This window comes from Pseudonaja textilis, chromosome 2 (assembly GCF_049901715.1).
Source record: "Pseudonaja textilis isolate UNSWEBS1 chromosome 2, rPseTex1.2, whole genome shotgun sequence".
Taxonomy (NCBI): Eukaryota; Metazoa; Chordata; class Lepidosauria; order Squamata; family Elapidae; genus Pseudonaja; species Pseudonaja textilis.
This window is the reverse complement of record NC_141991.1, coordinates 75,568,908-75,857,265: the sequence shown is the minus strand read 5'-3', so window position 1 is coordinate 75,857,265 and position 288,358 is coordinate 75,568,908. Positions and strand designations below refer to the sequence as shown.

Here is a 288,358-nt window from a genome sequence, read left to right as displayed (position 1 = left end):
TTTGTGATCCAATATCCTGGCAGACTCGCAGCATATCTGCCAGAGTGTAATGAGCAGTAGCCTTTAACGGCTGTAAAACTTTTACAATCTGCATTAACATTTTCAATAGCTAACTGGCAAAGAAGTTCACCATCAGCTTCCTGATGATCAAACTGCTGTCTTATTGCTTTGGACAGATGCTCAACAAAGTCAGCATAAGGCTCATTGGCATTCTGTCGAATGTTTGAAAAATTTGTTCTAGGTTCTCCAGCTTGGGGTACCTTAAGAAAAGCACGAAAGGCACATTTGGAAACAATACTTAACGTAGCGGAAGAACAACTTGAGTAGGAATTGTACCAAATGGTCCAGAACCAAATAGCTGCTCAACTGTATATGCTCCTCCTGCTCCTAAAGCAGTAGCTTGAGCATGTCTCATATATTCACTCTCCCAAACCACATATTGCATGGATGTTAAAATCATGCGAAATATTTGCTTCCAATCTTCAGGGATCATTGTATAACCATTTTTTATTCCTTCTACAAGTCCTCTTGTAAAATTACCACTAATCCCATAGTCTGTAACTGCCTTTTTTAACTCTCAAGATCTGATAAGGCAGACCCTCCCATTCTGCTACTTGCAGTCCAAGCTGTGGCCCCTGACCAGGATGATATTGTACTGGACAGACAGTAATTCTGCAAGTTCTGTTCCTGAGACAGAGGCATCCCTTTTACAAGTCTCTACCATTTTCTGAAAAGAAGACTGAACAACAGTCAGGAGGCTTTTGCCCTGTATCTGCAGGAGCTGAGGGAATTGAAGACATATATTCAGGTGAAGGGAGACAAATGACAGCATTAGAATAACGTGAAGGTGGAGGTGTTAAAAGAGAAAGTTCATTGTGACCAAATGTTTCAATTGCATGCCTACATAAATGCCACACATGCAAAACTTCTATTTTTGCTCGAGGTTCAATATGCAATGTTTTCCCAATACGTTCCTAATCAGTTAATTTTAAAGACCCCTTTTCTGGGTACCATAGGCACTGAGCTGCAATCACCTAGACCAGCCATAAGAGATTTCTCTGTGGTACCTCGGTATTATTTTTCTTCAACAAATAGCCTAATTCATCTACATGCTTCCTCTGTTCCTCAGGAAGCAAAGACCCCATACTTACAGAAACCAAAAGGTTGAAGAAACCACAAAGGGTTGAAGGTGCACCAAATCCTTGCCAGACAAAGTAAGAGGGTCCCTGTTCAGGCGCCACTTGTTGTAATGACGAGGCAGTCGAGTTGTTTGATCATGAACAACTGAATTATGATGATCTTTATTGGAGTATAGTCTTGCATTTATATACATTTTTAGTTATCCTCCATCATTGGTTAACTTTGGTTACTGCTTAACTTTCGCTACTGTTTAGTACAGTAATCCATACAATTAATTATCTCTAGTTAAAGTCTAACATATGTCTACTTCTCCTCTCTAATCCTCCTTTATCTATAGATTAGTGACTTTGTTTGACTGAGTTGTATTTGCTTGGAAACATTCTTTATCTGAGGTTTGCCATCTGAGATTGGAACATTCCTGCAATTACAACTCTACACTATCTGAAGCAACAAGAAAGGCTGAGTTTTTAATCATACAGCTAGCTAAGTTATAAAGTGCATATATTGTAATTGCATGAATGCAGAAAAAGATAGTATTGAAGCTTCATCATGGGGGGGATACACTCCCACACCACATTTTCTCTCACTGAAATCCTTGACAGGATCAGAAGAAATACAAGATCAGTTTCATTTGCTCAACTTTATTCAACCAAAATTCAATGTGCTGGAAAATACATGTAACTTCCTATTGACAAGTTAACATTTTTATGAAGTTTTGAAGCTGAAAGAAAGGTAAGGGGGGGAAATAGAATCACACTACCAACCAGTTACTCCCACAGCAGTAATCAGGTATAAAGAGTTATCAAATCAATATCATGGGCAGTATGATTGAAGGGGAAAACTCATTAAACTAATTACAGCTGCAATCTTGCACAGGTTTATTTAGAATGAACTCCTATTGTTTACAGCAGGGCTGTCAAAACTAATGGCCTGCAGGCCGGATGCATCATGTGTTTCCCACGCCTGGCTTAGCAAAGGAGGGGGGTAGTTGCAACACATCATGTGACACCGGCGTGACAATACAAATTTGACACCTCTGGTTTCAGTAAAGTAAAACCTGCTTCTGAGTAAACATGCAAAGGATTGGACTGTAAGTAGTACAGGATCACAGCTACATTTTATCTCAGTCTAGTGTTTTTTTTAAATAAAAAAAGCTTTGCTCTTCTGTTATTCTTAAACTATATCTTAAACATCATATTTATAAATTAAACCTCTTAAGAGTTTATTGCTACCACACAGAAAAATAAAATAATTTAGGATATTGGGGAAAAAAGAGTGTTTTGGATTCTTATCATATACTTATCACATATTGAGCACATTCAAATGTCATCCTTAACCAAACCATTATTAAGCACCAGCAGCAGACAAAATGCCTTCAGTCAGGCTAGCTTCAGGGTTGACACTTACAGACTCCCTCCTGATTTTGCATGGCAACAAATCATCATCTATCCATAATCCATAATTAAACTCTAACTTGGAGTGATAATTTAGGAACAAACTATGGAATCTAACTGGAAACTGGATTGGCAAAAGACAATCTTTAAATACCTGAAATTCAACCAAAAGTAATCATTTCATGTTTTCAGAAACAAATATTATGCAAGAGTTACTAGCAATCTGCCCCTTTATATTATCACAATCTGTTAATTCAGTTATGCGCCAAATGTTAATTCTTTTAAAAAGGTGTCCTTTTTTTAGTGCCTTCAAGTATGTCTTGATTCCTACCCATAAACAGGAAACAAGCCTGTTAAAGTAGTGGACACGTGCATTCCTTTGATTGAAAAGGTAAATAATATCCAAAGTCTTCAATATACATATAGTGCAAAAAATAAAAATAATTTCCTTTTTACTGCTTAATCACGCAATGTTATTTAGGGTCTATTGAGAATTCATTTTAAATACAGTAGTACTTTGTGCTTTAACATCTGGACATAAGCTTGTCCAATAAGTTGGTTGCAAATCTCAATTGCTGAAATGCTTAAGTTTGAAACATCAATGGAATTGGGCAGTTCATTGATCTCTGGTTTAAAAAAAAAAAATGTCCAGGCAGCAACTAGATGGCAAAAGACACATGAAAACTCTGGATATTTGCAGCCCGTTATGTACTATCTAATAAATTGCAACAGCAATTGGAAATGAGCAAATTAATAGTATATCCATGCTAATTTAGTTGCCAACATACAGATTTCCTTTAAAATACTGGGAGGGGGGAGGGGATGGAATTCTCTGCCAGAAGCTTCCAAGAAGGAAAATCTGCACTATGTTTAGGAGCATATGTTGAGCACAGACCTAAAACAGTCTTTTGCATTGGTTTTTAACTTTTGCATCTGTAACCCGGATTTATGGAAGATCATTTCACAATGAAATGAGTCAGCTTTTGGACGAGAGAGACTTCACTTCTAAATGTGATTTTAGTATTGAGCTGCAGAGCACACTGTTGCTAGAAAACCGAAGAGAAAAATAAAGCAATCCTGATGTACAAGTTGAAGCCAAATTATTATTTTTTTTAAAAGCCAATAAACATGTGGGCATTGCTGTGTGCCTTAGTTCAGAATCTTACTAATATAGAGGTAACAGTCCACTGTTAATTAACATTGAGCAGGATTGTGTCCTTTCCATAAGCCATCATAAATAAATGGCTGATGAGAATTGGGCCCATGGTGTAAGGATTAGACACTAATCATAATTGCCACCGATATCAAAAGAGAGCCAAGAACTCATTAAGAATTATCTTACAAAAATAATTATATTTAAATTTGCCAGCTCTAAAGCTGTATTTCCAAGCCCTATAAAAAGGCAATCTTTGAAAAGCTGCGGCTCAGAGTTGGCATGGTGCAAATGAAAGTTATTTCAAAAGCGTTTTGAAAGGGCAATTGCAGCTGGTTGTTGTGTCACAATTATTAATATTGCATAGCTGAGAAATGAGGTCACTTGACTTGCATTAACCCTGCAAGTTTACCCACAGAAGAGTGACACATACCATTTGCTAGTGATAAGTGGCTCTTAGCTGAAACCAATGCCATTTATGAACAGCCACCACACAAGTTTCTAATTCCCCCACCCCAGCTTGTCACATGGGAACCTAGGGGCCACTTTATAGTAGAGCTAGACAGCAAAATACAGTGCCTATCAGTGGTGGAATGTAGCATGCATATAGCTTTGATAAGAAGTTGGATTTTTGTGCATATACATTTGTAGACATACTTGCATCATCAAATGAGGTAAATATGGCATCTTAGCATCACTGAGTAAAAACAAAGAAAAACAATCTCATTGTATTTCAAAGCCGTGACTGATTTGCGTACTGTGGTCTTCATGTGCAGATTACTGGAAGCATTTCCCACCTGTTAAGTGATTCACATGTGCTACAAGCAGGATTAACAGAACCATACCCAGATGATTGCCCAATGAGGATGACAGGGTTTATACTCAGACATCATCCTAGAGATTTTTGAGCAAAAACTATGGTGTCCAGTAGATCTTCTAGGGAGGTTTGTGTGGGTAGTGAGGGAAAAATATGAAGTTTAAGTCCTGTTCCATGTCTATTTGTTTATAAAGCATTAAATGTTATTTACTACCATCACATGCAAAGTCCTAGTTCAAGTTTAACTTTCAGGCAGGATGTGACTTGTTTACTTTTAGCCAAACAAACTATGTCAACTCAACTCATTTATTGCTCAGCAATAAACATCCAAGCCAGGCCTGGCTAAGCCCTATCAAAATCTCCACAGCATTCCCAAATCTTCCTCAGAAGGACTAGAGATTTGCCACAGGATGTCCATATTCAATGGCTCTTGGATGGAACTCCTATGTGGAGAAAAGGAAGCTGTATTTTATTCACTCTCAAACTCGGTATAGAAAATGCAATTGATGCAATGTATTTATTGTTCCCGCTTTGGAAAGACAATTCCTTAGTGACAGGCAACCTTAGTAAAAAGGAAGAAAGACAAATAAAGAAAATGCCATATATTTTACCTTAAAATAGGTGTTAAACAGACAATAATCAGTTTACTGCTTGAAGAGTTTTAAACAGTAGCTAGGATTGTTATGTGTGCATTCTTACCCTTTGGTACTATACCCTCTCTGCCAATATACAAAAAGGAACTCTAAGATGTAAAGAGATTGTTTTTAAAAGAAGAAATCGCTTATTAAAAAAACCCAGTCTTGCCTTTAGAAACACTTTACTGAAAATCATGTTCAATTGCATTTTCTGCTTCACTAATGTTTCACAGTTGCTTTAAGTGACAGGAAAACTAAAAGGAAGACAAATGAGTTAAATGCTTTTCTTAAATCAAAATAAAACAGAAAATGTATTCAAGAAAAAGATAGTGGAGAATAGAGAAATAGGTGCTTTGGGGGTGTTACCTGACTGAAAAAATGGAAGCAAATAATATATTTTGACATCAGAATTATTTTCCATGTGGTGGTAGTTTTGATTTTTTTAAAAAAATGGCTAGAATGGGATTGCATACAGATCGATTTGTAAAACTGGACATTTTTCCCTATTCTGAGAAGTCACTTACCTTTCCATTTTTAGAATAAATTAATTCCAAATAACCTTTTTTTTACACATAGAACAGCAAACGTATGGATAACATTTAGAAGGACAGCTCGAGCTAGAAGAGTTAAACAATGATGAAGTAAAGGACACTTAAAAGTTCTAAATTATCTTGGGCCACTGATGATGTATGGTCAAAAGAATGAAAGGTATATGCAGGAATCCAGTTCCTTCTAATCAAAGCTTAGCTGGGATTTCCTAGATGATTGTTCCAGTCTTCTTGATATCCTCCTTTGGTCTTCTGAAGATACATTTCCACAGAAAACCTCATCCCAAATTCCCTCTGCCCTTGTACTTGGCAGTACCTTATCATCCCGGCATATTACTGCTTCTGTTCCTCAAGTGGCTTATGGTCCCACCTGAAATCCCCAAATCATCGTAAAAGTTGCAAAGTTCCTGGAATTTGGTGGCATATTTCCATCATTCTACACTGTTGAAGATGACACAATATCACAGTACCAAAAACAGACTGCAGGTTCAGCTTGCTTTTTCTGATTAGTTTTTCAATTGTTGCCAACGAATATATTACATTCCCCCATCACTCCACTTCACCAAAGTCAACCTTGAGGAAAAAAATGTCTGTTCAAAAAGCAGTAGAACACTGCATTTCAATAGTGTTTCTGGTGTTTGGGCATTTGAAGTTCAAAGAAACACACTACTTGGCTCATCAAGCCAATTTGATAAATTGGGTTTTTGCATCAAGAGAAAAATCATACAGCACCCAAAATTAGAAATTTACAGTAGTCAAATAGGATATGTACACAGATTGGTTACAATACAAGCAAAATCTTCTGGACTGCTTCCCAGACAGTTTTGGGGTATTTTGAAATTTCTAATTTCTACGGGTGTAATTAAGTATTTGTAACCAAGTAAAAAATTATGTCTAATACTTAATTCACTGTCAGTAGTAAAGAATTCTTTTTAAAAAGTTTCTCCCAGTCACAAGCTGTAGAGAAGCATTTCTTCTTTCTTGAGAAACTCACTTCAATCTCAATCCTGGCTGTACATAAAACAGCTCACACAAAAAAAGAACAGAACACCCACAAAATAAGCAACACCTTATTTCTGGAATTTGTTCCCAGCAGTGGCATGTTGAGAAGAAAGGGATGCTCTTAGTATATGCTTGTCAGGCTAGAAGTGCAATGTTAGTATGGCAATTAAAAATCCCCAGTGTCTTCCAAAACCCAACCAGACAGACATCATTCCTTGCGTTGCATTCACACAAACGGGTGTCACAATGGTTTATGGATCACAGCTACACCTGCAAGGGAGAAAAGTAAACAGGTACTCAATGTATTCCATTCAAGTTGATTAGAGACTAATTTTCACTTCATAGAAACGTTCAAGATCTTGAGCCTTCAACTAGTGAATCTTTCACATCTAAAGTCAATAATGGGAGCTATTATTGACTGAAAGGATAATATTGTACCCTGTCCTGAAGTAATCAGCAAAAATTGTCACAGTTGTTAAATTAATCACTGAGTAATTTACTAGAAAGTGTATGAGAAATAGCTAACTCACTCCCTTTAAGAAATACACTGTTTGGTTATAAAATGGTAAATGAAAAACAATACAAATGACCATACAGGTAGTTCTCGACTTATGACCATTTGTTCAGTGATTGGCCACCTTGGCTTTGCAAGGTCTCTGCCAACTCTATTATACTGTTATTGCTAAGAAAAAAAAATGTTATGTTTTAATTGATAATTTGCATTTTTCATAAAAATAGAAAAATATAGTCTTTTGGGATCATGGAGAAGTTGTAATTCATTGTAAAGTCTTGAGAAACATCTCCATAAACATACTTTTCATTTTGTCTAAAGACTTTGTGTAGTTGAGATGTTTTAAAAATTGTGGGAGGTATTTTTCAAGCCTCTACAATGAATTACACCTTCTCCATGGCCCCAAAAGCACCCCAGCAGTTTTAGCGGATGCAGAGAGAGAATTTTATTCCAGCTGTCATCAAATTATTATTCATTCCAATTGCCATCATGTAATTACCACATGGAGTACAATTAGAGCTTTATTTAACTTCATCCTCTTTGAAAAACTACAGACTGTCTTTTTTAAGATCTTTTTTTTTTGTGGGGGGGATCTTTTTTTAGTCTAACTTCAATTCCTTTGAAAAAGCACAGTCTTTTTCTGATGTCTTTTATTTTATTCGTGGATGTGTCCCTAATATATTCTGACACAGAAACTGAGCTGCTGAAAGTCAAAAGCTATAGTTTGGTTTGTCATTTTCATTTAGTATACTTTAACTGGGCTCTTATTAATACTACTGAACAATTATAGGTCAGATGGTATAGGTCATGTGCTCTGACAGAGCCTTTCCCAAAACAATTGCTGGTGGGACTTGAAAGGTCAAAAGATCGTGTACTTATCCTGAGTTTTGAAAGCATTTTCTAGAGCCTGTCTTAATGGTCTCTCTTCCTTCTGTCTATTTTGAGAGTTAGAATCTCCAAGATTTTCTGTATGAACCAGGTGAGACTGTGAAAGGCCAGTAGGCAGGTAAGTGGCTGATGCTCAGTGAGGGAGGGAGGGGAGCATGTGGGATGTGTGCAAATAAGACATGGCATGTGGAAGTGCACAAGAGGTGCCATATGAAGGGTGTGTGATATACCCAAGAGGTGCTGCATAGGTCAGCACACAGGACAGGCATGGAGTGCTGTGGGTTTGTAGGGATACACATGGGTCTGGCAAGGCACATGCTGGTCAGGGATGGTGTATGGGGTTGGCATGGATCAGGGCTGGCACAGGTTGGGGAAGTGCACAAGTAGGTGGCATGGGCCAGGAAATGTGCATGGGAGTTCCTTCCTCCCTGTTCCTTCCTTTTCTAGTGGATAGATAAATGCCTGCTGCTGTGAGTGGGAGGGAGACAGGGATTGCGGGACTGACTGGGAAACTGTCACTTAATGTTGAAAATGAAGATCATGAAGAAAATGAAGAACAGCAGCCAACAGCACTGAAGGAGCCACAGCTTTCCCACGTTTCATTCCCTCAGCTGTCATGAGTCCCAGATTTTGGACTCATGATGTAAATTAGCTTTCTAAAGTACCTTGCTTCAAAAATTGGTGCCATATGGTGCATCATTCCACCCAGTTAGAAATCATGTCATTGAGAAGTTAAGTATAAGACTACCCAGAACAATTTAATATACCTGTTAGTGGAGATTACATAGTTTACATACATGCCATTGGCACAATGCTATTTTGTTAATGGGTAAATCTAATGAAGACACAAACACGTAGCAAAGATCTGGGATCCTACCAGATTCAGTTAAGAAAAATTATCAACAATACTCAACTAGAGCCACAGCAGGAAGTTAAGCAACATATAATCAACTTGCCTGTCATTTCTATGCCTGTCTAGACCAATACACTGCTTACCTGCATAACTTCTTCCAGTGCTCATGTTGCTTGGTAATAGTGTCCATTTGTCAGTGACAGGATTATAGTATTCTACAGAGGCCAAATTGCAAGAGCCATCATCTCCCCCAACTACATAAAGAAGTCCATTCACTGAACACACACCTACAGAGAAAACAAAAATAGTACAATCAGAAGTCCTAATTTTATAGGCTGCTGTCATGGCAAGGCAGAAGGGCAAATTTAACATTGATTTTTATTATTAACACCTGTTATTTCTCAATTTACTGAAATCACACACATTTTATCAGTCATACTAGTGGTTTCTGCTTGTATCCTTTTTTTTTTTTTGCTTTTTTTCTAACCATTAAGACATTATTTATGAAAAGCCCATCTGCCCGCATGTATAACAAATGATGACAACTAATATTAGTGCTTGTAATCCTTAATAAAAATGAAAAATAATAACAATGAAAAATGGATCTAAAAATTCTTGTTACTTATGAGATCTCAATAGTAATCTATACAATTCTAGTCATTCCTAATTGCAAAAACAAACTAAAATAACAAACTATTAGCAAAAGCCTATATATATTTTCCGCTCTTCTGTCAACTGCCCAGAATTATTAAGAATAGAAATAGGGCCTTGGAATTGAATTAAATAAATACAGAATGAAGCCCCATATGTTACTCATTTGTTAGCCACGGCATCCATTCTGCAATAAATATGAATTGAACTATATCCCCCTTATGTTTAACATTTAATTAATTAAAAATAAGCAAGTATACCCTATTTAAAATGCTTGTTCTGGGGCCTGGCAGAAGTGTCAAATTTCAGATATCTAGAAAACCTTTAAAATAAATATATTTATTCTTGTAGTTTTATCCCTTCTCTTACCAAACTCTTACATGTGCTTTTCAATTACATCTTACTGTAATTTCCATAGTTCTATCACTATTTAAGTTGTACCTCTTGTAGACTATCCTAACATTTATAAAAGTAAACTGTGATTTTAAAATATTTTAATATTTAAAATATTCTGTGTGTGTGTGTGTGTGTGTGTTATTATTTTATTTCTTTACAAATCCAAGATATAAAAACCTGTAATTTAAAAGGGTATTAATGGTCTGCATTTATTTGACAGTGATTCTACTAATATTTTCAAATCTGCTAGACTTAAAGTATGTAGACTTAATCAAACATTAATTTAAAATAAAGACATTGTGACCTTTTTATTACTAAAGTAACTAAAAATGCTATAGTGCTTTAAAGACTCACACATTTATTATTGTATCTCCTTGGTATTAATATTTCCCTCAACTGCTTTGCTTACACCTGAACAGTGATATAGAAATTTGAGGAAAATACCTGCATTTCTTCTGCACATATTCATATCTGCTACTTGTTTCCATGTATTTGTTCCAGGGTCATACACTTCCACGCTTTTCCTCACCAAAGGACCGTCATGCCCTCCAGTAGCAAATAGCTGGCCACTAAGAACACCAACCCCTAAAAAGCCAAACAGGGGAACTTCAGGATCTATTGTAAATCAACTTCCAGTCAGGGATGATAAATCGCTGTGCCAAGAGCATAGCCCCGACTGCGCTAAACAGTACAGTATCCATTAGGGTAGCTATTATCCAAAATTGAGAGTTTGTAAGAGGCAGAAAGAATAACCATGAGGAACAGGAGGAAAAGCCACAGTCAAACCAATGGTCAGATAAAATAAATCTTGAGTCCAGGGCAAAAATGTAATCTGAGAAAGCATTTGACTTAATCCTCTCTAATTAACATAAAGATAAAGGGAGGGAAGTGGGAACACATACAGGCTTGCAAGATTCTGTAAATTGTACCCTTATAATAAAAAAACTATTCATAACTTTGGTTTTCTTGACTTTGAAAGGATGACAAAATCGCCCTACAATGGGGAGAAAACCTGAGACTACCTAGCACCCTTTTCCAGCCCCTGGGAATTGATATTTTCTTTTTCTTTCTTTGGGGGTCATGTTAGGCATTTTGAAGGATGAGGTAGGAACTTGTTCAAACCCTCTCAAAAGTGGGCCGATGTTTCCAATCCGGGAGGAAGTAAGAGACAGAACAACATGACAACTTGTCTTTTTAAAACTATTTTTAAGCATTAAGAGATGTTATAGCCAGCAAGTGCTGTTCTTCCCACAACGGCCAACTAGAAGTTTTCACTTAGTAATCTATTTCATTATGTGTACCATGGAAACGTGAAAGTAATATTTTTTAAAAAAAATCAACTCTCTGGAAGCAGCCTTAGCCATGAGGCAAGTACACAAGTCGCTTCTATGTTCTAATCATGTTCATGACATCTGTAAGGGCATTTGTGAAAAGGAATACCTGTAGCTATAAATATTCCACATCCAGTGTCAGTATGTCAGTCTTGGCTACTACCGGAACCTAATACTGTCTAGATTGAATTGTCAATCTGAAGCAGACTTCAGGCTAGCCATCAATAATCATGACAGTTGTTTATAAACTAAGTCCACTGAACATTTCAACTTGCTGGTCAATGCTAGTTCTTTTCTTTAGATGGTCCCTATTTATCTACTCCAGCCCGTTATGAGATTATCTGCTTTGACTTGAATGCCTATCAACCTGGCCATAAGGAGGTTGACACAAAGAACTGAGAAAAAACAACAACATAAAAAGAAATTTTGGCATATGTTGCAGAAGTCTAACGCTTTAATTAAATAAATAATGATGATTTGGAATAGAATACCTGCACCGCTGCGCCGAGTACTCATATCAGAAACGTAAGACCATTCATTTGTAGATGGATTATACTGCTCCACAGTACTAAGGCACTGACGTGATGCTCCATCGTATCCACCAACAGCGTATAGTTTACCTAAAATTTCAGCATCAGCCGTCAACGGGATCAATTAAAGGAAAATATATAGCGAACATTTAAAAACCAGTTTTTAATCACTACTCATCTGATTATCACATAACGGACGTAAGCATGTTGAAGATCTACAAATTTGGTGGCAGTAGTTATGTTTCTATTAGGCGTTTCCAATGAAATATCAAGGCAATGAGAAATTCTTATAAAGCAAAAAGCTTTTTAAAAGCTCCAGCTACAAGCAGCAATCATTTCAGAGTTTTGTCCTTATTATAAAGTGGAGATTGGAAGCATTATTAGTTACCAACACTTTAAAATCGGATGAAACTCAAGGACCTTAAGCTCCCCTCATTCAGTGCTATTGTAACTTTAAATAGCTTCTGAATGAATGGTTTTAAGTTGAGGACTACCTATATGATACATATTAACCAGTTCAGTAACTCTTTCCTTCACTAATTTCTTGATTTCTTTCCAGAACAGGAAATTTTAAAAAATATATGCCACTCTTAATAAGAAGAAAATATGGGAATAGGGAAAATGTGACCAACTAAGTTTTCAGACACATTTGTACTTACAGAACAGCAGAGATGTATTTACAGAAAAACATCTAGGATCCTCAGACTCGTTTAATTGGCTGAACGTGATTTTGTGATATTGGTAGTTGCAATGTTGCATCGCTGTAAATAAAATATGAGTGACTTCAAAACAGAAAATTCTTACCCTCTACAACTCCAACTCCAACACTGCTTCTTCTTGTGTTCATAGGCGCCACAAAAAACCATTCATTGACCTTATAATTATAAGCCTCCACAGATGCCAGACCTAGTTTGAAAACATGAAAAGGGGAAACACATAACACAGTTATCCTATCACAGAATTCATCTCATAATGATCATTTCCCTTCAGGCAAACAAAGGGGAGGAAGCAAGCCAGAGCTCCTTTGCTAACGAGGAAGCTTCTTCTTTTTCAGGCATTAACACTATCCTTACCTATTGCAATCATCATTAGCTTCTGCAATAAGAAGCCACCCCTGAGAATAACATCCCAGTTCTTATTATTGATCTGTGCTTAACAGGGCATTTTAAAACCACTTCCTCAAAGGGAAGAGAAGCTCACTGGAGGGTTTTTGTAGAATCTGATTAACTACATTATGGTGGCAATTTGAAGTAATGAATTTTCTTAAGTAAACATTTTCTTCCCACGGGCATGCCAAAATTAACCATCCTCAAAAATTAGGCTTCAGCTCCATCCATTTTCCTGAGAGATCATTATTATTAAAATAAATGGGGGCATCACGGAGATAGGTATAGAATGCCAAGGTTTGTATTTATGAACAGAGGAACTTACTCCAGTCTGGGACTGGGTTAGGGACTTTTGTCCTCACTGTGAGTTCTGTTTGGGGGGGGGGGGAACGAAGGGAGGCTCGGCCAATCTCGTTGTACATATGTTGTACTCTGACAATAAAGGTAATAATAATAATAATAATAAAGAAATTCTTAAGAATAAAGAATATTTTCCCATTGGGGCTGGCTTTTGTGCATCAACTTACCAGTACTTCCATCAAATCCACCAACAGCATACAGGAGCTCATTGAGCACAGCAGCTCCTAAAGTGCTTCGTCTTTCTTGCATACTAGCTATAGACGTCCACTGATCTTTCACTGCATCATACACATCGACCGTCCGAACACGCAAGGAACCATTGAAACCTCCCACCGCGTAGACTTTGCCTGCCATGAATACTACCCCTGTTAAAAATAAATGAAAAAAGAGCAAAGGTTTAAGCAAAGCAACCTTGGCCTACCACAAAACTCTTGTTCCAACTTCTTACATTCCAACATTAAAAAATAATAATAATACAAGAGAGCGTCTGTTCATCTAACAGCTTCTGATTGCATGATTCACTACGTTAACCTTTGTCTTATCAATTTCTGGAAGCTTTTAGCATTGACATGATCTATATTCAATAGGTATAATCCACCAGACACCTTTGATAACAACCAGTATGAGTTATTTCAAATATGATACAAATATAAACCTGGACTGGACCCCAAGTAGTCTCAATAAGCACCTGTAATTTCTGATGAATTTTCCTTGAATGATGTACAAGTGTCTGTAATTGCATATTTGTTGGTTACACTCAGCAAGATTTTAGCGCAGTGTATTAAATAGCTTTTAGCAGCTGCTGCAATGTACTTATCAAGAACTTATTAGCAGAGACTAATTCAATTCTAATTATTATTCATGTTCGTTACAGTGATTCTCAAAATTGGATGGGGAGGGGGGGGGGAGCAGCAGGCAAGTTTGGAAAGCATACCCTCATCAAATAGGTGATTATCCAGAACTAGTCCAGAAAGCAGCAGCATGTGCAATCTGGGGCTTGCCACAGGGGTATGTGGATATGCTCACATAATACCATCGCTAATGAACTGCACTGATTCCCAAGGGCATTTCAAAGTGCTGCTTTTCACCTTTAATGCCCTGCATGGCTCAAGGGAAGGTTACTTGCAAAACTCACTGTTTCCCCTGGTTTCTGCCTGTCCCATCAGACCTGGCACAGTCAGTGTCCCTTCTAGGAACCAATGTCATCCAGTGGGATCCAAATGGCTTTCCTGTCACAGCACTCGTCCTATGGAACCGCCTTCCACCAAAGTCTGGATGGTTCAGAAGATCTGGCAAATTTCAGGCACTGAAGCCAGGATATTAGTGAAACCTGGTATGTGTGTTTTGTTGTGTTCTGTGCTATAAAGTTATTTTTAATTAGGTAATTATGTTATGGAGCCCTGGTGTCAAGAGTGGTTAGAATGCAGTATTGCAGGCAAACTCTGCCCATAGCCTAGAGTTCGATTCTGACAAGACTCAAGCTTGACTTAGCCTTCTATCCTTTCAAGATTGGTAAAATGAGGACCCAGATTGTTGGGGTCAATTGCTAACAATGTAAATCACTCAGAGTACTGTAAAAGCACTATGAGGCACTATATGTTGAACTCCTATTGCTATTACTTTGAAGTATTTCACATAAATGTGTCATTTATGAATTTGTTTTGTAACTTGCCCAGAATTATTTAGTTAAGGTGAGCAGTAAACATACATTCTTTAAATAAATAGATAAAACACTACTAGTTTTATTTTTTAAGAATGGACTGGAACCTTTGGGCCTGGCTTTGCAACTTGACTTTTTGTAAAATGAAACTGTTCAAGGTGGCTAGGACAAGAAGCCTGGACTCCATGAGCAGTGTTTTCAGCCAGCCCCCAGAGATAACAAGGAAGCCTCTTGACTCTGGGGCTGGATAAAAAAACTCCCCACTGAAATCCAAGCAGGATTTTCAGTCACGGAAGATTTTCAATTCCAGAACGAAGAGGCTTCCATCCATTCTGGGGCTGACTGATAAATCTCAGAAAGTAAGATACTAAATGTAAAGCTTACATTTACTGATAGCTGTGTTCTATCTTTACAGAACATGAAGTCAAAATTAAAACACTACAGTAAGGAAATGAATCTGTGTACCTCACATGCTAATTATGGGGAAATAAATACAGACATTTTAAGATGTGCAAATGCTAGTGGTAAAGGTGTAGGTAGTATGCAGGCTGTTGATAAAAGCAGTAATTGCTATCTATAAGAGCAAATCATTTTATTATAAACGATCACTAGATGTTTTCATGAACAACATAGAAGTTGAATGCACTGAGAATTGCTTATTTAAGAAGTCTGTAAAACAGACAGAATGAATCAATGAATCAATATTGAAGGTAGACTAAGTATGAAGCAGGTTAAAGTGGTACATTTGTAAGAAACATGAATAAGTTGTTCATCTTGTGTCTTGTGTCCGATTTCTTTTCTTACAAAATTTACCATTTTTCTGTACTTTGCATAATATTGCTTACTCAGAAAGGCAGTAAGGTGATGGATATATTACATAACTACTTATAGGTGGCAGAAAATATAAATAATAGAACAAATAATATTTAAATAGTGATTAAGACAGTTATAAAGAACAAAATTTACCTGCTCTGCATCTCCGAGAAGGAAGTTCAGCGATCTGATCCCATCGCTCCTCCTCAAAGTCGTAACACTCTACACTTCGAATGGCTTTTGGTGCCTGCCCACCCACCACAATCATTATCTTGGTGAAAAAGAAAAGGTAATTATTGTAACAAAAAAAATCCCATAGCATTGTGGCCTTTTCAACAGAAATACACATTTAGAAAATAGAATTCTTAAACTTACCTCCCAAAACAGCTAAGCACATTAAATGGAGTAAAAAAAAAATGCTCCAAAAAAAATGTTTTGGAGTAAAAAAAAAAATTAAATGGAGTAAAAAAAATGCTCCAGAAAAAATGTTTTATAATAGAAGCATGCAAATTTGACATATGCAAAATATTAAAAATAAAAGTATAGCCAGAAAATTGTTGCTGTTTTCTTTGGATGAGGCCTCTACACTTTGGCTTAATAAACTATATTGCTTTGTAAAAGGCCAGTAATTTAGAATCTGAAACACAGGTTTTCGTTAACAGCCTGGAAACATATGACAATTCTATGAATGCCTGGCAATGGTGATTAACATCAAAGGAGAGTAGTTTTAACACACATGAACTTAGACTGTGAAAAAAGACAGAATGAAATCAAGCTCTAATAAAAACAGTATTTCCACATTTTAAATCTGTTTAATATTTGTTTGCATTTTTATGTAAGTCACTTGTTGAGATAGGTACTATAGAAATCAAAGAAATAAATAATACCCCTAACAAAAAAAGTTCAAAAATTCACATTTGCCCCAAACTAAACAATTCCTCCACAAGTTGCTTAATCTGAACTGATATTCATGGTCATCCAATTACATCTATAGGAAGACTATATGTAATTCTCTCCTTTGTGATTTCTTTGCACTGTACCTATCCTATAATAGGTTAAACATATTCTAAATTACTTAGGGTAAGTCTGAACCAATACTAAATAGAAAAAATATTTGGGTAGAAAAGGTGTTAATTACTGGAATACAATGCCAACATATTTTTACACTTGGGCCGGAATCACTGCCAGTGTTTGTTGTATATACTAGAATTCTTAATTAAAATTGAATTTTTCAACAAGAAAACATTATTTACCTTTGGCAGACTGACTGGCGTCCTTGGTTTGGTTCTAGGATTTTTTATCAGCTGTCTCTGATCCAGAGGAAGTAAATGATATTTCATGGCTTCAATGAGGAAGTCTTTACATGTATTATTATTCTTGATTAAAGCTTCTTCTTCAACTGTCTAAATGTCAAAACAGGTTAGCGCAATGGCTGCATTTCACTAATGAACATAGGTGTAAGCATTAAAAAATACACTCCAAGAGAAGTTTGCTGGATCTGTTTCAAAGGATTTAGATGTAACAGTACAAAGCTATAGGCCATTCTGCCTATTTAACATCTAGTTCATTAAGTGATTTCCATATGTCATTCATTGCAATATTACTTCTATTTTCGAGTTAGCACTGATGCATATTCTATGTATGAAATTCATTACGTGTTTGCCAACCTCAGCAACTTTAAGATATGTGGACTTCAAATCCCACCCTAGGAAATTCTGGGATTTGATGTCCACACATCTTAACAGTTGCTAAGGTCAATATTGAAATGGGATACACAAGAGATTTTGGAGAAGAGGGGGGTAAAAGGCATGTAAAGCCAAATTGTGCACACTAGGAAAGATCTGAATTACCTGCCAAATCTTAAGACTACCTAAATAAACTATGCAATGACTATTTATGAAATTGTAAGCTGCAGCCAGATAGCAGGCACAAGAGAGATGAATTATTATATTATTATTATTGTTGTTGTTGTTGTACACAAAAATGACAGTATACACAGCAGACGAGATAACCTTATTATTATTATTGTTGTTGTTGTTGTTGTTGTTGTTATTTCTATTATTATTATACTCCTATAGTGGAAGTTACTCAAACAGTACCTCTTTAGGAAGATCTCAAAGTTTAATTTGTAGTCTATGATCTTAATTTTTTTTAACAGCGTTTGCTTTCAAATTTTGGGAAAAGATCAACTTGTTCAATGTTAACAAATAACATTAAAATCTGTATTATCTTATTCTATACGTTCTCTTGGATTTTTTTTTCTCTGAAAAGCAACTAGCAGCAGCACGAATAATAGTAACATGCTGTACATTCATACATGCATAGAGGTATTTGAGCCTCTATGTCACTCCAAAACAGTACACTTCTGGAACCAGAATCTACAGCAAGCTTCCCCAACTTGGTCTTATTAAACAGGAAGCTTCCACCAAAACAAAGTAGAAATGAAAATTCTAAGGTATAAAAAGTTTTGGAAAACCCAATGGCAACAGGTACAGCTCTTAAAGGAGGAACAGCCAGATACTGCCCATTACTACTCAGACTACTGCATTTATTTATTTGTATTCCGCCTTTATTGTTTTTACAAATGCCTCAAGGCAGCGGACATATCTAACACATCTTTCTCTTCCTATTTTCCCCAAAACAACCACCTCTGTCAGGTAAGCTGGACTGAGTGTGTGTGACTGGCCCAAAGCTGTCTTTCATGATCAAGGTAGGACTAGAACTCACCATCTCCCACTTTCTAGCCTGGTGCATCTAAATCAAATTATGACAGTCCCAATATCAAATGGCATAATAGTCCTCAAAATATCTCAATCCACAAATGGCTACAATTGGTTCATAGGATGGAGTTATGTCATGGACTCCACCTGCTCTTGAAGAAAGAGCCATGAATCCAAGAGGACCTGCCAGATTATGGGTGAGTTTTGAATGGGAGCACAACCTTATTCAATGCTTAAGTTCTAAGTCCACAGCTACTTCAGCTTGCTAGAACTGAATCTTGATAACCTCTCATCTTCAGCCAGAGATGTAGATGTAGAAATAATTATCATCGGCATATGGCTTAAATCAGGGGTGTCAAACTCAAGGCCCACGTGTCAGGTTCAGCCCATGTTTAGATGTGTCCCGTGGGACCAGCCTGGAAATAGCAAAGGACTGACCAGCAGTGCCTCTGCTAGCAAAAATGGAGCGCACAGGGGCCACCTACTGCTCCCCGTGCCGTGTTTTGACTGGCAGGGTGCTGCAGGAGGCTGTCCAGGTCAAAAACGGGGCACACAGGAGCCACCCACAGCCTCCCATGCCCCGCTGTGGCCAGCAGGGTGCTACTGGAGGCCGGCTAGCCCATCTCCTCCCTGCATCCCAGGCTGGCCCATGGAGGAAAACTACAATGCTAATCCAGCCCATCAAGAAATCAATTTTGACACCCCTGCCCTAAATGATCTCTCTGTGATTACACCACTAAAAAAACCCTATACTACATAAAGTTGGTTTTAAAAATTCCAAATTTGTGTATTGTTAGAATACCAAATGGCAGCCTTTCTTGCACCATTTATTGTAGATAAATGAAATCCCTGTTCTATCCAACCAAGCCTCTGTGTGAAAAAAGCATTGGAAGGCTACAGAGATTATGATTCCTAAGGGAGATAGATGAATGGATGTCAAGTCATAAAGAAGCACCTGGAGCTTGTAATATTTTTAATTGTGCAAAGATCTGATGACTACTAACCTGTACAAGATAGTCTCTGGGCAAGAGAGGAAGACGAACATGCTCCATCAGTTTTGCCATGTGTTCCAAGCGAGATTCTTTGTCATAATTTATCCACGAAATGACAGCTTCAAAGACCTGCAAACAGCAAAACTTGTTTTGCCTAAAAGGGACCTAATTTGCCATTACAGAACCCAAATTTGGAAGCAGTGATTTCATAAATTATGTAACATTAAGTCTGCAGAAACGAGTTAAGCACTTTTTAAAAGAAAGAAGGATAGTGACATTATAAGATTTATAAATCCAGGGGGGAAAAGGTGATCGTGCGCAGGATGGAAATACAGTCATTTAAATAAGCCGTACCTTGCACACTGTTAGATTTCAAATTGTGTAGCACACTTCCAGTTCAGAGAGATCTCAATTTGTTTTCACGTGCAATAAGTATACATTATAACTGTTAGCATTCTGAATCTAATTTAAAACCTCAAGGGCAATACAAGTAGGCCTTGACTTACAGCAGTTATTTGTTTAATGACCATTTGCAGTTAACAACAACATTGAACAAGTGACTTGTGACCATTTTTCACACTTATGGCTATTGCAGCAGCCCCATGGCCACGCGACCAAAATTTGGACATTTGGCAACTGGCTTATATGTGTGACAGCTGCAGTGTTCCAGCATTATGTGATCGTCGTTTGAGACCTTCTGACAAGCAAAGTCAATGGGAAAGCCAGACTGACTTAATAAGCATGTTACTAACTTAACAACTGCAGTGATTCACTTAACAACTGTGGCAAGAAAAGTGGAACAAACTCACCTAACAACTGTCTTGCTTAGCAATGGAAATTTTGGGCCTAATTGGGATCATAAGGCCAGAGCGTTGTGCAACAAGGTCACATAGTGTAATAAGATTGGGGCTGGGTTAGGACTTCTGTTCTCACTGTGAGTTGTGTTTGTGGGGCGGGAAGGGGTTGTATACGAAGGGAGGCTCAGCCAATCTCATGGTACACATGTTGTACTCTTGACAATAAATGTAATAATAATCATAAGTTATACATATTCATATTTTGATTTCATCATTAGAATAAAAATGTGCTTGGAAGTTGTACTTAATGTGCCTGTTTTGGGTATTCTGCATGACTTATAGTGTTCTAAAAGACAACAGGAAAGAGGATACTAGAGTATACAGTATGTGACAGCAGGCAATACAAAAGGAGCATGGAAAAATCACGGAGTTCTATGAAATGAACAAAGATGTATACTAGCCATTGGAAATTCTACTTTTTAGTTTAGAACAGAAGAGAGTTAGAGAAAGAAAATCAAATAGTCTAGTTCACAAATGTAATCAAATATCTATAACAATTGTACATATCAAATCTTGGTTTGTGTTGAAATCATCCAATCACCAGCAACTGCAAATTTCTTTCAATACAGGGAGTTGTACCTGATAAGGAACCTCCAAGCTGGAGACCTAAATATCATCTGACAGCATCAGAAAGAATGTTAATGAAAAAAGAAGCTTCATTTAATGAATGTGCGATAGGAAGAACTCGCCAGTGAGATGTCCAGATTAAAGGTGCTGATGCTCTTGCGCACATTTGTATGCTTGTGCCACTTAAAAAAACCGAATCCTTCAGCCAGTGTAAATTAGAAATGGGACATTAAATTGCAAGTGACACTAATTGCATTCCATCCAGCTTGTTATACTTTCTACAAAAGGTTAATCAAATACTCATTTAGCAATGTTTTAAACTGTGAGCCTTGATCTGTATGCCTTCTAATTTTTTCAGCTTCATTAGTGGCCATTTTGGTATATCCCTTTCCTGATCATAGAAGTCTTCTACCTTTAGGCACACTGGATTTTTTTTTTTTAAGTTAGAGACTTTCAAAGCCTGCTGGAGTTTATTCCATTTCTCTTTTATTTCTGGACAGCATCATTTGCAGACGCTTCTGAACATAAATGTGCCAATCTTTAAAACCTTAATTAGCTTGAGATCCAAATACCTAAAAAAAACATCACTCCCTATTTATGGCAGCATATCTGTGCTTTGGAAACTTCAGGGGAGGCTCTTCTCAAAGAAGAATATTTATGTTCATATCCATATGACAGCTAGCGAAAGCTGTCATTTCTCTGAATGCTCAGATCTTTCTTTTTCTCCTCTGTCTACACAGTCAGGCTCTATTTCCATATTACAGAAGACACAAATCAAGAATACCTTTTCCTCTGATGACACTGTGAGCTTGTCACTTGATATCAAGCTGCAAACCTGGTCCAAGCTTAGGCTAAGAAATTCTTCACCAAGCATCACTTCAGGAAAATGCTGCTCTGTTCCAAAGAATTGGAAATTAAGAAAAGGAAGATCATAATGAAAATCCAAGTTTTCGTTCAACACGAAGGACTAGCAATAATAGCTTGAGCAACAATGGGATTACAGCGCATGAAGAAAAAAAAAGCAGAGTGACTGGTGTTCAAGGGTGACACCATTAAAGAAAATGAGCTCCACTGTCACAACAGGAAGTGTATAACCTGCTCCTATGAGTGTGTGAAACGTTGAATTTCGTACACATACTGAGAAGAGCCACAGCTTAGAACAGGGGTCCCCAACCTCTGGTCCGTGGACCAGCACTGGGCCACGACATACCAGAAACCGGGCCATGCAAACAAGCAAAGTCCCATCCACAGGATGTAAGGCAGCACATGAAACCACGTCCCCTCCAGTCCTTGGCAAAACCTCTCTCGATAGAACCAGCCCCTGCCCAAAAGGTTGGGGTCCACTGGCTTAGAGCATACTTGACATGCAAGGAGTTTCAGGTTCAACCATGTACAGATAACACGAAGAAACATTTAACTGAAACCTTGCAGGAAGTATCTATCAACCAATGTACAACCTGTTACATTGACTGTAGGTGATACAACTGTAGTCCAAAAGATCTGGGAAGTGCTTGGCTGGAAAAAGCTTGTAAAAACTATAATTGTAAAGACTGTTTACACATATAAAATAATAACTCTACATTGATAATGGTGTTTTCTGAGGTCAGGCTCAAGAATGAAAGCTTCTGTCACTTGATATCAAGCTGCAAATATAGAAACTAATATAGAAAACTAATATAGAACTAATATAGAAAACTGCACAAAGAAACTGAATTTCTCTTGAGACCAGTACTCCATAATAGACACACACACACACACACACAGAGAGAGAGAGAGAGAGAGAGAGAGAGAGAGAATATCTGCAATACAGATACTACTGTTCATTTACAGTATCAGTTCCAAATATTTCTTTAAAGTGGCTCTGTAAAATACTTCTGTTCACCAGCAGGGGGCTCTTGAGAACAGACATCTCAACCCAACTTTAATAATTATAATGAACTATCACAGTTATTCAGTATCTTATTACAGAAACCATTTTTAAAATGAGAATAGTGTTCTGAAGAAATATTTAAAATTGCACAAAGACAAACATTTATACTCTAGTGGTAACTAAACTGTAGACCATACAGCAGGCTAAAGCAAAATCAAATAAATCACAATGATAACACAAGTTATCAGCTTTAGGCATTTCTCAAAGAAGGTGTTCAATGAGCTCATAGGTTGCTTTCGGCTGCTTTAAAATGCAAATTATTTCATTGTACACAGTTAATGTATAGCCAAAGGAATCTTAAATACATTTCTGGAATATTTTCATTAACATTTCATAGGGGGATGTTAAAGTAGTATGTTCTTCATGAAGGGCAACAAAACCTCAAGAGCGGTTCTTGCAATTAAACCAGATTTAAATTAAACGTTGTTCAGTGCTGGTCTGGTTAAAGATTAAATGGTTTTAGAAATCAAGCATTTAAAGCTAACTATTTGTCCCATATATAAGAAAGTAAGCAAAGCTCTAAACACCCTACACTCAAAAAGTTCAGAAATGTGGACAAAGTCAGCAACAGGCTTCATTTAGCCGCTGATTTTGATGGAGTTGGCTGAAATGGCAAAACTGACTACTTTGATTAAAGAAAAGAACATAAGTACTTTTGTTTCCACATGGAGACCGCTTCTGAACTTTGCGCTTGATGTGAAAACGTATGAAACTTTGATTTTGGGTTCTACCAAGGAGATTGATAGACCTTTACAGAAATGGCTTGTTCATATTACGATGAAAAAAAGCAAAAAAAGTTGTGATTTCATATTAGTGCCTTATTTTACTGTAACAGACAGAGTCGGAAGTCAATGTTTCTTTTTTCTTTCTTTTTTGTCTTATCTTTCCTCACTTCTCCTCCCCCCCCCAACTGCTTTTCTATTCACTTTTGTATTTTGTATTTTACAATATTTTAAAACGCAATAAAAATATTAAACTTAGCGGCTTGATTTTCAAGGCAGGTCTGTTGTAACTAACATCTTTATTGACAATGATAATCCATAATTTCCCTGGAATCTTTTACAGGCAGCCTCTCAAATTACAACCGTTCATTTAGTGATTGTTCAAAGTTACAACGGCACTGTAAAAGACTTACAACAAGTTCTTACTTTTACAACCGACACCCCATCCCCACCACAATCACATGATCAACATTCAAGCACTTGGCAATTGGTATATATTTACAACACGTGCAGCATCCCAGGATGCTGCTGCGTGTGATCATCTGCAATCTCCCCAAACCAGTTGCCAACAAATAAAGTCAACTGGGAAATTTGGTTCACTTAATTACAGTGATTTGCTTAACAAGTATGGCAAAATAAAGAGGTCATAAAATTGGGCACTACTCACTTAACAACTGCCTGGCTTAACAACAGAAATCCTGGCCTCAATTATGGTTGTAAGTCAAGAACTACCTGTACAGCTACCCAAACTGATAGCTACCATCACCAATTCAAAGGTTGAAGGAGCTGTGGTGGTGTAGTAGTTAGAGTGCAGTATTGCAGTCTGACTCTGCGTTCCCACCGCCGCCAGCAGTTCGATTCTGATCAGCTCAAGGTTGACTCAGCCTTCCATACTCCCAAATTTGATAAAATGAGGACCCAGATTGTTGGGGGCAATATGCTGACACTGTAAACTGCTTAGAGAGGGCTGTGAAGTGGTATGTAAGTCTAAGTGCTAATGCTAGTGCTATTAAGCAAGTGCTTTCTTTACAGGTCCTAAATCTCTCCATATTAGGTTTAATCTCACTATACTGAATGACCTCCAATTTTGACATTGTAAGAAACAAGCGAAAAAAACCCTCTCCCTACTCACAGGTCTATACAATGCACCATTTTACTGTCCACTATCTTGGATAATGAATACCTACTATCCTCAACGATAGCATTTTTCAGCCTAGCTATAGTCCAGATATGTAAACAACTCCCAAAATTCTCAGCAATGACCTTGCTGGATACAGAATTCTGGGAGATAAAGTCCACAAGATCTGGATTTGTGCAAGTTGAAAACACCACTTTAACATTCCCCTCTTAACTGCCTTTACTGCAAGTTAACAGATCTAAACCCTGTAGCTTTTTTAAAATAAAACTGCTGCTCTAGCCCCATTATCATATTGAACTGACCTTGGTTATATCTTTCCCAGCTCTCAAATTAGCCAAGGTTTGATGAAAACTTGTATACATGCTCTAAGTGCAAGTATCACCAAAGATATATTATGAATTGGTGCATTGGTTGAACTGCTTAGCAACAGGGATTCTGTTCTCGCTTCATTACATCAGTACCAAGACCTTACAAAAATTTATTTTATACATGTGAAAAAGGTCATCTGCACTTAAGTAAAGACAGAAAATACAAGATCAACATTGCAGATATGTAAAAACCTTTAGATCTGCTTTGGTTAGTGACTATGTCAATACAAAAGTACAGATAACAAATTATGCTAATAATTATCCTAATGCCTCTAAGTCTGGAATTTGCCTTTTCTTTTCTACACTTACCAGAGAATGCACTTATGTTTGCCTAGACCTATCTGTCATGTTCCAAAATTCTCCTTTTAGTCACTCTTCAAGAGATCCTGGTATATGAAAATTGTCTGTCTATATCAAGGGTCCCCAAACTTTGCAACTTTAAGACTTGTGGACTTCAACTCCCAGAATTCTCCAGCCAGCTATGTTTGGAGACCTCTGGTCTATATCAAAGCATCTGTCTCCTTAGCACATGCCCGCTGCATTTCATCAATTAAATTATGCTGAAAAGATTTGTATCTGGATTTGCAAATTAACTTGATTCACACTGAAAATTCCTTATTTACCAGCCAAGTCCACTTTATTTGGACAAAGAAAATAAAAACAGAATTACAGCTGTATAGAATCATCCTATGGTGTACTACTGTTATCACCACCACCATCATCATAATCAAAAAAGAAGGCTTTGTCATTGATATGGACACCACTTCCATTCCTTTAAGGAAAGCTCCAGTGAGTACTATTACTATGAAAGCTCCAGTGTGACTATGGAAGAAGTTTTTGTAAGGTCCTGTTACTAATGTAATGAAGTCAGAGCAGAATTCCTATTGATAAGCAGTTCAACCAAGGCACCAATTTATAACATATCTGAAATCTTTGGAGAAAAACAGAATTTGCTTCAGCGTAAAGCATTTCATGCAGATCTGCTTGAAGCATTTGACTTCAGGACCTATAAATTACAATAGTGGGAGGATACTTTAAGATTCCCTACTGTATTCTTCACTATTTGACCCATAACTTTCTATAGTTGTTTATTCTTCTCACAGCATGTAACAAGACCATGTGGTTCAAGTGCTCCCCATATCAGAAACCTGCCAATTGGAAGTTGAACAAGACCATCTTCTTGCAACTTCTCCCAAATACTGTATGCTCACTTCCAGTGATTAGAGTATAAACTCTTTAATATTACAGCTGCAGAAAAATACTACCTTTTAATCCTATTATGAGCCTGTGGAAAACTATCAGTTAGCTTCAAGCGTTGTAAGCTCAACTAAGAGGCACCCTAGTGAGGCAAAAAACACTTCCCTTTCCTACTCTCCCACTACCTTCTCAATATAGAAATACTTGAGACAAGTTTGCAGCAGAAAGAGAAGAGTATATTTTCACTAAAAACTTGCCCTTCAACCTGTTCTTATATTTTCCTCAGACTCCTTCTATTCAACTCCTACTCAAACAAACACTTACACATGATAAAATCCTCTTCTTTGTAACTTCTTCAACTCATTCAATATCTGCTTATTTATGACACAAGCTCTTCATTGTAGCTTGCTCTCTCTACTTACATCTGTTGTTTTTTTTGGTTACTTCTCATTAGATATTGTGTACTTTTCTTCTTCCAAGTGGTTCTATATTAGAAACCTGGCTATAAATTTGCTTCCGTCCATAGCTCTCTTAACCTTCTCTGGTTTTTAGGCCATCCCCTAAAAACTCATCATGGTGTTTCTTTCCTATGGTAACTTGATTCCACCACCTTCCTGTTCAAAAGATAAAATGTTCCTTGACTTTTAAACTCAGTGGTGCTCTTGTAGTGAAAGGTATGTCCAAGAGAGCAAAGATATGAGCCCAAGTAGAACCTCAATATTATACCTAACTTCCCTCATACCCTTTTCTAGTTAATGATATATTAACTTAAGAATTGGCTAGGAAGCAGACCATTACTATTAGGAAGGATAAGGCTGATTGTTGTTTCAGTACATCTTAAACATACAATGGTCATTTTACTCAACATTGCTGCCTTGAAACATTGATATATTTTTTGTAAAAGATTCTTTAAAATTGCCCGCTTGTAAGTTGAAAGCATATTGTAATTCTCATGTCTGTTTGGAACATCTAGCATGAAAAGGTGTATTTAAAATACCAGATGTATACTTAGATAATATCTTAATAGCAGCTTTTTCCAATGTTTGTCCCTCCAGACATTTCAGCATGCTGGCTAAAGAATTTGGAGAGCTTCAGTCCAACTTGTGAAGGGCATCTAGGTTGGAGTGGCTGTTCTAGGTTAAGAATATGAAACATACTGACCTCCAAACTACAACTTTGATATACTTCACCCAACATGATCATTATTCAAGAATTATGAAAATTCTTCATGAAATAGGTAGGAGATGCCATGTTGCCTTTCTCTAGTTGAGGGATTTAGATCATCAGTTGAATTTCACCAGTAGCATTTTATGTTTGTAAAAAGTCCTCTTATTACGCAAGAGGATCGCCATGATTTTGTGTACAAGTATTCAAGATGTCAATATTTTTACATTTTAAAGCCAGGAACATCTGAGGGCTGTTACAATCACCTGCATAGGCATTGGCCTGTTGCAATAATTCTGTGCAGGTGTGCACATCTGCAAAGGCGCGAATTCCAAGGCAATTTGTGGGGTGGAGCTGAGACTGAAGAAAGTCACAACAGTTCTGTCGAACATCCATCAGCTGTAACAAGCTGGCAGCTGGCAGTAAAACCTGAAATTTGAAAAAAAAAGGCAACAAAGAATTAGCAATTGAAGTCCCATGTTGGCTCCTCCAAAACAAACAAGATTAAAACATGTTTTTTAAAAGTATTAAAAACCAACCATACCATAACACACCTGAGCAAGAAAAAAACAACAGTATATTTCTCTACTTCTTTAACATACTTCAGCCAAACAGAACAATAAAACTGCAGTATACCCTGGGGTGCATTCATTCTCTTATTCCAGCAAGAACAATCCAACCCAGCTGGATCACACGGGAATATTACAAATCAGTAACTATTTTAGAGAGCACTAACCCCAACAGGCATCAATAAAATTAAACTATCAGTCTCTAGGCCTCAATACAACCTTGATCCTTAGAATAGATTAGTGAAGAGAAACTAAAGAATAATTGGTTAATAGAAACTAATAATAATTGGGTTTTTTTTCAGCTAACATCAGTTTTAAAAGGTTTTAATATTCTCCTCAAATGATGAAGGACAAAATGTAAATACAATTAACAGCACGCTTCCCAAGAAGGGGAGCATCCACATCCATGTTGCATTTCAATGGTTAAATTATTGGAGTATCACAGAACAAGAGCCAGCACGTTCAAAATTTGTTGGCAAACTGGACTCCCCAGACTCTATCCTTTAGAAACCCCTTCACTGATCTCCTCAAACTGAGAGGAAAGGTTTAAAGGTGTTTCATCTCTTGTTCATTGTCTTCTGGAAATTGGAACTGGAAATCCTAAACTGGGAGTTGCTGATTCTCTGGTGAATAATTTCTCTGAGAAGACAGACACAGTGACAGCTCAATACAGACTTTCCCTGCCAATTCAAGGGAGCAGGAACAGATGGAGATGACTTCTTATCATGCTCCTGGCCATACTTCCTATTTTATAATACCCGGAGAGGGTTTTAAAATGATCTCAACTAGAATATAGCACCAGGTGGTGGAATGTACAAAGCCAGATAATATGAACTGAATGCTAAATTTTGGGGGTCCATAATCACACTGCAGTGGACTGTAAATTTCATTTCAAATCTTTAGCTCTCAACTTTCATCCTCCTTATTAAATGCTGCCTGAACTGAAATCTTAAACACCAAACTAGACAAAGCTATTATATTTTCAATGTCATGTCAAATGTAGTGCATTCTGTATTTTTAATCTCTTCAGTGATACTCAATTTCAAAAGACAATACAAACTTTGTATGTGTACATTCATGCACACATTATAATAAATAAAATGACAATGATTCATTCTAAATTTCAACCTAAAATGTATTCTGCACTTTGCCATTTTTTCTGCCCAGTATTAAAAATGAAAACTTTCCAAAGCGGCTTACATAAGAAAAGCAGTAATTTTTTTCTCTACTTTGGATAAATTGTCCTGACTGAGATTTGTACAACATAATACAGTAAAATGCAATAATAGCAACAAAATAATGAGAAGAAACAAAATATTTAAAAAGCCTCTTTGGTAATAAATTCTGTTATAGTTTATTAACCTCAGTTTCCAATAATTTACACAAAGTATTTCCCTATGCAAAATTTTACAGAACTAAAATACACATATATTCAGATCAATAATTTTGAACAATATGGGAAACAGCATTGGCCGAAAGAGATTTTTTCACGAGTTAGCAAAAAGGCCTCAGGTATTCTTTAAATACTGCTTGAGGTGTCCTTGCTACTCTCTGATGATGTTACCTATTTCGAGTAAAGAAACACCTGCAAGAAAACAACCAAACTCAGAGCTCACCAAGGACCCTCACTTCAACCCTACTGTCAATAAATGTTGCTCGTTCCACATTGATCTCTGTATTTTACTTATATCAGTGAGATTGAAAATATATTACCTCCAAGCTTCCTGTTATTTTGCATACCAATATTGAATATGGAAGTTTAAAATAGCTCTATTTCTTAATATTTCAAATGTTATATACTTTGAAATAGTTTTACCTGTTTTCTTATGTTGCCATATTTCATACTCGAGGAGATATTGACACATTGTCTATTTTAGTTAAATAATAAAATTAAGAATCAGCTGAAAATCATCATCAAAAGCCTTATAAGATAGAAGGTATTCTACAGCTGATTCAAAAATAATTTGAAGGCAGGGAGCATCAAGGAGCTGCCAAAACCACATATAGTAACCAAGAAATACTTGTCAGCTTCCCTCACCTGGACATTCTCTTCTGTGACCTCTACCTCTGCTGTGTAGATATAATCAATTAATTTGCTTAAGGTTAGTCCATCAACGTCTTTGATCTCTATCTTCTTTGCTTTGCTTTCTGTCATATCTCCTGAAATGCAATTTTAGACATTATTTTAAGAGGCAGTCAGAGTCTGAGCTGGCAGAGTTCCCATTAGGTTCCATCAGGTTTTTTTTATTTTAAAAACAAACCTTTTGAATAGCCAAAAATACATTTGGGAAAATGACCAAATCTCTTTTTGAAACAATTATTAAGAACCTATTGAGTATGCTGGAATGGTCAGAGGTTAGGACTAGGCAATCTTCCAAATCCCTTCCATCTCTTACAATCTGTGGCGTTCTACCTAATTTTATACCAAAAAAAGTCAAAACCGACGTGTTTTTGGTTCTTTTCTGAAATGATAAATTTTTATGCCCTCAACACAGTTTTTATTCGGGGGGTGGTGGTGGGGTGGTCTGCTACAAAACCAGGTAAATATGTTTATCCTCTGATTAAGAACATGATTGAGATTGTCATAGTGAAAAGTTCTTCAATTTCTGTATTCCTTTACATCCAAACCTCAGAATAAACAGTTTGAGTAAATCCAGAGTAGACAAAAATACAGCATTTGGGAATGTATTCGGTATATGATTGGGAATGGATTTTAACTAGCTAGGGATAAAAAACTGACGATAATACTGTATAATTAAATCTGAAAATCTAAGCTGTATCTTTCCATTATAAATTCTTATCGCTCTGTATGAAAGTTGCTAAATTCTATAATTTCTGGTCCATAAATGAAGAGTTTTATTATTTACAGCCCTCATCTCAAATTTAATTGACTTGAAAAAGAGGTCAGTACACTTATCCGTTACCGAAATGTTTTCCTTTTTCCCCCAAATATATTTCTTGCTTGATATTCCCAGGAAAGAGGAAAATATTTTCTTGCCTCTCCTACACAAAAAGCGATTTTGTCCATTACTCAAAATGAGGCCAAATGCCATGAATAAGACAAAATCCCTGCATTCCAGGCTGTAAATAATTCCTTTGGATTTATCACTAGTAAGTTTTAACCATGGAGGACAACATAATTCCAACCTATTATTGGCAATGAATTTCCTCAGTAAATATTCTAGTAAATCACTAATATATGAAGTGTGAACTTTATTCTTTTCCTGTCACACATTGAGATATATAGCAAATCCTTAGCTCTTCACCAAGTAGTAAAATATTTGCCCGTGCAGTTGAATCATGGAGTACTTTGCATTATCATAGCAAAGTATTTCAGCACAGAAACTATCCCTGTTGTTCACTGTTGTATTCCATGGCTAATGTCACTTGTAATGTGTAGCAACATCTAGCCAACATTGCCTGATCTGGAAAAAAACATCTGAAAACTGGTAATTTATTATCTAATGTAATTATCTGGGGAGGCTTTTTTATTTTCAAAGGATGATACACAGTAGATCTGAGAAAAAGGCAACAGGGAATATACATGGGCGGGAGGGAAAAGGCACACCTGCTTTAAAGAGTTGCTGAAAAAATGAACAAGAGCATTGAATATGCTTCTGGGCTTTTTCTCCCTTTGAATCTGTGCAGCCTTTATGGGCACATGCACAAAAAAGAGAGACTAGTTTTGTTTTTGTTTTTTAAAGGCCTTATAAAATAGGTGCATACTGCTTGGAAAGAACTACAAGCATTATCAGTGAGGATATTTCTTAAGATAGCAAGAATATAATCTGCTTTCATAAACATCCCTCCATTGGTAGCAAGATACTATAACAAATTATAGAGCAGGTAGGATTAATTAGCAGTAGATCAATTAACATTTGTGCATTCATGTACTTTGAACAACAAAGAAATGGAGATTGGTTTCTTTTTTAGCGCTTTGCAGGCAACCAAATCAGTCTGTACAATAGCAATGCTATAGCCATTAAAGAATACTTAAGTGTTTTAAAGATCACTTCATACAAGGAAAATGTTTTAAAAAGCTAGACTGTATCTACCAGTATTAAATGTCATACACATGCACACACTCTCCCATGCCATTTGTTCAACCAAAAAGAAACCATGGGTTTTTAATGACTGTGATCAAAAAGCCAAAAGAGCTCATTATTAATTGTAAAATAAATACTGATGGCACATAGTAACACAAGTAAGATACTTAGTGAATTATAGTCCACAGAGGATTCACCCCAAGGGTGATATTATACTCCAAATGATTTTTTTTCTCTTTTTGGGGATGATGTCATAACCCCAGTTGCCATAAAAAGGTGATAATGTAAGGCAAAAAATGGAGGAGAGACAAAAGTTCATGGAGCTTGTATTGATGAGTTCCAGTCATCACTTTGATGCTCAAATAACGGTCTTACCCTCTATCACAGGTGTCCAGCCCATAGCCCTAGATATCCAGTAATGCAGTCTTGCAAGATAGCAATAGCAACAGCACTTAAAATTGATATACCACTTCACAATGCTTTACTGCCTTCTCTAAGCAGTTTACACAATCAGCATATTGTTCCCAACAATCTTGGTCCTCGTTTTACCCACCCACCTCGGAAGGATGGACCTAAGTCAACCTTGAGCCAGTGAGAACTGAGCCTCCGGCAGTCACCAGAAATAACTTGCAGTACTGCATTCTAACCACTATGCCACTCCGGCTCTTTAAAATCCAAAGATTGTAAACTTTTAATATTTTTATGTGATTTATATACATTAACCACAGGTAGTCCTCGACTTACAACCACAATTGAACCCAACATTTCTGTTAAGTGAAACATTTGTTAAGTGAGTTTTGCCCCATTTTACAACCTTTCTTGCCACAGTTGTTAAATGGATCACTGGAGTCGATTAGTTAGTAACATGGCTGGTTAAGTGAATCTGGCTTCCCCATTGACTTTGCTTGTCGAAGGTCACAAAAAGGGACTCCAGGACACTGCAACAATCATAAATATGAGCCAGTTGCCAAGCATCTGAGTTTTAATCACATGATCATGGGGAGGATGCAAAGTGTGAAAAACAGTCAGAAGTCACTTTTTTCAGTGCCATCACAATTTTGAACAGTCACTAAACAAACTGTTGTAAGTCCAGGACCACCCGTATATATTTGACTTCAGTCAATGCGGCCCAGGCAAGCCAAAAGGTTTTAACACCTATGCTCTACCATCAAAGCCAGTCCAATGGCAGCCTTTATGTGAAGAACAAAACAAAAAAAACCTAAACTAAGAAGAGTATATTAATTTTAACTTCCACAATGTCCACAATCAAATCCACAATGTGAAGCTCCATAGCCATAAGACATTCACTAACAATGAGGAATACTGGCTTATACTGTAAGTGATATACTTCGTGCTCCTTTTTCCTTCTTCTGAAAGAACACTTCTTAATAAAGGCCATATTACCTCGACTTTAACATCCCTCATCCATATAACAGCATCTCATGTAACACCACCAAGTAACATTCTCTCTTTACTCTCCCCGAAATAAGAATAGTTATTTGTTTGGAAAACAAAACAAAGTTACCTGTAAACATTGCACAGAAATATGGACTGCAAGCTGCTAGGACAATACGGTGGGCTTCGATTTCAATGTCTTCAGCAACAATTACCACGTCGCAAAGAAGCCGCTTGCTGTGAACATATCAACAATGGTGGTTTCAGAACCAATCTGGCAGATACAGAACTATTAAATAAATGCTAAATGAACTAGGCAACTAGGCTATAGATGCCGTGCTTATTTACATTTTTATTAGGATCTACAGTATATGCCACCTATTTGAATAAATCTTCCCAGATAATAAAATTTACAAAAATATAACAAGACAATAATAAGAAAATCAATTATACAATAACCTCCCCCCCTCCCCAATTCCCAATTCCAATGAGTCTGGGTCACGTATGCAGTGCCCTTGACCGAATTCAGTTTCAATTACAGGCTAAGCCTAACAAATTTCCCAAGGAAAACAATGTCACAAACAAGTCACAACTGAGAAATAGCACTCCCTTGCCTTGTTCAATCTGGCGAAACAAATAATGAGCTACAAAAGCAGGGCTCCACAGTGCCAACTATTTATCATGCAGATTGGTTGACTGATTTTTCAACTCAAACTGCTTCTCTCTTTACAAATATAGGCAATTTAATGTGGGCTGGAGAGTGGTTGCGCACAATCTGAAAGTGATATAATGTGACACAATGCGGTTGCATGCATTAGCAAGCAACGTTTGTACCATTTGTAATTTCTGAATGGGATAGGCCTACCTACTGCAAATTATAGCATGACAACTCAGAGCAGACTCCTACTCAAGTTGATAACCTTTTCAGAGTTATTGGAACAATGCCTAAAAAGTCTCCGATTCTAGTTTTTTCAAGAAAGAATTTGAGGTGCAGCAGTTCAAATTTATCAAAAGCACTCCAGGTTGGAGAAGGCTGGACTACAAAGCATGCACAAATAAAATCAATCTAAGCTGGTAAAAAACATTCTCAACTTTCACTGCTATATTAGACTTCCCAGTTAGTGTTGAATCTAGAACTCAGTATTTGGCCCCTCAGAAATACAATCCAGTTTAAAATCTGGTGTAAAACTCAATCTGAAATAGGTAGTTTCTCAATCCCTTCAAACTCTATCTTTCTGGATAAAATTTTCACTAGCTCACCCTCATCTGTCTCTAAAGACCCTCTAGTTTTGTTTTTAAAGCTTAGTTTAGAGCAGGACAATTGGCCAAAAATAAAGATGAAGTTAATTTCAGTGTTATTTAACTCCGTGACTGTCTGGTCTTCCCTCTTTAAACTGGTACAGGTAATCCTCAACTTGCAACCACAATTGAGCCCAAAATTTCTTTTAAGTGAGACATTTGTTAAGTGAACTTTGGCCCATTTTACAACTTATCTTGCTGCAGTTGTTAAGCGAATCGCTAAAGTTCATAGGTTAGTAACAAGGTTAAGTAAACCTGGTTTTCCCATTGACTTTGCTTGTCAGAAGGTCACAAAAGGTGATCACATGACCCTGGGACACAGCAAAGGTCATAAGTATGAACCTGTTGCCAAGTATCTGAATTTTGATCACATGAACATAAGGATGCTACAAAGATCCTAAGTATGACAAATGGTCATAAGCCACATTTTTCAGTAACACTGTAACTTTGAACAGTCACTAAACAAACTGTTGTAAGTCAAGGACTACCCGTACTTCTATCAATATATTTAACATCCACTTTTATATTATTCTGAATTTGCATAATTGATGCAAACTAAAATAGATGACCCCAAGGACATTGTTATTCAACCTACAAGGCTTTGGGTGAGTAGCATCAGTTTCTTTATTTAAAAGAGAATTAGTACAGTTCCTATTTTGGTTGCTTGCTTGACTTTAAAATACAAAGATCACATTTCTTATTTATCTATATAAAGGCTCAGGCATACAGAAAACTTCATTGAAACAAACTTGTTTCATATACATTGCATTTGCGTAGGCTCATCTGGGGATTGGCAAACATTAACACATCAGGATAATCAATAAGTAAACATAATTTAATGTTGTCTGAATTTTCCAGCTCCAGAGCTAACAAAATGGCAGGTCCAATCAACTAGCCATTCCTGGACTAGCCCACCTTGACAGGGAAGACTCCAGAGTGCAACTGACTTTTAAGGTCACCAGCACTAAAGAATCCCAAGCTATATGGGCAGATGGCAGCATCAAGTCTTCCCAGCTACAACTCTTCCTCCTTTCATGGGTAGAGTATATCCCTTTCTTAAAGAATGTTACTGGAGGCAGATGGGCTTTTCTCTTTTTCCTGTCCCTATATTGATTCAGTGGCCCCTCAACTCCTTTTCTACATAACCCTGCTTTTGGCAATCAGCTGTCACCTACCACTTTAAAGTATTCAACAAATGCCAAACTTCAGTTCTGCCATGGCTCAGCAGCAGCAGCACAGTATTGAGAATAAATCAGTGGTAAACAGGAAAGGGAAGAAATTAGAGGGATTTCGGGGCAGCTGCTATGTAACTTGTTTAGAAGGTCATCATAGGCAGCATATATTATTAGTTCCTCTAAGAGGAAGGCTGTTTTCTCCCATTATCCCCCATAGCATTAAGTTACAAATAGAATAATCTAGTATTTTAACATATTAATCTGCTTGTACCAAACAATCCACAGTCCTCCAGCATTCCATGTTCTATGCCAGCAAAGAAGGGTCAAAAGCAACTTGTTACCAAGATAATTCACTCAGGATTGGTGCCTTCTTAGACAAGGCATGAGAATGGTTTCCCATGTGTTCATCCCACGGTATGGCTGTTGTGTTATAAAGCAAGGTCTGTGTATCGCTAAGTAATGGCTGATGATGAGCTGTTAAACATTTCAGCTGCACTTCTGTGAACTCATTGTAGGAAGAGCTATGTTAGTCTCTGGGGGCAAAAAACCAAAACAAAACAGGAGCCCAGTAATACTTTTTCCTACTAACAAGGTTTCTTAAAAGACATGTTAATAAAAAGTATGGGGGCTAAATTCCTGGTTTTTATGTGAACCCATTGGACAGTGGTTCCGTAGGTGACACATTCAATGAATGCAACAGAGGTACCTCTGGAAAGGACTAGGTCCATGTCCTGGCCATTTTTTTTGGACAATATGTGGCAATTCAGTTAGTACCATTCTGCAATACTGCACTTTATTATAAAGGCAACCACCTGTGATTGCTGCAGAGTACCCACCTTGGCATTATTGGCCAAATTATTTTGCCTTCTCTTTTCAATTGTACACTATTGAAGTTTAACTGCACTATCTCAGAATTGAAAGCAGTACTATACAGTTCCTGTCCTTTGATTTTTTTTTAATGTCCTACTGTTTGAATTTTCCTAGTCAGACATTAGATCCTCCTGAGCCAAGTCAGTGCTTGCTGCTGTCCACAACAGACCTCATATACTTTCAGCACCTGAGAAATCTGTTCTTGCTTTCTAGATTAGCATCTCCCTGCCCCTTTTGCTAGGGTTCTATAGTTTATTACAACCAACATCAAACTAGCTACAGGGAGAGGAGAGGAGAAGCAAATATGTGGTTATTTTCAAGGTAGAAGTGGGGAAGGAAAAAAAAATCCAGTAGCAGAGTCGCAAGGCAAAGGAGGCTATCAGGGTCCTGTAAAAACAAGATAAGTCCTGGTTTGTAGATTCCCAGTTAGGTTGTTGACTCAGGCAACTCTACTGTTAACAGAATAAATAAATGTATCTATATTGCTAAAGTACAATGTCCAACAAATTGCTTAAACAATCTTGTTATTTTGTACAACAACACCAGTGATTGTGTTCTTTTTTGAAGCACCATATAATTTGGGGGATCCAAATGAAGAACTTCATACAAAGTACAGCAACTGATTTGAAGATCATGCTTGAATTGAACAAAGTGTTCTACAAGTTAGATGCCTCCAACTCCAGCCAGCAAGTGTCTAATAATTGCACAGAGACGCAAACTGGGCATGAAGAATGTACCTCCTTAATTCATTCATGACTTTGAATGCCTTTCCCATATGACAAGGATTGATGGTCACTGTCCGCTGATCCTTATCTCCATCTGCCTCAGGTGGCTGGGAGCACCTCTTGATGCTGAAGACAAGAAAGAAAAGCAAGTAAACACTTCCTTTTAATTTACAAGATCTAAGATAAAATATCACCTAAAATTTAACATGAAATCATCATCTCATTTGTTGTCACATGTTATAAGGGATCACAAGCGTTTAGCTTACACAACCAGCTGTCCACACTATGTCTGCTAGTGTAATTGGAATCCTATTTTAATATCTCATCTGTGCCAAAGTGAATGCTTTTGATGTAACTATGTGAACTATGTGCTCAGAACACATGCACAAATTCTTTGCTTAATCAGCACAAGCATTTGTGAATAGCACACATGAGGTTTTAAAGAACTATGCACATATATGTGGAATTCTTAAAAATAAAATTCACATGGAAAGTAATGTATTTAACTCCCTGACTCTTAGATTTACTAAGAATAAGGTAATGAAGGCAGATCAGTTTGTCTATCTAAGTCTTCTTGGTGAAAATGTAGTCACCATCTTTTTGGTAAATACAGTATGCTATCTGGTTTAAAAAGTAGAAAGTCAGAGCTATTGGAATTACAACTGATCTATTTATTGCACCTGAAATAAAGACACCATCAGGAAATGTTTTTGTTTTTACCCATGAAATACCCACATCAAGTGTATGAAACCAGGATTTACAAATCTGAATGGCAACACAATTAACAACCACCACTCTGCAGCCACAACCTGAAATAAAATATTCAGCACTTCATTCATTGACATAAAAAAGCAGTTCATACATTTTTCCCCAATATTTTTGTGCATGCTCAAGGTCAAATGTAGAGGACTACTGGCATGAATGTACTACCTAATCCAAAAGCATCTGTTAATAGCTCTACAGACAGGCAATTTCTACTTACACACAGGCCAGAAACAAACACAGAATCTTGCCAAACTGGTTCCATCAAAACAAAACAAAAAACACATTCACTGGCCAATTCAGCTGTAGGTAAACGCTTCCTGAAAAGACAGAAGGCTAATTGAACCATTCCCTAAAGAGAGACGGCATCACGAGCCTGAAGAAACAGCAAACCTACCCACGTAGCATCTCACAAAGCCAGCTTTCATTTTTTAACTGGGCCCTTAGCCACCATCATTAGAGACTGAGAATGGGCATTGGTAGAAGTTACCATGAACGCCCTTTTCTATCTATGCTGCAAGAGAGCCCAGGGTGGGTTGACTCCTTCCAGCAAGGGAAAAACACAGCAACCAGCTACACGATCAGCTGGCTTGAGCTCTTATCAGTTTGCCAATCGTGTTTATGATCCCTCCAAACTGCAGGCATGGGGGAGGTCTGCAGGCTCTGCCCAGCTTGCCTGCACAGAGCTCTGTAAAGCTGCTCCCAACGTTGCAGGAGAAAGAGAGAGAGAGCCCTGCTCTCCTGGAAGAGCAGCTGCCCAGATCCCTGGGAGTTGCTTGAAGAGAGGAAAAAAGTACTGAAGATCGCTGGTGATTGCTATCTAACAGAACGCTTTCAGAGACACAGCTACTGACTGAAAGGAGCTGAGTCAAAAGCTGGGGTCTCTCCCGGGGGCTGGCTTTTATATCTTAGTACAGACTCAGCTATGATGTCATCGGAAGGAGTCAACCCATCCTGGGCTCTCAATGCAGCATGGAGAACTGGGTGATTTTGCTTACGCTCCCTCCTCCTCCTCCGGGGGTTTTTTAAGGAAAGCTGTTCCCTGCCCTCATTCCTATCCAAGTCTGTCCTTTCAGACACAACTTCATATGCTCTCCAAAACTTGTCTCCCCTGGAAATAATCCCACTGGGTGTCTCCCTCCTCCAATACAGGTAGTCCTTGACTTATGACCACACTTGTGCCCAAAATTTATGTTGCTAAGTGAAACATTGCTGAGGTGAATTTTGCCCCATTTTATGACCTTTCTTGCCAGTTGTTAAGTGAATCACTGTAGTTATTAGCTTCCCATTGGCTTTCCTTGTAAGAAAGTTGCAAAAGGGGATCACATGACCCCGGGACACTGAAACCATGAGGAATGATGAGTCAGTTGCCAAACATCCGAATTTTGATCACCTGACCAAGGGATGCTGCAACGGTTACGTGAAAAAAACGGTCATAAGTCACTTTTTTCAGTGCCACTGTAACTTTGAATGGTCATTAAATAAACTGTTGTAAGTCAAGGGCTACCTGTATTCAATTCCCTCAGGCTCCATAGAAAATCAGGCATTCCCCTCAAGGCTTCTCCTTAACCTGGAGAAAACAGTCTAGCAATCAGGTAACTTTTACAGCATCTCTCAACCCTCATCCTTCACCCTTTGAAGGCTTGTGCAATGTACTAGCCCAGGCTACCAGGCAAAATGCCCCACAATGGAGTTTTCTTCAGTGGGTGGGAAAAAAGCAATCGAGATGGTTTTTATATACTTAGGCTGGTAGAATTAGAATGATTGTCTTGGATTGGAGGAAAAAGAGAGGGCAAGCAATGTTAAATAAAATGATGGTTTATTAGAGGGAAAAAGAAAGTGCAGCTGGACACCCAAACCCTTACAAAAGAGCCATTCATTTATTTGTTGGCTTGCTTGTTTGTTTCCCGCTTTTATTATTTTTATAAGTAACTCAAGGTGGCAAAGTTAACTAATATTCCTTCTTCTTCTTATTTTCCCCACCAATACTGTGGACCAGGGCTGTCAAACTCCTGGCCCACAGATGTGTCACCCGCTGGCCACACACACGCCCAGTTTAGCGGAGGGGGAAAAAGTCCCAATATGTCACGTGACACTGCCATGATGACGTGAGTCTGTCACCCCTGCTGTGAAGTGAATTGGGCTGAGACAATGACTGGCCTAAGCTCATCCATCCAATTTTTCATGCCTATGGCGGGACTAGAACTCACAGTCTTGTGGTTTCCAGACCAGCACTTTATAATCAGTAGACCAACCTGGCCCTTATTTGCTGGTGCTGCAACACCGATAACAAAGGCAGACAAGATTTTCAAAACAGTTGATTAGAGCCAAGTGCGAAATTTCAGCAGAATTTTAAAAGCAAAATCACGAGTGTTGGCCCAAAAGCAACCGATACACAGGATCCAAGCATGAGAAGAAATGGGACTTATTTCAGCAGGGCCTAACCCATAAAAACATTTTAAACATTTTGCTTGTTGTGGAAAAAAAGTGGGAAAAATGTTTCCACTTAGCCAAGACATAGAAAAACAGCTCTTCTCCCCACATTCATGTTTTGAAAGCTTTAAAATCGCATTCATGTGCTTTCAGGTTATTTATAGCACTTCCCTGAAGGGCAAGTAAAACTCCCTTCCAATTAGATCAAAAGTTTTAGTAAAGCCAACATACAAAACCTTTTTCTTCAAACTGATCAAACAGGTTTGCTCATTACAGGTAATCCTTGGCTTACAACAGTCCGTTGAGTGATTGTTCAAAGTTACAACAGCACTGAAAAAAGTGACTTATGATTATTTTTCACACTTATGACCATTGCAGCATCCCCAGGGTCACATGATCAAGTCAGACATTTGGCAACTGGCATGTTAATTATGATGGTTGTGGGGTCACGTGATCCTATTTTTGCAATTTTCTGACAAGCAAAGACAGTGGGAAAGCCAGATTGACTTAACAAGAATGTTACTAACTTAACATCTGCAGTGATTCACTTAACAACTGTGGCAAGAAAGGTCATAACATGGGGCAAATCTTAATAACTGTCTTGCTTAGCAACAGAAATTTGGGGCTCAGTTGTGGTCGTAAGTCAAGGACTACCTGTAATTAATTGTGACCATTTCAATGCCAGGAATTTAGATTCAGTTTACATGGTACAAATGTAAACATACTTTAAAGGTGTGTTGCTTTGTCCATAACAAACCCAACAGCTTCCATCCTGAGCCATGAATAAAATGCAAAAGAACTGAACAGATGAACTAATTGGAAGGAAGCAAATGAGGAAGAGTTCTAAAATAAGAAATGCCAAGTACAATATGAACATTATATTTTTAAATTTTTGGAACACTAATTGAGAAACAGCTTGTTCTATTTCGATAGCAACATATTTTCTGAGCCCTATCAAAGTGTAGCACCTAAAGGGTAAAAAAGAAATGATTTATAAAGTATAACCATTTCCTAGCAAAGCAAGGAGATTTTTTTGATGGGATTGGAATTCATAGACTTAGCCCAAGCCTTGACCTTATGTCCATGATCTACCCAGCAGGAATCCACAACATACAAAAAGAAAAAGAAAATACAAACAGAAACAATGGAAAAAATAAATTATGTTTTACTATTTGTAATCTCAGGAATGAAGACAGCTCTAATGTATATATGGACGAGTTCATAATGGATGCTCAGTTCCATTGGTGACTGCGGTACAATTCACTTTTTCACCCCAAGGCTTATTTGAAGCAATGCTACAAAGGGTAGTAAAATAGAAATATGCTTCTTTTTGACTGGAAGCATTTAATCTCAATCAATCTGCAGCTCACAAACACTACTGAAATGCAACTAGAAAATATTGAAAATTGGCAGTATGGTGGTCTGTCATTTGAATATTATTCCAGTATTTTAAGATTTAAGCTTTAACTGTTAAAAAACCAAACTCAAAACTCAACACACACACACCATATAAAAAGTTGAAAAAAATCAGCCTCACCCTCTTTTATAATGTACTCCATCATAACATGATGTAGGCAGAAAAAGATACTAATTAAAAGAATAGTTAATTGCCACAAAATAATTGCCTATCCTTGCCATATCCTACAGCAGCAATCAGATATTTTTTTTCCTGCTAACAAGTACCAATCCTCCAGTAACCCAATTTTAAAATGGTCCAGATCTTGCAAGATTCTGACAATCTCATCTCCTGCAAAATCCTCATGTGTTGTGAGATTATAGGCACCTAGACTTAATTAAAAAAAAAATTTCTCAAGATGTTTTATGGAAACGTAAAAATGACAGCAGCAAGCAAATCAAAATTCTGCCCATGTGAATTTCAAATAAAGTAAAACAAAGAGCCAAAACACTTTAAATACTTTAGTAAGAGCACATTCAAGACTCACAGCAAGAAATGGAGTAGAATAAAATCATAACTTGAATTAAAAAATTATAGTTAGTGTATCAGAACATCTGCTGTTTTAGAAATGGGCTTAAAAAGCACGAAGCATTCAGTTCCCAAATTCAGAAACAATCACGAATATAATAATGGACTAATGGAAATAAATTAAATGCCTGTTAAAGACAAAAACATACTCTTACATGAAAAAGCCTATTTTAGTAATAACTAGATAAAAGATAAAAACTAATAACTTTTTGAAAGTAAACAGAGATTACTATCTATACCAATCCACTAAACAACAGACTTTGTTTGAATAGTATTACAGACTGAAATTTGGACAAAATTTTGATCTAGTAGAGATTTTCCATTAAATCAAAGGTTTATTGTATTGTTATTTTAAATTATTAGATACACCCTGAAGCTTTTACATTTTAGAAAACTTTTTTTCCCAAGAGCCACAAAAGAAGCTTTTCTGCTTTGGGGTAGTTGGATTTTTTTTGTCTTACAGTCTGTCCTTCCTTCTTTCTGCTTCTTTTTGTTTCAGTCTAAAACCACAAGGACCCGTAATACTTCTCAACTACTAGTAATACAGTATGTGCTTGGCTGGGTCAAACTCTCCCCGCCCCGCTTTTCTCTTGTTAGTATTTTTTAGGTTTTGTCTTTTAACTATATTTTATTGCACCAAGGGGAAACTGAGCACTCCAATGGAAAAAATGGGCTTCCTATAGCATTTTTCTCCGTCTCCTTTTATATGTGCTTCTGAAGAACTTGAAAGGTTTCTTGGTATTGTATGATTTAATCAACTCTAATAGAAATACCACAATTTTTCAGATTTCTTCCTCCTGAACAAACTAACATGACTAAAAACAATGGAAAACATATGTTTTTGGGAGATATTGTAAAATGGAATACAATAAACATATCCCAGACATTAGATAATCATGGACTGGAAAGCTTTACCAAACAAATCCTAACAATCAAAGGAAATTAACAATTATGGGTGCTCTGTTGTGTTATTTGGATATTAGAAAAAACAGTATGAACTTATTCTGTTCTACCAGTAGGTGCTTTGCATTCTCTTCAGACATTCTTCCAATAGGCTAGGTCCTAGATCTTGCAAATATCATAGAATTAATCTGTACACAATGCATGTTATATTAATGACTTTGCCTTTAATAGGAATATATAACTGATTAACTGGGATAATTCAGTTAATCAGTTGCTAATCAAGAAACATACAAAGAGATTGCTAGGGAAAACTGTAGAACAAAACAAAAAGCTATTAAAAAGGTAGATTAAAAGATTTAGAGAAGACATCATTATTGTTTTAAATCTGAATCTGCTACTTTTGCCACTCTGAGCTGCTGAACTAAAGGCAGGATACACATTTAACAAATAAATTTAAAATTATTACATTAAATAATTTTTAAAATGCTCTCATGAAAAATGAGGAGACTATGGTAGTTCCTTCTTTTTCCTGCATTCACTAATTGTCACAATATATTATTAATTACCAGAAAAAGAAAAATCTCATCTTTAGGCACGGGTCAGTTTTCCAGACTGCCAGAAGCAAAATTAACTTGCTTTCAACACTGAAAAGCAGGAAACCTGCCAACATTTATGACAACATTAAAACATACTTTATACTACATAATGCATAATCAACAGAAAATTCAACGAAGAAGGATCTATGCGTGTATAGCTATTAAACACATTCCAAGGATAGCAGATGAGTTAAAACAATCTACATGCCATGCATATCTTTCATTGGAATAAACCATGTGAAGAGACACTCCACTGGAATGTCAGATCAGAGTAACATGAAATGGTAGAAGCCAGAGTGGATTATCCTTCTACAAGCTCAGGATTCTTGCCATGAACTGATTAAATGTAGATTTATATCTATATCGTATTATCTATAATGGAAACTGTTCCCCTCCAGAATGAGAGCAGCATAGTCGCATACATGTCCATTTACTTAAAAAAGAGTTATGCATAATGGGCAAGGGAGAAAAAAACAGATAAATTGAACAAAAAGTATGTTCTTTCTTCTCTAGCCAAGCTTCTTTCTTCCAAAAAAATTTAGGAAAAAACCCATTTGGAATTACCCAAATGCTATAGAAGTGGCTTCACTAAAAATACAGTATATGGACATATAGGACACTCAAAATAAGATGCATTAATAATATGATAGTAACAGATAACAGATAATCAGAGTTGGAAGGGACCTTGTAGGTCATCTAGTCCAACCCCCTGCCCAAGCAGGAGACCCTCCACCATTTCTGACAAATGGCAGTCCAATCTCTTCTTGAAAGTCTCAAGTGATGGTGCTCCCACACCTTCCGAGGGCAAGTTGTTCCATTGGTTGATTGTTCTCACCGTCAGAAAGTTTCTCCTTAATTCCAGGTTAAATCTCTCCTTGTACAGAGTAGTTAGAGTAAAAAACAAAAATGAAACCACCCACCGACTCCTGGTCATCCTGGAAGAAAGCAATGGCAAGCCATTTGTCCATCTAGGTCAAGCTATATTGGAGGACAACCATTTTTGTATCCTAACAAAGTTTTCTTTATAAAATACAAAATATGTTATTGAATTTTAAAATGTGAATGCTAGAGGACAAGTCATCTATCCCTACCTGCAGGCTAATAAAAAATCAGGTGTAACATGCTATAGAAATTGTTGTTCTCAGTTGGTAGAGTAAATGCCAGGACAAGAAAGCAATTCCCCCAAAACCAGAAAAGCCAGTCAGTGAAAATGAACTACAGGCTCTTGATGCAAGGAGTTATTGGGGGCGGTGGGGGGTGGAGGACATTTCCTTTAATTTCTACCTATATCAAATGATCAGGGTAAACTTCAAGAGAAGAGAATATCTGTAGCTCAGGGTTGAACTGTGGCATTCTCAGTGCTCTCTCAGCTTGGTTGTTGCTTACAGATATTTCACTACCCAACCAGGTAACATCATCAGTGTAAATAAATAAGGGCTTTGCTGACTGTTTATATAGTTTTATCTTGCCTGTCATAGAAATGATAATAAAACAGTTTAATTCCCAAATGAGTATAGGATTCACTGACTGCCCTTTTATATACAGTTGCTCTTCCTGCCAGTTTTGTAGTGGGTAGGTTCAAAGTGCCACCAGCCACAAAAAATGAGAGGACAACAATAAGATTCTCCCCCACTTTCCAGTTCTGGTATCCAAAAATATTTCCTTTCATAGAAGAATTTGACAGTGTTAGGAATGATAGTCACCTAACAGTTGGGTTGGCAATATATAAACCAGGATAGTCATTTAATACGGTTATATCTTTAAGAGAATGATGTAATTATGATTGGCTGAGGTTCCTCCAACGGTCATAAGATTGTTTGTTCTCCTCTTGCATTACCCTTATGCTTTTTGCCTGAACGTCATACTGCCTGAATTGTTGTGAGTCTTGCAACTGTTCGCAAATTCCGTTTACTGAACTTTGTTTATGATACTGGTAAAGAAAAGGACTTCGTTTTTGGATTATCCCTGGACTGTTGTATTGAATATTACCTGCTTTAACCGTGTATGATTTGGACTGTTTGTTGGACTTTGTTTATCCATTTACAGGAAGTAAAACCTACATTTTACTATTCAGTGTATCTGTATGCTGGTTGTGTGTTATTCCTCACCACTCTCACTACGTTTCCCTGAGTGCACTCATTCTCCTAACGGGAAATACCTCAACAGACAGGAACCTCTTTTTAGTTATCAGATTAAAACATGATTATCCTCTACTGCACTTTCAAGGAAATGAATGTTATCATTCTAATGCAAATGTTATTTTAATCACCGAAATGAGCAATCCATTTAGTTATTTGAATTTGATTTTGAGGTTATGGGGAGAAGTAGAGAACTGCTTTTTATTCATGTGTCCATATCCCTATTATTTCATGTTAATTATGTATTTAGTTAACTATGGTATAACTGTCAAAACACTGCTTGTTCTAAAATACTTATGTTGGTTTTTATTGATTACCGGTAGATTTATCCCTGCCACCATTTCAACTTTCAGCAGTTAACAAAAGCCATGTCAAATCAATAGTACAGTAAATTTACAATAACAAAATCACAATATAAAATTTAAAATTATAAAATAAAATGAATCAAGGAACGAATCAGTGGGATAAATTTCTTCTTCTTTAGGATCTCCAAAACAATTTGATTTTTAAAAGCTTAGGGAAAGCCAATGTGTGTGGTCAATCTGATTTCCAGAGAAGACAATTCCATAAACACCTTCCCCATTCAGAAGCAGGACCTGAAATTCTCCACCTGTCACACCTGTCATTTTACAAAAGCTTTTAGGGGTTTTTAGGCATGATTCAACCTATCTATCATTGTTCATTTTAACGTTTAATTGTCCTGTAGGAGTGATCACTTTAGCATGCTAGTTTGCCTTCTGTATGTACGCACAAGCCCTTGAGTCAATTTTGATTCCTGGCATACCTGATTAGCATTCAATTTCCAAGTTTCTACCCTGGTGCTTTAACCAATATACCACATTCGCTCTTCTGATAAGCGGGAATTTTGTGATGGACTATATGTATTATGACAGATGTCTCATGAATATAGGTAGTCCTCAACTTAAGACCACAACTGAGCCCTAAATTTCTGATCTAAACAAGACAGTTGTTAATGAGTTGTGTGTATCCCATTTTACAACCTTTATGTCATAGTTGTTAAGCGAATGGCTGCAGTCATTCATGAATCATGGGGTTATTAAGTGAACCTAGCTTCCCATTGACTTTGCTTGTCAGAAGCTGATTAAGGAAGTTACAAATAGTGATCACATGATCCCAGGACAGTGTAAAATACATGCCAATTTGCCAAGCACCTGAATTCTGATCACATGTCCAAGGAGATGCTGCAATGCTAGTAAATGTGAAAACTAATCATAAATCACATTTTCAGTGCTGTTGTAGTGTCAAACTGTCACTAAATGAATGGTTGTAAGTTGAGGAGTAACTGTATCCTAATTATGTGCTTTTGAAATTCTAAATATGCTTCTAAATATTGCCTACTCCTGTGCCAAATCATACTATAAATCATAGTATAGATCAGAGTTTGCCAAATAAACCACAACTGATTGGGTTCACACACTGTACCTTGTCACAAAACTATAATTTATTGTCAAAAAAGTCTAGGTTTGAAAAATATACTGGACCCAAAACATTTTCACTCTCCTTTCGGCTTAGTGAACCAGGCCACGGATAGAGAGAAAAAGAGGGCACATCTCATGCACTTTAATAGCATTAATTCCCAAGCATTAAAATAACTTGAATAGGAGCACTTTTCCCCATACTAACAGTAGCAAAAGCAAGCAGTTGCTGTTCTATCTTACAGTACAGCAGTCTGTCTGTGTTATTTTTTTCCTGAACAAGTCCAGTTAACAATGTAAAAAGGAAGTGCTTGACATATCCTGTTTTTTTTCCGAGAGAGCAAGATTTGAGTTTGCATTGGGTAGGATTGGCCACTGGGTCATCAATCTGAATTCTCCCACAGTCAGAGGAAAACACTTTTCTAATTTTATTACTAGGAAATAACAATACAACTTCCCATCTTATTTCATACACGTTGCCATTTAATAGCATTGTAACGTAAGTTCCCAAAATTGCATACAGACTCAAAAGTTTTAAATGGATCCTTCAGACTTCCTCCAAAAGTGCAACATGACATGGTACGTTAAATACAGGCAAATAAATTTAATGAAGTGCTGTTCATCATAAGAACAGCACTTCATTAAATTTAATTGTAATTAAGCATAAACATAAATTACATCAAATTTAGTCATTGTTCTGGCTCTGGAAACCTCTTGGATTTAGTTCTGAGTTCATAACTCTGGCCTTGGGCCCCAAAATTCATGCATTCTGATATAGGTTAGTCATCTTTTTATTAGATGTTAATGCATCTTCATCTGGCATCTTACAAGTCAAAACTAGTGTTGGCTTTGTGTTTGCAATAATATCTTTGCAAATATATTGTATTTTTCTTAGATTTCTTAAAAAAAAAATAGGCAGGTTAAGAAGATCCCAAATAAACATCAAAGAAATGCCAAACATAAAAAACAGAAGAAAAATTACAGGTTACAATGTTTTGGAAGACATCATTTGGCACTCAGCTGGAAACAAGAGTTCAGCTTTTTACCTATGTAATGAATTGTACAATTTACTATCCTTGAGTTGCGTGCAATTCAAGAACACTCATTGTGATACACAGTGTATTTTAGTCATAACTTATGATTATGGTTAAATATTAGGGACTTGCCAATGGATCATATGGAAGCTCCTCTTGGAAATCGTGTATATATACGAAACTGCTCCCCATTTCGGAGCTATTATTCAGCCACAACTACCACCACAACTCTCAAAGAGCAAGCAGCATCCCACACTAAGAGAACAGATTGTGTGAATCTCCCCGGTGTAGCTGTACAAAACTGTTCCCATAGCAACGGCAAAGGCACCCACTCACACATATTTCCTGCAGCTTGAGATTCATTAAACCCAAACAATTTAACCTTTCACCTATGTTTAATTACCGTGCCAAGCAACTAAGCAGGCGTGTATGTGTGGATTAAAAAACGAATTGCAGAACAGTGGAAAGAAGGGGAGGGGGGGGGGGATACAGAGGCAAAAGGGAAAGCGGAGTTCGTGCCCGAATCGGCAGCACCGAATCTAATCACTGCGCTTGTCTCTTCGTGTCCGGGATCTTCACTCACAGGTCAAACACACCCATGCACGCACGCACACACACTCCTCACCTCACCATCTTTCCGACGAGCGTATTAAAACCCGGAGCACGAAGTTTGCCCCGCCGAAAAGGAACCGGCTTGCCCAAAATGACCGACCGCTTTTCGAAGGAGACCCTAGAAAGTGCGCGTCGAAGGCTCGGCGGAGGAACGGAAGGAGAGAGGGAGACACTTTCAAAGAAGGGCCACCGGAGACAGGAAGTGTGTTTGTGTGTGCTTGCGTGCGTGTGTGTTTGTGTGCGCGTGGTAAAACTGATGAAAGAGATTCGCGGTGAATGAACCCTGGGTTTAAAAAAAATAAATGAAAAATAAAAAAGTCACCCGGAGGAAACGCCACTAAGAAAAGGGGAAGATTCGTCAGAGGGAGCTTCTCCCAACTCGGGGCGGCGGCGGTGGATCAACCTCCGGGGCCCGCCATCCAGCAGGAGACGCAAATAAACGGCGTCGCTTGGAGGTGACCGCAGCCAACTTTCGGAGGATGCTACCGAATCCGGCCGGCGACATCTTCCGCCAGGCTTCCGCGCCCACGCGCCCACCCCTACCGCGCCCGACGCAAGCAAAAAAAAAAAAAAAAGGAGCCTGCCCTCTTCGCCGAGCGCATCGCACCAACCTTTCGTCGTCCATTGTGCGCCGCCGGAGCGGAGCCGGAGCCCTGCTGCATGCGCCCTCGCCTCCTGCCCGCTCGCTTCTCCAGTGCTGCCGCAGCGAACCGCTCGGCGCCCCCTTGATCTGGCTGCGCTCAGCTGGCCGCCTTCCTTCTCGCCCCTGCGCCGTTTCCTCTCACGCCTAAAGCAACAGCGGCAGGTTAACTTTACAGCAGCCAGAACACTCCCTTCCCAGAGGTCCCCGCTGCTACCGCCGCCGCTGCTACTCTGCCTCCAGCCTCGGCAGCCCACTCCCTTCTGCCTTCCTTTCTCCCGCTCCGAGCATGCGACTCGGTCTCCTGGCAACACCAGCTGTGCGGATAGGTACATTGCACCACCCCGGCTGCTGCATTTGCCCGAGGCATCTTTTTGGCGGGGTTCTGCTCGGTTTTAAAAAGAGCGACAAAGGGAACGAAGCAAATGCAGCAAGGGCGGAAAGAGAAAGGAGCGATTTTTTTGGTCTTGGTCCCGTGGTTTATGGCTTAGGGAAGGGGAGGCGTGTTTCGGAACGCGCGCTCCTTACATCGGACTTATTTGGATTTCGTTCTCGCCTATTCCAAAACTCCAGGCTAGGGAAATATATTTAACCCATGTTTAAAAGATGCGTTAAAAAGAGGGAAGCAATTCCAGCATTCTTTGAAACAAACCTAGCCTTAAAAGGCGGCAGGGTTGTTAGGACGAAATGTGCTCTACTGTGAGTGTAATATTAGCTTCTCACATCCATTTGCCCTCTTACTAAGGGCCAGTTTTTAGCTTAAGTAAAAGCAGGTGAATCATTTTTGGCAACCAAGATAAAGGCATTCCAGTTAAGTGTCAGCATTGTATACAGCTTGTATACGGAGCACGGATTGGAGGGAGGGGACTTCCTTTAAAAAACATATTCTCTTATTTCAGTTCTAAAGTACCATTTCATTCTCTGTGCTCTTCTATACACATAATTTACATTTCAGATAGATTGTCAGGGTCAGAGCAGTAAAGAAAATAGATAAGTTGCAACTTAAGTTCAATTAAACCACATCCCCACCAAGACATAGAATCAAAATGGGTTTTAGAGGCTATTAATACCTTTATTCTCCAAGTGACATGACATAGCAGGGATTAAATGACACATGTTCAACTGAAATTATATAGACATTTTGCTATATTGCAGGCTGGTTTAAAGCAATAGAATGGAGACTGAAAAATAGCTTAAATATTTACTGAATCTTTGATCATACAAATACAAATGATAAACAAGACTGTTAGTTGGTATACGCTTTTCATATTCAATGCAGAGATTGCCAGCTTCAAATGTAGAGGTGGAAACCATAGTTTTAGTGTTGTTACAATTCTTACATCCGATATTTACTTGTCACACTGAACCCAGGTTTTTTTAAAAAATAAAACACCTAATTTTTCTGGATTAGAACAATGTAAATTATAATTATTTATAATCCGATCTCATGCAGTTATTATATATTAGTGTATTAGCTGAACAGTCATAAACTAGAAGTTACTAGTTACCAGCTCAAATATGGATGCAGGACCAAAATATTGACCTTATTTATATTAACATGTCACTTTCATCAATGCACTATTGGAATTGGAAAAGACATAATGGGGCACGTATTTTTAGACTCGAGAGTTTGCAGCCAGCCAAATAAACTAGATAAACCAGATAAACCAAATAAACCATTTGTCTGGTTTTTTAAAGTCAGTTTTGACTCCTTGTAATTTTCTAGATTAGTCCCTGAAGTTTCCTTGGTAATTTTCAAATGTGTATTGCTATTAACTTATTCCAGGAGCCAAGAATGGCCCTGAATCACAGGTTGGTTGTGTCTAAGGCAGGACCAGAAGACTCCATCTCCCAGTTTCTACCCTTATCCCATAATTATTAGAGGTAGTCTTTGCTTACCAACTACTCATTAATTCAGTGACCATTCAGTTACAGCAGGAGTGTCAAACTTGTGTCATCGTGGGAACATATAGCAACTTTTTCCCCTCGCTAAACTGGGCATGGGCATAGGCAGCAGGTGACACATCCAGCCCATCAATTTGACAGCCCTGAGTTACAGTGGTGCTGAAAAAGAATGAGTTATGATGGCTCCTTAAAACTGAAAATGTTGCAGTGTTTCCTGCAGCCACATGAGTGATTCAGGCATTTGACAACCAGTGCAGATTTACGATAGCAGCATCCCAATCATGCAATTGTCAGCTTGTTTCCAACAGGTAAAATCAACGTAGAAGTGGACAGGAAGTCACAAGTTGTGGTCATGTGACACTGCATTTAACACCCAGATTCGATTAATGAGACCTGAAGGTAATAATCTAAGTCAGGCTTGGTCAAATGATGTTCCATTTTACAACTGCATGGTCTACCAATGAAGTGGCCAGTCCTCGTTGCAGTCTGTTAAGGACTATCTGTACATGTGACTTTACATGCCAAATGTCTTCTGTTGCTCTCTCCAACAAATGGCAGTCCATACATACCATCTGGGGCTGCTTACTTACTAGTTTTTATACCTTGTCTCCCAGGCAAATTTACTGTATTTTGTATTTCTGCAATCTTCTGCTTTCTAGACTTCTAACAATTACATGTATGTGGATCATGTCATTCTGGCAAGATAGCAAGTGAATTAACCAAAATCAGTACTTATATATAACTGAGTACAGAAATAAATATGAACCTTAGTACTTGCTAGGTTTCTATCCTATTACAGTTGAACCTTAGCTCACGAATGCTCCTGTTCGCAACCAAATCAAAACAAAATAATCAGGTCATGATTCAAAAATCGGGTGCGAACAAAATCAGCGCAGAAAGATTCTCTTTCCATGCTGATTTCCCCTTCTGCGCCAATTTTTTGACAGCGCACATGCACAGTCGGTCATGCTTCCACATGACCAAATTGGGTCACAACCAGGGTCCGGAACGGATTATGGTCACAACCTGAGGCTCCACTATATTCTTTTCCTAAGGAAAGGTGACATACTGCAACCAAACATTGGCCCTCTGGCATCTTCATTTGCTATTATGCCACTGAGTACCACATGTACCCTACAGATACCCTTTAAAAATAACAACAGATGAGCATAACCCAATGCTTTGCGTACTCAACTGCCCCGAAAACAAAGGGAATGTGGGGTGGCAGGGAGCAATCTCACCAACTTTCTTGTAGCTGTTTGCCACAATCACAAGACGCTACCCACAAACAGGTCACATATATATCTACCAGTATAAAATTATTGCCCTGGTATAGGTTCACAGAATATTCATTCAATTTTATTCAGTATATGATCCTGACCAGCCCTATGCATTCAGTCTTTTTAAATCTTCATTAACATTTTTGGCATGGGCAGAAGGGTGCATTATAGCAAAACTCAACAACAGAATTATCAATAGCCCAAATCTTTGAAAAATAAAAACTCAGTACACATATGCCCTACTTTTACCATACTGGTTCCAATGGGAAGATTTGGATAAAATAAAGCTATCTTAGAATCCTAAGAATTTTACATTTTTAAATTAAATTAAAAATGTAAATTAAAGCATAGTTTTTTCCCTAATGAGGTAAGATTTGATCTTTTGAAAATTGTCAGACATTACCATAATATTCTGCTACTTCCTGCAGAAGCATCTTTAAGCTGTTTGTTTAGCATCTGCCCAATAGTCAGATTACAGATATAGAAATACTGAGCTGCCAGTGGAGTTTAGTCCATACAAGCATATAATAAAATCTATAATGCAGAACAGACTATAGGTCATATTGATTTACTCATTTTCCTGTGTAATATTGAATTTTTAAAATACATCATTACTACTGATAGACAACTGAAATCAAGATTTACTGAAATTGTCCTCATATTCAGCCAGTTTAGTCTAATGATTAAGGAAGCAAACAGGAAAGCAGGAGGCTGAGTTCTAGTTCTGCCTTAGTTATGGAAGTCAGTTGGGTGACCTTGGGCCAGTCACTCTCTCTCAGCCCAAACCACCTCATAGGGATGTTGGAGGAAGGAGGAGGAAGATGTGTTGGATATGTTCACTGCCTTGAGATGCTTATAAAAATAAAGTCAGGTTATAAATAAATATTGTCTGGTTATATTAACTTCTAGCATTAGGATATGGTTAAATTATGTAACACTAAAAATAATTGTTTTACAAACAGTGTTTAGTATAAAATGAAGACTTGACAGTCAATAACCATCCTGTGTAATGAGTTGCTTTTATACAGTCTAGTAAGTTTTATAATACATTTACATTTTTAGTAAAACAATTTCAATGAATTCCTTTACATGAACCTCAGATTGTCCATATTGCTTCCTTTTAAAGTGCTAATTACCTGCAAGCTGATTCCATATAAATCACTTTGACAATAAACCAAATAATTTTAAATTATTCCATATATAGTTGCAGACAAGTTTAGGCACAAAATTATGTTTCAGTGATTTTTAACTGAATACAAGCTGATACTTCTATGACATGGGCATCAAAACTTGCGGCATCACATTGCTGTCACATTTAGGTTTCGTTATGTTTTTCCCATTCACGGAGTGGGAGAGGAAGCCTGGCCTGCACGTGATGCGTCCAGTCCGCAGGCTGCCAGTTTGTCACCCCGCTCTATGAAGTAGAGTAAAACAAATCATTCTGCAAATTGGAAGGTATTGATACTTTGTTTAGATGAATTTTTCACATTCAATAGTATGTAAGGTGCAAAGGCTTAGACATCCTTTCAGACAATAGGCTCTAACACCTTCCTTTGGCAGAAATAACAGCTTCAAGAAACCAGGAGACAAAGTTCTAATCCCACTTTAGGCATAAAAGCCAACTGGGGTGACTTTGGGCCAGTCACTTTGTCTGACCAATCAACCTCTCAGGGTTGTTATGAGAAAATAGGAGAAAGGAGTATTAGGTATACTCACTGCCTTGAGTTCCTTATAAAGTTTTTAAAAAGCAGAATAAAAATCTAATAAAAATGTCTTTGATAGCCAGTTAAGATGCAGTGTCTGAGGATGGAGGGGAGAATATAAAACAAATAAAAACCCAGGTCAGTCACAACACAAATGAAATCATACCTTAATGCTTTACCACAACACATACAGCATTTTATACTGGGCTTTGATGGCCCTATGACCGGTATAATCATCTTGACTTTTGTTAAACACTCTTACACACAGATGTCACTGCATTTAAGCCTCTCTGCAATGGCTTTTGGAATTTTTCACTCTTCCTTGCAGTAGCACTTTTCCTTAGAAATATTAAGAGCATGAGATCTGCCCACTCTGAATTTAATATCCAAGGGCTATTTGAAAACCTTTCTTACATTTCATGGTTATTTCCATATATACTTCAAATAATTTATTACTGAACGTTTTTAGCTTCAATTTTCTTCATTTATATTATGTCTTCACTTTTACAGAAATTTGTTATTTGTACTATTTAGAAGCTGTGTCACTTTTCATTTAGGGATTCATTGAAACATACAATGTAACCAAAAAGTGCCTGAATTTTAGAATGCAACTATATGAATAAACATACTAGTTCACCAAGCCTCTGAGAAGCAGCATTTAATTCAACACTTTAACACATACAAGCACCCAAAGGATTTTGAGCAATTAAACTTGCCAATCTTGTGAATGCTCTGAGGCCATCAGATTGTTAAATCTGAAATTAAAATGTCTAAAAATACTAAAAGCTAATCACACTTAATAGTTCAAAGATACAACTTTACATCAGATAATGCATAGGTAAGTTTTAAATAGAATTTTTCATGTAAATTCTGAACTTAAACTGTACCTTTCTTTCAGGATGCCATGACAGGATGTTGAAATTACATCATCTTGTATGAAATGTGTCACAATGTACTGTTAATAAAAAACTTTTTCTGCATAACTCATTGGGTAGGAAACTTAAATGCTCTCCCTCTCCCTCCCTCCCTCCCTCATACATACTGATATGCAGATTACAAATTTTGGGTTTCAATCTAGAAGGAAACAGTAGTTCTATGCCTGACCAGTCTGCTAATACTGACAAATGTCCAAAACTGCAGAAACATTATGGTCAGAGATTATAAACTCATATAATTTAGACATATAAAGCATTTCAATCTGGTATCTTTATAGTTTAATTATGCTTGCAGTCCAGACTCACCTAATCTTTTGCCTTCAGATATGTTGGACTTTGGCTCTGGGAAATCACTGGAGCTTAAGTCCACATCATCTAGAGTACAAAATTGTGAAAAATGTGCATATTCTCTCAACATAGCTTTAAAATAAAATACAGAGAAAGCAAACATAATAAAACATAATGCTGTTCCTAATTCACCAGGTAGACATTAACAGTCACAGGCCTAAAAATAGAATTATTAAGGTTGATTGGCGAAATTTATTTCAATATCACCAGTATTATTTTCCAAAAGAACAACAGTTCAAATTTATGATCTATGAAGACACAGCCCTCATTTCAACGCACACTGCCATACATGAACAGCCTAACACAGCTTATCTTGAAACACTTGTAAAAAAAATGTGAATTGTCACTGGATTCTATGATACTGTTCACATACTAAAGAGTTTCAGGTTACCTACAGTTCTTAGACTTGTCATTATTAATGCCAAATGTTGGTCTTCAATGTTCTATGCTAACTCATTCTTTCATAAAGTACAAAATGTTAGGGTAGTCAGCTTCTTGCATCCAATACAAAAGAAGGTAGGTTTATATAATTAGAATATATGCAATAAAATACATAATTGAAATTTCAAATAGTGGAATTTAAATTTGTTTTGTTAAAACTTTACTGTTAATTTTTGTAATACTCAAGAGCGAGTTATAATGTATAAAAATTGGCAAATTCTGCCTCTGTCATATGAAAACTAGACAAAACCAGATATTCTGACCTAACCAAACAGTAATGAACAGTATGATTGAATCATGTACATACTTTCAAATATATAGGTAAGATTTTATACATTCAGGACTCAAAAAGTATTTCCTGCTGGTAATCAACCTCTGTGTGGGTGTATAGCACCTGTTATTTAAGAATCACTATTAAAAGTTTGTAGTTCATTATATGAGATTATTCTCTCACAGAAGATTTGAAAGGTCATAATATGAGGAGACAGCATTACAGGCAATATACAACTGTTTTTACTATTATAACGAACAGTGTTTTATCACCATGATGTACTTTTGGAAAACAGAAAAGTATTATAAGCATTTAAATTTTACTGTCCAAAAAAGTAGCTTGCAAAGGTCTGCATATAACAATTTCTAACATCACTGCATTATCTTCACCAAATCTGTTAATACAGCTTAATTTACCCCTTATGGGGGGAGTATCCATATACATTATTGAGAGCTGTGTATAGTCCTGTTCTTTTAGACAAACATACCCCAGGTGTAAAAAAATGTAAACTCTAATGCTGAAGATAAAGAAAATGATGCAACCAACCACACATTTAAAAAAGACAATGGCATTTTTCACTGGATTTTTTTACACTTAATTTTAGCATAATCAGCCTACCTTTATATCAAGCCTAGAATAAAGCATTTTAAGGGCCTGAAAAGTCAGAAGGTTATTATACAAATTATAGCTACAAGGCAAATAATTTTTAAAAGCCAGTTTTTGTTCTAGGCAAGGGTCCCAGAGATCTGACTTCAGTAGTACCTTATCTTCCCTCAAAAGATAAAGGCACTAAAATTTAATGAAATAACCAGAATAGTTTTTATTCAACATGGTTAGGCCACCTACTCCAGTTCTAATTTGCTTCAAACTGTTTCAACCCAAGATTTTTTGTACAGCGTAACTTTTAATTTTTTTTATATTTTGTTAAATCTAGAAAATTGAATGTATTGATGGATAAAGTATGTGTAGTTCTAACTGAATTAGAACTTTGCTAAGGCTTATGTAGAACAAAGCTGCAGATAATTTAATCAATTTCCATATCACACTGAACCAATATTTGCTGTAGAAATCAAATTTACAGGTGTACACATAGAAGTGTAGGGCATCAAAGTAAGCCAACTTATTGTTATTTCAATTTAATATCACTGACCTTTCAGAGTAAATGATACTAAAAATGTGTATTCAAAGACACATCAGGACGTTCAGTAGCTAGCTCCTATCTTCAATCATGACTATCACCTATTAAAAATTATCGAACTTTATTTAATGAAATCTACTGGGTCAAATAAACTTTTAAAATATAACCTATTTTGTCTTTAACACCTCAGTTCTATGTAAAATTTTGATTTAGCAAATGTTGAAATATAAAGCAGCTCAAGTAAAATACTTTGGTTGAAATCCTAATATAAAATCAATATTTTAGTCATTTCATACATACTCACTGAAGCATGTGAAGAATTCAATTCTTTATTTGCAATATTCATAACTATTCTATATTTCTATTCAGGAAGTCAGTTTCTGTCTAGAACATTGTTAATAGAACAACAAACGTTAATTCTACTATGTGAAAGGGCTACAAATACATCAAGCAGACTACAGAAATTTTGATTTACAATTGGCCTAAGTTACTGGCTCATTTATTGTTCGCTGAGCACAAATTTTAAAAATTGAATACTTAAATTGGTCAATCAATAATTTTACTTTTTTGTATTTTAGCCAATCTATTTTATTGGCATGTTAATTTAACTCCGGCCATCTAATGGTCTACAATCCTGAGAGCCAATTTATTTTAATAAAACTTACACAAGTCAACTAGCCTGCCAGTAGATGGCACTCTATTTAATACTTGGCTTTTTTAATAAGAACAATTAAGATAGTATCCAATTGAAATGACTTCAATATGCAAACAAAATATTTATAAGGGAAAGCATTTTCCCCTTTAAAAATGGATTGTTACAGACAAGCCAATAAATAACACAATGTGAAACTACGAAATCTGACATTTTGAACATGTATATATAAAAAAGCACATGCTTTAAATGTTAGAACATTTTCCCTATATAAAAAAACAGACCAACTGTGTTTGCAAGGCAAATGCCCAACTGCAAAACTGTGGATGTAGAATAAGGTATTTTAACCAACTTCATCCACCAACATATTTCAAAAACTGGCACAAACTCTTTAGCAGTAAGAAAACCAATGTAGTGAGGCAGCAAGAGTTGGGCTCTTTACTTGAAATAAAGCAGTATTTTAAAACTCATGTAGCCACTTAAGCATCATTAAGTTTTACTGGCTTAAACTTTTGTTTGAAATGTACGGAATGAACCCTAGGAAAAAAGACATGTAAAGGTCAAAGAACACAATGATTTATTTAAAAAATAAAAATGTAAAAACGATTTAACCCCTTTTACAGCGATGGAATCATTGTAGAAAAAAATGTGTAGATATTCCAAGTCCTTACAAAGTTAATTCCCTTTCCCTCCCAAGTTTTACTTCAGAATCATGACTTTCCCTCCCAACCCAATAAACCAAAATTAAAACAATATCTTGTTCCTAGTATAAAAAACGACTAATGTCCAAGCAATAAAAAAATAGAGTCCATCAATGACTAACACAAAATCGTTGTGTGAAAAGACCCAGTACATCTTCAAGAAAGTGACACAGGCAGCAGAGCGACCCCACCAGGAACATTCGAGATCTGCTTCGCATTACTGGAACCTTTTTGTATGAAGGTGCCTTTAGGCGAAGTGTAGGGGAAGTATTGAAAGCCCGGCCCGGCCCGGTACAAACGGAGAACATACTCCATGCAGACAAAAGTAATGTCCCCCAGAAGGATCGGTGGGAATTCCCGCTTAGAAAGAGCCGCCTCCATAACCTCCCCCGCCATAACCGCCTCTGTATGGTCCACTGTTACTGCGGGGGCCCCAGCTGCCGCCACCGCCTCCACCTGCACCGCCGCTCTTCATAGGGCCGTAGGACGACTGGTGTTGGCTGTAGCTGCCGAAGCCGCCGTACCCGTTGCCATAGTCGCCGCCGCTGCCACCTCCGCCGTAAGAGCCGCCGCCGTACGAACCATAGCCGCCGCCTCCTCCTCCTCCTCCTCCTCCGCCGCCGCCTCCTCCTCCTCCATAGCCTCCGTAACTGTTGTAGCCGCCTCCTCCTTTGGAGAGCCCATTATGGTCCCGGTTGCCGGCACCTCCGCCCCTTCCTCTTCCCCGTCCGCCCCAACTCGACCTGGAAGAGCCGCCGCCTCCTGCTTGGATGTCTTCTCTCGGCACGGCCTTCTTGACCTCCACCCGATGGCCCTGAATGGGGTGGAATTTGACCACGGCCGCCTTGTCAGCGGCGTCGTGGTTCTGAAAGTAGACGAAGCCGAAGCCCCGCTTCTTGCCGCTCTGCTTGTTGGAGATTATCTCGGCCTTTTCCACGGGGCCGAACTGACTGAAGTGTTCCACTAGGTCGTTCTCCCCCAAGTCCCCCTTGAGGCCGCCGACGAAGAGTTTCTTCACTTTCGCGTGAGCGCCGGGCCGGGCGGAATCCTCGCGGGAAACTGCCCTTTTCAGCTCCACCACGTTGCCGTCGACAGCGTGCGGGGAGGCAGCCATGGCGGCATCGGCTTCTTCCACAGCCGAGTATGTGACAAATCCGAAGCATCGGGAGCGCTTGGTTTGTGGGTTGAGCACAACCACACAGTCGGTTAGGGTCCCGTAGGCCTCGAAGTATTCTCGCAGCCCAGCTTCCGTCGTCTGCACATTCAGGCCGCCAATGAACAGCTTACAAAGCTGGGAGTTTTCCATGCCGGAGACGCGGCCGTCACACACCTCCTCCTCGCTGCTGCTACCGCCGCCGGTAGGGGGCAGCTGCCGCCGGACAAAAATCGACAGGCGCTACGAGGCAATGTTCGTGGTGGGACAGGTCGGCCCAGATCCACCGGCAGAGAACGGGGAAAGGGGGTGGGGAAAGGAAACGTACAAAATGGCGTCTACGACTTCTACTCCTCCTCAGGCGCGCTCGCAGCCAGCCACTGGTGCCCACACAAAGGAAACGCCAAAGGGCCCGCCTTCCGTGGCAGTGCGAGACACACCTCCTTTCCTGGAGTACCGACTGAGCCAACAACCGTCCGCCATGGCCTTCTTACGTTACCACTGAATGATAGATCCCAAAGCCAATCAACTTTACCGTCCGAGCGACGAGGCGCGTTTTAAAAACTTTGAGGCGGAGTGAATCCTTTAATTGACGCCCGGAACGAACCTATCACATTCTGCTTTAAGCAGCCGCGCATGAAACAAGCGGTTACGTACTGAGCCGAAATCCAAAGGAGACAAAAGCCACGCCGATACGCCCATGGCCAAAAGCGTCAGCCAATAAGCCAGCCCGCTTGAAAGCGCGCGCTTTCTCTTAGAGCGCTCTCTTCTCCCTTGGGCGGGGTTGATAGCGCAACGAAGATAACGAGGTTTATTTGAAAGATTGAGCTCGTTTGGCCGTTATCTGACGTCGCGCTCTGCATTTCCCTAGACTCCTTCCGAGCAAGCTTTACGAGTTGAGGCGCTAGTAGGAGAGCAAGATTGTGCATGAAGGAAAGCGAAAGCACCTGCATTCACCAAAACATCCACATTAAGGCCGTGCCTGTATTAAATCAGCTAAAAACACATAACGTACAATTATTGTTCAGCTTTTCGGAAAAAATAATTCCATGAGGGGAAAAAAGAGGCGGGAGGGATACAGTTGGATCTTTCTCAACTAAAATGGTAGAATTTGACAAGCATACAAATTCTCTTCCCAAAGGTAAAAAAAATAATCTTCCAAAACTTAGGTTAAAGAAAGACTCAAAATTTAGAGGAAGAAAAAAAAGTTTATATGGAAATTACATTTTGAAAAAGATACTTCCTTTTCAATATTTACTCAGAATATTGAAGCTAATAACGATTTGTCTAATATACTCGTTTTTATACTTGTATATTGTAGACTTATTATAAATACATGACTGATACCTGATTATGCTCACCTTCCATTCCAGTTAGTAATGTCAAGAAATATAGATAAAGGTAGTAATAAATGTTTAACTCCTCTACATGTAATTTATCTAAATGATTAGATAATCTGTTATTAAATTTATCTAAATTAGATTATCTTATATTTCAGGTTGATTATAGTGAGGCAAGTTTCTTGTTCACAACATTAATTAAAATTTTGTCTTCTGTTTATTTGTCATGCATAAAGCAGAAAATTTCAATGCCCCCAATAAAGAATTTTTATTTCAGTTGTATGCTGCCAAATCTGACACTCTGGTGGCTTGCATCACTGAAACCATAGAAGTTACAAAGGAAAGGAGTTTCAATTTTATAAAGGAATATTGGAACAAAAAAAATTGTACAAGAGAAAAAGCTACTCATTACTCAATATATGCATTTGTGGCATCAATTCCTAAATGTCCTGCAAGAGAACTCCATTTTATTTATGTGTTTGTCAAATTTTTATATTCACCCATCTCACACAAAGTAATTCTAGGTGGAATTTTAATCAGTTTCAACAAGGTGAAAGTCTAGCTTCTGAGGAAAAGCTGGTCTACAATGAGTAATATATTCTAATTAGCCTCAGTCTTCCTTACGAAAATGGGATGCCACCAGCATTTTCTCCTAGTAAAGTCACAAAGCAGATCAGTTTTTTAAAAAATAAAAATAAAAAGTGTAAAGAAGAAAATAAAAAAGATTATATATTCCAATATTACTTCCAATATTAATCACAAAAAGTAAAAACAAATTTGATAACTTCACCCTACATAAGGGTGAAATATCTCTTCTATAACCCATCCCATATCAATATGCAAGTCCATAAATTTAGTCCTAGTGCTGCCTCAAAATTCAGGCATCTTAAGTGTGCATGGAGCTGAAGATCAATTCCCTGAATTTGGGAGATAAAACACCTTTACCTTTGCAAAGGGGTTTCTTCGGACCCCTGAAAATAAGAATCACCAAGTGATTCAGACAAAACAAAAAGCCTTAGTAGGGGGAGGGAGGGTTCAAGTCTTTTTATATAGTACAGAAACAAATGATATATAACTTTCAGTATATGTGATACGTCAGCAAGTAAATGATTTTTTAAAAATTGCATGTGAAGTTTGAATAATAGAAAACATTGCTTCTAAATAGCACCAAGGGATAAATTTAGGGGTTATATTACTTTTTCCCAGCTAGGTTAGTATCTTTCTTGAAAGTTGCAAGTGTACTCAAGGACTTTCGGAATACTCTATTTGTTGCTGATTTTGGCATACCAAAACATGTTTTCTTATAGAGAAGAGCCTTGGACTACAATGTTAAAAGTAGTAATATCACCTTTTAAAATGTTAATAAGGAAGCCTAAAATTTGAGGCAACAAAATTTTGCTTTATATTTCACAACATTTCAAGCTATTTTTATAATTACACAATCATTCTAATCATTGTAGCCTTCCAATATTTATAATATATTATACAGTATTTCTGCATCAGATTTAACATCTTCTGGATATAATCTCTCCATAGAAGCAGACATTACTGTTGACATTTCTGCTATTGTAGATAATAATGGACCCATCATTTGAAAATTGCCTGAATTTTATAGTATGATAGTGTTTTGTGCCATTTTGTAAATCCCCATGGTAACCAAATAGCAAAGATGTTTACATATTTTTTTTATTTTCTTTCTGGAAACTTTAATCCCCTTTAGTCAGTGGTGGTATTCTATCAGTTTGGCCTGGTTCTGCCAAGCCGGTACCGGTGATGAGCAGCAGAGACTAAACCGGTTCTCCCATGAGCTGTTCAGAGCATCCAGTAGTGGGTGGTGCTTCAGTCTGCATGTCTAGGCTGGGCTTAATTTGTGGAATGCTCCTCCTCCTCCACGGTACTCCTCCCCAGCGTTCCCCAGTTTTTGGCTCAGCCTCATGAGAGATAGGCAGTGCTTGTGATTCTTCCTTGGCCGAAACAGGAAAAATTCTTTCCTTGCTAGCAGGTTTGAAAGTTAATCAGCTTGTCTTTAGAATCCTTTAGCCTTCTAATCGCATTGCGATCTCTCGATGTTGGCTCGCATTATAGAGATTGCTCACATTACAGGGAAGCGCCAATTCGCGCCCCAAAGCAGTGGGAGGCTTCGGCGCTGCTCCACGCCCCCTCCCCACAACCGATCTTTCTACCCCTGCCATTCCGACAGATTGCCGCAGAGTTTCTTTTACCCGAACAGCAGCGTGAGCTCTTTGCTCACAACGGAGTCGTATCGCTTTCCTTCCCCCTCTGAATGCCACTTGGGGTGGAGGATTCAAACGCTTAGTGCCTTCCACCCTTCCCCGCCATTTAGCCTTATAGGAAAAGCCATCGGAGGCTATTCCTTCACACGGCGGGAGTTTGCTGCTGGGAAGCGTGCCAAAAGATTAACGGCCAGAGGCCATCTTTTCTTACAAGACCTCGTGGCTGCGTGCCTGTTTTCCATTTTGTGTTCTGTGGGGTAACTCTGTCCCAAGCAGAGGTTCCCTTCAGGGACACTGGGGACCATTATACCCTCGTCTTGGTTTTTTTCTACATTCGAGGCTATTCTTACAGTTAAATTGCTGGCTTAACCCTCATAGCCCAATCAACCCAGCGGCACAACAGCGAGCACCTAGGCCTGTGCCCACCTGTGCAAGGAAGCTGTTGAAGGCCTCTACCCTTATCAATCTGGGCCTTTAGGCGTTCTCAATTTGGCTGTTTGGTTTCTCAGCACTTAACATCATGCCACTTAATTAATATTCATATACATATTGCTATATATATGTGTGTGTGTGTGGTTATTATTATTATTATTATTATTATTATTATTATTACCTGAATATTTTAATTAATATTCATATACATATTGCCATATATATATAAGTGGTTACATAATAATACAATAATAATAATTTTCTCTTTGGTATAATATTTTAATATCAATAAAATATTATTACTGAGATACAACTCATTATAGATAGGTATTATTCAAAAACAAAAAGATAAAAACATCATCAGGGCAACCGGTCTGTCCTCAGATCAGGCCCCTGGGCGTGCCAACCGCCTTCACAGTATTGCATTGTATAACAAGCATACTGCAATTCCAACTTCAATCCAAATGGCAGATGGTAGCAGCTCTCAGACCTCATCCTTGAAGGTCAAAGCCAAATCTCAGCACAAACCTAAGCAGGCTAAAGGGAATTCTAAAACTTCAGAAAGGGATGCCATCAGGTGCCATAAAGCTCTACAAAAACAGATAGATAAGTGCACATGTGAGGCACACAAGGTCTCACAGGACTTTCCCTCCTCCAGTCCAGGTCCGTCTACCTCTTCCTACACTCCTCCTCCCCTAGATCTCTCCCTCTCATCCAGGCATAGCTTGGCTCCGCAAGGCCAACAGGCCCAAGTACCTGGGACACCGACCACATGAAGGGCTCCTGAAGCTACATTCACTCCGAAGGCTGCCAGTCTTCGTCAGGACGACATTCTTCCAGAGGAAGTTCCAGAGAGGATAAAAAGTCCTGGATGAAGCTGACAATCCGCCAGGGAATTGCAGCAGGTCTTCAACACGCAGTTATGACCAGGGAACATCCTGTGATTGCCGATTATGATTCCCAATCGCTAAGGTTGTTGACCAGGTCGGAGCAGCACTATACTCAGGTACATTTATAAGGGGAAGTCCCCCTCCAAGGGCCGACTGAGGAGGAGGAGGAGGAAGAAGTGGATCAAATTGATCAAATGGAAGAGATTGAATCAGGATCAATACATGACAGCAAGCCCCTGTCAGAAGCAGACCCCTTAGAAAGGGGAATGTCTGAGGATGAGGGCCTTGTTCCTGACCAACATGTTTTTACAGGCTTAATCTGCCCACAACTTTTCAGAGTTGTTTCTCTCTTGTTTAAGGCAAAAACTATTGCATGTCTAAACAAGTCGACCCCTTCTACCACTCCAACTCCTTTGGAAGAGGGACCAGAAGATCTAATTTTCAACCAACCAGTAGTTGAAGCAGAGTTGATCCCAGTTCCTCCCATGTTTTCAGACCTGGTACAGAAACAGTGGGCCTCTGCAGCGATGTACCCAGCCCCCACTGGATATGACAGGAAATATTTCGATTTGGTCCCTGATTTCTCAAAATTATTGAATACTCCCGAGGTAGATGAACCTATAGTGGGATTAGCATCCTCCTCCATTCCCAGTGATGTGCTGGAGGCATTAAAGCCTGAGGTAAAACGGGCCGAGCTAGCCCTACGCAGAGCCCATCAGTCTGACACATGGACCATCAGAGCAGCCACAGCCGCCTCCTTCTTCACCCATTCTTCTCTCAGATGGCTCTGCCTCTTATGGGAATATGTCCCTAATTCCAACCTTAGAGTGCACCAAGATATTGCTAAACTTATAGCAGCTGCTGAATTCTCAGCTGACGCAATTTATCATGCAGTCAAGTTTTCAGCCAGGGCCATTACTTCACATGTCATAGCACGATGCTTACTATGGTTAAAACATTGGCAAGCAGACTTTAAGCACAAATGCAAGCTGGCTTCATCCCCAGTTGTGGGAGACAGACTGTTTGGCCCTTCCCTTGATCCACTACTAATTGAAATCCAAAACAAAAAGAAAATTCTTCCTTCCCTTTTTCGGAAGTCAGATTCTAGAAACCCTCAGTCCTTTCAGAGGGGATCCTTTCGGCCTTTTACCAGTGATCCTTTTCACCCAGATACCAGAGATCCCCATCATTCAGACCAGGGCAGCAGCCAGACAGGTCTGACTTCGGGGATAGGAGCAGAAGGGGTGGTCAATCCAAGAGATCCTTTCGGGGAGCAGGAAACAGGTCCTTTCGACGTCCAAGATAACACCCTGGACCTGACCCTCATTGGCGGACGCCTTAAATTATTTGCAGACCAATGGGACTCCTCAACCTCTGATTCCTGGGTCAGAGACACGATTAGATTTGGCCTTGCACTGGAGTTTCAATCCATTCCCCCAGATTTTTTCATGTCATGCCCTCTCTCCAGAGACCCAGTTAAACGTAATCTCATGGAAACAGCTATCCAACACCTACTGGACATATGAGCCATCCAGCCAGTAGCCACCAACCAACAAGGGTGAGGTTTCTATTCACATCTTTTTGTTGTTCCCAAAAGTTCGGGGGGGTGGAGAGCAATATTGGATCTGAAACGTCTCAACCATTTCTTAATATATTGAAAGTTTAAAATGCACACCCTGCAATCTATCTTACTTGGCATCAGAAAGGGTGATGTCCTCATGTCAATAGACCTGATGGAGGCGTACCTACATATTGCTATTCGACCTTCCCACAATAAATTTCTGAGATTCTATTATAATAACCACCATTTTGAATATGTGGCCCTTCCTTTCGGACTAGCTTCTGCCCCCAGGGCCTTCACTAAGGTTCTCGCAGCGCTAGCTGCTCATCTCCGTGATATCCCCGTATGACTCCAGTGTTATCTTGATGACATCTTGATTTTGTCATCTTCCACTCATCAAGCAGTCAAAGATACTCAGAACACATTACAATCCCTACAACAACACAGGTTCTCAATAAATTGGAAAACTGCTTTTTAAAGGAAACTGAATTTGCTAGCCTCACTATCTAATCAGATCTTCCAAACAACTTTGAACAGCAATCTGGTGAGTTTACCTTCCTTTTTGAACAAAAGAAAAATTAATTATAAGTTTAAGAATTTAACAAATTGGAAATAAATGGCAAGATGCTAAATAAGCATTTTGGTCAGTTTTTCAGTCACTTTACCACTTCAATCGTTGTCACTTCTCTGTCAGAAATATGTTTAGTTCACTATGCCTCCACTGGACATAACAGACATATTCTTAGCTTTGTTCAACACAAAAAGCAATTATATTAATTCAATTACCATTCCATCCTGACTTAATTCACACACATGCCGTATTCCAGTGAAATGTTTGCTATATTGATTAGGTATATTTTGTAATTTGCATAAGGCTATATACAGGTTTACACCCTGCCCACATTAGGGCTTGTCCTTCACCTCTAGTACTGTAATAAACCAATTTTTCTTCAATGGAATTATGAGCTGGTCTCTCACCCAAATCCATTTATAAAAATTATTTTACAATACCTATATCCTCTATTAGGCAGTCACGTGTAATATGGTAGCCATATAAATATGGTAAATAAATATCAACTGCTGTCAGATAATATTTTAGGATAATGTGAAAACAATAGCGTGTAAAAGAAATGTCTAAACTAAGAATCAACTTTTAAATGTCTCATGAGCTCTTTGAATTTTAATTCTTTTTAACATTTTAACTGCAAGATTTATATTCTCTCTGTTCCACCCTAAAACATGTAACCTAAGTGACTTTCAAAATAAACTAAAATATAGGTATGTTTTACCAAATTGGGGAAATCCCTTCTCTCAATGGCCTACTTCTTTCCTTTAACTTGTGATAAACACAATCAATACAGGTGAAACTTGAAAAATTAGAATATCGTGCAAAAGTTCATGTATTTCAGTAATACAACTTAAAAGCTGAAACTAATATATGAGATAGACTCATTACATGCAAAGCAAGATAGTTCAAGCCGTGATTTGTCATAATTGTGATTATAATGGCTTATAGCTCATGAAAACCCCAAATCCACAATCTCAGAAAATTAGAATATTACATGCAATCAATAAAACAAGGATTGTACATAGAACAATATCGGACCTCTGAAAAGTATAAGCATGCATATGTACTCAGTACTTGGTTTGAACCCCTTTTGCAGCAATTACTGCCTCAATGCGACGTGGCATGGAAGCTATCAGTCTGTGGCACTGCTGAGGTGTTATGGAAGACCAGGATGCTTCAATAGCGGCCTTCAGCTCTTCTGCATTGTTCGGTCTCATGTCTCTCATCTTTCTCTTGGCAACGCCCCATAGATTCTCTATGGGGTTCAGGTCAGGCGAGTTTGCTGGCCAATCAAGCACAGTAATCCCATGGTCATTGAACCAGGTTTTGGTGAGATGCAAAAGTTGCTCTCATCAGAAAAGAGGACTTTGGACCACTGAGCAACAGACCAGGTCTGTTTTTCTTTAGCCCAGGTAAGACACTTCTGACATTGTTTGTTGTTCAGGAGTGGCTTGACAAGAGGAATATGACATTTGAAGCCCATGTCCAGGATCCGTCTGTGTGTGGTGGCTCTCCTCCCTTCCAGATCCTGCCCTTTTATTCTTTTTCTCTCCTTTCCTGTTTTCAAAAGCTTTTGATTATCCAGAAATCCATATTATCCCTTTGACTTTTTTATTTTCAGCATTAAATGCCTATTAATGTCAAAGTGGATTTTTTTCCAATTTCTTGCTTAAGTCTCTTAGCTGTCAGTATAGGAAAAGGAGGGAAAAAAAATCTTTTCCCTTTCCCCTCTCCTTCACAACTTAAAAATCTTCTTAGGGAACAATGTTATTGTTTTTTTTTTAATAGTTTCAATTCCAGGGTACCTTATTTGTTGCTTTTGCTGTTTGACCCGGTCAACAAAAACTTTCTCTTCTTATCTTCCTCCTGTACATTCTTTTCCGGTTGAGTTCTTCTTTCTGGTGGCCATTTCTGACCACCGCTACAACCGCCTTCGGGAAAGGGAGTAATGGCCAGCTGGGGAGGAGAGATGTGGCTCTCCTCAACACTCCAGGCAGTCTCCCCCTTCTTCACCACCTCTACAGGGTGGCTTAGCCTCAAAACCAGCCGGCTCGGGGCGCTCCAGTGGTGAGCACAGATCAAAACCTCATAGAGATGAGGTTTCAGTCTGTCGCCAAAGAAGCTCAAACCAGAAGTCCTGAATGGCCTTTTCCTGACAATCCTCTCCAGGCTGCGGTCATCCCTGCTGCTTGTGCACCTTTTTCTTCCACACTTTTCCCTTCCACATAACTTTCTATTTATGTGCTTTGATACAGCACTTTGGGAACATCCAACTTCTTTTGCAATTACCTTTTGAGGCTTTTCCTCCTTATGGAGGGTGTCAGTGATGGTTTTCTGCACAACTGTCAGGTCAGCAGTCTTTCCCATGATTGTGATTCCTACTGAACCAGACTGAGAGACCATTTAAAGGCTCAGGAACCCTTTGCAGGTGTTATGGCTTAATTAGCTGATTAGAGTGGGACACTTTCAACCTAGAATATTGAACCTTTGCCCAATATTCTACTTTTCTGAGATTGTGGATTTGGGGTTTTCATGAGCTGTAAGCCATAATCATCTCAATTATGACACATCATGGCTTGAACTATCTTGCTTTGCATGAAATGAGTTTATCTCATATATTAGGTTCACCTTTTAAGTTGCATTACTGAAATAAATGAACTTTTGCACGATATTCTAATTTTTTGAGTTTCACCTGTATATTTCAACATTTCTATGATGGAATAGCTCATTTTTGTCTCCCAAAAGTATATGACTAGTTGTAATTCAGTTTGTCAGTTATATGCCTGGTTAATTGGTGTAGCATGTATTATTACATGTACTGCTCTACACTGTTTTCTGTTTTAAATATTTACTTTACTGACTCTTTTTGCTTCTTTGATGATGATAATATCTACTATAAATATGCCCTAAGGTTGCCCAGCTACATACTAAATCCAGTAGTGGGATTCAGCTGGTTCAGTAGAACTGGTAGCTAACATTTTGTTCAGTTCAGCTGAAAGAGGGAAATTCCTTCACATTTGGGATTGAGGGGCAGGAAATTTGAAGGCTCTGGTTCATCCAGATGTTCCGAGCAAGAGAGACACATGTTTCAAGGAAGGAAATTGCCTTTTTCTTCCGTGTATCAAAGCTGTGCCTTTCCTGGGAGAGCTGAGCAGAGGATTCCTCCAGGAGGAGGAGGGGGGAGAATCCAACTCTTGACAATTGTCAGCCAGTGTGCATGGAAGTGTGGATTAGATGTCCGTTTAGGTTCCCAAACTACCCCAGGGAGCGTTGAAGGGATGCCTTGTCCTTCTCTGAAAGGGACCTCTGGGCGCCCTTGAGCTCATTTGGGAGAGGGAAAATGTCCCTGAAACAGGGGAACTGGGGGAGATACTGACTAAGGAATAGAAGGGAAGATAAATCATCCAGGATCAGCAGAGGAAGGGCTTAATCCGGAAGGAGGGTCTCCTGGGGATGGGAGGGGAAGGTCAGCCCCACTGCCCAGGCATCCCCCAGAGGCAGGGGGCAGCCCTACAGTAAGGGAGTGGCTCAGAGGTCAAAGGTTGCAGCTGCAGCTAAATAGGCCATATCCAGAAAAGGCTCTTTCTCAAATATTCCTCAGGGGGAAATAAATTTTTCATAATCTGAGTATCCTAAGGACTGTCTCTGGCTGCTCTGGAGTTCCAACCCCTTCCCTCCCACTGTTGGCAGGGATCTTGGTTGAAGCTACCCCACTCCCCCAGAGCTGCCTGATGTCCACTGACCTTCTCCCACCCATGGTGTGGAGCCCATGGTTCTTAGGGCCACCCTGGGGCTTCTCTCCAAATGGAACATTTTCTGAAAGCAGGGGTTGGCATTCCTTGCCCTCCCATCAGCTTGGAAAAGGATCGGAGGAAAGAGTTTTCTTTGCCATTCCCCACCCACCCCACTGCAGCACAAGGAGGGCCTCTTGGGGGTTATGCAGGAAATGGGAGCTGTTCCAGTTCATCTGTGATGGGGGTACTTTTATTTCCTTTTTTTCTTATGGCATAGTTTATAGAGTAATCTTTTTTTAGTTATAATTTATATAATGTATAAATAAAATCATAATTTATATATATATAAATTGAATAAAATAAAGGATAAAATGTTACACATATAAATCATAGGCTCCATTGGAATAATCTGTTTAGGCCAAGTCTACTTCTTGTGAAAGACAGTTGCCCAGCCTGCAATTTGACACATTCAGCAAATATCAATCTTGATTTAATAATTGGTTCTTGAGCTTCTTCTGTGCACTAAGCTTCTGATAATCAAATTACTTTCATATTTCCCATTGTCTTTTCTCAAAATTAAACATATCCAGTTCCCTCAGTCTCTCATAAAACTAAGTTCCCAGTCTCAATCATAAATCATTTTGCTGAAATAGGAAAAAAAACAACCAAGGTTTATATTACCATAGGAGAGATAGTAGAGATCATGTGATAGTGCTGTATATTGCTTGTAAGAATGGTAAATAAACTAGATTCAGTGCCTGGAATGATAGAGGAAAACTATAAAATTTTATTTTAATGTATACAAATTAGTGTACATCCAAACTGACAATAAAATGAATCTAATCTTGGAGCCCATCCCCATCCTCCAGTAGACAAGTACTACTCTACCGCCCTAAAATTTTTATTTTTCTTAACAGCTAAGGATAGTCCTATTATTAAAAAGGACTTCCTTTCTGACTGGGGAGAAAGGATTAGGAATAAAAACAATGAAAAGGAAATGGCATTTGGCAATTATATAGGCTAGAAGTATGATGGCGAACCTAGGGCACGCATGCCAGAGGTGGCAGGCAGAGCCCTCTCTGTAGGCTTGCGAGCTGTTGCCCCACCTCAGCTTTGCTGTGCATACACGTGTGCTTCCCGCCGGCCAGCTGGTCCATTCTAGATGAGTTCCAATCACCACGTCATGATGAGTTATGTCCCAGAATTCTGAAAGAGTTGGCAGATGTGATCTTGGACCCATTGAACCATATCTTCCAAAGATCCTAGAGCACTGGGGAACTACCAGAAGCCTGGAAAACAGCTGATGTGATTCCCATCTTGAAAAAAGGAGAAAAACAAATCAGGAAAACACAGACCAATTAGGCTGACAGTAATACCTACAAAGAACCTTGAAAAGATAATCAAGTAACAGATCTGCAAACACCCTAGAGGCAAGGAAAGTTATAATCAGAAACCAACATGTGTTTGTCAAAAACAGATCATGCCAAACATATCTTATTTCTTTGACAAAGTGATTAAATTAGTGGACCAGTGAAATGCTGTGGACGTAGTATAGTGTTGAGGTAATTCCCCATTAGGAGAATGAGAGCATACAGGGAGATGTATTTGAGAGTAGTTTGAATAATACACACACAGTACACAGATACACTGTACAGTAAATGTAGGTTTTTACTTCCAGAAAGGTTTAAGCAAAGTCCAAAATAAGCAATCCAAAGTCATTCACATTCACAGGGATAATCCAAATATCAAAGTCCAGTGTGAAAAACAGTTCAGTAACAGACTTACATTAAATCCAGTAATATCAGTCAATTAGAAGAAATGGAGCAACAGCAATACTTTCCAACAGAAGGAAACAAAAATACACTCACACTCTCTTCTGAGACTCAGACTAAACTCAGGTTTCTGGCTCCATCTTATGGCTGTTTGAGAAACCACACCCAATTGCATGGTCTTGCATTCCCTTAAAGATATAGTACTAAAATGTTTATCCTGGTTTATATATTTCTAACCCAAATACCTGTTAGGTGACTTATATTCCTAACATATAATTGTATTTCAGCAAGGCATTTGACCACAACCTACTTCTTTGGTAACCTAGAAAAATGTGGGATAGGCAGCATTACCACCAGATGGATTTGTAACTGGCTGACAAACTGCACTCAAAGGTAGTCTTTAATTGAACTACAGTACAACTACATGGAAAGAAATAAGCAGTGGGGTACCTTCAGGTTCTGTTTTAGGCCCAGTACTCTTCAATGTCTTCATTAACAATTTAGATAAGAGACTAAGTAGGGGAACTCATAAAATTGGCAGACAATACCAAACGGGCAAGAATAACCAATACCCCAGAAGATCGGCTCAAGATCCGGATGGATCTCAATAGACTTGAAACCTGGGCCCTATCTAGCAAAATGAAATTCAAGGGCAAGAAAAGTAGGATTTTACTCTTAGGCAAGAAAAACCAAATGTACAGTACATATTTGGTGAAATTTAGCTCAATAGCAGTAACTGCGAGAGGGATCTTGGAGTCCTAGTGGACAGTCACTTAAATATGAACCAGCAGTTACTGCAGCCACCAAAAAAGCCAATGCAATCCTAGGCTGCATTAACAGGGATGGAATCAAGATCACATGCAGTGTTAGTACTGCTTTGTAATGCCTTGGTAAGGTCACACTTGGAATACTGCATCCCATTTTGGTCACCACAATCTTTTGGTAAAAGCGATGTTGAGACTCTAGAAAAAGTGAGGAGAAGAGCAGCAAAGATGATTAGGAGGGTGGAGGCTAAAACATATGAAGAATGTTTACAGGAATTGCGTATATCTAGTCTAGTGAAAAGGACCAGGGATGACCTGATAACAGTGTTCCAATATTTGAAGGGCCACCACAAAGAAAAGGGGGTCAAACAATTTCCCAAAGCACCAGAAGGCAAATCAAAAAGCAATGGATGGAAAATAATGAAGGAGAGAACCAACTTAGAACTGAGGAGACATTTCCTGACAGTGAGAACAATTAATCAGTGGAATGGCTTGACTTCAGAAGTTGCGACTGCTGTATCACTGGAGGTTTTTAAGAAAAACCGTTTGTCTGAAATGGTATAGGGTCTCTTGCTTGAGCAGGGGGTTGGATTAGAAGACCTCCCAAGGTCCCTTCCAACTCTGTTTTTCTCTTCTGTTCTGTTTTTGATAGAACGCTTCTGAGTTCATTTGTCTGGTGGTATCAATCAAATGAAACCAGAGCTAAGAAGAACCTTAATAGCCAGAGTTTTGAATTAATTAAGCAAATAAGTAATGTTGTGTTTACTAAAGCAGATTTCCAGTAACAGAGAAAAAGTTGTAAAAGCAAATAACAGGAAACCAAGCAGCCTGATGATTTTATCTTTATTATCTAGCTTAGAAATGTCCAACAGAAGAATTCATGACTATAAGTCAGATGTGAAGGATTAATTCAGATATGAATTAATTGGAAAAAAGTGTAAAAGGGAATTTATCAGAAGTCACTTCAGCTGTGAGTTATTATTGCATAAGTCTCAATAAAGAAAAAAATGTATTAACAATTTAGCTATGTTGTCACTACTGGGGTGCTTTTGAGCTAGCAACAACCTGGACAAGGCTTAATGAGGTTGTCTTAATGAGGTTGCTGTTGAATCCATATGCTTGTACATTAATGAGATAATCCTGTGAGAATGTATTCAGAAAAAAAATCCTATTCTGTTCAATGAGGCATTCTTCCAAAAAAGTATGTATATAGCTTTGCTGCAAGAATTTATCAGTAAACTGCAACAAGTCTCTACATTGCCTTTAATAATAAATGCACCTCAGAAATTGTTTTTGCTATATCCGGAGTGACTCCATTTTCATACTGTTGCCATTGCAACAGAGGTGGGATTCAATTTTTTCTACTACCGTTTCAGTAGGCATGGCTTGATGGGTGTGGCAGGGGAAGGATACTGTAAAATCTCCAGTCAGAGGTGGTATTTGCCGGTTTTCCAAACTACTCAAAATTTCCACTACCGGTTCTCTAGAAGTGGTCAGAATGTGCTGAATACCACCTCTGAACCTGACCCTGGGTGAGTCACATCACTTCAGCTGCGAGGAGTCTGGCCTACAGTTTCCATTGCCCAGGCTTCCTGAAAGTGATGGGAACTGCAGCCCGCCTCAGCTGAAGTTTAGCTGAGCCACGAAGTTGAGCGCACCAGGAAAGCAGTGCTGTGCCCCAAGCAAGGAAGCCTTGTGAGCTTTGAGGATACAAGTTTCTGTATTTCTGTGACTCATGCACAGAATTCACACCGCACCTTCTAGTTGGTGTTCAAGAAGGCTAATCGGGGTAAATACAAATCATCTGTTTGAAATATAAAGCGACAGATTTCAATATTGATGATGAATGTAAATGAAAAGGTGGTTTCCAAAGCCTTCTCCGAGTGAAACCTGAGTCACCTCCTAGAGTGGGACTTCCCAGGACGTCCAGCTTTCTTTCTCCCTCTTCTGCAGAGGAAGAGAAAGCTAGCAAAGCCTGTGGGGCAGTGCTGGTCACCTCCAGAGGCTGCTTCAGAGTGAGAGTGAGATAGAGAAGCTGACGGTTGAGGCTCTGGCCAGCCACCAGCCCCACCCACCCACCAGATTCCCCAATCCAAGAAAAGATAGAAAAGAGGCTGCCTGCTTGCCTCTGTCCCTGGTTCTCTTGACATTCAGGCCACCTTGCAGCCCTAACATTCAAGCCCTAACCCTAACCTTTCAGTATATCACTTTTTTGTACTTAAAATGGTTATTAGGGCAGAGAACCAGTTGTTAAATTATTTTAATCCCACCACTTTTTAAATCTGCAAATGCTTAACAAAACAGAGTTGACACAGTTTGTAACGTCGAACATTTCAAATATATTGATGCTTACTGTATATCCTTATGAATTACGATGTTATGTGATGTATCTCCCTTTCTGATTAGCCCTCTGACTAAATTCTTTTATCACATGATTTTACATAAAGATGCAATACATTCCATTGATTTTTGAATAATTTACATCTAAAATATGTTAAAATTTTCTGCTTATATTTTACAAAAATAAAACTTTGGGAACCACATGGTGGCAGAGTAGTATTAAAAATTAGTACATATTCTTGAAGATGGTTAACAAATGAAATGAACTTTAAGTACTAGATTTCACAGACTGCCTGTTATCCTCTTTTAAGAAAAGTTTCAGCTCATTTCTTGCAGAGATGGACACAAGTTGACTGTAATTGCCAACACAACTGAGTGATTTGTCCAGCTGCTCTTAAATGAGTCTGATTTTTTAGATTCTTTTAAGTCTAGTTTTGGCTTTAGTTTTTTAACAGAAACTACCCTATTGGATAATCTATGTGCATTGACCGCCTGCTGGATTAAATGCCAAATTAGGATATGGAGGCATTGTGTTGCAAGGTTCCATTCATACTTAAATAGTTCTAGAATATGATTTTAGGAGATTTTTGCTCTGCTCATAATTGTTATGGGTCTTTTTATTTTATATTTTTCCATATGTATAAAATCACTAAGAGAAACTAACTATAAGAACGACAATAACTTTATGGAGACAATGGATTTCAATAGGAGAAATCATATTCAAAGTTTATACATGCTACTCAGAAAGCAGTTACACCCATAATTATTTTACATCTAATCCTAAAATAATCATGAGGATAAGATACAAAAGTGACATTTGTTAATTCTGTAATACCACAATTGGGAATACGTTTATTTACTATTATCAGTTCCTAGGTCCTTTTTCTACAAACACTACTTACCTGAAAAGCAAAGCTCAGCTTAGAAAACAAAAGCTCAGTGAAATTCATTCCAGATTTTGATTTCTATGCTTCTCAAAGCAGCAGGAAGCTAAGATTTGTGGACTTCAACATCAATATGATTAAAAGTCTAATAAAGCTCAGTGATTTGGAAATTTCTGCTCTGGCAAATAATGGTTTATGAATTACTAGTTAAGTCATTGTTCTGAAAAGTACACTTCTGGGAAATTATGCTAAATGAACCTTGATATTAGCTGGGTGACTATTAACTATTTCATTGTGGATGGTATGAATAAACTGAACATTAGATAAGAAAATTTAGGTTAAGACTTTTATTGATGAGGAGATCTCAAAATGTTTCCATCAGTGCAATATATAGTATTTTTAACAAAGGTACTGAAAAAAAGGAATAAAGTAAAAGCTGGCAACTGCCTCTACTATTACTTAAAATATTTACCTTGCAGTTTAGTGCCAAAAACAAACAATTATGGTTCAAATCTGATTTAAATTATATATTACCATTGTCAGGGTAATGATTTAATAGCTGACCAGCTGCTGTAATGTTGTAATACTGTAATGTTGTAATGATGATGAAATAGTAGCAATGAGTCAGCAGGGTTATTTGACTGCTACCACTTTAAGAGGCTGTAATATAAGAGAGACCCTGTATCTCTCTCTCCATGTGTGCTTCCATGGTGTAGCTGATTACTGGTTGTTGTTTGGTCAAATCCTATATCAAAGTACTTGTTTATAGATATGCTTTTGTAGGGATAAAACCACTATTTGTAAATACAAACTTGTGTGCTGTATTTGTTCCTGGGTTGTCTCACCTAGTCACACTATGTACATTTATGGAACTCTGACAACTATTTTGAATTTGGGCGTTCCATGTGCATATCTGTGTGAAGTAGAAATGGAATACTAAGAGCATAATGCTGAACATGGCTCAAGTGTTTTTTTTTCCTTCAAAAGGCAATTGGACTGTTTTTTCTTTGAGGAAAAAGACAAAATAAGAGGGAAGAAGAAGAAAATAAATGAAAAAAACCTCCCAGTTGCCTTTGGAAGAGAAAACTATAGACAACTATAATCTGGATGCAGAGGTGGTACTCAGCAGGTTCTGACCAGTTCTGGAGAACCGGTAGCGGAAATTTTGAGTAGTTCAGAGAACCGGCAAATACCACCCCTGACTGGAGATTTTACAATATCCTTCCCTTGCCATGCCCACCAAGCCACGCCCACAGAACCGGTAGTAAAAAAATGTGAATCCCACCACTGCCTGGATGACTGAAAATCTCCACAGACAATGCTGAACATGTTTCCTGTTTCTGAAATGCAAACTCACCTTTGCTGTCATTTGAGAGAAGTAAATCACCTGTTATCTACCATATTGCATTCATTACGTTTTGCAAGACGATATCTACAATATACTCCCAATATTTATCATGTTACAGTGATTATAAAATTAGCTCCCTAATAAAGCCATAGTCTTTACTCCTATTCAGCAATTAATCAATGTTTACCTAGTGCTAAAGGCTCCTTGCATTGACTTTTATTCAGCAATTAAAAGTGCCGTACCATGAAAATTCAAATAATGCAAACATAATTCTGCTATTCATTAACCTTTTTAGCAAACATAATCCATATAGAACGTATGGAGGACATAATTACATATGGTTAATATATAGCTAACATATATAAGTTAGAGATTTAACTTTATATATACATGGGATCTAATTATACTGTACATATACAGTAGATACATATTCTAATTTTGGTTGTAGGAAATAGTTAAAAGCACATTGTATATAGCATTATAAACTGCAGTTCAGAAATTAGTCATCTCTTCTAAAAGATTCTGATCTAATTTCATTGTTAACCCAGTTGCTCATTCATAAAACTAAGCAGAGAAATTACAGAGAAGAATCAATAAATATTCAAATGCTGCAAGTACACATGTTAATTTTATAGGGTAGCTTAAAATACTAATGCTAAGTGGCATGCACAGATGATTAATCAAAAATGTTGGACATAAGCTACATTGATTAAATTTTTCTATGATAAATTGAAAGTAATCCTTTTTGGTATAAGTCACATAAGTGCCATTATCATCATGTGAGTTATGATGGTGATGTAATCGATGTAATCATTGATCTAAATTAATGGATTGGTAAGTAGAGAGCATTGGAGAGCATGTTTTATGACTTGGTTTTGGTTGTCCTCTTCTGCTTTTTAAGAAAGGCCTATCACCTAGGCCATTTTTGGAGTTGGCTACTGATAGTTAAAATTATCTGAGAACAAAATAATATTGGCAATGAGAAGAAATCCCAAGAGCAATCTAATAAAACATAAATATACACCCCTCAGAAGTAAATCCACTCAATAGAAGAAAGAGGTAAAGGATAATCCTCATTTCCTGCTAAGTGTAGCTTGAAGATCCCTCACTAACTGCTGTAAAGTTTGTATCCTCATGACATTTTTATTCCATTGTGAAAACAGCATACTTTGAATTTAGCAGATGCAGTTTGGAAGCAAATGTTATGTCTTGTCATACAAAACCTCCTCCCAGTGCTGCTGATGCAACCAGGGGCTGAGATTGTCCCAATTCCTATTTAGTCTGAAGTGGGTATATTGCCCACTTTCAATTACTTGGCACTGTTTTCCATGGAAATTGTAGTTTGGGTTGCAGAACAGATCAGACACTTTGCTTCCAGAGGCATCTTGAAAGCAATGTTAAAAGATTCCTCTTAAAATCTACGAGAACCCTCCATTAGTCTCAGTTGATTGAATAGGCATGCAGAGGATTTTATGTTTTAAATGGGAAGGAATGTTTGTCTACCTATATTGAAGCTTAGGTAATATTTTTACTTCTGAAGCCCATCCTCCAAGGGCCTAAAAGAGACTTATTCCCAAATGCTTAGCTGGATGGTAGCTTTAAAAGATAAAATGCTCTGAAATACCAACAAGTCAGTTGGCTTCAATTAACAGCCATGCTTTTGTTGTATTATTTTCCAGTGTTGCAAAAATGTCTATTTGGAGAGAGCAAGTTGCAAACTGTTTCTCTTTTCTGCAGAGAGTCTGGTTCATTAAAGTCAACGAGACAATTCAAATTAATTTTAGGTAAATCAAAAGAAGTCTGATTACCACCAGAGCATGGTTTGACAGGTGGCTAAACCCACTGGTCTGGCCATCTGTCAACTTCTCTCCTTCCCAACCCACTTTAAGCAGAATGACTGGTGGATGCTTTTTCTTCCAGTTGATGACATTTAGTGGGAGAGCAAACAAAGTTGGGGAAATCTATAAATTGTTTCCCTTAAGCTCTTCCACATTGAAAGTGTATGGACAACACCATATTATGGTCTTGTACCCGAGACAGGACAAAGTAAAGGATAGGGCAAAGTATTCCAGCATACTTTTTTTTTCTTGTCTCAAGAATGGAAGAATCACTCTAATATAGTCCTGAGGGAAAAAACCTACCCGTGGAAGCTGTTTTCAGTAGAAAATGAGTAAGACAATGATATTCAATATCACAAGGTATATCTTTTTGTAGGCTGTATTTTTAAGTGGCTTTTGGCCCAGGAATGTGATGAACATAGGACTTATTGAGCTAGCCGTTACTGATTTTTCCAGAGATGTTAGTAGCATTTATGTATTGTATTGCCTTATGTACTATTTTGGCAGATAACACAACACATAGTATCTTCAAAACCAAACAAGAGGAATATAGGTTTTTTTTTTAAGCCAATGTCTGTCTTACATGTTAAAACACTGTTTTATCTATCTCACATGCATGCTCGTAACTTGCGTGCATAAATGTTCCCTTGGCCAATTACAATTCTTTTAAAAATCCAAAAGAAAACCACTGAAGAAAGCAAAAGAATATTTATCTTTGCTATCATTTTTTTCCATTAAAGTAAAAAGATTAACTGTTCAGAATAAAAATTCAATCTATATTGTTGTTAAATGAGATATTTGAAAAGAAGCAACACAAGCAAACAACCTACTTCTGAGTATAACTTAATATAAATGTCAATCCTGAGTCTTGAATTCATATCTAGGACAAGTTTGATATATTAATTTTTGCAGGCATTTTTTAATCTATTATAGAGCATATGTGACCAAACAGCTTGGAAATGGAGCTGCACGGACCCCTCAAAGTTTTTGGGTAGCAAATGTGAAAGGAGTTCCAGGGAGCCACACCTTAGCCTGATAACACTGGGCAGGGTGTATATAGCTTGCAAGATATGGATTGCTTAGCCATGATGTATATATACACAAATTGTTAGTACATTGGCAAAATAATTAAATAACTCTTTCTGGTATGGACAGGTTACTCACTTCCTTTTTTAATAATATATTTACTAAATTTCAACATCAAACATTAAAATATAAACCAACAATTAAGGAAAGGGGAAAGAGAATAGTGACAAAAAAATACATCAAACAAATTTATAACACAAATGACCTCTGTCTCTCTGTTAGTACAGAGATAATAACCCACTTCCATTAAAGCACCAATACAGAGTTTGCTAAGATAATGTACACAAAGACTGTATAGCATACGAATGAATGTTTGTAGGTTACAAATGGTAGAAATATATTACATGACTCAGAAATCAACTTGATTAAAACCTTCAACACTTTATATATAAGTCTATAAAGAGTGTGGGAGAAAGGGAACATACCGGTTTCAATTAGGTCTCTAAAAGTGCCTCAAAAAAGAGCCAGAAGAAGCAGTCTACAGTATAGATTCATATTTAAACACTGTCACATTCTATAATGAACAGTGAGACATTTGTAAATATTTACATGTTTCAATCCAGCATAATTTGCTTTTTTTTTTAAAGTAAACAAATGTGCCGTGAAATAGATAACTCCAAATCAGGTTGCAAGATGATGTTTGGAAAAACATTAATAACAAATGTGGTCCCCATGACTACTGGTCTCTTCTGTCATCTGCCCTCCTCCTTGCCTTTCCCCTCCTCTCAGACTCCAGAGCTTGGCTTATTGCTTAGCTTCTCCTCAGTGGGGCATTTCAATGTTCACTAGAAAGTGTTAACTGATTAATTTGTGGAGAACTGAGAAAACTTCACCTCTGGCATCTTGCAAGGTCCTTATTACCACTGATCTCTTTTAGCACCCAACATACTATTTTTGATATTATGAAAAGAAAGAAAAAAAGAAAAGACCTAGCAAACCACTGGAGACATTCCATTTGAACTTCCTGGGAGGTAAGTTATGATTGTTGTGCTTTTCTCTGTGTCTTGATCAAAATTCAATCCTGCTGTGATGTTTCCTTGGCAAGCCTCATGGAATTGCTCCTAACGTATAAGTTACAGGTGAAAGACGGAGATGGGAAGTTTTTTAATGATTGAAATATTAATTATTGTTACTAGTTTGCTAGATACTCATTGAAAAGCATACATATTCTGAAATGAACAAAATTAACAACTTTTCATTGATTCATTTTAAAATGATTGATTCATTTGGGAGACGGTATTATTAATGTTTAGCTGTTTGAATGAAATACAATATAATATATTGTCTGGGTTAGATATACCCAATATCGTTCTAGATAGAAATGGGAATTTTATTAATATCTAACTTACCAACAAGTTGTTCTATGTTCTTCATCGCTTTAACATGAGGCAAAGAAAACTATAATTGATGCCATCCTCCTTATTCTAAAAAAGGAATAAAGATATTGATTCTTCTAATTAATTTTGGGAAATGTATTCCAAAAGTATGGTAGTGTTTATTCAGATCAGAATTCATAAGTATTAGAAAAACATCACTCAGAAGAAGAAGTTGGTGCCCCTCATATTTGATGCAAGAAGTTATAACAGAGCTTCTCTCTTTCTTATGTTCTATAATGGCTTAACTTCTCTTTTTTTTTGGTCTCCAGCTGCTACTGAATAAGATGGTTCTAAGATTCACACATACCTGATAACTAATTATAGTGGAATCTCAGAAATTCAGCATTACTTCTGAAGTAAGTAATTTCAAGGCTGTAATTGATGACAAAAACTCGTAGGCACGTTTATATGTAAAATCAGACAATCATTTTCTTTTTCAAAGTTTATTACAAATAATAAGTTAAGAAACATACACAGAGAGAGGGAGAGAGGAGAAAATATTTAAAACATTGCTATAAAATAATGCAAGCAAAGTGCAAAACTTTGACTACATGAATTCTAATATAAAAACTACATGAAAATTAATTTGTAATTGAACAAATGCTCTCATTTTCATTATTTGCTGATCATACATCACCCTTCCTTCCCCCAAAGTCATTATTTAATCACTGATACGAATTAATTTATATGCCATAAATTTGAAGGTTCTTGCTGGCATTGAGGTTAGCAAAAACCAATGTAAAAAGCAGAAGAGAGCCTGAGGTTTATGCAAATACAATAGCTACACCTCTATATATATGAAGACGGGGAGAAGATTGCTGATATCAATTCTACCTTGCCCTTTGACCTGTCCTGGTTCCATCCAATACCTATCTTGAAGATGATGGAATTGCTTTGATTCTGCTAGAAAGGACTGTTGTCCAAGAATTAGATTGTTATGCTCCTTTGCATTGTACGTGCACAGAAAGTCCTTTCTCAGATATATAGAAAAGGTTAGAGCGATTATATCTGGTTTGCAAAAACCTGGATTATCATTACATAACAGGAAAGATAAAACTAAAAAATCTAATTTCTTGCATCCAGTGGTATCTGGATATTTGCAGCCCAAGTAAGAGATTGATACAAACTGTGGGAAATATTTTTAATGTGACATTAAGAAAGACAAAAATACAATCATTTCTGCAGCCTCAGTCATAAAAGCAGGATTCCTAAGCAGAACAGTATAAAAAGACTTTTAATGAACATGCAGAGATGTAGACTGATGAAGCCAGATGCCAAAGGGCTAATGTGTTCCCTGCCTGCTGCTTTTCTTCTGAATTGCCATCCATATTGGAGGAGTTAGATGGAGAAAGGTTTATGCACCACATTCTATATTAATCCTTCCTCAAGCAATCAATCTTAAGGAAAAAACCTTGGCTTCTATTACATGCTTATATGTGTAATGTCTGGTTCCTTGAAAATAAAAGGAGAATAGAGCAGTAGCCATAATATTTTCCCCTTCTGTTTAGCCTTGAATAAGTAAGATTTGATATGGTAATTGTATAATCTAAAAAGTAGTGCAGTTTTATAATACTATGGAGACATGTCTATAGAATCATTTGCAGTTGGACAGCCTCTAAATTCTATAATAATATAAAATAAATGTGTTTGACTCACAAGGCTAGATAATGCATGCATATTCAATACTCATTGACTGTGGTGATTATTTGTACTAAATGATCACATAAATATTGAGCCATCAGAAATGAATCACTTCAAGCTACATCTTCATATTAATTGAGATCAGTTGGTATTATTGCTTTTGTACCAGTTCCCTGCTGAATTGCCAACCACCCTGCCTAAGTTCCTCAACTCAGTCGGAAAGTGGCAGTGGAGCTCACCAGGCTTTTGATTCTGGGATTCTTCAATCTGCCTTCTTTGGGGTTGGGATCTGAGGTGGTTGAAAGTTCATGGCCATCATTCAGGACCTGGCATGGGACAGTGGTCATACCTTATTTGATTTTCTTGTTGGAGCAGTGATGACATGATCTGGAATTGGGAGTGTTCTTAGTGCATCTAACGGTCAGAACACACCATTTGACTATGAGATTGTCTGATGCTGCCCTTTGCCACAGCGAGGCAAAACCTATTAGGTTGGTGTGCCCCATTGACTGATGAACCCTGATAGCTTCTAGAGGAAGCTGCAGGTTATTCCTGGTGGATCTGTTGCATGATCTGACCAAAGTCTTATTTGCTACTTGGAATGAAAGAGCAGCTGAGGTCTTGGATCAGATTGCATACATGGGACCTCTCTCTTGTCATGATTCCCACTGCTTCCTGTGGTTGACAGAGAAACTGAAAGAGATTAAATGAGAAAGTAGATGTCCAGACCAATGCTGGAGGACAACAAAGAATGAACTTGACTAAATAGGACAAGAGCCACTATTGAGACTACCTTGTGCCAGTAAGGAGTAAGGAGTAAGTTTTCTCTTCTTACAACGTCCACAGATAATCAACCACTGGTCAACCAAGTGACCTTCGTCCACCTGTGGAATTGGTACTTGAAAGTCTATGTGCAAAATTGTGCAGTGGAATTTGCAGAGAATCTGTCAGATGAAATTACTTGCATTCATTCCAAGATGAATGCCAACTTTGGTACCGGTCCAGGGTTAGATGATCTACCAGCGTAGTCTTGTCCAGTTATCTATGTTCAGTTTTGATCTGTTGCATCTGAGGAAGTGGACAGGGTCCTTATGACTGAGACCCACCTACTGCTTAGATCCATGCATCTCCTGGCTATCCACCAGAGAGAGGTATGTTTGTATTTGGTTGGATCAAAGAAATGGTTCATTCTTCTTTGGGAGAGGAGGTTGTTCCACACATAAACCCCACTTAAGGAGGTATTGGTGTGCCCCATCCTCAAACCATCACTGGATCTCACCATACTGGAGAATTTTCATTTCAAGGCGGTTTCAGTGGGACTTGTATGAACCAGATTATCTGGATTTCTTTCAGATGGGGTTCTGTCTCTGGCAAAGTAAGATGTGATTGATATTTTGTCCTAGAGAATGTAAGGCTACAGACTACAGCTGAGCCCTGGTTACACTAAGTGTCTCTGGGTTTGGGGGCCTTTTGGTTCCAAACACTAGTGGCATGAATAGGGTTAAAATGTTTGGCCTTTTTAATTGATTTGTTTCTTTAATGAATTTTGATTTCTATTGAATTTAAACCAGTTTGGCAATCTTCTTGCCAAAGAAAAGCACAGAAACACTATTTAAACATACCTCAGTAAAATCAATTACCACAGTTAAGGAGCTGGGTTATTTCACTGAAAACTCACGTTCTGAAGAGAAGTTAATATGCCTATCTCAGGTTGTGCAAATACCTATGATAGGAAGAAAAATAAAGGGAGACTCAGAGTGAAGGTTTAGGTGGAAGAAAATTTATAGTTCATTGGAGTGGAAAAGAGAAAGCAGGACAGAGAACAATATCAAGAGACCGCATTCTCTCCTAGAGTATCTTGATTCATCCATCTGGAGGGCAGCTGATGAGCTATTAGGTCACCCCAAGCACCAAGTTTGCAGGTAAGAAGCTTCTGAATATATTTGGGAATTGGAAATAATATTTAAAAAACAAACAATTGAAAACGTGAGACCCATTTGGTTGTAGCTTAGTTCTATTTAGTGGGGGACGGGGGAGGAATTATAGGGCTATGACCCTGCAGTGTTTTGTATTGTAGTATTTCACCTTCACCTTTCTCTAGCAACGTACATTGGAATGTCATATATTATAGTGTCAATATTATGTTTTCAGTTCTCCCTAATTATTGTTGCCCACACCATGCAAAGAAAAGGGGCTCCGGAAAATATTTCCCAGCAGAGACAAAAACATTTTGAGACACGTAACACTGATAACGTGAAATACCGTCTATGAATAATTGTCCAACAAGGAAAAGAGGAGAATGATCATTTTAATTTGTATTTCCTTTTAATTTTAGACAGTTTGCTTGTTCCTTCACCCTAGCTTTAATTTTTAATAATATAATACTTACAGAAAATGGCAAGACTAATTAATTCTGACTCCTGTAGATTTATGAAGTCTGTTTTCCATCAATGTGTTTTACAGCAAGAGTCCCCAATCCCCAGGCTGCAGCCTGCTACCAAGCCATGGGCTTTTTTGGAACCAGGTCACACCTGTAGCAGGCCAGCATGCACACACACACACATACAGCTCAACTTGTGCAAGTCGAGCATGTGTGCACATACGTGCTGGCCCGCTACTTGCACAAGTCAAGTTGCATGTGCATATACACCAGCCCATCGCTTGCGCAAGTCAAACTATGGCCTGGTTCCCTTCTCCCTCCACCAACTGGGCCACCAAGCCGCAAATTTGGAACTGCTGTTTTACAGTATACTCGCAGTGGGATTCTACCAGTTCGCACCTATTCGCTAGAACCGGTTGTTAACATTCTAAGCAGTTCGGAGAACCAGTTGTTAGAAGAAATTACCGGCCTAATCCTGTAAGGAAGGAAACATTCTGGTGTTGCTTACAGAAATTGCCTCTCCATTAACTCTTATTACATTCTTGGCAGGACTAGAGGTCCTGTCTCAGGAACTTCTCTGGAGATTTTTTCCCCTCCTTTGCTGCTTCTTTGCTTGTGTGGAGTGACCATTCAAAGTTACAATGGTACTGAAAAAAGTGACTTATGACCATTTTTCACACTTACGACTGTTGCAGCATCCCCACAGTCATGAGAGGCCAGGCAAGGAGATGCGTGCCTCGATGTGAGTGATACTGAGTGGGCCACACCCAACCAATAACATGACCACCAAGCCATGTCCACCCAGTTACATGACCACCAAGCCACACCCACCAACTAAGCCACACCCACAGAACCAGTTGTTAAAAAATTTAAATCCCACCCCTGAGTATACCTGTATACACAGATAAAGAGAGAGATACATATACACACATATATATACAAATACACATAGGCAGAGAGAAACATAGACATGCCAATCATACATTTTTCAAGTAAAAATAATTATATCAAATGCACCAAGTGTGAATTCATAAATGAAAGAAATTAATAGGGTCAGTTACTTTTGTATTTAATCCACTTTCATTCAGCAGCCAATCACTCTTAAAACTTTATTTTCTTTTTTATCACACAAACTTCTTAAATAATCCATTAGACTGCATTTTACCCAGTTTCCACTTCCATGTAAAAAAAATGGGCAGAAGCATGCTCTTATACATAACAATTTTTCCGTCTTTCAACAAATATTCATTCATTGCAACTGACCACATATTCCCCACTATTCTTTAAGGTATTTGCATTCCTTAAAATTTCACAATTTTTGCAACTTTATTAAACATTCTATCAAGATTCACAAGTTCATGTATTCGATTTTCCTTCCTTGCTTCTTCTATAATTTTCTTATCAAACACAACTACTGTGGTCTGGTAATGTGTCAACTTTTATCACTGGAAACCATTCAGATTCTAACATTGCTACAGTCCTAATACATTTGTCCATAATACATTACAGAACTAAGATGATATCTATACATCCTTGTCTTACTTCCTACTCAGTGTTGAATTATTCACTAAACTTTCCATTTATTGTCATGTAAGGTTTATCTCCTTCATACACTGCTGTTATCACAGTTAACAAACAACTTTCAACTCCATATCATGCAACACATTCCATAGTTCAGATCCCTTCACTTTATCATACAATTGTATAAATCAATTAACTTTAATTAAATGTTCTTTTTTATATCCATATTTTTCAGTAAGTTGCTGAAGGGTAAAAATCTAAATTGTACAATCCAAGATAAAGCCACATTACACTCCCCAAATTTTGCCCAGCAGGGTCACTTCTACTTCCTAGATGCATTTTAAAAACCAACCATTGCAGTGTTCGCACTCACCCTCATTTTCTGATAGTGTAAAGAAGTTAGTTAAAGCTAGGCTATACATTCAGAATGTGTTTTCTAATCTAGAGCTGGATTCAGTCTCCTAACTACTACACCCTTTGTAAGAAGGCATCATAAAGCAACTGATATATGTGAACTTAGAAACAATGTAAGACGGTCTAAGACAGTGTTTCTCAACTTTGGCAATTTGAAGATATGTGGATTTCAAGTCCCAGAATTCTCCAACCAACAAGTGCTGGCTAAGGATTTCTGGGAGTTGAAATCTACACAAGTTGCCAAGGTTGAGAAACACTGGTCTAAGGCATTTTGGAGGACAGATCTCATTTGAAAAAAGTTTTACTACAATTATTTGCCATATTTCTGTCCTGCCATTTTTCTATCCCCAAGAAGAAGAGAATCTACTCTTCTTTCAGCAGACAACTACTCACTTTTATCCCTCATTTTAATCATACATTGTTTCCAATTTTCTAAAGTTATTTCTATTACTAATATAACAATACAATCTTATGTACCTTTACAGAATCCCCTTTTCAGTTAGATTTTCACCCATTATCTCTAAATAGGTCCTGTTTCTCTATATCTTGCCCCAGTCCTGCAGACAACTACTCACTTGAAGCCTTCTGGTTAAATAACAACTAGGATACAATTTTTTTCTCTTTTAAAAAAATAGCTCTTTTGGTGAAGCAACTTCTCAGATTAGCATAAGGGAAAGATCAACCCTGCCCAAAGATGCCCAAATGCAATTAAAAGTTTAGCATGGTGCCTACTTTGGAAAGAACTTACTTGTAGGGAAGGTTTTGGAATTTCTCAGGCTACAAATCTAAGCTTGTTCAAATTCCCAAGCAGTTCTGCAAGTTGGAGTAGCCATCACTGAGGTCAGCATGTTTTATGAAAGGAGAAATGTTTAACCAATATTCTGTGTTTAAAAAAAAACTTTAAATTTCCCTTTAAATTTCTGTGATCCAAGCTAAAGAGCTCTGGTGCTGAACTATTTCATCTTAGGGGAGATACTCCATCTTTCTAATCATAGTGTTTGCTCTGGGTTTACATTGGTTGCATTTTTTTCAGTTTTCTAATAGCCTTTTATTGACCAGAAGAACTCACAGCTCTTCGGATGAGAAGGTATCTCTAACAATTAGTTAAAGAGAATACATAGGAATACATGGGCAGTTAGGTCAGATATGTAAAGTTGGCTCCCTTAGAGAATAGTGCAAGCTGGTTGTTCCATCTGTTAAATGCTTCATTTCTCAAGTGTAACTCCTTATCCAAGGCTCTGTACCTCCGAAGGACTTCAGCCATTGCAATTTTTCTGCTCACCATTCCATTATCTTTTCTAGATGGAGACATTACTATATCCCACTCATTATTTTCATTCTGTATTACAGTTTCTATAATATTTGCCTGTATCAATGTTTTCTTCCAATACAGAAAGTGAGAAAATATAATTCTGCACTTCGTTTTGCAAAAAGAATCTGGAATCAAATAATTTTACAAGATCAGGAAAAGAGGATAGAAAACACATTTTAAATAATGGCTTATACTTTCCTAAATACACAAATATTAACATGAGCCATGATTGTAAACAAAGCAAAAAATATAAATAATAACTATAGGATCTGCCCAATCTTTTATAGTATAGTAACTCAAAACACAGAGCCAATTTTTGGTTATTGGACTCTAACACATAATGGTTCTTTTTGCTACTACTGATTACTTGCATAAAGTCTCTGTCTAAGTAGGCGCTTTTTGTTTCCTTGTTTTAAGCCAAGTTGGGCTCAGGCAATTCAAACAATATTAAACACCTGAATTTAAAATCTCTTCTCTAAGTCATTTATACTGAAGAGGGGAGAGCTTCTAAAACTATGAAGGTAAAATAAGGATGGATTCACTCTTTATTGTGTTGTGGTTTCACAGGTACTTCATGATGGATAAAACCACTCCAGTACCCAACATGGATCCATCTGTGGCAAACAGCAGTAAGTCACAGTTTGTGTCCTTTGAATCCTGCCAGCCATCTCTCCTTCTATTCCTGTTGCTCGTCATAGCGTATGCTGTGGTCATGCTGGTCGGACTTCTGGGCAACCTTTGCCTAATTGTCATCATCAAAAAACAAAAACAAAGTCAAAATGTGACTACTGTTTTGATTGCCAATCTCTCCATATCTGACATTGTCATTTGCGTCATGTGCATCCCTTTTACTGTTGCCTACACTTGGATGGATTACTGGGTTTTTGGGGAGGCTATGTGTAAAATAACTTCTTTTGCGCAAAGTATGTCTATCTCTGTTTCTACCTTTTCACTTGTGTTAATTGCAGTTGAGAGGCATCAGTTAATCGTGAACCCCCGTGGTTGGAAGCCCAATGTTTCACATGCATTCTGGGGAATTGTCTTCATTTGGGCATTTTCTCTAATAATATCCACTCCCTTCTTGATATTCTATCAAGTGTCTGATGACCCCCTAAAAAATCTCTCTTCCCACAGTGAGAGCTATGTCAGCAAAATGGTTTGCATTGAGGTATGGCCATCCATTGAAGGGCAGCTGGTCTTCACCACCACCATGTTAGTTTTCCAATACTTCCTTCCACTAGGGTTCATTTTCATTTGTTACCTAAAAATATTTGTGTGCCTGCAGAGGAGGTACAGTAAAGTGGATAAGGCAAGGGAGAGTAGGAGCAGACTAAATGAAAGCAGAAGGATTAATGTTATCTTAGTTTCAATTGTTGTGACCTTTGGCGCCTGCTGGTTACCTCTGCACATATTCAACATTGTGTTTGACTGGAATTATGAGACCTTGATGCATTGCCACCATAACGTGGTCTTTACCTTGTGCCATTTGATAGCCATGATCTCCACATGTGTCAATCCTGTCTTTTATGGATTCCTCAACAAGAATTTTCAGAAAGATGCAGTTATTGTGCTTCACAGCCTCAGATGCTTTGAATCTCAAAAGTTGTACGAGAACATTGCCCTTTCAACTCTGAACACTGATTTGTCCAAGGAATCCCTGAAACTCAGCGGCATACCTGAAAACCTCTGAAGCAGGCAACCTTCCAATCATTTCCATATCTTTCCACTGATCTATGTATTGCGTTGCTGAATTCCTCTTGTGGGCAAGTATGGTTTTGGGGTGATGATGACATCAAAAGCCTAGTACTGTTGTGCTAGAAGCAGACAGTGCCTAAAAGATCTTCCAAATGAATAAAGCAAAACTTAATTATTAATCCTAGCAGTTTTAACTCAATTACAAGAGTATCTTTTGGACAAGTGCTGTGTGAAAATTAGTGTTCAGAAAAGGAGGCACCATGTTGCTGGGAAATGATACAGCATTCCTTGTGGTCCATGCCATGCCTCCCATGGGTCTCTTGGACAGCCTCAAACATTTCTTCCAATGAATTAATAGTTTGAGGGGTCCTTGGTGCTCTCTGAGCTTGGTTCCTTTCTTGCAGATGTTTCATTACCCAAACTATGTACCATCATCACTTTAATGCCTTCACAGACATTCTAAAGAAGAGGCTCACCATCATTATTAGACATTCTTGGGTTATGACTGAGATCAGGCTTTTGTTTTCAGTCATATTCGTTTCCAAATGTTGCTGTTTATTTAGATAAGACTGAGGTAGCAGCAACACATACCAGTGCCATAAATACCACCGTGGTATATATTGTGTGTGCCAGGTCCCAGACTTAATTTAACAATTGCATGTTGTTGTCTTGTAGTTAACTGCTAAAGATAAATGCGCCATTATATCTGTACATAGACATGGATCTTTTTACAGGAACCTGTTTTGTAACTAGTATTCTGGTTTTTACTATGGATGCTTCTCACCTTCACTTCTGCTATGACATTTTTCTTTATGGCTCCAAACTTAGATTTAATTTTCTAACTTTCTCTCTTAGTCTGGAGAGGCTTTCAGTTAAAACAAATTAATTCAGGTATCTTCCAGGTTGGCATAGCAGTGCTGAATTTTTGCCTCTAATGAATCCAAAGCGTTGCTAACTTAGCTGTTAATAAAAGAGTTTTAATCTAGAAGAGCAAATCTGTTTCCACCCTGCACTTTGCCAGGTACAGTAAACCTTCTCATATGGGAAAATGGTTTCCAGCACATTCATAGCATGACTTGAAATGTGAGAAATTCATACTGAGAACATTTATACTGTAGCATGCTTGAAAAACTGCTGCTTCCAACCTGATCATGTCTTGATGTAGATTAGAATTTGTAGACAGCACTATTCAAGGCCACTAAGAATTCTGGGAACATATTTGTAGGGTATGATTCAGGGGAAAGCCAATTGATCTAGTGATTAAGGTGCCAGGTTAGAAACCAGGAGACCATGACTTCTAGTCCCACCTGAGGCTCAAAGCTCATTTTGAGTGACATTGGACCAGTCACTGTCTCTCAGTCCTAGGAAGCCAGCAAGGGCAAACCACTTTGAAATCTTGCCAAGAAAATTACAGGGAATTGTCCAGGCAACCCCCAGGAGTCAATGCTGGCTCAAAGGGACATACACACAAACCCAGAGGCACGAATTGAAAAATCTGTTTTAGAATTATACATCTTTTTGATGACAAACTAAAGAGAGAGGTGCATCCCTGAATAGGAGTAGGTATATATCTCCTTCTCCCTCCCTTTCTATTTTAGTTTAAACATTCTAGAGGAGAGAATTGGATCAGGGTAGCAGCCAGGGGCGGGATTCAAATGTTTTAACAACAGGCTCTGTGGGTGTGGCTAGGTGGGCATGGCCATGTAACTGGGTGGTCGTTGCTTCTTCTTCTTCTTTTTTTTTTGCAGGAAACCCTGCATTTTTTTGCCTCCTGGCCCTCAGGGAAGCCTCCTGGGGGGGGGGCATTTTCGTTCCTAGAAGGCTTCTCTGGGGCCCAGGAAGGCAAAAAAACAAAGCATGAGGGACAGTACCCCCACCCGCTTTTCTCCTGGGCCTCAGGGAAGCCTCTTGGGTGAAGCAGTAAGACAGTGAGGAGGATCCTGGCACAGCTGATCATCAGAACAGCTGATCGTCAGGAGGGGGAGGAAAAAAAGAAATACCTTAAGGAGTGACTCAGCGGGGAGAACACAGTCAGCGATGTCGGGCATGCGGTAATGTCACGTATGTTCGATCAGGACTGACTGGGAGGGGAGGGGAGGGGTGGGTGGAGAAGGGTGGGGCCAGCCAGGGGCATGATTTGCCAGTTCTCCGAACTGCGCAGAATCATAACAACCAGTTCTATTGAACTGGTCCGAACTAATAGAATCCCACACCTGCTAGCTGCTCTTCATAGTAGGAAAAGTTCTACTTGCAGCTGCAAAGGGGATGATTTGTAGTAGGGGATAAGCCCAAGGCCACCCCCCATCCTCCCTTTCCATATGTGTAAATTGGCTGGAATGATTTACACTGGCTAATGATTTTTTTAAAAAGCCACTCAGTTATGTTAGGGCACATTATCCTTCAGGATTGAAGTTTGGGAACATCAGTGTTATTCTGAGCTTTATTTTGTAATAAACTTAATTTTTTTCTATAATATTTCAATATATTCATTGACCTGTATTGTTGCTTTTCTGCTAATATGATTAGCAAGATTTTGTTTTGTTTGTTCATATGTTTTAGACTTTGCAGAGTTTATTGCACAAATGCTTGTTATTTACAATACATTAAGGTTATCTTCAAATGACGTATCTTTTGCTGAAGTTTCATACATCCCCTTGAAATTAGGAATGAGAAAAATTCATGAGGAATGATACAGAATGTTAAATTTTGATCCAGGGGGGAAAATTGCAGAATGAATAATATATATATTTGAGATCCAAATAAAATCAGTATTAATATGAGAATCAGCTCTCTGTCTCATTCAACCTTATTTATTAAGAAAACAAGGAGACATCTTTCACTATAATGAGGCAGCAACCATTTTTGTGGCAAAGAATATTAGCATGGAAAATTCCCATTCTCTTTATTTATAGTCATACAACAGCATGAAATATCCATACCTAATTGTGACTAAATATTTCTCTTTACAGTGACTGTTTTATACATAAAGCATTGCAGGACCTTTTGTCAGTCTGATTGTATAGCTTGCTAAACTATGTAATCTGTTATAATGCATGGAAATATATACCTTGAAATGTAATTCATGTAAAATCAAATAAGAATTGCCAAGCATGTAGGCATTCAAACTTTTCATAAAATATGAAACATTAGAAACACTTTTTTCCCCTAGAAATACAGCCAAAATTTCAGTAGGAGCCAGGAAATGTTAGCGACCAAACATTTTATCCCTTTTGAGGATGTGGCAGGGCTTAGATTTATTTATTTTCAATTTGTAAGTGCTAATTCTATACTGTAGCTAGCTCTACTTTTATTTATTAATACAGGAAAGGATGTACCTCAAAACTAACCATTTTGCTACTGAATAGCAGTGGAATACTCTAGAATCTCTGGATGTTCTTCCTAATTTGATCTGGGAAACCATGTGAACAACAGAGTAGCTGGCCAACTCTCTTTTAATCGGTGTATTTTTTTTAAAAAGTCCAAAACTGTCTTAGTCTGATTTGTGCAGGGAGCTAACCAAGGTGCCAAGAAAAAAAAAACTGAAATTAGTTTCCTAGGCAGATATTTTCTTTACAGTGCACACTTGTGTATGTTTACTCAAAAGTAAATACTGCTATGTTCAGTGATCTGGGAAGGAGCCACATGGCAGGCAGACAAGCAGACTGCTCAGTGCTTTTCTGGACGATGCAGCGGCTTTGCCTCAAAGAAACAGCTGCTGTGCATTTACAGTATTTCAGTAACATCGGCTTTTCTGCTTTGGTGAACATTGAGAGTGGCTAACAAAAATTTTAAACACAAACAGTATTTTAAAAAAATTTAAAGACTGATTAAAATTAGCATAGAAGAAATGTCCCCCAGAGCCAATGATTAACAGCTAATGAAAAATATGCACCATTATCTTTTCTCCAATGATGAGAAAAAGAGAGAGATTATAATGTGACTTTTCCAAGAATGGATTCCCTCACCTGGGAGGAACGCAGGATAAGATGATATCATCATGCAAAACCTTTGAGAGCAAGGGAATCTTTAAAGGGGATACTCCCACCACAGGTAGCACCAGATGCCAGTTCAAGACACTTTGTGGGGGAGGCAGCGGGGCACACAGAGGAAGATTTCAAAATCAAGATGTTGTATAATCATACACAAAAGGCACTTTGTATGAACAAATCAGCACAACCCTTCTGCTCAGTTTCTTCATTTTTTTCCCAGTGTGATGGAGTGGGGATGCTTTGTTTGATGCTTCATTTAAGATAAGTGGTCCTTTGAAACTTGCCCCACCATACAGTGGGATTTGCTTCCAATTAAACAAGAAAATTGCATGGGATTTGTCCAAGAATTTGTTTCCCCTCCCACCCCCCATATGTTTCCTGCATGACTACTTGTTCTGAAGTGGAGGTGTTTCAAAAATTGCTTGTGATATGCAGAATGGCAATAACTGGGGATGGGAGGGAGGGAGAAAGGGAGCAATTTAAAGAAAACAGTCCAGGGAACTGGAAGCCTGGAGCTTGAGCTCTACAGAAATACTTACCTGCGTGTTTCAAGAAAGTAAAAAAAAAAAAATTCACAAGGAAGAAGGAGAAATTGGCATCAAGCCTACTCAACCTTGAAAGGGAAGCTTCATTGTTTGCCAGCTCAGAAATAGCTGAGGGCCTTTCTTTGAGAATGATCGATAGCTAGACATTGGGGAAAAATGCATTTGAAGCCAGTTTATTTGGTCAGTAATGACCCCAAAGTGATTTTCCTTTCAGAGGGTATACCCAATCTGTCTGGTGGATGCTGAAAAAAGGATGCTTGACAGATTTCAGATTGCAGGATTTATTTGCTATATATACAGGATATCATTTTGAAGCATTTAATTGTTGTGTTGAGACATAGGAATCAAGGTATACATCAATTTGGTGTTGACAAGCCAACAAGTTATTACAAGAATATTAAAGATTATTCCCCTTCCCTCCTCCCTATGTCAGATTTGAAGTAAGGTTCTAAGCCCTTTAAAATATTTAAGTTTCTCTTTTGTTATGCCAAAATGTCCCAAATAAAACAGAGATCTTCTATCTATAGAGGAGTTGGCTGATTCTACAGGCAAATTGCGCAATCAAGAAGTCTAAGCGCCCTCTTCAGCTTCAAAGGTGGCCCCATGGCACATGGATGAAGTACAGGATCTCCTCTCAGAGATTAGAAAGGCCCCAATCCTGTTGGTCTTTTATAAGGCTGTCTGTGCTCCCGAGCCTGGCATGCTAAATGTGCTAAGGGCTCCATTTCTGGCTTTGCTCTTAACTGGCCACGTAAATACACAGTGTGGGGCCACCTTTGATGCTGATGAGGGCCCTTAGAAGCAGTCGATTTGATTTCTGCTGTGTATATTTATTGTGAATGTTTTTATTGTTTTTTAAAATGTTTTTATTGTTTTAATTTTTGTATAAGTTTTGAATTATAAGCCACCCAGAGTCATTGATTGAGATGGGCAGCTACAGAAATTTAATAAATAAAAAAAATAAAAAATGAAACAGTAAGGTAAATAACTAAAGCACATTTGGAAGCTTACACTGTAGTATAGTGAGATGTAAAGGAGCTAATTTTCTTGCACACAATGAATTCTCAACTCATGTCCTGTGAGGATGAGAAGAGGAAGACCTACTGGTATTTCTACCTTCTCCTCCCTGAGTTCTATTACAAAGACCTCAAAATGTTTGTTAGAACACTTTGAACGGCTTACAGATAAAATTTCTTTTAATTTGGCATGTCTAGATGCCATTTTTGACACTGAGTCAGATTCTTTTTATATAATTAGCCTGAGTGAATTTCAATTCCAGTACTCTATGGCATGGACAAGCTACTTGGAGTCACATGTTCCACCACTTCTCCTTTAGATCCTCATCATGTAAGAATAGTCTGCAACTTAAAGCAACATCACCATGATTGTGTCCTGGGGTGATGCAACTATCTTCTATAGATGGTTTTGGTTTAAAAGCCTATAAATGGATGCCACATGCACATTCCCAAGCTCTCCAGTACAGCTTTTGCTTTCAAATCCAATGTGCTGTCCAGATCTACATCATATCTTCATCTAAGTTTTTTTCTTCAGTCATTGACCTGCACACATTTTTTTCTCATTCCGCAATCCACAGTCTTTTTCATTCCATATGTCATCAAACTTTTAATATTTCCTATTACTGTAGCGTTGTATGGCACTTTGTAAGAAAATACTTTACACTCTGTTCCAGACTGCTTACATTTTCCCTTCTCTGGCATCGGTTTTCCATTTATTCACTCTCTTGGGAGATTATTTTCCAACAGCTTTTCATACAGGGCTTGTCTTTTCTCTTCCTGAAATATTCTGCTTTCATGCTAGTTCCTTTCACTTCTTCATTGTTTCTTCTTTGTCTACTTTTCCCCATGCCTATTTCTCACATTACTGAATAATGCGGTTTGTTCCCACGTTGAGAACTTCTCATGAACCACATATCCTGTACTCATTCTTTCAATCTTTCATCAAATCAGCAAATAAATCTCCCACCTGATTGCTGTGGCTGATTATTTTTCCAGAAAGCATATCAGATATGCAATCTCACCATTGATTTTATTGGATCTAAATGTGTTCATACGTTAGCTGCTGACTGCTTCATTTTATTTTGTGTATTATGGATGTTTAACTGATTTCCTTATGTTGTCATTTTTATTTTGTTTATTATAATGTGGACATTTTACTGTACTGTTTGTATAGGCTGTAAATCACTTAAGGTTTCCTCAGTTGTGACAACTGTAAGTCAGAATTTAAAAATAAATATTCTGAAAACAAACTTGTAGCCTCTATTTTCATATGGTCTCATAACAATCTCAATTAAACTAATTCATATTTCCTGATACACATTTTTAGCCCTTTTGTTCATGGTTAATTTCACATCTTTACTTCAATCCATTCCACAAGATTAGTCTACCTTCATTCAGGTTTTATAGCATTACTATAAATATTATTATTTATAGCAATGATAAACATTTTATCCCATTAAAAAAAAACTTTATCCATATGTTCAAAATCATTTTTTTAAAAAATCCTTGATTTTCATCTGCTTTAAATATGATTATGTGCCACCAAGTTGGGAACAGTTTTTAGCGACCATGTAGATAGATTTCTTCATAATTTTATAATAGACTACATCTTACCTTACAGTATCTTCAACTGACCTGATTGCACGTATATATTTTGAAAACATAATATTGTGATACATATATTGGCTATATCTGCATATTTTCTTGAATTTTTTTATAATTTGCTGCAAGGCAAAAAAAAAGTTACTGTAGTCTCAGTGACATTTTTGCTATTAGATGAGTTTCACACATAGCACATTTTAACAAGTGAAAGAAAGTATCCTGGATTACCAGTCTCACCTGTATCCATACCACATTGATGACACAATACAGGTAGTTATGTCACATTTTCACCAGTGTTTTTACAAGCCCCACCAAAACTCATTTTAAGTCCAAGCATGTTCATACATTAGTATTATCTGTAGTTAGGGGATTCCAAACTAGGAGGAGAAATAATTTAAAAATTATTTGGCAGACCTCATTTTCCAACGGTTCCCCAGTGAAAAATAACCAGAATAGACTGTACCAACCAAGCTGACCCTCTTGATACTAGACCCAAATCTGTCCAGATGAGTGGTTCTTAGCCTTTCTACTAAGACCTTTCTCCCTTTGGCTCAGACCTAGGAATTTTTTAAAAATGATACTTAGGATCTTTCTAGCTAAAATTCAGAAAAATGCAGAACTTCGGAAATCTTAACAAAATCCTGAAACACCACAACTTGTTGGTGTTTCTTGAACATAGAGAAGGTTTTAATGGAAACTTCCCTTTGAAAACCAAAAAGTCAAATGTACAGATATTTTTTTAAAAAAGAAAGTGAGTACAGTTAGCCTAGCTTAACTGGCTACATATTAGTAAAGCTTCTGGATTTGGATACATTTCATTGCAGAGAGGAGGGTTGGAATTGTATCATCTGGGCCTCCTGCTTAGATGTGTATAGGAAAGTTTTTGTTCCTCCTTCCTTCTTTCCTGAGCATTTATCCCCAAACTGTATAGCTTATGAGGGAACAAGGGGAAGCTAAGTTCCCTAGGAATACTGACTATTCCTTTGCTCGGTCAAGGACAGTCTTCCATATAAATATCTTGATTCTAGACAAAAATCATAAATTATTTGAAACCTTTCTAATGATTCTTGGTGGAATTATAAAGGCATAGGCTGTTTTCCACCAGTTTTACCATTGTATGATGGATTACACAGGAGAAGTTCTCTCAATAAACAAAAACTGTTATTCCCCTCCCCCCCCCCCAGATTATATCTAATAGAAACAGTTGTGGTTTTATTTCAAATTTGAATTTCAAGATTTTCTGCTTTGTATTGCTGTATGTATGTCTTTCCATAATTTTTCTTCAACACTGGAAGAAAGACATAAAGTAATTCTAACAATATCAGACTGGAACGTAAGTCTGGAGAATAGGCAGTGTTGGCGAAGCTAGTAGTATATTTACACAGTAGAAGTTTAACCAAATTTAAACAAGAATGTTCTCACACATGCAACACAGCAGGTAGCATTATAAACAGAGATAGAAAGAGAGGTGTGTTCCTGGTCAATCAGATCAAAAAATAAATTTAAAAAAACTGCTAATCTTAAAAGCAGGGTACACAATACATAAAGACCTTTCCTAGCTTCCTTCAAGTATTTATTATAGCTACCCCAGGTACTTCTTTTGTGGTAAGAAGCTTAGAGATCTAACATTCTTGTAACCAAATTCTTTATACTGCACAGTTTGTTGCTAACTGGACATGTCAAATTACTTCAGCCCCATGGTTTGCATGAAGGGTGATGAAATGGTATCACTCAAAAGGTAAGTCAAATTTGCAACCTTTCTCAATATTGTACAGGAACACCATAGAAACTCCACCAGTTCATAAGAGATGAAATTAATCATAATACCAACACAATTGATTATAAGTTTTTGAGTGTCAACCATTGCATTTCACTGAAAATAATTCCAGACAGGTATTCTCAACATTTCTGGAAACCTCTCAACCACCATCTGGTGTAATGGATCTCCTACTTCCTGAAGAGATTGATAGCTCTAATTAATCCTGGTTATGAAGAAGTGATATGTACCCCAAAACAAGGTAATAACTCATCTTTTCCAAGGTCAAAATCAGATTTAAAGGGAAGTTAGCCCTATGAGGTGGCCCATTTTGACCTGAAGAAGCCCATGGCTGTTGTTGGGATCATGAACTCTTATTTTTCATCCTATGGAGAAGATACTAGCAGTTTGGGAAAATCCACCACCACTCTTGTAATGAAATCAAGCATTCAGAGGTGTCATGCAGGTAGGAAGACAATACACTAAGAGCACCCCCAATTTGTCACACCATCTCCTTGTTTTTATTGTGACTTATGCTATCACAACTCATGCCAGCTAATTTTATTTCTTGTGGGCCTGATGGTACAAATCCCAAATTTTCTCAGATGTCTGCCTAAATATGCCAGAGTTTCATTCAGCTATGTCAGTATCTCAGCATGTTATTTTGACACCATAATCTTCATGAAGGCTGTTTTCCCTTTATCTCTCATTTTAGTGTCCCCATGGGAATTTTGGAGGTGATAGCTGTGCTGCAGTATGACTCAAACTAAAGACAAAAGCGCTTATTAAATTATGACTGATAGCTTCAAAGCTATCAGATTCCAGCTGTGGGCAAAAGATATATAAATCAGCCACAGATGTAATCAGTTGTGTGTCTGTACCTGACAGAAAGCAGAAAACAGATGGAAAACAAAGGCAAACCTGAAAGCTTAACCTCTAAAAATAAAATTACTTTTATTTTTAGCCTAACATATGTTGGAGTATTAATAATGTTTGCCTGGGTTGGAAGCCATCTAAGGATTGATATAATTTTGTTGAACTCACTAACTTTCTGAGTTGCTGCAAAACAGCTCTAGAAGTCTTTCCTTCCAGACAAGTTATTTTTTACCAAAACTCCACAAGAACTGCTCCTATCACAAGTGGTACAAGAACAGTAAGGGCTGATCTGCACATTACAATAGATATTGCAATGCAGAGGTGGTATTCAGCACATTCTGACCACTTCTGGAGAACTGTTAGTGGAAATTTTGAGTAGTTTGGAGAACCAGCAAATACTACCTCTGACACGCCCACCAAGCCATGCCCATCAAGCCACGCCCACAGAACTGGTAGCAAAAAAAATTGAATCCCACCACTGTTGCAATGGCAACAGTATGAAAATGGAGTCACTCCAGATATAGCAAAAACTACTTTGGGGACAAAGAAAACAATTCCTGAAAAAGTGTAAAAAGCACAGGAGACATTACATTATTTCCATATAAGTTTCCATTAAACAATCGTTGACTTTAATTTCTGAGGTGCATTTATTATTAAAGGCAATGTAGAGACTTGTTGTAGTTTACTGATAAATTCTTACAGCAAAGCTATATACATATTTTTTTGGAAGAATGCCTCATTGAACAGAATAGGATTTTTTTTTCCAAATACACTCTCACAGGATTATCTCATTAATGTACAATTGTATGGATTCAATAGCAACCTCATTAAGACAACCTCATTAAGCCTTGTCCAGGTTGTTGCTAGCTCAAAAGCACCCCAGTAGTGATAACATAGCTAAATTGTTAATACATTTTTTTCTTTATTGAGACTTATGCAATAATAACTCAAAATAATAGCTGAAGTGACTTCTGATAAATTCCCTTTTACACTTTTTTCCAATTAATTCATATCTGAATTAATCCTTCACATCTGACTGATAGTCATGAATTCTTCTGTTGGACATTTCTAAGCTAGATAATAAAGATAAAATCATCAGGATGCACGGTTTCCTGTTATTTGTTTTTACAACTTTTTCTCCGTTACTGGAAATCTGCTTTAGTAAACACAACATTACTTATTTGCTTAATTAATTCAAAACTCTGGCTATTAAGGTTCTTCTTAGCTCTGGTTTCATTTGATTGATACCACCAGACAAATGAACTCAGAAGCGTTCTATCAAAAACAGAACAGAAGAGAAAAACAGTTGGAAGGGACCTTGGGAGGTCTTCTAATCCAACCCCCTGCTCAAGCAAGAGACCCTATACCATTTCAGACAAACGGTTTTTCTTTTCTTTTTTAAAACAAATTTTATTAATTTTTTAAAAACAATACATAGACAAACAAAACATAAGATATAAAAACATGAGACATCTTTTCTGAAAAACAAATAAAACATCTTGTTTAAAGACAGCATAATTCCAAACTATCGCATTTCCATACAAGCCGAGTTTAATATGCATATTTATCTTATATATTCAACTTCATATCTTTTCCCAACTTCTCTCTATTTCTCCCTTTCCTTCTATTCAATTATATTTCTTTTACCTTGATTTGTATATATTCATTGTATCCATCTGTCTTATTTGCAATTTCATTATTCTTTTCCAACATTCTTCTAGAGTTTTATTAATTCAAACATAGACAAACAAAACATAAAACATAAATACATAAAACTTCTTTTTGGAAAGCGGCTTAACCCCGGGTTACATCTTTTTGTACAGACAGAAATCAAATTCATGCTCACCTAATATACTATTTCATATCTTATTTAACATTCTATATTTTCTATATATTTTCTCTCTTCTATTCGCTCTCTTAATTTTATTTTATTTATTTCATCTCAATTTAGATAATTATACTTGCATCTTTTGTCCGTTCTCTTTCAATTATCTATTTATCTTTTCTTTCTAATACAATATTTCTCCTGTAATCACTGGTTGAAGTATGACAACTTTTTATCTTTCCCTAAATTTAACACTTAAAAATACATACTTTCCATACTGATTCTGCTTAGTACATTCTAAATACTACATTTTAGAATATTGAGATAAAAAAAAAGAAAAATAGGCTTATAATATAGTAAAAACAATGTTCCATAGGAAATTAAATTCTATTGTTAAATCTTAGACATTTTTATATGTTCCCTTTAATATATTATTAACTCATATAATATTTCAGTTTTCTAACTCGATTTCAAATACTAATATCTAGAATACAGTCTTATGTACTTTTGCAGAATCTCTGTTTTTTTAAGATTATATTTTACCCTTTGTCTCTGAAAAAAAACTGTTTTTTAACATCTTGTTTTAAACCTTTATGACTTCTTTTCCCTTTTTCCCTTCCTTTCTTATCAATTCTAGCCTTTTTGCCCCCCCCCCCAATCTCCACTCTTTTAGTCTCCCCTCTCTGTTGTATTTCTTTTTTCTGTTGCTTTCTGAAATTGTATCAATTTTTCACCTTATTTTTTCCTTTCTTGGTGGCTTTTTTAAGTTCTAAATTCTCCATTTTCTTTCCCCGCTTTCTCTTTTCTTCCTCAACTAAGGTTATTTGTCCATTAAAGATGGCTTCTTCTTCTCCATCCCAGCTTTCTTGTTGTTGTATTTCCTGGTAGGTGGAAATCGCCATTTCTAAAAAGTGAAAAATAGATCCAGAAGAACCCTTGCCTTCTTGTTCCTCTTCTTTTAGCTTTTGAAATTCCATTTGCAATTCTTCAACAGATAATGCCTTTTTTTTAAAAAAAAAACAACCCAAATGTTTTTATTCTTTCAAGAAATAGTTCCCAAAAGTCAAAGTCACAAAGCAGTCCAAATTAAAACAAACTATTTCATTAGCACTTTCTTCTTTTTATATTTTCTCTTCCTGGGGTAGAATTCAATTACACAATAATTTTTAGAAGTCTTATTACCATTTATTTCTGGTCTTATAAACTCCAAGCAGTCTCCTCTAGTACAATCTTAAAATAAGTTCTTTACCTCTTCCTTCCCACTTATAGCAAAAAGATTTTAATTTTTAATTCCAATGTTCAGAAAACTTTTATCCCCTTGGCTTTAATTCTCAAGTTTTATTACCTTCTGTGCCCAAGCAGGTTTTTCAGATTTCCATCTGCTATTTCCGTAGGGAAGGAGAATGAGAGAAAATAACTTTCCCTTTCAGACTTTCTTCCACCGCTTTGCAGTCTTCTTGGGAAACAATGTATCATTCAAGAGATTGAATTTCCAGGATATTTAAAGGTTCCACATAGTCCCGGTTCAGCCAAAAACTTTCACTTTCACTTTCACCGACTTCTACCTGCACAATCTTGTCTGGCTGCAGGCTTCTTTGTGGTGGACATTGCTGACCGCCGCTCCACCACCTTGGGAAAAGGGAGTTTAGCTGGCTGGGGAGGGGGTTTGTGATACTCCCAAGCCCCTACCCGGATCTCCCCTGTCTTTGGTTGCCTCTACGGGGCAACCATATCCTCCAAATCCGGCTTGATATGATGCACTTCGGCGGCGAGCGCAGCGGGAACCGCGCACAATTGCAGATTCCTGCCGCCGCCGAAGCCTTGCAAACCGGAAGTCCAACAAACAGTTTTTCTTAAAAATCTCCAGTGATACAGCAGTCGCAACTTCTGAAGTCAAGCCATTCTACTGATTAATTGTTCTCACTGTCAGGAAATGTCTCCTCAGTTCTAAGTTGGTTCCCTCCTTCATTATTTTCCATCCATTGCTTTTTGATTTGCCTTCTGGTGCTTTGGGAAATTGTTTTACCCCCTTTTCTTTGTGGTGGCCCTTCAAATATTGGAACACTGTTATCAGGTCATCCCTGGTCCTTTTCACTAGACTAGATATACGCAATTCCTGTAAACATTCTTCATATGTTTTAGCCTCCACCCTCCTAATCATCTTTGCTGCTCTTCTCCTCACTTTTTCTAGAGTCTCAACATCGCTTTTACCAAAAGATTGTGGTGACCAAAATTGGATGCAGTATTCCAAGTGTGACCTTACTAAGGCATTACAAAGCAGTACTAACACTGCATGTGATCTTGATTCCATCCCTGTTAATGCAGCCTAGGATTGCATTGGCTTTTTTGGTGGCTGCAGTAACTGCTGGTTCATATTTAAGTGACTGTCCACTAGGACTCCAAGATCCCTCTCACAGTTACTGCTATTGAGCTAATTTTCACCAAATATGTACTATACATTTGGTTTTTCTTGCCTAAGAGTAAAATCCTACTTTTCTTGCCATTGAATTTCATTTTGCTAGATAGGGCCCAGATTTCAAGTCTATTGAGATCCATCCGGATCTTGAGCCGATCTTCTGGGGTATTGGTTATTCTTGCTCGTTTGGTATTGTCTGCCAATTTTATGAGTTCCCCTACTTAGTCTCTTATCTAAATTGTTAATGAAGACATTGAAGAGTACTGGGCCTAAAACAGAACCTGAAGGTACCCCACTGCTTATTTCTTTCCATGTAGATGTACTGTAGTTCAATTAAAGACTACCTTTGAGTGCAGTTTGTCAGCCAGTTACAAATCCATTTGGTGGTAATGCTGCCTATCCCACATTTTTCTAGGTTACCAAAGAAGTAGGTTGTGGTCAAATGCCTTACTGAAATACAACTATACTACATCCACAGCATTTCACTGGTCCACTAATTTAATCACTTTGTCAAAGAAATAAGATATGTTTGGCATGATCTGTTTTTGACAAGCACATGTTGGTTTTGATTATAACTTTCCTTGCCTCTAGGGTGTTTGCAGATGTATTACTTGATTATCTTTTCAAGGTTCTTTGTAGGTATTACTGTCAGCCTAATTGGTCCGTGTTTTCCTGATTTGTTTTTCTCCTTTTTTCAAGATGGGAATGACATCAGCTGTTTTCCAGGCTTCTGGTAGTTCCCCAGTGCTCTAGGATCTTTGGAAGATATGGTTCAATGGGTCCAAGATCACATCTGCCAGCTCTTTCAGAATTCTGGGACATAACTCATCATGACATGGTGATTGGAACTCATCTAGAATGGACCAGCTGGCCGGTGGGAAGCACACGTGTATGCACAGCAAAGCTGAGGTTGGGCAACAGCTCGCAAACCCACAGAGAGGGCTCTGCCTGCCACCTCTGGCATGCGTGCCTTAGGTTCGCCATCATACTTCTAGCCTATATAATTGCCAAATGCCATTTCCTTTTCATTGTTTTTATTCCTAATCCTTTCTCCCCAGTCAGAAAGGAAATCCTTTGTAATAATAGGACTATCCTTAGCTGTTAAGAAAAATAAAAATTTTAGTGCTGTAGAGTAGTACTGGTCTACAACTCTTTAAATAGGCTGGCAAGGCCTTTTCTGAACAAAGTGCTTTTCTTGACATTATTATTTTGCAGTTCTGTTCAATATGGCACAAACACCAGAGTCTTAATGGTTAAGATTATGATGCTGATGCAGAGATAACTGACTGCAGGCAGCAAGACATAAGGAATGTCTATGAAATACCTATTTCAGTGACCATACAATATAACCTTCATTTGTAAACGGAACAATTTTCCGAAGTATTAAAAAGCCCGTTTTAAAAGTATTAAAAATAGCATAGTTATTGGTCTATTTTGTGAGACTCACCACCAGTCAGCCCAAGTTATTTTGAAAGCAACAGCATCTTGGAAGAAGGGCTGAGCAGAAACAGAGCTATTATGGGATGTAACAATTAGGGTTATTCCAACAGTGGAATTGGATGATATTTGGTTCTGTTTTGTTTTAATTCTGAATATTTTGTTAATTCTCTCCCTTCATCCTTTTTTCCTCCTTCTTTGTAACAATAGCAGATTTATACATAAATCTTTGCCACAATCCTATAATTGAGATTCAGATTCAGGTACAATCTGAAGATCAAACCAAGGCAGACAAAGCTTATACAATTTTATCCCATGGCTAAACGTAAGTGGAGAAGAAGAGATGCCCACCAGAATACAAATTTAAAATTCGCATCTTTTCTTCCCTTAAAGTGCCTCCTAATTGAAAACTTCAGAGTTCAGGTGGTCATTATGGGGGTCCAGCTTTTTATTAAAATAACAACAGAAGAATATCAGAAAAGACTGACTAGAGAGCAGAGAGGAACAGCCTAAAACAGTTAACAAGCAGATTTCTGAACATATCTGTCACTGGTCACCTGATCTGGCTTCCAATGTAAGAGGTGTCAATGTGTAACAAATGTTACACATCTTGCAGCTGTCGCTGGACCCTGTCAGCTTAAGTTTGGTCATATAAACAGCCTTGTCTTGATCAAGATAACTGAATTCTGTGAACTTTGACAAAGCCACGGCCATGAAAGTGTAAAGACTCTATTGGCATTCCAGTGATATTTATTTAATTATTCCTATTAGGAAATCATTTCTTAGGACCAGATGGCTGATAGACACAGACCATTAGCACAACAGGTCACTGGGACATCCTGGAACTTTTCCTCTCTGAACACAACATTGGCATGCTAGCTCCTTTTCCAGATCTGATGCACAACTTCCAAAAGTGAAACTGCTGATTTCAGAGTCTAGATGAAATGGAGTAATGGCAAGGGACAAAGAATGTTATCTCCTCATTATTTGCTTATTGACCAAGCTGTAAGCTTATGTTTCATCTATACTTTTGTAACAAGGCGATTTTGTTTCTGTTTTATAGGGAGAGTAAAGTATTTTTCAAATGGCTTGCTAAAGATACATTCAAACTACAGTTATGAAAAATCAGACTTCTTTTTCTGCAAGACCCAGATTTAATACTGCCAAAGTGCTGACACTCTAAAATAATGAGTTTTGAGGAACCATTAGACTAGAAATAGAAAAATAAAAACATTTACCAATAGCAAAATAGCATCAATATTGCAGGGGCCTCTGGTGCCAAAAATATGGTGCCACCCTCACCATCCTTTTCTCCTAGACCATCTGATCAATATAATCAGTTCCTGGCCTGGAAACAGGTTGGTAGTTTTTAAATGCCACCAATGGCAGGAAATCAATGCATCGGTCCTACATCAGCCAATTTATTTCCTTGGATGAAACCAGCAACTTTAGTGGGAATGACACTGCAGGACTGTAACAGAGTATTCTTCAATATCTTCATTAATGACTTAGATGAGGGAATAGAAGGGGAGCTTACCAAATTTGCAGATGATACTAAGCTGGCAGGAATAGCTAACACCCAAGAAGATCCAGAGGGATCTTGACAGACTAGAACACTGGGCCATATCAACAAAATGAAATCCAGTGTAGAGAAAAGTAAAGTCCTACACTTAGGCAAGAAAAACCAAAAGTACACATACAGACTGGGTGAAACCAGGCTCAATAGCAGTAACGGTGAGAGGGATCTTGGAGTCTTAGTGGACAACCAGCTAAATATGAGCCAGAAGGGTGCAGCAGCAGCCTAAAAAAGCTAATGCAATCCTAAATTGCATTAACAGAGGGATACAATCGAGATCAAATGAGGTACTAATACCACTCTATAAAGCCTTAGTAAGACCACCCCTAGAGTACTGCATCCAGTTTTAGTCACTACATTATAAAAAAGATGTTGAGACTCTAGAAAAAGTGCAGAGAAGAGCAACCAGGATGATTAGGGGACTGGAGGCTAAAACATATGAAGAACGTTTGCAGGAACTGGGCTTGGCTAGTCTAGTAAAGAGAAGGACCAGAGGAGACATGATAGAAGTCTTCCAGTATTTGAGGGGCTGCCACAGGGAGGAAGGGGTCAAGCTATTTTCTAAAGCGCCTGTAGGCCAGACAAGGAATAATGGATGGAAACTGAACAAGGAGAGATTTAATCTGGAAATAAGGAGAAACTTTCTGACAGTGAGAACAATCAACCAATGGAACAGCTTGCCCTTGGAAGTTGTGGGAGCGCCATCACTTGAGACTTTCAAGGAGAGATTGGACTGCCATTTGTCAGAAATGGTGTAGGGTCTCCTGCTTGGGAGGTGGGTTGGACTAGATAACCTATAAGGTCCCTTCCAACTCTGATTATCTGTTACTTGTTAAGCAAACTGGGTGCCCTTTTGATATGACCTGGTTGAGTGGTGGCTGTGGGGAAAGCGGCAAATCACAATTATGTGACTGCAGAGGAGCAATGTCAGTTAATTCAAATCCCAATCATGCCGGGGCGAACAGTTGTAACTTGAGGAAGGATCATAATACTTCTTTTTTTTCAGTGCCATTGTATCTTCAAACTGTCATTGTACCAAACACAGGTTGAGGATCATCCATATAGCAATAGTGCTTGTATTTATATACCGCTCACAGTGCTTTACAGTCCTCTCTAAGCAGTTTATGAGTTGGGCATATTGCCCCGCCTTCACAAACAATCTTGGTCCTTACTTTATCGATCTCAGAAGGATGGCAGGCAGGGGTGGGATTCAAATTTCTTAGCAACTGGTTCTGTGTGGGTGTGTCCCTAATTTGTGGTGTGGCTTGGTGTCATGCACTGGCTGGGCATGGCTTGTATAAATATAAATGCTTATGTAAATATTGAATGCCTTAAAAAAAAGAGCAACCTTTACCCCCAAATCAGGCAAAGATGCAGGCAGTACTGAGTGGTTTATAAGAATCAGATTCACTCAGAAATCTATCTTCTGCAATCTGCTATCTGAGTCTGTCACATAAAATTTGCCTGGGGCAACTCATTGCAATTAACTCGGCTCTATTCACCATGTGGGGTAAATATTGAATTTTTATTACAAAAAGATAATCTTTACCCAAAATCAGCAAAGCAGGCAGGCTTTTGGATTGAGTTGCTCTACAGAATCACAGATTCATTCAGAGATCTACCTTTCGCAATCTACTGCCTGAGTCTGCACTGAAAACAGAAGCTTCGTCCTAAAGAAGGTTCAGTTTGCTTTTAGATTAGTTAGAAAGCAAGAAATCCAACAATTTTCTGCTTTCTATGTTAATCTAAATCTTCTGGCACAGCAGAACAGCCGATGATCGGGGAAAAAAATAGCAACTTAGCAGGCAAGGTTGATGGCGGCACGCCAGGTAAGGAGTGAGCGGATGGGAGGGCAGGACCAGCCAGTGGCGCGATTTGCCGGTTCGAACTGGGCAGAACATAACAACTGCCCTATAGAACCGGTCCAAACCTGCAGTAGTTCCTACCCTCATGGCAGGTTGAAGTCAACCTGTCAAGACTGACTCGGATTCTATTGTCATCACCTTCAATTCTCCTCGCATCGCCTGACAACAGAAAAACTCCTTGGGGCAGTTGGGAGGCCGAGGGAGCCAAGCTACAGCTGAGTCTGACAAATCACACGCTCCTGTTATGAGACTTTTTCAAACCACAGACTGTTTCTCAAAATACAAAGAATCCATTGGTTTGGTGGACAATGGATGGTAGATGGCCGAAGTGGAATTCTGGCTTACGCCGCTTTCTGTGGGAACCTTTGTGAATTGGCTTTGCTTCTTCCATGCCTATATGGATCTATTGGAAAAAGTTATACTCTTTGGTAAAATTATCTGGTGAGTTGTTGCTTTTTCCCGCGGCACAAGTCAATGAAATCGCTTTATTGGTTAATCCTCGTGAGCTGGTGAGAATCAAAATAAGTTAGCAGTTTGCAGAATTAACTCAAAAACGCAGTTTAACCACCACGCTTTGAGAGCCTTTCATTCTGGCCTCAGCCAGAACAGATTTGTCTTCTTGAAGTTGAGAATGAAGTTGCTGAATCCAGAGAAAACACAAGATGTTTCAGGAGTAGCACAGTTCATCCTACAAGAAACAAAGGTTTGATAGGGATCTGCCTTACCTCCACTTGGCTTCACGGCATTGTGGATAATAAACCCACCCTATGCTTAGTCCCCAATGCTTTCTTCCTGTGTCCTATGGACTTCGTTTTCTAAATATGCTTTCGCACACAAACACCATACGAGGAAGCAAAGCAAAACAGGGAGGAAGAAAAAATGCTGCGGGAGTCCTTTGACTTATGAAACCACAATTGGGACCAGCATTTTTCTGTTACAAGCAAGACATTTTTGTTAAGTGAGCTTTGCCCTATATTATGACCTGAATCGCAGAACCAGAATATAGCTGAAGGACCTTGAGGGCCCTAGTCCATGCCCTGCCCAGCTCAGGAGACCCTATACCAGGTGTTGCACCTGTGGCTCGGAGCCGCATGGCTCTTCCTCCTCTGTTGCGGCTCACACTGTCGCCGGTTGGCTCCACAATTGATAGCTGCTAGATGATAGATGAGGGGAAAGCTGTATAGGAGGTGCACTGCATGGGTGGGAAACCGACCAGCTGTAGAGGAAAAGGATGCTGCACTGGGAAAGACTTATAGTGAACCAGATTTTCGGTCAGCAGAAGAAAAGGGTGCTGTGCTAGAGGTGACTCATGGTGGGGAACCGGATTTTGGTCAACAGAGGTAAAAAGGTGCTGTGCTAGGAGGCATTCTGTATGGTGGGGAACTGGACTTCCAGTCTGCTCCAGAACTGAATGGGGACTTCCCTGTTAAAACTTCGTAGGGTTTCTTGAGAGTTTAAGGTTGCCAACCCTGCCCAATACCATCTGATAGTTTCAGTCTTCTTAAAACCTTTCAGTGATGAAGCAGCCACAACCTTTCTTGCTGTGGCTAGCTATGTAAGAACCATTGTCGTTAACTTAGTAACCAGGGTTGTTAAGTGAATTTGGCTTCTCCATTGATTTGCTTAAAGGAAGGTTGCAAAAGAGACTGTAATGACCCCAGAGTAGTGCAACCATTGCAACAGAGTCAGCTGCCAGCACTTGAATTTTGCTATGTGATAGGGGAATGAAAAACGGCCTGAGTGTGAAAACGGTCCTTGTTTTCAGTGTTGTTGCAATCAACAGTCATTGAAAGGGAATCAAGGTGTCATGCATCATTTCTATAAAAAAAGTGATTTTCAAATATGTGAGACCACTAGGTAGCGAGAGAGAAGTGCCTTGATTGATGGTTTGCTTGTCTGGAGCGCATTAGACACACCAACATCGGAGCGATGGATTCAATCGCAGATCATGATAAAAAGAAACAAGAATATGGAATAACACGTTCTCACAAGGAGCAGAAAATGTTAAAAATAGCGTACATGCTTAGCTTTTCACCCTTCCAATATACAGAGGAAGGTACTTTCACCCTGAAATCCCGCAAGCAGAAGGAAAAAGTGCTGACGAGGGTGGGATTCGAACCCACGCGTGCAGAGCACAATGGATTAGCAGTCCATCACCTTCTCTGGCCACTTTCGGCCACCTCGTCAAGGGGGCAGGCACCCGTGGCCGCCCCGGGTGGGCTCGAACTACCATCCTTCTGGCTACAGCCAGATCGCTGCAACCCATTATGCCCACAGAGACCTGGCACAGGCCTCCATCTCCGGCCTCCCTCCTGCCTCCTGGAGTGACCAGAGCTAAGCTGGCTAGAGGTAATGGAATACCTTGTTCCAAGACCCAGATAGGAAAAGAGAAACCTGGATATAAGTATTGCTTTCTTCAGACAGACTCTCAACAGCTGTGCCAGGTGTAGGGACATCATGCAGTTTAACCTTGTGACCCGGGTTCGAGTCCCACATGCACGTCTCCTTCCACCTTTGATCTTCTAGGAGGCAAACATCACCAGACAAGATTTTTGATCCCGGATCTGCTCACTGGAGAGAAATTGAGCCAGTAGCAGCTGTGGGCAGATGGGACTTCCTCCACATCCCTAAAGTGGTGGGGTGCTACCCTGTAAGTGCTAGATTGATGCAAATGTCAGAATTCTTCCTACAACAGAGTGCCGTGGTTTTCATTTGTGGTCTCCCCACACCAGGAGACCAAAGGAGCTTTGTTTTCAATGATGGCTGCCTTGCTGTTAAAACATGTCCAAGCTCTCTATCTATTTTTCCATACTGTGTCAGCACACCAACCAGTACTGTTTCGCATTGAACATCTCTTAGCTTTGAGCATTCATGTCAATGCTTCTCAATTGTCCTGTTTATTTTATCATAGAAAGCAAAATTAGATTTCAGCAGACCAAAAGCGCACATTATAATAAATGTCAAAGAATGTAATGGCGAACAAGATCTGAGTTTCTGCCGTTGCCGCTGTTGCGCTCTCCTCCTCCTCCTCTCCTCCTGGTGCAACATGTGGTCAATCTTGTAACAAACAGACAATGTTTCTTAGGACCCTTGAGCTCCTGACCGAGGCTGCTTTTGAGCCACCCGTATCTTCTCCAGTCTTGAGGAAGAAGCTCAGGACACGTGGGGTGATTCCTTCCCTTCGGCTTAACAAATGATTTGTTAATAGTTCGCCTTGTTCTTCCTTCTGCAGTCTTGAAGGTTTTAAAAAAATGCAGATGATAAGGAATATTTGCAGAAAAAGGATCGACTAGGTGAGAACGCTAAGTTCTATGATGAAAAGCTGGTGCCGATCACCAACTGACTACCTCGCTCTGAATGCTAGAGCCATCAGCAGGTTTGTCCCCTGGTGGCCTTCGAACCCATCATCCCTTCTGGCACAAACAGACGCGCCAACCATTGCGCCACAGAGACTGGGCACAGCCTCCCCTCTCGGCTCCCTGCACCTGAGTTATCTGCTGGCTGGGGGCCGCCAGACAGCAGTCAGATTCTTGGTCAGCAAGACATGGTGTTCTCCGCTTCATCAGCTGGGACAAGAGAAATCCCGATAGAATGAATGGGAATTCCTTATTGGCTGGAAAAGTGCGAATGACGGCTGAATTTGTCTTGTGCAAACACTTCTTGTATACATAAAAGTACATTACATTTGTCAAGAGTCAAGAACATTAACAGTATACATATAATGATAACACAGGGTACAAATCAACAATCAAACTCATAATAGGAAAATAATCAAATATAAATAGTAATGATGTGCTGTAACAAAGTTGGAAGTAGTCCCAATCTTCACAAGTGGGAGTGGGACAATAGAGGAAGCAAAGACATGCGATTAATAGAAAAGACTTAATAGCTGGAAGGTGTTGAGAGAATTATTTGTTCCTGTAGAAAGATGCCTTCGGGAAGTGTTGTTGTCTCTTAGTTGTTCTGGGTGTGCAGTCTATAGGACTGGGCAAGTAGAGGAAGGAGCTGGAATGCTTTTGTCTCGGGATGTGAGGGGTGTGTAAATATTTTCACAGCCCTTTGACCTGCAGTACAGCAGGTCCCCAATCACCACAGGTACAGTAGTAATAGTTTTTTCTGCAGATTCCATTCATTTCAGAAGTCTGTGTCTGTCCTGTGGTCAGAACCAACCAGATAGCCACAGAGAGGTGGAGACAAACTCATCAATCTTCTGTAGAACTGATCAGCAGTGCCTCGGGCTTTGAGCTTTCTGAGCGCTTTTTAACATTTCACAGCTGATCATGTTTTTGATGTTAGGTGTCCACTTTAGGTCATGTGATATATAGAACCCAGAAATTTGGAAGGTCTCTACTGCTGATACTTCAAAGGTCTGAAAATACAGGTGGTGGCATGGAGTAGCTTCTTTCAAAGTCTACCACCATTTCTCATGGTTTGAGGAAGAGTTCTGATTGTTCCAGCTGGCACCACCAGGTGTGCTGGTGGCAACTCCTGTCTGTATGCGACCGCCAAGAAACTGAATGTGACAACCACTTCATCGTTGTGTCATCAGCAACTTCGTATTTAACAGATGGATCGCTTGAGATGTGTCACGGTATATAGGAGAAGAAAAGTGGAGATAGCATTGGGCCTTGGGGGTCTCGTACATTGGTACAGAAAATAGGTAGACTCTGCTTCAGCTTCACCTGCTGCTTCCTGTCTGTTAGGAAGCTTATGATCCACTCTACTATGTTCAGGCACCTGCCAGTTGGTTTAATTTACCCAGAAGAGTTACCTGAATGATGGTATTGAATGCTGAACCGTTCTGCAAAAAGAGGACCCTATGAGGGAGCTTAACAGGCCAAAGCTAGTGGTGTAGGGCATCATCCAGGGTTTCAACCCTGCAATCTAGTGTTCTAGTCCTGACTGGCGCATGCTTTCCCTCTGTTGTTTTCCAGGATGCCACAGGCAGCATCACAAGATAAAGTTTCATCCCATTCTGTTTTCAATGTAGAGAAAGCTGATGGTGCAATGAGGTACCTCTTGAGACAGACTCTCAACCGCTGTGCCAGTGGTGTAGGGTACTGCTTGTGGTTCCCAATCTTGCGACCCGGGTTCAAGTCTCCTGGCTGGCGACGCCTCCTTTTGCTTCAGGAAGTAGAAGCATCCACTGATGACGTTTATCCCAGATTCTGTTTTAAAGGAGAAGAAGAAAAATGTTTTGATGGCTGGCGTGACATCGCTTTGGTTTTCTCCGCAGGGAAAACGTAGGAACAACTGTGATTTCTTCAGCCCTCCAGGGCTCTCCTCTGTTTTTGGTTTTGGGAGGAGAAACCACAGCTGAGGCCCCAGAATGACTATCAGTGGAAGATGTGACATCTGGAGAGGGATTTGAATCCATGCATAAGCAGAGTATAGGCCTTAGTTGTCAATCAGCTCCCCGATCAGCCATCTTGTTGGCAGGAAAGGTACTCTGCAGGTGTTCCTGGGTGAGTCAAACCACTGACTTTCTGGTCAACCGTGCCAGGACTTCTTGACCCTTTGTGCTCCAGAGATGCGGGATATGACTTCACCTCAGCCTCCTTGGAAGGGCTGGCACCAATCTCTCCCTAGTGGCCCACAGGCGGCTTTGCATCCTCCAAGTTCCTGCAATTCCTTGGTATCATCAACTGCCTTTTTTTAAAAACAAAATTTTAAAGACAAAAACATAAGAACATAAAACCTCTTTCTGAAAGTTATTTGTAATTTTAACAAAGCAACTAAAACATTAGTGCATAGGTAGTTTCTTTATTTAAAGAAGGTAAAGATGTAACTATTAGCCGGAAATGAATGACAAAAGAATAACAATATTATGATTTGAATTGGAGATGAGATAAACAAAATAAAACTAAGAAAGTTTAAAAGAGATGAAGCTATATAGAAATTGAAAATGGTAATAAGATATGGGAATGGTATATAAAATGAATATGAATTTGAATTTGTGTCTGTATGAAGAGTTGTAACCTGGGACTAAGCAACTTTCAGAAAAGTTGTTTAGTTTTGCTTCTATGTTTTGTGTTTCTGTGTGTTTATGCTTGATTGAGTTAATAAAACCTTGGAGGAATGTTAGAAGAGGGATAATCGCATAACAAAAGATAGGGAAAGAGAATAAAACAAGTCAGAGAAAATAGGTTACAATGAATAAAACATATAAAATAGATAAAATATAGAAAAAGAAAATATAAATTTAACAAAGTAAAGGGATAAATAATGAGAAATTTTGAAAAGATATGTATAAAGAGTAAGGAAATGTGTCAATGCTGCATAAAATAACGCTTTATTTGCTTTGTTTAAAATTTGCAAAAATAACTTTCATCAACTGCCTTTTTTTTGAAGGTCCAAGGCAGGCTGGTTGATGGGAGACTCTATCAAGCTCAGGAAGACCAGATGGGATAAGACGGGGAAAGAAAAAAAAAAGGGGAAAAAAAAGAGAAAGTCAGGACGCTGGACAATTTTCTGACCAGTTCAGCTTACTTTGTTGTGAAAATGGAACCTTCCTGAAAATACCAGCTACATAATGATGGATAAGGCTTCTGAAGCAACGCTTTCCTGGCCGGGAATCGAACCCGGGCTGTGTGGCAGGAGCCTCGCCAAACCCACCACTAGACCACCAGGGAAGGACGTCCCTCCGCCTCTCCTTGGAAAGAGGTATCAACTCCAACAGCAGGAAAAGCCTAAATAGGAACAGGATCGCCTCCCTGGAGGCTTTCACTGCTGGTGGCCTGCAGAGAGGCCCCGGTCCTGCCCAAACCAGGTGTTCAGTAGGAGGAGGGTCAGATGGGGGCCAGGTGTGAGCCTCAAAACTTTCTCAGAGTTTCCAGCCTTGGTGTCAAACAGGTACTGCTTTCTAGCTGTAATTTGGCAGCTGTCTTTGCACCCCCTGCCCTGAGGCCTGGAGAATGAGATGCCACACGCTTCCTCCAACGTCCCAAAGCAGAAAAGCCAATGCCTCAAGACTCATCCAATGAGAACGGGCTGACAAGGGCGACGGCCCTCTCTCCACAGAATCACCCCAAAACGTAAGCATCCTCAGGCAGGGGAGAATTCAGGAGACCTGTTTTTCTAGGCTGAATCAACAGATGGGCCTGAATCAATGATCCAGTGAAGATGAAGGCTTGCATGAGTTAGGCCTAACGTTGTTGTGATGGGTGGGCAGACTCCTACAAAGATATTTGGGAAGGAACGCGGTCAGTCCTGGAGTTTTGGACGCAGTGCTCTGGCTGAGGCAGAGATAGCCAGGACCACCCTGGCAGTTACTCGCCAGTTTCTGAGTTGGAGATCAGTGAGGCAGAAGAACAGCTGGAGCCTGTTCCTAATGTGCATTAATAATAAAGCAGAGCTGCCAGGAGAAGGGGAAACTCATAAAAGAACATAACACTCAGGAGCAAAGGCAGAGTGTAGACAGCAATGCCCCCTCCCATAAGGAAACAAAGAGGAGCCAAAGGGAGTGGTGTTTGCAGGAGTTCAACAATTAGGGTGAAGCATCTATTTAGACTCTGCCAAGTATTTTCTGGTACAGCGTCGCTGGAAGATATCATCCTGGCAACTCAAGCCTGTTAAGTTCTGTAATTGTAACCTGGAAAGATCTTGCCTGCAGAACTTTTCTGAGTGTGAGCCTGAGGAGGACCCACATAGCATAATAAAAAGGGGGTGTGTGCCATTTTGTGAAGCTTCCAGTCAGAACAAGCTATGCTTGTTTCCCAGCTAGCCACAGCCGAAAGAGATTTTGTTGGAACTTGGCTGGGAGTATATTCATAATTGGAATAGACATGGTTGTTGAAAAAATTCTCCGTTAGGAGAATGAGCTGCGATACAGGAGACGATGAGAGGAGTGTCGATAATACACAGAGAGCACACAAGATACACTGTACAGTAAAATGTGTACTTTTACTTCCAGAACGCACAAAGTTCAAACACAGTCCAGTCATTCACGGTAAAAACTCAATAATGTTTTCAGTCCGGGATAATCCAATAACAAAGCCTGCATTTCAAAATAGCTCAGATTCCTTGACTAACATCAAATCCAGGAATAACAGTCAATTAGAGGACCAGTAACTCTCAACAGAAGGAAAACAGAGAGACTCACCGAGACACACTCTCTTCTGACTTTTTATATTAAGACTAACAAACCAGGTTTCTGGCTCCATTCTTAAGGCCGTTTGAGAAAACCACACCCAATTACTGTTCTTGCATTTTCTTAAAGATACAGTATTAAAATGTTCATCCTGGTTTATATATTTTCCAACCCAAATAATTGTTCGGTAACTTCATTTCCTAACGATGGTATAACAAGGTCAGCCAATGAATAGGCATAACAACTAAATCAGCCAATGATGACAGTTTGGAAACTTGTTCAGAAGTAGCCGAGGGCTGGAAACTGAAACTAGAAGGGGCCTAGGGCATGGCGTTATATTGCTCTGCAACTCGCAGTTATGTTGAGCTCTGAAAATGAAAATGCTTTCTCTCTCTTTCTTGCTTGCTGAACTAAAGTGAAAAAGATGTTCTCTTTCTGAGCTACTGAAGTTACTTGCAATATGTTACTGTCTGAGTTTGGTCCATGTTGGAGAAATCTACAACTAGTTTGTATAATTTACTTATTATGCTTATAAAGATGTTCAATGAAGCAAACAGCCACCTGTGTTTATTTTTCTGGTGCTGAATTAACATTGCAAAACTGTAGGACAGAATTCATTGGCTTAAAAGAGTGGATTCCCTGCCCTGTTGACATTTCGCATGTGAGGAAGGAAGAATTCAGGCTGCTGCATTCCGGAACTCAGTGGGTGCTAGTGGCCCACGTGCTGGCTTTTTCCATGACCAGACAACCTGTAGGGCAGGTCAGAGGCATTTGTTTCAAAGGAACATGGTTCAGAGTATTGCAGCGCAAATTCAGCATCAGAAACGTAAACATGTGATGGCTGAGGTTTACTCACTTCTTTATAAACACATAGCAATTTACAATACCAGTTGTAGATTTCTCCAACATGGACCAAACTCAAACAGAAGCAGATGGCAAGTTATGAGGTTCAGAGCAGAGCCTAGTTTTCGGATAAACCACGCCCAGATTCTCTTTGCTTCAGCCTCAACTCCAGCTCTCATTGGTTGACCTTGTTACTAAACTCTGCTCTGGCTCATGAACATACCTGATAGGGGGACTCTTCCAGAGCTCATCTCCTGTGATACTTGCAAGATGCGGGCTTTTGTGTGGCTGGGAAGAGGAAGGGGAGAATCCAGCACCCTAGCACCCTCATCTCTCCACTTCATGGCGGAGGACTGCAGTCCCTAGAGAGGCAAGAGAACGGAAGAGAATAGTAATCTGGATCTGATGGTCTGGATCTGAGCAACAAGGAAGAAGGGAGGCGAAAATGTGGGGAGTCCTTTCTGCTCCTCTCAAATTTCTGCGTCAGAAAAAGACTCAGATGTCAGCAACCCAGGGCTGGCTCCCAACTGGTTCTTTCCTGTATCCTCTTGTCCACATTGAAAGGAAAGCATTCTTCAACCAGGTCTGTATGGTTGTGCCAGTGGGGAAGTGGAATCGAGCAAGAGTGCCAATCTTGTATCCCAGGTTCAAATCAAGCCGAAAGATCAAGGTTTTAATTTTTCTTTTTATTTATTTTTTTGCAAAGATACATGACTGAATCAATCGTTTTACACAGAAGGGACTCTTTAGAAAAAGAAAGGCTTCTTGAATCAAAGTAAAGCAAACAGACACACAAATACTACATAATCCTCCTCATTGTCCCTGCAAATTAACCACTCATTGCCTGTATGATTTTAGTACTCCTAGCTACGATCAAAGCTGTGTTGTAAAACCTTGGCTCAGAGGTGATATTCAGCAAGTTCTGACCAGTTCTGGAGAACTAGTAGTAGTGGAAATTCTGAGTAGTTTGGAGAACCAGCAAATACCACCTCTGATTGGCCCCGCCCCCATCTATTCTCTGCCTCCCAAGTCCCAGCTGATCAGCTGGGTCTTCTTTTGTTGCCCTGCACAGGAGAATGAGCTGAAAAGTAGGTTAGTGGGGTGGGGAGGGAATGGGATTTTGCAGTAACCTTCCCCCAGGAGTGGGGAGTGGGTGGAGAGTTTTCAGTATCCTTCCCCTGCCATGCCTACCAAGCCACACCCACCAAGCCACACCACGCCCACCAAGCCACGCCCATAGAACCAGTAGTAAAAAAAAATTAATCTTACCACTGCTATAAAGCTTAATTAAAGTATGGAAAAGATACCAAGATTTGTGGCTGAGAAAGCAACAAGTCCATGAAAATGCTTTTCATTTTATCTTTGTTTTATTTAAGCTCCCTTTCAGGCCACACGCCACAGGCCATTGGTAAATTTGCAGTGGGAAATTTCCTTTCTTTATCATCTTCATTTGCACACTAGTTCCTCATTGCAAAGGCTATTTGCTGTCTAACCTATATTCAAAATTCTGCTGGACACCATTCAAAGAAAAAATATTATAAGGACTCAAACTCTTTGTATGCCACCTAACCATTTTAATACACATACAATAATAAATAAACAATAATAAATGGCAGGTGAGGGAATGCAATACAATGCAATGCAATGCAATACTAGATGATGTTGAGGTTTCCAATATCAAGACAGGCAAATTAACATCAGTGGCTTTCCCAATCTGAGGCCAACCAAAGAAGGAGGAAGCAGTACCATTCCAAACATCTCTGAAAGACATCTATGATAGATGTCTATCATCTAAGAGGGATCTTGACAGACTCAAACACTGGGCCGTATCAGCAAAATGAAATTCAATGTAGAGAAACGTAAAGTCCTAGCCAAAAAACCTCAAAAGTGCAGATATAGTCTGGGTGAAACCAGGCTCAATAGCAGTAACTGTGAGAGGGATCTTGGAGTCTGTACAGGAGAACGAGCTGAAAAGCAGGTTAGTGGGCAATTATATGCATAATCATGTATATAAATGATGATGCTAAAAGACAGAATAACCAGTATCAGAAGACCTTGAGGAAATGGTAGCCAGTTTATAGCAACCAACTAACAGGTAACTACTGCTTAGTGGTTGCCTGGTCCCTTTTTCCATCCCCTATTTTTAGTCTCAAATGATGCTGTTCAGGATACTCTAGACCTACCTTGCTATTCCCACATCTCATTACAGTGCAAAGCTCTTCACTGGCTTCGCATATGAGCCAGAGTCCAATTAAAGTAGCGGTGCTTAAGTTCAAAGCTCTCTGGCCACAGCTCAACTAGCACAGGGGTCCCCAACTCCCAGGCTGGGACCACTTCTGGGCTGCAGCCTGTTCGGAACCAGGCCATGCAAGTGGGGAGGGCGGGGGGGCAAGCGTGCACACATACAAATCTCCATTTGTGTGAATAGCAGGCCAAAGCACCTGCTGCTTGCACAAATTGAGGTGCGTGCCTTCTGACTGCCTGAACAGAACACCAACTCATCTTCCTACCACATTGTACTTATTTATCTACTCACATTGAATATGATTTTGAGCTGTTAGGTGGGCAGAAGCTAAAGCAAGTGATGGGAGTTCACCTTGCCACACCGTGCTAGGCCTAAAACCACAGGAGCAGAGACCATCTCCAGCATCATTATACCAATGACGCACTGCACTTCTTTTTTTTAAAGTTTTTATTGGTTTTTAAAAACAAACATAAACAAACAAAACATAAAAACATCAAACCATCTTCCATATATATACATACAGTGTGCCGGTTGGTTTACAAATTGTTTTGTGCTTCCATTTCGTAGTCTTCAATTACAATTACATTGCATTGCACTTCTTGATCAAATATTGAACACATATAAATACTTACAGGAAGAAGCAAAGTGCCCAATGAAAGTTTATTTCAATGGGATTTAACCAACATGATGTTCATTTTATCTTCTTGGTATTTTTGACTTAAATGCTTCGGCACCATTTAAAACTACTAGCTAAAGCCTAGTGTGAGTGCAAATCCTTGCTTAGCCACTTAGTTCCTTGGATGACTCTGCACCATTTGCTGTCTCTTAGCACCTCTGCACGCTGTGATCTTAAATCAGATTGTCTCCTGCCCTGTTAAAAATAAAATGTAAGGTCTATAATTAAAAATAAAAATCTGACTTGCTATGTTTATCCCAAGATTAATATATAATCCATTTAGGCCCTGTGGTTTTCAGAAAGATACGAATACATGAGCATAGTAAGTCTAGACCAGATATTTTCTGATTCCTTTTTAAAAAGACAGTTAATGCAAAAGAATGGCAACGAAACCAATTATGATTAAAGGAATGAAATAAATGAAAATATGTTTTGGTGGCAGAAAGAAATTTGGTAAAGTTTCTTGAAGCCACTGAGCAAAATGCATTATTTAACAGAGTAATTTGTTTTGCTAAAGAATAATTAGTTAGTTAGTTAGTTAGTTTTCAAATATAATTGTCACATAAACGCTACAATAATTAGTTACAATTAGTTAATTCCAGTAGTGTAGAAATGTGATCAAACTACTTCCTTAGTATCCTACGGTTTTCTTCTTGCCTTAACCACTTTTAAGTGGAGGAGATGAAATGTGACTGTGATGTCACACTCAAATGCCAAACCTTCTGCTTTCAGCTGCTGCAGAGAACAGGAGAAGACATTCAACAGAAGCTGTCATACCTTCAAACCTACCCACATTTTAATAATAACAAGCTGCTGTTACAAAAGCAGACCTAGTAAATGAATAGCAAGTTCCATTAGGAAAAGTTGATACTGTGAATTCTAAATATTCCATTAGGGGATTATTTACAGTTTTCCATTTTTACAGGGCTTCAGTTAACATTATTTTTAATGGGCCTTGGCTCTGCCTGGCATGGATACCCACAGTTGCATGTACATTTCCTCTTTTAAGCATTTATGTGTTTGGCAGTGGCACAACATCTTGCAGCAGCATCTTAGGATACAAAAAGTCCTGATGCACCACAATATGTTAGTGGTAGGTTGTAGGGAAAGAGAGTTACCTAGGACATATTGTAGAGGTGTTTCAGAAGATTCTTCAATGCTTTGGAGATAATGTCACAACAATTGCTTTTTTCATGCAGAGGTCTAGAGTTTTTAATTATTGGAAATGCTTTTTTTTTAAAAAAACAAACCATACAGCTCAACTTATGGTCAACTTGTAACCAGTTACTTAGCAACTATTTGAAGTTAAAATGGACTGCAGAAAATGGGACTTATGAGCCAGATTTGACATTCCAATACCGCTCCCACCCAATACAGGATGGATAATCTGTTTCCTCTTCCATCCATCTAATAGGAAATTTACAATGGCCAAAATGCTTTTTGACTGGCACCTGCACTTACAACATCTTGCACTAGAGCAGCAATTGCTCCTTTCAGAAAGAGGGGAGTTAACCATTTTATTTATTTTCCTTTGCAGTCCTAGAGTTAACAAGAATTCACCATTGTAACAAACCCAATCACATCAATATCTGTACCATGCAGTTAAAAAGAATCTAAGAACATATTCCAGGAAAGACACAACTTAACAATGTTAGAATGAAGGTCTGGTTGGATTTCCTTGCTCTGAATGTGCAACATAGATCTATAAAAGGAAGACCTTGAAAGTGCAATTAAATTTAAGCCCCGTCACTTTTCAAAGATAGTGAAATTGCACTGGAAAGTCAAAACATGAAAACTGATTAAATATAAAAATGAGGTTGACTGAGTAGAAGATCCATTTATTTGATACTGTCTTTCCTGTGCTCGGGCATTATTAAGGGCATCTCTTCTATATAATGATAGCACAGATAACACCCTCAGAAACACATAGATGCAAATCACTAAAATTGTGGAATTTGTGAAATAAAGTTGACAAAGTTGGAATGCAGGTGCAGACCTCAGTAACTGACGTGCAGATTCTATGTGATGCCCTAGGTCACCAGTCCCCAACTTTTGTGACACCACCAGGGACTATTTCATGGAAGACAATTTTTCCAGAAATTGGGGGGGGGGATTTTGGTTTTGCTCACTTGCCCACTGCTCACCTCCAGTTGTGCGGCCCGGTTCCAAACAGGCCACAGACTGGTACTGGTCCATAGCCCTGGAGGTTGGGGACCTCTGCCCTTGGTCACATGTTGGCCTGATTGTAGATAAGATTAAGCAAGAGTTTTTAATGATGATTAATTGAATATGCTATACCATAGCAAGTTGACATGAAGTACTGAACATTAGAGGGGGGGTGGGGTTGGAGAAATACATAGGTTTCACACCTTCTGCTAAAGCATAATAGATTATTTGGGTTTATTTGGGATTATTTGGGAAAGTATGAACTTATACAGTTATAGGGGTTTGTAGGAGTCAGTGTGAAATAAGCAGTACCTTCATTTTTTTCAATATGAGTTTAGTGCTCTTGTCAAAGAATGGTACACCTACATTTAAACATTTTAAAAACCTGCAAACATTTTAGTTGATTCCTCGCAAAGAAATATCTCTCAAACTTCTGGAAGCAGAAAGATCAATGGGATATACAAGGGACTGGAGTGTGGTGGGAGCTCTATTTATAGCTATCCCTTGCTCCACTTCATATATCTGTCAACTGGTATATTTTTGGATGTGGCACTATCAATCTTCTCAAAGACTAGATCCATCAGGGGAAAATAGTACTGCAGCTGACTAGGTGGGAGGAGAGAGGCACCAGATGAGTTTGTTCCTGTTCCACCTCACATCCTCCACCACCCCATTAATGCATCAACCAAGATATTTTTGAGGGATATCTTCTCAATTCTTCTGATTCCAGTGTCTCTCATACCCATACACACATCTATTCATACACACTTTCTTCTTCTTCTTCTTCTTCTTCTTCTTCTTCTTCTTCTTCTTCTTCTTCTTCTTCTTCTTCTTCTTCTTCTTCTTCTTCTTCTTCTTCTTCTTCTTCTTCTTCTTCTTCTTTTCTTCTTCTTTCTTCTCCTCCTCCTCTTCCTGTTCCTCATCTTCTGCCTCCTCCTCTTTCTCCTTTTTTTTTGCATTAGATAGCTCCACCCTTTCAAGCTGAAGCTGGGTTGGAGAAAAAAGGATGCTGAGAAATTCACCAATCTTGAAGCAGTCTTGATTGGCAATATTGCCCAACAAAATAATTACAGGTCTAAGTGGACTATTATAATTGATTCCTATGACAATACAATATAGAGTTTATTCTCCTCAGAATGAGTGTATCTTCCAGCGAAGCCTATATAGCAACACTAGTGCTTGGTTCTATTATTTCTGGTCTACAAAGGTGACCACAAAATCTATTAAAATCTCCATTTGTTTCCTTCCAGTGTTAGTCCAGATCTTTGCTGCCCAAATACAATTCCCTGAGTTCTGTAATAATAAAATGATGTAAATATTTATCAGTTAACTATATCCTTGTTACAATTTTTCTTGAAGTTATAGGGAAGTCATTTTAGGACCAAAGCAAAGAATCATTGTCACATAAACTCTTTATTTCATTCTTCCCTACTTCAAGAGAATTCGCAATCTTCTATTAAAATACACTTTCATCATATTTTGTCTACTATTTTATCATCTCTGATCAAGATTTTAATTTTAATTACCTTTAAGCTACTATTGCCTTTCCTTAGCTTTGTTGTAGTTTAATTCTTTAACTGGAAAAATATAATCATAGAAAGTTATCTATTTTTAATCTAATTCCATTTATACTCCAACAGCTGCCACCCAGTATATTAAATCTCATCAGGTTATACTTTATACTATTATCCGGATATCTGGATAAAATAAATTAATAATAAAATATGGAAGTGGTTTGCTGTAATATTCTGAATTCGAAGTTTTGTTTGCATTTTAAATTTACCATTGTTTTGCAGAATTAAATCATAACTTTATTCAACTTTTACTTCTAAAATAAAGTAAGGTGTTCAATGTCTGCTCTGCAGGAACAATATAGAGATGCTAAGATACTGAAATTATTGTTACAAGTTAGAAAATTATACAGTAATTACATGTGTTATTGTTCTGTTCCTTATCATTCAGTTATCTATTAATTCATTCAATTAATCCAACTTACTCACTTTGCCTTTTAATAGCTAGCCCAAATGAGGTTGAAGTAGAATAAAAATGGTTGATATGAGCTCTGCCATAGTTGCTGATTCAGGAATTGGTCTCTCTCTTGGCTTAAACAGTTCCAAATGTTTTATTTTTTCCTGTTGTCTTTTGTCTTCTGGACATTCTGGTAAATATCAACAATTGCGGATTGTTTGGATTTCTTATGTCAGTAAGTAGGAAATCAACTTGATTTTTGCCTTTGACTAGATTCTTGTTTCTTTATTCTCTACATCTGTAATGGAACATGAGGATGACCTTGGAGGACAAGAAGAAGGGCTGCCTAGAAAACCATCAGGCGAGAGAGCCAGGAACCTCTAATGGATTAAGAGTTAGATGAAGACTTGGGAAGAACCCTAATTCTTCAGGTGGGTTAAAAGTGACAGCAGACAGTTTTGTACCTTCAGACTTTCAAAATTGTATCAATGAAGTCTTACAGTAAAGAAGAATTAGCTCACCTGGCCGTGTGTCTTATTTAGTTTACCTGGAATGGCTAACATCAGTTTAATATTGTTTAATGTCATTGAAGTGATAAAGTTGGTACTTATGTCAAGGAATCACAGGAAACAGTCTTGTTAGGGCAATCCTACTCAAATGTCAATCATTCTCCTGTCGATTGTCCACCCCTTTCTTCCATGGCCTTCCTAATATTTGTTTTGAACTGCACTTCATCTGAATTCACTAAAATCAGAGAGGACAACATATATACTACTAATACCCATATAGCAGATTGGTGAGCTGTAAAGTGATCTCATAGGCTTCTGGACTAGTTAAAGTTTCCAACAGCTGCCACTAGGACAAGAAGCAATCACAGAGCCCTACAGTTAGAAGGGGCCATCAAATTCAACCTCTTGCTAATGCAGGGATACAAATTAAAGTAATACTGATAAAAGGTTGTCTTGTCTCTACTTCAATACATCAAGGGAAGAGGAACCTATAACCTTTCACATACATACATATATTACACACACACACACAAACACACATTAAGAATAAAGGCAATTTAGATAATAGTTAGGCTCAGTTTTCTGTTCTGAATTTAAGGACAAAAATTTGTTTTCAGATTGATACAAATCTCAAAAATTCTGCCTTGAGCTTGGAGGGGTTGTTCTTCTAAGCCAGGGGTCTTCAAACTTGACAGCTTCAAGACTTGTGGACTTCAACTCCGAGAATTCCACCTTGAGTCATGTTAGCTCAGGAATTCTGGGAGTTGAAGTCCACAAGTCTTGAAGTTGTCAAGTTTGAAGATCCTTGTTCTAAGCCAACGGGTGCATTCACACATTCTATTAAATCATAGTAAGTTCTGTTCGGTTGTTATTTTAGTGTTGAATGAAGCCGCCCATTAGAGTTTAGTGTGATATATTTATTAGGCCACATTTAATAAACCATGTTAAAAAAATATCTGGGTTTAGCATATATAAAACCAGCCAAAAATTCAATTCAGCATTTTTTTGCTTTAATCTTACTTGATAATCCATAAAACGAAGCCAGACAGCATGATTTCCTAAAACTAATGAACTTCAATATGGTTTACATGTGAACCTGTGGTGGGATTCAATTTTTTTTACTACTGGTTCTGTGGGCATGGCTTGATGGGCAGCGCATACTGTAAAATCTCCATTCCCAGCCCACTCCAGGGGAAGGTTACTGCAAAATCCCCATTCCCTCCCCACCCCACTAACCTGCTTTCCAGCTCCATTCTCCTGTGCAGGGCAACAAAAGAAAACCCTGGGCAACAAAAGAAGACTATTGATTCTCCAGAACTGGTCAGAACTTGCTGAATACCACCTCTGATTTGAACCCAGCCAGGGAGTTTCTGGGTACAATTCTATACATATTGGGAATATATTCTAAGAAACTCAATGGCTCTTAGTTTAAAGAACACAATCAAATTATCATACCTGTCAGGTTTATTTACTGCCAACAAGGTAGTAAGAAAGGATTGCAATCATCTTTTTAACTGCTTCTGATCTTCTGTCTATCTGCAGCTACAATTTCTGTACGCTGGGTTGCCATTCAAGATGTATATGGCAGAACAATTTAAAATAAAGGTGACAAGCCTTCTTTAAACAGTCATGATAGAAAACAGGACACCAACTATTTTGGTACTAAGTGGCAAAGTGAAAAAGTGCCTGAGTGGGCCTGGAGTCGTTTAATCCAAACAGCATTTATAATATTGATGTAATACGGTAGTTTTGCTAGAGAACCCCTTGACAGAAGTTACACTTTTAAGCAGCAGGTTTACTTGTAGAAGCATTTTTTAAAAGTATGTATCAGTCCATTAATTTTCCTTTTGGTATTTTTTTTTTAATTTTGGTGGGTGGGAAGACTATAATAAGGTCACAATAAGTTACGTATTTTCTTATGCACAGGAAAACTTCACAGGATCTTGTCAACAGCCAGTCCTAAAGTAGCATCTGCAATTCCTGCTTAGCTTATTCAAACTTGGATGGGGCCATTAGATAGGATGCTAAAAGGATTGTTGGACTCTTGCACAGCTGCTCAACTCAACATTATACTATAAAACTCTTTTATGCATCAGTTATGATTCCAAGATGGCTTTTTCAATCAATCAATTACAGCAGAACTACTAAGGTGTACTGTAGCTACCTTTGCCCAATAAAAATATTAACACAATTTACTGAGATCATTTTACTAACAAACTTGGCTTAAAATTAAAATGGTTTGAGAATATTTTTAAATTCTAGAAATTTCTTAGAACAGGTGTGTCAAACTCGATTTCATTGAGGGCCGCATCAGGGTTGTGTTTGACCTCAGGGAGCCAGATGGGTGTGGCCGAGGTGGGAATGGCCAGCTCAACACCACTCCTGCAGCTCTCTGACAGCTAAACAGGAGCACCGCAGGCTGGTCCTTCACTGTTTCCAGGGCAGCCCCGCAGGCCAGATCTAAGCACCTCCGGGCAGGATCTGGCCCATGGACCTTGAGTTTGACAGCCCTGTCTTAGAACAATAGTAAATGGCTCAGATATTGTAGGATTGGCAAAGTTTATGATAGAGATTGATCATCAAAGGAGTTAAGAGGATGTGCTTTTGGAAAGTAGTTGCAAATGGCCATTTGATCATCACATTGATTTATTGGTTCATTTATTAAATAGATTTATATGGCTACCCAAATAAAACATGGTGACTCCAGGCAATGTGCAAAGTTAAAAATCAATAATATAGAAGCTCCAGAAACCTCCATCCCTTGTGGTAGCATGTAAGCCACCTGATCAGCTCCAAATCAACCTGAGATCCCCAAGCCTGCTGATGTCCTCAGGGCCTCTCAGAAAAGGAAGGGGCCAACCTTATTTCTGAGTGATGTTCCAGAAAAAGAAGGCTTCTTCTAGGTCCCATGAGGTATATTTCCTTAATAGATGGGATCCACAACATACCCCTAGCTTCCTACTATGGGCTAGGTCAATGTAACCAGGAACAAGTGGTTACCCTGTCCCCAGGTCATGCAGAGCTTTAAAGGTGATGTTTATAATAATGCCAGAGAACCAGGATAATAAAACCACGTATGTTTATTAAAGGAAGTACCAAAGTAGCTTGTCCTTCTGTTCTTCCAATATCTCAAAATTCCTCCAAATCCTCTTTTGATCTAGACAGACTGAAAGAAACAGCAACCAGCTTTGGATTTACATTTTTTATTTAAGGACCAATATTAATCAAGTTTTAAATTATAATGAATTACTTTGTTTAAGCATTCTAAAATAAGTCACTGAATCTGATTAAGTTGTTAATCTGAGTAGAAACTTAATCAGATCTGGTGGCTTATTTCTGAGTGGATAAATAGAACTGGACTAAAATTGACTAAAATAACAGTAGATAAACCTTTTCCTTTTCTCAAGAGGAAAATTTCTAGGCTAGGGTGTTAGACACATTAGCCTGTTACATTTTAAGTTAGATGAGTGCAAGCATGCTTATTACAACACAAACTTTAAGGACCTGGATTCTGCTTCATAAGAACTTGCTGAGCCATATTGTGGCTTATTTGTTGCTTGTTGAGTCACTTCCTGTAATAATGGTGTCCATATAAATTTGATTAATAAATAAAATGAAATGTTTGCATTCCCATCAAGCACAATAAAATAGTTTAAAAATATTAACACAATATATGATTGTGACATTTGTTCAATAAAACCAGCTACCTGTCTTTTAATTGTAACCCCTATCATTCCCCCTCAACTACAACGAATAAGGGGTCACACCCACATCAGACTTGACCATCAGGCAATATCCAAGACACTAAATCTATGTGCTAAATTTATGAACAGAAGTTTGCTGCCACCTGCTGTTATAGTATAAGAATGCCTTATGTTTTATCATAAACCTGTGAAATATTGAAATATTACATTTCCCATTACACTACTGTTTATATTTAACAGATTAACAGAGTTAGAAAGGAGCCTTCTAGTCCAACCCCCTGCCCAAGCAGGAGACACTACATGTTTCTGACAAATGGCAGTCCAATCTCTTCTTGAAAGTCTTCAGTGTTGAAGCTCCTACAACTTCCGAGGGCCAGCTGTTCCATTGGTTGATTGTTCTCACTGTCAGAAAGTTTCTCCTTATTTCCAGGTTAAATCTCTCCTTGTTCAGTTTTCATCCATTATTCCTTGTCTGGCCTACAGGTGCTTTAGAAAATAGCTTAACCCCTTCCTCCCTGTGGCAGCCCCTCAAATATTGGAAGACCGCTATCATGTGTCCCCTGGTTCTTCTCTTTACTAGACTAGCCAAGCCAACTTCCTGCAACAGTTCGTTGTATGTTTTAGCCTCCAGCCCCCTAATCATCCTGATTGCTCTTCTCTGCACTTTTTCTAGAGTCTCAACATCTTTTTTATAATATAGTGACCAAAACTGGATGCAGTACACTAGGTGTGGTCTTACTAAGGCTTTATAGAGTGGTATTTGTACCTCATTTGATCTCAATTGTATCCCTCTGTTAATGCAATTTAGGATTGCATTAGCTTTTTTAGGCTGTTGCTGCACCCTTCTGGCTCATATTTAGCTGGTTGTCCACTAAGACTCCAAGATCCCTCTCACCATTATTGCTATTGAGCCTGGTTTCATCCAATCTATATGTGTACTTTTGGTTTTTCTTGCCTAAGTGTAGGACTTTACTTTTCTCTACATTAAATTTCATTTTGTTAGATATGGGCCAGTGTTCGAGTCTGTCAAGATCCATCTGGATCTTGAGCCTATCTTCCAGGGTGTTAGCTATTCCTGCCAGCTTAGTATCATCTGCAAATTTGGTAAGTTCTCCTTCTATTCTCTCATCTAAGTTGTTTATGAAGATATTGAAAAGTAACTGGGCCTAAGGCGGAACCTTGTGGCATCCCACTGCTTACTTCTCTCCATGTAGACTTAGACCATTAAGGACTACTCGTTGAGTATGATTTGTCAGCCAGTTGTGAATCCTTCTAGTGGTGATGCTATCTTTCCCACTTTTTTCTACCTTACCAAAAAGTAGGTTGTGGTCTTCTTTGTTGAATGCCTTGCTGAAATCTAAGCATATTATGTCCACAGTATTTCTCTGGTCTACTAATTTAGTCACCGTGTTGAAGAATGAAATAAGATTGGTTTGGCATGATCTGTTTTTAACAAACCCGTGCTGACTGCTAGTTATTATTTTACTTGTTTCTAGATGTCGGCAAATCTGGTTTTTTTATTATTATCTTTTCCAGTATTTACAGGTCCTCTGAAAGTAAAGCTACAAGAAGAGGTTGCTTTCAATCCCTTATTCTGCTTATTTCTCCTATAAAATGAGAATGTCAAATAGAAGGGGAAGAAATGGAAGAAGTGGCGGATTTTATTTACTTGGGTTCTGAGAACACTGCAGACAGCAACTGCAGCCATGCAATTAAAAGATGCTTGCTCCTTGGGAGGAAAGCAGCACAAGGTATTTTTGTACATACAAACAAACTGTTGGATGGAACCCCATACATGCAGGAAAAGTTTTGTAAGACCTAAAAACAGAATCATTTATTTTTAAAGGAGGCTATATTGGTTTGTGTTCACTTGAGACAGAAACTCTTTGGAACCTAAGCAGAAAATGTATCTGATGGTGATTCCCATACACTCCTCAAGTTTTCATATTTCTTTTCAGCTTCTCATGTTTTTTTTCCTCTGAAACGAGAATGATCAGATCCTCACATTTGCCAAGCCCAGATTAATGAAATCACAGTTCATCCCAGGGAACCACATTTCCCAGCCGAGGGGAAGCTTCCCATGTTTCAAGGAGGTTTTTTTTTTTAAGGTTATTTCTTTGTAATGACTTTGTGTCAGTTGACAAACAAGGTAGGAATTATATGATCCATAACACTGACTATCTTTGATTGCTCATCCCATTTCTTTCCAGCTCAGCGGCAATGGGACACATTTTTTTACAAACTGAATGTCATATTTGGGGGTGGGGACAAAATTTCAGGATCTCCTGCCTCATCCTTACTTCAGATTCCTGAGCTTCAGTTTTCTAGCAGGTTCTTGAAGAGTACACTAGCAAGATGCGTTCTCTTCGCTGATGATGTAAAGTTGTTCAACACCACAGACAATACTGCTACCCTTCAAAAAGATCTTGACTATGTATCAGAATGGTTAAATAAATGGCAACTTCAAATCGCAACAAATAAATGCTCTGTCTTACATATTGGCAAAAAAAAAATCAAAAAATAAAATACAAGCTGAATAGTCAAGACCTTGTAGATGATCCAAGCTCTGTAAAGGACCTTGGAATACTCATCTCTAATGATCTAAGTGCTAGAGCCCACTGTAACTACATAGCCAAAAAGGCATTAAGAGTTGTTAACCAAATCCTACGTAGCTTTTTCTCTGGTAGTATCACACTACTAACTAGAACATACAAAACATTTGCTAGACCGATACTCGAACACAGCTCATCTGTCCCACATTACGAATCTGATATTAGCACAGTTGAGAAAGTTCAGAAATATTTCACAAGAAGAGTTCTCCACTCCTCTACTCGTTGTAGAATACCTTATGCCACCAGACTTGAAATTCTAGACCTAGAAAACCTTGAATTACGCCGTCTTCGGTCTGATCTAAGTATGGTATATAAAATCATACATTGCAATGACTTACCTGTCAATGAATATTTCAACTTCAACCATAACAACACAAGAGCACACAATAGATACAAACTCAAGGTTAACCACACCAAACTTGATTATAGGAAATACGACTTCAGTAACGGAGTGGTCAATGTCTGGAATACTCTACCTGACTCTGTGGTTTCTTCCCCAAACCCCAAAATCTTTAACCTTAAACTGTCTACTATTGACCTCACCCCTTTCCAGGTTTCTTCTGACTTTTCCCTCTTGCCTAAAAGGTAAGGAGATTTGGGTCATTCTAATGGAGTAGAAGGGACTGCGTGGAAGCATCCTTCAAATGAATGCCAAACCTGCACCCTAAACATTTTAGTAGGTATTTTATTCAGAATCAATTGACCAATCTTCCTGACTATCATTATCACTTCTGTCTCTAACTAGAATTAAAGGAAAGCTGAGGAAAGCACCTGGGTTGCAGAGTTGATGAAATGATAGTATGCTACCTTCACAGTTCTCAATTTTTTTAATATGGGAAGAATAGCAACTAGGCAGCTGGAGACTTCCACTGCATTAAAAATATTGCAGGTTTGGGGTGTCGAGGTGCTACCCACATGAAAAATACACAGCACATAATGAAAACATAATGTCCGGAAGGTAGGAATCCACATGGAAAAGTTATGGAGATAGTTGTTCTTGTTACTTCATCTTGGCAATAATTTGGGAAGAGCACCGTTTAGACAATGCCTTCCACAGGCTCCTCATAATCAGATGAAGAAAGAGTCACATTTGGCTCATTGTATTCTCAGAATTTCAAGACTGAGGTAATCGCATAGGGAAATTGGGCAGGTCCACTTCCAATTTTTTGGAGGGATTAGGCCAAGTGTCAAACTGGCTTTCTTCGAGGGCCGGATCAGCTTGTAGTTTTCCATGGGCCAGCTGGAGGATTGGGGAGATGGGACAATTTGCCGACCAAAACAAGGCACAGGGGGGTGCATGTGGTCCCTCATATCCTATTTTGGCCGGCAGGGTGCTGCAGGAGGCCGTACAGGCTGAAAACAGGCTGTACGGGAGCCACACATACGCAACTCCCTCGGTGCCCTGTTTTGGCTACCAGAAGCATCGTGAGCTGGTCCTTTGCTATTTCCAGGCTGGCCCCGCAGGCCAGATTTAAACACCCCGCAGGCTGGATCCAGCCTGTGGGCATTGAGTTTGACAACCCTGGATTAGGCAATGGAGGCTGTCCCAAGATACGGTTCATTTCCTTTGCTGTTGAAGTGTGTTGAGGTAATTCCCCGTTAGGAGAATGAGCGCATACAGGGAGACGTATTTGAGAGTAGTGTTTGAATAATACACATACAGCACACAGATACACTGTACAGTAAATGTAGGTTTTTACTTCCAGAAACGTTTAAGCAAAGTTCAGAATAGGCAGTCCAAAGTCATTCACAGTTAAATCAGTCAGTTTTTTCAATCCAGGGATAATCCAAATATCAAAGTCCAGTGTCAAAAAACAGTTCAGTAACAGACTTACATTAAATCCAGACATATCAGTCAATTAGGAAAAATGGCAATACTCTCCAACAGAAGGAAACAGAGACTTACTCACACTCTCTTCTGAGACTAAGGCTAAACAACCCAGGTTTCTGGCTCCATCTTATGGCCATTTGAGTAACCACATCCAATTGCAGTTTTTAGCATGCTCTTAAAGAGACAGTATTAAAATGTCTATCCTGGTTTATATATTTCTAACCCAAATACCTGTTAGGTGACTTATATTCCTAACAAAGTGAATGGAAAACCCTCCATCATACAGATCTTCCTCACTGATCATCCTGTGCTTGATTTATCGATTTATTATCATTATCATTATCTCCTCTCTTCTGAAAATTCAAGGAGGTACACATGGGCAGGAGCTCAGTACTCTTTTTTTCCTTTGCTAAGTTCAATGCAATAGCTAAAACTCCACCCAAAGTTACATAAAGTGTTTTTCTCCTTATTCCGTGGGCCCTTCCTTTGCTCTCCTCCTATTCCCCAATGTATTTGCTTGAGTCTCTTAACTTTTTGCAGCTTATTTATATAACATACAGTGAATAGTAGAAATACTTCTGCTTGTGGAAAGTCAGCCTTGGATATGCTCCATCAAAAGTTAAGGTAAAAAAATAAAGGCCAATCTTACAATAATGTAAAATGAGGCGTTTATTTGGGAGCAATCAAGAAAAGACCCTCCACAAAAACAGAAAATCGTGTCTTTATAACAACAACATTATGACTCTTCCTGAAGAAAATCAGAGTGGATGCATTAATAAACATTAATAGTCATCACAAAGGAGAAATAAAAACTTATTAGAAATAATTTCAAGAAAATTAACTGAAATAAGAGTCTTCCAAAACTGTTAGACATAGTTTTGTTCTGTTGTCCAGGATTAAAACTTCAAGAGATTTCAGTGCAATAAATACCTGGCAGTAGAGATGTTATATCACAAAATAGGGCTAAAGGGAAGTCTGGTGGAATAATCCAGACCAGGTGCAAGTAATGGAACAACATTTTTCCTCTTCAGTGATTTCCACATAGTGACAGGAGACACCAAGTGCAAGTCAATTTTAGACATTTTTCTTCTTAAAAGCAAAAAAAGTGTGACATCATCTGGGTCTTGAGCTTTTAAAGAGCTCAAGAGAGACACTTATATTAAAGCAAGGTAGTAATCTCTTTGATTTTAATGGTAAAATGTAAACATATATGTAATGCTTTGTCCTGGGATACAAGGAGGCCTATATTTAGCACTATTTTATGGATAAGGTTCATTTTCATCCCTCCCCCCAAAAAGGACTCCAATGCTAATATATGTAATCTTAATTCATTCATTTCATCTCAATTAAAAAGATAAAGAATATTAAGATTGTTTGCCTTTCGAGGGATAGATAACAAACATTGCTTTTATGGACATACTCATGTCAGTTTACAGACAACAGAGATTTTGTTTTATGTATCTTTTATATAAGTTGTAATCAGAGGTGGTATTCAGCAGGTTCTGACCAGTTCTGGAGAACCGGTAGCAGAAATTTTGAGTAGTTCAGAGAACTGGCAAATACCACCTCTGACTGGAGATTTTACAGTATGCTTCCCCTGCCACGCCCACCAAGCCACGCCCACAGAACCAGTAGTAAAAAGTGTTTAATCCCACTACTGGTTGTAATACTAAATTGATACTCTGCTAACAGGCTCAAAATTGTCAAGATGTTGATCTGGCATTACAGTCAAAGCCCAACTCATCACCAAACACTAATCTTATATGCATTCAAACAAGTGCAGACTTTGAAAGCAATGTCACATCCACCATCTTGTCTGTTTGCACACCCATGTGTATGCATACACACACAAATGCACACATACTGTGAATGCTCCTGCATTCTACCTTAATTACAGATATTTTTTTTCTTGCTGCATAATAAAATGTCCTGGGGTTAGTCAAAGGACATTTATACAGAGCAAGATGATTGAAGCATTTAACTGCACAAGTGACATTGCTGTCATGTATCATGACTATGTAGGTTCTCTTCCTAGGTCGCACCACATTCTTCACCACATTCTGGGATCTGTAACATGCCTCTCCTGCCAGTCCTGATGGAAGGGGTAGATGAAAACAAAGAAACAAACATAATATTAGCAATAGACATACAATATTTCTTAGCTAAGGGAGCCAGCAAGAATTGCCTGAAGACACTTCCATGACCATGTGGCCAGAATGGCTATCTGCTGAGGGCCATGGAATTACCTTCCCACTGAAGTGGTACCTATTTATCTACTTGCATTTGCATGCTTTTGCACTGCTAGGTGAGTAGGAGTTATGGCAAGTAACAGGAGCTTAACCCATTGCGTGGCACTTGAGACTCAAACCTGGGCTGTAAACTTTCCAGCTGATAAGCTCAGCATCTTTAACTGCTAAGCCATTGTACCGCTTATATGTTGTTTAAAAGAAATAAAATGTAAAATGTAATAAAATATTTTTCTATACTAAATGAAAAATAAATTAAAATATTCTATATCAGCATGATATACCAATACAACTCTGAAACTATACCGAATAGGCAACAGTACATAATACAACACAATAGCTGTGAGAAAGTATGATTTTTTTTAAGGGTCTGTATTTTTTTCATCCAGTATATATTTTGCAAATATGGTAATCTGGCTAGAAACTAAAAAAAAATCTATTACTCACTGGTCTTAACAGTATAGCAGACTCTCCATGCAGAGTTACAGTGGATTAGCAAGAATTTAGGCATGTGCAGACATTTCTCAAATTAGCTGCAGGTATTTGTGCACATCTTTAGTTGACATCATTTTAAATGACAACAGGAAATGCATCGGATAGGTGAAAAGGTTTGGATCTTAGTATAGCCTGGGAAAGATGCAAAACAGATACTAAGTTCAGAGGCTGCCAGAAAACATGCCTGTCAGATCACTCGGTGAAGGGAAGGACTTCTTGAAATAAAGGTGTTAGTATATAATATTTAGACCAGTTGTGTTATGAAATTGCACTCATGGGACCACTTAGGATTTCCGCTGAAGTTTCTATCATACATTAACTGTTGTGCTCATGGGAACCAAATAATTTTCCAGCATATGAAGCTACTCTTATATACCAATGAATTCAATCAGCACACAGCCTGTGTATCACTTCCAACACGTTCATTGCTATTGTCTTGGGTTACAGTTTTATGTTTTAGTTATTCATCAAGTACTTTTTGTTTAGAAATCATAATGGAAAAAAGAGTTGAAGCTCAAAAGCAGACTTTTACTATATTTTTTAATATACTGGTCAATCTAGAGGTAGTCCTCATATAACAACTGGTCATTTTACAATTGTTCAAATGATGACAGCCACAGAAAGGCCATTGTAAATGATCACATGGTCATGTGACTTCATTCCAGGAAGGTCAGCTTTACAATTGGGTTGTGGTGTTTCACAGACATATGACTGTAGCTTGTCATTTTTTTTCCCAGAAAAAAATGTCCATTCAAATGAAGGAATTCACTTAAAAACCATGGCATTCACTTCACAATATAGCATTCATTTAACGTCTGCAGTATTAATGACATTCAATGACCACTGTGAAAATGGCCAGATAATTACCACTGGAGAGGTGAGTGCCTCATGTTACGAATGTAACAACTTAACAACATAATTTCAGGCTCTATTATAGCCATAAGTCAAGGACTATCTGAAGCAAACTTATGTGAGAATTGCTAGTTTAAGGAGCATAAAACAAGGATGAGGAAAAAAATGCAGGAGAACGGGAATTACAGGTAGTCTTTGACTTATACCCCATTTATTTAGCAACTATTCACAGTTACAACAGCACTGAAAAAAGTGATTTGTGACTATTTTTCACACGTAAGACCATTGCAACAACCCCATAGCCCCATGATCAAATAGACATTCGCTTCTGACAAGCGAAATCAATGAGAAACCAGATTCACTTAACAATCGTGTTACTAATTTAACAACTGCAGTGATTCACTTAAAAACGGTGGCAAGAAAAGTCATAACATAGAGGGAAATTAACATAATAATTATGCTGTTTAACAGCAAAAATGTTGGGCTTAATGTGGTCATAAATCAAGGACTGTATGCTATTATCAGATTAATGAAAAAGTGGGCATTTTGGATAAATGATTGTAAATTTTATTCTACTTTGGGTTATTATGCTGTTACAGTGAATTGATTTCATATATGTTGCGTGGCCTATTCACTGTAAATTAAAATGAGATCCAGATTTTAATCTGTTTTCTAGACTAAACTCATTGTTAAAAGTTGGATGTACCCTCATGCAGAATCTCCTTGTAGTTTTAGCAATCATTCACTTGTTCTTTGGAACATGAAATAGAAAAGATTGCCAAAGACCAATAGAACCTTGAATTGTGCCAATTAATGAATAGATTTTTGGGGACAATCAGATTCTGACCATATTTCAAGACATGAAAGTCTTCAGTGGCTTTCAAAAATACATATAAAAGCTTCATAAAAGGAAGCTGTGAGGCATCTTTCTGATAAAATTTTAGATGTATATCCAGCAATATTCTATGCTACTATCTTCCTTATTTTGGTTTATTGTACGCTGTCATGATTCCATTTGGAAACTGGTGGTATATAAATTAAATAAATTAAACAAAACAAATTTCTGGTCTCAACACTATTTTGGTGTTTGATGACCAAGCCTATTTTTGGCTTCCATGCCTTTTGGCTTCAACAAAAAACTGAAGAGTTCTTACATGTACAAATAAATATGTCTAAAACACAGGTGTCAAACTCACGGCATCACATTGCTGTCACGTGACGTATCGTGACTTTTTTTTCCCTTCGCGAAGCTAGGATGGGGGTGGTCTGCATGTAATGCATCCGGCCGGCAGGCCACCAGTTTAACACCCCTGATCTAAAAGGTCAACCTGAAGATCTTCCAAAAGAAATATCTTCATCCTTTGCAGATGTTTATTTTTTTAAGTTTCTAATTTTTTTAAAATTAATTATTGTTCCTGTAGAAGGACTATATTTTCATAAGGTGTTGCTGGCCAAAAAATAAAGTCATTTCAGGAAAAAAAAAATCCTAAGGAAATCAAGAAGAGGAAAAGGCAGAAGAGAGTCTCATATATCCAGACTGAAGACCAGCTGCTTTTTTTCTCCTACCCTGTGAAAAGTTCGGATGGTTTAAATAGTTGTTCTTTTCTAGCCATCCTCACATTCATGTCAATGTCAAAAGTTCACCATGTAATTATGATGCCAGGAGGTGAATAATAGTTGAAATTCCTTGCCCCAGACAATTTTGCCACAGGAGCTGAATGAACCTTGTCTTCAGTTCCTGCCCAGGAAGGAGTAAGAATTGTTCAAGTGGCCTATATATTCTTCTATCTGGGCTCTTCATTCAGGCATAGAAAAAATATTAAAGAGGATAGAGTCTAATGGTGAGCTCCCCCTCCCACACCCCAGCAAAAGGCAGCTGCAACTCACCTTTGACATGTATGGATTATGTCAGCATAGACAAATGTGGGGAGTAAATTCCTGGTGATTCGCACACTGGTTGGAAAACATGTAATTTAGCCTGCCAAGATAATTTAGGAAGTCATTGGCTGAAGTTTGCGGGACAAAAGGGTCTGCTCTAGGATGGGCTAGGGAGTGAGGCCGAGCATAAATTATTCAATCAGGAGAAATTAATGTAGGAAAGCGACAGAGGGAAAACAACCAGTAATGAAAGTGAATGAATCCTGTCAGATAAAGACATGGATTAATGATTTTCAAAGTTCAGAAACCTTATTAGGTTTGTGTTCTCAAGGAAAACACTGGAAATGCTTATTTTTTAAAATGAGTTGTCTTTGGAGTCGTTTCTGGATGGAAGATACACCATCTGTCCTGAGAAAGAATTACTTTTAAATCCTTTGGGATGGGCTGTAATGATGACTAAGACTACTGTGTGGGTTCAGAAGAGCCATATAAAGCCTCAAATGACAAAAAAATGATGCTAAATGGGCCTTAGTAAGAGAGGATGGTTAGATCAGTGAGATTTATTCTGACATTAATGGCAAGTTGAAAGAATTCCCTTTCCTTCTAACATCACTGAAGGAACAATGGATGCTGTTCACATTCCACTTACGTTTTGACCGCAATCTCAGCAATTCTTCAGGTCAAGATATAGGACCTATCCTAGGAACAGCCAGGCTAGGTCAGACTAAAAACACATCTAGTCCAGCATTTTGTTCCTTCTACAGCTAACGAGAACTCAACTAGTAAGACGTAAGAGCAATGCCATTTTGCTCTAGCAATTGGGAGTCAATATAGCAGAGATAATAGACATGAGGACAAGTAGGGTTTGATCATTGAACTCCTTGGATTTTTATAATCCTCTTTTGAAACCATCAGGGTGGTGACCATTGCACAACTTGTGGTTGTGAGTTCTGTTGTTTATTTATAGATAACTATGTGCTGTGTCAAGAAGCAGTCTTTCCCCATCTGTGGGATGGATCCCTATCAACTTCACATCAATTATCATTCCACCCTTCTCTCCTACAACTGTCTCAGAGGGGTAGCTGCTCAAACTAAGTCACACACTCACACATACTCCTCCCTGCACAAACCATCTAGTCAGACAAGAACCTGCTACCCACTGAACGCAAGACTCTCCCCATCCACTCCATTTGGCCTTAGTTTGGGGTAGGAAAACACTTCTCATTATTCTCTCACCTGAGGTATATCCCCTCTTCCTCAGGCACAATCAGATATTCCACTATAACTCTTCCCTTCATACCCAAATCTAGAATTAGCACCTTCCATAGATGAACAATGTCAGAAGTGCTCACCTCAGATGAATGGCATTTATTTAAGAGAAATAAGCAATATACAATTCTCGGATCTACCCTAAGGAATCCAATGTCCATGCTTCAGTAAAACAGCATCATTTATTAACTTTTACACATGCATAATTCAAGCAAACTCATGGTGCATACTGATTGGCAGAAGTATTCCCATTACGTGGAATATAACCATCTATCAAATTAAAAATGAAAAGTTTGAGCCGCACTTATAGGTAATCAACAAGTTTCAACAACTCATTGAGTGACTGTTCAAAGTTATAAGAATGCTAAATGAGGGGAACTTATAACAGGTCCTTAGAGTTCCAGCTGACACAGCATCCCCATAGTCTCACAAATATGGGGTGAACAATTGCAATTTACATAAATGGCAAAATAATTTGAGCAGGCATATTAATCTATAAAACGACAATGTTTACTAAAGATGAGAAGGTAGCCAGAGAAATGTTAAAACTGGCAAATTCAATAGAAATTGAATTTGCGAGTTTTAACATTTGCAACTTTCCATAATGTTGCAATATGTATATGTATGTGAATATATTAAAGGGAGTATATGAACGTTATTATGTATTTTTTTAAAAAAATATACCACTTTAGCCTCTTATCAGATGAAATTCTGTGGTCTCGGAAACAAAACCTTGGTGCAATGTTTCTGACATCATTTTACATAGTCTACACATTATACTAAGGTATATTCCTGCAATTATTTTTTACTTGACAAATCCTGGGTTGGCACAGTGAATATCCAGAGTAATTGTGGCCTCCTAATAATAGATAATAATCATAGCATGTTCAGTGTTCATTTTTTAAAAGAACAATTCATATCTAAAATCACAATTAGATTTTAACATGTCACAGTTACATGTTTAAGTTCTAACAGAATTTTAGAATAGAATCGCGGTTCATTTCTGCACTTCCATTTATGGACAAATAAATGCAAAATTGGTTGAACACTTTTTTCACCCACTGTGCCTGTTTCTTTTAGAACAAGACTGGCTAAGAGTCTCTGCTGGTCTAGATGCCTGTGCAATCCATCTTGATTAGAGACGTCATATAGAATTTCATAGGAAATGGCTCCACAGTCATGGTTTGGCAATAACAGCCCAGGCCTTGCTGTTTTGTCTTATAATCTTGAGTCAGCTGACAAAAAAACCGAAATCTGAGCAGACCTTGAAGTCACTTCCTCAATTTATCCCTAAGTGATTAGGGTGACACCCAGAAGCTCAAGGGTCTACCAAGAGCTTAGCTTCAGCACAGAAGATTTGGAAACTTGTAGGATGAGATTTATAAACCACCTTTTTTCAAGGAGATAGATGAGTTTCGCCAGGGATATTCACGGTGGCACCGCAAAAGTCCTTGAATAGACTTGTTTTTTTAACTGCTTATAAAACGAACAGGTAGGTAAACAGCATGGAATGTTTCCGCTGAGCTAAGCAAGATCAATTACGTATGGGTGATTTCAGTTTACACCCTAGCATTCATTCTGGGGTTTTCGAGGTACTGCCCGCCTTCCCTGCTTCCTATGCAGATGATTTTGTGGCTCTTGTTTGTCTGCTCAAGCGCCATCACAGCCTGTCCGAACGCTTGGGTGTGTTGAAAAAAAGACATCTGCTTTAGCACTGCACTTGAACTGCTTGACAGCCCAGTCGATTTATACTCCATCAGCTGCTTCTATATTAAATGCTACACACGTAGGTAAAATTAGAAATTAATCAGATCGGATTTCCAAGGATAGATTCTGCTATACTTCCCAGACAGACAGGGCTCCGTGGCCTGAGCTTTCCAGCATTGAAAGGCAGATTGTTTGGCAGAGACGGAGGCGGCCTCTGTTATTCCGTTAATCCCAGAAATCCACATTCCCCTTGCTATCAAAACACCTCATTATGTTTGATGTGTTTGCAACACATTTTGAGGCACATCACAATTAGTCAGAAGAATCCTCAAAAGATATGATGTGGCCAAAGGCCGTATATAAATGTGCTGCTCTTATGAGATAGGTAACTTTAAAAATAATAATAATAAAGCATCCCATGAGGAATGAGCGCACTTGACCAAAGAATATTTTACTTTTCAAACTATTTAGCCTTGGAAATGAGACTTTTGTATCAGCGTTGTTTGCTAACCTAAAATGCAAGACTTAAAAACTCCAAAGTGGCTGGGAGGATAAATCTAGTTACACAACAGCCGGATTGGCACTTTTATAATTGCAGTCACAGGTTCTATTCTTAGCTTCCTCTCTGAAAGGATGAGTTACAAAATCCATAATTTCTAGTAGCTGCTGGTTGGAGTGATAGGAATTGTAGTTCAACATTTCTGTAGGAAGGGAAGCAGGATGGCAAAAATGGGATATCCCATTATCTTGTTTTGTACTTTCAAGAAGCAAAATGAGAACAAAGCTTTAGATTTTTAGGAGATTTTATCTAATATTTACTTGCAATACAAATAACTATAAATTCCACCGATGGCTGGATGAAACTGGTGTAGATTTCAGTTAAGTTTCCTTTTAAGACATGCAGATTAGCATCATCCCTATTTGACAAAAGTAGGATCCTTTTAATCCATCTGAACGTTCACCTGGCTAGAATAGCTTTCATAAGTTTTATCTTTTTATTTTTTGAGTCAGTAATATGTAGAGATTATTTTTTAAATGTTTTATATGTTCACATATCAGATGAGATTTAATTCAGCAGTGTGCCACTACGTATCGAGCTGGCTTTTGATTATTAAGCCATTTTACTAATATAAGGATTGCTGCAAAATAAGTGATACATTCGCAAAGGAATCTTGGATTAAACTCAGAACAGGAGACCTCCATGAAATTTTCTGGGACAGAAAAATACCAAAAGTGGTAGCCCATAGGCAGCTGATGGGAAGCTTGCAAGAGTTTCCTTCGTGTTCAGCCTTTTTTCGTAGTTCTCTGAAGCGGAAGGTAACATCACTGCAATGTGCTGTGTATAAGATCCACTTTCGGCAGCTTCTCAGGAGCTGAGCAGGTGTTGTTTATGCCAGTTTAGCAAATGTGAGTTATGGGGAACATATTATTTATCTTCTGCAGAAAGAAACAATTCTGGTTTTCTAATTTCCTCTGCAAGCCATGGAACCTGATATACCATCCAGAAGCCCTATATAGTTTGCATCTAAATTAAATTTTGTCTTAAATGTTTGCAGCGTAAGGGTTGAAGTATGACCCGCATAACTGGCATAGGCATTGGACTACCAAGCTAAGCGTGACAAATTATCACAAAATGAGAAGTGGAGCCTGTCAATAGGGCTATTCGGGTTTTAGCCAGGATATGGAACTTAGAGCTGTGCTTTTCAGGTTACAAGAGCATAAGGAGAGTCCTGTAGAACCTGGTTATGGATTAGACCAGCATTCTGAATCAAGCAGTCGCCAAGGTCATGCTGGAGAGTGGTAGATCAGATATCAGATAATTAGATATCTCCTATCCCAAGAAGATTTATTTATTGTGGAAGTAAAATGTTTACAACTCGGAAATGGACGCAAGCTCTAAATGTTAAATGCCTACTGCCACATGTTGTAGAATATTACTGTAGTTCATTTCAGTTTTGTCTCCAGCAAGTATCAGTGATAAAAGATTCCGTCACCATGATACAAGAAGGATGTTGACTCTCTAGAAAAAGTGCAGAGAAGAGCAACAAAGATGATTAGAGGACTGGAGGCTGAAACATATGAAGAACAGTTGCAGGAACTGGGCATGTCTAGTTTAATGAAAAGAAGGACTAAGGGAGACATGATAGCGATATTCCAATATTTGAGGGGCTGCCACAAAGAAGGTCAATCTGTTCTCCAAAGCACCTGAAGGCAGGACAAGAAGCAATGGATGGAAACTAATCAAGGAGAGAACCAGCCTAGAACTAAGAAGAAATTTCCTAACAGTGAGAGCAATTAATAAGTGGAATGACTTGTCTCCAGAAATTGTGGGTGCTCCAACATTGGAGGTTTTTAAGAAGAGAAGACAACCACTTGTCTGAAATTGTATAGGGTTTCCTGCTTGAGCAGGAGGTTGGATTAGAAGACTTCCAAGGTCTCTTCAAACACTGTTATTTTGCTTCTGTTTTTTGAAGTTAAAGAAGAGACTACCCTGTATATTTTGGAAAGAAAAAACTGTCCCTACTCACTGAACCTCGTTTTAGCTAGGTTTAGCTGTGGCTCCACAGATTTCCTGATAGTCCAATATAGATAGTTCTTGACTTACAACCATTTGTTCAGTGACCATTCAAAGTTGCAATGGCACTGAAAAGAATGACTTAGGACCATTTTTCACACTTAGAACTGTTGCAGTATCCCCATGGTCACATCATCAAAATTCAGATACTTGGCAATTGGCATGTATTTATGACGGTTGTAGTGCCCTGGACTCATGTGATCCCATTTTGCAACCTTTTAAAAAGCAAAGTCAATGGGGAAGCCAGAGTCACTTATGAACTTAACAACTGCAGTTATTCATTTAACAACTGTGACAACAAAGGTTGTAAAATGAGGCAAAGCTCACGTGACAACTCTGTTGCTTAACAGAAATGTTGGGCTCATGTTGAGGACTACCTGTATATATTATTTGTTATCCTAATCACCTTCTCTGTCCCTAATCATTACTTTACAAATTATCTCTCTCTCCGTTCCCCCCGCCGGCCCCTCTCCCCACACCTTCTCTCTCTCTCTCTGTAATTCTGTTTGGCCTATGAACTGTGGACCTTGCATCAAAAATTGCAGGACTATATGTCAGACAGCAAAGGACTACCTTCTCCCAAATAGTCATGCATGTAACCAGAAAGCATAGGGTGACAAAAAGTGGAGAAGACAGGTCTGGCCATGTTATGTGGCCCACAGTAAATAATAGCAATAACACTTAGACATATATACCGCTTCACAATGCTTTTACAGCCCTCTCTAAGCAGTTTACAGAGTCAACATATTGCCCCCAACAATCTGGCTCCTCATTTTACTGACCTCGGAAGAATCCAAGGCTGAGTCAACATTGAGCCGGTCAGAATTGAACTGCCGGCAGTCGGTAGAACTAGCCCGCAATGCCGTATTCTAACCACTGCGCCACCATTAAAACATTTCTATTTTTAATAAAAATTTTAATGTCAATAAGGATATTTAAAAAGCACTATACACATTAGATATGTACACATACAACACTGTGAGATTTTCCTATCCTGTTTTATTTTCTTGCATTTTTTTCTTTTATTTATTTTCATAACAATAACAAGCTGCACTGCCAGGACACTGAGCTTTTTATAATTTTTTATGCTACAAGAGGATGGGTTTTGTTGCATACTTGCTATCATAAAAGAGTATTTTAGATTGCCTCTGGACATCTAAGAGCTGAAAACTTGATGGACAGATGAAACAAAATTAGCTATGGTGGTTTCAGGTTAAGAATCCATTTGTTGAATGTCTATGGAGATTCTCAATCATCCAGTTCATGGTTGTCCCCAAGGTGTTTTTTCAAGAGGCAACTGGGCTTTGTTTTTCTTTGAAGATGTTTTGTTTCTCATCCAAGAAGCTTCTTCGGCTCTTCAGTAGCTTCTTGGATGAGAAGCTAAATGTCTTCAAAGAAAAACAAGAAACTACAGTTGCCTCTTGAAAAAAAAACAACCTTTGGGAATCACTTTGTTGGTTTGTATTAGAACTAGGTATAAATATTTGATAGCAAGGTAGATGTCTTCTAATTTTGTCCCTACACTACTATTCAATTACAATTCAAATGATTATGAGGGGAGGAAGTGGGATAGATTCCAGTCCTTTAAATCTATCTCCCTCTGGCTAGTGAAGATTGTCCTGGACGATGTGTGGTGGGTTCATATGGTGATGAATGCAACTATGAGTGAGAGTGGTCCTGCCCACCCAAAATTGCATTGGTAAAATGGGTAGCCATATAGCTTGTTAAATAAATAAATAAAATAGAGGAGGCAGAGGTGATGAAGCCATCACTGGTGCTAGAAAATTTTAGATTTTGCAGCTTTAAGAATTGTAGAGGACAAAAATTACCTGGACCATTTCAGTTGGGTTTCAAAACCAGTTAAGAGATGAAATTGATTGCAATTGTTGATGACCTCTGAAAGACTTGCAATGTTGATGGTACAATGGTCCTGATTGGCCTTGATCTCTCAGTGGCCTTTGACGCCATCGGCCTTTCTATACTACCTTTCTATACTATTTGCAGGGATTAGATGTAGGAGATTGGTGATGAAGTAGTTTTCTTCCTTTCTCAGCAGTTGGTGTTGATTGCAGGAGAGATCAAGCCCAAGGTCCTAATTTATGTTGTACTATTGGAATGAGGAAAAGAACATGGAATCCCAGGGTTGTATTATTAGTTTATACCCCAACTCTAAAAAAACTGAGACAAAATCAGAACTTTCAAAAACGTATCCTTAAGCATTCTTTCACATCCAGGAATATGATTTAGAGCAGGGGACTTCAAACTAGACAGCTTTAAGACTTGTGGACTTCAACTCCCAGAATTCCTCCTCCAGTCATGTTAGCTCAGGAATTCTGGGAGTTGAAGTCCACAAGTCTCAAACTTGCTAAGTTTGAAGACCCTTGATTTAGAGTAATTTAATAAAGCTATATTATAACAATGTAGTATCAGGTTTTTAAACAGTCTATTCATATAAATATTCAGCAAAAATATGACACTTTCATTGTAAAAGGCATCAGAATTGCTACATGTTGCAATGTGATTTCCCAAATTTCTCATATCCAGTGGAATATTTTGAAATTAAAAATGAGTATTCAACACTATTTGCTGAATACTACTGAAAGCTGCTGCCTTCTTTATCAGGAAGTTACAGAAATGCCTTTTCACACACTACACTAGTAAGAGAAATGCTGGTTGCTTAACAGTTTCAAAAGATTGCCTGCTTTTGAGGTGTCTGACAAAGTCCCCCATGGACCCTCCATAATATTTTCTTAACCCTCTCTTTATTACTTTTGTCCCCATCTTGGAGATAACATAACTGTGGAAACATCTCAGCTATTGAGGTAGTCGTCATTATTGTTTCTATCAACAGCATGATCGGTATGTACCTTATAATATTCCCGGTGTTGGATTGCAAAGGTCCTCTCTCTTCATCTGGCAGAGTCTAATTCCGTCATCTTCACAAATGTCTAAAATTACACCGAGTAAAGGTTGCGATTTACGTGGAACACACTGAGCTTGCTAAAAAGACTCCCTTAGGTACAGAGGATGGCATTTTTTTCAAGGACATGACCAGGACAATACCAAGGCTACTGCCAAAGCAAAATAGAAACTTCTGGCATTCACAGACGTGGAAAGACAGGCCAGTGTTGTTTCTCAGTATTTGTATAATGTATATTTTGTTCCATTAGATGGGTAATGCTTCTCTTGAATAATGTGAATGTACTTCAGAAGCAACTGTAATCAGCTAAGCGCAAGCTTCTATTGCTTTGCTTGTTGACAGTGTATTTAATATCTAAAATTAGAAACTGAAGTCTGCCAAGAAGGCATACCCTATAATGCAGCAATGGAAGTCTTATTCCTTCACAACAAAAATGTGGAGCAAGCCGTGGTTAGAGAGAGTGCTCTCTCCACATGCTCAGATGACATCTTAAGATATGGATGGGCAGCCTTGAGAGCTTCAAATCTAAACCCTGCTACTTTAATATGTTAATATGTCACAGCCATTTGGCCATTGCATTAATTTATATTGTTCCTAGTATAGCAAAAGAGAAGCTAGCCCTAGGAACAAACTCTGGGCATTGAAATGGACTTCATTCTAAAATCTCTATCTAGGCTCTGGTATCCAGGCTTTGCAAATGTTTTTTTTTTTTTAAATACATGTAACATGACATCTGATCTGGCTTTTATTCTTCCTTTTGGAATGCACCATAGGACACAGGTAGTCCTTGATGTACCCCCATTTGTTTAGCAACCTTTTGAAATTACAACTGCACTGAAAAAAGGTGACTTATGACTGGTCCTTGCACTTATGACCATAGCAGTATCCCTACGGTCACATGGTGAAATTTTAAGTCCTTGGTAACCAATGTGGATCGACAACAGCTGTAGGGTTTCAGGATCATGTGATTAGCATTTGCAAGTTTCTTTTGACAAGCAAAATCAGCGGGCGGGGAAGCTGGATTCACTTAACGACCATGTGATTCACTTAACAAGTGCAGTGAGTTGCTTAATTACCACCACAGGAATGTCATAAAATTGGCCACGGGTTCACTTTATAACCACCTTGCTTAGAAATGCCAATTCTAATCCTAATTGGGGCTATATGTCGAGGACTGCCTGTAATTTGTAACACTTGGTAAAAAAAAAAAGTAAGGTTCATCCGAGAGAGTTATTTTACTTTCTGGCCTATAGCTTCATTGTGTACAAAGCGGGAAATTCAAAGAAAAGCAGAAAGACTTACCAGCCAACATCTGTGCAGAGCAAGTGCAGTAGGGTCTTTTCCTTTATAAAATTTACCTGGGAAGGTATTAAGACTTCCGCATAACTCAGGTGCTGTGGTCCCAATCTGGCACAGGCCCCCATGATCTTCACCCAATACAAATAGTCAGTTTATCTGTGTACTACACAATAAACATTTTAGAAGCTCTGGAGAGAGACCATCAATTGGTGTGGGTAATGCAAGGCTGGAGAAGGCTAAAAGACTGATTGCTCATAATATTATACTTTAAAAAGCAATTGAACATTTTGCTAACCAAATGTAAGCAGAGAATGGTCCAGAAGTTTCCATCTCTCTTTAATGCACCATTACAATGAGTCACCATTATCCAAAAGACCAACAATGAGGTGCTACTATCCAAAAGAAGACCAATACCCTTACACCTCTGTACTATAAACTCTCCACCCTGATTCCACAGGAAACGTCTCCCATACATGCTCATTTACTGTTGCTGAAAGCATCTCCAGGAATTAAATCATGTGCAGTTGTGAAACAAAATGGACCAAGCCCGAATTTGCTTGTAGGGTACCTAATTCATTCAGAACCAAGTACTTCAACTTACTAAGGTCTGAGGGCATGGATTGTCCTGATATTTATCTGTAAGGCTGTATTCCTGCTATGGTATGGTGCCTGCTTCAAATTAAAACATCCATCCCATTTGTCAATGGATTGCCAGTTGGGCAAAAATAGTAGGTGATCTGAGAATAATACCCATCCCTCAGGGGAAAAGTTCTGCTAGCTCTGGCCTCAGTGCTATGCTACCCTATCCATTGAGAGTGGAAAATAGTGTAGCAAATAGCTGACCTTGGGCTCAGAAGCTAAGCAGGGTCAGGCCTGGTTAGGACTTGTAAAGACTGGGAAGCAAAGCAATGGAAAACCACTTCTATATTCTGTCAAGAAAGCTTCATGGTCAATGGAAATTGAGATGTTAAATTTTATAATGTCAAAATGGATAGAAAATAGTATGGGATGTTGATATCTAAATTTCTGAAGCCAGGACAACTAAAGCTGTTTTCTAATTTTTGGAGAACAGCTATCCTATCAAAGTATACAATTATTTACCAGGTCAACCTTTTTTCAGGGAGAAGTCTATATGCTAGCAACATCTGTGTGACTCTCTTTTCATATGTTGGTCTAAAATATGGAACCTGAAGTTCTCCAATTATGGCTAAACTTCCATTTCCAAAGTCCCTTTGTAAGAGACACCCTAGAACTGCTAGTTGGAAAAGTTGGAAAACTTAAGGTTTCCACAGTTAAAGGCAAGTGCATATTTGTTCCCACAGATGTTCTTTATAACATTGAAAAAGAATAATACCTATCTTTTTCTTAGATTTTCTTGAGTACTCATGACTTAATCTTGTCAAATGAAGAGAACATGAGGGGCATTATAGCAATGACCAATCAGCATCAAACATGGAATTTGGAATTTAACTCCATTGAAAACACCTTGGAGCAGTTAGCCATATCTGAACAAGTTGCTGAGTTTCTTCATTTGGTGGCAGTGATTTTTGTAATGTTTCAGGATATTGTTGTTGTTTGTAAAATTCCCCCATTACATCATTTGCTATGAAGGATGTTTGTTTCACTGTTTTAAGCTTATGATGGCCATACACTGCAGTTTTCAAATGGTAGCTGTCTTAAAATGGCAGGATCATGCTATGCATTGTCACTCAGAAGTGTCTCAATGGATGCTTGAAGAATGAGATCCAAGGGCTTCTTAAAGCATTGGAAGCAGAGTCCACCCATGCCTAACCAAAATAGTCCTTCTAATGACTCAGACCTGTACCGTTAGATGTCCCATCAGGCAAAGCTTCATCTTCTGGAGTCCTTGGTGCTCTTTGAGCTTGGTTGTTGTCTTGCAGATATTTCATTACCTGACTACGTAACATTTGTTACACCCCTCTCTGAAGAACTGGGGGAAGATTGTTCACTACATGCCTATTTGCTTTAAATTAGGCATAAACATTTCATGGTATTTTTGAATTTACTATAAATCCAAAGTGAGATTAAACCAGCTTTATTAGTTTATGTATTTGTTCTGTGTAGATTAAAATTGGATTATTTTTAAAAGTGAGCATGTGTTAAATAATAATAATAATTATTATTATTATTATTGCTATTATTATTTTAGCATCCAGTTTGTATATTATGGTTTGGTTTGGTGCATCATCCAGTCACTGCTATGAGATGGGCAGTTATATTAATTGGTTAAATAAATACATAAATCAAATTATACCAGCCATGGATAAATGTAGATTTACTTCTAGACGCAGAACTGGTGGGGGTTCTCCGTGGTTGTTAAAAAACAATACTAAAGAGTACACTACAAAGCCCAGAATAAATAGTGCTTGAGTTTGTGGAAGAATCAAATGTATTTTCTGCATTTTTCTGAGTTTGCCATTCAATGACATTGGCATAGTATAGTGCAAAGACTGTTACAGTGTACATTATTGGCCAATAAAATGATTGTGTATTACTTCATTTATGTCAATCTCAGATATCTCTCAAATGCAAAGCCAAGTGTTGGAATGTCAGTTTGTCTTCCCAGACTTACTCCTCTTCCTGTTTAACCCTCCTCCCATTGGAACCAGAATTGGTTTAGCTTGGACATCAATCAGTGGGAGATTAGAAGCCATCATGTGCCTTCCCTGGAGCTTAGCCATTTGTCATCTTCTTCCAAAGACATTTAAGAAAGGACAGTTGGATCAAAGCAGTGACTTAGTATAGACATGGAAAATTCAAAACATCCCTGGATTTAAATGCCTTTCAAACGGTTGGGGAGAGTGGTAAGAGAGACTAGATAGATTTCTTTTTATAAAAAATTATGCTCAATTGGAAAGCAAATGTCTTCCGAACGATAGTTTCTACATGCATTCCTTGAGAAGGACATTTCAGGAAGGTATGATAGAATGTTTCCTTGTCAGGGAAGGGCTCTGTACATTTATTGAAAAGTAAACAATGCAGTCATTCAGTGTGCCACTGGAAAGTTGTGTTGGCAAAATTATGAGTTACCCAGTTCTCACCATGATTCACCAAGTAGTAGAATGTTCCTATGTAGATTGTAGATCAATTAAAGTGATTACTAGTTTGTGCAACATGTTCACAACATTTTTTCTTTCTTTCCTTCCTTTTTTCTTTTCTTAATTCATATGAGATATACACAACACGTATATCATTTTGACAGTTAGATTTCTACAGTATTAATCATGGATTATGTACATGCTAATGTTTAGACAACTTAGACCATTAAGGATTTTAAAAGATAGAAAAGTTATATCAGTATTAATAATGATTTAAAGTGTCAATGTTAATGAGCATAAGATTATTTAGCTTTTTCATTCAGAATTGACTATAACATTAAAAAAAGCTGTTGAATGCATCAAAATATTTGCTGTACAACAAAAGTTTCTGTCTTATGCTGGTAACTTGTTAATAATGTCTCCCCTGTATTATTGTTTAATAAATTGCCCCTAGATTTGAGCCATTTAAATAACACAATTTGGTGGCTTGGACATTCCAATAGAAGTTGTTTTGTATTACAACACACTGCAAGATTGGTACCAATCATCATTACAAATAATATTTATTTATTTAATAATAATCCCACCCTGTCCCAATCCTAATATATATATTAGGGTTGATCGCATAAAATCAGCCAGATGTTTAGACTGTACTTGGCATTTTGATCTGGGAACTGGGACAGGCAGATGTTGTTTTATGATATTAAAGATTTCACAGGATGTAAGTTGTTCCAAGTAAAGCTACCTTTGGCAATTGATGGTGGCAATTTTGTCAGTGCAGATGGTCTTCAAGCGGTGCTCCAGATGTTTTCAAAATGCACCCAAGGTGCCTATTTTTATTAGTACTATCTTTGCTTCCATTTGCCACATTCTACTTCTATTTGCAGGTCTTTCTAGTTTGTTATTTTCTCTAATTATTTCTCTTTTATTCTGCTGTCTCCAGATGCTGCAATGTCCACTATCCAGACTTTTTTTGTTTTTCTTACAAAATATTGTTAAATTTGGGGTGTTGACAAAACAGACAAAAAATCTGACTAGTGGATATTACAGTACCTGATGAGGGCAGAATAACAAAGGAAAAAACCCTGAGAAAATAACAAAACACAAATGTCTACAAATAGAAATAGAATGACTATGGTTGATTACAGAGTCAGCCAGACGTTTAGACTGGATTTGGCATTTTTATCCACCTACAGCAAGGGTCTTCAAACTTGACAACTTTAAGACTTGTGGACTTCAACTCCCAGAATTCTTCCTCCAGTCATATTAGGTCAGGAATTCTGGGAGTTGAGGTCCACAAGTCTTAAACCTGCCAAGTTTGAAGACCCTTGACCCACAGAATCCTTCCTAAGGACCTGCGGTAGGCAGATACTGATGTTTTAGAGGTGTCATTGCACGATGTAAGCTTTTCTGAGTAAAGCCGCCTTTTGCAATTGACCAATGGTAAATTTGTCAATGCCAATGGTGTTCAAGTGGTGCTCCAGTTGTTTTGGGATTGCATCCAGGGCACCTTTTACTATTGGTACTATCTTTGCTTACTTTTGCCACATTGTCTCCACTATTATTATTGTTGTTGTTAGCTCATAACGCCTATATAAATTGAGTCATTTTCAACCAATCTGACTTGGCTAGAGAAGTAACATTAAGTTAAGTAGATATATCCTATCTCAAACCATCTATCAAGTCTACTGATTGACAGTAATTTAACATGAAAGCTGTTGATTGTACTAAATCATGACCTATTTAACCATGGTTTACTAAATAAAATTTAATCAGTTGTGGTTACATGTCTTAAGTCAAAACTAACCAAACAAAAATGTTTAGAATACTTTCAAAATATCAATACACCTGTTTTACATCCAATTAAATATCTGCTTTCAGTTCTATAGTGATTTCTCTTGGTTACTTAATAGTCATCAGCAAGAGACCCCATTTATTAACTTGAAAGGTGACCGAACACATTTTTTTCTATTTTCATGAAAGCAGGTACATGATTTTGACATGTGTATATTGTGCTGCGTGGTGTAGAAGTTTTTGCTATGGATTTGACTACCACTGGCATGCAGTGTGCTACAGAATCAGCATACTGTAGTTTCCAGGAGCTAAATATAACTAAGTAGAATCTAGGACTGTTTTTGCTTGTTGTAAGTTGCATAGCTTCTGTAGGACTGCAAAAATTTAAAGTATAATAGGTCTTATAGGTCCCAGAAAATATTGTTAACTTAAGAATTAGCCCTTCTATCTCTCCTTCTAGGTTTTACAGCATGTACTTTAACTGGTCTTTGTCATGTTATTCAGTTTTGAAATTAATCTTCTGCACCTTCCTTATTGTTGTAAAGTCAATTCAAAGAAAAGCTGGATCCTTTTTAAAAATTTGAAATGTATTTTAATCTGAAACAAATATTACTCTGCTTATGAAAAAGGAATAGTTTTCATTTTTACAAAGCAAGTTAACTTTTAAAGGTCAAATTATCAGAAGAATTCTGGGAGGAATATATTAAAGGTTGTACTACCTTCCTATTTTGTTTTGTTACTTTACATCCAAAATTTCTACAGATGATAGACTGAGCAAATGCCAGACTACTGGGCTAAGCTTTGCATATCTTTCAATTTGGTACCCAAGGCTACTTAAGTTTCATTGTACTGATATATCTAAGGCAAGGGTCTCCAACCCCTTGTCCATGGACCGGCAGTGGTCTGCGGCATGCCAGCAACTGGTTTGTGCAAACAAGTGAAGTCCCATTCGTGGGATGCAGGCAACACACGAAACCATGCCCCCTCCGATCTGCAGAAAAACCTTTGTCCACAGAACTGGTCCCCAGTACTCAAAAAGTTGGGGGCCAATGATCTATGGCACAAATTTCATGTGAATAGCCATAAATATATGACAGTTGTTGTCATATATAGCAACAGCACTTAGATTTATATACCGCTTTATAGTGCTTTACAGCCCTCTCTAAGAGATTTACAGAGTCAGCATATTGCCCCCAACAATTTAGCTCCTCATTTTACCCACCTTGGAAGGATGGATGGCTGAGTCAACCTTGAGCCTGGTGGGATTTGAACTGCCAAATTGCAGGCAGCTAGCTCCAGAAGTAGCTTGCAGTACTGCACTCTAACCATTGCGCCACAGAGGCTCCTTATATTTATTATTTTATTAATAATAATATTAATACAATATTATTATATTATAGTAATATATAATAATATATTCTTCTTTTAAATAATCTTGTAAATTAGCTAAAGGGATTAATTCCCATAGAGTACTTAAATAAAGGTTCACAAAAATAATTCCATCATAATCTAGTACAGCAATTTTAAAAAGGTTTTTTGCAAGTAGGGATACATAGCCACTGAGGTCTTGCACATTATGCATTGTGATTGCAGCATATTTCATTTCTTTTATAGATGCAGAATCCTTCCGAAATGATTGGATCTGCCTATGAAGCAGCTCCTGTGTTCATAAAGGTAAGAAATATAATCTCATTGTTAGATTCAAAAATCTCTCTGTGGTACGTGCAGACACCATTGCTACTTAGATGGAAATGTTCTTATTTTCCCTCTCCATCTGTCACTTCTTGAAAACAGGCTTCAAACACTCTCATCTGCAGTAGGCCTTCTGTATCTGGACTGCAAGCATCCACACACACTAAGTAGCAGAAAACATGTGCAGAAAACTCAACTCTTGGCCATTGTCTAGAGTGGCCCCCTAGGTTTTTGCAGCCCAAATATAATAAAAATAATAATCAGACAAGTTCATCTTTGATTTCCCAGAAAGAAAAGGCATTGTTGAGTGCTAAAAATATTTCCATTCAAGTCAGTATTGACTTCTGGCAACTGCCTGGACAAGTCCCTACAGTGTCCTTTGCGAGATTTTTGGGGAGTGGTTTGCCACTGTGTGCTTCCTAGGGCTGAGAGTATGTCTGGCCCAAAGGCCACCCAGCTGGCTTTTTGTCCAATGTGGGAACCGAACTCACGGCCTCCCAGTTTTTAGCCTCCTACCTTAATCACTGGGGAGGAAAATCCTTTTGGGTATTTGCATAATTCCAAAGTCATTGATTATGGGAGTGTGAAACAGTGTGATGAAGTCATTAAAGTACTAGAGTGGGGGCATTCAGATTCATGTCTACTCTCAACCATGGAAGTTCACTGAGTGACTTTGGGCCTGTCATCCTCTCTCAACCCACTCCACCCTTAGGGGAGGAATGGAAGAAAAAAATTCTATATAGACCACCCTCGGCACGTCTGACTATAAATATAGGATAGTCCAAGAATTTCAGGGTTTGTGGGAAACTTATACTCACTTGGGAACAACAGAGTTGGGATTCAGAAGTTCGTTCCATGAACAACACTTTTAACTTTATAAATTTAATTTTATGTTTTTGGTTATCTTTCAGAGCCCACAAAATATTACAGCAACTAAAGGCCAACTGGTGGTGTTTGAGTGTCGAATAAGAGCCTCCACTCCTCTTCAAGTTCGCTGGTACAGAGAGTGCAACCAAATCATAGATTCTGCAGACTTCCGCATATTAAGAAAAAGTAGGCATTTTTGTTCCTTAAATGCCTTCTAACTATGGGACAATTTCTGTTTTACAAACCATAATTAATCAAATGTATTTCAGAGGGGAGGAAATAGAAGATATACTGTTTTAATTGCAAGAACCTAGTCTTTCTTGTTTGACCCCAATATAGTACAGATGGGGAAAGGGCTGGGGTGGGGGATATCTGAATGGGACAACTCATGGCAGCCAACTCACTATGATTATCTCACCAGAGTCAACTCGCCATATGACAACTCATTGCAGGACAATTCAACAATTCATTGATATAGTTCTTTAATATAATTAAAAACATTATTTTAATTTTTGTCATTCATATTTGGCATCCTTTCTTTAATGATTGCACCACTATTTCTTCGATATTAGTGTAACTCTGGTCCCACGGCAAGTTGTCCTGTGGTGAGTTGTCCATGATGAATTGTCTCATGGCAAGTTGGCTGTGGTGAGTGGCTATGGTGAGTAAGCTGCGGTGAGTTGGCCATGGTGAGTTGGCTGTGGAGAGTTGAAGACTTTCTAAATCTGGATATGGCAACTAAAAAGTATACTAAAGTTCAGATGAATCTCCTTGACCAATATTTTGTTTCTGTTGTGAATTATTAATTCACCAATTACCCCAGGATGAAACTCTTTCTGAACTGCAGACATTGGTATATTTTCTTTCTCAGGAACATGAAACATGACTGTGATTGGAGAGGTCTGTACAAAGAGCTACTCAAAACACAGTGTCCTCTTCCCAAGGAGAGAAATGACATAGAGCATTTGTGCATATTCAAGTTTCTATGAAGAGTTGCTGTAAAATTTTACAATATATATTTTTACTCAAATTAAATTAGCTAATTTGGAGTGGGATGAATTCTTTTGTAAACATACACACAACTGCTGTCTAATTGCAACAGTGCATTGCTGTCGATCCACATCTTTCCCGTGTGTTTCCATCTGTAACATCTAATAAAATAAGCATATACCTGAGTCATGTTCCGCCCTGCCCTAAATTTAATGCAAGCAGTGGTCAATGGAGGACAAAGATAAGTTAAAAGCTATTGTTTATGCGTGTGCGTGAGAGAGAGGCAGGAGGGGGGAGAGAAAGAGAGAGAGAGAAAATTAATACTGATATGGAGGAAATGTGACCTGATAGCAGCCAGGCATTCTCCATCCTCACACATAAGCTAATTGATAATGCCGTTGGTTTCTTTTTTTGCTTTTTATCATGTGTGCATCACTGATTTGTATATGGCTGCTTTCCTGAAACAGATTGCCAATATCAAAGTCAAGCAAAATAAACTAGCTGAACTGTGGATTAATATTACATGTGAATTTGACCAAGATTTAATTATGCTCTCAGGAACATTAACTTATTTTTGGTATTGGACTGGACTTTCAAGAAAATCAGATAATTCTTGTATCATCAGACAGGTTTATTTTCACATGACCCCCCCTCCCCCCAAAAAAATAACAACAAAATTATAAGCATACCTTCTAAAAAGTGAATTGATTTAAGCATGGTGTACCCTGTATATTCCAGTATAAAAGTATCAAGAGAAAATTATCCTAGTATAAAGACTCAAAACAAACAAACAAACCCAGCAATCTTTTATTGAAAATGTAAATGAGATGAGATAAATGGAATAGGAACCCAGGACTGAATTTGTACAACAAATATGTGTTCTGGCTTTTTTCCAATAACACATGCCTTTTGAACTCATCTGTTTTCTGTCAGATATGTAAAGCGGATACAGAGGTAACAGGAAGAGGGTCTGAGCAAAGCAAAGGACTGACCACATACCAGGCATTAGAATAAAAACAAATGTGTTGTATTAGGTAACACATAGAACAGATTAAAAACCAATAAGGTGATTAGCATGGAACGCAAAGCTTGTATGACACTCCAGACAGCATTTGTACAGAATCCATACTTCATTTCAAATGTCTCTTAATACGACAGACATTCCAGTGAAATTACCCAAAGTTTCCACTTCACAGGGGGGGATTCATATCAATAAGGCTAGTCTTACTATGTATTTACTAGGTTTGAGAGTTTCATATTAACATACATATTTGCATATTTTACAATATTTGCTAGGATCATCTGAAACACCCATTTATTTCTTGGAACTCTGGTAACAGAAATATTACAACATCCAGATATCTAAGTGCTGCTTTTGCTATGGTGGGCATTACATATAGATCTATTCCTGCCTCATTCTGCCTTTTGTGGGTCTGAAAAATAATAGATTCAGTCAAATATATATATATATATATATATATATATATATATATATATATATATATATATATAATATATATAAATATATATATATATATATATATTTATATATTTATATATTTATTGTGGGTCACACTGTAGCTAATCACATTTATACAGGAAGTTCAAAAGCAGACACAAGGGCGAAACCAATTATTGATTCAACTCTAACATAATGTTACTAGTTTATTAAGTCTCAGTTTCCATTGCACATACTATTAGAAATAGAAAGTTTATTTACATAATTTTTGTGATTTAAAGTCCACTATTTGGGCAGTATTGAATTAACCTGAAAGGCTTACCTAAAGTAAAAAATATGAAATACAATATAGCTTCTATGCTTTTTTAAAAAAAGAAAATTAACTACAGAATTGTTCTGAGGCTCATTCTATCCTTTCTGGCCGTTTTCTGCTTCGTCATAGCAATATTTTCCCCATGAGATGAAAAGAAGTTTATGAGAAAATAGCAAAATGGCTGTTCAGAAAAAGGTTCAGAGGCCCTACTGCAGGCACGGATGTTGCTTTGGGAATCAATACAGAATTCAGATAAATGGATTTATAATATCAGTATGTTATTTCAAGATTTAATATGATTTGCAAAGCAGGATGCTCAGAAGCAAATATGGCAGAATTCTTGCACCTTTTAATAGTTGCATATAGGCCTGAAGGGGACAGAATCTATGTTACCGCCTGGATCTTAGTGAGTAGGAACCAGGAGAGGGTAAAATTTGTGATTGTGGGCATGATCTGCAGTTGTAATTGCCTTTGAGCAGTTGTTTTACATTTTCACTTTCTGAATCCACAAAATTGTTGTTCATAATTAAATCCTCTTGTCTCTTTCTATCTTTAACAGAGGCATGCTCATCTATGGTCCCTGGTAAGTACTTTTAAATAAAAAGTTGCAAGAACTGGGAGAAGAACCAAAGAATCCAGCCTAGCAAGGCCTAGTTCAAGACAGACACATACCAGTTCACAACTCTCTGCCACTGTGCACAGAACCTTGTAGCTGGATGTGAAAAAGAATATTTAACAAGTTATATGTTGTCCTTGTAACCCATGAAAAATTCAGGTGGCTTCAAGGGGAATATGGTTAAATAATATCCACCTAATAGTTAGGTTCTTGCTATACTGTAGAAGGACTGCTTATAGCTCAATCTTAGATATTTGCTTGGCAATCAGTCCCACTGATTTTAATAAACCTACTCTCAAATCTGCACTTAGCTGCTTTCAACTTTCTATGAAGTTAGGGCTACCAGATTTATCTATGAAAATTACTACAATAGATATCAGCAAAGGACTTGTTTTCCGGCATCTTGTGGTTGTTTGGGGTTTTGCAATCTTGGTTTGGTATTCTACAGATAATCCTCATTTAATGATCACCACTGGGACCAACAGCTCAGCTTTTCTTTGCAAAAGCTTGGGGGGAGGAGGAACTGCTCACAAAGTAACCTTTTCATCACTATTTTAACTAATGGAATGTTACTAAACAAGGACTATTTGTACTAAATTCAGAATGCTTTGCATTCACTAAGACAAATCTATTCAGTAATAGATTCGATTCTGTCACTAGGGCACTTTTATGGTAGTATTTGAGCCACGGTGGCACAGTGGTTAGAATGCAGTACTGCAGGCTACTTCTGCTGACTGCTGGCTGACTGCAATTTGGCAGTTCAAATCTCACCAGGTTCAAGGTTGACTCAGCCTTCCATCCTATCAAGGTGACTAACTCTGTAAACCACTTAGAGAGGTCTGTAAAAGCACTGTAAAGAGGTATATAAGTCTAAGTGCTATTGTTATTTGTTCAAACTGCAATTGCCGTTTTTTGGGCATATGATAATGCACTCAGCTGTTTTGCTCTACTCAACTGTGTAGTTATTAAAAGTAATAATAATGATGTTTATCTGATAACAGCAGTTGTACATAAACGTGATCAGTGTTTCCAGAGAGTTTTATTAGGAGAGATGTTAGAAATTGAGTCTGTGAATCCCTATAGAAGATGCAATGTAGCAGGACATGCGCTGTAGCTTTGATGGCCCCTTTTCCACAAGGGAACATTTTTAGCTCATATAATATTTTTTTTTATCAGCCCTCCAAAACTGCTGTGGGAAGTGCATTTGCAGCACTCTAAGGTTAATGCCCTTCAGATTTTGACTGCTCAAAAAAAACCCACCCATTCTTGTTGGGTTTCCAGATCTTTGATGCATTATTTGAATGCACTGAGTGCACACTCACATCCCATCATTAAAAGCACTTCCCACTGTGTAAGTCATTGTGCTGATTACTTTTGCCTGTTTTCCTCCTCCCCTCCACCAACTTTTTTAAAAAAATCTTACATTCTGTAGCATTCTAGGTGTGAATTAGGAACTTCATTTATAAAGCTCACCTACTTAAGTAGTTTTTGTGCTTCATCAGTGAACTAGTCTGTTTATAGCAATATATTGTAAATTTATGAAAAAAACCAGTTCCTACTAACATGAGTGGGTCTGTAATATCATGCTTATACATTTATTTATTGTATATTTATTATGTCATTAACTTTTTGCTTTTCTCAGAGGAAGTTTGTTCTTTGGTGATAACAGAAGCTTTCCCTGAAGATTCTGGAATATATCTATGTATTGCTGAAAATGATTTGGGGGCTGTAGCATCTAGCGCATTTCTTTGGGTTCCTGAAGGTAAGTTTGGAGGTTTTTCTTTTCCCCTTTGAGGGAAAGAATTTTTTAAAAAAATTCTGAAATAACTGAAATAATTTTGTGGGAAAGAAAGATTAGAGAATTTTCATATAGCAGATCATGCTGCTAATGTCTAAAAACTAAGAAGCATCATATTTATTTATGTTACTTATTTAAATTATATCTTCTATGCATCATTTTCATTAAAAAAAAGCTCAAAGTTATTTTTTTCTCCAGTGCTAGGCAGGCAAAATATTCCTGAGGCTCCCACACAAGTTCTTTGGAACATTCCTAACAAGAATGTATACATACTGGATACATTAATACAGGCATAATTAAATTATACGCACAGCTTATCATATTTGTAAAATGTACACTCCTACAATTGACATTTTATTTAAGCTATGCCTGGGATCATTATAAAAACTTTCTAAAGGATTTTTAAAAACCATTTACTTTATTGAAACAACTTATTTCTCTTCTACTGGCTCTAGATTATATTGTTTATTTGCTAAATCCATGTGCTGCGCATCTATCTACAAAGCAACTGTCGGTTATATATTAAATTTCAGAGAGATTCCTATTCAAAGTGTCTGTTATTAAATGACCACTCATTATTTTGATTCTTTACTGTTGAGTTTCACTTGACATATCAAAATAATTTGAACAAGGAAATAGCACGGAATTTCCCAGATAAAAAGAGGAATTGCTATAAAAGCTCTCTGGAATCATTCTCTATCTTAAGCAATGATCAGGGTACAGAGCATCACCTTGAGTTTGTATGTCACCAATGTCTGTATTTTTCAGATTCAGGAACAGAAGAAACTGGAAGCTTTGAATCTGCTCCCTTATTGACAGATATGCTAACCAACCTGGACATCAGTTCTGCACCAGACAGTGAATTTGTAGCAATGGGAAGAGAGGCAGAGAAGAACTTTTCTGATGCAGGTGGACAAAATGCCTCTGGTTCAGGAAATGAAGTGGAACACGAAAGCTCCCAGTGTCAGAATTATAGCAATCAGAGCATCAGTTTTCCTGGTATTTATGAAAATCCCTCTGGCAATTCATCTGATTGGTAAGTCAAGTCAAGATTATTGCTTTGATCCATGCCAGTTGCTTTGGCTAAAATTATTGCAAGCACGCATGGATTTTTAAAGCTCTGTTGCTGGTAGGTTAGTGCATATGCATATATTAAATTGTCTTGTAAGTGCAGGCATGCTATTACAAAGATGCTTGGTGTGTTCATTCTTCCATGTAAGTGAATTAAGACTTTGAGATTCCTGAGCCAGCACAAATTGCTCTACAACGTAATGACAAGCAAAGATTTCTATAAATAGTTTCAACTGGTCATACATCTGTTGAAAGATTACTATTCCAATAGCCCAATGCTAGAATCATATATTTTACCACAAAACAAGAATACAGAAATAATTCTCTGCTATAGTAAACATTGCTTGAATCCGTGCTGTCTGCTAAATAGCTAACCCAGCAATCTTATTACATGCTGCATGGAGTATCATTGGTTTCCTGTGATGTAAGGCAATAGGTAGTTCAATAGGTTGGAATATCCTATTTCTGGAATTGATAATCAACATTTTAAATATAACTACTTGATTTGAATACAACACTACAACCAAGTCATAAAAGAGATTAATTTAAAATTTCTGTGTAGAGTGATTAGAAATTTTGCCCAACTCGGAAGTTACTGTAGCTTTTATTCTGAACACACAAAATGTTGAGGCCAAAACAAATTTGCAACACAAATAGTCCTTAACTTACAACCACAACTGGGACCAGAACTTCCACTGCTAAGCAAAGTGGTGCCTGATTTTTACAACCTTTACTACCATGGTTGTTAAGTGAATCACTCCGGTTGTTAAGCAAATCTGGCTTCTCCCATTGACTTTCTGTGAGGAAGCAACTCGGAATCCAATCCAGAACAAATTATAAAAATTCTACAATCAACTAAATCATTGATATGATTTATAAATCATATAAACTAGTGGTGGGATTCAAATTTTTTTACTACCGGTTCTGTTGGTGTGGCTTGGTGGGCACGGCAGGGCAAGGATACTGTAAAATCTCCAGTCAGAGGCCAATTCTCCAAACTACTCAAAATTCCCACTACTGGTTCTCCACAACTGGTCAGAACCTGCTGAATACCACTTCTTCCCAGAATGCTGAAAATATCATAAATACATGCCAGTTGTCACATATCTGAATATTGATCAGGTGACCATGGGGATACAGCAATATTGGTAAATGTGAGGACTACGTCTATGATTATAAGTTACTTTTTCAATGCTGTTGTAATTTTGAATGGTTGCCAAACAAATAGTTCTAAGTCAAGGACTACCTATACTATGTTCGTCTTACAGCAATGTAAGTAACTGGAACAGGGAATTGTCCAACCTAAAGATGAGACAATATGTTAGTGCAAAAAAATAATTATTTCAATCAGTTGGTAAAATTGAACTGAAGATTAAGCTCTTTTGAACTATCCTGCCGGAATTCTGTATCAAATCACTGAACGTTAGTGAGTTTTCCATTAGTTAAAACACTAATTTTAATGCATTAAACCTGGATAGATTTCAAACAATCCACTCCCATAACCCTTGCAAAATGCTGGGGAACAACATTTTGCGGTCTGTTATGAGATATTAATTTACTGAATATATATTACATTGTTGGGTACATTACACACCAAAAAAGTTATTCATAAAAAAATGGGAAGCTAGATTCACAATCAGAAGATGAATAGATCTACCCTTTAATTTCTCTCTTTTTCTCTCTCTAGAAGTCTCTTTAAATCAAAATGCGGTTGTTTTCTGTTCTTTGTCCTTTTTTTGTCACAAAACTAGACAAGTTTCACATGTTCCCTGTGCTGCATGGGTAGACTGGAGCAATTTTTTAAATCACAAACATTAGCGAATAGCAATATTCACTCCAATTACTCAACAAAAGCATCCATCCAGAGAGGGAAGTTATCTCATCAAGTCAGTGTTAATTTCTGGCAACTACCTAAGTAAGTCTGGCAAGGGTTTTAGAAGTTGTTTTCATTACCTTCTTCCTAGGGCTGAGGAAAAGTGACTGGCCCAAGGTCATCCAACTGGTTTTGCTCTTAAGGTAGGACTAGAAATCATCGTCTCCTGATTTCTAGCCTGATGCTTTAACCACAACACCAAACTGACTGTCTCCATTTGAAGTAATAAATAGTAATCCTTTTGTTTCAGAGAAATAGGGTTTTTACAAATCAATCTGAATGGTCTTGGGATACTGTTGAATAGAAATAGAACAGATATATTGGAAGGGAGGAGTTACAGTATTTTTCCCTATTCCAATGCTGAAACAAGACTAGATAGCTAGTAACAGTTATGAAAGACATGGCTGAAAATAACCTGAGACTGATACATTTTGTATATAGCATGGACTAATTTAATCAGAATTTGTAATCCTTGAAATAGCTGTTTAAAACTTATTCCATGGTCTGAATCAAATGGGAATCTAGAACTCAAGTCTTGATTATAAGTTTGCCTTTGAATAAACTACAAAGATGTTTAAGGTACAAACTTATACATACAATATAAATAATTCAATTCTGATGCAAAAGGACCATCAATTTTTATTCAACTTCAATAAGATTAGACAGACATAACAAAGACTATTATATAGTACTACTACACAGATTTTCAATAACATTTGGAATATTATTAGCATTAGTTCTTGGAAATAAGTCTCACTGATTTTGAGCCCTTTTATAGGACAAGTGAAGTCATTTTTAATTATTGTTCTAGGAGTGCACATGGATTTAAACTGGTAAGAAAAAGGATTGAAATTAAATTAGTCCAGAATCATTGAAATTAAATTAGTCCAGAATCATTGAGAGCTGGATGGCATACAAGTTTAATGAACTATTCTGAGGGATCAGAATCAATGTGATATTTTTTTTAGAAGAGCAGAACGAATGATTGCATTTATTTCATAAGGGATTCTGGAAAATGATTACATCTGCATGTTTTTTTTAATGCTATTAGAACTCTTTAAACTTAAAAGTTCTTAGAAGTTATACTATGCAGTTATAGTTTTGGTTGGCCTAAGTCACCTAAAACAGGAATGGTTTAGAAAAGCTATTTACAATGGCCATCTATCTTAAATCATAGTAAACCTATCCCCCCACAATCTTGCAATTTAAAGTTTGGAATTTAAAGTTTATTTTAGAGCTCAAAATATTAAAATATTATTTAAAGTATCAGCTTTAGAGTCATCACATGTTAAAGTGAAGAATATATCTTTAAGCTAAAGGAGATGCTGGCTAATTGGCAAGAAAAAGTTTCCCCTTGCCAGACATGCCAATGGCCCAAACTTTACTGGGAAAAGCAGAATATCTTAACCCCAAGTGCCTCGTTTATTTATAGTGTTTCTTAGCCTCATTAACTTTAAGATATGTAGACTTCAACTTTCAGAATTCCTCAGCCAACTTGATGGTGGGGGAATTCTGGGAGTTGAAGTCCATACATCTTAAAAGTTACTGAGGCTAAGAAGCACTATTATAAAAACTAGGCCCAAGTTAAGCCTCTTTCCTTTCTGGGCCTGTCTTTATCCCCTCAATTCTTGGTAGATAAAGAGCTGCTCTTTAAGAGATGTCTCATTCTTTAAAATCATTTTTCAAATAGGTTGACTTCCTGAGAAGTCAAAGGTGCTAGAATTTGACTTAACAAAAGAGATGGCCTTTATCTCATAACATTTAGAAAGGTGATGATTATAGTACAATGTCCCCCTATTTCATACAGCTGGTTCATACTTCTGACTTCAGAACAGCCTTCATTTTAAAAGGATGTCCCTTATCTTTTCATAATCACCTTTAAGAAGGAACTTATGCTAGTAACTTGTACATACACACACATACACACACACACTGTGTGTGTGTGTGTGTGTGTGTGTGTGTGTGTGTGTGTATAATTCCAATTCCTACAGATATTTCTTGTTCCTCTAACAAATAGAACAAGCTGAATATATTACACTGTGCAGGTGAAGGAAGCAATGTGGCCTAGCAAGCATGTGTACAGCCTGAATATGCTTGTTCAGAAATTAGTTAGGATTATGGATATTAATACATATACACATGCTTAAAGAGATACATCTTTCCAATTTTAGACAAGAAATGAAAATATTGTAGCTATACTAATGAGGAGATTGAAGAAGGAAATTATTTGCATACGCTATGAAAATAAAGGTGATATTTATTTCCTATTTTTTGAAGTTGGGGTTTTAGCTTTGCCTCTGATATCAACTTGCCTATCAAGTCTATTGATCTGCTCTGAGGTTCGATTCAGTTCTTCCTTTCTGGCATAAACATTGCTTAATGTAAAACCATACTGTAAATAGTGCGTAGGAAAAAATGGGAAGCTATACAACAATGGACACTTTCATCTTACCACATGGGTTCCAAGCATGGGCAGAAGGCTACACCAATCTTAAAGTCGCAGATATTTTATGTAGCCAGCAATTTCCATCATGAAATCATATAAATGAATAGAAAGAGATCCTATATATCCTATATACACTGCTCAAAAAAATAAAGGGAACACAAAAATAAGACATCCTAGATCTGAATGAATGAAATATTCTTATTAAATACTTTGTTCATTACATAGTTGAATGTGCTGACAACAAAATCACACAAAAATTATCAATGGAAATCAAATTTAGCAACCCATGGAGGTCTGGGTTTGGAGTTACACTCAAAATTAAAGTGGAAAAAAACACTACAGGCTGATCCAACTTTGATGTAATGTCCTTAAAACAAGTCAAAATGAGGCTCGGTAGTGTGTGTGGCCTCCACGTGCCTGTATGACCTCCCTATAATGCCTGGGCATGCTCTTGATGAGGTGGCGGATGGTCTCCTGAGGAATCTGCTCCCACACCTGGACTAAAGTATCCCCCAACTCCTGGACAGTCTGTGGTGCAACGTGGCATTGGTGGATGGAGCAAGACATGATGTTCCAGATGTGCTCAATTGGATTCAGGTCTGGGGAACAGGCAGGCCAGTCCATAGCATCAATGCCTTCGTCTTGCAGGAACTGATGACACACTCCAGCCACATGAGGTCTAGCATTGTCTTGCATTAGGAGGAACCCAGGGCCAACCGCACCAGCATATGGTCTCACAAGGGGTCTGAGGATCTCATCTCGGTACCTAATGGCAGTCAGGCTACCTCTGGTGAGCACATGGAGGGCTGTGCGGCCCCCTAAAGAAATGCCACCCCACACCATTACTGACCCACTGCCTAACCGGTCATGCTGGAGGATACAGAACGTTCTCCATGGCGTCTCCAGATCCTGTCACGTCTGTCACATGTGCTCAGTGTGAACCTGCTTTCATCTGTGAAGAGCACAGGGCGCCAGTGGCGAATTTGCCAATCTTAGTGTTCTCTGACAAATGCCAAACGTCCTGCACGGTGTTGGGATGTAAGCACAATCCCCACCTGTGGATGTTGCGACCTCATACCACCTTCATGGAGTCTGTTTCTGACCATTTGAGCAGCCACATGCACATTTGTGGCCCGCTGGAGGTCATTTTGCAGGGCTCTGGCAGTGCTCCTCCTGTCCCTCCTTGCACAAAGGCAGAGGTAGCGGTCCTGATGCTAGGTTGTTGCCCTCCTACGGCCTCCTCCACGTTTCCTGATGTACTGGCCTGTCTCCTGGTAGCACCTCCATGCTCTGGACACTACTCTGACAGACACAGCAAACCTTCTTGCCACAGCTTGCATTGATGTGCCATCCTGGATGAACTGCGCTACCTGAGCCACTTGTGTGGGTTGTAGACTCCATCTCATGCTACCACTAGAGTGAAAGCACCGCCAACATTCAAAAGTGACCAAACCAACCGCCAGAAAGCTTAGGAACTGAGAAGTGGTCTGTGGTCACCACCTGCAGAACCACTCCTTTATTGGGGATGTCTTGCTAACTGCCTATGCTTTCCACCTGTTGTCTATTCCATTTGCACAACAGCATGTGAAATTGATTATCAATCAGTGTTGCTACCTAAGTGGACAGTTTGATTTCACAGAAGTGTGATTGACTTGGAGTTACATTGTGTTGTTTAAGTGTTCCCTTTATTTTTTTGAGCAGTGTACTTTATCACAAAATTCCTGGCACAGATTCTCCATAAATTAATATTAATCAAGATACATAGGTCATTCCTTCCAATTGCAGAATTTCTTTTAAGTAAAATGAGATACACTTTTAAACTTTTGTGTCCTTTTAAAATATTTCCTTCAGTACCCAAACTCTTTCTTTATTACTATAAAGTAAAATTAAATAAAATGTTAAATAAAAGCTTGTATTATATTTACTGCTCAGTTGGGTGAATGCTCATATGGAAGTAAATTCTATTTACTTAGTGCAACAGGATACCTCTTAAGCTTGCACAGAATTGCAACTTAATAGGTTTTTATACCACCCAAACAAATGTAAGCAGATTTCTCAGACAGCTCTGCAAGGCTACCGTATTTTCCGGACTATAGAGAACATCGGAATATAAACTGCATCCACTAAATTTTAAAAGAAAAATTTTTTTCTACATATATTAGACACACCAGACTATAAGCCGCAGATATATACGTTGTGAAATAATATATTTACACAGAAAGATTTTGTAAATGTTTATTTACATACTTTGTTTCCAAACGGTGCCTGTAACACAGCAGTAAAACAGCTGAACAAACAAAACAGAAAAGTCATTAATGTTTTTATTCATCCTCCTCCTGTGCACTGAAACCACTGAAGTCGTCTTCTTCAGTGTCGGAGTTGAAGAGCTTCAGAACATCTCAATCACACCCCTTTTCAGTCTCTCTGCCGGTGTCGCTCTCAATGTCACTTTCATCTCGAGGCACAGTTACCAATGAAGTTGCAATGTTCTTTCCACGCAGCAATCCAGCCTTTCGATACCCCTTGGTGGATTCTTTCACACTGCTCCACGCTGTTAGGACCCATTGGCAGGCCTCAGAAAAGAAAGGGCTTCGCATGCGGCCAGTTTTTGTGAATGATTTCTCACCACTGGTCATCCAAGCCTCCCACTCACCTCGAAGTGCTGCTTTAAATGCACGATTCACACTGATGTTGAGTGGCTGCAAAAACTCAGTTGTACCTCCAGGAATCACAGCTGGAATTGAGTTTGTTCTCTTGATGGGCCCTCATACTGTCCAAAACAAGCAATGATTTTTTCCAGTGAAAAAATCCTCCCGGGCGCTTACTGTAGCACTCCATCAGCCATTCAGTCATTAGACTTTCTATCATCCACCCTTTTTTGTTAATTTTAATGACTATGCCTTTCGGGAGTTTTTCTTTTGGCATAGTCACCCGCTTAAAAATCACCATCGGTGGAAGCTTCTGTCCAGATGCAGTGCAGCTCAAAACACACATGAAATGCGTTCTCTCGTGGCCAGTTGTTTTCACCATAATGGATGACGCTCCTGTCTTCTTAACAGTTCTAGTTAGAGGCAGGTCAAACGTTAAAGGTACTTCATCCATATTTATGATGTCGTCTGGTCCGATGGAATTCTCGGCTAGTTTTGTTTCAATAAATTTGTGGAAGTTTGCAACTTTTCCCTCGTAGTCGGAAGAGACTTGCTAACAGACAGTTGTCCGCACCCTGATGGACAGATCTTTTCGTCTTATAAATCTACAACACCATGACGGTCCACCTTTAAAATCTTCAATACCCATTTCGCTGGCGATTGTTTTAGCTTTCAGTCGGACCTGCACGGTGGATACACCTCAGCAGTCTGCTCTCTGTGTGTTCACCCAGTTCTCAAGAACATTTTCAAGTTTAGGCCATCTGCCTTTATGACCTCTGAAAGCCTTTGTTGTCCTTTGGCATTGAATCAGTTCTTCACACTGCCGTCTCCAACGTCTCACCATTGATTCATTAACGCCAAGCTTACATGCAGCAACTCTATTTCCTTCCTGGATAGACAGATCGATTGCTTTCAACTTAAAAGCTGCATCATATGCTTTTCTTTGTGTACTTTCCATGATGAGGGTGTGAAAAATATTTTGCGTTCATGCGTGTCGTGCTGCTTGCGTTGAGCGCGCCAAAAACTACTGGTATTGTCTTCTTCTTTGCATTGACCTCTTGCGTCTGTCACATTTTTGAGCCGCCTGAAGGCAGTTAGCGAAGAAAAATATATAGAGAAACCGCACTGTTGTACAAGCCGCAGGGTTCAAAGTGTGGGAAAAAAGTAGCAGCTTATAGTCTGGAAAATACGGTACTTTAATAACATGTTTCAAGTTTCATAATCACATCTCACTTCTCTTTATTTATTTAAGTTGGTGTGAGTGGATAAATTGGATCAGATGGTCACCTTCCCCTTATGACAGGGATGTCAAACTCGTGGCCTGGGGCCAGATGCGTCATGTGCTGGTCCCATCCCCGCCCACTTTAGCGAAGGGGAAAAAAGTCCCGATATGTCATGTGACAATGCCGTGATGACATGAGTTTGACACCCCTGCCTCATGACGTTTTCTCACATTAGATTTCCCTTTTCCAAACCAATATGCATAAAAAGAAAAACTGGTAGTTGTATTATTTGAAAGGATTTCTATTAATGAATAAATTTAAACTGTGGGTTTGGGTTTTCTCTGCAAATGGCAAATTAAACCATATTTATGCATGCTTATGCATGTTTCTAAAATTTAAATCTAATATGATATGATCTATATATTTAATTTGCTTAGCAGCATGAGATTTTTTTAAAGTCTTTTACTCTTTCTGCATGCATTTTTAAGAAACAGGATTAATCCAAGTTCCCTAAATTTTTAAACTTTAATACCCACATTACAACTTTGATTCTGCTTACTGGGATAAAGGAAATTGCCCAACCAGTTATACTGCAGAAACACGTTTAGCTAATGCAGATTTCTGTCTTAATTATACTGAGCTTAAATCTTCATCTGCTCCTATAAAGGATCTTTGAATGGTCATTTGTACTTTCACACATACATACCGTGTTTCTCATATAAGGCTGGGTCTTACTTTTTTTTGAGCCCTGAAAAAATGGCTAGGCCGTCTTTTCGGGGGTGACTTAATTCCCCCCCTTGCATCTTCGGGCAGGCGGCGAAAGCTTGGATGTTGACCTCGGCGTTGGTGGGGCACTTTGTATCGGGGTCAATGCAGGCAGCACCATATCTGGGTGTGCAACAAAAGTACTTCCTAACGGCAAGCCCCCCCCCCCACCACCACCCCATTTTGCATGTTTTAATATAGGCCTTAATTTGGGGGGAGGGGCTTAATTTCATTTCATGCCTATTAAACATGCTGGGACTTCCTATTGGGGGAGGCCGTATTGTTGGAGAAACAGGGTACATACATACATACATCTGTGTCTGCCTAGATGGCATTGGAATATTCTCATTTATTGTCATATTGGATGTCTATTGTTACTTTACCACAGTTAATATAGCTACTAATGAGGTGATATCTCTGCGACGATATCTTCTTATAGTTCTTTGAGCTGATTGCTGAGTTTTTGACACAGTGGATTGTTCTATCAAAAAGAAAAGAATGGATTATTCATATCTTTCTGTAGCATAATTTGATTGTATTTTTATATAGGTCTTCACTTGCCAAGATGTTCAGACATTCATAGCTTTGAATTTAATAGAGGGACATTTACCCTGTTACTCTTTAGGCCTCATGTGTTTAGGTGAATAACATTTTGTTGATTCTTGTTGTGATTGGTAGGAATTTGTAAATTAGGTCAAATGCATTGTTTGTCATGCCTCTGGAACATTTTTTAGGAGTAAAGAATAGAATTCTTTATTGGTCAAGTGTGATTGGACACACAAGGAATTTATCTCAGTTGCATAAGCTCTCAATGTACATACAAGCAAAAAGTGATAAATCATGATTATAATCATCATAAAATACATTCATCATAAGTCATAAGATACAACATTTAGTGATAGTCACAGTAAATAATCAATCAACATAAATCATATTAAGGGATATTAAGTAAAACAATTAATATAAATTGTAGGATACAAGCCACAAAGTTATAGTGATAAGAAGATAAAGAAATCGGTTTATAGGAGAGATGAGAAGGATTATAGTAATATACCCTACTAGGTAGTTTGACAGTATGTGGGAATTAGTTGTTTAGCAGAGTGATGGCATGGGGGAAAGACTATCCTTGTGTCTAGTTGTTTTGCGTTTTTATTATTTTAATGTTATATACTTCAAATATTGCATTTTATTATATATTGGATTAGTTTATTATTTTGTGGTGTTTTGTAAACAACCTAGGAAAATCTGCCTTTTAAGGATAGCACCCTTTATATGTGTGTGTGTGTGTGTGTGTGTGTGTGTGCGTGAGTGCGCGTGCGTGTGTGTGTAATAGAAATACAAATCAAGGTAGGATGTAAAGCTAATATATACAATTAAAACTGAATAAATGCATATATTCTATGAAAAAATAAAATCCACAAAATGCATCAAAAGTTTAAAAACCATAAAAAGCTTCTTAATTGCACATAGTGTACTGCAGGTAGTCCTTGATTTAAGACCACAGTTGAGGCTAAAAGTTCAGATGCTAACAAAGACAGTTAAGTGAATTTTGCCCCATTTTAGGACCTTTTTGTCACAATTGTTAAATGAATCACTGTAGTATAATAAGTTATCCTAAGTTATTCTGTCTTGCTTCCCCCATTGACTTTGCTTTTTGAAAGATAACTGGGAAGATTACAAATGGTATTTCAAAGTGTTTTTTCAAAAGGCAACTGAACTGGTTATTTTTGTCCTTGAGGAAGAAGAAAATATTTTGCTTCTTATCCAAGAAGCTTCATCAATTATGATGCTGGGAAATGGAAGGATAGGTATCTATCTTTCTATCCCCCAGCATCACAACTGATGAAGCTTCCTGGATGAGAAGCAAAACATTTTCTTCTTCTTCCTCGGGAAGAAAAATAAATAAAAAAAACCCCAATCCAGTTGCCTTTTGAAAAAAGCATATCTGAAACAACTCTGACCTGGATGACTGAGAATCTCATTACAAATGGTGGTCACATGAACACAGGCCAATACAACTGTCATAAATAACATTTGGCTACCAAGTGCCTAAATTTTCATCATGTGACAATGGGGTGTGCTGCAATTGTGAAAATGAAAGTGTATTGAGGAATTTTAAAGACAAACTTATGATTTATAGAAAAGATGACACAAAAGTCTTATACTTCAACACAGCTATCTCTTTGAAAGTTGGATCTAAGGATGAATACAGGTAATCCTCAACTTATGACCATAATTGAGCCCAACATTTATATTGTTAAGTGAGAAATCTGTTGAGTTCGCCCTACTTTACAACTTTTCTTGCCACATGTTAAGTGAATCCCTGCAGTTCTTAAATTAGTAACACTGTTGTTAAGTGAACCTGATATTCCCATTGACTTTGCTTCTCAGAAGGTCGCAAAAGAGCATCATATGACTCTGGGGCATTGCAACCGTCATAAATGTGAGTCAGTTGTCAAGCATCCCAACGTAAAACACATGATCATGGGAATGCTGCAACAGTCTGTGAAAAATGGTAATAAGTCACTTTTTTCAGTGCCGTTCAGGGATGGGATCCGACTGGTATAACTACTGGTTCTGTCTATTAACGTCGTGCATGCACGAGTCACGTGAGTCACGTGAGTGCAATTTACAACCTGCTGAGTTGCCCAGACAGCTGAGCAGCACTGCGTGCAAGTGCACAGCAGTTGGAAAACCCCTTTTTCCCTACTTTTTCAACTGCAGCTGTGTCGCATAAAGCAGCTGCAGTTTGAAAAAGCAGGAACTAAAGATCAGGTAACAGCCCGGGTAGGTGGGTGGGCCACAACATCAGCAGGCATAGAACCGGTTCTATGTCTGCTGCTCTTCAGAGCAACCGGTTCTACAGAGGTGGATAGAACCGGTAGAAACCTACCCTTGGTGCCGTTGTAATTTTGAACCGTCACTAAGTGAAATGTTGTAAATCAAGGATTACCTGTATAAATTTCCCCAAGCTGTGTTGGATGAGAGTTCTAGGCAGAAGATGGTAAGTACAATATTACATAATCCTTTAGAAGTTGAAGTAAGAGTTCACTAATAGGTCATAACAGGTTTTCTCTGGGGATGAAAAAAAGACCTAAATCACTATTGACCTATACTGTTATATCCTGGACTAGAAAGAATCAATCTTTAAGCATGTAACTATGTTTGTGTGAATTAAAGTACCAGGCACTATAGTCTTTTCCTCCTGGGCTGTGATGTGTTGGTAGCTCTCCAGCTCGCTGTGCTCTTTTCAAGAGAGGAAAAACGGAGGGCCCTTGAACAAAAGGGGCGCCAGCAGGCTAGTTGGAAATAAAGAAATTCGATCGGGCCGCTATAGAAGCGCGGCTTGCGTTTGCTTCAGAATCAAAGTCCCCTCGAGCCGGAATACATTTTTTTTTAGTGTCCCTGAAACCACTTCCACCTCGAAGAGGCTGTAGTTGTCGACAGATACACGAGTCCAACTTTTTACCGCTTACTGTATACCTCTAAGACTCTTATTTCTCTCCCTCCTTCGCTCGTTCCCGCCAACTCCGCGAGTGCAATAAACTCGGCTCCTCTTCACCTGTTTCCTAACCACAAAGCCGCTTCGCGCACACTCCCACCTTCGCAGAGTTAACTACAGTACGGAGGCCTTCAGATCTATTTCTCTTAGAAGAGGCGGCTGGCAAGCTTCTAGGTCAAAATGATGGTCTCGAATGGGGTCAACTGCAGGCATTTTTCACGAGCGGAGGCAAAGAAACAAATGCCCTCCTCGACTGTTGCCGCCGCAATCGGTGGATTCAGAGCAACGTTGCCAGCGGCGACAACACTTATATATATGTTGGAATATACCTTTTTTTTTATGGGATCCCCCGCCCAAGCAGCCACTGCATTGCCCTTACCGAAAAAGGCTTATTTACAGCATATGGATAGTTAGATCCGGACTGTCCTATTCCGCTTTCCTCCCGCCACGCTACTTCTGCAGGCGCCCCACCGAAGAGTTTAAAGAGTAGCTCCGGTTTCAACCCCTTTTTCGCCTAAAAAAAAAAGGTCGACCGTGTCGAACTTAAGCTGAACAATCTTGGTTACCGAGTTGTCTTAACTTTAGTTGTTTCTGAATACACGCAAGGAACGCTCTGCCCTCTTTCCAGGCAGTAGCCAAGCGCGCCTCTTTCTCACGGGCGGTAGTTTGGATAGTCAAGCAGTCGGGCGGAGTGGAGAAGGGCGGGGGAGGGAAAGCTCTTATTTTGGCAACTTAGCCGGGTGGCTGGAAAGAGCGAATACCTCCGATGTCATTCCCTGGCAAGGGCTAATCGCCTGCGCTCCTATTAAAACTTAAGTAGAGAGGTACTATGATTCTAGTCTGTGTTAGTGGATGGCTGGTTTCCCTTCACAACACCGCTTCATAGGCCCGCAGGTGATCCCTTCCTTTGCTTACAGGTAAGTTCCTCTTTGTTCCTCCTCTTGCCCCCTCCCCGCCCCGCCCGGTTCGGCTCGCAGTGGTGCAATTCACCTTTTAGGAGCTATACAGGAAAGCCCATGGAAGCCTATGGCGGGAGGGACCCATACTTGAAAAGAGCACAGGTGGTTGGGTTGCTTGCGCGCGCGCGCGCTACGGGCAGGGAGGGTTCGACTGAGGTGCCCCAGTGTAGTAGCCCAGCAGTTTTTGCGAACCTGACCCGCGTGGGTGATACCTTAAGGCTCACACGCGGGATATTTGGCTCGGGGAACGGAGGAGCGCGGTCTGGCCGAGGCGCTGAAGATTGACTTACAAGAAGAGCGTTAAGTCGTTGCAGCAGGTCGTGACCGAATCTTTGCATTTCAGAATAAGTTACACAAGACATTCGTGGAAAGTTGGTGTCTCTTGTAAAGGGCTTAGTAGATTCCCAACTTGGGGAGGGGGGGAGGAAAGAGATGTGTTGTTGTTTTTTAAACGAGCTTCGTGTGAAACTTATTGTAGCGGCGGACTTTTATTTTAATAGAGGAGGGTGACTATTAAAATATGCAAGCTGTTGCTCGCGCTTACTTGAAGCGGATTCAAGCGTCTTAGGGCTCCCTTTCCTAGAAGGTTCTGGGTTGCATGAGTTGCTCCGTTTGTTTCATGGTGAAACTTAGAACTCTAAGACTACTTAACCTCTCGATAAATACATGTATCACGCGTTATACGAAAAGTCGAAATGAAGGGCTTCTTTAATCATATGTTTAAAAAAAGCCGAATAATTTGATCTGTCTGAGGAATGCATGACCTCATGGAACCTAGTTTAGGCTCTTCCTATGAAAGGAAGGCAATATACTGGGTGCAGATATAGTAGCAAAACAGCTGATACGAAATTCTATAGAGGAAAATTAGATATTGTAGGGATTTTAAGTGGGAAGGGAAGAAATAGCCACTGTTTTATTTTATTCTTCCCAAAGTTTCCTTGCACTTTTTTTTAATGTACTGTAGTTTGCTCCATATGGATACATTGAGAAATTTCCCACACAGCTGAGTATCTGAACTATTAATATTTTTGTTCAAATAAACCAAATATTTATTTTTGTTTTTTAAAAAATAACTTTTTATAGAATTTATTTACAGTTTATAATAGCAATAACCCAACTAAAGTGTGGGATTTGTGTATGGAAAAAAATGTCTTGACATGCACATGAGGTAGCAATCATGATATATCAACATATTCAATGAACACGGTAACTAAAATTACTTTATTTATAGCCAGATTTCTTGCTAGCTATATCTGTAAATGTTCTATTCTTTTAATCCTAATTGAAGCAAAATGCTGCTTGTCTAGACAAAAAAATGAAAATCATTTCCTTCATGAACTTTATTTTTGTACTTTATTTTAATTAAAATTTTGCCTCATACAGTTTTTCATTAGTTTCAAAAATATTGTAAAAGCTGGTCAGAAAATTGACTTATAGTTTGGGAGCTCTTTGGTACTAAGATCTGGTTAGAATTAGATGTATACAGTACTATATTTTCCATTATAAAGAATTTGAGCATAATCCAGAGAGGAGGGGGAACACATCATCATCCTATTGATCTTGGGGTTCACAACAGAGCTTGTTTACTTGGAACTCAAATTTTGGTTGGTTGGTGGAAACTTAGCAGTGTAAGCAAGGAACATGCCTTTATCATAATGTATTGGTACTGCATAATTTTTTATTTGAATACATTGTTTTAAGTGACTAATAGAATTCACTATCTACTTGTGATCATTTTTATTTACTGTAGAAAGGATTTACATGGATGAAAAGGTCTTGTGGTAAAGTTTGCACTGAATCTTTAGATGAGTGAGTTGTATCTTTAAATCATAACTAGAGTTAAATTTTGCCAAAATAGTGTATTGCTTTCCAGTGATTTAAGAGAAAGAGTTTAATATAGGTTTAATTGCATATTCTACATATGGGGATGATGGGTATTAAAATAATTTCTGTACATTTAAAACTTTTTAAGTGCCTATGAGTATTCCTAGAATATTTCAGCATGTTTATGAGGAATTATTATTGGGGGAAAAAGATAAGGCAGGCAAATTTCAAGGATGCTCTAGATACAAAACATCTTGTTCCTGAGAAGAATGAATGTTAGCATTTGTCCATTGGTTCCCTTCTAATTTGATTGTCTATATAATCTTGTTGCATGCCCATTTATTTCTGTTCTTATTTGTATTGTTTTCCTAAAGGGATTATCTTCATCAAGACAGCTACTCTTTGCTGAGGCAGGGATTCAGTCCTACCTAGGACCCCTGCCAGGAAAGGCCACAAAATTTATCGACTCATTTTTTCCAACCACCAACCCAAAGTCTATTTTCACCTTCCAAAGCGCAGGACAATTGTGAAAGCTTTCCCATGAGTGTCAGTAATCTCCCATCTGTGTCCTCTATGTACCAACCTAGCATGTTTAATTATGAGCGTCCAAAACACTTTATCCAGTCTCAAAATACATATCAAGGGAAGCCACAGCCTCCAGGATCAGAGACCTCTGCTACACTTCTGAGCAGGCAAACCAAGCAGTCTTCCATTTTAATCCAGCCTTGTAATCCTAATGAGAAGAAATTTACTTCCTCTTCATCGCTGAGCTCGCCAATCTCATTGTCTTCACCTTCATATAGCGCTTCATTTCCCGTAACACCCGCATCTGTACAGTCTCCTGCTAGCTCATCATCTGGGCCGAGAATTTCATCCATGCATAATCAGTCCCCTGCAGCATTCCTTTGTTCTGTGTTGCCCTCTCACTTTGATTATAATAATAGCCAAGGTCCTTCCTCGGTGGACTCAAAGTAAGTATGCTCTTTCCCTTGCCTTGAACTGTGTGTAGGTGCATTCATGAAAACCTGAATGCTGTGGTCCTGTTTTGAGTGAGCTATGCTGCATGTAAGTGTTGAATGTAGAGATGGGAATTAGAAGGGGAAACTCAGGAATAGAAACTGTAACCAATGTTAATTGGAGCAAATTGGTTCCAAATGCCAACTTTTTGCAAAATGTGCGGAAGTTTCCAAAATTTTATATAAGTGGTGGCTTAAAAATAAAAGTAAAGGCAGAATTCCATCCTATTTAAACAAGTCCTGAAAATGAAGTCTAATTCTGGAAAATTATGCACTCGTCTAGTTGACATAATAAAAATTAAATTTATGAAGGGTTTATTTCAAGAAAAGATTAACAGATTTGAGACAAAAGATTATTTAATATTATTTCAGTTCATTTAATTATTGATTTATCCTATGTTTTTATCCTGGGATTTTATCCTGGGTATAATACATAGCTTTAGCACAATTCCGTCAAATAATTTGAGGATTCTTATTTGAAAGATTACATTATTTGCTGTGAGAGATTTTATGTGTCATTTGTGCAATGTACAAGATAAGTCAACCACGTTTTAGCTTGGTGTGTTGTGGAAATCCAGCCCATGTATTATGTAAATCCAAAAAATTGAGTAGAGAAAAAGTGCTGCCATTACTTTGTTGGGTATGTTCATTTAATGCAGCCTTTTCAAATTAGCTTACAGTTGCTACTGTCAACTTTAGCCATTCTGGCTAGGATGAACTTTGATCAACACATCTGACAGAAACAGTTTTCAGTGCTGTTTAATAATTCAGTTTTAGTCTTTTCCTTAGAGCATTTCCTACTTCAGTTCTGTTTATCTAGGCACTAAGCAACTGATCTGGAACAAATGGAATAGTTAGGTACAATCCAGACCTGAATGGAAAATACATCTGATATCAGTGAAGGCTAGATCCTGTCTCTTCTATATTATACTTTTGCCACTGTATAATGAGTCTTACCCTAAAAAAATGAAAAAATAAAAGGTGGTGCTTCTTTTTTTAGAATTTATAAATCTTTAAAAAGCTTTCTTGAAAAAGAAGCTAAGTAACTATTTTATTGGTGTACAGTTTTTTGGAAATAAGTGACAGCTCCCTGATTTCTCATAGAACACAAAATATTCTGGTGTTACCCACCCACAAATCTTTATGCATACAAAGAAAGCAGAATCCTCATTCTGCATAAAAAACTCAAGGCATTAAGGTTCAAGAGAAAGAGAAAATGTTTCTTAGTATTAGAATCGATAAAGTAAACTAGGGGACAGGAGCACCAGCCACATGCTTTTTAGAAAATTTGCATGCAGGGATTATAGATTTCTGAACTACCTACTTTAACATATTAAAAATTAAAGTTGTTTTTCAAAAAGAGTTTCATTATACAATTATTAAACATTTACCTGTTAATTTGCGTTCAACATTGTGACGCAAACATAAAAATATTTTCTAAATAAAAGTGTTACATTTCCATTATTTTTTAAAAAAATCATCTTGTGAGGAAAGAAATTCTAATTAATCTAGAAGGTGGAATCATGATCTTACATGGAATTAATCCCCAAGACAATAAGTGAGAGATAACTTGATACAGGAATTGATAATAAGTAAACAAGACATCTCAATAGATTTAACATTACAAAATAATAAACAAATATGGGATTGTATTATCAAGTTGCTGTTAATTTGTTAACAATAAATTTGCTTTTTCACACCTATACTTCAGGCATATAAAAACATTAATTGTTAAGAAATGAATTAAAATTGCTAGTTTCATTAAGGCTTAATAGGAATATAAAGTATGTAATGCTTAATTTTTGTATATAAACTAGAATAAATGATGGAGATTTGAGAGCACATTTCTCCCCTGATCTGCATTGTTTGAAAAGGTTAGAATGAAGTCGAGAGATTCTGCTTCTAGTACTAAACATCACTATTAAGCCATTCTGGGAGTAGTTCAGAGCAACGTAAGCTTTGAAGGCAGTAGGCGGTAGCCCTCCTGACTTTAAATTTCTTCATCCACTCTCAGTAGAGCAGACTTTAAGAGGGAAAGGAAACTTTTATTTTGTTATTTAATAGCAAGAATTACTTGCTGTTAAATAGATATCTGAGTTTGGGTTTTTTTTCCCCCTTAAATGATTGTTCTTGGTCTTCAAAAGCAGAAAAATGTTTGAACATTAGTAATTTCTAACAAAATACCACACTAATTCTCATACTTGGTATTTTATAACCTCAGTTAATAAAGATCCCACAAAACATTTTTAGCTGGTCAGATGATTTTTACAGCTTAATAATTATGTTTCTCCTAGGGCCATTTTTTTTAAAAAAATTGTATGATATGCAGCATATAGCGACTCCATACTCATGGCATTGATGGGTTTCTCCTTGCTCATCAGCTACAATATACACTTACAATAAGATTTATTTTCAATAGTTTGTCTTTTATACTCAGCTCTATTTAATAATTACAAGATCACCCTTCTTTTCCTTTAATTAGCAGTCATTCAAAGCCTATGTACAGTCCGCAAACTGATAGCCTTAAACAAGTACCAAAGGCTTCCGACAAAGAGATACAAGGAACAAAAGACGCCCTCATTCAAGACTTGGAAAGAAAACTGCGATGTAAAGATAACCTTCTGCATAATGGGAACCAAGTAAGACAATGTATAGAGAATACATATAAAAGGGAGGCTAGGAAACTACTGCTTAAGATGAATTACTCTGAATTTTTTTCCTTGCTTCTCTATACTGATTCATTAACCTAAACTCAATTCTGCAACATGCATTAACAAGACATCTATATGTTGATGTAGCTACTTACCCAACAAGATGACCACTCTCAGAATTAATTGAACAGTATGTTTAATATTGTTCAATATACTGAATTCAGAATTGGGATAATTCTGGATTTCTGTCCTTTAGAGACTATTGAGCTTTGGCAGTATTAGAACGTAATGCACCTTGGCATGAATTATTTCTTGGATCACCAATACTTATATCTTGATCAAATGCCACTTATGGATAATAGGTCTGGGATTTATATTTGGACATTATCAGTTCCAACTTGTGATAAGAATGAATCCTTTTGATCAGCCAATTGTGAAAGAAATTAGGAGGACAATGAATTACAAATAATATAGAGGTAAAGCTGAAAAGCACCACCATGTATTGTATGCCCACCATTTTCTCTTTATTATTATTGTATTATTACAATAATTTAGATATGTGTTCTGACATCATTACCCTGTTTTCCAGGGAAGTCACCAAGGGAGGAAGTGGTAAGTGGGGTGGGGGAGCATATAATGTGACAGGAAATTGAATTAGATTCTAGAGTGGGAGAAAATGGTAGCAACTCTATGCTTTTTATATGTATAATTCATATTACTCTTATCCATCTAGTGCTATTGCATTCAGTCCATCTTTCATGTTTCATTATGAATGAAACTACAACAGATTTGTATTAAATTAAGGTTCCCTTTCATGTGTTGTCAAAACTAAATCTAGCCCAATTTTTTTATATATATGTGTAGGTATTAGAAGTTAATGTAATGTTTTATTCATTCATTAGATAACAATTATCAGCTTAGGCAAGGCATTTTCCAACATCTGTAGAATAGTGATTTGTTTTAGTACTATATTAAGCAAATGTTTGATTAACCATGGTTTATTTCATTGCAACAGGCTGGGTTCATTCAACATACTAATCCTTAAAGCAAAAACAGTAACTAGGATCATTTTACATATAGACCAAAATCAAGAGAAGTGTGTAGTAGAACCTTGCCCCATCCAAGCTGCTATGCAAAAATCATACCACTATCCCTCACTGCAGACCGAAGGAAAATACTTGCAGTATCAGTGTCCCATTCATATTCTATTTTCATGTTGTGTGCATTTTTTTGACCATATTGGAAAGAATTTATCAGTTCCCTAGGGAAAGCGGGGAGGCTGAAAATCTATTAAGCCCTTTGGATTTTTGAGATAAACCTGAAGTCTGGGAAGCGGGGTAAACCAAGCACTTGTCACAAATCAAGTTTTACTGTATGTTTAAATAGACTGCAGCTGAACTGAAAATAAATCGGTTTAGTTGCTGAATGTGGAAAACTGAAAAATCACCATATGAAAATACTCTTGGCACATAAAGTCACATGTATTTGTGTGCTACCCTTTTAGCAACATGTCAATATTTTTAAACAACTAAAGGACCACCGTTAGTGTTTGCTTTAGTAAGGAGATCTCTAATGCAAATGCATGGGACCATATCAGTTTGCTTGTGAAATGAGATCCAAAATAGAGAAGTTCCTCAATATATACAAGAAGTTCATTATTGTTTCCGTGGGTGGAAGGCAGTTATCAATAAGACACCCATACTGTAAGATCTTTTTTCACAGAAAAAGATGCAGAAATACAGTATTCCTAATTATAGTGTGGCAATAAGTTCTACTGACTGAGGTGAGCATCCTGCATGTCACCGAGGTGTGATATCTTGGCAACAGTAGGGGATTACAGTTTCTCTTCAGAGCAGAGAAATACATAATTTCTTTTGGTGACGTGGCTGGTATTGTGCTAAAAAGGAGAAGTTGAGGCAAAACAGAACTATTTAGTATCATTAATTAGTACCTTCTGCATATTTAATGGCTTTGTCCTTGTCATGCTAACAATTACCATTTGTTGCCTAACCCCTCTAAGGTTTCATTGTATTACTCTTCTTTCTGTCCTGTGTAATCAGCAAAACCATGTCAACATCTTCAATTTTTTCATTTTTACACAAATGTCCTGAGACTTCTAGTCAGCAATAAATGTAGATAATGTCATTTCTGTAAGCCAGAGAAATTAATTTATCCATTATAAGCAAAATCTGTCCACAACCATTCCTCCATAGTGACTAGTGTTGAATTTTTCCAACTCTGTATAATCTTGTTGCTGTTGCAGGGGTGGGATTCTACCAGTTCGGCTTGGTTCTATAGAACCAGTTGTTACGGTTCCCAGTAGTTGAGAATTGGTAAATCGGGCCTCTGGCTGGCACCACCCCTCTCCTCCCGCTTCTCCAATCCCTGCCCTGTGCGCGTGCGCTACATGCATGCAGCCTGTTTTTGCCCAACTGCCAGGCCACCATTGCTGCCTGCCTTTCGCTTTAGCACAGTGAAAAGCTTGCAAGTCCCCCTCCCTCGGGAAACGGCTCCTGTCTGCTCACAGGCAAGCCTGCAAGTTGCGCTAGCCCCTCTCCCACTGTCCCTGGGTCTCGCCCACCCTCCATGGGTCTCCCTATAGCTCCCCAGGCCTCGCCCTGCCCTCTGCAGGTGTCCCTGTAGCTCCCCAGGCCTCGCCCTGCCCTCCACAAGCCTCTCCCACCTTGCGTCCGTGCTGGGCTTCCTCCCGCCTGGCCGCCTGCTTCTTGACATGAAGGCTGAGCTGGACACTGGGCCTGAGCCTGAGAGGGGCGATGGGAGGCTGGGAACTCCTGGAGCTGCTTCCCGCTGCTGGGCCCCTGGGCCCCGCCAAAAAGGGCAGGTGGATGTTCCGGGGGCCAGGACTGCTCCTTTTTTGTTCTCCCACCTCCCGCTGCTCTGGAGCTCGCTGAATCAGTTCATCTCAGACCAGGTGTGTGTGTGTCACGAGAAAGAGTTTGGTGTGTTTGTGGGAGGGGAGGGGGAGGAAGGAAGGAAGAAAAGAGCAAGAAAGCAAGGAAGGAAGAACAAGAGAGAAAGAAAGAGCAAGGAAAAAAGAGGAAAAGAAAGAAAAAGAAAGAAAGAAAGAAAGAAAGAAAGAAAGAAAGAAAGAAAGAAAGAAAGAAAGAAAACAAAATAGGAAGGAAGAAAGAAATAGGAAGGAAGGGAGAAAGAGAGAGAAGGAAAGAAACTTCCAGCACCCACAAGAAATCCAAGCTTGGAGCAGTTTAAAGGAGCAGCTTGAAAACACATGGTTGTTAAGCTCCAAAAACTGCTTCTAGCCTGGATTCATGGCTTGCAGCAACAGTTTGGAGCCCACTGGTGATCCGTGAGAAAATTTTGGTGGTCTGCAGAGAAATGTCACCCCAGAGCAAATTAATCCAGGCTGCGCGGGAACACATGGCTGCGCTGCCCACTCACTCCTTACCTGGCAAAATTGCCTGCTAAGTTGCCATTTTTCCTTTTTTTCCCTGACCATCAGCTGTTCTGATGTGCTGGGAAATTGAGACTAGCTAGAAAGCAGGAAGCCATTGGCTTTCTAGCTAATCTTTAGATCTTTGGCTCTACTTTTAAGCAGGGCCGAACCTTCCTTAGGACTGAAGCAGTGCAGACTCAGATAGCCGATGGCAGAAACACAGATCTAAGTGAATATGTGATTCTGTGAGCAACTTAATTTGCTTGCCTGCTTTGCCTGATTTGGGGTAAAAGTTGCTCTTTTTTGTAAAAAATTCAATATTTATATATTTATAATATTTACATACAAGCCATGCCCAGCAGTCACATGACCACCAAGCCACACCCACAAATTAGGCCACACCCACAGAACCGGTTGTTAAGAAATTTGAATCCCACCCCTGTGCTGTTGATCATATAGTTGTGGTGCTCCATCACTGGAGGTTTTAAGAAAAGACTAGATAATCAATTGTCTGAAATGGTATAGGATCTCCTGCTTGAGCAGGGAGTTGGACTAGAAGACCTCGAAGGTCCCCTCCAGCTCTATTCTGATTGATTGAGTCGTGGTGGTAGAGCTAGCCTGGAAGCAGCTATGAAGCCTACTTCAAGAATTCTTTTTTCAAGGAGTTATCTATAATAGCAACATGGCATCAGTGGATCCTGTTAATTGGCTCACGAAACACAAAGCTCTCCCCTCAAATCACCCACAGGGCATCCGATAAAAACATCCTGTACATATTTTTCCTTGTTCTTCTTTTCCCATTGTGTTGCTTCATGAAGATTTAGCTTCTACTCAGAGAATTCCCATAGTAAAAATATGCTGTTTTCACATCTCACGTCTGCAAACAGTAGTGATTAAAACAGCTTTTTGTCCTGCTCTTATCAAAGAAGAGTAATTCCTAGGTAATCTCAGAGTGAGCTGTTATACTGAATGGAAATTTAAGCGTTCTCTGATTTTCTTTAATGTTCATGTTTCCTTTTCATAAGCGTTTAAGCTACGAAGAAAGAATGGCTCGCAGGTTACTTGGACCAGAGAATGCTGCATCTGTGTTTGTATCACAGAATGAACAAAATGCACAGGACACACAAGTAAGTCCTCCTTAATTTTTTCCCTATTCACCCAAAAGCAGAACTGAAATCCAAACTGTTCCCCATAATCATACAAAGGTAGCAGAAGTTTTCCTGAATGCAATACAACTTACAACCACAATGGAGCCCAAAATTTCCATTGCCAAGCAAGACAGTTGTTAAGTGAGTTGTGCCCCATTTTATGACCTTTTTGCCACAGTTGTTAAGAGAATCGTAGTGGTTCAGTGAACCTGGCTTTCCCCATTGATTTTACTTATCAGAAACCAGCTGGGAAGGTTACAGATGATGATCACATGACCCCAGGACAGTGCAGCAGTCATAAATGTGTGCCAATTGCCAAGCACCCGAATTTTGATTATGTGATTGTGGGGATTCTGCAATGGTTGTGTGAAAAATGGTCATAACTTTTTTCGTTGCTGTTGTAACTTTGAACAGTCGCTAAACGAATATTTGTAAGTTAGGACTACCTGCATTTGAAAGCTATTGAATATGGAATGAAAAGATAGTGGCTCATTTCACAGAGTGTGCTACATTCATGGCCTGTTGAACAAGTCATGGCCAAGTTCACCCATAATTCAATTTACACAGTTAACAAACCACAATGCCTAAATTCATATATTGTACTAAAGTGAAATGAAACAAAAACACATTAACCTAATGTATAAACTTAAATTGTAACTCAGGCAAAACATGGATGGAGGTAGGATTTGTCTCCCAAGTTGTCTGAAGGATAGAAAGCTAGGAGAAAGAAGCCATTATCTTTACTGAACCTGAACTGTTCTGTTACAGCTTATCGTTACTTATGCACAAAACTTTCCACGCATAAACTGTTCCATCCGTGGAGCTACTTTTTGCTGTGGTTTGTGCCCAAAACATGAAAATGTGAAATGTGTTTTGCTTAGACTGTGAACTCAAATTGTTTATTCCGGATACATATGTTGTAGGGTTGGAAGAATGAGAGGGAAGGCAAAGTTACCATGGTGGCTGAAGGAAAGTGAATACTTTCCAGTGCAGTATATCTCCCTCCTTTTTCTCCCTCATCTCACCGCATTTGTTGTCTCCACCTGCTCTGAGCTGCCACATGTCCATCACCCTTAGATTCAAGGACAGGCAGGCAGGTTGGAAATACTGGACTTGAATTTGGGGTCAGCAAAAGCTATAAGAAGATCAAATGGCCTGTATGCAGGCCATGGCAGAAGGAGGGAGGGAAGAAGCGTATTATAGCTTTGCCCTTTTTGTCCTCTTTGATGCTTTCAAGTCAATCTTGACTCCTGGCCATTACTGGGAAAAATCCCTGCAATTTTCTTGGCAAGATTTTGGAAGTGGATGGAGCTGAGTGTCTGGCCCAAGGTCAACTAGCTGGCTGATCAGCCTAAGATGGGACTAGAATTCCTGGTCTCCTGGTTTCTAGCCTAACTATTACACTAAACACTCTTTCTCTAATCAAATACGAATGAAACAATTGCTTTGATATTTTAATATTCAGAGTATTGCACACACAAAAAATATATAATCATATAAATTATTGGTAGTACGTTTCACTATTGTTTAATTGTCCCTGTCTAGTTTCTTTAATTTTGTCCATGCTTAGACTATGCAAATCAAACACAGAAATTGGGGGATTTACAGAAACCTGCAAGCCTTCATAGTAACATGTTTTATTTTCATCATTATACAATTACTCAATTACCTTATTAGTACCCATTCAAATATGCAAATGTGGGTAAATAGGAAGAGAACAAAAAGGCATGGAGTCACAAAGTAGGGCTCAGGATGCTTAAAGCTAAGCTTGGGAGGAACCAAGCAGTCGCAGGGACTGAGCATGTCCTATGGTACATAAATCAGCACAATGCTTTTTCATACAAATAGAGGGAGAAACTGGAAGGGAGGCATTCAAATTGCCCCATGAAATTGGGGCAATGAGGTGGTTAGGTTTCAGATACATAGCATTTATCACATTAATTTATATAGCAAATACGAAGGCAGTGTAGTAGAAATTGATCAAAGGAGAACAAAATTCTGATTTAAAAAATTCTAGTAATTCCTTTCTCTATGTATTGCTTTTGCAACTTTTTTAGCCTCTGGATTATTTCATGTTGACTACTTAATAGTTGGTAGTAGTTATATATTTATTTACAAAGTAGAGATCATAGCTAATTGAAGAGCAAAGCATATGCTACAATTCATACAAAAGTCTTGATGAAATTAGTCTGGTGTATTTCGCCACTGCAAAAATCAGCATTCCAAAATACAGTCAGCAGATGTGTAAAATTTGTCACAGAGCTTATATCGTACTATGAAGGGTGTGCACATTCCTAAAACTGCCTGAATTGCACTACCTACACTTAGCTGTTCTTGACATCACCAAAATGGTAAGAAAATTACTGTACCTAAGTAATACTTTGAATAATACTTTGAATAATAATAACTTGGTGAAAATATTTTAAGCTAAAAAGGTTTTTTAAAAATGTTATGTAGCCCACTTCATGTTGTGTAAGATTTTGTCAAAGCTCAGGTAGCTATGATCTAATAAGGAAAATATTTTCCAATTTAAGATGTGTTAATTGCTATTGGAACCCTTTTGTGAGCATGTACAACTCTGTGCTCTTGCCAATATTCTACTAAAATGACTCGACTGCTATTCCTGCACTCCTAAAGGACAGTATGTCCCTAGGTCTTATTTTAGTGACTTAATAGCCTCTCTTTTCTAACAAAGACTATGTGTTTCCCAAAATACTGTGCACTATAACAAAAAAAAATTCATTCTATAGGCACATATGCTTCTGAGAAGGACAAGAAACCCACTGTTCTGTCTTAAGAGTGGCTGGGGGTAGCCCACAAGTGCCACGTGAGCCCTCTGAAACCCTCTTACCATAGTCACAAGAATAACAATTGAGGTTCTTTACTGTGTTAGTGTGAACGTGAAGTACTGATACCAAAGATTGTAATTCTATATGCTGTTAAAAAAGTGCCCATAATTACATTATTAGTTACCTGGCAAATTTAAGTACCTGAAGACGTGAAGTTTATGACCTTTTGACAGAATTCTGTTACCACAATGTAATGATCACTTACGTCTTTTTGTTTTCAACAGCAAAATTTGGAAAGTGTACGGCTGCAAGTTCCTCATCAGCATGTAAGGTACTGGCTGTTGGCATGTTTTATGAAACAACATTTTATCCAAACAACATTTTGTGTGAAACACTAGTTCTGCTCTACTAGGCTGAACAGTGAATGAATTACAAAAAAAGGTGAATGTATGGTTTGGCCGCTGTTAGATTATGCGGTTTCAGATGCAGGCATAACAGTTGTGATTCAGAGCATTTGGATATTTAGAAGATGACAAATTCTTAGAATAAATTATATTCGGTTTGACTTAAGGGAAAACTATTAAGGCACTGTAATAGCATAAGCCTAGGAACTTCCATCTGTAAAATAAGCACACATTCTGAGAGTTTTCATAGCTGAGGCAAATCTAGAAATCTAATTTCATTTGAGTAGGTGATAATTTAGCTGCCATGCAGTGGAACTAACTTTGCAGGCTGGGTGATTCAAGGTATATGAGAAAAAAACTTATTTAGAAATCATTTTATTTCCTATTTCATTTGTAATGTAGGAATAGGCCATCTTCAAGGGGAGAAAAAAATGATCAAGGTGCAATTCAGGAGAAATTTTTTCAACCACGCTTCATACAAGTGCCTGAAGATGTAACAGTTGAAGAAGGAAGATTCTGTAGGCTTGATTTTAAGGTAATAAATGCATTCTTTCAAATGTTTTTGAGAGACAATTAATACTGGAATTTTTTAAAAATATTTTTTTTGCTAAATTTTTGAGAATCCAGGACTCTCTTTCAAGCAGAATTAAAATAGCTGGGTCTTAAAAGGTCACATTTGGAACATGAAGATCCTGTATTTTTCCCAGGCATCTGATACTAAGAAAGCAGATTAAGCTTCTCTCCATTCTCCCTGAAACTACATAATCTCTTTTTAAAGCTGTCTAAAACTATTGACCCTCAGATCTTCTGGTACCAGATTCCATGGGTTAATTATAGAATTTTAGTAAGAGCTATTTAGGATAATGGCCAAAAGCTTTCCCGAGCAGGTTAATCATCCATTGTCACAAGCATTTTTTTTGTAATTGTAGCTGTACAACAAATCAGAATATCGTCCATTGTGAGTAGAGTTTAGTTGTAATATTGTGGTTAGTAGCCACAATAATGTTGTGGTTAGTGGCAGTGGTGTCCACTGCAATAATCAGTGGCTTCATAATTAATGGTGGTTGTGACTGGATGAGTAGAGCCCTGCCCTTTTTACATGCATGCAATGTATGAAACAAAGATGTTTTGCAGGCGATCAAAAGGCTTGCATCCACTATTTTGAAGTTAGTGACTCATTGCATATGGCGCTTAGATTTGAGTAGTATTCTGCCAATGTTCTTTTCCTTTATTTTTCTATATAGCCTTGTTTGCTAGTGGACAAGAAATTTGAAAGGATCTCCAGTCTATAGGCATTAGACTGGCAATTATAAAAGGGCAATTTGTATGACAGAGATATTCTGGCCTAGTCTTGTATGCTTACACATTGTTCCTTTTGTCCCAATTTTAGGCCGTGCAGATAATTTCATATATGTAGTACTATATTTACATTTCACTATATTACACAGTAGAGTATTTCTATTTATATACTATATAAAAAAATATTGTGTTTTTTTGCTGCTTTGTCCATTTTTTACTTAAGCATTAGAAGTTCAAATCAGCAAAAATTTTAATTTTAAAGAATTTCAGTTACTTTGCCTAATTTCAGATATTTGGATTGAAACTTGTCCATTTAATTGTGTACTTCTTTTTTGTAGTCCTACCTTGCCTATGTGTTAAAGCTGCTTCACGTATTACCACATTAGTGCAAATACAAAATAGATGTTTATAACACACAATTATGGTGTATGTTATGTTGGCACACCATGATCTTGTCCAGTTTCCAAAACTTTGCAGTTTGCCATATATGTATGTTATATGCCATGTCCTAAATAGAAGTGTTTCCAATAGGGTAGAATTTATTTACTTACTTAAAATATAAATAAATAGTGGGATGCTTTCCATGTAGATTTGCCCTTGGACATTAAACTTTCCCTCAATTCCTCTCTTTCCCCTTGTAGGTCAGTGGGCTACCAATCCCAGATGTGGCATGGTACCTAAATGGAAGACTTATCCACCCAGATGATTTTCATAAAATGATAGTATCAGAAAAAGGCTTCCACTCATTCATTTTTGAAGTAGTTCGGGTCTATGATGCAGGAACATGGGAGTGTGTGGCTTATAACCGTGCTGGAGAAGCTTCCTTTTCAGTGAAAATAGATGTTATTGGTATGAGAAGGCTTTGTATGCTTGGAAATGGTTTTTCCTTCAACAGATGTGTCATATACTGTATAGATTATTATTATTATGCACAACTATGTGAAATGATAACTGCCAGTTCTTTAGCTGGAGTTAATATTCATATGCATGGTTTTTCCCCAACAAGTGGTACAGTGGCCTAGAGGTGGAGGTCTCGCCTCACAATCAGGAGCTGTGAGTTCGATCCTAGGTAGAGGCAGATACGTCTCTCTCTGGGCATGTTGAGAATATATTTGCTGAATATAACCACACTGGTGACCGGAAGGGCATCTGGCCAATAAACAGTTAGATCCATTTGGTTGCCCAGACTCCACCCCGCAAGGGATTATGGGATTGTTAAAAGATGATGATGATGGAGTTCTTCCCAATCTATCAGTGTAGTGTATGTGCAGTGTGTCCTTTTGTTATTTGGCAGATGGGACTTTTGTCAATGTGTAGATTTTTTAAGTGCCATCCAAGACTTTGGAAAGGCAACCAGTGTGCTAATCACTATACTGTTTTTTCTACTGTTTTTTCCCTATTCCATTACATCTTTCAATTATATATGTCCTTGTTTATCAACCGCAATTGATTTTGTTTTCAATAATTTTATTGAGGATTATATTAAGTAAATACATTATAGTAAAACTGCAATATAGTACAGAAATATATTATTTCTATTTTTTATAACAATTAAAAAGTGAAAAGGAAAAAAAATGACATTGTAAAAGAAACTAGCCCTTTCATCCCAAGCAAGAATAATCAACATTAAGCACTTATCACAGTCTCTTAAAATACAACCAAACACTTATTTATTCTATAACTGATCCCATATACTATAAGTCCATCTTCAGTTCTCCTTATTAATCAGCAAAAATCCAATAAGGGTTATAAGAAATAACAAGTAAAGTATTTATTTCTCCATTTCCATTTAAACAAATAGCCCTTAGTCCCGCTCTTCAAATAGTCAAAGTCCAGTCCTGAATTAAATATAAGCAATAAAACATTACCAAAAGTAACCATCATCCAATCCCAATTTTAAAAAATTAGACATTACCATTATTTATATTATCAAAAATAACAAGATGCAAACCACTACATTACCACAAATAACTATTACCATCCAATCCCCATCAAACCATTAGGCACCATTAAACATAGCAATCCCTTATTTAACCGTGATCACAAAACACAATTTTGTATTTTTTTCTTTCAGGATTGTTCAATCCCACAAAGAAAATTCTAGCACTTGTTTTGTTAGTCTCTTTGTCTCTGCTCGAAATTTTTGTCATCTATGTCAGAAGTCTTGTAATCCAGAGAGTGCTTTCAATAAATCTTGAATAATACAATATAAGAAAATAATCTTCAACACTTTTTTGATTTATTACTTGAAAACTTTTTTTTGGGTTTTGTTTTTAAATAATCACCCATTATTATGGAATTTTTATTTCTTGTGGGTTGTAGTTTTTGATTTCATCTTAAAATCTATTTTAGTTTTATTTCAATAGGGCTTGTTTCTCTTCAATAACACCTTTTTAAATAACTCCAAAACCCTTTGCACTCAAACATTTCTTATATGCTAGCCATCTGTTGCCCTCTAGTGTTCAACCTTCAAAGTAATCTTATCAACTCAAAATATAAAGAGAATTTTGCCACGAGAGGATATTTTCAATTAGCTCCAGTCTTGATTTCAAATCTATCAGTCCTTAATCTATTTAGAACTTTATGAGATCAATGCTACAGTCACCTTTTTGCGATATGTTACAAAACTTTAAACAAGAAACTTTATTTCTTTCTAAACTGATAGAAGAACTTACCCAGCAAACTTGTGGGTTTGAAGATTTTTCAATAACAATTTTTAAAAAATAACACTGCAGCATGATTAAAAAGACAATATTTGGTTGAGCCTTGAATACATAAAAAGACAACTCTGAGCTTGGTGGAATCCCAATCCTACAATTCCCAGCTGATTGCGAGACCACAAAAACATCAATTTCTTCTGTCTTCTCACCAAAAAAAAAAAACTGTCTGGAGTAAATAATGTGTGGGTAATCTCAAGATCTCTCCTCGGTCCAGAGATGATTTTCAGCAGTCCATATCCAGCATCCAATTGCCTTTATGGCCATAATGTCTGCTACAATCTACAGAACCACAGTTCATCATTCCTCACCAGAAGTGTCTCATTTAGCTACTCAATTGGGTCTGACAATTAGGTCATTAAGCAAAGCCCTTAGTAAGTGAAGCCACAAGTGTGTTTGATCTTATCTACGAAGTTCATACATGCAAGCAAGGAGTGGTCATAAAGTTACTTTTTTAATCAGTTGTAAATGGTCACTAAACAAGGACAACCCATCTGATCTAATGTAGAGAAAGGAGGGCTATCTATAAGATACAAGTTCCAAAGGTGGAGAATCTAGCCCTGGTAATGTTGTTCCATCATCCATTTCAGCTGGATCTGCTAAAAATGGAAGATATCCAATGTCTGAAATATTCTCTATTCCTGCTCTATTCTTAGTGATTATGTAAGCATAATTGCAATGTGCGTTGCAACCATAGCCAACATTGACCTAAATCTGATATGTGGTATACACTTTCCTGAGATAACTTGGAGCTGAGGCAACCATACGTAATGAGCCACTTATTCAACTTTAGAAGAGAGTCATTTTCAACCATGTTAATGTCAGTTAACTTACTGGTTGGTTGGGTTTTTTAACTGGTATTCGCTTTTACTATTTCATGGATACGTGTGGTTTTTTTTTTTTGCAATTTTGTTTCTTAAAACAATCTGACTCCTTGCGTTTCTTTATTAAAATCTCTAGCAAAAGAACATCGTAAAGCACCAGTTTTCATCTCTAAAGCACAAAGCACAAAAGTTTTTGAGGGGGATTCAGCTAGACTTGAGTGCCAGGTGTGTGCTATCCCACCACCACAAATATACTGGAAAAGAAATAATGAAATGGTGCAGTTCAATACAGACAGAATCAGGTAAGGGCACTTCTGCTGGATTTGCTTTTTAGCTGATTAGAAGTAGAGAAGTTTCCTGTGGCGGAGTCTAGTTAAAGGACTACAGATGTTACTGCAGTGTGCCATTCATTAGAGGAAAACTAAAAAGCATTACCTTTTCCACTGCCTCAGACTGCCTTTCCATCCAGGACCCTACAATATAGTTAACATGTAAGATTCTGATTTTGCTTCTCTGTCAAAAATGAGGCAGTCGATGTTTAGAAAGCATAGCTTATTAAAATTAAGAACTCTTAAAATGAAAATTAGAACTAAGTTCTAATTTTATTGTTCTATTTTATTGTTTTTTAAAGCATAACTGCCCAGTCATTTGGAGTCAGACAGCCTGTAAATTTAATGAAATAAATTAAAGTGTTGTCTGTTACATAAAGTTGTTACATGAAGAATATGTAGGAGTTATAGTAAAATGGGGAAATGTTGTATATATATTTGTAAATACTGCTATAAGTTAAAAGTAGAAAAAACTATAACATATAGAATAGTAATAATTATGTCAATATGAGTGAATACCGTTACCTGAACGCTGTAATGAGTGTAAATGTGGTGTTTTAGTTGAAATATGATTAATAAAATTACTTTGAAATGGAAAATAAATAAAGTGATGTCTGCTAGCTCCTTACTGCCTATTTCATATTTATTGGAGTGGCAACAGCAGTAATAATAATAGTAGAATTTTGCTACTGGTTCATCTTGCAAAAAGATATGGGGAAGCATACAGTATCTGCCTTGTGCACAGTAGTGAGGATAGAGAAAAGGAATTCATTCAGAGAGCTGAGTGCAGATCATTCAATTGCAGAATACTGGAAATTGCTGAATTTTGGATGAAGAAGGTGGATCTGCAACATGAGGTCTGATTTATATAACAGGACACTACAGAGCCCCAAAATTGGGCTATGAAACTTTCAAAACTGTTTAACAAGAATTTGATACATATATCATGTGTGTGTGTGTGTGTGTGTGTGTATGTATATATGTACATATGTGTACACACACACACACACATCTAATCAAGAGTAATGGTTTTTAGTCAGGTCCAGCTAAAGTAATTTTGTTTTTCTTCCATTTTGTAGCATGTTTCATGATGCTTCTGGTAAAGTTTGCTTGCTGATCCATGATGTAAATAAGAAAGATGCTGGTTGGTACACAGTATCTGCAGTCAATGAGGCAGGAGTGGCAACATGTCATGCCAGATTGGATGTGGCTAGTAAGTGTATTTTCTCTGGTGATTGAATGTACTTTCCTTATACCTAGGTTGATCGTTAGCAAATGCATCTGTTCAGCTATATATTCCCTAGCTAAATTACATGAACTATATTTCCATGTAGGAAGCACTGAAGCACTTCCATAGTGAAAGGATTGCCCAAGGGACACTCCTTTCATGTCTGTGTTAATGAGACCACCAAAGTGGTACCTATTGTTGTACTTGCATTTGCACGCTTTCAAACTGCTGAGTTAGCAGGAGCTGGAGCAAATGACAGGAGCTCACCCTGTCACACAGCAGCACTTAGGCTTCGGATGCAGGTTTGCAAATTGCCAACCTAGCATCCTAACCATCTGAGCCACTACACTCCTAACATCATGGTAAAACTCATTCAAACTGTGTGTATTAACATACGATCTTAGCGCTGTAGCCTCTTGTAGTTCCTTCCCTCTGCAAGACAATTTGAACTGTCTCTATTCATGTTCTTTTTCAGCACACACGTACAAGCCGCTTCCAAATCCAAAGCCGCTGAAGGTTCGACCAACTTTTAGCAAGTATTTGGCGCTTAATGGGAAAGGTGTCAATGTGAAGCAGGCTTTTTTTCCTGATGAAGGAGAATATCAGCGTATGGCAACACAGTCCGGACTCTTTGAGAGTGATGAACTTTAATAACAGAAAGAAAGAAAATACGTTATGCCCCTGCAACAGACTAAAAAAAAAACAGTGCGTAGATTTAATTAAATGGCAGTAGCACTGTTTAGCAAACATGCATAATATATTTTTATTTATGACTTAACTCCTGCTATTCCTGTTGCTTTGAATTTGATCAATTTTTACTAATGTGTGTGCTGTTGCAGAAGGAAATAGCAAATGTTTGTACTTTTGAGTTTAAAGGCCAAGAAACTGGGCCTATTTCAAGCAAGAAAGTTTGAATGCATCTAGTTTCAGTCACAAGATTTTTATTTCTACTGCTTCATTAATATCACTTCCAATGTAAACATTTCTGCTGATCAATTAATAAATATAAATTTGGGTGTTTTTAATGAAAGTTTTATGTTCAGAGAAAATACAGTAGCTTTAAATAGAATATTTGCAATAGGTTTCATTTGGATTAGATATAATAAACACAGTTCAATAGTGCTATGGACATAATGAAGATCCTTAAAAAACTGATTAGGTTTGGGTTACACCATTTTTAAAAAATCCACATGTTGTCTTTGAATAATTATAAAGTGAAGGTTCCTCTTTCAAAGGTACTGCATACTTCCAGGATGCAAAATATAATTTTATCATGATCCCAGAAGGTCTGTTAAGAATCTTAACAAGTCTGTGGTAGCATTATGGTCAAAAATGTGTTTGTTTTTAAATTAAGATCAAGATTTTTCTAGAGGCAATTTCTTCTACTTACTGGAGGTTTCATGAATTGGGCTTCCCCAGACTTTCTCTACTCACAAGTGCTTTCGTTCCGCTCAGAAGAACCCATTAAATAACCAATGCTGTATCTTAAGGCAGCACAGCAAACAAGGTCTAGTGATAGGAATGCTAAAAATTCTACTTAAATGTTTAATTTGGGGGTCAAGAGGTTCTTACTGTAATTAGAGAGCTTTTAGCTAGAGCTCCTTTTATCTGTAGTGGCTTCCTATGCCAAGTCATAACATTTACAAGAAATATTAAAATCTCTGTCGATTAAGAGGGACAGCAAGGGTGAAATGGTTTCTTGCATTGTCCTTTAGAAAAAAACTACAGTAAAAAGCACTGAACAAAGTAAAAAACTAGGCTGTGACAGTAATTGGAAAAGAGTAATATAAAGAAACCTAAAAAGGCATTTAAGGGAAAAAAACTTGTTATTGATCACGCATGTAAATCATCTGTAGTTTGGGAATAAGGAACAGGAGCCACATTACCAAACGGCAAACTCTTGTAAACAATCTTAAACTGAAAAATCAGACAGCTAATATACATGACAACCAAGAGTTCGTATCCTTACTTGCCATCTCCTGAGGCAGTCCACCTTATGATGAAAAAGGCCGTCCTCCACTTTAGAAGAAGCCCAGCACTTCAAGTGAACGTTCATATCTAAATACAGTTTTCTGGGTTACCCATCAACTACAGAAACTATCAAAATAAATGCTGCATAAAAATGGGGAAAAAACGCTGTATCTGCAGGAAGAATTTTTTTGGTTCACCTATAAAACCGGCTGGCTGTATTCTTACGACCCACAGCTATTGGTATAATCATGATTTATTCCATTAACGTAATTTGTGTTTTGCGCAACAATGTGTAGAAACACAGCCACTGAAGCAGCCCGCAGGATCTCTGCTTAAAAAATTTAACCGATCTAGATGGGCCGAATTTCAGAAGAAAGACGACCCGAACCGAACTCCTACAAGACGTTTTGCAGAACGAGTTTCTATTTTTGCAGAACTCCCAAACCTCTTGGCCCGCTAAAAGTTGGTCCCTTGGTGCAAGGCGCAATCACGCCTTGCGCGCAAAGGAAGGCGAGGGCGGCTTTCGCGCACAGCCGTCCGCGCCCCTCCCTTCGCCCTGATAGAGCGGCGGGTGTGTTCGTTATTCCGAGGCGGAGGGCGGAGAGGAGCGGCGGCGTAGCCCTCCTTGCCATGGCTCAGAGCGAGGCAGGATCCGCGGTGGAGCAACGAAGTAGTTTTGGTGGGTCGGTTTCCCGGGAGGGGAGACCGCCTGGGAGGGAAGAGGCCCGGCCAATACTGGCTAGGGTACGCTGCCCGTACTTGGGCTTTGCTCTGTAGTGGAGAGCGACGGTCCTGCCTTGGCCTTTCCCCGCCGGCTTCACCTTTGGTTTGGGCACGCGGAGGAGGGAATCGTGGAGGGGGGGGGGCGGGTTGCCGTAGCTATACTCGCAAATACAGGTGTTTCTTTTCGAAAACTCAAACGGGGGTCGTTAGAAGTGAGCCTATGGATGTCTGAATAGCCGTGCCAATGACCCCGATGGGTGTTTAACTGTGTATTTTACTGCACCCGAGAAAGGAAGATAGTTCTTGTTAAACGCTGTAGTTTAGTTGTTGCTGCTGTAACAGGTGGAATAACTGAAGAGCCTGTGGCGTTTACACACGTTTCTCAGGTGTTTGGGGGTTTCCTGTTCCTTGAAGATGTTCAAATAAAAATGTCGTTTCCCACTATAAGTGACAATGATCAAGACATCAGAGTGAAATACCTTTGTGTGCATCCAATCTATAGAGATTACTATCCACCGTTGTACAACACAGTCAACAACACCCAATCACATTTCAGCTCACACATTTCATTGTGTGAACTGGCTTGTGGGAATAGTTTATGGTTCAGTGAGACATGGGAATCCAGAATATCTGCATGTTTTGCAAACATGGCTTTGTTCAGCATGAAACCTAGTTCTAAGTTGTTGGACAACCATGTAAGCCATACTTTACACTTTGCTTCGTTGTGCTATGTTGAATAAACAGTTGGCTGTATTCACATACCAATTATACCATAGACTAAAAGTTGGTAACCTGAAGCTTAACCTTTTTTTATAGCCTGGTCCCTCACTTCTGCACCTCTAACAACTGCTGTTAAAAATTGCTGGCATAGTTTCCTGCTATTTTCTAATAGGATGCACTTAGAAACTTTAATTAAGCCATAAAATAGATAGTTTAGAAAAAAACAAAACAAAATACTGATTCTACCTTCTATAGGAAGAAGTATAAACGTAATTTTTTCATTTAATTACTTTTTCTAAAGCCAAAAGGATGTTAAACCCAACCTCCTCAGTCACCCAAAGATGCTACATAGACCAGGGTCTCCAACTTGGCAACTTTAAGACTTGTGGACTTCAACTCCCAATATCCCTCAGCCAACTGGGAGTTGAAGTTCACAAGTCTTAAAGTTGCCAAGGTTGGAGACCCTTGATATAGACAGTGGATTAAAAACCAGTGGCTTTGATTCCCAGTCTATAGCCAAAGTAAACACAGAAACCACAAAATCGGGGAAGTGGCCCTTCCCTGTAGGTGAACTGGGCAGCTTCTTTGGACACTTAAGTTGGATGTTGATTTCGAAGCCAGACCATGGCTGCATCACCAGCTTCCACATACCCCGACCTTTTTATAAAGTATGTGGAGAATCTGGAATAAGAGGATCAACATGGAGGCAGAAGGCGGGGCCAGAGAGTAGAGGAAGCAAAGGACTCGTGTTCAGAGCTCAGCAGCAGCAGTGTACAAATCTGCAGTTCAAGTATGTGATACAATGTGTATACCATCTTTGCAATTTCCTGCCCAGGCAGTGGCATTTCATTTGCTAAGGATTTTGGGATTATGGCCCACTGCCTAAGTTGCCTTGAGGTGATGGGCATTAGAATTTGGCAGTCTTCTGGAATATGCTAATCATTCTGCTTCTCAGAGTGACGGCTTTCATGCTTTGTGGAAAAATACAATGTTGTTTTCAACAATATTTCAGCTTCTAAAACAGACCAGTATTGAAGATTTAAGTTCCAATGATTATACTTTTTGTTTTTTAAATACCAACATTAATGATTGTCAGAACTGCATTTCATAAAATGTAAGCCATCTAGTTATATGCAACGAAGTCAGAAACGGACAATACATTTGGAATCGCAGCTACTTCTGGATTTGTAATTTTATTTTTGTACTTTGGGGGTTTCTTTTGCTTGGTTGGGTCTGGGCAATTCTGAGCATTCTAAGCTGTTATTCCTTTTTTGATTTCTTGCTGAACATTATATACTAACAGGCAATATGAAACCTCGACTGACTCATAGCAGAGAGCTGGAAATGAAGACAACTCTTCAAGAACTATTGATCTACATTATTTTTCTAACTGATTTATGTATATGTAAGTCCAGAAAAGGGAATGGATTTTTTCTTAGAAAGATTATGTGATGAAAACTACAGAATTAATTATGTATTTCTCAAGCTTTTTATAAAGATATAGGTCCCACTCGCCATCTTCAGGCTGGTGCTTTTGGCTTCATGCTTGTGCGAGCAAAGTGTGATCAGAGCTGCCGTCCCTCTATAAATACTGGTGGGGAGGTGTGGTGTGCTGAAGATGGCTAGTAGGGCTGGAGTTGTTTGGCAAGAAATTTGGCAAGACAACTCCAGCCCTACACAGAATCCATCACCTCACACGTACAAAACTCTTTCCACTTCATAGAAACAATAAAGAAATAAAACCTACAACCCGGAGACCTACTCATGAGCTTCAATGTCATATCCCTCTTCACCCAAGTACCTGTTAAAGAAGCCTTGACAGCCGTCCAAAACAACTACAACCCACCCACCCCCAGCACATACTAGATCTGACCAACCACTGCCTAACCAGCACATACTTCATCCACAGTGGACAAAGATACAAATAGATAGAAGGAGCACCTATGGGATCACCCCTCTGACCCATCATCACTAAGCTATACATGGAACACTTTGAAACCAATGCTCTAGACAAATCCGAACCCAAACCCAAACTCTGGCTCAGATATGTAGATGACACTTTTGTAATTTGGTCACATGGGAAAGAAAAACTGGACAACTTCCTCACACACCTCAACAACCTACACTCCAAAATACAATTCACCATGGAAACAGAAGCCAACAACCAACTTCCCTTCCTGGACATCCTAATTTACAAAAAATCCAACGGCTCCCTAGGAAACACCATCCACCGGAAGAAAACACACACCAACTGCTACTTAAACGCACAATCCCATCACCACCCTGCACATATCAGCTCCATAGCCAAGACCCTCATCTCCAGAACCAAACCCCTACCTGACAAAGACCATCTAAGAACAGAATTACATGCCCTCACATAATTAATTTCCAACAGATTCCAAAGAAACACAATTACCAACCTAATCCTAAAGGAGACACCCCCCAGAAACCCAAGACACAGAACAGGACAACAGTATTGCCCTCCTTTTACATCAAGGCACCACAGATAAAATCAGCAAAATTCACCACAAGCACAATATCAGGACAGCCCTTGGCACTCACCAAAAAATAGCCAACATCCTAAGAAACCCAAAGACAAGATCCCTCTAGAAAACCAAGGAGTTTATGAAATACCATGCAAGAATTGCCCAGCCACATACATTGGACATACCAACAGAAGAATAAATGCATGCATCGTAGAACACAAAAACGCAGTCAGAAAAGAAGAAAATACTTCCTCCCTTTTCCAGCACCTTAAAGCCACAGGACATGAAATTAATTTTGAGGGAACCAAATTAATCTCCAATACTGAACACTTCAACAAGAGAATAATCAGGGAAGCCATCGAAATAGAGAAACATCCCATAACATGAATAAATGGGATGATACCTCCCGCCTACCAGACATCTGTAAAGTAGCCCTTATCAACAAACTAGTCCCAGCCACAAAAACCAAAACCGGACCCAAAACAACACATGATGCCACCACCAATCTTCCTCACCGGACTCAAACCCAAACCCTCCCCATAGACGTAAGGCAACCACCATCCAGACACCAGACCATGGCTGCATCACCAGCTGCCACATACCCCGACCCCCAAACCAAGCAAATGGACACACGCCATGAACACATAGCCAGGCCTCAAACTCCAAAACCAAAACCCGGAACGTCACATCATAGCCACCCACTCAGGATATCATATCACGGAACTCAGGAGGTTACACCACAAAACCTCAGGATGTTACAGCCAACGGCCCAGGAGATTACAGCACAAGACCCAGGATGTCACAACAATAGAACTCAGAAGGTCATCACACAGCCCATGACCCAGGTCATTACAACCCAGGATATTACAGCACAAGACCCAGGATGTCAAAACAATAGAACTCAGAAAGTCAACACACAGGCCATTACCCAGGTCATTACAACACAGGAGGCTGATAGACACACAGCCAATACCTCAGCTACACATGTTCTTACAAAAAAGCCAGCCAAACTGCAAACAGCCACTCCATCAACCAATTAAGAAATGACAACACAGCCAACCTCACCACCAGTATTTATAGAGACGGCAGCTCAGATCACGCTTTGCTTGCACAAGCACGAAGCCGAAAGCACCAGCCTGAAGATGGCGAGTGGGACCTTGTCGAAATGTCGCCAAGATACTCTCAATCTTACATGGGAAAAGACCCAAACATGGCAAGACTCGCATACCTGTACCCGTGAAAATCCACGAATATGTATGTATGTAAGTGTGTGTGTGTGTGTGTATATATACACACACACATACAAACATATTTTCTTAAGTTTTCACGGGTATCTATATGTATGGTATTCAGCTTTGTTTGGGTATTTTCCCATGTCGTTATAGTTGTGCTTTTAAAGTTGTAGCAACGTTTCGGCAGAATTTCATCTGCCATCATCAGGCTTCTGTATTGTGTTCGTCTCTATACAAAGCCTGATGATGGCAGATGAGATTCTGCCGAAACGTTGTTACAACATTAAAAGCACAACTATAATGACGTGGGAAAATACCCGAACAAAGCTGAATACCATACATATAAATACCCATGAAAACTTAAGAAAATATCTCTATCTATCTATCTATCTATCTATCTATCTATCTATCTATACATACATACGTACATATATATGCACACACACACATACATATACATACACACACACATACACACACACATATACATACACATACAGTACATACATACACACACATACATACACTCCTCAGAACCACAATTGAGTCCAAAATTTCTTGCTGAATGAGACATTTGCTAAGTGAGTTTTGCCCCATTTAACAATCTTTCTTTCCACAGTTGTTAAATGTTAACAAGTTAGTAACACAATTAAGTGAATCCAGCTTCTCACTGACTTTGTTTATCAGAAGGTCACAAAAGATGATCACAACATGATCCCAGGACACTGTAACCATCATAAATAGGAGTCAGTTGCTAAGCACCTGAATTTTGATCATGTGACCATGCAACGGTCATAAGTCACTTGCTTGTGCCATTGTAACTTTGAATGGTCACTAAACAAATTGTAAGCCGAGGACTATCTTTATATGCTCACTGCCATGAGTTTGTGTATATGTTGATAGGTAATTCTTGATTTATGGCCAGTTGTTTAATAATCATTTGAACAGTCTGTAAGCATTTCAGCTATTATCAAAGTCATGACAACCCCTTGGTGCATCATTTCGGTACCGTTTGCACTTACAACTGGTTGTTAAGTGCTCTGCAATCATCTGATTGGCAATCTTCTCTGCCAGCTTCCCTAGAAAATTAAAATTGTTAATCCACTTCACTATTTTGATGGAGATGATAGATTGATTGATTGATAGATAGATAGAGACACACAAATACACAATTTTTGAAGTAGGAAGTGTGCATGTAAATCAGTCAAGAAGGAATCTTCAACGCAATGGATGAAAAAAGTTCAGAGAAACAAGGGACACATCATCAGAAGACATCAGCTGAACCTTTACAATATAGTCACGGACAACAAGTTGAGAAGCTTGGGAGAAAGCATTTGCTCCTCTGAAAGATGGAGAAGGTGTAGGGATTTTTAAGAATGAAGGGGGATGCATACCTTGTAAACTGTTTCTACATAAAAACCAAAGTCCTTGGATATAGAGCAGTGATAGCTAACCTTTTCGTCGTCTCGTGCCGGAAGTGTGCATTTGCGTGCACACGTGCCTGCACCCATAATGCAATGCACGTGTGTCCCCTCCTGCTCCCCTCCCCCCGCACATGCATACACAACCCCGCCATGCTCCCCCTGCACATGCACATGCCCCCCGTGCATCTCCTGCATGTGCCCCGCCCCCACGCATGTATGGCAGATACCCGACAATCAGCTATTTGGAGGCATGCACACATGCGCAGTGGAACTGAGCCGGGGCGATGGCTCATGTGCCGGCAGAGATGGATCTGCGTGCCACTTCCGGCACACGTGCCGTAGGTTCGCCATCACGGATATAGAGCATGATTGCCTTTTCCCCCTTTGATATTTGCTGTGGCCCATTAGAACTTCAGAAATCGCTTTACTTTGGGTTTCCAGTGAATAAACAGGGGAAGGGTGTTAAGCAATCTGAACCGCCCTGCTGTTTCATTTCCTCTGGTCAAATTTCTGCATATATTTCTCTGCAGTGACGTTTGGGATGGTGAGCACAGATATGTATTACCTAAACAGAGTAATGGCCAATCTCTTCTTGGACACCCCGTTCTCGGATAAAGATAAGACAATCTTCAAAACTATGGGCAGCATCACCGACTTTTGGCAGGTAAAGTTTCCTTTCCACCTTTGCTCTTTAAAAAATGTTGGTTTCCTGCAGTGGTGAGATTCAAAAAATTTTACTACCGGTTCTGTGGGCATGGCTTGGTGGGTGTGGCAGGGGAAGGATACTGTAAAATCTCCAGTCAGAGGTGGTATTTGCTGGTTCTCTGGACTACTCAAAATTTCTGCTACCAGTTCTCCAGAACCTGCTGAATACTACCTCTGATGCGAACCTAACTAGACCTGGGCTGGTTTTTTGGCTTGTTCAGTGTACTGTGGTTAAATTCTGGCTTAGTTTAGGAATAGGCAACTGACAGTCCACATGCAGTCTTTAGACCTCTGGGCTGCTCCCTTTCGGTGGCAATCCTACTAAATGCAGAAGTTCAAGCTCTTGTTTTTCAGCCTTCCATGCATATCAGATTGCCTTGCACTGAGTTTCTAGCCAGTATTGGCAACACTGGTTGCCAGTAGTTCTTCAGGGTTGCAGGAAATGTTCTCCTTCAGACTAGAGATTTAAAAGATCGATGACCGGATATTCAATTTGTAAAGGATGCTGTGTAGTAGGCCAAAGGGCTGTGGGAACAATCCTTCATGCAAGAAGGCGGAAAGGGATCATGTTCACAGAAGATTGATTATGAAGAAGATTTTTTTTAGGCTTAGGTTATGTGCAGGTTTAGCTGAAATAAGCCCGAGGGGCTTGCTTCTGAACAGATGTGTGTAGGTCTTGCCTGCAAATAAAATTCAAAATAACTGTTCAAAATAATACTAAGAGATTCCGTATGTCTAAATGTCCTCAAGTGATGTGACAATTGGTTTCGTTGCGTTTCAAGATGGATGTAAAGCCAAAGAAGATGAACACACCTTACCCCAAGGCTTGGATGGTTTCCCATTCTGCCCTTGAGCATTCAGATATGTTAGACTCCTGTAAATGATTTGAATAACTTCTTTCATGTCATATAGTTTTTAGAAGGCCCACTTCTGAATGGACTTTATTGGAACACCTGGTATACTGAAAACTCCACAAGTAGCTACAGAAACAGTAGCCATATCTACTATGAGAACTTACTTCTTGGAGTAGCTCAGATCCGGCAATTGAAAGTCCGTAACAACACTTGCTCTGTCTATCCTTCTTTCCGTGCATTTATGAGAGAATGCTACGGGCAGTATAGCTACAACCATGAAGACAGAGAAAGCTTTGGCTTTAAAAATGATACCGCGTAAGTATAAATGGCATCTCAGGTTCGGTGGTTTGTTTGTTTTCCCCCTTAGGCCTTCATTTCACATATAGTTTAACAAACTCAGGTTGATCATGGGATTCTACTTCCTCTCAGACAAATCCCATTACTTCATTATTTAAATTGTTCAAACTCCGAAACAATGCATGCCTGTGAGATGATTTAATAATTTTCTGCTAAGCTCGAGTCTGAAATTTATGTTACTCAGCAAGATGGTTATTAACTGAGTTTCCCCCATTTTACGACCTTTCTTGCCACAGTTGTGAATCGTTGCAGTTGTTAAGTTGGTAACATGGTTAGAATAGAATTCTTTACTTGCCAAGTGCGGTTGTCTTGGTGCACATACTCTCAGTATATATAAAAGATACATTCGTCAAGAATCATAAGGTACAACACTTAATAATAGTCATAGGGTACAATAAGCAATCAAATCATACTAGGAAACAGCCAATATAGATAGTAAGGATACAAGTGACAAAGTTACGGTCCTACAGTGACAAGTGTGAGGGGATGGGTGATAAGGAGTGATGAGAAGATTAACAGTAATAGTAGTGCAGACTTTGTAAATAGCTGGATAGTGTTGAGGGAATTATTTGTTTAACAGAGTGATGGCTTTGGGGAAAAAAACTGTTCTTGAGTCTAGTTGTTCTGGTGTGCAGTGCTCTATAGCATCGTTTTGAGGGAAGGAGTTGAAACAGTTTATGTCTGGGATGTGAGGGGTCTAAATATTTTCACAGCCCTCTTTTTGAGTCATGCAGTATACAGGTCTTCGATTGAAGGCAAGTGGGTAGTAATTGTTGTTAAGTGACTCTGCTTTCCTCGTTGACTTTGCTGGTTAGAAGGTTGCAAAAGGTGATCAGATGACTCCGGGTTACTGCAACCATCGTAAATATGAGTCAGTTGCCAAGTATATGAATTTTGATCATGTGACCATGGAGATACAACAGTGGGCGTAAGTTTGAAAAATGGTTGTAAGTCACTTTTTTCCAGTGCTGTTTGTCACTTTGAATGGTCACTAAATGGTTTTTGGAAGTTGAGGACTATCTGCACTTTGGTCCTGATTGTGTCTTGCTCCTTATCTGCATTGTATGGGGGAAAGGATTTCCCTTTGCACCAATAACAAATGCTTTACTGTTTACTGTTGGAAAGCTGTGACATTTAACTGTAAAAGACTAGATTCATTCTCTCCTGTCCACCAGGTGGCACTACTACACTTCTGCTACACTAGCTCCCTGGCATTGGGGCCTTATTGGCCTGTACAGTACCGGAGGATTTATGTTCATCCTGAGCAAATCAAAGGGACAAAGTTTACAGATGGTAACCTTCCTCAAGGAACACAGCTGGATCACCCGAGGAACAAGGGTTGTCTTCATTGATTTTTCAATGTACAATGCCAATGTTAATCTCTTCTGCATAGTCAGGTGAGCTCTTCTAATCACTGTATATGTGTGTCCTACTTTTGAGAGAAATGTAGTGAAATACCTGCCGTGTTGGGGATGACTTGATTGAGTTCCACATGAAAAATCCGCATTAAAAGAACATGGTAAGTTGAGCAGCTACAATTTTGATTGGATATAACGATTGTCACCAGATATTTCCTTCACGCATTTCTTGTAGACACTCTCCTTCATTCAGGGATCTTCAGGTCTAGAGCTTCTCCATCTCTTAATTCCTATTTACATATCGAGCTTCTACTTATAGAACATACTCTTCAAAATTACAGTCCATATCTCATTCTTCTGCCTTTACTTGCTCTGTCAACTCAAAATTTAACATCTTCATTCTGGACTTCTGGCACACAACAGATACAAACCCAATGTAAACCGCTCCAAACTTGATTGCAGAAAGTATGACTTCGGCAACAGAGTGGTCAATGCCTGGAATGCATTACCTGACTCTGTTGTTACATCCTCTAACCCCCACTCCTTTAACCTCAAACTATCCACTATTGACCTCACCCCATTCCTAAGAGGTCTGTAAGGGTCGTGCATAAGTGCACCATCGTGCCTCCCGTGCCTGTCCTGTTGTCCCCATTTATTTGTACTTATTTCCTGTATTTTTACTCCTGTTTATACTTATACCTATCATCTTGTAAGCAACTGACATTGCATGCCTCTGTTGAGCTGCATTCCTTAAGTCAGGAATTCCATGAAGATCTCTTTCCTGTTATCTTATGCTGGGTTTTTTTCTTTTTTACTTCAGTTTAAATACACCAAATCATCATCATTATCATTATCATCAAAATTCATATTTGTATAATTAAAAACAAACAAACTGCTATGATCATTAGTTGTGCAAAGTCGAATAGCAGCAGCACCTATATTCCTGGGGTGGGGTTTGTCATAGTTTCTTTAGCTTACATCTTAGGAGGTAGGACATCACCCACCGTTCTCCCGGATACACAGAGGGCATCTCTCTCTATTTTTTTTTTTTTACTTTCACAGGCTGACTATGGAGTTTCCTGCAACAGGTGGCATAATCCCTTCTTGGCAGTTCCACTCTGTAAAACTTCTCAGATACGTCACCTATTATGATTATTTTCTAGCCTCCTGCGAAGTCATCTTCTGTCTTTTCATCTTCACATTCCTCATTCAAGAGTTCATAAAATTACGGAAACTGAAAGGAGATTATTTTAGAGATGCTTGGAATTGGTTGGATATGTTATTGCTCTTGGTAAGTTTCAGCATTTCCGTGTCATTAAGGTAGAAAATGGTGCCAAGGTGGATAAGAGGAGAGTAGAAATCTGTCTGTCTGTCTGCCTACCTACCTACCTACCTTCTGTTTAACATGTATATGAAACCCCTGGGTGAGGTCATAGATAGATAGATAGAATTCTTTATTGCACGTGTGATTGGACACACAAGGAATTTGTCTTGGTGTATGTGCTCTCAGTGTACATAAAAAAAAGATACATTTGTCAAGAGTCAAGAATCATAAGGTACAACACTTAATAATAATCATAGGGTACAGTAAGCAATCAAATCATACTAGGAAACAGTCAGTATAAATAGTTAGGATACAAGCGACAAAGTTACAGTCATACAGTCATAAGTAGGAGGGGATGGGGGATAAGGAGCACATGCACCAAGACAAATTCCTTGTGTGTCCAATTATTATTGGCCAACACTTGGCCAATAAAGAGTATTCTATTATATACAATAGGCCTTCTCTCTAGCAGCTTCTATGTTTTGGAATATTGCTCCCCCCTTGCGAGTACATGTGGCTCCTATCCTCCTTATATTTTGAAAACAACTAAAATCAGTATTACTATGTGTTCCAGGAGTGCTTATGGCACCGACTGATAATGGATGGCCATCATAGGAATTATTGATTGTGCTGAATATAATGTTTTGCTTTGCTTTCTGCTTTTGTTGCATTTATGCTATGTTTTAATTTGGAGTATAGTTGTTGGATGCCTCCACAGTAATTTTGCATAAGGCAGCTTATATAAAATGTCAAATAAATGGATTTTATTACTAGTTTAGAAAGGCTTCCCTTTAGAAGAAAAATCACTAAACGCTAAAATACTGAATAGCAGAGTATGATGTTTCATAAAGTCATTGAAGTCACACAAGTATTTTACCTACATTCTTTAATATTAATAATTATGAGCTTTGTAAACATAAATTGATTTTCTCAATTGTAGCCTTGCCACCCTCTGCTTTTTCCCTCATTCAGTTGTCCTTGTTTGCTATTGCTTTCAATATTTATCGAACGATTGAGGTATCCAGCCTTATGGAAAATCTGCTCTCCAATTCAGATTCTTATCCAGACTTTTATTTTCTTGGATTTTGGCAGACCCGTTATAATAATATGATTTCAGTGAATGTCTTCTTTGCATGGATAAAGGTACTGCTGTTAACCTAATTTGGTGTCATAATGTGTGTGTTTTTTAAAATTAACCACAACAAAGTATAAAAAGACAACAAAACATTCTAGCCATTGTAAAGTTTAAGGAACATTTGCATGTTTTCCCTCACTCATGCTAATTTGATCAGGTTTCTGTCCTGGAATGTGGCTGCTGTTTTTGCTTTATCAACATGGTGACAGAGAATAAGAAATCACAATAGAACCAGTGGCATAGTAAACTAAGTTTTTTAAAAAAACACTACATGTCTGCCTGTAGCATCTATTTATGTCACCTTCCCATACTCCATAGCAGGGGTGTCAAATTCAATTTCATTGAGGGCCACATCAAGTTTGTGTTTGACCTCAGGGAGCCAAATAGGCGTGGCTGGGGTGGGTCTGGCCAGTGCAGGCATGGCCAGCTTGACGTCTTACAGTCTAACATGGCCCTTCCAGGCTCCGTTTTCAGCTGCGATGGCCTCCTGCAGCCCTCTGCCAGAAAAAACTCCATTTTCACTGGCAAAGGGCTGATGGAGGCCATCGCAGCTGAAAACAGACCCTCCCAAGCTCTGTTTTTGCTGGCAGAGGCACCATGGGTCAGTCCTTTGCTGTTTCCAGAGCAGCTCCATGGGCCAGATCTAAGCACTCTGTGGGCTGGATCCAGCTTGTGGGCCTTGAGTTTGATATCCCTGCCTCATAGCATCACCTGCCTCCCTACTGACCTGCTACTTTGGGACAGTTTCATCAGCTCACGTCACAGTCACATGCAGTCCTTGCCTAATGACCACAACCAGAGCTGGTGTCATTAAGTGGCATGGTCACATGATGTTTCCTTTAATGATCACTTAGCTAAGCAACGAAAATTCTGCTCCCGATTGATATCCTAACCTGCAACTCATGCGGAGGAAGCTTTTTCAGATATAGTAGATCATAGTCAATGAGGGTTCTAAAGGTTATAACCAGGCCTTGTCAATCAGGACTGGAAATGGACTAGAAGCTGACAAATTGGTGATTAGCTGGGAATCAGTGATTAGCTGTAACAATCTAGATTCTAGAATATTCAGAGAAACAACCTGTGAATGTAACAGGAATCCTTCTATAAACCCTTTGGTGGATCCTTTTGTTCCTTTAGTCCTTTAATCTCAAACTAACTGGTTTTACAGTTTAATATTGATTTCCTGAGAGAGATGTGAAAACTCTTTTTAAGATTTAAGTGTATAGGGTAGAGTTGGATCTTATCCACATTATAATGCCCTCTATTTTTTTGTCTTCCAGATATTTAAATACATAAGTTTTAACAAGACAATGACTCAGCTGTCTTCTACTTTATCCCGTTGTGCTAAAGACATCATAGGATTTGCCATCATGTTTTTCATCATCTTCTTTGCCTACGCGCAGCTGGGCTACTTGGTCTTTGGGTCCCAAGTGGATGAGTTTTCCACTTTTCAGAATTGCATGTATGGAACTTGCCAAGTTATCTAATACAGTTGTTGTTTCACTGTGTCATTAGTTAGAGCAGGATTTTCTTTAGAGGAGGGCCAAGTACGTGAAACACTTGATACAGCTGATCGTCAACTGATAAGCACAATTGGGATGTTAAACATGGTCTTTGACCAAGTTGTTGAGCAAAGGACATGACTGCTTTGCTCAACAACTGTAATTACAGCACTCCTGGTGCATGCAATATCCTATATAGGCAGTCAGCATATATAAAAACAGAGTTCCATAATTCTATTCCAGATGCTTATCTATCAGTTCATCCCACCCCTAATTGGTTCTGGTTTTAGTTATATGGATGTCTTTAAAATCTTCTGTATTGCTGTATGTAATTGCGTCTAAAATTTTCTAGCTTTTTTACAGGTTACAATCATGGTAAAACATACCTTCTTTTTGGTTACATTTTCAGCATTTGAAGTATGTTTTTTCAGTTACATGTACCAACAATACATTGTTTTATACAAATTCATATACCATAGTGTAAACTTCAATCCTTTCTACCATTTGTTCTCCCACTAATCTGTATGTGTATATTATAATCAGCTGTAGATTATTTTATCATACATTCTTTCGTCTTCATATTTCAAGTTTACACATGTTAGCAATAATATGATCTTCATTTGTATACAGTTCAATTTCAAATTCAGTTTTGCATTGTTCCAAATCAAAAATTGTTTCACTTACTTTAAATCTTTCTAACAGTTGTACAAACGAAAACCATTAACATGAATATCCTTCTACCGTTCTCTTATTATTATTCTACTTTCCCAATGGCAAAATTGTAATGTATCAGAGCAAGGAAATCATTTGTGTCTAGTAATCCTTTTTCTTATATTAAATATTTCCTGTTTTTAAGGTAAAAGCAAAAGGTTGACTGCCAAAGGATTTGAGCTCTTTGGTTGTTTGTATTTCAAAGCTCAAATCCAAGCGGTCATGGAGCTCAATTCTTTGGCAGGCAACTCTTTCAGAGTGAAAGAGCTGCTTACTGAAGAGATGAGAGAAAGTCAGCGCCCCAAAATAAGAGGGATTTTTTCTGAGCACTTCCCTGCTGGCTTCCCAGTTGGCTTTCTGGGTATGCTGGCAGAGAAGATTATATAGCGATCACATGACTATGGAGCATTTGGCAACTGGTTGTAAAAGCAAGCAGGTTGCTAAGCACCCAGATCATGGTCCTGTAACCACTGGAAAGTGATGCTTTATGACCATTAAACATGCTTTACAGGCTGTAAAACATCCTTTCCAAAGTAGTTAATTTGAACTGATATTAAGTGAACAGTTATAAGACCGAGACTATCTGTAGTAGCCTCTTGTGGAGTTCTGGGATTAATTGATGCTTCTGAATTCCAGGAGCCCTTCTCAAAATGGGTGAATTAGAAAAGTGAAATAATTCTTAGAAATCTTCCATTACAGGTGTTTTAGAGTTCACAGGCTACATACGGACTCTTTTGAATGTTTCTATGCAGCCTGAGGCAGGGCAGCAATGGCGGCCCTCCAACAACAATCCCAGTTTCTCATGTGGCCCCCTTGGGGAAATTAATTATTAAATTAATTATCAGAGTGATACTCTACTCCTTGCCAATTGTTTTAAGGGTGGGTAGGAGAAAAAAAAATCTGCTGTTCTGTGGCTTTTGTCCCCAAATTTATGTACTCCTTGATATTGTTCAGATTAATCTAATTGGTTACATAATTTCAACCTGTTCATACTGAATTCAAGGTTTCCTTGAAAGTAAATCATTTCCCAATTTAGATAACTTTCAGAAGCAAATCGAGTAGGTTTTACTTGGGATAGCTCTGCAAGCAGAGCACAACCAGTGTCATGATTGTAATTTTTTTTCTAAATATCTTCTTCGGTTTCTTGGATATCATTGGACAGCTTTAGGAGAGTTGTTAGCCAACATCTAAAACGGTAAGGAATTATTTGTTTACACAAGTATGAAAACTTTGTTAACTCCAAACTAAGTTCTGTGTCCAGTGATACCAAATAACTATACAGGATTGCAACCTTAGTGAGAATCATAGAATCTCATGCTTAGTATGTTTTTTGCTTCCTCCTAAGTTTTACCCAGTTTCGTATTGTACTTGGAGATTTTAATTTTGCCGACATAGAACATGCCAATCGAATTCTTGGACCAATTTACTTCATCACCTTTGTATTCTTTGTATTCTTTGTATTGCTGGTAAGTGCAGTCTTGGATAACTGAATCAGTTTGCAAAATTGGGATTACTTTGCCAGGGTTGCAAACATCCTGACAACAATTGGATAGAAGATGCATGTTGTCTGGTTTTGGTGTGGAGAGGCCCATAATTAATGTATCTTTTTAAGTGGACTCTAAAATACATAACCCTAACCTCTAAGAATATAATCCTATATATAAGCCTAAGAAGTCCTGGCTCTGCTGGTTAGCCTTGGGACCAAATGGGAATTCCTCACTGGAAGTGGCCACTGGATTGATGGCAGACTCGACCTCCCCTTCCCGCTCTCTACTGTCTACCCAACTATTTTTTTGGTTTTCATATTGATGTATTATCATTGTGTTCCTTTTCCATTGTTTATTTTATGGGTTCTATTTTACTTCCGTTTACATTCCTTTCATTTTCTTCTTTTTTATTGTTGTAAGCTGCCTAGAGTAGCCCACAATGAAATAGGCAGCAAATAGATTTAACAAATAAAGAAAGATGATTAATCCTGAAATTTCTGATGAATAAAGAGATTTTGAATCTGAAAGACTCAGAATATCTGTAGCGATATGGGTCATTCTTGCCTAATCCTAATACCTATCATTGTCAAAAATATTATTAGTGGCACAATTGCATTTTTTCAACAGGTGTAGCTAATTCTTCTAATCCTTCAGGTGTGAAAAACACTTCAAAAGCATTCAAATCCCTGTAAAAGATAGCCTGTTTCCCGGTAAAAATGTATATTTCCTAGATGCAGAAGAATATAATGCTTAGGTCCACAGTCTTACAAAAGAATCGATGCATAGTTTCCCAAGAATATCAAACATTTTCTGAAAGTTGTAATATTTGATAAAGGTATCCTTGCTCCCATTATATGTATAATTTAAGGTTCAAAAAGTGAAATTAGAATACTGGAGTTGGATATGAGAGATTGGGTTTTTGTTTATTAAGTAACTCCACCAATTTTCTCAGATTAATCTTGGGTTATTATTAGATGTAGTTCATGTGAAAGCAGGCATGACCCTCAAGGATACAAATGTTATTCATGATTTCTACTGAGATCTAAGAAGATGAGAAAATCAAAGTAAAGTCAACCTACATCCTTCCAAGTGAATTAAACTGTTCAGGGTCAGGGTTTTCATTGTTATAATTTACTGACATAAAAAAAGAGAATGCTTCCTTCTGAATAAATTAGCTCTGGATAAGCCCACTAGATATTCAGCTTCAACTGGTATATTGGGCAAAATCCCATATCCATCTCTGAAATATTCTTGCTTTCATTCAGAGTGACAGGTTTGGGCAAAATTCTTTCACTAGCCAGATCTCATGAGTAATATTGGTTGTGAAGCTTGCTTTGAACTTCCTGGTTAAGGTCAGACTGAGTCCTGTATCCTCATCAGGTTCTCAAGAAAAGTATTTTTACTATGCAAATGATAAGTAACAATCAGGAATGCCAACCCACAAGATTCACTCCTTTGCTGCCTGTGCAATAAGGAAATGCTTGCTTTTCAATTCTGGGAGTTGAAGTCCACACATCTTAAATGTTGCCAAGGTTGAGAAACACTGAGCTAGGCTACTATAAACATGATATATTCTAATATGAATGCTGTATTTAAGAAAAAAAAGTTAATACTGGTCTGTATTATTGATTATCCTGGAATTGATATGCTTAGCTTTGGAACATCTTTGAGATTATTGCATATTTATGCATTGTTTGTTCACATTGTTTTCCTCCTCCCATGTAGAACATGTTTTTGGCGATCATTAATGATACGTATTCTGAAGTGAAAGCTGACTTTTCAGTAATTCCAAGCAAAGAATTTGAGATCAGTGATCTTATAAAACAGGTAAGAACTTAAACCATGTCCTGCTCATTTATAATCTGGCTACATTGAAATGTTTAGTTCAAGGAATAGTTAAATGCTACTGATCCTGTTTTTTCTCAATTCCTTATTTTAAAAAATGCTTTGTACATTTCTTACATTACAAGAAATTGTATTTCTTGAATTTGCTTTTCAGGGCACATGAATAGCAGTGAATAGACCTTTGCTGCTTCATTGATACTTTACAGAATAAAAGGAGAGATGCTTTATTGCTGTCTGTGAAAGAAAGTAAAATTGCCCTTCAGTCCCCTATAATGGATTCCCATATAAGCCAAAATTATCTGTCTTGGGATAATGTTGCTCCTATTCTGATCGGAAGGTGTCTTTAAACCTTTTCTTCTGACCATGATTTATGATAGTGCAGTATTTTTAATACAGAAATGAACGTGCAGAAAACATACAAACGCTTGCTTATTCATCCTGCAAAGTTAAGTTTCTCTAGCGAAAAGTCAATAGGAGCACAATCCAGGTAATTCTCCAGAACCCCTTCTGATTGTGTGGGAGAGGCATTTTCTAACAGTAGTTCTATTTCTGGATAGTTACTGCAAGATAATTGCTGCTTTTGAATTCCAGAAGGTTTTGTTCTTTTTCATACGTTGTCTAGCTTCTTTTGTGAGAGCGCTAAGAGATTGTCCAGAGGGTTGCTCTGAAGCTTCACAAGTTTGTGAAGAATGGCCTGCTTTGTTTTTGATTCTCAGAGATGCTGGGACCGTCCAGAATCAGCATCAGTTTGGTTGAGAATGAAGGGGGCCTCAAATTAGAGAAATCAGTGGTGTTCTCAGGGGCCAATTTAGCTACCTAAATTGTAGGGTGATGAGTTTGCTGTAGATGAGACTCACATTCCCTTCAAGATTTCAGATTTATGAGAGACTAAAGTGATTCTTGTGGCTTAAAGCATATTTCCCATGTACCAACTTTAAATTTGTCTGACTGGAAACAAGTGATAACAATTATCTATGCCTCTGTAATTGTCTGTTTTCCTCATTGCCAGATACTTATTGTGTGCAATTACAAATAACATGGATAAGGAAATTTCAGTTGGTCCAGAATGGAATTGCTATGTCTTTAAATAGAACTGAGTATTTCAAACAAAAACTGGTGCTTTTTCAGCTGCCCCAACTCTCAGGTTGCTTCCAGGTCCAGTTTCAAAATTCCAGTCCTCAATTATAAAATTTTATAAAATGCTACTTTTAATTTATCTGAACATTGAGATTTCCTTGAGAGGTCCTGTTTTCAAATCTCTGTCAACTGAAGTGTTGTGGTTAAGAAAGGATTCCTTTGTTAGTGATACCTACTTGTGAAACATTTTTCCCAGAGAAATTGTGACATGAAATGAAGATTTTTATAGAATTACAGCCAGGTAGTAATCAAGTGGTCACGTAAGCAATCATTCAGTGTTACGATGGATCCCCCCAAAGCTACTAATGATCTAGATTTTCTAGATTTGGGGGGATCCATCGTAACACTGAAAGATTGCTTACGTGACCACTTGATTACTACCTGGCTGTAATTCTGTAAATTCTGATGACTGGCACTCCGCATGCAGTCATGTGATTGCATTTTGGGTTCTGATCAATCAACCTCATTTACAGTCATTTGCAGCATTCTGCTCACATGACAGCAGTTTATGACATTTTTGCAGAAAACTGAAGTGAGGGATCCTATCTTAACAACATTTGAATTGTTAGTGATTTGTGATGTCTTGCTAAAAAAAGGCCCAATAGCAAACAGTTACTTATGTTACATTTATTTAATGATTCCTTCAAAAGTTGTACAATCAAGTGCAATTATATGATCACCTGCTTAATGACTATCATGATCTATGACTGAAATTATGGGCCCAATTATGGTTATGACTGACCTATAGTATATATGTTTTGTGTCATATTACATAGCACTTTTGCTTGTTTGATTTTGTGTTTTCAGATTTTTTATATTTGATGTTTATTTATTTTATTTTAAGCCCTCCATAGAGCCATTTCTGAAAGAAAGATGTGATATAAATCCAGTAAATAAATTCATGGTTTGAATAATTGAATATTCAGGAGGATCTTTAGTTGCAGAAATAAGTCCAATGTTTTATTGAGTTGGCTTTTTCTTCTTGCTTAAGTTTTCTGCTCAAACTAACTGTTCAGTTGTTCAATTATCCTTTCTCCATTCCAACCCTAATTAATCCTACAGTAATTTACTTAACCCATGCGAATTGTTTTAAATGACCAGCTCAAGGGCTATATTACACTATGTTATCATTTGTGTTCTCCCGAAATGTTCAACAGAATGAGCAGTAAACAAAGAAAAGTTAAAGAGGGACTGGCATTATTCTAAATTGGAGATTTGCTTTTTTGTGCTTATAATCGTAAATGCTGCCTTGGCTTTTTGTGTAATTCAGCAGATGTTCTTCCACCTGTAAACTGTTTAGAAATAACTTAGCCATGTGCTAATGTTACTCAATTTTTCTTCTGCTGGTCATACATACATACATATGACTAAAACATACATACATATGACTAAAACTTAATTTCCAGTTTCAATAATACTAATTTTCTTGGGATTTTGTTTAACTGCATCCACCTTATAAGTATGTTTCAATCTTTACGAGAAGGAGCAACTGTAATATGTTATATTTTCAGGACAAAAGGAAACTGTTGTTTTTTCATTGAAGAATTTGGTGCATGCTAAAATCCTTTTGTACCTTTTAATCAAATTAAGCTTGACTAGCGTTTGCTACATTCCTCCACTGAAGCTTGTACATAGCACAACTATGATATCACAACTATTTCCATTTAACAATCCTATTTTTGTTTTGTTTTGTTTAGGGTTACAATAAAGCTTTAGTCAAACTCAAACTGAAGAGACAGGCACCAGAGACAGAAGATGTATATTTGAAAAAGTGGGTATCAAATTTTAGGAATACTGCCATTTTTCTTTAATTTTCTAGCTAATTTTCTTATTAAGACATATGATCCTAAAGAATGGTGGATACCAATGTTTTTGTTCCACTGAGCGAGACCCTTCAGGATAGATGAGGAGGCATCCTGATGTCAGAGAACCAAATGTTTACAGGCCACTAAGGCGGGTTGGGATTTCCAAGGTCATCTCCCACAAAAAGCTCTCAAGATGCTTCCTGTCAACCATAAAACACTCATTTATCAGCAGACCAATGTGATTGCTTCCAGGAGGTCCCTCTTATTTCAGCTTATTCCTGTTGTGTTTATGAGCAGGTTTTTGAAATAAAATACTGGCTGGTAGCCACTCTCTACCTTGCTTTCTAAAAGTCCCTGTATAATCACAAGATCAATACTATTACTGGAAGTAAAGATTATACGTGATTCTGGGTTACAACCAGGTAAGAAGGAGTCATCATATTATGAGATGTGGTACAGTGGTTGGAGTGCAGTACTGTAGGTTACTTTTGTTGACTGCCGGCTGCCTGAAATTTGGCAGTTCAAATCTCACCAGGCTCAAGGTTGACTCAGCCTTCCATCCTTCTGAGGCTGGTAAAATGAGGATCCAGATTGGGGCAATATGCTGACTCTTTAAACTGCTTAGAGGGGCTGTAAAGCACTGTGAAACGGTATATAAGTCTAAGTGCTATTGCTATTCCCATTTCCCACTTGGCACTGGGTCTTTTACCTGTTCTCAGTATTTCAAAGCTGTTCACTGACCTAAAAAGTTAGAAAACCTGCCTACCTAGGTCCAGGATAGGGAACCACAAAGAAGCCATGGGTTTCTATCAAACATCACACTAAATCACAACTGCAAACAGTAAATCTCTCCAAATCATCATTTCAAAATTCAGCTTCTTAAAATGACAACATGGACCTAATTCAACTAAGGGCTTTCTGCTGCTTGTGGCTTAGAATGTCTTTATAGTATCATCCTGACCATTGCTATAGTTCTATCGGGGCAGAAGAGATTGTAAACCGCTAGTGGAAAAATAACTGAAGTTATACATTACAACATTGTACAATATATGGACACGGAGACCTCTTCCTCATTCCCTATCTCCCCCAATGCCTTAGTAATTAATGTAGTCAGTCACAAGTCTCATTTGGGACTCTGAGCTGCTGTAATACCTGACTTAGTGAGGTAAGAGTGAACAGCTGTCTCCTTATAAGTATTACATAAGTTGGTGCTTCAACCTCTATGTGAAGCTGTTGGAAGAGGTCATTTGGTAATTTACAATGTAATACTGGCAATAGGCTGTCAATCTTCAGCTTTATATTGCAATCCTGGGCTCAGTCAGAAAAGCCACAGACATTTTGCCCAGGCATCTGGAAACTGTTGGAAACCCTGTGAGATGAAACAACTTGAAATTGATCCCTAGCGATATAGAGTTGCTGCTTGCACATCATGGTTCCCTTCCAGCTCAAGGTTGTCTCTCACCAAGGTGAAGCTGCACCTGATATAGCAGGACCGCAACTTGGGAGTCCTTTTCTATGCATAGCTACTGCCTAATGGCCAAGCAAGACGTTTCCCAGCTTTGCTTTGTATGCCAATTGCAGCTCTTCTGGGAGCCCGAGACCTGAATTCAGTAACTGCTGTCATTAACACAATTTGTCTGAATTTCTGTAATAAGCTCTTCAGGAGCTGCTACTGAAAACCATACAAAACCTTCCAATTAGTCCTAAATGCAGTGGCTCGCTTGTTGACAAAAGTTGCCATCCTGATCATTATTTCACCTTTTCTGTGGGCCCTCCATTGGTTATTGATAGGTTTCTAAGTGTAATTCAAATAATCAGGTTTATTTGAGGTAGCCCTATGTGGCTTGGGACCAAGAAACCTTTTTATATTTGTATTGTATGTTTCGTTAGCTATAAGGTTTCTGAATGGAATAAATGTCATACAGATCGAATAATAACAATAACAAAAAATGATCGAACTAAATGTGATGGATGCTATTTTAAATCCATACATTGCACACTTATTTAAAAGTTGTCTTTAAGTTCATGCTGCTTGGGTTTTCTTTGCCAATTAAAAACAACCAATAAACCAAGCTGAATGGACTATACAATTACACTTGGAGGGCAAACTGGAAAGGTACTGTGCTATGATGGAAGGGGTCAATTTTTGTTGTTTGCATTTAATATTTTCCTATCCGCATTTACATCTACTTCATCAGTTGCTGACTATGAGGAATGGAAAATGTTGAAGGCAGTAGCATCATATCAACTTGAAATAGATGTCACTGTGAGACAGAAAGGCAGCAGCAGCTGCCGGGGAAAAGAGAGGGGGTCGGGGGGAGGTTGTCAAACCATCAGTCTGATGAAAGCGTGCACATCCAGAAAAGGCCTGAGCTTCTTTTGCAATAATGCAATGGAGCTTTCTCATTTTGACAAAACAGCAGGAGCAGCAAGCTCCCCAAGGAAGAAGATAAAGCAAACAACAAGAGACATTATTGACTGTGTACAATGTAGCCTATGATCAGTCCTGTCTAGTAGAAACAAGCATATTCGTTATTTCAATTTAGATTAATTTCATCAGCATAAGCGCACCAAAGTGCCTACCATCCTTGTCCTATTGTTTCTTTTATTTTTCTTATATGTACTTATTTCTTGTATTCATAATTATGTTTATCCTTATACCTATTGTCTTGTAAGTGATTGACAAATCAAATAAATAAATAAATAAAAATAAATATATCTATCTCCCTCCTTCCCTCTTCCTCTCCCTCCCTCTCTCTCTCTTTCTTTGGTAGTGTATGAGCATTAAAATGTACCTAAATAAATTCTTTGGTTTTATTCCCCCTTTGTATGACCATCTCTAGACTGGATACAAGTAGGGATGTTTCCAGAATTGGTGACAAGGTAAGAGTCACATGCTGCTTTCCATTTGACAAAAAAGAAAGAAAAAAAGAAAGAAAGAGGATTAAGACATTTACTTTCAGTGGGTTATATTTACTTAGCAAATTTATTTTGCATAAACTTTCATCTGATTTTATGTACGTATCTGAGAGTAAATACATAACACATACATACACATAAACAGGTAGGGGGGAGGGATTATAAATACCAATTTAGAAATGTGAATAATACCACAACACTTTAACAAAAAACATATTCTGGCTGTTGTCTGTGTTGTGTTGATTAACCTATGTTAGAATAAAAGTTTTCATCTTTGTTCCATTTATAGAAGAGATTCAGCTTCATGAATTGTTATTCAGCTATTTTGTGTAGGAATTTAATGTTCTTTATTTAAAATGTCTGCTCCCTTTGCTAGGGACAGATGTACTGGATATTTTATCAACATATATACATTTATTTTGCATATCAACTGGCCCACGTCCTGGGAATCATATGAGCATATAGTTCTATGGGTCCTCTTAAAGTCACAATTCCTGTTCAATGTCTGTGGAGATACTTAGTCATCCAGGTCATGGTTGTCCAAAGATGATTTTTCAAAAAGCAACTGGACTGTTTTTTGCTTGTCATCCAAGAAGCATCTTTAATTCTGAATTACCCATCATTCAGTCAGAAGAAGCTTCTTGGATGAGAAGCAAAACATATTCAAAGTCCAATCTCCTTTTGAAAAAGGAGCTTGGGACTCTTGCTTATAAAGCAAGTGGCAGTTGTGGCTAGGAAAACCTTTGCACAACTTTGTGTTGTGCCCCAATTGCATTCATTCCTGGATCAAGGGGGCCTACTAGGGACACTCATTTCTGATCATCTGTACATATAGTTGGATTACTGCAATGTGCTGTACATGGGTCTGTGGAAACTTCATCTAGTACAAAATGCAGTGGTGCAAGCAGTTAGGTATGTTCCTGGGAACTTATATTACACCTCTGCTGCACAACCTGCATTAGTTACCGGTTTGCTTTTGGGTTCAGTTCAAGGTGCTGGTGTTGATCTTTAAATACTTACATGGCATGGGACCGGAATATTTAAGGGACTCCCTCTTCCAAACTTCATCTACCTGTCCCGCCAGATTTAATAGAAGAGGCATGTTCATCTAGAGCACAGGTGTCAAACTTGCCATGTCACATTGGCATCGTGACGTTTTGCTGTTTTCTCCCCTTGTGGAGCTGGGGTGGGCATGGCTGTGCCTGATGTATCTGGTCCATGGGCTGCCAGTTTGACACCCCTGAACTAGAGAGCTACATTTGGCAGGTACCTTTTGTGCCATGATGTCTGTATTGAGGAATCTTCTCCCCCACCCCCAAAGATGTGGTCAGCCTCATCACTCTTGAGCTTTCAAATTCCCTCAAGATCTGATTATGCAGGCAGGCAGGCCTAGCAAATCCCTCCGTCTATGGTTTTTCTTATTTCATTCTGCTTTTATTGTTAATGTTTTTAAATGTTTTTAAATAAATGCAATAGGTTTGTTCCTTGCCCAAATTCACTTTCTGTAAGATAGCAACTATACAAATTTGATAAACAAATAAAATCTGCCAATCCCAGAGAGAATAACCGTTTCTCTTTTCTTTTGAATCCTGTCATCATACTGACCAATTCTCTTTGCAGGATCTCATGAGGCAGCAGATTTCCTCAGGACAGTATGACACAGTTTCTGCAAGGGACTTTCAGAGGTTTGTTGCTGTTTACATCATAACCCCAGTGGTCTTCAGTCTTTGTAGAGCTTTGTAGACCTTTTAGATCACAGTAGATCAATTTGAGGTCCCCAATTTGAGGTTCCACATTTAAAGTGGAATCTTCACACAAAATATAATTCCTGGCACAATCATAATGTATTTTATAAAATAAAACTCCCAAACTGAAATATCAACAAATCTTGGCTTCCCACATTGCATCAGTGTTCTCAGTGTGGCTCTCAGACATCATTATGTTGTCCAATAAATGTGAATTTAGAGATCTAGCTTTTAATTCATATTATATATTGGTGTACTTGTAACGCTGCAGTTAGCAACTGTTAATGCTAATAGTTCTAGGTCAGGTATTGTCCTCCTTTGATAGAGTCATTCAACTGAGGCATTTTGGGTTCTAAAGAAAATGGCTGTTTGTTATTAACGTAAAAAAACTGTTCAGTTTAAAAATTAGCTTATATATTGTCCCTAATGTATATAAAATGTATATCTTTACAACATTATTTGTGGGGGAAAGATTTAGGCTGCCTATTGATCTGGATATTTTATTGAACTCAATGAAATTTACATTTACACAATGAATTCAATGGAATTTATACCTGAATCAGTATGTACTATTAGACTGCTAAGTGACTAATCAGTTTTCTTTTGATTTTGCGGAATTTTATGCCCTATGGGTAGCTATCAGCTTCACAAAGGCAAAAATTCCAAAACTACCTCGATCTCCTTTGTTATTTTTAGACTTTCTAGATATACAGAAGATTTGGAGAGACAACTGAAGGATGTGAATTATAAGCTGGACACAATTATGAGAACTCTCCCTCCAGCTCAGTACCAACAGTGGAACTAGCAAGAGGTGAGGATTTGTTCTACCACTGGCGCCTGGTACAGTGAGAAGCAAAGGTGTGAATTGACAGGCAAGTGGGGGGGGAGATGCACATCTTTCTTTCAATAGTCTTGTTTCCCCAGGGCTTTTCCATTTCAGCTCCGTTTTTTTTTTTTTTTTTTAAGTTAGATCAAGGGTGTCAAACTGGCGGCCTGCAGGGTAGATGCATCACACACAGATCACACCCACCCCAGTTCCACAAAGGCAAAAAACATCGCAATTACTTCATGTGACGTGATCAAGTTTGATACCCGTGCTACACATTAACTCACTGGCCCAGTGCCAGAAATGGTTACATTCCCACAGTGGTGGATTGTAAATATTTGAAGGCAAATAATTTGGAGAACATCTCCTAAAATTTAAAATATAAATTGTAACAGCAAACGTTTTTATCAGCAGAAGTATTAATAAATAGTAACTATATTTTCTGTATTTTGTTATCAAAGGCAGCTCTTGAACGTATTTCATCTTGCTGAGCCCCTCGGCTCAGGTTGGCATCATTTACTCTAAACAACGTACTGGATTTTTCTTCCATCCAGTAATGAAAAACTGGTGGAGGTCAAAGCAGAACTTAGCAGCTGTAATTCAGAAATTCATCTTTGAACTTTTTAAACACAGTTTTTACAGAACATTTTATGTGCAAACAAATTCTAGGAGTTTGAAAGGAATTCTTTTCTTTAGTAACAGAGTTTATCCCTATTGCTCTTGCAGAAACTGAGGGTGTGTAGGGAAATTACATTGTTAATGTTTTATGTGAACACATTTTGAATTAGGTACAAATTATACAAGGTTTTCGTGTGTTGGTCTTCAACATTAGTTGTTGAAGGTATGTCAGCCAAGTCGAGTTATTTCATGTTCTGATGGAGCAAATTAATTACCGTAAAAAAAATTAAATATTGTAGGATTGGTATTTGAAATGGGAAGTAACCAGCAATAAATGATTTTTTTCCCCACCATGGGCAAATATTTATGTCTGTTATAAATGACAGAAACATACTTGCTTTTGCTTAAATTTAAGACAAAGTCATGCATCAAATCTAATTCTCCAGCAAATTTAAGTGCTGCATATCAAATATATTGGATATGAGGTTTTTTTTTAACCTATAAGTGGCACCATATAAAGATACATTTTCTAAAGCACAACTATAGAAATGTTTATAAGATATATTTATAGGCCACTTTTCCATAACATTTTCAAAGTGACTAATAAAAAAAAAAATCAAGTTAATTTCTAATCACCTTCCAACTACTATCAGTTTGGATAAACCACTGGATAAACCACAAGAGAATCAACATTTTTTAAACAAACTTTTTTTTAAAAAAACCTAGCAACTCTTAAGAATGACACTTACCAAGATTTAGAAGCAAAAATGTAAACAGTGTACGTGCGCACGGACACACATACACAAAACACAAATATAAATATGAAGGTTTTTTTATTATAAAAATCTATACAATGAAATCCCAGACATAGCAATCATTCATATCTGGTTTTATATATATATATATATATTTATATATCTATATATCTATATATCCACATATAGTTTTTACTTATATGAAAGTAAAACTGTGTTATCACAAAATGCCTAATTCTACCATTTATTGCTCAATAAGATGGCACAACACACACTCTTAGCATAACTGATGCCATGCTTGCTACAAACAAACAGCCAAACACTGCAAAGCACACACAAAAGCAGCTGTTGATTCTGAAGTGAAACCAATTTGATCACTCACTTTATAAAAATATTGGGATCATATAGATTTAAGCATTATAAAGAAGGAATATATTATTTAAAACAAACATTTAAATAGTGCATATTGATATTTTGCATGTGGTATATAAAACATTCATGTACAACACTATACAGTACACATAGGTTTTGATGTTTGATGCACCAGTGATTGCAGATTGATGGGAAAGTAACTGAAATGTACATTGCACAATGAAGTTTAACAAAAGCCACGGAAAAATCTCCAGATTATTTCCCGATCTTGTAATTCACTACAGTCCACAAAAAACCTTTCAGGCTGTATAAAAAGGCAAAACATTAAGAGTATAAATTCATTTTAATAGTCACTTTTGAGTTCCAAAATCACATGCCTAGAATTACAATAAAAACGAGAAACACAACCAATAGAAGTATGGAGTCTCTAAAATCTATTTTCTACCTATTACATGTAAACACATCAATCTGATGAGTTTACATGCCATTATTTCACTGAAGTTCATTTTCTGGTTTTTCAGAAAAGCAATGAAAAACAATTTGTGTTGGCATTAGCTGTTCATAACACATGCAGCAAATAGGCACATGCAAAAACATGGCCACAAGACAAAATAGATCCAGAAGGTATTCAACACTTAGAATTTAATCCAGTCAAACTACAGAAACAGGGCCTATGTGCAAAGGATTCCATATAAGCCCTTTTCCTCTGTACTGTATCTCATATGTAGGTACTCAAGTCATTTAGAAGGATTTTGGAGTGCAGTTTAAAAAATAATAATCAGCTGCTCTTGTGTTATGTATACTAGGCAAAAAAAAAGTCAGTAAAAAAACCTCTTGGTTCTGAAGCTTTGACATGCAAAAACGGTGTCATACCTGCTTGAGGCAGATCACTTCTCTTTCCATTTCTACAAACGGAAGTAGAAAGGCTTCTTTCAAAGCTAGTTCTGTCCAGCTTGTTCAATACATGAATTACATTAATTGTAGCCCTTGGTAAAATAAGTTTGTTTCAGATACAGCAAAAGTGGTGTAAGCTTACTGAACTGAATGAAATCTGAGCACCAACACAAGGGTAAGATGCAGTCTCCAATTCAGACTACACACTGTCACCGGTAGACAATAAATAGAAATTAACAGTAATGTAAGTCTTGTAGGCAATATGTGATATAAATGTTCAGGTTTTTCCAAGTTTTAAAAATACAAGAAGCAAGGTCACTTTCTGGTTTGTCCATTGTCATCTGAAACCGGAGAATGTACTTTGTATTTCAATATCCATCAATCATTCTACTAAATGAAAGATGCCATTTGCAATCAGTTATTCCACGCAGTCCTCTGAAAGGCATTGCAGTTCCTTTATGGTGTTCAGGAGTATTCTTAATTGGCTGCCATTGTCTTCCATACTAAAAAGGCAACAGAGGAGTTCAGTGTAATACTAATAAATGCAGATGAAGCGAAGTTAGCAGGTCCAACTTTTCTGAATGATTCTAGAATAAAAGTCTTTTGAGAACAAGATATATTGTAACTTTTTTAAAAAATGAGAAAAAGAAAACAACTCTTAAAGTTGGGCAGATTGAGTCGCAATTTAAATTTTTTTCATTAACTTTCTAGATTGGACCTACCTGTCCTTCTAAAGTGTACAAAAAACTGCATTCTTTCAACAAAGCAAGACAAAAGAATACCCCTAACAGTACTATGGGCAGCATATGAAAACAACCATTCTTTGTTTTATGGAGAAACATAATTTATTTTGATGGATCTTGTTTGCTGATAAGGACTTCAAGAAGACGCAGTTTAGCTTTAACTTTCTTGTACTCTCGATACTCATCAAGCATAGGTCCACGATCCTCCTTCTGAATATTCCTGAAAAAAATAAAATACGTTGTTAAAAAAATCTCAGCTGGCTTACTTTTTTAAAGTAGAAAGTGGAGGCATCAAGTTTAAATTTTTCACTCTACAGATTTCATAAGAATGAAGAAATTGATATAATCCTTCCTTCTAATAAACATAGTTTCTGCTAACAAGAAGAAACAAATAATGCCTTAGATTATGTTTTATGACTACCTAGTCTGAAAATCACATCCACTGCATTTCATAAAACTGAGTAGCTTTGCATTGATATTTTATGAATGATAGAAAAATGCAAGACTTAACCCGTTTGGAAAACTGAAGCTGTGGGAAAAAAAGTCATCCCATCCATTCTACTCTGAAAGAAATAGACTTCTTTTTGGGGAATTCTGCAGTACGTATGTATTTTAGAATGACAGACATGGGGATAAAAAGGTATAAATACTGCTAGTATTTACCCAACAATTGTTTGAATCAATAAAAGGAAATAAGCCCATGTCTGAAGCAAAGCTATGTCTTTCTGTCCTTGTTATCCAAATGCAATGAATGTCTTATTTGCCAAATTAACCTTCCGCTGTAATGGGCCTACTCTACTGAAAATGCCTTTTTAAAAAATCTTTTTCGCTGTTCTACTAACAGAAACAAAACAAAGATCTTTCAAGACCCAGCTCTTTGGGTCCTCCCTCTAACTTCCCATTTTTTTAAGGGATGGTCAATGAGAAAGTGGTGTATCTCCAGCCACAGAATATCGTAGAGGTAAATTATTTGAACTACATGAAGTCAGAATTAAGGTATAAGCATGAGATTGAAACATTGGCCATTCTAGTTTGTTGAGGTTTGGTTTCATGTCTCAATGGCTTTTGATGCCAATCATCTTGGTATTTTGCACTGATTGCAAAGGTTGTGGACCGGAAGCATTGTCTGAAGTGCCTCTGCCACTTCCCGAGTAAACAATTCCAATGAGGGCTGGCATGGCACTTTCAAGTGGAGGCCTAGAGGTGTTGATTTTCTTTCCCCTATTTTTTAATATCCATACGAGACCACTGAGAGAAATCATTGGTCAATTTCAGGTGCAATACTATCCATAGAAATTATGATACTCAACTATGTACTACTACCATGATGGATGGTACAGAAAACCATGACCTGAGTCTATAAGTTGCTGAAGCTTTGAAACAACAATTACATGAAACACGAAGATCATTCTAAGCTATGAAATTAGATATTATCTATATTCCTATGATACCCAATGCTCCTGTCACCTAATTCAAAAAAGTAATCTTTACCATTAAATGTTGCCTGAATTGTATCATGAGCAGATACAGGGAGAGAAAGCTAAAATTATGCTCAACATAGAAGTTATTGATGGTCACTAACAAACCGGTCTCAAGAGAAAAGATTCTGTTTGGGGTGGAGACTGCATTCCTCTTGCAGAAGTACATCTGCAGCCCTGATTTTCAGCTGACACTGGATTGATAGATGACAGCTGCATCAGGATTACATTTGCACAATTATAATTAGTGCAGCAGCTATTTCTATTTTTAAATTGGGTAGATTTGGAAAACTATTTTTGATATGGTTATATTTTACTTTGGCTATTGCAACATACTTGAAAGTGGGTCCACCTTAAAAAGTGTGCAGAAACTGTAACTGGTGCAGCACCTGAAAACTGCTAAACAATAAGAAATACAGTATATGTTATCTGGGTTGCAAGGGCTGCACTGCTTTGCAGATGCTTAACAACAAAAATGAAAGGTATTGGCATTAACTTTTGCCAAAATGTTTTAGAATCTTATATGAATGAATGCTTGCCAGGCCCAAAACCAAAAACGACAGGTGGGCATTTTTCCAAGATCAGTTCTTTATTGTTTTACATCTATAGGAAAAAAATCTTGCCAGACTGAGGAGTCCACTATCTGCATCTAAAATAACTGTATCTACAATATACAATGTGGACTATTAGGGATGGGCTATTTTCACTCTCTTTCCCTCATCCAGGATACATGGGCTGAGTTGCATTTTCCTCTTGGGGATCCACCTCCTTACTACATTCCATGACATTTCCTCTCTCACTATGAGTCTCTTTGGCAGTTGGTAAGGCAAGACATTCTGAGGGTGGCTGCATTGCCCAAAAGTTTATCTGGCACATGGGAGAATCACTCATAATTCATGAACTACCAGGGGCTGGGGTGGGCAGGGGGAGACTGCACATAGCCACCATTCTATCCTGCTTTACAAGAGCAGTCAAGATGCTCTTTCAACTTCATTTACATGTTCAGTTTAATGCATGCTGTTTCATTTTTTATAGTGTGCATCTTACTCTTAAACCAGTTTGACTGCTCTAGTTTGTAGAAAGTGAGAGAGAAATCAAATACATTTTAATTATATAGTCTTTGATATGATCAAAGAGCTTAATCCAATCTCTTATATAATGTGTCTCTGAAAAAAAGTTCTATTTTGAATGGTTTCTAATACTCTACATTAGATTTTAATTACCATATATACTCGAGTATAAGCTGAGTTTTTCAGCACATTTTTTGTGCTGAAAAAAACCCCCTCGGCTTATACTCGAGTCAGATTCCCTCTGAAAAAAAAATGGTGTGGAGCTCCGGAGCTGGGCAGCCGCTTCCCTGCTTCCGTGTTTCCTTTGCAACTTGTAAGCATGGGGGTAATCAGAAGCAGAAAAGTTCTTGCATGAGGATATATTGTTTTTTCTTTATTTAACTGTTTTTAGCGGGGGGGGGGAGGGAATCCCATCGTCATGTGAGAATGCTCAGACACGAAATCTATCCGCCTGAAAATAAGTGTGCGGGGGGGGGAGGGATTTTAACAGAGGGAAGACATAGGGAGAAGGCAAAAGCGACAGAAGATCCTTCAGGGGAAACTGAGGGGGAGACTCACCCTTGGTCCAGATGAGCCCCCTTCCGCCCCCTCCTTCTCCCGAGCGGACTGAAAGCAGCTAGGGCTGAGGAAACGAAGCCACCTTGGCTCGCGTTGCTTTCTGAGATCTAGAGCCTAGAGCTCAGAAAACAACGCGAGCCGCTGCCGCCCCTCCTCCTCCCCCCTCCTCCTCCCCTCCTCCTCCCGAGCAGACTGAAAGCAGCTAGGGCTGAGGAAACGAAGCCACCTCGGCTCGCGTTGTTTTCTGCGATCTCAGAAAACAACGCGAGCCGCTGCCACCACTTCCTCCTCCTCCTCCTCCTCCTGAGCGGACTGAAAGCAGCTAGGGCTGAGGAAATGAAGCCACCTCGGCTCGCATTGTTTTCTGAGCCTAGAGCCAGGGCGCTTTCATTGCACGGCGGAGCTTCTTGTTTCAGGAAACACCGGGCATCGTTGCTACCCCCTGAGGGGAGGGCGATTCTGGGCTGCGCAATTGGGAGACTTCGTGGCTTTGGGTGGGTGGGTGGGAGCGAGGACGGACGGAGTCCGCGAAGTGGGGCTTGCCTGCCCTTGCTGGCTGCCTCTGCTTCCTTAGGGGTGGGGAAGGGGGCTCATCTGGACCAAGGGTGAGTCTCCCCCTCAGTTTCCCCTGAAGGATCTTTTCCGTCGCTTTTGCCTTCTCCCTATGTCTTCCCTCTGTTAAAATCCCCCCACACACACACACACACTTATTTTCAGGCGGATAGATTTCGTGTCTGAGCATTCTCACATGACGGTGGGTCTTTCCCCCCCCCTAAAAACAGTTAAATAAAGAAAAAATATATCCTCATGCAAGAACTTTTCTGCTTCCTATTATCCCCATGCTTACAAGTTGCAAAGGAAACACGGAAGCAGGGAAGCGGCTGCCCAGATCCGGAGCTCCACACCATTTTTTTTTCAGAGGGAATCACTTGAGTATAAGCCGAGGGGGTTCTTTTCAGCACAAAAAATGTGCTGAAAAACTCGGCTTATACTCGAGTCAATAAGTTTTCCCAGTTTTTTGAGGCAAAATCAGGTGCCTCGGCTTATATTCGGGTTGACTTATACTCGAGTATATACGGTAATTAAAATACACATAAATAAAAATGATTATTAATTCAATTAAAAAAAATCTATGTGTATTAATTCTCACTAAATAGCACCCAGCAAAACTAATGCTTCAATTAAAACAAGCATGTTTCCACTTTTTTTAAATTAACAATGCAAATCTAGGGCAATCGGTGTTATATATTAAACTGACCTCCCATTTTGTTGATAAAATCCTTCTTCAAATTCCCGTAGGGTTTTGCGCAATTTCTTTTTTTCACCTCTGGCTTTCCAAAGTTGTTCTAATAATTCAGGCCTAGAAACGAATTGTAAGAAAATACTCTGGCTGATCAATACCATCATGAGTGGCCCTCTAAAGAAGCACAACTTAATTAGATAACTGATAATTCTTTTAGAAGCTTGTATCAAATAATTTTTTTTTTTATTTCTTTAATTTGTTCTCTTGCTAATAATTTGAAGAAAACTAAAGAAGTGTTAAGTGATATAACTAGAGTTACATTTCAAGAGACTTCACTGAAGAGGTATGCAAAATGTTCAGGAAGTTATCTGATGTCAAAGCAGTTGCTATTATGATTGGACACTTTTCTGGCCCATTTCAGAATTTCCTATTTCAATTAAGCAATATTGGATTTATTCAGAATTTTGGATTTAATCAGAATCTACACATAATTTTTAAAAATATGCAGCTGTACAATTTGTTCATTATTTGCAATGTCATATTTACTTACATGGAAGCTGCTCGGATACTGGAAAGTCGAAGCTCTCGAGTTAGTTTCTCTTGACTTTCTTCAACATCAGATTCTGAGTTTTCAACAGGGCTAGTAGCAATGGAGTGGATTTGGGCAGTGGATTTTAAAATATCAGTCAATTCTGAAGATATATCACCATCTTCTTCCTCTTCCTTAAAAATAATAGACAAGTTTTAAGGATTCAAATAAGGGGACGTTTTTTTTAAAATAAAAAAAAACAATACTACTGCAGATTTATATGTCTATGGCAATTGATAGTTAAGAATTGTGTGGACATTAATGTGAAGTCTAGTGTTAAAGCCAACAGTGGTTCTAGCACCCTGGGAAACACAAACAATGGGAACAGGGATGCACAGTAAAGTAACAGGAAAAATAATTTGCTATTGTAAACAGTCTTTTTGTATGGTTCAATGTTTTATAACAAAATTTCAGAGGCACTATAAAGTATAACAGAATTGTAGGTGTAAATAGGAACAATCTAAGAAAATATTCTTTTTTCACCTCAAAATGCTTTAATAATACTATAAGACATTATTATAAAATTAATTTTACAGCTTTTGTACAGATAACTATGTATTTAAATAATGCAAGTCAACTGTAAGGAAAGTTGTCCATAAAGATATTCAATATTGGAATTCATAAAAATAACTACACATAAGAGAGGAACCCTTTATATATAAATCTTTATCATACCTGTACCCTAAATTAAAGTAATAAAATCATTAAAAGGGCAAAAAAAAATTTAACCCAAGACTGATATAAACTCAAGCATTTGCAGGTCTCCTACAGTTTTACAAACTTTATAGAAGCTGTGTTATCCAGGATATTTTGAATGCAGGATCATTTATATTAGGAAGCTCCAATATTAGGCTTCACACAAGATACCAAATAGGAGATCAATAAATCTTCAAAATTTCATGTTACATTACCTCAGCCTTTGTATTAGTAACATTGGGTTAATGATAATGTTTCTGGACAATTATACTGGGAAGGCCAGAGATGTCACCAAAGCAACACTTTGCAACAACTTAAATGTAAGTATAGTTTTATTACTGATTTATTAATTATATTAACAATTGCCAAATCCCTAAGGATTCTTAGCAGTTTACATATAAGACCCAACATACATAAACAGAAAGTTCACAATCTTTAATCTACAAAGTAATAAAACACATAGAATAAAGTTAAATGAACCAAAGAAAGCTAACTAAACCAAAATGGGGGTAAAGTTTTTTCTAGATTGATTGAACCAGCTAGGCCAATTCCTTTGAGAGACTAGACTACAGGAAATAAGTACCATAAGTGCAAGCAGTGTATGGCTTTATAAGTATAGCATTTTAAACTTCTCAGAAGCTATTGGCAACTAATGCAATCATCTTTATCCAGAACAGATAAAATACCTTAATTTCCTCAAAGAAATGGGCTGTTTCTCCTTCTATGATAGGTTGTAACATCTGACTACGTCTTTTAGTTGATGGTGATCCCTGAAATATAATCAAAAAGTGATAATGCTTTAAAAGCTATGTTCCTATTATATTTAGAACATGTACCATTCTATTTTACATAATTTTTCTGAAACATATGGAAATTCTATATTCACTGTTTTTATCCGTAGAATAAAGTGAGAATAAAGAATATTGATTCAAACTATAAAACATTCATTGTGTATACTCTAATGTTAAAAAGAACAATAAAGTATGGGAGTTCAAAAGGAATTTGAATTCTTAATACAGGAAAGCAAATGCAATAGATATAAAAGAAATGAGATGATTACTGGAAGGCATCAACTGAAGAAAACTGTTTGCACAAAAGAAGGAAAAAACAGAAAGGAAGGACTTTAATTATATGTTAAAATATCCATCCCTGCTTAGAAATCAAAGTAAATGAAATTTGACAAAACTGAGGAGTCCCTATCTAGTGTAAAGTAATTGGCAAAATGAATAACATGAATGTTTGTAAGCCACCCAGAATTACCTTATGATAAAGATAGGTGTCCAATAAATTTTATAAAAAATAAATAAAAGCAAAACTATAATTAGTGCATAATATCTCTCACTCACTCAAGTAAATACAAACAATGTTTTTAAGAGGCATAAAAGAATAATAACAGAGGACTTTCATTGTCATAACGTTTATTATAAGGCAATTTTCTAATTCTATGAAAATGATCCTCCAGAAGGTAGAGGAAGACATCATGTGCAAAAGTGACATATCATAGAATTCCTGATTACAAGGACAATTAAAATATAGATGAACAAATATCTTAAGACTTTTAATAAGCTTAGAGTAACCACAAATGAAATTCACAACAAGAGAAACAGTAAAATGTGTATAGAAATGTAATCTATCCAACTCAAAAAAGCAGGATTGAAACTTGGGACTGAAACATGTTTGAGTTTAAATCTCTTAGACCACATAAATGACATATAAGCTGCTAAATGAACTAATGGTCTGGGAAAATATGTATGAATTATCTTTGAGAGATACTGGAGAATAAGTGGCATATTCTTAGGGGAACATGGGCCATGGCAATGATGTTAGATAGTAGGTTACCCTTAGTTGTCAAAGATATACTCAGTATGGAAATTAGATTTAATGGCCCAAGTGTAATCTTAGCAATAGCACTTAGACTTATATACCACTTCACAGTGCTTTACAGTGTGTCTCTCCAAGCAGTTTACAATATCAACATATTGCCAACTTCCAACTTTGGAAGGATGGAAGGCTGAGTCTACCTTGAGCCGGTGAGGATCAAACCCCTGGCAGTCAGCAGAATTTGCCTGCAATACTGCATTCTAACCAATGCGCCACCACACCTCCTTATCCTTATCTATTCTTACATGGTATCAATGTTCTAATGTCAAGCATTCCAAATATATTGAAGCTATCACACCATAATACAATATGTACAAGATCTCCATTTCCAACAATCAAAGCCACTTGAAAGGATAATCAAACACTTGTTGATGAATGGTAGCAACAATGAAGTACATATTAAAAATTTCTGTAAATGATAAATACCTTGGCGATTGGAGTTAATTTAGAGATTAGTTATCCATAACCAAGAGACCAGGTAAAATAAGAATAAAGTTTTCACTAGTTATTTCTTATTATAGTCACTGTGAACGTTAAAAGTAAATTACAATAATAAACAAAAATGAGTGCAAAACAAGTTATTGAGACAAGCATTCCAAACAGAAAATATATGAAAAACGGAATCTATACTCACAAGGATAGGAGTAATGCTTGCTCGAGTTAACATCTGTTTCACAAGCCTGTACCTGTCATAGAGGGGTTTAACAATATGCCTGTCTTCTCTGGAAACCTGAAAGAAAGAAAAAAAAATCAAACACTGAAAATGTTTGCCTTAAAACTAATAGTAATATAAAGATGGCAAAACTAAATTTTCCACACAGAAATAAATCGCTAACAAATTGGGCTTGATAGGAAAAAAGCAGACATAAAATGTTCAAATAAGAGACAGGTATAGGTGGGGCACTTATAGAAGTTTAATTCTCAATCCTTATCTACTGTATGAGGGGGGGGGGGTCTTTGGATGACAAAACCTATCATGTGTGGTTGTATTATCAGAAAGTAAACTGCCCTATTAAGCAACCATTCAAAGTTATGAAAGCAATGAAAAAGTAACTTTATGATCTGCCCTTGTATTTATGATTGTCACATCATCCCTGCAGACACACAATCAATATTTGGGCACTATGCAACTGTTGGGCATTTACAATCATTGTTGCATTCCAGTCATATGATTGCCATTTTCACACTTTACACCTGGCTTCCGCCAGGGAGAGACAATGGAGAAGCCGGCAGTAAAATCGCATTTTGCTCTCATGTGATGGCTTGCTTAACAATCAAATGGGAAGTAATATCGTACGTCTGTTGTGATTAGATGATGTTTCATTAGTGGCCACGTTGCTTAGCAACAAAGTGCCACTCTCAATTAGGGTAGCTAAATGAAGAATACCTATATTTAAATTTAACTTGTGAGCCATATAACAGTTGTATGCAGGAACTCGGTATGTATAGCAATCAATCCATCCATCCACCCATTCACCCATCCATAGCCAGCCTTTTGGAGATAGGTTTTTGCATTTTACAATGCGAAGAAGCAGCATCTCAATTCACACCAGTAAAGCAACCCCATCTTTTCAATTCCTTAGATTTTAATTTCATTTTTTAAAAAAAAAAAAATCTACACAATACAAAATGTCAGCAAAATTAAACTCTTAAATGTTACAGTTAGTCCTCAATTTACAACAGTTCACTTAGTGACCATTCAAAGCTACAACAGCATTGAAAAAAAATGACTTATGACCATTTTTCACTTATGGCCATTGTAGAATCCCCATAGTCGTATGATTTATATTTGGATGCTTGATAACTGATTCACGTTTATGACAGTTGCAGTGTATCAGGGCCATGGGATCACTTTTTGCAACCTTCTGACAAGTCAAGTAAATGAGGAAACCAGATTCACTTAACAAATGTGGCAAGAAAAGTTGTAAAATGGGACAAAACTCACTTAACAAATTTCTCACTCAACAACATAAATTTTGCGCTCAATTGTGGTTATAAATTGAGGAATACCTGTATTCTCATCTCAAATTAATAGTTCCTAAAATACTTCTGAATTCTGTTTCTGAGATTACGTTTAGATAAATATCAAGGAACGTTGATGAAAGTTTTAAGGAACAAATTTCTGAAAAGAAACCCGTTTCTTTTAGAATTCTTAGAATTGTATTGTTAAGCTGTTTTGAAGGCCTTAGTCCTATTTATTCTTTGGTCCCCAAAGCAATTCCTTCAGTCTAAAGCTATCAGAAGAAAGATTGGGGCAAGTGCTCAGTGATTCTGCAAGATGATATCAATAGTTTTAAAATAATTTTAAACAGGCAGGAGACTATGAAATATTACCGGACGTCCATGCTGACTTTCATAGAACAGGAGACTTTTTTGGAGTGAAGTTTTTTCTTCTGCCAGATTGTCTTTTGTCATTTTCTATAATGGGAGAAATGAAACTGTTTTATCCTATATCCATTTTTGTTTTATACTTACTTGTGTGGCTAAAATAATAACATTAAAATAGCTAAATTGAAAAAGAGATTATGATGAAAATATTTATAACATTTTTCTTCCCATATAGATTTCTTAAAGCAATGCAGAAAAGTTTCTTGGCAGGAAAACTAAAGGCAATGCAAAACATTCTTTAAAACAGTCTGTAATATTAAAATCCATTTTATAGGCTTTAAAAATTTCTCTCAAAACATTAATATTTTTATTTCATGTTTAAACATCACTAGGAATTCCAAAGTCAGAATGCTAGCACAGAAAGGCTCTGACCTAAGTATCCATCAACCTAGCCTTTCTTGGTTGTGGAAAGAAAGCCAAAGATTACAAGAAAGCTCCTGGAGAAAAGCGGGTTTTCTGTTCTTTGAACTCTTTCAGACTTCAAAACAATTTTAAGACATCTTCATGATAAATCAAAACTAATGCGATTGGTTCAAACTCTCTAGACTGCACAACCCTAGCAATTTTAGTTTACCATCGCTGAATGTCCATACAAAGGGACGTTCTACAAAGGTGTATAAAACTGAGTAAAATTTTTCAAAGTAACTTTAGATTAATACAGCATATCGAGGTGATTTAAATACCTTAATACCATCGTCAAGTTAAATTGAGAGTTAGCAAAGGCAGCCAATTTAAGAATAAACAACACGTTTCTATCTAAGCTGAAAAAGTGTGTCCTTATGGTAACAAAAAAGCAAAATCTAACATTTTAAAACTTTGGAGTAACCCAAATTTTGGACTTGGATGTTCACAGGCAGAATTATAGTCTACAGGTGGTTTCCAAGTTAAATATATTTAGTTATCAGACTTATTTCTTAAATCTGAAGTTATTTGCTATATGGATGCCTAATTCCATAGCAGTGTGCTATTTTATGAGGAGGAATTTTGTGTAATTTTGATCAAGAAGCAGAAAATATCGTAGCAGCTGTTCTCATGTTCAGACCCAACTCCATATATTCTGTAGGAATATAATATTTGGTAATATTTAGCAAAAAATTGGCTGACAAGCAATAAGTCTATATGTAAAATTTGCTTCATTCTTTGGTGAAGCATCTTCCAACTGTTGAGCCTCTAATTACCACAAAATATTTTAAAAAATGATCCAACCTGGATCCAACCTTATTGCATTTCTCGTAGTCTGGTAGTCTTTTAAAAGTTGAATTGTCTATTAGAGCAACAAAATCTGGGGTACTGCATAGATGGAAAAGCATCTAGTACCAATTTTCTCCAAGTGTGGTATCTGCAGGAAAGTTAATATTTTTTTCCATTTATGTTCCCACTGCTGCATATCATTTGGTCTTGCATTCTGCATTCATTTAATCATACAATCCTTGGTTTGTTTATTTTCTATACCATATTTCAATAACTTCTTATCCTTAGGCCTCAGCAGGTGTTATAGTCTGCATTACAAGCTTTGTTGGTCATCTATCTTGTTTTTGCAATTCCTTTAAACTATACAACTTATTTCAAAATGGTGAAACCAATGGGATTTCTGACCATTCCCGGGGAAGTGTGTCAAAAGAATTTATATTGGTTTCTGGGTTAAATCTTGTGTTCTATACAAAGTATTACAGATGTGAATATACATTCGTTTTCATTAAAAAAGGGCAATAAATCTGGACTTACTCCTCTAGATTTATCCAATATTGTTAGGACATTATTTTTAACCAAGTAATCCCTGAAAGCCTGGAGAAGGGTTTGTATTTGACCAAAGATACTTATACAAGCCTTCTGGGAGTCCTGCTCCTTCCACAGAGGTAGCCCAGTTATAAAATGATATAATCCTATTTGTAATCCACTTCAAACAATTGGTTTGTTAGTATAATCTGAGATGTCAAGTATTTTCTTACAATGATTTTGATTTTAAATGTAGAGGAAAAAAAGAGATGGGTTTTCTAGCAAAGGCATTCCTGGTGACAAAGTTGAATGATAAGGACATAAGTTGTGTAAAAACTGCATTTTGGCTTGCCGGCTGACAATACATCTGGTTTAGAGTGACTTTCAGTTTCTTTATCACAGTACTTTACTGGGCAAACAACAGTTCAGAATGATATTTTTTACCGTTCTCACTCCTACAGAGTTCTAAAATATGGGCGTGGTGGTAAACTGAATTTGCACATTGTTTCTCCATGTTAATGTTTATGCCCTAAATGCCACCACTATCAACGAAATCATCATACAAATTTTAAAAATGTGTCTGATGGTGCCACCTCTCCAGGCCATCTTTGCAAATCGAAGGTTTTGAAGTCATCCAGACCTTTCACGAATCCTTTTCTACTGATTTATTTAAGGATAGTCTAATTTAATAAACTCTTATCCTTGCTGAAATTTTGAACACTGTCTAATTATACAAATTAATCTGGTTAGTTGTCTTTGTTAAGTAAACATAGATCAAGGCTATGTTTCCCTACCACCATCACCACATATATAAGACAAGATATTGAGAAAGATCTGCATATTGTCCCTAAAATGTCAAAGCATTCTATTCCAGGGAACTGCTTCTTCTGCAAGATGTTTCCTCCTTTAAATCACTATCAGGTTAATATTTGTCTCCAACATTATAGAAAACAAATTCTATTTCTTGTGCTGAGCCCAACGCATGCATTAGAGATTATTCATATTTCTACCTATCAAATTAATACGTCGTGGGTCAGTACTATAAGCTATTTACCGAATGAGATATTAGGAAATTCAACAGGATAATGAACTTGACAGATGCGTTTTCTTTTCTGATACAGCAGCATGTGCAATACTTACTTTTATATCTTCTGGCAAGCATCTTTCAATTCGCTTTTCTTTTAATTTTTTTAAAATTAGTTCAACAGTGATTTCTTTTGTAGGCTTCTTCTCTTTCTGAGCAACACGCAGGTCATCTTCATTGTCTTCATCTTCATGGTCCAGAGATGAACCAAAACTTTTTGGAAGAGTGTTGCTTCGTGGACGTGCCTGAGGTATCAATTCATCTGAGCTTTTGTGCTTTGCATCTACATTGAATTTTTTAAAAAAAGAAACACAAGGTTATAGAACACAGAACACAGCACACTCACTTTGTAACTATTGCCTCTAATCTGCCTATAAAAACTGAAATAAGGAATTTAGACACTAAACTTCCCGGACCCAATGGGTCATCATTCAAGAGCCGTAGTGGTGCAGTGGCTAGAATGCACTATTGCAGGCTAATTCTGCCAATTGCCAGCAGTTCAATCCTCCCTGGCTCAAAGTTGACACAGCCTTCCATCCTTCTGAGGTCAGTAAAATGAGGACCCAGATTGTTGGGGATAATATGCCAATTCTGTAAACCGCTTAAAGAGGGCTGTAAAGCATTGTGAAGTGGTATATAAGTCTAAGTGCTATTGCTATTTCAGAAGTGTTTCCTATCTAACAGATAAAGAAGATGACCAAGGACAAAAAGGCAGGGGGAGTGAGATTAACTAACACCCTCTGGCAGCCAATGGCCTCCAGAGGGCTAAAACAGGACTGATGTACCTGATCTCCAGCAGCTGAAGGAAAGGCTAGTCTGAAGAGCTAGGGGGATTGGTCTACTGAACTCTGGATGGCAGTACAGCAGCATTCAATCGCCCACAATTTTGCCAAATTTCAATCTCATGGCTCATAAAAGTCATAGGCCCAGATTTTGATGCATTCTGTAAGTTAGCCCATTTGAGACACCTCTGTTCAAAATTTGTTTAACTGGAAGTTTCATCCGATTTAAGGTTACACTGACGAGAATTTTATTGGCATATACGTAACATTGTTTTAGAAAGTAGAATGTAATAATAATCAAACAGTTTCTTAACAAAAATTATCAGTAGTTAATAAGCATGAGCTGCAGAAGAGAATTCTATGAAAAACTTACCTTTTATTTGCTTTTTTAATTTGGTAAGCTCTGTCATCCATTTTAAAACCTTTGGATTTGCTGCAATATCAGAATACGAAGGCTGCAAAAAAAGTAATTTTTTAAAAAAATATAAAGTTCAAAAAGAACAAAGAAAAGGTATTTTAAAAAGGGGGCAAGAGATAACAAAAACAAAATTACTTGTATTTCTATTATCATAAACATATTTAATCATCAAAATATGTCTAATCATCAACCCTGTACAAGGGTTGCTCCTGTTTACCATGAATATGAAACTGTATGGGGAAATCATCCATCACTATGGGGTGAGATATCATCAGTATGCTGATGATAGTGAGCTGTACATTTCTGCTTACTGTGAATTAAGCGATGCTGTGACCATCCTCTCAGTGCCTGAAGGCTATTGAGATCTGAATGGGAACAACAGGCTAAAACTAAAACCTGGCAAAACAGAGGAGCTCTGGGTTAGGAAGGCTTTGGCTCTTGGAGACATACCATCTTTTTAGTTCTGGAGGGGTTGCACTGCTCCAGATTGACCCAGTGCATAATATAGGGGGTTCTCCTACTCAAGGAACAAATGATAGTCAGGGCCAGAAGGGCACAATTCTGCACAATTATGAGTTGTGCACCAATTACACCCATTCCTGGACCAATGTGCCCTTCTCAGTCACCCAAATGTTGTAACTTCCCCTCTAGATTATTGTTATGAAGCTGCCCTTAAAGAATAGCTGGAAGCTTAATGTCTACTTAGTAACAGATAAATATGTTTTGTGTATATATTATTTTTACAATATAAAGCGATTTACATATATACTTGTTATCTGAAATGCAGTTGAATCCAAATTTATCATTATCCCCATCATCCTGAATCAGTATGAAAGGTTTGTGGATAGTAACCATAGTAACAGATGAAAGGTTATGGATAGTAACGTATCATATGTTGATCCAGTTTACATTGGTAGATTCTGAACTTTCCAATCTAAGGATGAGAGGAAATGACTATCCCAAGTCACTCAGCCAGCTTCTATGCCTAAGGGAAGACTAGAAACTGGGTCACCCTTCTACTCCAGCACTTTAACACAGCACTGGTTCTCCAGGTAATAAATATTCCTAAAGGAATAAGCAGCTTCATTTCCATCATATAGCTTTCTGAGAGGAATTTAAATTCATGATTTTCCTTACTGATTTCTTTTCAATTGATATTTGCAATTCTGCTTTAGTGCTAAAAAATTTTTTTAGCAATCAACAGAAAAAAATAAACACAGCAATACAATAGTATTCTACAAAGGAAAACAGAAGATCCTTCTTTTTATCGTATTTTTGTTCAATGAACACATGTGTGTGTGTGTTGTGTATGTAACAATTGAGAAAAGAAAATTAAGTAGAAAAGAGGAAAAAATGGAATGATGAAAAAAAAAGCAATGCAAGTTCATTTTTGTAAAGTAAGAGCAAATAAATATTATCCTAAAACAGCACTGTATAATATTAAAATAATTTACCTTGAAGTTTTTGTCTTTCTCAAATTGCTCCTCAAACTGTCTTATTTTTTTCTGCAACTTTTTGACTAGCTGATATGGAGTCTTTTCTTCCTTTCTATCATCCTTAGAACTACCAAATGCTGCTCTTCGAGTTCTGAATTTGAAAGGTAAAGATTATAGGTACTATATATACATATGCACACACATATATACATATTCAGTTAAAAGAGGAAACAGGTATATTTCCATTATAAAATCCATGGAACAGAGACAACAAAATTAATTTTTTACTTTTACAATATTGTCACCAATATTTACTATAAATTACTACTTTATTTCCCACTTCTTATTTTTATAAATAACTCAAAGGGGTGAACATGTCTAATACTACTTCCTCCTATTTTCTACACAACTCTGTTGTGCTGAGTTGGGTTGGCTTGATTGGGTTGGGCTGGGCTGACAGACTGATTGGTCCAGTGTCACCCAGCTGGCTTTCATGCCTAAGGCAGGACTAGAATCACTGTCTCCTGGTTTCTAGCCTAGTACATTAACTACTAGATCAAACTGACTGCTGAAAAGATAATATGGTTAAGTTTTTTTAAAAGCTATTAATCAATACGCTGAATAGGGCAACCCCTTTTTCTTGCTAAAGACTTTTCCAAAAATTAGTAAACCATGACATCTAAGATCAATTATAGTACTGAAGAATCACCTTTATGAAGAAAAACAGACCTTTTCCATATAAATTGTTTAAAAAACAGATCTTTAACAAAAAAGTAGAGCAGAATGCAGAAATAAATGGATTAAAATATTTTAGCATTCTACAAGTATTTGGATCTTAATCTTATAATTATTATGTTGGCTAGGCTTTATTAGCTTCCCAAAACAGGTCACATATTCCATGAAAGCTTATTTTTTTCTGTCTATGTACATCACCCTAATTTACTTAACATACTTCAGCTGAATGTTATCAATTTAGCTCACAGTTAGCATTTATCAATATTTTAATGCAATATTTATTATGCTTTTCTATTCATTTTAGTTTACATGCATTAAAACATTTGGAATCTACTCATTCTTTGAAAGAAGATTCCTGGAATTCTTTTACTGCTTTCTCATATCTTTGCTTCTCTGACAAATGATAGTGATTTTAGACAACATCTATTTTTGTTCTCTCTACTCAATCAATCAATCAATCAATCAGTCAATCAATCTCATATTTAAAATTAGCAAATATCCAAAACTTGTTTTCTCTCAATTGTACATTTAGAATCTACAATCTAAAATAATTCCATAAATCATGTTGTCAATATTTAATATTCACCATTATATCTGTGATTAAGAGTTAGGAGTAAGCAGTCAAGGGATCACATTTACTGAATGATGTTTAATAAAGATGCTGTCTAAATCAACAAAGTATTTATTAAAAATTCTCATAGAGGAATCCTAATCTCTCATTTGTGTTTAATGAATCTAAGCTGACAGTGATTATTTCTGAAGGAGACACTGGAATTATCATAGATAGCACAATAAAATGTTAATTTGGTATGAAACCAAATCTATTCAACTTGTATTATCAGATCTCATATGATTAATATGAAGGTTTTTCTTATGTTTTCCTAAAAACAGAATGTCATGCCCATTACTACAGCTATATCTACAGTGGCAAAGATTGTGTCCAATATCCTATCCTAGGTAAACTATAAACTATATGATCACTTTCATATAAACTTAAGGCTTTATAACCAAAAATAGATACATCAACTGTCCGGCTCTGCAGAATCATAGAGATATATAAGCCATTAAATCTGACCAACTGCTTTCTATAGAAATCCCGACTAAAATATGTAGCAATAAGGGCTACCTAACTTTCACTGCACAATGATTACAATAAATGAAGGGAAATCCATTATTGGGTTGCAGAATTGGTTTTTTCTCTTGCCACTGTTACTATTAAAAATGTTTCTCAATCCATTGTTCTGAAACTTGGACTCTGGAACCATAATTAGCAGATCTTGGCATTTCCATGTGACATCCCTTCAAGTATGAAAATTACAACTGTATCTTCCTTTTAGTATTCTCAGAGCTGAAGGTTTCAATCTCTCTTCATATGACACTAGCTGTAGTTCCCTAATAACAAGGATCATTCCCCAATTACCCTTCCTTGAATCTGTTCCAATTTGTCTGAACAGTTTTAAAGTGTGGCACCACAAACCCAGTACATTATACAGATTGTAAAATTAGGTCTGGTCATATAGTAACTTAACAAATGCTTAGTGATCAAAATTCTGGCCCCTATTCTGGACATAAGTCGGGACTACCTATACTGAATCTAACTTGTTTTGATTTTTGTCAATTAAATTGAAAACGTTTTTTTATTTATTTAGTTTATAAATCTGATAGATGTGTAGCTTTTTAAAAATAAAATCTACATGTGGACTACAATACTATAAAGATGGCAGTAAAATCAGCAAATAATTTAATGTGAATCAATAATGAAGTAGATAGAAATGACGGAAGGGGGAATACTGACATATGTTTGAAAAGAACCAGCACCTAAAACTTCTATGCTAAAACCACAACTTTTTGGCAGCTAGGAAATACGTTTCCAAAGTATTAAAATAACTGTATAGCTTTAATAACTACATTTATTAAAATAACTGTAGAATCATGGCAGTTATATACTGCCCCTTCTTTTTGCTGCAGAGATGACTTTTGAGAAAAAGTTAATACGTGTTTGAAGGAGTTTGAACTTGCTTTTACATAAATTTTGTATTTTGTTTAAGTAAAAAATAAAACAGCTTTAAAAATAAAACTCTGTGTGTGTGTGTGTGTGTGTATGCACACACAAGTAAATATTTATATAATACTTTATATTATTAATTTGAAGTGAGATGGGAAGCATCTCACAAATTCAACAACTAATTAAATAAATATGTTTTAAAACCTCAAATGTAAAAATGTGTTCTTTTTATCAAGGTAATGAAACACAAACAATATGTAACCAGAACTGAAGAAGTCCATTAAAATACCACAATTTTTTATTTTTCGCAGGTGAGGAAATTATGCCATGGAATTTCCTTTTCTTAAACTGCTACAATTTACATTAAAAAAACATTTTAAATGTATGCATAATTAAAATCAGATTTATTGCAACCTAAGGACAAACAAGAATACAAAAGTATTAAAATATACACCAGATTTGGAATTTTCTTGAGATACATGCCTAAAAGAAGCAAAAATTTTATTCTATGCCCAAGTTGCAACTGAAGAAAGATAAATTTATTCCAAACTCCAGCTAATAATAAAAACTATTCAGTGGAAAAGGCAAATTTTCTTCAAAATTCTATATATTAATACAAATCATTAACAGTTTTTTCTCATGAACTGTATCTGTGAATGACATTAGCTACTTACCTAACAAAAGAAAGAGCTTTAGATGAAGAATCGATTTTTTCTGGATCATGAAGGAAACGCTGACTTTGTCCAAAATCCAAACTCCGGTGTGCTAATATGGGATGACTATCTAATTCCAGAGGATGATTCATTCTTCCAGCTTGTGGAGAAAGCTGAGCTTCTCCAGATTCATTATCTTCCTGCCAAGATTTAAAAGCAGGAAATGGCTCTAGAAGGAAATAAAAAACAAATGGCACTGGGATATTAGAAGACTACAGGGGGGAAAAACTGCAAATTCACAGTGTGACTAAAATGAATAATGAAATACACTGGAAAGCTACATGTCAAAGCAAACAAAAAGAAAATAGGGCCAATACACTTAAGACATATACAACAATCTTCCAATAAGTGTATGCCACTTAACATATTTTATTAGATAGTCATCATGCATTAATATATAAACCTAAACCATGTTGTACACTAAATATGTACCATGTGCATTTTGATTATGTGCTTTAAACCATATGAACAGGTAATATTTGTCCAAAACAACAGAAAGCACACTAAATTCCTTCAAAAGCAACAGTGTGCATCAATATATTGACATAAAGATTTTAGATAATGAAGTGCAAACCCTATGTTTCATTATAATACAAAAGACTTGACTCCTCCATATATTGATACTGAAGAATAATAATTCTATTGAAGGAGCACTAACTGTTTGTGAAGAAAGTAAATAAATAATATTTAATATTGCACATTAAAGCTATAAATAATGTTTAAAACGTGTGTTTGTGAAATAATTTGTGGCTGTTCTAAGGAATCTGAAATATTAAAATAATCCAAGAAAGGAAAACCTTGTTATTGTCCCTCAAAAATAACATGTGTGTATGTGTGTATATTAATGTTAATACATAAACAGACAGTTCCTCACTCTACCTCTTTATTTACAAACACAGGAATAGAATGACATAAATACTGTATTTGGTTTTTCCAGTGCAAATCTTATACTTGAAAGATAATTTTGAACAATACAGTGACAACACAATAAGATGTTGATTAACCCACTTATACCTGCTTCCCACCAAATACCAAAATATAATTTAAAGAATCTCTTGTTTAATATAAGTTATTGGATTACAAAAAGGCCAACCAGGCATGATGTTATGGTGTGAACTTATAAAGCTGCTTTATAAGGACACCCTTCACTGGTCCAACTGGCAGAGCATGTTCCTCTGTAGCTGACAGAGGCTTTCCCAGGTTGTGAGGCAGTCTTTCCTAGTTCTGCTGGTTAAAATCATTTAATTGAACATACCAGCATGTCAACCTGGCACATTTATATGCATATCACTGCACCAATCATAAGCCATGACTCTTCAGAAGGCAGCAGGTAAAAGGGATAATTTGAAAGCAACCATAAACCATGAAAGAGGCAGTAACTGAATGTATGGCGAACCATACTTACCCTCCCCTTCTCTCTGTAGATGCATTGTTTTGAAATCAATGAGGGGAAAAGTGATAGGGCATGGCGCTAATAAATGAAAAAAAATGGCAAAAAATACTGAAGTGAACACATCGCACAGTTAGAACAAACTATAAATAACATGTAGGAGTTTAGCACCACACAGAAAGTCTTCCAATTGATTCTGGGCCAGGTCTAAGCACGCTTCTCAACTGAACAGAGCAGTTAAAAGGTGCCCAACACCATTCAAGATTAAGCCCTTTATTAATTAAAAGTCTTTCCAGAAGTGTTCCAGAGGTGACAAACAAAAAAGCCACATGCTTTTCCATGTTTAACAAAACACATTTCAAAGAAAAATAAATTTACACACAAGACAGATTTTGTTCACATATGTTTAAAGATAACCAAAATGCAGAGAAAATTCATATGCCAATTATTTATATGTCCAACATATACATTTGTCTGAATTAGCAAGATATGCATTTTTTAAAAAGAAGCACATTTCTGATAACACAACAGGTCTAGAAATCACTAAACTAGATCAAAATAGAACTTAACAATAAGATTAATATAAAAGAATTCAATCCGAATTGAAAAAGAGAACAGAGAATGAACAAACCTGGTTCAGGATCCAAAGAGCTTTGCAGAGTACAAAGGGACTTTCAGCTTCGCCCAATAGTAGCCCCTAATCCTCCCCTTGAAGTAATCCCTAAGGTCTGATGATATTCTTGAGCTGCGTTCTATTAATCACCCAAAGGGAAACAGTTCCATTATCTTTGGAACTAATACATTGCATTTCTTTGGATCCTGTTGCCAGAGTATATCAGCAAATAAAACAAGAAGCTACTGCTTAATCAAAGAGCCATTTTAAGTAGTTATCTGATCAAAATACATATGTTTTATCCTTAGATTCAGAGGAACGTTAGAACAACCATTATTTTCCATATTATTGATTGGTTCAGTTTGCAAGATAAGCAGAAACCATAATCTTGCACTTTGGATGTTGCTTTATAAGGCTAGGTTTTGTTATCCATAAGTTCACCAATACCTTTACCACATGAATCAACAAGAGAAAGCAAGAATTACTTCCAAGCTCATTCTCAAGAGAAACTATAGTTTAATAGTTTGGCATAATGCAGCAGCCTATACCAATGATGAGAGGAATAACTTGTTCAAATAGAGATAACTAAAATATAAAAAGCAAATATGATATTTCATTTTTCAAAAATAATACAAAACAGATTATATTAATGTTTTACATGTACTTAATGTCCACTTGTGTTTCTAGAATACAACAAAAAATAACTTGAATGGCTAATCCAATGGCTGGGGAGGAATTTTATTATCTTCTCATTTTGTGGAAATATGTCCAATTGACATCATCTAGACACCGATAAGATTAAGCTACAGTTATAAAATAGAAATAGCATTTATATGGTTTATATACCACCCCATAGCTTTCTATAACACTCTCTGGGTGGCTTATAATATAGAAGTATGATTTGCATATTGCTCCCCACAATTTGGGTCCTTATTTTACTGACCTTGATAATATAAAAAATCTTTTTTTATTTTTTTGACTAGTACAGCTTGCATGAGGCTACCTTTTTCAAACTATCTGGACAGGCAGAACAATAATGGTGCCTCTTTATATAAGAGCTTCTGGGAGCAGCCTATAACATGCTGTCTTTTGATTGTTAATTGTATGGAAAAAATATGTCGACATATAGCAGCATTACTATGAGCAACATACAACAGGAAAAAATATTGTAAAAGAAAAAGATAATCCTGAAATTGAATATATTGTAAAGTTTAAATATAATTTCAGCTGTTGCAGATTCTGAAATTTTCTTTAAGACATTTTCATGGAAATAAAAATGCACTTCTGCATTTTATGGTCAATACACTCCCCATCCCCCAAAAGAAGACTCAAACCCATTCTTAAATACCATATTACATATTAAATGTTACATAGAACAACAACATTAGTTTTATATTGTAAATTATAAGTTCAGTTACTTCGTCAGAGACAAATATCAATGTCTAAAATAGGGTATTTGTTTCAAAATTTGCATATTTTTCATTATTCTATATAAGCAGTCATAGTTATCTGCTGGCATATTATAGCGATGGTAAATACAATGGTTGCTAAGTCATTATTTCCTACATGGATGATATGTGTTTTATCTCAAGAAAAATGATGTGCAAGAACATAATAGAATTATCACATCTTGAAATTCTTTAAAAACAAAATGGGTAGAATCCCACATCTCCCTTGATACGGTACAATAAAAAACACAGGAAGTATGACAGAGAAGCTAGCTAAGCTCCCTCATACATTCTTTTACAGTGGAAAATGGGGTTGGCATCATCCAAGTCAACATATCCTTTTCTTAGCTATAGGATTATGTAGGAGTGAAATACCTGTTACACAATTGTCATAATGATCCCCAGTAATCTCTGCAGTTTATAAATTGAAAAACAAGTATACCAAGTGGTGCACAAATATTGAAAACCACAGATTCTTTAAAAGAATTATTAGTAGAAACCCCCACTCTCACAACTTCAAGCAGATTAACACAAATTGTTAAGAATTACTGATAACTTCAACTAACAATATTTGGAAGTTTCAACTTCCCAAATCTAAATTTTTATTCTACTGATTCATTTCAATAGACGTCTACTAATACCCATTTGAAATACATTATTAAGTACAAACAAATACAAACTTATATTGATCACGTATTTCAAAAATTAACAATTTTTGAAAAACATCAAAATCAAGAATTACCTTCCCATTTGTCACCACCATTCACGTTCTTCAAATCAAGATGTGGTAAAGAGGCACACAGTGTTGCTTCAGGAGCATTGTTGTTTTTGTTTTTCAATTCCTCTGATTCATTTTTCATATTTTGATCAGAAATGTTGCTAACACAATCCTGTAAATAAACAATACACTATTATAGGGTCAGCAACTTCCAGCATACATGTACTTTTTTGTTTTGTGGATTTCAGTATGTTTTCCTGACTGATAAAAAGAATGTGAAATATAAGCAAGCAATTAAGTAAACCAAACCTTTACAAATATATGGAATAGGAACCAGACAATAGAATGTCAAGTGCTACCTACCTGTGCAATAAAAATTAATATTCATACAGTTAAAAAGTGAAAGTGGTAATACATTTGTGGATATATATTTAAAATGTACCTAGACTTACAAGGGAAAGGAGAAAAAAGCTCACCAGAATCATGTGTGTTGTCATTTTGCTAGCATCATCAAACGATATACAATCTTGCCTATAAAGGAAGTTAGGGAAGATTATTTCAGAACACTTATGGTAAGTCTTATAGTCTCAACTCAATATAGTTTAAAACGAAATAAACTTAGCTTTTCTCTGATAAACCAGAACAAAGAACTTTATATTTACGATTTTACCCCCCCATCTACTGATATTATTAATACACACACAGACATAAACACACACACACAACCTAGTATCATACATCTGTGTATACAAAGCTGTAATGATAGTTTGTCAATTTAGCTATCATGACAAAGCAAAATATACAAAAGAAATGGTTTGGAAAGCATTTAAAATGTTTTCTGATTATGATTAAATAATGAATAACAAATAATGGTTCCTCAATTCAAAAAATCATGGCAAACTTTGTTAAATACGTTTCTTCTTGATTTATTAAACTAAATCTAAATTTATTGCAAAACTCTGTTTTACTTGCCTTGAGAAATTGTAAAGAATCTGATTTACTTGGTTTTGTGGAATTTGAATCAACGGTAAGCAAGATTTATAAAATAATTTCATAATATAAAAATTAGTTGACACAAAAGAAAGCAGACTAGCTGAGTTCAAGGAGACAGAAGTTTTTATACAATATGAAATTATTTTCTTACTTGCCTTTGAGCTTTTTCCTACTCTAAAGGCAAAAATCACTAATTTAAAATATGTTAATCTTTCTGTATCCTGTAGCACAAAATAAGGTTACAATCCTGGGTCTGATACTATCAACTGACTAAATATACTCAGTCCTAAATATCCTGAGTATAGACATTTTATATGTTCTTTCAACAAGTTTCAGATAGATCTCCTCATACTAAGGAAACTAATTCTGGAAAACAGTTCCTCATAAAGATAACCTTAATAAAAAGTATCTTGTCCCAAACCCAATGTTCTCATGTATACTGGAGTACATACTTATTTCCAAAGGATTCTTTATCTTCACCTCCATCATCACATGGCTTCAACAATACGCCTGCAGCCTATTGGTGAAAACAAAGACCTTAGCATGGTAACCACCATTCTGTTTTAAGAAAGGAAGAAAGCTGCAACATTCTGTGGTTCTAAGGGAATTTAAAATTTATTTAAAACTACTTAGTTACTTTAACTTCTAGACAAAAAACTTTTGAAGTGCCCTGCTGAAGTATGCTAATGTAGATCAATTTGAGGCTTGAAGATGTAAACAAAATACTAACAACAAGGATTCTGAGGACTTGACTGCTGGACTCTAAAAGATACTATTAATCCTTGTTACTAAATAAAGCAGCAGCATGCACAGAACGTTGCAGGCAGAAAGCGCTCATGCCACTAATAAAGACACACAGTTAAAACTGGCTTATCTGTTAAATTTTAATTTAAAAATCTGCATTTAATACAATGAAAAAATCATATTAAAAGTGATTACTGACTAATCCTTATGGACAGCTGATAGAGAAAAATACGCATTTCACTGCTAAGCAGTAATAGCGCTTCTTAATATAGCCTCTCCTCTGTCCCTTGGATCTGAAGATAGCTAAACATACTTCAGATAGTTTTAAATCATTCACTCTTTTCCTTTTTAAGTAAAGCACATTTTATACCCAGGATATAAAAGGAGGGCAATATTCAGTTTCCAAAGCCCTAACCCAAATGCTGAAAACATGTAATTTTTAATGTGACAGAACGAGGATTTTAAATAGTTGGAAATAATCAGTTAAACTGAAATAAATTATATGTACATTCTGACTCCATCCATCTTTTGGAATACAATTTCCAGCACATTTGAAGGCCAAATGTCAATATCATCCTAAAATTGTCAGATATTTCTGATATTAATGGGGCTAAATTTTCAAATAAACAAACAGGCCACTGTAGAAAAACTTTTCAGTTTGAAACAGGTACTAAAGTCAAGTTACTTCTCTCAGTTTACGGTTTCTTGATTGGGTTGTTTTTTCATTCTTCAATGTTGTTTTCTGAATATTACATACAAAAGCCACATAAATATTATGCCATTCCAGGAGTAATTTGGCAGTTTTTCAGAAATCATGCAAGGAGTTCTGGAAATGATGTTCCAGATGAAACTTGTTTATTTGGGGTATTACAACCCCCAAAGCACACTGAACTACTTCCAGTTTGGAGAATTGCAAAAACGAACTCCACTAAACCATCCTTGAAAAGCGAAAATCTTCAGAAAGTTAGCATGGTTTACTGGAAGAGCAAAACAGTCTTAACATTCTCCAGAATACCGTTTCTGGAAATTAAAATTTTTGCATATCTCTAATATATATTTTTTATTTCTATGGCTTATATCAGAACCTATTTACTATCATTATAAACACATACATTCAATTTCTTGGCTCTTTTGATTTGAAGCATTTAAAAGGGTTCTGTAACAGTGACTAAAATAACAGCGTGGTCTTATTTATATCCGTTATAATGGAAGGAAGAGCAAAACTATTGTAAATCAAACTGAACGTTATATAAATACTAATATTTGCATTTTCCAGATAAATTCCTTGAAAGAATACATGTAGGATTCTTAATGCAACTACTTTTATTAATATTTATAATATTAACATAATGGTAGCATGCTAATATTATGTAAATCTTAGCAAAAGAAGTTAACAAATGATTCTAATATTAATATAAAGATGAATAATTCAGCTATGCATTGCTAGGGTAGTATGGTAATTGAAAATCCTCTGCAAAACATGCTAATTTATAATGAGGAGGACTACATTAATTAGATTCCTACAAAGCTATTATCTTCCTTTAGAAGAAAGTGGTAAATTAACTACAGACAGTCATTTTTTTAATTCTGAATTTTTTCTATAGACCTGAGGCTTTTTTACAATAAAAATGCCTTTTTACCACTCTGTAATTCCTTAATTCAGGATAGAGTCAGAGCAACTGGATGGAGCTGAGCGTTTGCTGGCCAGATGCCCTTCCTGACACCATGCACTCTCTCTCTCTCTCTCTCTCTCTCTCTCTTTTGCGCCCTAGGAGAGAATCATTTGCTGCTATCTAGGATTAAACTCTCAATCTTCCAAGTGGGAGGCAAGTGTCTTCACCACTAGGCCACCCTGCCACTAGAAGCTTTTCTACAGTGTCTTTGCTAATTTTTCCTTTAACTTGCATTCACTCAGAGGTAGGATTCTTTTTTTTTTTAAGGTATTTTGCAATATTCTTGAGAGTATAGCTCTTGAAAGAGCATGTCACATAGGACAGGGCAAAAATCATATATTTTGCACAAGGGCAAATTCTTTCAGGGCAAAAAAAGACTTAGGCTAGCAGGAACAAAAAATTACTGCTTAAGATTTGCAGCGGTATTCCAATAAGTCTGGACACTAAATATATAGATATAACGAAATACATATCTGTAAATATCTTCAAACATGATCTAAACTTTAGCCTTCATTTTGGGTTGGAGGTGGTGGTCCCAGATTGGTCAGCTGCTTTAAATTTCTAGGCCTGGTAAAAGTGTTCCCTGGTGCCCTCTCTTTTGGCTTTTTATAAATATATATTGTATGACAGTTGAAATGCTTTTGATCAGATTCAAAGGGAAAGAAGTGCTTCAAAACATTCACAAGTGTACACACTGTATCTGTCAACAACACTTTAATATATGTGTGTCTTTTCCAAAGTTTATGGAAGGCAGTTATTCACACTCAGGAAAAGATATAGCTGCTTTGAGTTGCTGAGAAATGCTATGCAAGTTCCCAGCTCCTAAACATATTTTCCCCTTCAAAACAGAAGTGATGTAATGAAACGGCAACGATATCTGGAACTCATGTGCACAGGATATAGCAGACATAAAATGGGGGATATCCTGTTAAGTAGTCGGGGGGGGGGGGTCAGAGCAGGGACTGATAAAATGTGGGACAATAACATTCTGGAACTAAATTTTATGGGAGCAACATTCCAGCTTTGTAGCAATTTTCCCCCCTATAACAATGAAGGTTTAAACATATTTTTTTGATAAATGACATATATTTCCCAGGAGCAAGTAAGAATTAACATAGGTCTCTGCAGACAAAAGAACAAGATTTTCTGGTAGAATCCTGAATTGTCCTGAAATGATCTGATACAACTCCCTGCTTAGACATCATGTTGCCTGGATTATCTTGAAAATACCTTTTATTTTCAATCCAACTAAGTTCTTACAGGAATAAATGTATCAAATTTATATGTGTTCTTTAATGGATATTTCACTTGGCTTCTGGTCAGAGAAGAAGACAAGGAGAAGAATGGCAAAGTAAACAGTTTTAATTGGAATTAATTATGTGAATGCTTTAGTTAAAAAATTAAAAATAACAGGTGAAAAGGTTAAAGAACACAGGGCAATTCATAGTTTACCCCAAGGGCATGGAGAGTACAGTCTCCTGAGCCAAAAACTAAAGGAAACTTGAAAAAGTGTAAAGCTTGCTAGCATATGGATGGCTTTAAGAACAAGATATTGAATTTGATGGACATGTTTAATGTCAGAAGTACAGCACTGGATTCATCTTCTGCATGGAGAAAAAGCAATGCTCCTATCTATTGTTACATGAAAATGACAGAACTGTGCTCACAGGTGTTCCAAATGAGTGTCTACAAGCAAAGCTCTTATAGCTTGGACTACCATTTGCCCTTTCAAGCTGTATTTACAGGTGTATGGAGCACCTGCCAGTTCAAGTTCAGTTTCAAGAGAGGAGGCAAACTCTTGTTCCATGGCTTGGACGACCTGCCTAGCAGGTTGCATTAGACTCACATTCCCCACCCAGAGTTACAAAGAAGAATCATGATGGTCTATGACCATAAAATATACTTCATTTAAAAGGAAGAACACAAGCATAGTCTGGAGACTCTCTTATATCAACAAAGAATGGAAAGTGATGATATTGTTATTATAGCTACTTTACAGCAGGATAACAATATAGTTACAAAACAAATACTAATAGTATTGCTTCTGGTTATATTTCAGATTGCACTAAAATATTTTCAGACTACAGTTACAGGAAACAAAACTCAAAATGCATGAAGCATATTTTATGCTACTCTTACCTGATAATTTTCTTTTTCCTCAGACACAGGTTGTACAATTTCACTGTCTAATTTAGTGCAATTCACTGTTTCAGAGCAGTCTCCAAGATTCTCATAATCTTTAGTAATATTCTTTTCAGTATCATCCCTAACAAAAGGAACAAGATGCTAAATAATGAATTTTACCTGCATAAAACTATCTGGTTATGGGTTTCAGTTAAGGACTTTAGGCATTTACTATTTTGGTGATCATAATATTCTGGATTAATGAAATCAGAATATGTTTATAATCTGTACAACTGCATTCAGAAAAGAAAAAAGTAATTTCCTAATATCCATTTATTATAGAATAAGATGCTCATAAATGTTATAGCAGAAATACATATAACATTCTACTTTTGGGGAAACTTAATACTGTTCCTACCATATCCAGCCACAGGCTGTAGATACTGCAATGATCCTTAGACTGCTATTCCCCAAAGCAAGGAGTTTAGAACAGGGATAGAAAGAAGCATAGGTTGTAGTTGGTTGATACAAGTTGATCACACTGAAACCATTAGGAAACAACGTACATCTACGAAGGAGATGCTGCTGTCCATTCAAACACATTACTTGAAAATTAGCTTCAGAAGAAGCAGGAGGGAATGAAACTTTCCACTAAGGCTAATATATCAAAGAATGGATCTTAAGATGCTGCGGGTAGTCCTCCACTTACTATCATTTATTCAGCGACTGTTCAAAATGACAATTCTAAAATAATGGACTTATGGCCCAAAGTTATTGCAGCACAGCTACATGACAAAAATTCAGGCACTTGGCAGCCTGCCTATACTTACAATCAAGGGGCACATCACTGCCCACTTATTCGCTTGTATTTCATATTTCTTAGCTGCCCATCTCCTTTTGGCTGCCCTGCACCCTGCTTCATGGGGCGGTAAGCAGTCCTGCAACCACATGGGTCTGCAGCTGCTTGACACACACATACACCCCAGGAGCCTCAGCAAGCAGCAGCAAGCATTTGTGCGCCTATGATGTCTTGCTTTATGACCACTCTCACTTATGACAGACATTCTGGTGCCAATTGTGATGTAACAGTATTCTACTCTGTGGAATCATTCAGTTCGGGTATTTTATTTGCAGTTGGCTAACATCACTGAAAATACTGTCAGTAACAACAAATTATAATCCTTATTTAATTAGAATGTCCTGCAGGTAAATCATCACCTGCCACAATTGGACAGCAATTGTAAAGTCCCTTGTTTATTCTTACAGGAAACTAATTTGAAGTAAAACGCAACAGAGCATGAATCAGGACACTGTGAAATATCTTATGAAATATATTAAAGATAATAGAAATGCTATCAAATATCTTCTTCTTCATTATCATCACTATAATCATTTTTATTCATTATCCATACTATCACTATCACATAGTGCCCAAACACTGCAACAATAAAATTTCATTTTATTTATTTATTTATTATTTAAAAATCATTTCTATTTAAAATGATTGTTTTTGTAATCAAGTAAGCAATAGAAAAAAAAATCTTACCGGTTGTTAGATCCTTTTTCATTTTCCTCAATATCTCCTTCATGACACACCACTTGGTGCTGTAAATTCTTGAGATCTTGATCTATGCTGCTCTGCAGATCAAAGAGATGTTGTTCTACAGCTGCTCTAATTGTTCTTTCCAAGATACTTGAAAAAAAACAATAATATGTATTAATAATCTATTTTCTTATGCGTTGCTCAGTTTTGTTCCTAGCAAGCAGAGGATGTTCAACTGAAAAGAAACTAGTTTATTCATTCACTTTTACTACCAAACAGACTCAGAGAATGTGCTTATGTTACAAGAATAAACTTTTCTCAAAGTTTTGAATTAAATTGTCTGTTATTATTGTACAGTTCAAATAAGACAAACAGAAAGAAAAGCTAAAGTAACAGACTACAGAAAGAAAAAAAACACTACAATCAAAACAAATCCCTTATACGCAAAGGATTAAAGTAAATTCCTTTTTAATTCCAACTGAAAGCAGGAAAAAATTTAAAAATTAAGTCCAAGAACTATCCATCCCATATTCTGATTCAGCATATTTTTCTATTGATTTTTAATTTTAATAGGAGGGAAAACATTACTTGAATTAACCCTTGATCAAGTAAGCTGAAACAAGTGAGTATATCCTAGTTTGCTAACCAACTGCTCCCTCCTTCTACCTGCATTAAGTTTTCACTTAAGGATGGTCTTCCATCATATTACTATTTGTTCAAGCTTTCTTAAAGAACAATGTTTAATTTATTCATTGTAGACTAGTGCCTATTTATTGCTTTATTTACATTTGGTTCCCTGTATCCGAAATCTCACTTTATTAACTGAAACATTAATATCAATATAGATACAAAAACAATGATCATTATTCATAAAACACTCCTAATCACTAGCTTGCTGTGATATCATGAATTTTTCTGATGCTCATAGTTCAAAGTGATACAATGAAATCTTGTACCAGATTTAGAAATGGAAGCACATTGAGGGCAACCCAAAAGAATAGCAACCCATCTGAGAATTGGTGGGTTAAATTGTGAATTGTACAATATAAAGGTATAATTTAAAGAGGAATTAAATAATACAGAAAAAAACAAATGTCAAAAGAACAAGAATTTAGGTCAATACAAGTCATGTGCTCTTAAATCAATAATAAATGTGGATATATGGAAGATTAGGAAAAGAAAAATTGGGGCTAAAATTAACAGATATTTTAAACAGTCATTCAATATTCATTCCAAGTTTTTATCTATACTACAGTCAGCCAGTTCTTATTCACTGAAAGATCAGCATTGCAAAGGTTCCATAACAATACAGGCAGTCCTTGACTTACAAACACAATGGAGCCCAAGCTTCCCATTGTTAAGCAAGACAATTGTTGTCCCATTTTACAACTTTTCTTGCTACAGCTGTTAAGTGAATCACTGCAGTTGTTAAGTTAATAACATTGTTGTTAGGTGAATCTAGCTCTCCCCTGGACTTTGCTTGTCAGAAAATAGCAAAAGGTAATTACAAGATCCCAGGACACTGCAACCATTATAAATACATGCCAGTTGCCAAGTATCTGGACCATGGGTGAAAAATGGTCATATCACTTTTTTTCAGTGCCGCTGTAACTTCGAACAGCGACTAAACAAATAGTTGTAAGTCGAGGTTACCTATATACAATGCAATCATGAATATTTTCTACACCAATGGGGAAATTATACTTACTCTGCAGAAGCTGGCAAGATACTTAAGGGGGAGAGATGAGCACTGCAATAAAAATGATACACAGAGACATTCAGGTTTCAGTTCATTTTAGTATATTGAAATGATGTTCAAAAAGAAACCTAGTATATCAACGACAGGTTACAAACACTAATACAAGCTTTAGAATCAGGCATAATTCTAGTTGACCAGGTTATGAGTTGCCTTTGCCACTCTTAAAATTTTCTCTTTCAGCATACTTAAAATGCAGTCCTTTAACATAACTTCCGCAAGCAAAACAGTACAGCAAAATAATAAAAACTACTAATAGAACAGACCCAGATGTTGATCTCAACAATAACTGTTGTTATTAACCTGTTATTATGTAATGTAAGGAAAGCCTGTGCAAAGTATTTCAAGAAGTGCTCTGCAAAGTGTATTAACATGAACAAAACACCTCTATTTGAAATGTTAACACAGTCACATCCTTTCTAAGCTGCTTTAGAAGTTCTCCTTAGCGGCCTGTCCACAGAAACAGTGTTTTTATAAAGGAAAATATGTGGCCTAGTTTCCTATAAATATTTTGAAGACAGCAGAACTATCACTTTGCTGCTGTTTCTTGAAAAGATGAAGTATGAAAGGAAAAACTATATTCTTTCCTCCACATAAAAAAGGGATGTGTGTTTTTCTTCCTTGCCCTTCAAATTACATGAAGAAATTCAAAATGCTTTTTACAAGAGGTGAAAAAAAAAGATTTTTAATTTCCTCCCAGGAAAACATGATATGAAAGAAGAGTGTTTTAATTAACATAGCAAGCGCGTTTATAGCAGCACAGCAGGGTGTAACATATGAGGGAGGACTTCTTATGACTGGTAAGAAGGCAGTTTTATTCTCCCTTTAGATTAGTATCTGAACACTTCCACCAGAAAAATTGAGGCTATTTAAAGGCAGCAAAGCATTACTTCTTAGGAAAAAGTAGTAATACCAGTATGTTCAAGGTACCATAATCAAAATATGTATCGTTCTCATTAAATTCTATACTTTATTGTACTTGAGTTTTCAAACTATTGTACAAACAAAATATGTGAATTTTTAATGAAAGTTCTTCTGAAATAACTTCAATTTGTGTTTCCTAAAAAACCAAAAGGACTACAGGGATTTTAAAAAAAACCTAGATAAGTATGTCATTTAATCTTTTGTCATGTTCTTTTCCTACAGAATCTTTATAATAAACATTTGTAAATTGTTAAAAATATTGTGCATCTGTTCAGTATTGATCTAAGTAAACATGATATAAAATAGAAAAAAGAAATAGAGGCAAGCATAGTTCAGAAAGTAGTAAGTCAAATATCCATAATTTCATGAAGTATAAGAGTAATTAAACAGGGAAGTAGCCTCCAAACAAGAAATTTTAGTGACTTTGCAGGTCAGGTAAAAAGGTCAGGAGGTTTCACGTGCAAGTTCAACTGAATGTCTGAAGAACTCAACATGAATAGAAAATGTTTGATTGGAAGCTCTAGTCAGTTTTAAGTATTGAACCAGGGAGACAAATAATAGAGAAGAACATTATATAAAGGATATGTTCACTAAGATCTAGCTACATAAAAAAATTATATGGTTATCTATTTGGGGAAAAGTAGAACCAAAGGTTTTCCATTTCGGGTATAAATGATTTTAGTAGCAGGACTACTAACAAATTTTGTTCTGTAACCAAAAAAAAACACCAAAACCCTTTAAGATCCTAGCATACCTACAATGTCATAATGTCTCTAAGTTAAAATATAAATTGCAAAGCTTTAAGTATTAAACTAAATTAGTTTTACAACTGCTTTGTTCGCTATAACAAAGGCCATCTCATTTTTGCTTATACATAAAAATATGTCCTCTAATTATTTTTTCCAAATCAACCTCTTCCTCCCCCCCACCCCTTTTACTAAGCAACTGTTAATTTTGGAATGGAAAAACAAATGCTTTTCATCTATTGTAACTAATACAAACAAGCTCTTAACCTGTGACATGCAATGAAGTACTTAAGTAGCATTAATGAGAAGACAGGACTCATTAGAAAAGTCCCTGATATTGGGAATGATTGAAGGCAAAAGGAAAAGGGGGATGACAGAGGATGAGATGGTTAGATATGTCATCAACATAATGAACATGAATTTGGACAAACTCAGAGAGGCAGTGGAGGCCAGGAGGACTTGGTGTGCTATGGCTTTGGGGTTATGAAAAGTCAACATGATTTAGCAACTGAATAACTTAAGCACTATATTAACACTGTATTATATTATATACAGAGGATCAAAAGAAAGTTTAACAAAATAAAATATTTCAACAAAATTTATTAAAGAAATGAAGGAAATTAATTTTTAAATAAGCACTTGAATATTCAAAGTTTATGTAAGATACTTTGATCAGCAAGCATTTTATTAAATGATATACTATATAACAGTTACATTTGACAAAATTCTAAACTTTTTTTAGTGCTTCCAAGAAGGGGGGAGGCAAAACCTAGTCAATAAACAAAACAGTCAACAATGCCTCCCCTATTTCAGCTATCTTCAATGCAGTGATTATTCTCAAAAAAATAATATCACTTCCAAGCCTAAAAAATCTTATTGCTCTTTCATTAGTTTTACAGATTTTAGTATTTCAAGCAGCAGCATTACTTGGGTGAATTCCTGACAAAGAATGACACAGCATGATACAGCATAACCATTTTAATGTTGTCATAATCTGACAAAATCATGTAAATATTCATAAGCATTATAATTTTAATACCCCAAATAAGCAATTAGGAATACATGAAGAGGTTTATTCTCTTTAAATATCATAGATTATGCGGCTGCAGGGAAATAGCAATGTATAGCAGTGCATATTTCCGAAGCTAGTTAGCGTTTAAAAGTTATTTCAGTTCTATCATGCAATCCTTCAAGTCAGCTTACCTATGTAGTATAACTTTGTAAGCCATTTTCATTATTTTTCTTATTCCAAATGAACATTTCATATGAAAACACTTCATTGGAAAAAAAACTAAACAAATCAGCAGTCTCTGTTGGCTATTCTGCTTGCTTAATTTAAGTAGTTGCCTCGAAAATAGCACTGAAGTACTGCACTAAGTCCTGCAGTCTACATAGAAAAGACTGCAACATGAGGTCACTACTGACAGTAAGCTGCCCAATCAACATTTTACTTCTAATAGGCAACTCCTGGATCCAAGATAGTGGATCTTAAGGGCATCTGAACAGATTTGCAAATTTTTCCGTTTAAATCATCACAGAAAAATGTGAAATATATGTCATTCTAATTTCAATTATTCCATATCATAGCCCTTAATAAGCCCTTAATGCAGCCAAAAAATGGGAAACTCAGCTCAAACTGCAATCGAACTGGTTTATCCAGCTATGAAAGTAACTAACATTCATCAGTAGAGATGAGTATACAATAAAAGTATCACAGAATGCATTTGCTTTTGCAGGTCTTCTAATCTAACCCCCTGCTCTGGCAGGAAACCCTATACCATTTCAGACAAACAGTTGTCCAATCTTTTCTTAAAAACCTCCAGTGTTGGAGCAGCTACAGATTCTGGAAGCAAGACATCACACTGATTAATAAATGTCAGGAAACTTCTCCTTAGTTCTAGGTTGGTTCTCTCCTTAGATCGTTTCTACTCATTGCTTCTTGTCCTGCCTTTAACTGCTTTGGAGAATAGGGTGACCCCCTCTTCTTTGTGGCAGCCTCTTGAAACACTGCTATCGTGTCACCCCGATACTTCTTTTCATTAAACATGACATACCAAATTCCTGCAACCATTCTTCATATGTTTTAGCCTTCAATCTCCTAATCATAAGAGACAACAATAAATGCATCTTGAGTTTCCCTTCCAATTCTCTTTAGTGTTATTTATTATTCATTACAAGATATTAATTAATCCTGCAATTATGAAGACAGAACTATCCAATTTATGAAACAGAGGTGAAGACATTTATGGTATCAACATCTAAAAGTAAATACAAATCTGACATACAAATGTCAAACATTATCTAGACAATTTATCTTCAGTACATAACAGATTGGCAATGAAGTAACTATAGAAATATGGCTAGCTATGTATGGACTTCCACTGTGCCCTCAGTTAAAAATTATATGCAATGAAAAGGTTAAATCCTGAATTAATCGTTGTCTATGTGTATGACAAGAAAATGAATACTGTTTTATACACATGCTTTTAATGTGGCCTAATACTTATGAAATAATCAGAAATAAGTATTAAAAATAGCTGGGCATCACCCTATGTACTCTCTGTCCTCTTTTTACATGATATTGTAAAATTACACTGTGCTCCCCGCTCTGGAATATTCTCCCATCAGAGGTGAGATCTGCCTTCATACTCCTGACCTTCCGAAAGAGTCTAAAAACTTGGTTCTGCTACTTGAGGCCTGCTACACTGGGCGTGGCTGATAGGGTAGAGAAGATTCTCATCACATCTTGGTTCTTAACTTTTAATCTTTTTATTCTAATTTTAATTGTTTAGCACTTTTTAACTTTTTATTAAATTGTAAGCTGCCCAGAGTTGCTATATTAGAAAGATGAGCAGCAGAGACATTTAATATATAAAAAGAATAAATACAAAAATAGTATTTCCTATTTTTTGGTTCATAATAAATTAGTTAGCTGCTATATTAAGGCTGCTATATTCAAAACATATAGGGACACGATGGCTCAGTGGCTAAGATGCTGAGCTTGTTAATCAGAAAAGTTGGCAGTTCAGGCAGTTCGAATCCCTAGCACCACATAATGGAGTGAGTTTCCGTTACCTGTCCCAGCTTCTGCCAACCTAGCAGTTCAAAAGCATGTAAAAATGCAAGTAGAAAAATAGGGACCACCTTTGGTGGGAAGGTAACACATGTTTAGTCATGCACTGAAGGTTTACCCATGCTGGCCACATGACCATAGAAACGTCTTTGGACAGCGCTGGCTCTTTGACTTTGAAACAGAAATGAGCGCCACCCCCTAGAGTCAGGAATGACTAGTACATATGTGTAGGGGAACCTTTACCTTATTCAAAACATGCAGGGTATAATAAATAAAATGTTATTTGCCTACAAAAAAGACAATTTTAAATGGGTTCTAACACTGATTTTTTTTTTCATTTAAAAGCCTTGTGTCCATTTAGGGATATACTAGGAAGCAGTTGAATATTGAGAAACTATATGGAATTACAGCAAATTGTCAATTTCATTTTTCCTATTAAGAGACCATGTAACTTTATTTAGTAGTCACAAATATGGGATATTGTTTTGACTTCATCTAACGTTCTATATATCAATTTCTCTAGATGAAGAAAACTCAGGTCTGAGATCTTTGTGTCAATTTGACTACATTACTGTATCTAAGTCTGACTTTTGTGACAGAATGGTTGAAAAGTTGTTTCCAAAATTTTGCATAACTAAAACCCTAAAATTCAAAATCCTTCAAAAACAGAAGCATATATACTATTGAAGTATAACACAGCGTACTGACTCATAATACCATCCTTACTATCTTTGCTGATACCTTGTTGAGGCTGAAACATTACATGACTCCAGGATGCTCTCCATCATATCTTGAGGCTCTGTACCTTCCCTATATTTTGGATCCTCTGTGTTTTCTTCATCTTCCTCTTCTTCTGGCAGTTCTTCAGACTGCTCAAGCTTTATATCATCTTCGTCCAACAAATCATTTATCTTTAAAAAAACAAAAAAAAACAAGTAACATCAAGATCCCATTTTCTCAGATAAAACAAATTACTAAATTACATATACAGGAGGGTAAGTATATGTTAAAAATAAAGTCGATCAAACTTTATTGATATCTATGTTTTGGATCTCAACTCAACAAAGAATACATGTAATCATTGAACCCCTGGACTTGTAGCCAGGGCTATGATATGTAACTTCAAGCCAGTATACAAGAAGGAAATCAAAGATATCTATTCTTTGAAGAAAGGCACAAGATTATTAAGACATTTAATGTGGACCTTTTTTAAGTAAAGCACATATAATATCATGAAGAGCAGCATTGTTCTCTAGCTTAATAATACTGAAATCTCTGCTCTCCTTATTTCTGAAAACAATTAAATGAAATCTCAATCTAACATCAATGCAATAGACTAAATTTGTGTTCAAATTCAACCACCAATAGGTAAGTCATCTATTTCCAAAGTCTGCCTAGACACACTGATTCTGTGCATACGTATTTTTCTTGCCTCTTACTAGCTTTCGTGCTTATTTTCCCAGTAGGAGACAGAGGGTTAAAGAGTAACATTAAATGAACTGGTTTGTATAACTATTTTTCACGCTGCACTTGCAGAGAAAGAATTTTTACTTATTTTATTGTGTTTATTAAATTTTTATGCCACCCATCTCCCCTCTAAGGTGACTTAAATAAACCCAATACATATAACTGGAGCATGCTATAATTATTATTACTCGATGAATGAACTCAACAAAATTCTTGTTTGTTAAACCATGATTTTGTCTTAGTTTCAATATCAACAATATTACAATCACGGCACTGCACATACTTTTGCAGTATATTGCACTATGTTTGAGAAAATGCAACATACTTTTCCTCTCTCGTGTAGCAAAGAGAAGAGAGAAGTATGAAGAGTATGACAAGGCTAGACTTGTTGACGTCTCATTAAACCATAGATTAGCGTTAAGATTCCCATGAAAACTGGTTTTGTTTAATAATTGAGTAAAATAGCTAATAACTGCATTTCTACAAATAGAACATTACTTCAGAATTTTCGTTTTGGCTACTCTCTGGACTATATAATAAATAACAGGGTTTTATTACAACCCAGCTATTTCAAACATCTTCTGCATATGGTAAAAGAAAAGTTAGGAACATAAATAAAGCCCAATTATACTAAGTATACTAACTAGAATTTATAAACAAATCTCACAGTACATTATACAGCAAAACATTTCTATTTTTATATATGATAAATATTGTATCTATCCAAAGATGCATTAGTTTCTTACCTGCTCAGTTACTGAACTTAAATCATTAGATGAGAAATCTTCCTCTTCATTTTCAAAGAGTTCATCATAATTCTCTAGCAGTCCTGCCATTATTCTGCTCACAAGTTCTTGCTCTTTCAGATCCTCCACATCTGTGTAAATGCTTTAAGAATGTCCAAAACTAAATTCATGTTTTTAACATTATTTTATCAAATGTTGTTAATATTTCCTACTCCAGGATTACCAGAGGTAAAAGTTAAAAGGGACTGCCTATATACCGTTTTCCTCTCTAAAGCTAGACAACCTTGTAAGAGCACCATCTACAAGAAATTATCATTTAGGTTTGTCTAACAAACAGGGCCACTGCATGAATTAACTGATTCAATTTTGCCATTCTGAAATTAGGAAGAATGAGATCTATTCATCACACTAATCAGAAAATGATTTACTATGCATTTTGAGCATCTAATATAATGGTGGGATTACACCTGAAAAAAATAAGTAATGGGCAGATCCAATATTTTCACAAAAATTGAGTTTTGTTAAAGTAATTAATTAACAAAAATTTAGCAAAACCATATAATTTTAACATAATAATGTTTAATAGAATTTGCCGAATGGATAGAATTAAGGAAGGTAAAATAAATTACTGAATTGTTAGATTACATGAGAAATTTCTTAAATACAGTTTTACTCGAAAGTTTCATTAGGGGAAGGGAACAATATCTTACTGAAAGACATCAGGACCAAAAACTGCAGCCAATGAAGTTGCAGACCAAATCTCTTCATGATGTGATGCTACATTAGCTAAAAATCTACACAGAAACTTTAATAAACTGTAATTCACAGGCGGAAGTTGTTGCAAGAGGAATCTTAATTTTCTTCCAAATTCATCTTCATTATAATCTGCAAAATGTGATAGAATTTTCAATAAATTTTAATGTACTGCTCCACATTTGATAAATTTCAATTCAAATACCAGAATGACGTTTCATGCAGAACTGTTCAATTCCATTTTAAATAGAAATGTTATTTTTAAGTGAATTTTTTTTTCAGTAATTGAACATTTTTCACTTCATTTTCTGCCCCTGATTTTAATAATCTTTCTTATCATCTCTATTTTGTTGTATAATTATTTGTTAGTTTTATGTTATCTTTATCTTTGTCAGATGGATTTAAATTAATAGATATATACACAAAATATATTTTAATATGTATTAAAAACTCCCATCCTCTCCCAAGTATTAGTCATTTTATACCAGGAATTAACATCTGAAGCTGTTACTACTTCTATAGTTTGTCATATTTTAATTCTGCAAATAGAGTTTCCATCTTGCTGACAGAAAACATGATTGCATTTTATATATTCATATTAACCGAAACACTAGGAGAATGCACAGATACTAAGTTATTAAGTTATGCATTTCTTTTGCAAAATATTTATTACAAGTATATCAGATTGGCTTTGAAAGAAGGTATTATTAGACTGAAAAGAAAACGAAACACTGGATTAAAAGATCTGTATTTAAATATAGTACATGCAGCAATCAAGAGCTATTTTCTGATTCTGTTTATTTATAATGGTTCAGAGAACTCATACACATTGCTCAGTTGTTCAAGTTTACCTCTTTATTTAGCCCTTGTTATGCGGGTCTGTGACAATCTTTTAAGAAGCTGCTTCAATGCCTTTTCTCAGTTATCTGAACACACAAGTATACGCACAAAAAAGGTATCTGTCAGAATCGTTGCTAAAACAAATGTTCAGAGGACCTAGAAAGAGGCTTGAAATGAGTGCATCAAACCTTTAACAGATAGTTGCCCTTGACATTTCTGAACAACAAGTTCACAAGAGCACATTTGCTTGCCTTGCCAAGCATTCCTTAAATTTTCAAACCTATATCTACCTACATACCAAGATATGATAGTCACTCTAAATCTATTTTGATTATTAATATTAAGAAAAATAGTTTATTTAGCAATTGATTGACAAATACTCAATAGAAGAAATTGAAACATATAAGTGCATACATTTAGAATATTTTTCTATTAATTCTAGAAAAGAGTTTAAGAATGTTTCTGATGTTAACTAAAGAAATATGAAGTATCAATTGAAGGTATCTTTCAAAACATTTTCAAAATTTCTAAATTTTCATAGTATCTAAATTTATTTGTGGTACCATGTGTTGAAATGTTTACATAATTTAGATATAGTTAAACCACAAAAATTAAAATGCAAGGATATTTTAACACACGTGGACTTCACTCAGTCCATCCAACACATATTCTTTGAAAGGTCAACTGATCAGCTTTTATGTTAGATTGTTTTCAAATTTCTGAAAAAGGATCACATACAAATAGGTATGTTGGGATTTATTAAGATAATTTCATTATTTATTTATTTTTAGTTTTTGAGGTATAGAGCTAGGGCCAAAACCTATCTCTATATATCCAATGGATATAAAATGAACAGAGTTCCAAACCAAATAAAGCCCAATCATTAATAACGTAGTGTGCATTTATGTGTGTAAATATGTAGGTATTACAACGTGACCATAATAAATGTTCTGTTTACATAATAATTATTAAATGGGCCTAAAAGTAGAAGGAGAGCTATTCCTACTACATATAGCTTTCATTTTAAGCAATATCAAAGCAAGGTTTCCAGTGATCTTGATACACATTTGGAATGCTACAGGGGAAATTTTTTTCAGGCATTTTAAATTTCCAAATTAAGTATTTCTGAACAGTTTTTTTTTCCAGATATATTGAATACCTTGAGGCAGTTGTATTAAATGCATATGAAGAGTGCCAGGAATAACTGGTTCTGGAAGTGCTTGAAGAAAATATCTAAGAAGACTAATAGCAGAAGGTACATCTGCTTCTTTAACCAGGTCCACATCTTCTCCATTATCATATCTTTGCCGAAGCCACTCCACTGTTTCTGCATTCCCATTGACTTGAAAAAGTCCTTCTTGCTCTAGACCTCCTTCAAATAGAATGAAAAAAACAATATTTTGCTTAAAATGAAAATATATTCATTTCTTACCTATGAATGTCACAAAAACAGGCAAAAAAGACGACCCTAGCCAACATTGCTTCCCAAAGAAACATATAAAAACATCAACAAAAATATTGGAGCGGTTTGCAAAAAAATTTATCATTTAACAATGAAACCCATAAAACTTCCCATTTCAAATTTGTGGAACTTTTGAATGGAAAATAGACAGAAGACTGTTTAGAGGTTGAAAAGAGCTTGTTTCTTGCTTGGAATACAGGTAGCCCTAGACTTTAATTGAACCAGGAATCATGGTTGCAAGTCATGGCAGTCATTAAGCGTGCCATTGAATGACTGTGTCTGATTTTATGACTTTTGTGGCAGTCAAGAATATGGCACAGTTGTTAAGTGAATGCTGGACTCTTTAAGCAAACACTGAAGTTGTTAAACGAGTCTGTTTTTCCCAATGGGAGTTTTTTGCTGGAAGCATGAAGTAAATGCTGGAAACTGGCAAAAAAACCCACCCAAAATTACCACGGGATGCTGCAAATGAATATAAATATGAGCCGGTTAACTAATGCCCAAAATGCAGTCACATGACCATAGGCTGTGTGTCTGTGTCAGTGTAGGCATCAGAAGTTCAAAAACAGGTTATAAGTAGTTCTGGGAAGTTCTATCAGAACTTCCAACAGTCACTAAGAAACCAATCAATAAGCGAGGACTTCCTGTACTATTAGTATGTCAACTAACATTTGTTTTTGCTCAAAATAGGATGCTTAAGAGCATTGATTGAAGTTTCAAGCTTAAAATAGTTCAAATCTTCTCAAAACATTTACACACACATAAAAATAAAATGTACCAGTAGTTTATCCCATGAGTTTTTATTTGCGCACTGGAACTTTCTCGTTTTTTCTTCCAAATCCACTCCAGAATGTCCTCAACCCCTTTATATAGTGAATATATAAAGGGATGGGAGAACAATTTGTTCCATTACATGTAATCTTCAATTTGCAACCATTCATTTAACAATCTTTTGAAATTATGTCAGAAAAAATGGCTTATGATCTCTGCACTCACATTTATTCCAACAAAACACCACCCATTGGAAAACCAAATTCACTTCGTAACTGTAGTGATTCACTTAACAACCACTGTAAAAACTGTCATAAAATCAATTCTAACTTGACTTCTGACCATAACAACTTATCATGGAAATTCCAATCCCAATTATGGTCACAAGTCAAGAACTACCTATACAGATGTTTCTTAGATTTATAGGAGTGGCACAGAAGACAGTAGGATGGCATTCACCATTATAAAGCATAGGAGAGAATTGTACTCATAACTTTCCAAGAAGAATATGTGAAAAACATTTATATTTTCAAGTTTTAATTTTATCATTAAGGCACAGGATGAAAATACATACCATGTTCCTCAATATAGTCCACAACATGGCGGACTATGAATGGAACTTCACTGCCTGGTTGCCCTTCCTGCTGCAGTTCATCAAGTGGAATTCCAAATATTTTATTAGTAAGAACAGAGTTGCAATTACTCAAAGAAGGGGAGGAGCTCTTCCTCATATCTTTATGCAGCCCAATGTCAAAGTGTCTTTCTGAAAATAAATCAGTTGTAGATTTAACTTCTTCAATGTAATGCACTGCTTTCCAAAGATATTTATTACCTGAAAAAGGATTAGAACTGCCTCTAAACACCATCTCAAAGTGACGATTTCATTAGATTCTGGCTGCCAGGCAAATTTACACTAAAAGCTTGGTAAACCAGAATGAATACCAAAATTTGGTTAGGTATTTCTGATGTTAAGGCTGGATAAGGCTTAACTTGCAAATCAAAGTGGTAGAAGTTTATTATAAGTAAATACTTTCTTATGACTGTTCAAGCTTCTATCATGCTTTAGAATGAGAAAAAGCCAAGACTTATTCTGATGTATTAGAATTTTGTCAAGAAGAATGTAGACGAACTGATAATAAAAGGATATTCGTCTCAATTATTTTCATATGTACAATTATTAAAAAGATTTAAAGTAGATAAAAGAACTTTTGGTTTTGAATAATGCAAGACTGAATCTGAAATGGAATTGTATAGAAGTGAGGAACATGTTATTGTTAAAATGTATAAACTTTTACTGAACTTCTTCTGAAACAGACGTGAAAAAATAAATGATAAAATGTGGTAAAAACTATGGTAATAATATGTACATGGATCAATCAGACAATATGTGGCTGAAAGGACTGAAATTTATACTATTGTTACAGTCCTAAGGATAATTTTTATAAAGGGATGTATTATTGCTGCACATGAACCAGAAAAACAATCTAGGATAACCAACAATAAGAGACATTTTATCATGCTTAGTGGAAATGTAATAAAAGCTAGAAAATGTTGGACACAATTACAATTACACAGGAGATTCTAAAGATTCATATATAATTTTTATTACAGTAAAAATCTGCTTTTTTGCTATAAAATCATCCACGACAACCAGCACATACAGTACTTAAAACAGAAAAATTAAACAAAACTCCAAATAAAATATATGAATACATTTGCAGGAATAAAGAGAAAATAAACAAAACACTTGGTGAAATAATTATGTCTTGATAATTTGCCCCCTCCTCCTAAAAAATTAATAGGATTCCAAAGGCTCAATTTGAAGAGGATTACTCTTACTTTTTATCAGCCTGTTACTATCACTGTAGCAGGCTGATAAAACTTTCAATAGGTGAAAGATTCCCCCAAATTTTAGGAGACATCTTAGAGGAAAAGGGAACTGCAATAATACTTTTATTCAACAGCATTTGTCTTTCGGGATTTAAAACAAATGCATCTCTATTACTCTAAACACTTAAAGATGGGAATGCAATTTTAAAATACAGCTACCTAATTTTTCTGAAACAAACCACTTTTCATTAACTTTAAGCACATTATAAACTGATTGACTGATTATTTATAATTTTTATCACATATTACTTAATAGATCACATGATGACCATACACAGCACCTTCACTACTACATGCAACCCACAAAATACTTCTGGGTGGGTTTTGAACTATATCCAAAACTTATTAAAAAATTGGAATGTACAATTCTGGGCATCAATTATCAACCAGTTTAGGTCTATGCCTTTTGAATAGTAGAAAGAACATTTTGCCAAACTTCATCCTTTTACAAACGTTTATTGGCATTTTAAAAAATAAGGAGGAAAACTGGATTTTCATAAGGATAATTCCAATAAATAAACAAGTAGTATCTTAAATAAAAAAAACCTAAATTTGAATGGATATTCTAACCAATGTGGACTGTACAATATGAGAAATCTAGGGGAAGCTTTACATATGAAAATGTGTGCAGACTACTCAGAGTTGCAGATCACGGTGTATTTACCTGAAGAATGTTCCATTTTTATAAAGCAGTACCTTTGAAATCAATACAACTTATGAGTATCTTGAGAAAATAATAGTTGAGAACACCTACCTCACAGCACTTAAACACCTATGTTCACAAAATACTTTCTATGCCAGCTACCTTTACTGACCAAGCATTCTTTTGTCATTTATGGTTGCTTAAGGTTATGGCAGAAGATCAGCCTGTAGTTCCTCATTGAAGATGGACAGAACTTGATCAGTATCTCAGCTATTAATCTGCAAAACACACAAAAGCACTTGAGTATTTGATCTCTTAACAATGTAATCGCAATACACATTACCGTACTCAAAAATAAAACTAAATTCAGTAGCATGTAATACATTTCCCATTTGAAAAATTTTGAGCTTCAAACACCTCATTCCAAAATCAAACTCCTTGTCTGTAGTTTAGGGCATTTGTTTGGGACTTACTAAACGTGTTCCAATGTTATTTCAGCCATGCCAGAAATGTTTCAACTTTAAGAATTGTGTTTCCATCTTAAAATGAGGGCATTTCATATTCAGAATTTTTCCAGGATAATCCACATAGCAACAGAACACTTTTCGTAAATTTGCCCTCAGAATACAATGCTTCATGTTCAAAACCAACAAGTAGCAGAAATTTTGCACTCCAATATATGGTCCAAATGAAATTTAAGAATAGATCATAGTTTCATATTATTGATTGACAATATTAATTATGCAATCCAATGGCTCTGAAAGTGAATGTTAGAGAGAAGACTGTAAAACTCTAAAACACATGTTTTCCCCTTAGAAAGTAGGCACTGTTATAACTAGGATTAGTTATGGAATCAGAATGGGCAATATTCTGTACGGTACCAAAATACAAAAACATTTTATGAGTTAGAAGAATAAAAACAATTGTCCATTAAATAGTTATATATTACTTACCATACCCAGTAATTGCAAAATGAAATTTTCTTTATACACACACGCACACACAATTACTACCGTGTTTCTCATATAATAAGGCCGGTCTTATTTTTTTTGAGCTCCGAAAAAATGGCTAGGCTGTCTTTTCGGGGGTGACTTAATTCCCCCCTCCTTGCATCTTTGGGCGGGCAGGCAGCGACGGCTTGGATGTTGACCTCGGTGTTGGTGGGGCACTTTGTATCAGGGTCAATGCAGGCAGCACCATATCCGGATGTGCAACAAAAGTACTTCCTAATGACAAGCCCTCCCCCCCACCATTCCCCATTTCGCATATTTTAATATAGGCCTTAATTTGGGGGGGAGGGGCTTAATTTCATTTCATGCCTATAAAACATGCTGGGACTTCCTATTGGGGGAGGCCGTATTGTTGGAGAAACAGGGTATGTAGTTAGCTGCACTGGCCATTAAAGAGACATAGTAAATCACAATCTGGGAGAAAGTCTTCCCTCCATTTTTCATACAATATCTTTCATATGTAAGATGGCTTAATCCTGGTTTCACAAAACAGAAGGGCCACTCTGTAATGAATTAATTAAAATACAATTATAACTACTCCATAAACATGGATAATCCATTTCCTAAACTGAATTACTATAGTCAATTAACTATGGTAAAAACTTTAGGAAAGCAACTGAATTTACATCAGTATCCTATTCAGAGTATAGATAGTCTTCGATTTACAAGAGTTTGCTTAGGGACCATTCAAAGTTATTGAAAGAAGTGACATGACCATTTTTGACATCTCCATGATCATGTGATTTACATCTGGAGGCTTGACAACTAACTCATATTTATGATGGTTGCAGTGTTCTGGGGTCCTGTAATCACCTTTTACAATCTTCTGACAATCCAAGACAATGGGCAAACCAGATTCACTTAACAACATTACTAATGTTAGCATTCTGGCACTACAGGCATTCTGGCAGTTACAACTGTTGGAACAACTGCAGTGATTCACTTAATATGGCAAGAAAAATCATAAAATGGGGCAAAACTCACATAACAAATTTTTCACTTAGGAACATAAATTTTGGGCTCAACTGTGGTCATACGTTGAGGACTACCTGTACATGTAATCCTCAATTTACAACCATTCATTTAGTGACAATTTGAGTTACAACAGCACTAAAAAGTGACTTATGACCGTTTTTCACATTTATGACCACTGCAGCATCCCCATGGTCATGTGATCAACATTCAAACACTTGGCAATTGGCTCATATTTATGATGGCTGCAGTGTCCTGAGGTCACGTGATTATGATTTTCTGACAAGCAAAGTCAATGGGGAAGCCAGATTCATTTAACAACCATGTTACTAACTTAACACCTGCAGTGATTCACTTAACAACTGTGATAAGTGGTCATAAAGTAGGGCAAAGCCATTTTAACAACTGCCTCACTTAGCCAGAAAAATTTTGGGCACAATTATAAGCATAAGTTGAGGACAACCTACAGAACATCAGAAAATTTCCATGTCATGCAAAATAAACACTAAAACTACAGTGATGTCACTAAGACAGTCATACAGCTCACAATTCACTTATGGTATAGGGAAAAACATGTCTGGGGGAAAAAAGTATATATATTAATTTTTGCAGTTCTTCTAGATTCTATCCTAATTCAATTTAAATTACCTATTTAAAAAGTCATGGAATATGTACTATTTCTAACAATTCCTAGAGGGCTAGCTATATTAGCTATCTTTATTTGCAACAACTGCAATAAAGAGCAATTTGCAATATTGTGCAGATATTCTAAACCATTAAAGTTACTCCAATGCAATACCTTTAGCTTTCTATGGAAAGTAATCAACACCATCCACATAACAATACATTAATTTTATCACATTAATAATACTAATCTTATGCCATCAAGTCCAACTTGCTTCCTTTCCCCACAGGGAAAACCAGAGTTTTCACAATTCTTATCTTTGTAGGTACAGACACATCATGGCAACTGAATATTTTTTCCAAGGCCTTCAATGCAACCGTACCAAATTCAAGTTTTCAAAATATTTCTTGACTGCCGATTCCTTTACTGTTCATTGTTCATCCTAAAAGGCAGAAGATACGCTTCACTTCCGTATCTTTGCCAATTCCATGTTCGTTGCTGTACTCACTATGGTTATTTTGGCCTACTTTATATTTAATATAATCTCATTTTTCATTCTGCTCCTTAACTTTCATTACTAGAAATTACAGAGCATTTGCATTTTCAGCTGAGTATCAGCAGAGCACAGGCATAAATGATTCTACCTCCAATTTTAAAACTCATCTGCTTCCAATCCATACGCTCAATATATACTGAAGGGAGAGTATGCAGCTTGATTTCTTGTGAGTTGGTCTGTTCTATCATGTTCCACCACATAGTCCCTAACTTTCTAGCCTATGTATAAATTTTGCACAAGGAGAATAAGATGTTCTTGGATACCAATTTTCCTAAGAACATTCCATACCTAGACATGGCCTACAATATCATTATACAAGGCCTTTATACGATCAACAAATCATATTTGATCTCTGGCATTCTTTGGCCTCTTCGGTTATCCAGCATGCATCAGCAACTGTCAGGCACAAGGAATTAGGCCCAGGGTTCATCAAAATTACCTCTTTATTGTTACAATGTCTATTTACGAGAATTTCACCAGACTGACTGAATTATACTGGGAATGGTCAGATAAGGTTTCAGGGACTGTGGCAGAGTAAGGCCACTGTGTCTTCTCCAGGTTTGCTGATAAGAACGTTTACAGCTTCTTCTTCTATTGTTTGCTCTACTTTTATTTATGTGTTTGTATCTTGCCTTATTGTTACAAATAACTCAAGATGAGGAACATATCCAACACACCTTCCTCCTCCTATTTTCCCCACAACGATCATCCCATGAAGAGGGTTGAAGAGACAGTAACTTATATTCATCTTGAAAATGTTGATATAAGTTCAAATTATACTGTAGCAATTAATTGGCTTCCTTCTTCCACCTTGATTTGGAACGTGCAGGTAGGCCATCTGTGATCTGTTCCACAGTCAGCCAATGGCAATTTCTTCACTGTTATAACTGAATTCTTCCATCTCCTTGTGCCAGTAATAAAGCAAATTTTACTTCTGTGTACTCCATCAAGTGATGTCCATTAATACAGGCATTGTTTGGTTGAAGACTACATTCCAGTCCAACTAATTTTCCTTCTTAGTATTTCCAACTTTTCATAATAATGGAAAGCTAGTGAAAACAAAATAGCTGCAACCACAAGCCCACCTTTAATTTGTAATTAACATTTTTAATATGAGCCTCTTATTCATTTCTGAAAATACAAAGCAATTACAAAATTATAGCCAAGAAGTCCAACATTCCTTCCTTCCTTCCACTAATGTATTTCTAAATGTTCATCCATTACAAAATGGTTGCCTTTAATCAGGTTTTCTAAATTCATTTTAAAAGCTATCCCTAGCGTCCACAGTTCTTACACATAAGAAACAAAGTAGGAACAAAAAAATCATCAGCTTTATTCCAATATTCACACTTATTGTACGGGTTCAAAAGGTTGGAGTGATTCATTTTAGATCAATCAGTAAGAGCACCAGTACAATACTATGATTAAAATGTTGGACTATGACCAAGAGACTCAGATTTATCTTTCAAACATAGAAGCTGGGGAATCATTCTCTCCCCAATCAACTTTATTAAAACATCATCAGGGAATGGACAGATGGATGGACAAAGGGAGGAATACTAGACTGTATAAAACTCCTAAAGGGAAGGAGATACAAAATTAAGAAATAAAAAAGCAAGAAGCAAATAAGGTGATTGTACAAAATTCAAATTCTAAATATACCAAAATAGGGAAAGCATGCAGGCTTCTGTAATTCCATCCAATTCTTTTACTAGAAGAGTAAAAGTGGTGCTACTGGAGGCATACTTTCTTCTGTGAAAACAAGTAATACGCTGCTTGTGTGTTTTACTCCCCTCCTCCTCTTGTTTAGGGGTGTACTTGTCTATATGCACACACTTGAGTTTACAAGGCAATAAATGTACTGTATATTATTATCTGGGGTTTATGACTAGAGTGAAAGAGAGGAAAGATGAAAATGGAAGAGTAGCAACTCATGAACAGCTACTCATCTGACTTCCCTATAAGGATACATAGGATTCATAATTCGTTTTTCTCTATAGCCTCTCCACTTCCATTTTGAGCTTACCTTTCTTTTGCCAGCTTCTTTCCCACCCACCCACACTGATCAGATTAGATCTAGTTCCTATATTAGGCTTGAAAGAAATTAAAAAGCTAAGCCTTCTTTCAAATACTTGACTCCTTGTTATTTCATGTGGGTGTTGACATTACAATAATACAGAAATAGTCTAACACTGCCTTTGCATCGGACTTTTTTAAACGGCAGTATAATTTTCTGTTACTCTCTCATCTACTGAATTTTTCAAGATCTGGCACAAGGCATTAGTTGGGCTGAAATTCTAAAATATATAACAATTAGAAATATAAAATCAAATTGCTTAGTGGCAAGTACAACATAGCAAAAAGCTTAAACAAAGGATAGTATTTTTAAAATAACAATAAAAGGTTCCTTTAGATCAGGAGTGTTAAACTTGATTTCATTGAGGGCCACATCAGGGTTGTTTGACCTTGTGGGGCTGGGGTGGGCATGGCCAGCTTGACATCACTCATGTTGAGGGTGCCTGTGGCGGCCCAAATTCTCTGCCAACGAAAACAGGCTCCTGATCTCCATTTTTGTCCCTGACGGCCTCCTACAGCCCTCTGCCAGCAAAAACGGAGCTCAAGTGAGTCGCACGTGCCCCCCGGGCCCCGCGTTCAGATGCGACGACCTCCTGCAGCCCTCTGCCAGCACAAAACCATGTCCAAAAAATGCAGTCATAACTTTTATTCCACTGCATCCAAAGATACATTTTAAATATTAGTACTTGATGTGGTAACATACTATTGAACATAGCATGATTTATGGCAAATGGAATGGAATTCATTTTATTCTAAAAATTTTATATTTTTTCATGTGGAAAAACATGAAATGTAATTGTTAAAGTTTTTATCATCATTCCCATACAAAACTCTAAAATTCTCCTAGAATTTTGTCATTTCACTTTCAAACCAAATCATTTAATCACATTTTTAAATTTTCATACTGTTAGAAGCTCCATTTTTATCCTTTTCACCCACAATCCCATCATATCTGCATTTTCTTCGTTCTTTGTTTCATATTTTCTGCAGTTTTCCCTCTATATACATATATATTACACACACAGAGTATATATTCCTTTTTTTATGTTTTATTTCCTTACTCACTGCTTCTTCCAATACAATATGGTATAATGGTTAAGGGTTTAGACCAGTCCTACACAATTCTTAGAGGGGAAAGGACCAGACTGATACTGTAAAAATAACTGTAGGCTACTATGGAATACTTGGCCTGGTGATCAGTTATCTGGTGGCTAGCAGCAGCATGCAGCACTGGAGCTGGCATGACTCCTGAGGCTTGGAAATAAGTGATACTCAGGATTAAGGTGTGTGGAAGCAGATTGGAACAGAGTGAATGCACAGAATGCCACAGAAATACATCAGGCTATATCAAAGGAAGTATGAAAAATGCTTGGTGGAATGATTTATTTATTCATTTGGTAGATTTTTATCTCAGCTTTCCTAGTCCTAATGCTTTAGGAGTCCAAAGTAGTGTACCCAGTTTTCCCGTCTCTGTTTTTCTCCTTGTGAGGGAGTTTTATCCGAGAAGAGTAATCAAAGTCACCCAGCTTTCATAGCTGAAGCTGGAATTGAACTTTGATCTCTTCATTCGTAGCCTAATCCACATGTATACTGCATGTATCAAGCAGCCTTATGTGATCCACCAGTGTTTTTTAAAAAATAATCCATTCCTACCAAATATTGCTGCGATCATGAACGATCTTGCAGCTACTTCTTCCCTCAAAAAACATGCCACCAGGATCTCCAGTGTTCTGTTGGAAAAGTAACCTACCCCTTACTATGTTTTTATGCACAATCTATACTTGATTGTCCTGCAGTTGTTCTACTTCCTTTAATCTCCTTCACCAAATATTTACCATTCTCATACATTCCTGCATCAGTGAATGACTCATTTACATTCTCCCAATTGCTGTGTTTTATTCTCATTCATTTATTCATAGCAAATTACCTTTTTCCTCTGGATGTATTTAGAACTCCAATATTTAGAATATTGGAGTTTTCCCCAAATTTATCCTTGGTTCTTTCATTATCATCATTCAATGGAGCATTACACAGAACTATCATCAACTTATACATTTCCACATTCATGTACACACACAATTAATAGCAATTTATACTTTATGACATTCATTTTAGCTTCTTCATAACTAAAGCTATACCTTCATTTCATATATAACTCCATCCTATAAGATCAAATTACCTTCATTCTTATCACACCCAATATAATTAATTAATTTCCCTGTTAATTCATGCTCTTTGCCATTTACTTTTTTGCATTCCATATTTTATAGTTGTCTTTAGATTTAAATGATCCCAGAAATGGGATCCCATCGTGGTGCTGCTCTAAGGCTTTCATATATGCAATATTCATCAATGATAAAGAATAGATGCATACTAAGTTTCCAGCCTAAGCATGTCACATGTAGCATTTCCTACTAATGATTAGTAACAGCCAATTTTGGCAGATTTTGTCCATCATGCAACATGCAGAGCCAAAGTCTAGTTTGATTATGTTATTCTACACACACTACATTTAGAAAATACTACAATAGTTCCCCGAATGTTACAAATTAGAGGATAGTATTAAGCAAGTATAACATAAAGATGCATATTGTGACAGCAACAGTGAATTGTATTACTTCGAACTGCTTCCTTATCTCACGTCTTTAATTTTTTTGGTTCATTCTTCTTCTCCTCTCTCATCTGCTCAACATTCTCTACTATGAAACAGCATGGTGTCATTGGATTACATGCCTGAAATTACAAACATACCTCGCTTAATGACTGGTCACTTAATGATCATTTGAAGTTAACACAGCCTCGGAAAGGGTGCTTTACAGACTGTAAAGCATTTCCGACTGTATCAACCCCCATGATCACACAGGGATGGTCCAAAAAATATGGAGCCACCTCAATAAAATCTGGACAGGCCATGCCATAACTAAGGCAAAGCTCTTTAAGTGGGGAATGGCTGAGAGCCCGCAATGTGATTGTTTCACCAGAATAAACTATAACACATATAGTTCAAGAATGTCTCCTCAGGAAATTTCAAGGGCGCTAAGATGATCTCACTGCAGCTACACCAGAAGCAGTTAATTAGCTTCCATTGATATTGAATTATAGCACGTATTCCACTGCAATTCTATGGCTCCATATTATGGTGATTTTATTATGGTTTTATCTTAATTTGATATATTATATATATTGTAGTATTAGCCACCTATCTTACATATGCTTACTTTAAACTAAATTTGTGTATCAGTGATTGCATGATCTCTGTAAGTGCCATATACCAAATAAATAAACTCTCATGATCATGTGACCACATTTCAGGCAGTTGGCAATTGGCCCACATTTACAATCTACTGTAATGGTCACATGACCACAATTTGTAATATTTTTGCCATTTTTTCTTAATGATATAGTGATTTGCTTTATACAGTCACAAAAACAATTATAAAATCAAATCAGAACATAATAGCCCCAACTTGCAACCAAAATTCTGGTCACAATTGTGGTCGTAAATCAAGGCCTATCTGTAATAAATTTTCCTCTTCTATAATGAAAAATAATAATTCAATGGCTGAAAGGTCTCAATAGGCCTTATTCAATATTTTCAGAGGCTATCTCTAGCCCTCAAGTTGTACATTTCTGATGTAAAGTACAGAGGAATATAAAGAAAACAAGGAAAAAAGTAAATGGATAAAATTGATGTAGGGATAACATTTCAAGGAGAAACTCAGAGCTCTGTTCTGAAGTGTATGATGAGGCACAGTGAATGATATGCATATAACTTGATCTAGCATCTTTATTTTTATAAATAACTCAAGGTAGCAAAAAAAAAGCTTAATATTACTTCTTCCTGTTATTTTCTTCAGCAACAACAACCCTGTAAGGTGTGTTGGACAGATTTTCATGGTTAAGGCAAGACTAAAAGTCATAGTCTCCTGGTTTCTAGCTGGGTGCCTTAACTGCCAAATCAAACTGGCTCTCTTAAACATGTCACTATACATACAAAGCAAATGAAATAGACTGCTACATTTCAATTCTCAGTCACAGCTTTTATGGCAATAATTCCTTTTCTTTTCTCCTGTCTTTAAGACCTTATGCTTGCTATTTTTTTACTCCTTTTTAATATTTTGCATCAAAATGTTTATTCTAAAAGGGGACAGCATATCTGTATATGTATAGGTATATTATGTGTATGTGTATATATATGCATGTATTATATATGTGTGTGTTTTTAAAAAATAATTTCCATAATAGTATTACGATTTATTACACAATAGTTCCGTTTGATTTAAAATCTCCTCTACAAGGAAAAAATAAAGTTACTTGTCTTATATAAACATTATTTGCTATAATTTCAAAAGGTTTTACTTCTCACCCACTCCTCTGCCAGATTCCCTTGTATTCTGGGTTCTTCTCATCCTCCACAGCCAACAAACTGTTTATATGTTTCCCATTCTCAAAAACCTTCTAATATAAGAGTAATCAATAAAAAACACACTTGAAATAGGTTGTGTTTAATTATCTTCCTTTTATTCATCTACAAATTATTTTTAAATATAGTATCATATAACCATTTTACTGTAACTCTTATTCTAGTATGCTTAACATTAATTACAACATATCCCTCTGCATAGATATATAATATTCAGACCTGAAGTAGTGTGTTTTGTATCTGGCACTGACATTTTGATGGTACCTGTCAGAGGCTCCTTAAAGAAGTTGCATCTAAGGAACTATTGGACATCTCAGATGCATCATTACTTTGAATTTAAGGGGGGCTTCACAATATACTCTTTTTATAAAGGAAATTCATCTGCATTATTTGTATCAGCATATCAGATAAAGAATTCTTCAAGAGAAAAATAAGTAAGAGATCTTTGTTGTCAAGAATGATCTCTTCTAAAACTGTAGATGACAAAAACAAACACATTATAGAATTTCAAACAACAAGAAGCAAGCTACTAGACATGTTTTTAAGGTACTGTAGAAGCTAAGCAATATTCTCCACCCCCACCCCCAAGACATTCATGATTTCAATGGTGACACAACCCAGGCCTCAAATACCCTTGCCGTTATGAAGCAACTCAGGCAGGAAGAAGAGAGGTAGAGGATGAGCCACACAGCCACTACTTCTCTACTGCCATTAAAGCAAGAGACCTCAACCATGCAAGGTCTCAGGAGAAGGGCAGGAGATCAGTGAGCCAGAACCACTTTTAAAGTCACAAGGGCTTCCAAGAACTCTGTTTCCACCACAAGGATCATCTATTCTGGTTGTACTTCCAGGCAATCTGTAGTAGAATAGCAGCTCTTTTCTCACTTGCTCCATCCTTCCTTCAGCATTGCTATCCTACTACTTCAGCCTTATCCAAGCAACAATGTTTATTGGAGGAATGGAGCAAGGTAGCTGCCCAGCACTATTTGGGCTCTCATCTGCTATTATAAACAGTTAAGAAGCCATCAGTCCCTCTTCCATTGACCAAAAGATATGAACCAAACATATAAAGTATCACTGAAGATGAACCAAGTACACTAGAATAATAATGTAACTGTCCCCCCAAGAAAAAAGCATATTTACATTTTAATATAATGCTCAATGACTCATCTGGTTCCAGTAGCATACAAATATAAGTTATTGTTTGTAACCCATCCAGAGTTATCTTATCAGTGAGATAAATGACATATAAATTTAATAAGTAAGTAAATAAGTTTTCAGAAAAACATGCCATAGTTCCACTCTCTTTTGTTTGATAGCTTTTTTAAAAATACAAAACATTTTTATTCCTTATGTATATTATAAAACATACTGCAGTTGAAGACACTGTCCAATTCTTAAAACAAATTAACTATCAGAAAATAACAAATAAGGAACATTAGTCAATACATCTTACATAATTCATAGTAACATGAGACAGCTGATATTGTTGGCTTCCCCAGAGTTTTTACTAATTTTGTAGTGTAATTCTATACAAGTCTACCTCAAAATAAACTCTATTGAGTTTGATAGTGTTTACTCCAATGAGTTATATTACAATAAATAGCCTACCTTGTATTACATTATTTTCCTTCTGAATAATTACCAACTCTTACCTTTAGAAAAGAAATGTGTCTATCTGAAGAGTAACAAGGGAATATCAATGCTATGTAATGTTTATGCTTCACACTAGGTATAATCAAAATACATAGCAGAGCTGCCATAATTGTGGCAACAGTACATTTTGTTACCATTTCTTTAAAATGTTAAACAGTATTTGAAAACAGTCTGGATTTAAACAGATTTTGCAAAATGTACATGTGAAGATGGAGGCAGTGGTAAACTGCTAATACAAATTCCATCACCCACATGCTTTTTAATGTAAGCCGAAAGGAAACTAAAAAAAAATATCTTGCCTACTGCATTCCTTGACTCTGTTAACAATTCTGAAGTAACTGGCTTTTGAAGCTTCTTCTTTTCGTTCTAAAGTATTGGCCCCATGCTATATTTCTTGGCAGTTGTCATGTTACTTCTTAAAAGTATGCTTGTATTGCTTTTTCATTTTAAGTCAGTTTATTTTTTAAGGGAAAAATAACAAAGCTCACAATATTAAACCTTTCTAATTTATTTTTATAACCCATTTTAAAAATGTCTTAATAATTAATAATAATAAAAGTGTCACACTATAATGGAAAGCTTGAGTTCATATGTTAGATATAGGATAAAATACTCATCCAGCAAAAAGAAAAGAAAAAGAAGAATCTCTTGTAGAATTTTGGGCAAGCATATGCAGTCCCCACTTCATGTGGCAGAAAAGACTGCAGCAGGTACATGGTGTTATGCCAGTGGCTACTGCAGGAAACATTTCAAGGGCAGATAGCATTCTTGCATTTTTAAACATCCATGATAACATGCACTTGGGAGCATGCCCAATATTATTCACATTAACAGATATCAGCATTGTTCATTCAAAAAAAAATGCTGAAGGTTGAAATTCAGAGAAACAGTGTTACTTAAAATAGCTGCAGTAATAGCCTTTGTGTCCATTGCTCTTAGTGTTTCTGAGCTTTGTTCTTAATAGTTGGGATGAAAAATCAGAATTATGTAATGAAAACAGCAATGGCTATTGCATTTCTATTTTCTGCTTGAGGCTGAGAAAGTACAAGCACCATGTGCTATGCTGCTGTACATCCCCATTATTTCCAGCTACCGCTCATGACATCTTACATCCCATACCCCTCCTCTACTTTCTGATACGTTTTCCTAACATGGACAGAGAATATAGACCTCTGTTTTCCATATGCCTTCCTGAATCATGTCATTGCATATAATAGTATGATAGTTATCAGACCAAATTATCACTGTTCAGTAAAGAATAAATTAAGAACTCAGGGTAAGTTTTCTTTGATAGGTATAAATTTCACAATCTTGGGAAATCAGCTTCAAATCAGATTGTAAAGAAATGTTATGCATTTATCTAGGAACCGGATCATCACAGAAACTTATGAGAGGTTCTGTTACATTCAAAGCAAGATACCTAGAACATGCCATAACACTTTCCTGCAGATAATGATCAGTAATAGCAAAACATGAATGCTCCTGCAGTCCTCCTTAATTAATGCTTGGTAAGTTAGTTCTCTTGGAACATCAAGAATCGTAAAAAAAACATTATATACGTTGGACTTAACTGATCCTTACAAATTAAGTCTTCCAGCAGTGCTGATGTAACATTCAACTTGACTTCAATTAGTCATACAACTCTATTTTGTCCTGAGAGAATTTTTCTGTGCTGCACCTGCTCTCTGTTTATGACACCTGATCCTGAATTACAGAAGCTCATTTGTAGGAGTCGGATGAGACATAGTCATAAATGTTTTGCGATAATAGGGGGAAGTACCATTATTCCCAACCCCAGGATCCGAGTGAGTGAGGGAGAGAGAAGAAGGTGGAGTTATCCCACTTCCACCACCAGCAAGCACATAACTGGAATGCCAAGAATCCCATTCTCAACCACTGTTATTTGCTTTCGCTTAACCACAGATCATGTCCCCCAAATGTTTGTTGTTCTAGCCCGTCCATGGCAACAGGAAGCCTTCAAACAGGGCTGATCTTGTAAAGAAATAAACGCTCCCCTCCCGGTAAGATCTCGGCAGTTACGGCTCCAACTTCTACCGAAGTCTGTAAATCGCCATCGCGATCCCACAGCAGAGCTCCCTTTCACCCCTCACCCACCCCACCCGCTTCCACGGGGAAAGGCTGGCTGGCGAAAGGGGCTTTCCGATCCCAATTCTGAGCAGCGAGCCTCCGAAGAGCCACGGAGCGCAACCGCCCCTTCCTCGCATCCCTTTTTTTCCCCTATTCTGCCCTCATCGTTTCAGCTCCCTCCGCCTCCGCCCCTCCGCTGCTGCTGCTGCTGCTGCTGCTGCTGCTGCTGCTGTGCCGCGCATGCGTGCCTCAATTCCCTCACCGTTGCCGGGTGACTCTCCCCTCGGCCCTCAGTTTCAGCAGCAGGTTTCTCCGGCTTTTTCCGTTCGAGGGCCCGGCTTGACCAGGTGCCGCTCGGCTCTTCAGGGCTGGTCCTCGAGCGGCGTCAGCCGAGGGTAACAAGCGTGAAGCTGCCGTCCCGATCCCGGCCCCGCCCCTGGAGGCCAAATAAATGCACGGTCCCTGGCGCGCGACCGAGAAACCCTCGCTCCCCGTAGCGCGAGCTTCTCCGCTGACGGACTCGTCAACTGTAGTTAGCAAAATAGCAGCAAGCCAGCCGCCGCCTGGAGAAGGAAATGACGCGGGAGCCTGATTGGCAGGGAACGCCAAAGCGCTCGCGAACCCTTCTTTCCCGCCCCTTTGGATAGGAAGTGACGTTTTCCCCACCTTCCCAACGCCCCCCCACCCACCCCTAGTGAGAGAATCATAAAGGAGAGCCGTGTGTGTGAATGACGGCTCGGGCGGGGCGCGGGTGGGTGTGGTCAAGGGAGGCGGAGGCGCTGAGAGCGGGCCGTGAAGGGGGAGCTGCGCTTTGGGGAGCCTTTCTTGCTTTGACCGCCTTTAGTTGACATCCCAAGGGTGTGAGGAGGGAGACAATTGGTTGCAGTGCTTGGTTGCAGTGATGAGGAAAGCGTCATTTACTGAATTTCTGAGCTGTGACTGACGTTTAGAAGAGTAGGGAAACCCACTTCT

The 288,358-nt window shown here is 37.5% G+C and overlaps 6 protein-coding genes, 2 long non-coding RNA genes and 1 other non-coding gene across 22 annotated transcripts; 3 read left to right on the top strand and 6 right to left on the bottom strand.

Moving 5' to 3' along the window:
* Positions 1–1,765: 1,765 nt before the first annotated feature.
* On the bottom strand, positions 1,766–50,451 carry KLHL3 (kelch like family member 3). 2 transcript variants are annotated; one of them, XM_026696522.2, is made up of 15 exons: positions 50,032–50,451; positions 37,535–37,648; positions 33,584–33,690; positions 30,051–30,172; positions 27,710–27,872; positions 21,709–21,818; positions 19,513–19,629; positions 17,042–17,191; positions 15,942–16,059; positions 13,483–13,680; positions 12,654–12,755; positions 11,811–11,939; positions 10,433–10,573; positions 9,085–9,228; positions 1,766–6,959 (listed from the first exon to the last, which is right to left on the bottom strand). In XM_026696522.2, exons 1-15 carry the CDS (start codon positions 50,043–50,045, stop codon positions 6,931–6,933), a joined length of 1,758 nt encoding a protein of 585 aa, XP_026552307.1. In that variant the 5' UTR covers positions 50,046–50,451; the 3' UTR covers positions 1,766–6,930. The 2 variants fall into 2 exon arrangements, with proteins under 2 accessions (XP_026552307.1, XP_026552308.1); XM_026696523.2 differs by lacking the exon at positions 50,032–50,451 and adding an exon at positions 49,434–49,966.
* Positions 50,452–58,394: 7,943 nt separating this feature from the next.
* Positions 58,395–61,579, bottom strand: HNRNPA0 (heterogeneous nuclear ribonucleoprotein A0). The gene has a single exon (XM_026696525.2). It carries the CDS (start codon positions 60,738–60,740, stop codon positions 59,796–59,798), a length of 945 nt encoding a protein of 314 aa, XP_026552310.2. The 5' UTR covers positions 60,741–61,579; the 3' UTR covers positions 58,395–59,795.
* Positions 61,580–90,595: 29,016 nt separating this feature from the next.
* On the top strand, positions 90,596–91,845 carry LOC113433508 (neuropeptide Y receptor type 6-like). Its single transcript, XM_026696126.2, has one exon. The coding sequence runs from the start codon at positions 90,597–90,599 to the stop codon at positions 91,710–91,712; it is 1,116 nt and encodes a 371-aa protein (XP_026551911.1). The 5' UTR covers position 90,596; the 3' UTR covers positions 91,713–91,845.
* Positions 91,846–112,718: 20,873 nt separating this feature from the next.
* On the bottom strand, positions 112,719–112,806 carry TRNAS-GCU (transfer RNA serine (anticodon GCU)). Its single transcript has one exon. It is a non-coding gene; the product is annotated as a tRNA-Ser (tRNA).
* A 30,487-nt stretch (positions 112,807–143,293) lies between these two features.
* On the top strand, positions 143,294–198,248 carry MYOT (myotilin). Of its 12 annotated transcripts, none has more exons than XM_026696526.2 (14): positions 143,294–143,495; positions 156,972–157,031; positions 157,961–158,102; positions 161,238–161,261; positions 162,937–163,056; positions 163,861–164,128; positions 182,902–183,058; positions 187,511–187,612; positions 190,707–190,753; positions 191,229–191,361; positions 192,767–192,974; positions 195,803–195,968; positions 197,075–197,208; positions 197,699–198,248. In XM_026696526.2, the coding sequence occupies exons 2-14, from the start codon at positions 156,972–156,974 to the stop codon at positions 197,872–197,874; spliced, it is 1,737 nt and encodes a 578-aa protein (XP_026552311.1). In that variant the 5' UTR covers positions 143,294–143,495; the 3' UTR covers positions 197,875–198,248. The 12 variants fall into 12 exon arrangements, with proteins under 12 accessions (XP_026552311.1, XP_087780474.1, XP_087780473.1 ...); XM_087924348.1 differs by having other exon boundaries at positions 143,303–143,495; positions 182,905–183,058; XM_087924347.1 differs by lacking the exon at positions 143,294–143,495 and adding an exon at positions 149,311–149,410 and having other exon boundaries at positions 182,905–183,058.
* Positions 145,653–148,248, bottom strand: LOC148126919 (uncharacterized). Its single transcript, XR_015741718.1, has 3 exons — positions 148,115–148,248; positions 147,068–147,183; positions 145,653–145,730 (listed from the first exon to the last, which is right to left on the bottom strand). It is a non-coding gene; the product is annotated as an uncharacterized LOC148126919 (long non-coding RNA).
* LOC148126918 (uncharacterized) lies at positions 148,268–150,627 on the bottom strand. The gene is made up of 3 exons (XR_015741717.1): positions 150,508–150,627; positions 149,153–149,233; positions 148,268–148,392 (listed from the first exon to the last, which is right to left on the bottom strand). It is a non-coding gene; the product is annotated as an uncharacterized LOC148126918 (long non-coding RNA).
* A 1,300-nt stretch (positions 198,249–199,548) lies between the features above and the next one.
* Positions 199,549–225,476, top strand: PKD2L2 (polycystin 2 like 2, transient receptor potential cation channel). The gene is made up of 14 exons (XM_026696127.2): positions 199,549–199,873; positions 201,941–202,042; positions 206,310–206,443; positions 207,397–207,653; positions 208,871–209,092; positions 210,116–210,344; positions 211,350–211,520; positions 212,793–212,974; positions 215,071–215,191; positions 216,938–217,039; positions 219,892–219,965; positions 222,843–222,882; positions 224,539–224,603; positions 225,360–225,476. The coding sequence occupies exons 1-14, from the start codon at positions 199,549–199,551 to the stop codon at positions 225,466–225,468; spliced, it is 2,133 nt and encodes a 710-aa protein (XP_026551912.2). The 3' UTR covers positions 225,469–225,476.
* A 1,447-nt stretch (positions 225,477–226,923) lies between these two features.
* FAM13B (family with sequence similarity 13 member B) lies at positions 226,924–288,079 on the bottom strand. 2 transcript variants are annotated; one of them, XM_026696534.2, is made up of 24 exons: positions 287,649–288,079; positions 274,092–274,258; positions 272,022–272,210; positions 270,374–270,586; positions 268,332–268,506; positions 267,622–267,763; positions 266,150–266,319; positions 260,618–260,659; positions 258,913–259,059; positions 257,382–257,508; positions 253,278–253,342; positions 252,309–252,363; positions 251,857–252,004; positions 249,069–249,134; positions 247,625–247,832; positions 244,229–244,361; positions 242,730–242,811; positions 241,631–241,857; positions 238,721–238,804; positions 237,021–237,116; positions 235,192–235,275; positions 233,771–233,943; positions 233,236–233,337; positions 226,924–229,091 (listed from the first exon to the last, which is right to left on the bottom strand). In XM_026696534.2, the coding sequence occupies exons 3-24, from the start codon at positions 272,176–272,178 to the stop codon at positions 228,974–228,976; spliced, it is 2,814 nt and encodes a 937-aa protein (XP_026552319.1). In that variant the 5' UTR covers positions 272,179–272,210; positions 274,092–274,258; positions 287,649–288,079; the 3' UTR covers positions 226,924–228,973. The 2 variants fall into 2 exon arrangements, with proteins under 2 accessions (XP_026552319.1, XP_026552320.1); XM_026696535.2 differs by lacking the exon at positions 249,069–249,134.
* Positions 288,080–288,358: the final 279 nt, after the last annotated feature.

What these genes read in the sequence shown, in the direction of transcription:
- HNRNPA0 (XM_026696525.2), bottom strand. Translation starts at nt 60,740, where the DNA reads ATGGAAAACTCCCAGCTTTGTAAGCTGTTCATTGGCGGCCTGAATGTG.
- KLHL3 (XM_026696522.2), bottom strand. An exon ending in ACAGGCCAATGCCTATGCAG is followed by an intron (nt 21,819 to 27,709) that starts GTGATTGTAACA and finishes TCTTTGGAACAG; the next exon opens with AGCAGCATTTTCCTGAAGTG. An exon ending in TGGAGTTGGAGTTGTAGAGG is followed by an intron (nt 11,940 to 12,653) that starts GTAAGAATTTTC and finishes CTGAAATTTTAG; the next exon opens with GTAAACTATACGCTGTTGGT.
- LOC113433508 (XM_026696126.2), top strand. Translation starts at nt 90,597, where the DNA reads ATGATGGATAAAACCACTCCAGTACCCAACATGGATCCATCTGTGGCA.
- FAM13B (XM_026696534.2), bottom strand. Translation starts at nt 272,178, where the DNA reads ATGAGGAAGAGCTCCTCCCCTTCTTTGAGTAATTGCAACTCTGTTCTT. An exon ending in AATGTTTCAGCCTCAACAAG is followed by an intron (nt 260,660 to 266,149) that starts GTATCAGCAAAG and finishes TTTTTATTGCAG; the next exon opens with TGCTCATCTCTCCCCCTTAA. An exon ending in AGAAAGACAAAAACTTCAAG is followed by an intron (nt 242,812 to 244,228) that starts GTAAATTATTTT and finishes CTTTTTTTGCAG; the next exon opens with CCTTCGTATTCTGATATTGC.
- PKD2L2 (XM_026696127.2), top strand. Translation starts at nt 199,549, where the DNA reads ATGGGCCGAATTTCAGAAGAAAGACGACCCGAACCGAACTCCTACAAG. An exon ending in TCTAACTGATTTATGTATAT is followed by an intron (nt 202,043 to 206,309) that starts GTAAGTCCAGAA and finishes ATTTCTCTGCAG; the next exon opens with TGACGTTTGGGATGGTGAGC. An exon ending in TCTTCTTTGCATGGATAAAG is followed by an intron (nt 211,521 to 212,792) that starts GTACTGCTGTTA and finishes TTTGTCTTCCAG; the next exon opens with ATATTTAAATACATAAGTTT.
- MYOT (XM_087924346.1), top strand. Translation starts at nt 149,333, where the DNA reads ATGACCAGGACAATACCAAGGCTACTGCCAAAGCAAAATAGAAACTTC. An exon ending in GTTCCTCATCAGCATGTAAG is followed by an intron (nt 190,754 to 191,228) that starts GTACTGGCTGTT and finishes TTTGTAATGTAG; the next exon opens with GAATAGGCCATCTTCAAGGG. An exon ending in TGCCAGATTGGATGTGGCTA is followed by an intron (nt 197,209 to 197,698) that starts GTAAGTGTATTT and finishes GTTCTTTTTCAG; the next exon opens with CACACACGTACAAGCCGCTT.